At 42.2% G+C, this 249,980-nt stretch overlaps 7 protein-coding genes across 16 annotated transcripts in view; 2 read left to right on the top strand and 5 right to left on the bottom strand.

The window, feature by feature from the left end:
• The first annotated feature begins 622 nt into the window (after positions 1 to 622).
• LOC311005220 (enhancer of rudimentary homolog) lies at positions 623 to 4,764 on the top strand. The gene is made up of 4 exons (XM_083997577.1): positions 623 to 729; positions 2,056 to 2,143; positions 2,289 to 2,409; positions 4,472 to 4,764. Exons 1-4 carry the CDS (start codon positions 727 to 729, stop codon positions 4,572 to 4,574), a joined length of 315 nt encoding a protein of 104 aa, XP_083853703.1. The 5' UTR covers positions 623 to 726; the 3' UTR covers positions 4,575 to 4,764.
• Positions 4,765 to 9,154: 4,390 nt separating this feature from the next.
• On the top strand, positions 9,155 to 51,798 carry LOC311005928 (BRD4-interacting chromatin-remodeling complex-associated protein; the record flags this gene model as incomplete). The annotated part of the gene is made up of 15 exons (XM_083998535.1): positions 9,155 to 9,195; positions 9,290 to 9,332; positions 9,523 to 9,588; positions 10,430 to 10,618; positions 11,913 to 13,232; positions 15,192 to 15,277; positions 15,362 to 15,503; positions 19,481 to 20,075; positions 20,186 to 20,319; positions 21,360 to 21,421; positions 43,324 to 43,472; positions 44,739 to 44,833; positions 47,737 to 47,839; positions 49,968 to 50,314; positions 51,325 to 51,798. The coding sequence occupies 15 exons, from the start codon at positions 9,155 to 9,157 to the stop codon at positions 51,796 to 51,798; spliced, it is 3,846 nt and encodes a 1,281-aa protein (XP_083854661.1).
• A 3,750-nt stretch (positions 51,799 to 55,548) lies between these two features.
• On the bottom strand, positions 55,549 to 66,372 carry exd2 (exonuclease 3'-5' domain containing 2). Of its 3 annotated transcripts, XR_014596334.1 has the most exons (11): positions 66,264 to 66,372; positions 64,428 to 64,496; positions 63,868 to 64,329; positions 62,200 to 62,456; positions 61,331 to 61,457; positions 60,885 to 61,201; positions 60,666 to 60,772; positions 59,109 to 59,244; positions 57,967 to 58,335; positions 56,548 to 57,075; positions 55,549 to 56,035 (listed from the first exon to the last, which is right to left on the bottom strand). XR_014596334.1 is itself a non-coding variant. In XM_083997559.1 (10 exons), exons 3-10 carry the CDS (start codon positions 64,285 to 64,287, stop codon positions 56,859 to 56,861), a joined length of 1,935 nt encoding a protein of 644 aa, XP_083853685.1. In that variant the 5' UTR covers positions 64,288 to 64,329; positions 64,428 to 64,496; positions 66,264 to 66,372; the 3' UTR covers positions 55,549 to 56,858. The 3 variants fall into 3 exon arrangements, 2 of the variants coding, with proteins under 2 accessions (XP_083853685.1, XP_083853684.1); XM_083997559.1 differs by having other exon boundaries at positions 55,549 to 57,075; positions 63,883 to 64,329; XM_083997558.1 differs by having other exon boundaries at positions 55,549 to 57,075.
• Positions 66,373 to 69,925: 3,553 nt separating this feature from the next.
• Positions 69,926 to 135,848, bottom strand: numb (NUMB endocytic adaptor protein). Of its 7 annotated transcripts, none has more exons than XM_083997653.1 (11): positions 135,679 to 135,848; positions 99,936 to 100,072; positions 89,398 to 89,472; positions 81,359 to 81,391; positions 80,440 to 80,514; positions 78,832 to 78,972; positions 77,734 to 77,938; positions 77,114 to 77,416; positions 75,959 to 76,102; positions 74,593 to 74,757; positions 69,926 to 72,269 (listed from the first exon to the last, which is right to left on the bottom strand). In XM_083997653.1, exons 2-11 carry the CDS (start codon positions 100,059 to 100,061, stop codon positions 71,392 to 71,394), a joined length of 2,145 nt encoding a protein of 714 aa, XP_083853779.1. In that variant the 5' UTR covers positions 100,062 to 100,072; positions 135,679 to 135,848; the 3' UTR covers positions 69,926 to 71,391. The 7 variants fall into 7 exon arrangements, with proteins under 7 accessions (XP_083853779.1, XP_083853777.1, XP_083853783.1 ...); XM_083997651.1 differs by having other exon boundaries at positions 77,114 to 77,419; XM_083997657.1 differs by lacking the exon at positions 135,679 to 135,848 and adding an exon at positions 126,467 to 126,490.
• A 5,492-nt stretch (positions 135,849 to 141,340) lies between these two features.
• Positions 141,341 to 192,658, bottom strand: galnt16 (UDP-N-acetyl-alpha-D-galactosamine:polypeptide N-acetylgalactosaminyltransferase 16). The gene is made up of 15 exons (XM_083997928.1): positions 192,114 to 192,658; positions 181,645 to 181,826; positions 178,823 to 178,921; positions 178,631 to 178,698; positions 171,181 to 171,246; positions 166,259 to 166,380; positions 157,776 to 157,863; positions 157,275 to 157,359; positions 155,877 to 155,980; positions 151,974 to 152,100; positions 150,235 to 150,327; positions 149,749 to 149,832; positions 148,038 to 148,164; positions 146,236 to 146,352; positions 141,341 to 142,470 (listed from the first exon to the last, which is right to left on the bottom strand). Exons 1-15 carry the CDS (start codon positions 192,360 to 192,362, stop codon positions 142,327 to 142,329), a joined length of 1,755 nt encoding a protein of 584 aa, XP_083854054.1. The 5' UTR covers positions 192,363 to 192,658; the 3' UTR covers positions 141,341 to 142,326.
• Positions 192,659 to 210,363: 17,705 nt separating this feature from the next.
• On the bottom strand, positions 210,364 to 242,759 carry vps39 (VPS39 subunit of HOPS complex). 2 transcript variants are annotated; one of them, XM_083997997.1, is made up of 24 exons: positions 242,089 to 242,759; positions 241,503 to 241,568; positions 240,936 to 241,000; positions 240,570 to 240,612; positions 240,222 to 240,316; positions 238,798 to 238,896; positions 238,589 to 238,681; positions 237,632 to 237,815; positions 234,208 to 234,328; positions 233,326 to 233,446; positions 232,871 to 232,997; positions 231,234 to 231,376; positions 229,718 to 229,858; positions 228,453 to 228,594; positions 225,006 to 225,092; positions 223,462 to 223,535; positions 223,124 to 223,340; positions 221,060 to 221,188; positions 220,676 to 220,778; positions 219,755 to 219,800; positions 218,650 to 218,799; positions 213,633 to 213,767; positions 213,093 to 213,184; positions 210,364 to 212,360 (listed from the first exon to the last, which is right to left on the bottom strand). In XM_083997997.1, the coding sequence occupies exons 1-24, from the start codon at positions 242,159 to 242,161 to the stop codon at positions 212,282 to 212,284; spliced, it is 2,625 nt and encodes an 874-aa protein (XP_083854123.1). In that variant the 5' UTR covers positions 242,162 to 242,759; the 3' UTR covers positions 210,364 to 212,281. The 2 variants fall into 2 exon arrangements, with proteins under 2 accessions (XP_083854123.1, XP_083854122.1); XM_083997996.1 differs by having other exon boundaries at positions 232,871 to 233,000.
• A 721-nt stretch (positions 242,760 to 243,480) lies between these two features.
• LOC311005519 (transmembrane protein 87A-like) overlaps positions 243,481 to 249,980 on the bottom strand; it is an 18,733-nt gene continuing 12,233 nt past the window's right edge. The window contains exons 14-20 of the mRNA XM_083997949.1: positions 249,267 to 249,325; positions 249,003 to 249,106; positions 247,578 to 247,654; positions 246,950 to 247,014; positions 246,777 to 246,829; positions 245,359 to 245,389; positions 243,481 to 245,264 (exon numbers count right to left, since the gene is read on the bottom strand). Of these exons, the coding sequence (XP_083854075.1) occupies positions 245,223 to 245,264; positions 245,359 to 245,389; positions 246,777 to 246,829; positions 246,950 to 247,014; positions 247,578 to 247,654; positions 249,003 to 249,106; positions 249,267 to 249,325 (431 nt within the window). The 3' untranslated portion in view covers positions 243,481 to 245,222. The remainder of the gene's footprint in view (positions 245,265 to 245,358; positions 245,390 to 246,776; positions 246,830 to 246,949; positions 247,015 to 247,577; positions 247,655 to 249,002; positions 249,107 to 249,266; positions 249,326 to 249,980) is intronic.

Consider the following 249,980-nt stretch of genomic DNA (forward strand, 5'->3'; position numbering starts at 1 on the left):
CAATACAATCGATACTGTCAATTATTATGTTATTTTAATACACTGTTGGTAGCATTCTATTGGCCCAATTGAGCAATGCATAATCCACATACTTTTTACATTACCTTTGATTTTCTCTCTCTCTTTTCTAATTGATTTATGTTGTTCTTCACATGACTGTAAACTGAATTTATGTTGAATGTTTATCTATAAATTTATGTTGAATGCTTATCTTAACAAATGTATGTTGAATGTTTATCTTGAATTTTCACACAATATTGATTTTCTCTCTTTTTAATTGTTTTATGTTTTTTTTTCACTATGTAAATTAAATTTATGTTGAATGTTTGTCTTTTGGAGGACCACTTGACAAACCCTTAGGGGTTTTTTTTGGTTTCTCCGGCACATTTGCTTTATCTACTGTGTACTTTGTATGTTTTTGTTGTTGTTGATGTTCCACTTTTTAATATGCTGTTTTACATATCTTGTATGTGCTAATACAATACAATACAATACAATACAACATACAAACATATAAAATTACAGCAGCACTTTAAAAAAAAAAAGTTTAGCCTACTCCAAGTCAAGATGGCTATAATTGCCATTAATCCGAGGCTCCGTGAACGCAGCACCATCTGTGGCCAGTTGTTCTTCCTGTGACAGAGGTCAGGCCGTGTAGCAGCAGCAGCAGCAGTAGCAAGGATTCAAAGAAAATCGACCGAAACCGACCACAAAGACACCGATAACATGGTCAGTTCACCGCAATCCAATGTTTATATCACAGATATTTAATGTAATCGTGTTAAATCAATCTAATGTGTCAGGTTTTTTACCTCAGCGGAGCAAAAAAAAGAGGAAACACAAGCTCCTAGCTAATAACGTTAGCCTAAATGTGGAGAACGTAAAAAAAAAGAAAAAGGAAAAAAAGGAAACCGTGGTTACAAATAAACCTCAGATTTATTGCGTTAAAAAATAAGAAAATACGTCAGTAAAAGTCTAGCAAGTAAAACTTAACCGAAGCGAAATGCGTAAAATTATCCGCAATGTTTTAATCCGCAGTGTTAAAACTGCAGTGGTTCAATGCAGAGCTGTGGCCGGTGTGGGAGCTACAACACGATTGAATAGTCTACTTTATCATTAGATTAATATTATCTATGCAACAATACTAAAGCAGCATTTAATTTAAAACCTCTGCCTATTTAATTAATGGATTAATCTGGGTTCGTATCAGTCTAATCATTGCAGCTTTTACAAAAATTAGCATCACAGCGTATAAAAGACTGTATGTGATGATTGTACCTGCTAATATTTATTCATAACACTTAAAATATACATATTAATAACCCATCATTGGTTCACTAATCACCAGGCCCAGAGCAGACCATCAAGTATTTGGTTTCTTTTAAAGGGATAGTTCAACATTTTGGCGAATTCTCCTACCACCATAATCCCTATAGTCATAGCAGTAGGTTTGTTACCTTTAATTAATGAGGTGAACGGTACAGGTCCCCTGTCCCTCATCAAACTCATCAAATACACAATCCAACAACTCCAAAATGCTCTGGTGGACAAGTTGTGACCTGCACATTCACCACGCTATGAGATAATCATGTAACATTATGTAGGAAGCAAATACTCTGAACTACTTGCGCTTTTGAAATCACTCCACCCAGCAGCCATGTCTTGAGTGTAGTCCCGGCTGCATTTGCCTCAAAAACAACTTAACTCTGTCTCGTAACATTACATGATTATTTCATAGCGTGGTGAATGTGCAGGTCACAACTTGTCCACCAGAGCGTTTTTCAGTTGTTGGATTGTGTATTTGATGAGTTTGATGAGAGACAGGGGACCTGTACCGGTCACTGAGCAGCTCACGTCTCTGCCCCGCCGATCTCAAAACAACTTGCACCGACAATTAAAGGAAATTAACCTACTGCTGTGACTATAGGGATTATGGTGATAGAAGGATTTGCCAAAATGTTGAACTATCCCTTTAATATAATGTGGAGCAAAACAAGAGCATTTATCCTGACAAATCTGACCAGTCTAACAACAACATGTGTTTTGGTTTTGCAGTCCCACACAATCCTGCTGGTGCAGCCGACCAAGAGACCAGAGGGCCGGACATACGCCGACTATGAGTCAGTCAACGAGTGTATGGAAGGTGAGATGATGATGACGCCTTTGTTTTATGTATCGATGTGTAAATATAAATATGATTTACAGAGTTGTTGAGGGTCTAAATTGTGACCAGGATATTTTGAGGAGCTTTACTTGATTCGTTGTGTTTTCTGTCTCGTGACGTTCAGGTGTGTGTAAGATGTACGAGGAGCATTTAAAGAGGATGAACCCCAACAGCCCGTCGATAACGTATGACATCAGCCAGCTGTTCGACTTCATCGACGACCTGGCCGACCTCAGCTGTTTGGTGTAAGTTTGTTTTTTCCTTTTTTTTTTTCAAAGAAACTGGCTTCAGTACATTGAAACTGCTGCTAATAAACCAGCATGTATTGATTTATTCAGGTTCATATAGGCTATCAAACAACTTCACAATACAATAATGTTATTTAAAATGTTGTCAGTAGAAATCTATTAACTCTTAATCCTCCAAATCTCCTAATCAGAAGCACAAACGTTGAAAAATAGCAGGAAGGTCACACAAATTAAACGTAGGTCCTTGCTAAATCAAGAAATATTTCCCTTATTGTGCACACGTTATGTTATGTTTTGTTAAACTTTATTACAAACTCGGGTCCATATACAAGACAAACAATATAAAAACAGACAACACAATACATATAATAAAAGATGATGAAAGCTAAAAGTTCATATTTAATAAAAATCATCAAACAGAAATATCTAAAAGGACATAAAGAGGCGCCTGTACCAATGACTGGTATCCGAGTCTACACATAAATCTATACATCAGGTTTCTTAACACAGATTTAAGAGTATTAACACGTGCATTTATGTACATAAATACAGTATACATAAATATTCACTCTGTGATATATACTCTATACGCTGCTTTCTTATTTTAGCGTTAGATAAAGTCATGATAATACAACATGATGGTGATATAACGAGCTCTAAAAAAGGAAAATGTTCATAGTCATCCAGTTTTAAAAGAAATACACTACACTCGGTGTGTTGGAAATATTTGTATTTCCAACACTGATAAACAGACTGAGCGTGTGTGTGTGTGTGTTTATCAGTTTCCATGGTAACTCATTATGGTTGGAGGATGTGCGTGACACAGTTTACGAGTTTATTTACACTCGCTCTCTGCTGAGTGTGACCCGATGAGGAGTGAAAGGACGGCGAAAAAACATCCTGAATGACTAAAACAAAAAAAACAAAAACATGAACCTGTGGGAATTTTAATTTCTATTATGAATTCACAGGGACGTTTGAGCAGCAGGATGAATCATGTTTGTGTAAAACTCTTTCCACAGTTTATATCTTTGTTTCTATCATCACATTTCTACATTTTTACCAGAATAATTTCTGCTTTATCTTGTTTAAATTAATGACAAAACAGAAAAACAAACATGTGATGTATCATCTCTTCTGGCCTGTTCTCATTGTTACAGTGAAAGCAGAATATGTTAAGCTTCATAAAGATGTTGAGAAAGCAGATGAAGCTGCCTGTACCTGAAGCCCTCACACTTTAAAGGGATAGTTCAACATTTATTCTTTCGGTGCATGTTGTTTTGAGATCGGCGGGGCAGAGACGTGAGCTGCTCAGTGAACACAATGGAGGTACATGAGGGTCCCCTGTCCCTCATCAAACTCATCAAATACACAATCCAACAACTCCAAAACGCTCTGGTGGACAAGTTGTGACCTGCACATTCACCACACTATGAGATAATAATGTAACATTACGAGACAGAGTTGTTTTCGAGGCAAATGCGTAGCCGGAAGTTCCCAGTATTTGCTCCGTGTGTCGTAATGTTACATAATTATACATGATTATTTCATAGCGTGGTGAATGTGCAGGTCACAACTTGTCCACCAGAGCGTTGTGGAGTTGTTGGATTGTGTATTTGATGAGTATACTGTACGTGTCTGTTCACCTCCATTGTGTTCACTGAGCAGCTCACGTCTCTGCCCCGCTGATCTCAAAACAACATGCACCGATAATTAAAGGTAACGAACCTACTGCTATGACTATAGGGATTATGGTGATAGGAGAATTTGCCAAAAATGTTGAACTATCCCTTTAAGGCATTTGTCTTCAGTCTCACAGTTTAGCTGCTGCTGAGTAAAACACATTTGCCACCTGTCACTGAAGTCGACCTCTGAGCAGAAAGTGTCTCAAACTGACCGGCGCTTCATTCACTGGTTTTACCAATAAATTCCTTCTGTTCAGATTGAAGTTTGCTGCTCATTAGTGAAGAAACTTTCCAACACAGAAATAAAAAAAAGAAAAAAGAAAAGAAAGATCATTCCTCTCTGAGTGTAATTTGTGCTACTGCTGCTGCCTCAGGTACCGCGCCGACACGCAGACGTACCAGCCGTACAACAAGGACTGGATCAAAGAGAAGATCTACGTGCTGCTCCGCCGCCAGGCCCAGCAGGCGGGGAAGTGACGCCTCTGAGGGAGAAGATGGAGGGAAGGAGGGATGGAGAGATGGAGGAGAGGAGGAGGGGGTTGGGAGTCGGGGTTGATTTCATTTTTACTCTACGTAATTTGTGTTTTAAAAAAAAGTTTGACCGACATGTTTTGAGAAGTTTTTAAAAAAGCGTTTTTTTTTCTTTTCTTTTCTTTTTTTTTTCTTTCTTCATGAAGAGGAGGTGTATTTTGTATTTTAATGTTTGACTTATTAATAAAGATTTCCTTTAAATAACAGCAGTGAATTCTGTCGTCTTTTCTTTTCTTCTGTTATCAGCATTTCTTTTTTTCTTCTCCTTTTGGTTTTTCCTCCTCGTATCGTGTCGTCTTTGTTTTCCTCTTGATTTTTATTTCATCTCTCTCTTTCTCTGTCTGTTGACTGTTGGTGTTTCCAGTGGCTCCAGTTTGCTTTGCTGTATCATGTTCATGTTAACTTCGCTCTCTTTCGCTCAATACACTGACAAACAGGCATGTCATGTAATATTGATTTTTTTTTTTTTTTATGTGCCTGGTGAGAATATTTCCTTTTTTCCACATTGTCAGACTTTCAATATTTTCCTTTTTGTACACGTTTCCTTTCTATCTCTCCGGCCTTTTTTTTTCTCATTTTTCATATTTTTTGGGTCATTTTTACCTTTTTAACCATCTTTTTCTGTCTTTTTCTTCCGTCTTTCACACTGATATTTTAGCTTTAGTGACAACAGTGTGTTTTGACAATTTCCCTCTTTTTTTATACAGTAGCTACAATCGGATAAACCTCTTCCTGTGTTGATTTTATTTTATTTTTATATTCTTTTATTGATTATATTTCATTTGATACACCTGCTACATGTATTTTAAAATGTGAAAATCCTCTCCTGTTGCTTTTTCCTTTCCATCCGTTTCTTCTCCTGTCATCTCTCGCTGTGTGTTTTCAGGAAAAGTGCAGCAGAGTGAGGATGTCAATTTGCTTTTTGCTGTGGCGGACGGTGCAGTGTGCACATGGTATAATTTCCTCCTTTCCTCACTCAATACGGCCAAACAAAGCGCCCACAAAGAAATATTATTGAAGAACATTTACAATTTCCTGGGCTTTGAAAGCAGCGTGGACATGTGGGAATAAGATTTTAAAACAACAACAAAACAAAAAAAAACACTGATGTCCTGTCTTTTTGTGTCACTTCTTCTCTGGGATTAAGATAAAAACATAACAATACATTTTCTTTTCGTCTTTGTGGTTTCTCTTCTCTCTGTGATGTCTCCACTTCTTCTGCTCTTCACTTCTTTCTGCTTCTCTTTTACTGTTTCACTCCTCATTTCTTTGTTTTTCCTCTCTGTCTCTATTCAAAAAAGTGCTCTGGCTGCTTTATTATGGTAATTTTATTTTTATTTCCCCCCCCCCCCCCCTTATACCACAGAAACAAATAATCTCGTCTCGGGAATATTGATTTTTCTGTTGTTGTTTTTTATTAAATTGATTTTTTTTTTTTGAATAAGAAAAACAAAATCAATAGACAGGATGAAAAACATCTGTATAATCCTGGATGAAGGAGCTCCGACGGACGGGGACATTTGACGCGTCTGGCCGCCTGACGGAGCGCACGAAGCGGACACAGTCTCCTCCGGCAGTCGCTGCCTGTCGGTCGCTGAAGCTGCTGGATCCTCCTTCTCCTCCTCCTCCTCCTCCTCTTCCCAACACCTCCTCCTCCTCCTCCTCCTCCTCTCACTTGTATTTTTCTCCACCTTTGTGTTGTGATCGTCTCTCCCACTCAGTCTGTTTCTCACACCCACCCCGGTACCCCCTCCTCCTCCTCCTCCTCCTCCTCTTCCTCCCTCCTCCTCCTCTCCTTCCCATCCCACCCTACCCCATCCACCACCAACCCCTCCACCACCTCCTCCCCCTCTCCTCCTTTTAGCATCTGAAAAGACCACTGAGTGAGAATCGATGGCGCAGAGGCCCGCTTGACAGGACAATAAACCACAAAGAAGGGGTGAGTTTTTTTTCTCCTCTCGCTCCCTCTCTCTTTCTCTCCTCTTCTCTTCTTCCTCCTCTTGGTTGTTTTTTTTTTTTTTTTTTTCCTCTTCTCTTCTCTGAATTGCGGAATTACTCAAATGGCACAACGATAAGAGAAGAGGGAGAGAAGAGAAGAGAGGAGAAGAGAACCGCTCGGGGGGTTGGCTGTGTGGTTTGTGTGTGTGGAGGTGATAGCTATTTAACACAAGGCATCTTTTGTTACCGCGATATGATTTATATACAGCAGGCGTCAGCTGCCGAGCTCCCACTCACTGAGGGGAAATAATAATAATAAATGATAATAATAATAATGATTATAATAATAATAATAGCAATAATGATAAAATAATCAGAGAAAAACACCACAAACGTGCAGCCAGCGGCTCCGCATCCTCGCATCGTGTGGGACATTAATTTCACATGAACACATTCACCTTACGTAACCTGTCTAAATGCATCAGAGGAGCCCCGGTGCTGTTATTTGCCGGAGAAGAAGCAGAAGAATATCATCATGTGCATCTCTCTCTGTCTCTCTGTGTCTCTGTATGTCCGCTGCAGATTTAGATGAGGCTCGCTTGTGTGTGTTTTTTCTCTTCTCTGCCTGGATTTCATTGGGCGATGCGGAACCTTGAGGGTGTTAATGCGGTTGTCGTGTTGTAAACAAAAAATATGTCAGCGGGGATCGGAGAGGAGAGGAGGAGAGGGGAGGTTTGTGTTTCTGTGTCTGTGTCTGTGTGGATGTTGTTGTTTTTTCTCTCTCTCTCTCTCTCTGTGTGTGAGTGTGTGTGTTTTTATTTCTAAGAAGGAATAAGGGACCTCCCCGGGAAAATGAGCTGCAAGGAGGCAGCGATGTGATGTTAGAGAGGAGAATCATCATCCTCATCATCATCGGCTTTAACACGAGCCAAGCGTTTCCACATTGCTGCTGCTGCTTCTTCAGTGTGTATGCATGCGTGTGTGTGTGTGTTTCAGCCATGAGGAAGGAGAGAGGAGGAGAGAGGAGGAGGAGGACAAGTCACATCCAAGGCGCAGGGGGAGCCGTCTATTTACAGCTGAGGCGTTTCAGATGTCTAGTGATATGCAGCCACAACAATAGCTCCCATTCCCCCCCATTAGCTCAGATCAGCCTCCTCAGGAATGATCAATAGGCCTACATGCACCGATATGATGATGAGGATGATGATGATGATGATGTTATTGGGGATGATTGACCAGGTTTTGGTCCTGGTCTACTGATCTATACCCTGCATCCCTTGCCTACCACCAGAAGCTTCCTCCTTCAGCCGTTGTTAACATTTTCATTTCATGTTTCTCACATTCTCTGTTGTAAATTGTTTTCTTGGATCCCTCCTCTGTTGCTCACCCTGAGGTTTCTCCCGATTTTTCCCTGTTAAAAGGGTTTTCCATGGAGTTTTTCCTCAGTCGATGTGAGGGTCTAAGGGCAGAGGATGTTGTTATGATGCCATGTGAAGCCCTTGGAGACAAACTGTTTGTAAGAACGGGCTTTACAAATAAAATCGCCTTGCCTTACCCAGACAGACCACAGCATCAGCTTCTTGCCCAAACTGATGAATCATGTATTGATCTTATGTCTAAACCGGTGAGATGATGATGATGAGAGTGTGTGTTTTGGCTTCTGTGACCCCAAGTGACCTGACGACATGTGGTCTGTGTATGTGTGTGTCTGTGCGTCCCTTCCTCCTCCTCCTCCTGCAGCCTCTCCGCACCGTGAGGACGCAGCGATGCCCCAGCAGCAGAGGGAGGAGGACCTGTCTCCGTCTCCGTCCTCGTCCCGCCGCCTCGGCCTGGCTTCCCCCCGCCTCCAGACACCGAAGCCCGGCCACGACTTCCCATGAGGCCACCAGCAGCACTCAGCCTGACCGCTCTGTATGGGGCCTCCCACATATGAAGTAGGTTGGACTCAGGGTCAGTGTTAAACAGTAGAATAACTCACACTTTCACCTCTAAAAAGATTTTAAAAACTGATGTAAATGAGCCTTATTTTGAAGGGCCACCACAAGCCACAAAGATTGGAAACTAGTCATGTGTGTGCAAACCTGTGGGCTGAAGCAATTTGGCTATTGATGAATATTCAATCAACAGAAATAACAATGTATCAGTCATATGAATCTTTTACGAGCCAAAAAGGCCAAAGTTTATATGAGCTTTTATGTATATCTTAGATAAAACAGTGTGGACATGTGTATTGTACTATTTAATGACAATCTTTAGTGCAAACAGTTCATTAATTGACATTATTCATGTTTAAATATGTTTTTTTAAAGCATAATTTAATAGAAAAGCAAATAGGCACATTCACAATATATCACTCATGCAGCAGCTTTCTGGTTGACCAGTTGTGGTTTTACTGCAGGAGTTTATCAGACTCATATTTTTGAGAGTCTGATCTCTAAAAGGATCAGTAACTCCTACAGAGTGTTTGATAATGAAAATGAACTCATATTGCAGCCATCATGACAATTAAAACACATGTAATGATCTGACTTTTCCCTCGATGATCAATCACAACGCCGTCTGTCCTCCTCTGCTTCCCTTTAGTTGACATGGAGGATGAAGATGGGACTTGTCTACTTGATGTTTTGTGGTGAGTTTGTCCAATTCTGCTGGAATGAAAACAACTAAACCTCGTTTTTATTTTTTTACTCGATAATAATCTTTCTCTCTCTTCGTCTTCACAGTGATCCCCAAGCCCTGAACGACTTCCTTCATGGGACCAATGAGGTAACAAAAGTCGACTTAAATAGAGAGAAAATCAATAGTGCTAAATCTGAGATGGGGAGTAGGCTATTTCTTGTGAGACGTGTGGTGGTGGAACGAGGGTGGGAAAGAGTCATAATTTGACAGTGCATGCATGTAGAACGAGTGTAAACGAGCCCAGCCCCCAAAATCGACTGATTTTCTCCCACCACAGCTGCAGACTGAAGACCTGCTCATTAACTCCTCCTCTGGGGAGCCCTCCCTCTTCGCAGATGCCCCGGTGAGTGTCTGGATCCGCCGCCAGCAGCAGCAGCAGCAGCAGCAGCGTCACAACAACCAGCAATTTTTTTTCTTTTCCCTCCCAGGAGGATGAGTTTTCTCTCTCATTCTGTGCTTCCTGTTAAAGTGATAGTTCACCCAAAATTCAAATTTCACTCATTATCTACAGTACTCACCCTCATGTCGACTAAGAGCTGGGAGAAGTTTCAGAGTCCTCCGTCCTTTCTCTGAGTTACAGCGGGGGGGTCCGCGCAGCAGTATTTGTCAATGGATACCAACTTTCTTCGTCTAAAAAGACACACCACAAAACATCCAAATACCTCCATACTGCTCGTCTGTAATGCCCCTCTTGTATTGAAGCCCCGACATGAGAAATTGTTCCGAAAAAAATTAAATAAGTCTATATTTTAAGCTTGTTTGTAGCGTAAGCTCCCAGTGTCTCAGTTCACTGCTCTGCCTGTGTCAGTGCAAATCTCTCGTGATTTGCACTGACCGGCCGAACAATTTCTCATGTCAGAGCTTCAATACAAGAGGGACATTACAGACGAGCAGTATGGAGGTATTTGGATGTTTTTTGGTGTGTCTTTTTGGACAAAGAAAGTTGGTATCCATTCACAACCATTATATGGACAAATACTGCTGCGCCGAGCCCCCCTGTAACTCAGAGAAGCCACGGAGGACTCTGAAACTTCTCACAGCTCTTAGTCGACATGAGGGTGAGTAGATAATGAGTGAAATTTGAATTTTGGGTGAACTATCCCTTTAACTCCTGCTAATCACACACTTCTCCCCTCTCTCTCACTCCTTTCCCTCTCTCCTGTTGCTTCTTCTTCCTCCTCCAGAGCCCCGTCTCTCTGCTGGGAGACGGCCGGGACTCCCCAGACACGCCTCCGCCCGGCTGCGTGGACCTGTCCTTCCTGGAGGAGGCACTGCTGTCATCGCCGGAGGGTGGAGACGACGACGAGCCGCAGGTGGTGCAGGGCGGATGCGAGGCGAAGAAGGGAGAAGTGCGGGAGGCGGAGGAGGCGGAGGTCAATAAATCTATCAATCAATCAATGCAACAGCAGGAGCACACAAAGCAAATATACTGAACACACAGCATAATAAATTACAACAAATTACAAATCGCAATACAGACCCGAGATAAAAAGAAAAAGAAAAACGCTATAGTTAGGAGGGAAGGCTGTTTCACCCTGACTAGGCCTACCTTTTCCTCCTGGCATTTAAAGGTCCCATATTATGAAAAACAGTTTTTTTCTGGTCTCTACATACATAAACTGATCCTCCCTGAGCCTACCAACTCCTAGAATGAGGAAAGCAAATGGGTCCTGCATCGACTCTGCAGCCCACCGACTGGTAAAACGGTGCTCATACAGGATGTTCAGACTCAGCTCCTGTGGTGATGTCACGACAGGAGTGAGGCCGACCCCTCAGCGCGATAAAACGCCTACCACGTCTATTTCTATGGCTGCAGCGCACAGCAAGAAACTCCTGAGCTAAATTGATGAAATACCGACCAATTTTAAGTCATAAAGTGGTAATAATCTTTGCCGTGTAGTAGTACAGTAACCATGTTACTTAAAGGTGCAGGCCCAGAAACAGCTTGTTCTCAGTAGAGCTCATTTGAGCGACTTTTAGACAGCCGACATTCAGGACCACGGATCAGTTTAGGGCAATAGCTACATTTCGAATACAGTTTAGTTGGACGTCTGACAGCTCAGTGAAATTGAGTAAAAAGAGTATAATATGGGACCTTTAAAAGAAGAACAGCGGAAGGTACAAAGGATTGTTTATATCTGTTTGCCTTTGCAAATGGGAGTCTAAGCAGTGAACCTGATTGTAAAAACTGAAACTGTTTATGTAAGGGATCAGAGCAGTCGGACAAGACGAAGGAGGTTGCTTTCTTGATCAGCTGTTTGTTGTAGAGTTCTTGTAAAGTTTGTTGTGCAGACCCTGTGCAGATTTTACTGCTAACACTTGACAACCTTATTGAGTAGGTTTCTGTCTTTAAAGGTACAATATGGAAGAAATCTAAAGCAACTGGCCGTAAAATCCTCCTAATATGTCACAGAGACTCAGGAATAATGTTCATATAACATGATGAACTCACCAACAACAGTAGTAGGCTACAGCCAGAGTATTCGCATTAAAAATCTTTTTTTGCAGACTGCAAATCATCAAATTGTCAGTGGCATTTCAGCCTCAGGTCTGCTTCCACTGAGCTGCCGCTACGACTGGGAGAAAAAATGAGATCGCTGTGTTTTGAATTTGACTGCAGTAACCATTTTTGGCCACATTCTAACATATGGCACCTTTAACTTTCAGGTGGCGTGCGACATCCTGCAGCAGAGCCTGCAGGAGGCCGAGATCACGGAGCAGACCATGGCTCTGGAGGCCGGTCTGGCCCAGCCGGGGGACAACCTGTCCCTGTACTCGCCCGCTCCCCTCCTCTCTCCTCCCGCCATCCCATTCCTGCCCAAGTCTGTGACCTTGCCCGTCGCCGCCACGTTGCCCATGAGAGACACCCAGGCGGCGGTGGAGCCTCCGCAGCCGTCGCTTCTCGCCGTCGGACCCGGCTGCCCGTCGCTGAAACCCGCCGCTCCTCCTCAGCTGATGGGGCTCCTGCCTGGAAACGTGTTCCCCGCTCCGTCTCCAGAGACCTCCTTCTCTCTGAGTCCGGCCCAGGGCTCCAGTATGATCATCCACAAGGCCGTGACCACTCGACCTCTCATCACTCCGACCCTGAGAGCAGGGGCGGCGGCGGCGGCGCAGGGCATCGTCCTGCAGCGGGCCCCTCTCCCCATCCAGCCCAAGCTCCCCATCAGCATCCAGCCCAGACTGGTTCAAATTAGCCCCAAGCCGTCCGGGCAGAAACACACCCCAGGTCTCACATTCACCGCTCCTCCAAACATTTTACTGTCCCAACCTCCAGGACAGAAGCCGACAGCTCCGCCGCCGCCGACGCAGCAGCAGCAGCCGGCGCCGGCCCAGCAGCAGCTCCCCAAGCCGCTCAGCCTGCAGCTGGTCAACCAGGGCGGCTCCTTCGTGCTCCAGCCTCAGGGACTCTTCCAAGGCCAAAACCACCAGTTCCTTCTTCCGGGGCAGTCCCCCGTCACGATCTCTCAGTCCGCCAGCGCAGCCGCTCGGCCGCTGCTGACCGCCGGCCACCACCAGGGCCCCATGGACGGCTCCCAGATCCTCGCCGTGCCCCAGAGGCAGCTGAACTTCAGCCCGGTCTTCACCACCCCCACGGGGCAGCTCGCGCTCCGCCAGGCCACCGTGCTTTCAGGACCTTTGCATCTGCAGTCGGCGCCTCCCACTGTCTTCCAGATGCCGGCACAGCTGGCGGGCGCCTACACGCCGGGAGGAGGGCAGGGGCAGCGCGCCGCCACGCTGGTCCACAGCAACGCTCTCGGGAACCACATCACTCTGATCAACAGTTCGGGAGTTCTCCCGTCGGATCTCACCTCCATCTCGATCGTCAACGGGCTCCCCTTCGCCACCGCCGCCGCCCCGGCCCCGGCGCCACCGGAGGCGCAGCTGAGCCTCCAGCAGGCGTCCGTGGTGCTGCTGCCGCCGGAGAGAGCTGCCGTGCAAGAAGAGAGGACGACGGCTTCAGAGGAAACTTTCCACCAGCTGCCACAGGTGAGCTGTCACATCTGTCAGTCTGTCAGTCTGCAGCGTCAACACGTTCCTCCGAGGACAGAGAGAGAAGGAAATCTGACATGACAGCTAAAGGTTCTGTGTGTTTATGGTGGATTTTTTCTGCAGCTTTCACCAAGAAACCAGATTAAAAAAAACAGCAGAACGTCTGTTTCTGGCTGAACCACGGGGAGCATACGTCAGTCCGACCGCTCTTTTCTCCAACTACCCATTAATCCGAGTTGTTCTACAGTGTTACGGTTTAGGGTTAGGGTTAGGGTTACTTAAGTCGGAGAAATGGGAGGTTGAACTAATGGACACAAAAATAAAGAAATGTATGGTCGGAGAAATGGGTAGTCGGAAAGATGTCATGTGCCCCTGATCCACACACCTCATCACCACTGCCACTGCCTTTTTTTTATTTGTGCACATTAGTTTCTCTTTGTTTTTATACTGTAGAAAACCTCTTGGTCGACTGGGTTCAAGGTAGAGTCTGGAATTTTGTTCGTTGCAGTTTGGAAACAAAACATTGAAACTGGGCCCCTCCTCTCGGGCTAAGCTGTGTAGCCTCCGGCCTCAGACGGCAGCGGTTATCAGGACCACAAAGGAAAGGAAATACAGTCCGAGTGAAGCGCTGGAGCTGTGGGCCGATAGCCGTCCGTCACCAACACTGGGAGCCTCCGGTGTTATGTTGTTATGCCGTTGTGGTGAGCTGGGAAGACGGTGTTAGCGGCGGATGCGAACCGCTACCGCTAGCCGAAGTTAGCATCGAGCTAGCGCCCCACAACAGTCCTCATACTTGTTACCACTCGAAGCTTTAGTTGTCGGCGACGGTCGGGAATCGGTCCGTGGCTCCAACGCTTCACTCAGACTGTATATCTTTTTCTTTGCGGTCCTGACTGCTGCTGCTGAGAGAGAGAGAGACGTGCTAGCACTCGTTAGCATCAGAGACAGCTAGTGCGGCTAGCAGCCCTGACTGAGCCCTCCTACTCTGCTGCACGTAGTAGCTTCACCTGAGCTCTGTCATTGGCTGGAGAGAAAACACAGACGCTCTCCACCCAGAAACGTCCCCGTGCACAACAAAACAAAGCAAAAGACCAAAATACAGGCAGGGGAGGGGACGCTGCAGACACAGTCACCACCACACAGGACTAGAAGCCCATAGGTGATGATTAAGATGGATTTCATTTGTATAAGTCTAGTGTTTATTTTTGGGCACAAAACTCCAGACTCAACCTTTAAGTTGCAAATTGTCCAGTGATATTTTTCAAATCAGTCTGACTTGACGTGATGTGACTGAGCTCTGGCCTGAATCTGGACAATCGACTGTTTCATAGCCACATCTCTGATGTGATTCAGAGTTGAAACACTATAAAATGTAAATGTAAATGAGTCATCGGAGCTTTTATCTATTTATATCTTCAAAATGAAGTTACATTTAGAATATTTGGTAACCCTTTAATTTACAGGCTGCTAATTATGTAATAATGTCAAGAAATAGCCAAGAAAGAAATAACAATTAATTGTGTGATAATGTCTAGAAATAGCCTAGAAATAACAATCAATTTCATAGTAATGTCGAGAAATATAGCCAAGAAATAATGATTGATTGCGTAGAAATAGCCCAGAAATAACAGCAAGGACTTGGTCGAGAAAAATTCTGGCTTTTCCCAAAAAATTCAAAGCATGAAAAGCATGTGTAATCTTTTGCCTTTATGAAAAACATGACATTACTATGAAATTGACTATTCTTTAGGCTATTTCTTAACATTACTGTGCAATTATTTGTTATTTCTTGACATAATCATGTAATTAGCAGCCTATAGGTAAGTTAAAGGGTTAACGAATATATTTGTTTTGCACTTTTGCCTGTCACTTTTTCTTGTCGAATGACCCCACTGGTCTTATTTAAACCCGGTGGTTGTGAGGTTTTAGCTGACTCCGTCTCCTCTCCCTCTGCAGCCCTACGGACACGTCCTCCAACACGTCTCGGTGCAGCCGGCCCCCGCAGCGCTGCAGGCCTCCCCCCCTCCCGTCGTCACGGTCCTGCAGCAGCAGCAGCAGCAGCAGCAGCAGCAACAGCCTCTTCCTCCTCCTCCTCCTCTTCCTCTTCCTCTTCCTCCTCCTCCTCCTCCTCCTGAACCACCTCTGGCCCCGGATCCAGCTGTGGAGATCCCCAAACTTTTGATGCCCTCTGCGGAAATGAACCAAGTGGTGGAGGAGGTGGCTCACTCGATGAGTCAGAACCCGTCCTTCATGCAACATCTGCAACAGGTCAGAGGCTTCGAGAGTCACTCATAGATGGAAAAGTTTATTTATGTCAGGAGTTCCATTCAAAAAGTGAAACTACGTAATACATTATATAGATCCATTACACACAGAATGAAAGAGTTCATGTCTTTATTTATTGAATTTCTTTTAATTGTAATGATTATCGCTTACATTTAACGAAGAACTAACATTCAGTATCTCATACATTTGAATATTTAAGAAGACGAATTAAAAAAGCATTTTAAATGTTGGCCATCTATATGCAGTCAATACTATAGGGGCTATTTGACTTGAACTACTGGAAATGGACTTTTCAATAATATTCTAATTTATTGAGATGCACCTGTATCTATAAAATAAGGTATGCTACTTTATGGCATTATGAGTCTATTCAAATTTGGAATATGGTAACACTTTATAATAAGTACACACTATTAAGAATTAGTTAAGCATGAATAAATACTGAATTCTTAATTAATAACGCATGAACACTCATTAGTATGTAGTTTATAAACACAGTTAGTGATGAGTAAAACATTTTTAACTGTGTTTATATCAGGGATGCAAACAGCGCGCCGAAAAGCGAAACTCGCTTTTTTCATGACCAATTAGGTGACTTGTGTGAATCATTCAGATCCGAAGAGATTTTGTTTTGAGGGGGGGGGTGGGGGGGGGGGGGGGGGGGGGGGGGTCTCAGCGTCTCAGCTGGGGTCAGTAAAATGTTTTTCTAACAGGCTGACAGTGACAATCACGTGAAACTGAGGCGAACTCATTCATGGTTTCTGATCATACTGATAACTGCCGACCTCCAATGTTGACGCGCGACGTGCGCGCTCGTTACCCAAAGCGGCGCGTATCCGCGTGCAGTCGGTACGTACATTACTGTGTCAGGCAGGTGTCTCCCACGGAGCTCTGCCCCGTTTCAGAGGTGAAGGAGAGACGTCGCCTCCGCGATGTAGAATGTGTTCAATTAAAGTGAAACTAACACATTATATAGGCCTATATGTCCATTACACAGTTTTAGGCCTTAAAATGTCTTAAATTTGTTGAATTATTGTGTTCAAGTCTTAAATAATTTTAGACAGGTCTTAAATTTTCTTATGCCCACCATGGGCGAGCATTTCACTCGCATTTGCCCCTAAAAAAAAAAGACATGTGTGAACCGGGAAAATCACAAAAAAGAAAGAGCACAACCTGCGATTGGTCCAAAACTACAAATCCCACAATTCTCTGGCCTCAACAATAACAGTAGTTAGTGTAAGTAAGGGAGAGTGGAGCTGTAGGTGAAAAGAGGAAACAACGCCACGTCTGGTCCTGTTCTATGTTGTTCGTTCACACCGTCACCGTTTATTCGTTACGTCCGCGGTGTAAAAGGCCGTGACGCAAAGACGCGATTAGGCGCGAGACGCGGTATACGCGACTTTTTTTTTTTGCGACGCAATACACGCGATTCTTTTATGGCGACGGGACCCTCGCGTCTTCGTTTATTTCATCGTGTTTGGTGGGAAGACCCACAGGGGCTTCCCACACAAACACGAGGAACGCTTTTTTTTCGCGCGAGCTTTTACGCGCAACCAAACGCGAGATACGCGAGAAATGCGATTTATCGCTCGTTTTCACTCGTTTCAAAAAAAATTCACGAGCCCGCCAACAACTTTTTTTTTTTTTTCAAAGGAGGTTCAACTGGACTTAGTTATTTGTCTAGGAAGACGTTTCACCTTCATCCATGAGGCTTCATCAGTTCATGTAGCATCTGACCAGGCTGGGACTGGACCAACTAACTGGTGTGGAGACTCAGTATAAGTCCAGTTGCTTTCGATTTAACCTCCTTTGAAATACTATGACCTGGACAAATGAGAATATGCACAGGCCTACAACAACATTTCTGCTCTCACCAACCATGGTTGAGGTCACAACGCTGCTGTAGCTGCTCTGGAAGTCCGAGACACTGAGGCCAAACGCCGCCGTCGCTTCTGATCCATGACGGCGAGTTCCGGGCTGATGAGCTACAGAGACTTTAGTCAAAGAGGAGCAGTGCGTCGCTGTGTCGGACTGTTTATTTGGATTTAATGAAGAAGCTGCACAGAGTCAGGTGAGCAGAAGCTGCCCCCCCCCCCCCCCCCCCCCCCCCCCCCTCACCGTGGAGCCGCTGCTGCCGCCACCGACCCCTAGAATAAAACACCACCGACCCCTAGAATAAAACACCACTAAGCCGTGGACGGTCGCTGCGTGGATAAAATGCTGACGACCAAAACAGCCGCCACCAGGTCACTGACTGGAGAGTTTTAAAGTCGGCACATGAACGCAGCTCAGACCGGCCGGTGCCTCAGCGCGGTGATCAGCAGGACGCTATACCCAGTACCGGCCAGCTCAGTACAGAGGGGGGGGGGGACGATAACGTGACGCACAGTATACTGTTATGAGACACATTATGCATCCCAACTGTCTTTTTTTTTAGAGGATTTTTTTTTTTTACCAAGAATGCGCCCAAAAAAATCATGATCCAGGGGCCAAAATTCGAAACAAATATATATATTTTAAATCATAGGCTAATTCTCATTATTCTCCTGATGTCGGTTTAATGTAAACAGATTGCGCTGATACGCGAGAGTAATGTGACAGCGGGGCAGTGCTGCAGCTGCTGTGCTGTGATGGACCTGATCAGACTGGTGGTGGTCCACAGTCAATCAGTCCCAGATCCTCCACCGTCACCAGATCCCCCGAAAGCCCCCGCAAATAATACATCGACAAGAAGTTAAGTGGCAAATTGCACCTTTTCGTCGGTTTATCATTTGCGGATTATTTTTTTTATAGCCTATATAACTTAACTGCAACATGCGGCTCTCAGTGCTTGTCGGTGTTGTGTCTATAAATTGTGAAATAACTTTTCCTCGATAGAAATATGAGACGTGGTCGATAGGTTTCATTCATTCATCCATGTTTTGGCAGACAATACAAATAACCAATGATAATGAGATTTCCACCGCGCCGAACCAATCATGTGGCTGGAATAGAGCCAGTCAACAGTAACATGTGCATTTGTTTGGGTTGCTGCAGATGTGCACATCAGCTGACACCGCCGGTAAAAGAGAGAATGAGTGTTGTCTCGAAAAAAAACAGTGAAGGAGAAGTTGGACAAGTGACTGAAAAGACGCGTGGTGCGTAATGGGGACACCAGGCAGCTGGAGCGGACCGCGGTCACGGTGCGGCCGCTCTGCTGCTGCTCACCTCAGTGTGTGCGACAACTCATTCATGGTTGTCTCTGATTACACTGGTAACATCCTACCTATTCACCTCCAATGTAGACGCGACGTGCGCGCTCGTTACCCAAAGCGGCGCGTATCCGCGTGCATGTCCGTTGCTGTGTCAGGCAGGTGTCTCCCACGGGGCTCCGTTTCTTCGGTGAAGGAGAGACGTCGCCTCCGCGATGTAGAATGTGTTCAATTAAAGTGAAACTAACACATTATATAGGCCTATATGTCCATTACACACTGAATGGGATGTTAAATCCCATGTCTTTATTTCTTCTGTTTATTTTAATAGTATATGACTAACATTCAGTGAAGACCTAAAAATCAGTATCTCCAAAATTGAAATATTGCAATGGTTTTTATTTTTTTAAAGCATTTTTAATCTAGAAATGTTGGCCTTCTGAAAACTGTCCATCTATATGCACTCAATACTTGGTTGGGGTTGAACTACTGGAAATTGACTTTTCTGTGATATTGTTAATGGTGAGGCCCCCCCCCCCCCCGCCGCCCGCCCGCCCGCCAGACAATTCCTCTCTTTTTTGGTCCTGACCCGTTTGCATCCCTGTTATATGCTTAATGCTAATGCTTAATAGTGTGTATATAATATTGTATAAAGTGTTACCTAGAATTTAAACTTTACTGACACGAGACAAAACACAGAAACTGAATCTGGGAGGTTTGCATGATTCATGTCTGATGTGTTGATGTTCTCTGTGTTTCCTGTCACAGCAAGCTCTCAGCTCTCCCATCGCCTCGGAGCTGCTGGTGGGAGCGCTGCCGGTGGTGCCGATGGCGCCTCTGTCCTCCCCCGTGGCCAATGAGAGAGAGCCGCAGCCTCAGCCCCGCCCCGTCCCGGGTCAGGACGCCCACGCCGCGATGTCCGACCAGTACGTGGAGGCGTCTCCGCTCCACTCGGACCTCGAGGACACGTCGCTGCTCTGCTCCTCCCCGGCTCTGCAGGACAGCGGGAGAACAGCAGCGGTGGCGGTGACACCTCAGATTCCTCTGCCCGGACCTGAGAGCTTCCCCCCCGCCCCGACCGCGGCGCCGCAGCCCCCCGTCGAGCCTCAAGTCCAGTACCAGCTCCCTCATCAGCTCCAGGTCTCGCAGGCCTTGTTTGCCCAGAACCAAGTCCAGGTGCAGCCGTCCGTCCCCCAGCCTCCGCCCTCGACCCACTCGTCGTCCGTCCACAGCAGCCCGTCCTCTCTGCTCGCCAGCGTCTCGGTGCCTCAGCAGCAGCAGCCCGATGATCCCACGGCTGCTGCTGCTGCTGTCTCCACGGGAGGAGACGACTCCGCTGTCCAACAGCACACCACACAAAACAGTGAGTGTCTCCGCTGCCATCACAGTCTGACGCCGACTTCTCATCATTACTGATCTCCAGTCCCCATCTTCATCACCATCCTCATCCCTGTCACTGTGTCGTCCTCTCAGAGCCGACAGCTGCCTTGGCCGTGGAGAGTAAAGCGTTTACTCTCGATGTCCGTCCACTCTCTCCTGCAGCCCCGGGTGTCCAGGCTCCCAGAGAGTGTGGCCCCCCCCTGACCAACCAGCAGACTGGCACCAAGGTGGGAGATCCATGCACTTTAATAATCCCTATAGTCATCATAGCAGTATAGGTTCATCACCTTTAATTATCGGTGCATGTTGTTTTGAGATCGGCGGGGCAGAGACGTGAGCTGCTCAGTGAACACAATGGAGGTCAAAGTCATCAAATACACAATCCAACAACTCCAAAACGCTCTGGTGGACAAGTTGTGACCTTCACATTCACCACGCTATGAAATAATCATGTATGATTACCGTATGTAACATTACGGCACGTGAAGCAAATACTACTTGCACTTCTGAAATCACTCCACCCAGCAGCCGTGTCAGGAATGTAGTTCATTTACCTTATTTTATTATATTTTATCATTTGCCTCCAAAACAACTCTGTCTCATAATGTTACATGATTATCTCATAGCGTGGTGAATGTGCAGGTCACAACTTGTCCACCAGAGCGTTGTGGGGTTGTTGGATTGTGTATTTGATGAGTTTGATGAGGGACAGGGGACCTGTACCGTTCGCCTCCATTGTGTTCACTGAGCAGCTCACGTCTCTGCCCCGCTGATCTCAAAACAACATGCACCAATAATTAAAGGTAACGAACCTAGGGGAATTTGCCAAAATGTTGAACTATCCCTTTAATAATGTAGATTTTATAACTGGAAAAGACCCATATGAACTGAACACGGCTGCAGCTCCGGATTATTTTCTTTATGAATGAATCTGTCAGTAATTTCCTCAACCGACTGATAAATTGTTTAACCAATCAAATTTTCATTTCTCTGATATAAAATGACAAATATTCATCTGTTTGTACAAATAGAAAATATAAAAAAAATGCATTTTCTCTCACACTCTGAGAAATAATGAGCAGTAAAGTTTCCTACAATGAATCAGAAGTAGCTTCTTCTCGGCTGATTTGGCTCCGGTCTCCAAACAGAGGTAGTGAGCTTTGAAATGATGATTTGTTAAATGCATCAGATTTATTATTAATGACTTGAAATTGCTCTCCTGTCTCCGTCCTTTGATCTCATCCAAAACGTTGTGTGTGTGTGCCAGCTGGCAGGTCCTCCAGAGCCGCAGCGAGAGGAGAGGCTCACACCAGCAATGCGCCGGCACAGGTAACGAAACCAACAACACACACTCTGATCCGGCTGCTGCTCCCGCACCAACAAGGAGAGTTCAACAACCGCACTCACATCGAGAAGAGAAATATCCAACCACACAGACTCACAACAGACGTTTTTTAAATAGTTTATCTCCCCGAAAACTTAAAGGAATAGTTCACCAAAAAATTAAATTCAGTCATTGTTGACTCACCCTCATGCTGATGAATACTCCGGAGTAGTTTTTTATTCCTCAAAGTGCATCTGAAGACCCGGGAGGCCGGTTCGTAGTCCAACAAAAACCAGAGTTTACTCAAAACAACGTCATTTAGGATATTTTTACAGCCTAAACAGTCCTGTATTGCGCTCTGACGTTCATGCGCCCCAGGCAAATTCAATGCAGGACTGTTATGCTCTAAAAATGTCCTAAATTATGTTGTTTCGAGTAAACTCTGGACTATATCCCTTCAGGACACTTGGATTGCAGTGGACGAGCAGTGTGGAGGAATATTAAATGGTTTTTATGTAGTTTTATGGACCTTTTTGTGTCGAGCCCTATTGACTCTCGTATAAAGTTTACAATGAACCGGCCTCCCGTGTCTCCAGATGCACTTTGAGGAATAAAAAACTACTCCGGAGTATTCATCAGCATGAGGGTGAGTCAATAATGACTTGATTTCATATTTTTGGTGAACTATTCCTTTAAGGAAACTTAAACGCAGATCATGAAGATGCAGATTAATTTCTATGGATGCAGCTGCTTCTTATTGATCAAATGTGATCGGAGACAAACAGAGTAACTTGTTTCCTCTGCTGGATTGTAGCTACTCGTCATGTTCGTGGATGTGATGCAGAGCAGAGGAGCTTTTCTTACCTCTGTTAATTTATTAATTGAATAACAGTTGGCTGGTTTCACCGACATGGATTAAGCCTGATCCCTCACTAATGTGTTTTAATCTCAGTCCTCCAGGACTCATTTTACTACGATCACTACGTTCACAACTGCAGCTAACTGTCTACTACTAATGCTGATGCTGTTGCTGTTGCAGAGGGCAAAGTAGGAAACTGCGCCAAGTGCATCAATCGCTCTTCGCTCATTTGAATGATTTGAATTTTCTTTGTGGGATTTTTTTTTTGCATAACAAAAGTGTAATTTTTTCATCCTGGTCCGGGATTATTGTGGAGGAGCCTCGTGTCAAAATCTAATTCAGTAACAGTGTTCAGTGTTTGTGAAAAATATAATGAAGCAATGAATCCCTGTTCGCCCAGTGGATGAATATGTCCAACTACTACTTGTCAGTAATAATAATAATAATTAAAGCCGCAAGCGGCTATGACGGGCCCTCGTTCCACGCCACTCGGCGTCCCGCTCCCACGACCCCCCGGTCCCCGCTTCCCCCGGGGCGCTCTTCGAAACCCCCGCGCGCCACCGGACGTGGGCGGCTGCGTCGAGGGCGGTCCCCTCATCGAACACGTGAAGTTGCGAGCAAATCGGACAACGTACGATGGAGTTACGGCAAGTTTACGGTTCGTCCACCAGGGGGCGGTAACGGGATGTGGGCCGTTGCGTTCGGGGTCGTTACCTCATCACACATGTGAAGTTTCGAGCAAATCGGACAATGTCGATGCAAAATATGTCATTTCCTGTTACCACCGGGGGGCGCTATGAGTGACGTATGAAAGTAATATGTCGGATCGTTCAGGGTCACGTCATCATCATGTGCACCAAGTTTGAAGCCGCTGCGATCAAATCTGTGGGCGCGATAGCATTTAAACCTTTTTAGCTGAATCGCGGAACTTGGCCGTGCGCTAGCAGCCACGCCCTTTGACCTACAGACCTGCGGAGCACAAGCCGTAATCAGCTTGGTCTGGAGATGTTCTGTACCCAATTTGAAGTGAATCGGGCGAACTCCCTCGGAAGAGTTCGTTTTGCGTCAAAGAAATGCTAACCAAAATGGCCGACTTCCTGTTGGGTTTAGGGCGTGGCTCCAATTCAATTTTTTGTATGTTTGGGTATGATACAGGTGTGTGTCGAGTTTCGTATGTGTACGACAAAGTAAGAGAAATTTGTCTATGGAGAATTTCGGAAAAACTTCAAGGGGGCGCTATTGAGGCATTTAGCCACGCCCATGGGAAACGACTCTATCCGCTGAAAGAGCTCGCCATTCTTTACCTGTGGATGAAATTTCGTGAGGACACGACTTCGTTAAAGCCACGAAAAAGGCAAACGTAATTGTACGATAAAAAATCGTCAGTCGCCGCGGCGGCACACGGACGCCGTTCGTCGTATCTTCACAGCGTTCATAATGTAGCTTCAGCAACTGGTTGTGCATGTATTAGAAGTGGAATGAAGTTGATCGGGTGAAGTATGGATTTTTAAAGAATTTTTGTGTACTTCCTGTTACCACCGGGGGGCGCTATGAGCCAGGCAGGAAGTCGATACATCAAAACGTTCAGGGCGGAGCCAACGTCATGTCCTTTGAATTTCAAGTGGCTACGACGAAGTATGTGCGCGTGAAAGGCAAACGTAATTTAAATTGGGAAGATACACATTCGCCGCGGCGGCACACGGACGCCGTTGCTCGTAGGGTCAAAGCGTTCATGATGTAGCTTCACCATCCGGGTTTGCATGTATTAGAAGTGGAACGAAGTCGATTTGGTCAACTATGGATTTTTAACGAATTTTTGTACGTTTCCTGTTACCACCGGGGGGCGCTATGAGCGATGTAGGCAAATAATATGTCGGATCGTTCAGGGTCTCGCCATAGATTTTTGCACCAAGTTTGAAGCGTCTACGATCAAGTATGAGGGCATGAGAGCCAATCGTATTTACATGGCGAGCACCGAAACAGTCGCCGAACTTCGGGGCACGCCAGAGGCCAAGCGCTTTGAGCTACAGACCTGCGGAGCACAAGTTAAGCTCAGCTAGGTCTAACGATGTTCTCTACCCAATTTGGAGCCGATCGGGCGTAACCCCTCGGAGGAGTTCGTTTTGCGTAAACAAACTTTGAAGCAAAATGGCCGACTTCCTGTTGGGTTTTGGGCTTCGCTATAGGAGGATTTTTTGTTCATATTCCATTGATAAATAAGTGTGGCGATTTTGGTCCGCTTTCATTAACGTCATTTTTTTCCCTATGGGTTTTTGGCAAAATTGTAGGGGGCGCTATTTAGCCATTTGGCCCCGGCCAAATACGACGCTGGCAAATTATCAAATTTTTCGCGAAGCCCCACGAGGCTACAAAGTTTGGTGAGTTTTCGCGCATGTTAAGGGGGTCAAATTGGCGATTATATGTTCGGGAGAATAATAAGAATAATTAAAGCCGCAAGCGGCTATGACGGGCCCTCGTTCCACGCCACTCGGCGTCCCGCTCCCACACCCCCCCGGTCCCCGCCTCCCCCGGGGCGCTCGTCGAAACCCCCGCGCGCCACCGGACGCGGGCGGCTGAGTCGAGGGCGGTCCCCTCATCAAACACGTGAAGTTTCGAGCAAATCGGACAATGTACGATGGAGTTACGGCAAGTTTACGGTTCGTCCACCAGGGGGCAGTAACGGGATGTGGGCCGTTGCGTTCGGGGTCGTTACCTCATCACACATGTTAAGTTTCGAGCAAATCGGACAATGTCGATGCAAAATATGGCATTTCCTGTTACCACCAGGGGGCGCTATGAGTGACGAATTAAATTAATATGTCAAATCGTTCAGGGTCACGCCATTATCATATCCAGTAATTTTGAAGCTGCTGCGATCAAATCTGTGGGCGCGATAGCATTTAAACCTTTTTAGCTTAATTCGGGAACTTGGCCGTGCCCTAGCAGCCACGCCCTTTGACCTACACACCTGCGGAGCACAAGCCGTAATCAGCTTGGTCTGGAGATGTTCTCTACCCAATTTGAAGTCAATCGGACGAACTCCCTCGGAGGAGTTCGTTTTGCGTCAAAGAAATGCTAACCAAAATGGCCGACTTCCTGTTGGGTTTAGGGCGTGGCTCCAATTCAATTTTTGGTATGTTTGGGTATGATACAGGTGTGTGTCGAGTTTCGTATGTGTACGACAAAGTAAGCGGAATTTGTCTATGGAGAATCTAGGAAAAATTTCAAGGGGGCGCTATAGAGGCATTTTGCCACGCCCATGGGAAACGACTCTATCCGCTGAAAGATCTTGCCATTCTTGACCTGTGGATGAAATTTCGTGAGGACACGACTTCGTTAAAGCCACGAAAAAGGCAAACGTAATTGTACGATAAAAAATCGTCAGTCGCCGCGGCGGCACACGGACGCCGTTCGTCGTATCTTCACAGCGTTCATAATGTAGCTTCAGCAACTGGTTCTGCATGTATTAGAAGTGGAATGAAGTTGATCGGGTGAAGTATGGATTTTTAATGAATTTTTGCGTACTTCCTGTTACCACCGGGGGGCGCTATGAGCCAGGCAGGAAGTCGATACATCAAAACGTTCAGGGAGGAGCCAACGTCATGTTCTTTGAATTTCAAGTGGCTACGGCGAAGTATGTGCGCGTAATTGGCAAACGTAATTTAAATTGGGAAGATACACATTCGCCGCGGCGGCACACGGACGCCGTTGCTCGTAGGGTCAAAGCGTTCACGATGTAGCTTCACCATCCGGGTCTGCATGTATTAGAAGTGGAACGAAGTCGATTTGGTCAAGTATGTATTTTTAACGAATTTTTGTACGTTTCCTGTTACCACCGGGGGGCGCTATGAGCGACGTAGACAAATAATATGTCGGATCGTTCAGGGTCTCTCCATAGATTTTTGCACCAAGTTTGAAGCGTCTACGATCAAGTATGTGGGCATGAGAGCCAATCGTATTTACATGGCGAGCACCGAAACAGTCGCCAAACTTCGGGGCACGCCAGAGGCCAAGCCCTTTGAGCTACAGACCTGCGGAGCACAAGTTAAGCTCAGGTAGGTCTGACGATGTTCTCTCCCCAATTTGGAGCCGATCGGGCAAAATGCCTAGGAGGAGTTCGTTTTGCGTAAAATAAATGCTAACCAAAATGGCCGACTTCCTGTTGGTTTTTGGGCTTCGCGCGAAACAAACTTTTTTCATGTCTGGGTATGATACATATGTGTACCACGTTTCGTCGGCCTGCGGGAAAAAAAATTTTGGTTCCTATGGCCGGTGGTAAAAAGTTCCAGGGGGCGCTGTTGTGCCAATTTGCCCCGCCCACAAACGGCGATAGCATCAGATCGAAATTTAAGCGGGACCCGACGTGTGTACCAAATTTGGTGAGTTTTCGAGCGTGGCAAAGGGGTCAAATCGGGGTTTATTGACGAGGAATAATAATAATAATTAAAGCCGCAAGCGGCGATGGCGGGCCCTCGCTCGCCCATGCCACCGCGGGGCCTGAGGCACGCCGGGGCCGTGGCGCGGAGCAGAAAGGGAGAAAAAACCTGGAAGGAGGCCAAAAACGCAATGTTTCGTTCATCCACCAGGGGGCAGTCACCGCATGCGGTCTGGTGCGTTCAGGGGCCTCCCCTCATCACTCGTGTGAAGTTTGGAGTGAATCGGACAAAGCATGAGGGAGTTATGAGCAGTTAAAGGTTCGTCCACTAGGGGGCAGTAATGGGATGCGTGCAGGTGTGTTCAGGGTCAGTCCCTCATCACACATGTGAAGTTTCTTGGGAATCGGACAAAGCATGAGGGAGTTATGAGCAGTTAAAGGTTCGTCCACTAGGGGGCAGTAATGGGATGCGTGCAGGTGTGTTCAGGGTCAGTCCCTCATCACACATGTGAAGTTTGGAGTGAATCGGACAAAGCATGAGGGAGTTATGAGCTGTTAAAGGTTCGTCCACTAGGGGGCAGTAATGGTATGCGTGCAGGTGTGTTCAGGGTCAGTCCCTCATCACACATGTGAAGTTTCGTGGAAATCGGACAAAGCATGAGGGAGTTATGAGCTGTTAAAGGTTCGTCCACTAGGGGGCAGTAATGGGATGCGTGCAGGTGTGTTCAGGGTCAGTCCCTCATCACACATGTGAAGTTTCGTGGAAATCGGACAATGTTGATGTAAAATATGCCACTTCCTGTTTCCACTAGGGGGCAACATGAGTGAGATCGCCTATGAGCATATGGAGACGTTGAGGTCGTGACCCTGGACCTGTGTACCAATTTTCATGTTGATACGAGTTCATTAAAGGCATCATAAAGCCAAACGTATTTTAATGGCGAGGAATGGTCACCGCGTCGCCACACGGTCTCCATTACTCGTAGCTTCACAGCGTTCATGATGTAGCTTCACCACCTTAGTCTGCATGTTTTAGAAGTGGAATGAAGTTGATGGGGTCAACTATGTGGCATCAGTACACGTTAAGGTAAAACCTGGCCACTTCCTGTTACCACCGGGGGGCGCTATGAGTGACGTAGGAAATTAATATATCGGGGCGTTCAGGGCGGAGCCAACATCATGTCCAGCAAGTTTGAAGTTGATCGGATAAAGTATGTGGGTGTGAGAGCTGTTCGAAGGTGAAATGGCGAGCAAACGAAAAGTCGCCAAAATCCTCAAGGCCCCAGAAGCCACGCCCTTTGACGTAGAGACCTGCGGAGCACAACTTTTGATCAGAGTGGCAATTCAATGGTCTCTAGCCAATTTGAAGTCAATCGGACAAAATCTGTAGGAGAAGTTAGATCAAACAGGTCAAAAGTTCAAATCAAAATGGCCGACTTCCTGTTGTGATTTCACCATGACATTAAGAGGCTTTTTTGTGTGTCTTGCCATGTTCTATAAGCCCACCAAATTTCATGCATGTAGGTGAAACGCAAAGGAGGGGCTGATGTTTTGAAATTTTGTAGGGGGCGCTATAGAGGCATTTGGCCACGCCCATTTCCAACGACTTTAAAATATCAAATTTTTCGCGAGTCCTGATGTGCATGCCAAAATATACGCGTTTTGGGGCATGTTGAAGCCCCCAAAAATGCGATTTTAGGGAGAATATAATAATAATAATAATTAAAGCCGCAAGCGGCGATGGCGGGCCCTCGCTCGCCCATGCCACCGCGGGGCCTGAGGCACGCCGGGGCCGTGGCGCGGAGCAGAAAGGGAGAAAAAACCTGGAAGGAGGCCAAAAACGCAATGTTTCGTTCATCCACCAGGGGGCAGTCACCGCATGCGGTCTGGTGCGTTCAGGGGCCTCCCCTCATCACTCGTGTGAAGTTTGGAGTGAATCGGACAGAGCATGAGGGAGTTATGAGCAGTTAAAGGTTCGTCCACTAGGGGGCAGTAATGGGATGCGTGCAGGTGTGTTCAGGGTCAGTCCCTCATCACACATGTGAAGTTTCTTGGAAATCGGACAAAGCATGAGGGAGTTATGAGCAGTTAAAGGTTCGTCCACTAGGGGGCAGTAATGGGATGCGTGCAGGTGTGTTCAGGTTCAGCCCCTCATCACACATGTGAAGTTTCGTGGAAATCGGACAAAGCATGAGGGAGTTATGATCAGTTAAAGGTTCGTCCACCAGGGGGCAGTAATGAGATGCGTGCAGGTGTGTTCAGGGTCAGCCCCTCATCACACATGTGAAGTTTCGTGGAAATCGGACAAAGCATGAGGGAGTTATGAGCAGTTAAAGGTTCGTCCACTAGGGGGCAGTAATGGGATGCGTGCAGGTGTGTTCAGGGTCAGCCCCTCATCACACATGTGAAGTTTTGTGGAAATCGGACAAAGCATGAGGGAGTTATGATCAGTTAAAGGTTCGTCCACTAGGGGGCAGTAATGGGATGCGTGCAGGTGTGTTCAGGGTCAGCCCCTGATCACACATGTGAAGTTTCGTGGAAATCGGACAAAGCATGAGGGAGTTATGAGCAGTTAAAGGTTCGTCCACTAGGGGCAGTAATGAGATGCGTGCAGGTGTGTTCAGGGTCAGCCCCTCATCACACATGTGAAGTTTCGTGGAAATCGGACAATGTTGATGTAAAATATGGCACTTCCTGTTTCCACTAGGGGGCAAAAGGAGTGAGATCGCCTATGAGTACATAGAAACGTTGAGGTCGTGACCCTGGACCTGTGTACCAATTTTCATGTTGATACGAGTTCAATAAAGCCATCCAAAGGGCAAACGTATTGTCATGGCGAGGAATGGTCGCCGCGTCGCCACACGGACGCCATTACTCGTAGCTTCACAGCGTTCATGATGGAGCTTCACCACCTTAGTCTGCATGTTTTAGAAGTGGAATGAAGTTGATGGGGCAAAGTATGTACAATTTCCAAATTTTAGTACACTTCCTGTTACCACCGGGGGGCGCTATGAGTTACGTGGGAAGTTAATATATCGGGACGTTCAGGGCGGAGCCATCATCATGTCCAGCAAGTTTGAAGTTGATTGGATGAAGTATGTGGGCGTGAGAGCCACACGTATGTACATGGCGAGAACGCCATAGTGAATTGAGCGCTGGCAGCCACGCCCTTTGACCTACGGACTCACGGAGCACAAGATAAGCTCAGCTAGGTCTGGAGATGTGGTGTACCTAATTTGAACTTGATCGGGCGAACGCTCTGGGAGGAGTTAAGTTTAGGCGGGAAAAATCAAAACCAAAATGGCCGACTTCCTGTTGGGTTGAGGTCATAAGGTCAAGAGGATTTTTTGTATAGCTGGGTATAATACAGATGTGTACCAAATTTTGTGTGTGTACGACAAAGTAAGACGAATGGCGATGCCATTGACATGTGTTTGTAGGGGGCGCTATTCAGCCATTTGGCCACGCCCATTTCCAACGACTTTAAAATATCAAAATTTTCGCGAGGCCTGATGTGCATGCCAAAATTCACGCGTTTTGGGGCATGTTGAGGCCCCCAAAAATGCGATTTTAGGGAGAATATAATAATAATAAACATAGCAATTACAATAGGGCTTTCGCTGGGCGACTTGCAGTCGCCGCTCGGGCCCTAATAATAATAATAATAAACAAAGCAGAAACAATAGGGCTTTCGCTGGGCGACAGCAGTCGCCGCTCGGGCCCTAATTAAAGCCGCAAGCGGCGATGGCGGGCCCTCGCTCGCCCATGCCGCCGCGGGGCCTGAGGCACGCCGGGGCCGTGGCGCGGAGCAGAAATGGAGAAAAAACCCTGGAAGGAGGCCAAAAACGCAATGTTTCGTTCATCCACCAGGGGGCAGTCACCGCGTGTGGTGTGGTGCGTTCAGGGGCGGCCCCTCATCACTCGTGTGAAGTTTGGAGTGAATTGGACAAAGCATGAGGGAGTTATGAGCAGTTAAAGGTTCGTCCACTAGGGGGCAGTAATGGGATGCGTGCAGGTGTGTTCAGGGTCAGCCCCTGATCACACATGTGAAGTTTCGTGGAAATCGGACAAAGCATGAGGGAGTTATGAGCAGTTAAAGGTTCGTCCACTAGGGGCAGTAATGAGATGCGTGCAGGTGTGTTCAGGGTCAGCCCCTGATCACACATGTGAAGTTTCGTGGAAATCGGACAAAGCATGAGGGAGTTATGAGCAGTTAAAGGTTCGTCCACTAGGGGCAGTAATGAGATGCGTGCAGGTGTGTTCAGGGTCAGCCCCTGATCACACATGTGAAGTTTCGTGGAAATCGGACAAAGCATGAGGGAGTTATGAGCAGTTAAAGGTTCGTCCACTAGGGGCAGTAATGAGATGCGTGCAGGTGTGTTCAGGGTCAGCCCCTGATCACACATGTGAAGTTTCGTGGAAATCGGACAAAGCATGAGGGAGTTATGAGCAGTTAAAGGTTCGTCCACTAGGGGCAGTAATGAGATGCGTGCAGGTGTGTTCAGGGTCAGCCCCTCATCACACATGTGAAGTTTCGTGGAAATCGGACAATGTTGATGTAAAATATGGCACTTCCTGTTTCCACTAGGGGGCAACATGAGTGAGATCGCCTATGAGCATATGGAGACGTTGAGGTCGTGACCCTGGACCTGTGTACCAATTTTCATGTTGATACGAGTTCAATAAAGCCATCATAAAGCCAAACGTATTTACATGGCGAGGAATGGTCGCCACGTCACCACACGGTCGCCATTACTCGTAGCTTCACAGCGTTCATGATGTAGCTTCACCACCTTAGTCTGCATGTTTTAGAAGTGGAATGAAGTTGATGGGGTGAACTATGTGCCATCTGTACACGTTAAGGTAAAACCTGGCCACTTCCTGTTACCACCGGGGGGCGCTATGAGTGACGTAGGAAATTAATATATGGGGACGTTCAGGGCGGAGCCGTCATCATGTCTAGCAAGTTTGAAGCTGATCGGATAAAGTATGTGGGCGTTAGAGCTGTTCGAAGGTGAAATGGCGAGCAAACGAAAAGTCGCCAAAATCCTCAAGGCCCCAGAAGCCACACCCTTTGACCTAGAGACCTGCGGAGCACAACTTTTGATCAGAGTGGCATCTCGGTGGTCTCCAGCCAATTTGAAGTCAATCGGACAAAATCCCTAGGAGAAGATAGATCAAACAGGTCAAAAATTCAAATCAAAATGGCCGACTTCCGGTTGTGATTTCACCATGACATAAGAGGCTTTTTTGTGTGTCTTGCCATGTTCTATAAGCCCACCAAATTTCGTGCGTCTAGGTGACACACAAAGGCGGGGCTGATGTTTTGAAATTTTCTAGGGGGCGCTATTTAGCCATTTGGCCACGCCCATTTCCAATGACTTTAAAATATCAAATTTTTCGCCAGTCCTGATGTGCATGCCAAAATTTACGCGTTTTGGGGCATGTTGAAGCCTCCAAAAATGCGATCCTTTTGAGAGAAAAAGAATGAAAGAAAAAGAATAATAATTAAAGCCGCAAGCGGCGATGGCGGCCCTCGCTGCCCATGCCACCGCGGGGCCTGAGGCACGCTGTGGCGCGGAGCAGAAATGGAGAAAAAACCTGGAAGGAGGCCAAAAATGCAATGTTTCGTTCATCCACCAGGGGGCAGTCACCGCATGTGGTCTGGTGCGTTCAGGGGCCGCCCCTCATCACTCGTGTGAAGTTTGGAGTGAATCGGACAAAGCATGAGGGAGTTATGAGCTGTTAAAGGTTCGTCCACTAGGGGGCAGTAATGGGATGCGTGCAGGTGTGTTCAGGGTCAGCCCCTCATCACACATGTGAAGTTTGGAGTGAATCGGACAAAGCATGAGGGAGTTATGAGCTGTTAAAGGTTCGTCCACTAGGGGGCAGTAATGGGATGCGTGCAGGTGTGTTCAGGGTCAGCCCCTCATCACACATGTGAAGTTTCGTGGAAATCGGACAAAGCATGAGGGAGTTATGAGCAGTTAAAGGTCCGTCCACTAGGGGGCAGTAATGGGATGCGTGCAGGTGTGTTCAGGGTCAGCCCCTCATCACACATGTGAAGTTTCGTGGAAATCGGACAATGTTGATGCAAAAAATGGCACTTCCGGTTTCCACTAGGGGGCCACATGAGCGACACCCCTATCAGATGGAAGAGGTCTCCACCCTGGACCTGTGTATCAATTTTCATGATGATACGAGTTCATTAAAGCCATCAAAAAGCCAAACGTATTTTCATGGCGAGGAATTGATGGTAGCCACGCCCCCACAGGGACGCCATTACTCGTAGCTTCACAGTCTTCATAATGTAGCTTCACCAACTGGTTCTGCATGTTTTAGAAGTGGAATGAAGTTGATGGGGTCAACTATGTATTTTTAATGAATTTTAGTTCACTTCCTGTTACCACCGGGGGGCGCTATGAGTTACGTGGGAAGTTAATATATCGGGACGTTCAGGGCGAAGCCATCATCATGTCCAGCAAGTTTGAAGTTGATTGGATGAAGTATGTGGGCGTGAGAGCCAATCGTATTACATGGCGAGCACGCCAAAGTTAATTGAGCGCTGGAAGCCACGCCCTTTGACCTACGGACTCACGGAGCACAAGATAAGCTCAGCTAGGTCTGACGATGTTGTGTACCTAATTTCAACTTGATCGGGCGGACGCTGTGGGAGGAGTTAGTTTTAGGCGGGAAAAATCAAAACCAAAATGGCCGACTTCCTGTTGACATTTCACCATGACATTAAGAGGCTTTTTTGTATATCTGGGTATGGTACATATGTGTACCGAATTTTGTTGGTCTACGCCAAAGTAAGCAAAATTGTCTATGGGACTTTTTAAAATTTGTAGGGGGCGCTATTTCGCCATGTCGCGTCGGACATGTGCGACCGCCACATATATCGAATTTCGGATCAGGCCGGACGTCCGGGCAAAAGTTCACGCATTTTCGAAGTCGGGAAAGGGGCCAAATTGGGGCATTTAGGTGACGGAATAATAAGAATAATAATAAAAAACAACGCGATTTCAATAGTCCCTCCGGCGAGTGCTACTCGCCGCTCGGGCCTAATAAACAGAGCAATTACAATAGGGCTTTCGCTGGGCGACTTGCAGTCGCCGCTCGGGCCCTAATAAACACTTGCATTTCAAGATAGCGTTTTTTCCGCCAGGTCACTTGAGTACTTGATTACTTGCTTGCTTACTTGTTGTTACTCGTCGGCTGGCACGTTGACTAATGTGCATGTCGAATTACAATAGGGTCCTCCCTGTGACGTTGTCACTGGCTCGGGCCCTAATAATCATAATATAGAGTTTATTTGTAAAGCACTTTTCAACACAAAGTTACAAAGTGTATCTATAATAAAACATCTATGAACTCGTTCAACAAGCATTAGTACATCACAATAAGTAAATGTTCATCTTAATAGTTTTTTAATCATTTACTGACACTTTATCAATGATTTTATGAACGACCGTCATCTCTTAAATAACTGGTTTGTAATTGATATAGCCTAATGCCTAATTCATAAAGGCTGAATTCATCATTTCATTAAGTGTGACAATTACAGGGATGCAAACAGCGCGCCGAAAAGCGAAACTCGCTTTTTTCATGACCAATTAGGTGACTTGTGTGAATCATTCAGATCCGAAGAGATTTTGTTTTGAGGGGGGGGGGGTCTCAGCGTCTCAGCTGGGGTCAGTAAAATGTTTTTCTAACAGGCTGACAGTGACAATCACGTGAAAGGCGAACTCATTCATGGTTTCTGATCATACTGATAACTGCCGACCTCCAATGTTGACGCGCGACGTGCGCGCTCGTTACCCAAAGCGGCGCGTATCCGCGTGCAGTCGGTACGTACATTACTGTGTCAGGCAGGTGTCTCCCACGGAGCTCTGCCCCATTTCAGAGGCGAAGGAGAGACGTCGCCTCCGCGATGTAGAATGTGTTCAATTAAAGTGAAACTAACACATTATATAGGCTATGTCCATTACACAGTTTTAGGCCTTAAAATGTCTTGAATTTGTTGAATTATTGTGTTCAAGTCTTAAATAATTTTAGACAGGTCTTAAATTTTCTTATGCCCACCATGGGCGAGCATTTCACTCGCATTTGCCCCTAAAAAAAAAAGACATGTGTGAACCGGGAAAATCACAAAAAAGAAAGAGCACAACCTGCGATTGGTCCAAAACTACAAATCCCACAATTCTCTGGCCTCAACAATAACAGTAGTTAGTGTAAGTAAGGGAGAGTGGAGCTGTAGGTGAAAAGAGGAAACAACGCACGTCTGGTCCTGTTCTATGTTGTTCGTTCACACCGTCACCGTTTATTCGTTACGTCCGCGGTGTAAAAGGCCGTGACGCAAAGACGCGATTAGGCGCGAGACGCGGTATACGCGACTTTTTTTTTTTGCGACGCAATACACGCGATTCTTTTATGGCGACGGGACCCTCGCGTCTTCGTTTATTTCATCGTGTTTGGTGGGAAGACCCACAGGGGCTTCCCACACAAACACGAGGAACGCTTTTTTTTCGCGCGAGCTTTTACGCGCAACCAAACGCGAGATACGCGAGAAATGCGATTTATCGCTCGTTTTCACTCGTTTCAAAAAAAATTCACGAGCCCGCCAACAACTTTTTTTTTTTTTTCAAAGGAGGTTCAACTGGACTTAGTTATTTGTCTAGGAAGACGTTTCACCTTCATCCATGAGGCTTCATCAGTTCATGTAGCATCTGACCAGGCTGGGACTGGACCAACTATCTGGTGTGGAGACTCAGTATAAGTCCAGTTGCTTTCGATTTAACCTCCTTTGAAATACTATGACCTGGACAAATGAGAATATGCACAGGCCTACAACAACATTTCTGCTCTCACCAACCATGGTTGAGGTCACAACGCTGCTGTAGCTGCTCTGCAAGTCCGAGACACTGAGGCCAAACGCCGCCGTCGCTTCTGATCCATGACGGCGAGTTCCGGGCTGATGAGCTACAGAGACTTTAGAGTCAAACAGGAGCAGTGCGTCGCTGTGTCGGACTGTTTGTTTGGATTTAATGAAGAAGCTGCACAGAGTCAGGTGAGCAGAAGCTGCCCCCCCCCCCCTCTCACCGTGGAGCCGCTGCTGTCTCACAGCCGCCACCGACCCCTAGAATAAAACACCACCGACCCCTAGAATAAAACACCACTAAGCCGTGGACGGTCGCTGTGTGGATAAAATGCTGACGACCAAAACAGCCGCCACCAGGTCACTGACTGGAGAGTTTTAAAGTCGGCACATGAACGCAGCTCAGACCGGCCGGTGCCTCAGCGCGGTGATCAGCAGGACGCTATACCCAGTACCGGCCAGCTCAGTACAGAGGGGGGGGACGATAACGTGACGCACAGTATACTGTTATGAGACACATTATGCATCCCAACTGTCTTTTTTTTTTAGAGGATTTTTTTTTTACCAAGAATGCGCCCAAAAAAAATCATGATCCAGGGGCCAAAATTCGAAACAAATATATATTTTTTAAATCATAGGCTAATTCTCATTATTCTCCTGATGTCGGTTTAATGTAAACAGATTGCGCTGATACGCGAGAGTAATGTGACAGCGGGGCAGTGCTGCAGCTGCTGTGCTGTGATGGACCTGATCAGACTGGTGGTGGTCCACAGTCAATCAGTCCCAGATCCTCCACCGTCACCAGATCCCCCGAAAGCCCCCGCAAATAATACATCGACAAGAAGTTAAGTGGCAAGTTGCACCTTTTCGTCGGTTTATTATTTGCGGATTATTTTTTTTATAGCCTATATAACGTCACTGCAACATGCGGCTCTCAGTGCTTGTCGGTGTTGTGTCTATAAATTGTGAAATAACTTTTCCTCGATAGAAATATGAGACTTGGTCGATAGGTTTCATTCATCCATGTTTTGGCAGACGATACAAATAACCAATGATAATGAGATTTCCACCGCGCCGAACCAATCATGTGGCTGGAATAGAGCCAGTCAACAGTAACATGTGCATTTGTTTGGGTTGCTGCAGATGTGCACATCAGCTGACACCGCCGGTAAAAGAGAGAGAGAGAATGAGTGTTGTCTCGAAAAAAAACAGTGAAGGAGAAGTTGGACAAGTGACTGAAAAGACGCGTGGTGCGCAATGGGGACACCAGGCAGCTGGAGCGGACCGTGGTCACGGTGCGGCCGCTCTGCTGCTGCTCACCTCAGTGTGTGCGATAACTCATTCATGGTTGTCTCTGATTATACTGGTAACAGCCTTCCTATTCACCTCCAATGTAGACGCGACGTGCGCGCTCGTTACCCAAAGCGGCGCGTATCCGCGTGCATTCGGTGCGACGGCGCTGCCGTTTTCCCCCCGTGCATGTCCGTTGCTGTGTCAGGCAGGTGTCTCCCACTGAGCTCTGCCCCGTTTCAGAGGTGAAGGAGAGACGTCGCCTCCGCGATGTAGAATGTGTTCAATTAAAGTGAAACTAACACATTATATAGACCTATATGTCCATTACACACTGAATGGGATGCTAAATCCCATGTCTTTATTTCTTCAGTTTATTTTAATAGTATATGACTAACATTCAGTGAAGACCTAAAAATCAGTATCTCCAAAATTGAAATATTGCAATGGTTTTTATTTTTTTAAAGCATTTTTAATCTAGAAATGTTGGCCTTCTGAAAACTGTCCATCTATATGCACTCAATACTTCCCACTGAGCATTAGACGTCTATTAGACGTCTAGTCTAAGTTTAGACCAACATTCGCCCGTCTATAATCGGTCTATATTTTAGCCCAAATCTAGACGATAGAATTTAATCCATTAATCATTAAATATTAAATAAAAAAACAACTGTAAATTGTATAAATGATGGCCAAATGTTGGATTAATACATTTTTAACAGTCATTTATCAATGTACAGTGTAGTTTAGATTTAGACTCGATTTAGACGTCTAAATCAGGACCTCATATCAACGTCTATTTATAGACCAAATCTAGATGATTGCACTAAATGATGAATACCGTCCAAAAAGTAACTGTAAATTGTATTAATGATGACCAAATGTTGGATTAAAACATTTATAACAGTCATTGATCAAAGTGCAGTGTAGTTTAGACTTAGACTCGATTTAGACGTCTAAATCAAGACCTCATTTAAACGTCTATTTTTAGACCAAATCTAGACGATTGAATTGTATAATGAATACTGACCAAAGAAAACAACTGTAAATTGTATAAATGATGGCCAAATGCTGGATTAAAACATTTTTAACAGTCATTGATCAATGTACAGTGTAGTTTAGATTTAGACTCGATTTAGACGTCTAAATCAAGACCTCATATCAACGTCTATTTTTAGACCAAATCTAGATGATTGCACTAAATGATGAATACCGTCCAAAAAGTAACTGTAACTTGTATAAATGGTGGCCAAATGTTGGATTAAAACATTTACAGCAGTCATTGATCAATGTACAGTGTAGTTTAGATTTAGACTCGATTTAGACATCTAAATCAAGACCTCATATCAACGTCTATTTTTAGACCAAATCTAGACGATTGAATTAAATACATTAAATAATGAATACTGACCAAAGAAATAGCCTAACTGTAAGTTGCACAATGGTGTCCAGATATTGTACTAAAATCATCTGAATGACCATTGATCAATATACAGTGAAGTTTAGATTTAGCCTTGATTTAGACGTTTAATCAGCATCTAGATTTAGACCAGGTTTAAACTATTAAGTGATCTTTATTTTTTTAATGTTGTTTATGTTATGTTTACATCTTATGCTTTCTTTTTTAAGCATAAGATTATGCCAACCATGTTTAGAAATATTTAGATATCACTATTAACCTATAGGCCTAATTAAGGCAGTTTGCAATTAAGTTTATTGAGCATTAATGCAAATAATTCCTTTGAAAAAATAATTATTGGTGAACAGTAAAATAAAATGGCAATTTGCACGGCGATCGGGGACAGTAGCCAATATGGATATGGAGATACTGTCAGCAGATCCCTCTATGATCCCTCCCCTCCCCACTAGGAGGCAGCAACACGCTGGAAGTTGTCTTGTGGACCGGAAATCAGTTTCGGGAAGTTCAAAAACGACTTCTGGCCGTCTATGCTTCTGGCACTACACCACATCCATGCACAACACCGGTCGAGAGCGGAGAAGAGTGTGCGAAAAGAAGAAGAGCTTCCTATAGGTGAGTGGTCAAGGTTACGTTATTGAAATGCTGCTTTTTCCTGCAATGTTTGTTCATTTAATTGTCATCAATCCGTTTGCAAAATGCCGACGATATGCTTGATATGCTAGCTATGGCTTGCCTGCCCTGCTAGCTCGCTAGCTATGGCTTGCCTGCTAGTACAAGCATCATTGCAAAAACGATTTGTTTGTTTGTGAAATATGGCATGCTCAGCCAAAAGTAAGGTTTAAATGAGACTTTACACAGTAGCACATACAATAGCAGATTTTCTTGAGTCATATGATGCATAATACTTACTACCTGAAAATATAAGCCCAAAATTGATTAAAATATAGCTAGCAGCACTATTTCCAGTGTCTATTTGATTTCATAAACTCCCAGTTACAGACTTGTAAGGGTCACATTTTCCTTACCTAAAGGAACAGTCCCTGAATTCAACTTTGAAAAGCGTTTCCTTAAGTAATTCCATGTTTTTCACAATGTTGATAATTTGTAATATCATACAGATTGCAAAACTGTCTCATATTGGAGGAAAGGATTTGAAGACCTGCACGAACAAAATCATGGACAGGTATGATTACACATAGAAGTTTAATATCTGTAGAACAGACAACATAGGCTAATAGTGGGTGGTTACAAGTTACAAGTTATATAAGTTTACTGTTAACAATTGTCTTCATTTTTTATCTGTTGCAGACTCTTCATGAACAGCATCATGACACAATTTAATATGTTGGAGGTGGGAAGCAAAAGAAGAGGGCCTTCACACAGACTGCCTTCTACTCTGTGGTCACAGGTAAATAGAAAACTGTCTGCTAGTTATTTGGAAATTGCTTCATGTTAAACATGTGTGACTGACATGACATTAACAAACAACAATTTGTCTGGACTGTACTAGGTAATCTCTGTAATACTGACAATTATGAAACTTAATTGGTGTTGTTTCATGAAAGGGAACCATAATACAGTTATAGTCAGGCTTTATTTATTAATTTATTAATCTTCACAGACTTACTGCGCAGTGCAAGTTTTGTCCAGCGCAGTGCAGCACGCGCTTGGTTTGCAGTTTGGTAGACAGAGGTGTGCAGAGATGGGTGTGGCGGCGCAGCAGGGGGAGGAGTCACATTCAGCTTGGCGCAGTGACAGTTTCGTGCCAAAGAGCAACGCCGACGGTGCGCTGAATGCTTGCCAACTAAAATCAGGTCTACTCTCAGCGCAAGGTAGTGCAGTGGTAGTTTGGCTGACAGGCGCAGAGTGCACACGTCACCAAGACCTCACAGGCAGGTTTCTACAGATTCAGGCACATTTTAATGCAATTGCAATTGTCACTATTCAATGCAATCATCTTAATCAGCACATACATCTATATCTATATAGATTGTCCCGTCACATCTGATGTCAGATCAAAGGCAGTTGGCATGTGTAATGGAACTCAACCTGCCTGATTTAACACAGATTAAAACGTGATGCAAAATAACAAGTTAACATCTCTCTCAGCCAACCACAAACAGCATCAGAGAGTGAATATATATTCGGCATTGCTCATCTCCGGAAAAAAAGAGAGAGAGACGCTCTGCGATGCGTCCTTTACGCACAGCTACTTCTGGTTTCATCCCCATTACTATTTTTTTTATGTTGATGTGATCTGTGCACAGTGGTTACAGGGGTTTAAAGGAGCATTATCGCAAATACAGCAGTAATAGCATAAAATAAGCTGAAATATGCAAAAGATTGGTCGGGGGAGCCATAAATAAATTTACAAAGAAAATAGCAAACAGTATAGTGTCCGTGGGGCAAATGCAGAATTTGTCTATGTTATGATCCAAGCCGGCCCGGCGCTTGCTGCGTTTAATTGCACTCGGAACGCGGAAAACCAAACTCCGAATCGCAAAAATTCGATAGAAAATTGTAATGTAGCAGTGTTAGGCTGCTTACAGTCACTGAATCGCTCGGTAGAACACTTCTCTCCACGTCCCGTGTCTTTCTTCAGCTGTCCTCTCAGCGTTATTAACGTGTTGACACAAAAATGATTTTAACGGCACATTAACGCGGGCCACTCTGTAGTTTTGGAAAACAGAGAGGCTGCTCCTCTCCAGACATGTGTATGCGTCTGTGTGTGTGAGTTACTACAGTTACGGCAACGCTCCCGTCCCCCGGATATTTCTGCAGTTGGATTTACATGATCTGGTCTGAGACATGAAACTCATGGACTGAGGAGTCGTCCACAGCGGTCTGCACGTACTCCGTCGTGCATTTGTAGGAGGAAGTTGTAGCTGTTGTTGTGGTTGTGCGCGACGTAGAGCTGCCGTGTCGACTAGGGAGTTTTTTTTTTCCTTTCCCCAATCGCACGGTGAGGGGGGGGGGGGGGGGGCATATTTTTTCTCCTCATGTCCTACACTAGAGAACTTGTTCTTCTTATCACCAAACGAGGCTGCTCTCTCTCTGACAACTGATTGCACTTGTTTATATCTGATATGCTCCGCCACTGGCTCCATCTAGTCCCGTCCATGTCGAAATGACAAAATTGCAGTGCGCATCACTCGTGGCGCATTTAAAGGTGAGGAGAGGAGCTCATTTGATTGGTGAAGAACGGACTCGCACCCTCTCCTTTGCCATTTGCGCCGGTAGGAGTAGAGGGACGGGAGGAGTGCCTGTGCCGAGCTGCGCCGTGCACCGAACTTGTAAAGTGCTCCTAGACACACCCCGTTGGCGCGACTGCGCCTGGTTTATGAAACTAGAGCCCCAAGTCTCAAATGGGTGGTGACCAATGCCCATTGAGTCAAGTCCTTTGAAACCATGTACCTTTTGTTATTGGATAGTATCTCTGTGACATCACGTAAAACAATGGGCAACCACACTTGCAATTTCTCTTCATTTATTTTATTGCTTTGTTTGCAGAAGCTGTACGAAAGTCCTTTAAGGATGCCACAGATGACCTCATTGCCTCAGCAACGGGGCTACATTTTAAGCAGGCCCCAGCTCGCAGCGGTGGAGGGAGCTACAAGAGTGTGTAGTTGTTTGTCTTTTTGTTCACAGTTGAAGGGTGTTCTTTTCAAATGTCTAATGTTTTTAACCCTCCTGTTCTGTTCTGACTCAAATTGACCCAATCTGTTCACTTCCTCCATCCTTGGTTCTTTCCTTCCTTCCCTTCATCCTTCCTTCTTCCTTCTTCTTGATCCACTTGTTCCCTCCCTCCATGTTTTGTATTTTCTGTTTTGTAAAGGAATTAAAAATATTTATATTGCACTTTCATATGTTTGTGACGGTTGGAATTTGTTTTAAAAATGTAGGTTGATCGAGATTACAGTAGGATAGTTTGGTTAATGTTCCCATCAAGAGATATATTTATATCCAGTGGTAAAATAAGCATGACATTAGTGTTACTGAAACCTATTTAAAAGACCAAAAAAACACATAATGTGAATAGATTGTCATAACATACTGCAACTACATCAAGGTAAGGATCACAGGTTAAATTTGGTCATGATGCATTTTGACAACTTTAATGTCCTTTTTAATATAGGGTTCTTGTTAATAATTTGATAGATTGTAATTACATGACTTAAATATCTAGATTTATTAGAATATCCATAATAGTATGTTTAATTGATGTCTAGATTTTGTAATGGGCTTTAAATATGGTATAAAAGTAAACGTCTAAAATTAGTCTATAAATAGACGTTCATTAGCAGTTATTTAAACGTCTAAGGTTAGACAAGACGTATACATTTGGTATAAAAATAGACGTCTGGCAAACGTCTAAATTTAGACGTCTATAAATAGACGTCTATTAGCGGTTATTTAAACGTCTATGATTAGACCAGATGTCTAGACGTAGTCGTCTTTTAGACGTCTATTAGACGGCTAGTATAAACTTAGACGTCTAAAAAACTTTCACTTTTATACCAGTGGTAGACCGATTTTAGCCTAGACGTCTAGGGACCATTTAGACGTCTATTAGACGTCTTTTAGACCGGAAAATGCTCGGTGGGTTGGTTGGGGTTGAACTACTGGAAATAGACTTTTCTGTGATATTGTTAATGGTGAGGCCCCCCCCCCCCCGCCAGACAATTCCTCTCTTTTTTGGTCCTGACCCGTTTGCATCCCTGCAATTAAGTAATTAATCACATTATAGACGAGTTTATTAATCCAGAGTTAAACGATTATAACTGCATTTAGTATTAATTCAACTCTAATTAGAAACAATGAAGGAAGAATGCTTTATAAATGATTGATTGAGCATTTTACAATGTTAACAAATGTTGAATAGTGTTATCAAATGGCTTTACATTAATGATACTGTCATTACTGCTTTTGCTGCTGCTTCTCCTGTTTCCTTTCCAATCAGCTGGTAACGACCGATCAATAACTGTTGCATTAGAATCAGTTAATCATAAATCTAGTTAATATATAACATTGTTGTATTTCAGCGCCGTTTATCTCTAATTTCGTCCTCCTCTCCGTGCCCTTCAGGTTCCAGCAGCAGCTCTGTTTGGACCACGGCGCCGTTCAGCGCCCGATCACCGGCCCGGCCTTTTCCACCCTGAGGGACGCCGTGAGACGCCTGCTGCCGTACCACAGCTGCGCCGGACACCCGCCGACGCAGAGCGACTTCAGTCTGGGTCAGTGAGTCAGCGTCAGTGTTACACCGCATTAAGATGCTGAAGGACAAACTTCAGTTAAAAAGGCCATGATGCAATTTACTGACATATGATGGACGGGGTTATGTTTGTAAGGAGAAGTGATGACAAAGTAGGTGAATATTTGGTATTTTTTTGGCTATTTATAATGTTTATATGGACACTGGATGTGCTGTTTTCTATGTAAAGGCCCTGGTGTTAAACAGACTTATAAGTCAAGTCAAGCACATTTAAAAACAACAAATTGTGACCAAAGTGCTTTACAATTATGTACAACACAAGAACAACAACGTCAAAAGAATATAAAAAGAGAGAGACAGAGAGAAAAAACATTTAAAAACAGTAGGTATAATAAAATAAAAATCAGAGGATGATCGAGTATTTGTACTATGCCAAATCAAATGCTATGGAAAAGAGATGGATTTTTAGCTGTGTATTAATGGAGGGTGAAGAACGAACTGTTAATGGCAAATTATTCCACAGTTTAACATAAATACTTGAGATAAACGGCACTTTTGGTGAGAGTAGAGACTTATTTTGTCCAGTTTTGTGACCTGTTTCCACCTTTCCAGCGGTAAAATGCTCAAAACAAACCTAGAGTTTTGCAACTTTCGCCAAAATGTCGCCCCAATACTGCAGAAACTTTTGTCCACTTAAACTCATTACAAATTATGAACTCCATCACTGTAAAATGATCTATTATCTCCTCCTACAATTTTTGCTCAATTGACACCAAACTTGCTGGAGAGCATCTCCAGACTGTCCTCCACAAACGATCCACACAGATTTTTGATTTATCGAAAATTGAGCCTACAGTGCATGAAAACGTTTGACTGTAAACTGTACTGTAAACATATACCATCCAATCCAAAAAAATCGAGAATATTTTGGAGTCGTGGTCGATGAAGTTTGGCAAATATCATAATTTTATCTCAAAAACTGAATTTTCTAGAACATTTTGAATTCTGCTCTCATGGGAACAACTGCAGTCAATGTAAGAGTGGCATTTTTAAACATCAGATTTTCTCTTATGAAGCAAAACACTTATCGTTAAAAACAAATCACCAACATTTCCATGCTGTCAAGATGCAATTTATGTATTATCAGATTTGAGTTTAGATAACACAACTCGATTCAAACTGCTGCCCGGCCAAAACAAACCTGTAAACGATATGCAATGAACGTGGTTACAGACGTTGTTTATGCAAAGGTCACTTCTATAACTATAATCTCTCCCTCTCTCCACAGTGGACCAGGAGTTTGACACAGTGTCTGGTTTCCTGCTGAAACGCACCAAGGACATGGTCAACAAATACAGGCAGCTACTGGTCAGAGAAGCCCAGGTGAGACTCTCTGCAGCCGGATTTATGAGCTTTTTTACCGCGTGTGTCCGGTTACGACTCCCCAGTCAGAGCTAAACCTGGATATTAATTAACCTTTCAGCTTTAGAAATCACCACCACCACCACCACCACCACATAACCGCAGTAAACTTCAGCTGCTAATGAGACCAGGCGGCTCTTTGTTTGTTTAACACGTGTAAAATGAGCAGCGAGGATGTGATACAGATGTGATACAGGAGAGATGCAGCACTGTGGTCTGGTGGTTTTGATGAAAAACAGCAGGATCAAACAGCAGGAGCCTAAATGAGTCAGGTTGAGAAGGTTTAAATTAAAGTGACGCCTAGTAACAAGAAGTAACAGCGGGTTAGACGTTAGGAAGACATCACATCTAAGTCTTTATCTCCAAAGTAATCTCCTCATATTTGGACTTTAAGTGGCCTCTGCATGAGTAAAAAAAATGGTTTCATACTAATTCACAGCTTGTCGACACATTTTAAACTCATACTTCTTGTTGTTTTTCTTTATTTAAAAAAAAAATTTGACTGAAATTTAAAGGGACGCCTAAATGAAATAAAATAGACCTTTATCGGACCTTTAATGCAAAATAAGTTTAGTAGCTTCAGCATTTAAAGGGATACGCCAACATTTTTTTTCATGTCTTGCCTCACTCCCGAGTCCATGACCAGCAGATAGACACCATCCTTTCGACTGTGCGTGCAGTAACAAGGGAGATAGAGCCGTATCACCTGTAATTAGCTTAGCTCAAACGCTGGAAGTGTATTCATTAGATTCACATGACGTCACTGTGTTTCTGCGCCGCCATATTTGTGTCCGAATCAGGGCAATCTGGGCACAGATCACAGCGTCACGTTACCAAAACAAGTGGAGTAGTAGGAGGAAATCAGCAAGAGACCGAAAATTGACGTTATATGAAAGATGCCAGGATTATATTGTGCTGTTGACTGTGATAACAGTCGCCAAAATAACCCCGGACTGCAGTTTTATCCATCCCAAAAGACGTAAAGTTATAGACGGAATAAATGCGGTTGACTGCAGGCAGTCTATCAGTGGCAGCGTGGGCTGTGAGCCTGTGACAAGTCTCACAAAAAGAGGGGGTTCACTTTTTTAATAACATGGATATATTGAATTCTGCACTTTGATTACTTTCTTATTAATTACTCACTGATTCTGCATTTAGGGTCTTTTATTTCTGTCAGACCGTTGCTAAGTAAAACGGGCCGTTGCTAGGCCGCTCTGATCAGCGGAGCAGGGCAGAAGAACTATCAAGGATTTTTACCTTGTGTTTCATTTTTACCAGCTTCAGACTAATTGTGATGTTAGAAAAATGACTTGTAGCTTGTTAGAGGGAGAGTGGAGGCTCTCTGCCTCCCTCACCGCTGCTGGAACCAAACCTGCGATCAGAGCGGACAGAGCGGACGGGCCAGCGCAGTGTCACAGCTGTGACCAGCTGTGTCTGTGCCACCGCGAGTCCGTGACACAAACGTGTCCCGTAACCGTCATCTCTTATGACAGACAGGACGACACAAATGCGCACATCGTAACATTTACATGATAATTCATCAATCTACTGATTGATTATCAAAAGCTCGTTGAAAACAACTACACACGAGTCGACAGGAGGAGGGTGAGGAGCAAACAGCGGAGAAGTGACCGGATAAGGACTTTGATCAACATTACGTCTCAAATTAATTAATTAATTAATTCATAAACTGTGTAATAAGTGGGATAATTTAGAGTTTGTCTGTTGTTATAGAGATATAAACCCAGACAGGATGTATGAAACCCTGTCATTTTGTCAAGAAACTGTCATTTCCATCCTGCGGTTTGCATGCTGTCATATGAGGAGACCTGTCAAATCAGACACAAATATGGCGGCGGTCCCTTCGACGTGACGTCACTGCAACCCATGAATAGGTAGTGTTAGCCTGCCTCCTACCTGAGCCGAAATCAGCAGTCAGAAGCTGATTTCATTTTAGCTCTAAACTCTGTAAATATATCACTTTAACAACATTTCAAACATTTTTAGGCGAGAAAGTAGCCGTTTAGATCAGCAGTGTGTCGTTAATTTGTCTAAATACCAGCTGTTTACAATTTTCTTCGGACAAATTCTGCGCTACTCAAGCTAGCCGTTGTGACCAACGCACTTCCGGTTACTTTCACAAAATAAAACACCCGTTGCCCTTTACATACAGAAAACCATGATGATAGAATTTGTGCCTTTACTTTGAAATAGGAAGCTAACCTACCCTCGATGTAGCTAGCTTGAACCAAAATAAACCATCTTTGTGTAACGGATGTGCACTCACTCCACCCATAAAAGACGTGCTAACCGATTTGCCAAGTGGTTGTCAACCTCTTGGCGAAGAGGTTAGCATCGTCGCCTCCGGTGCGGGAGGTCGTGGGATCAAACCCCACCTAGGGCAGGCCGTGAGAAACACAACGCAGAGGGCCAGATATGACATCGGCTACATTTGCTTGAACCCTCCGTTTTGACCGATCTCGTCCCGTTACCGGCAAGATGCCTTACCGGAGAGTTCTATCAGCTCTGAGACGAAGATCGGCCTGCCAGGTTTCCGTTTAGAGTTGCTGAAGAGTTTCTCTGATGACTTTAGGTGGAGGCAGGCTAACACTACCGATACACTTCCAGTGTTTGAGCTAAGCTAATTACGGGCGATACGGCTCTATCTCCCTCGTTACTGCACGCAGTCGAAAGGCTGGTGTCTTTCTATCTGCTGGTCATGGACTCAGGAGTGAGGCAAGACAAGTAAAAAAAAATGTTGGTGTATCCCTTTAACACAAACACATCACAATAACAGAATAAAGTCAAATAAAGTTCAAATGGTGCAAAGGATTGCCGTCACAATGTTGAACTGGTTTCCACAGCAGGAGAGTCCGTCGGCGGAGATGGTGATGCTGGAGCGTCTCTTCCTTCAGGCCGAGCGATACGCTTTAGCGGAGGACAGGCGGAGAGCCCGCAGAGACCCAGGTCAGTGTCCCGCCAGGAGATAATAACCATCATCACCACCTACTTCATTTCATCTGTGTGTGTAAGTGTGTGAGTGTGTGTGTGTGTTTTGCTGAGAAAGATGTTATTTCAAATCCCAGGACTGAGACAGAGAAAAACCTGGACGGGGGTAAATGAGGAAAGTGAATTAGTGACACAGTTTCTCCTTTTTTTTTCTCTTCTTTTTTCTTTTTTCTCACAAACTAATTTAGCGACGCCTCAGAGCGCGACACTTAACCTCCATATTTGCTTCAGAGCAGCTCCCAGGTGTGAATGTGTAATTAAGCTGTGTAAATGTGGAGCGAGGGCGTGCTGAGAAAGACTCAGCGTGGCGACGGAAAAATTACATGTGAGAGGTTAAGAGCAAATTAAAGCAGGGTTGTTTTGTTAATTAAAAAGTTGGAGAGGAGGTGAAGGGAGGTGGAGGGGGGGAGGAAGCTCTTGAAAACTGTTAAATGTCAGAGCGAGTCCATGTCCGACCCCGGGAGTTATGAATGAGTAATAATCCACAGACACATTACAGAGAGTCTCTCCAGTGATATTCGACGCTCTCTAAAAATAAAACCCTTCATTTTTATTAATGATGTTTTACTCACAGAGACAGAAGCATCGCTGTGTTTGTAACATATTCACACATTAATGTTGTTTATGAAAATAAAAGCATGTGGTTCATTGTTGGAGAAAAACAGCAGGATCAAACAGCAGGAGCCTAAACGAGTCAGTAAATAAAAGTGAAGCCTTGTACGGGACGTAACAGTGGGTTCAACGATAGGAAAACATCACTTTATCTGCAAAGTAATCCCCTAAAATTTGACTTAAAAAATGTTTTCATACTATTTTACAGCTTCACACACATGATCCATCACTGTAGACTCATTATAAACTCATGCAAATGGTTTGCTGGGTAACCCTTTAATTTAAAGGCAGCTAATTATGTGATCATGTCTAGAAATAGCCAAGAAAAAACGGTCGGTTTCATAGTAATGTCATGTTTTTCATAAAGGCAAAAGATTACGCATGCTTTTCATGCTTTGAATTTTTTGGGAAAGGCCCGAATTTTTCTCCACCAAGTCTTCTTGCAATTGACCGTTATTTCTTGGCTGTATTTCTTTACATTACTTGAAATAGACCATAATTTCTAAGCCATTTCTAGACATTATGATGCAATTAAATGCTATTTCTTGACATTATCACCGAATTAGCATCCTGTACATTAAAGGGTCACATAGTTCAATCACAAATCACAAAAATGTGATCATATGGTGATGATACTGTGAATTTATCAATGTATCCGAGCAAAGGTTTCACAATAAAAGCATTTTTAAAGTAACAAATAACACAGGAGCATTTAGGACAGTGTTTTTCAACCTTGGGGTTGGGACCCCACATGGGGTCGCCTGGAATTCGAATGGGGTCGCCAGAAATGTCTAGTAATTGATAATAAATAAATAAAAAATACTGATGAAATTTTTTTTTTTTAACAAATAATTATTCTTTTTAAAATTATGATTAAAAACACCACACACAATCTTAAACAACTGTATTCTATACTTTCACTTTCTCAAATATAAATCGAGTTTAAATAAAATGCAGCATCTGAGCTGGTGCATCTTGATTGACGTGCAGTCGAATTTGTGATTTGTGAATGGGGTCACAAGCCAAAAAAGGTTGGGAACCACTGATTTAGGCTTTAAAACAGAGATATCATCAACAAAAAGGAAAAAACTACGGAAGCCCTGAAAGGACTTTTAACTTATTTTTATTAATTTTTGTCAGGATCATCCATTCATTTTTCTGGAGAAAGAAAAGAAAGGAAAAGAACAAAATAAAACAAAAAGACAAAAAAAAATTGCGGTATTAAATGCCACAATTATTTAATCGTAAAGATTCAGTGCACGGAATGTAAACAAAGTTACGCAATATTATGAACGATATGAATCATCATCATCATAAATTATGTTAATGTCAATTTACCTAAGGAATTTAAATGTTAGTGCCTCATTTGTAAGAAAAAAAATAAAAATAAAATAAATAAATAAAATCAAAAAATAAAATAAAACAAAACAAGTCAAGTCTTTTTCACAGTTGACACCTCCTCTCTCTCCTCCAGAGTCCTTCATGATGGCCTTGGCTACATCAGCGTCTTCCCCTCACGGTGCCCCTCCCCCCTCCTCCTCCTCCTCCTCCTCTGGCCCCTCCCACCTCTGCTCCTCCTCCTCCGACAGCCCCTCCTCTCCGCCGGCGTGGACCCGGCTGTCCGACCGGCCGCCGGGGCTGAAGACGTACCGCTCCAGCTCCCGCGGCGCCCTCAGGCTCACCATCAAGCACGAGTCCGGCTCCCGCAAGGTCGTCCACAACTCGGCCTGCGACCCCGGACTCAAGAGGGACCACACGGGGCAGCTGACCAACGGAGGAGGAGGAGGAGGAGGAGGAGCCTTGAATGAACGCCACTCTCAGGTAGGAATTAAATGCCACAATTATTTAATCGTAAAGATTCCTTAATACAGCTGGCAGTGTATAGGTAGTGTTAGCCTGCCTCCACCTAAAGTCATCAGAGAAACTCTTCAGCAACTCTAAACGGAAACCGGCGGGCCGATCTTCGTCTCAGAGCTGACAAAACTCTCTGGTAAGGCATCTTGAGCGGTCAAATGCCGGTAACGGGACGAGATCGGTCAAAACGGAGGGTTCAAGCAAAGACGGTTTATTTTGGTTCAAGCTAGCTACATCGAGGGTAGGTTAGCTTCCTGTTTCAAAGTAAAAGCACTTCTGTATGTAAAGGGTAACGGGTGTTTTATTTTGTGAAAGTAACCAGAAGCAACCGGAAGTGCGTTGGTCACAACGGCTAGCTTGAGTAGCGCCGAATTCGTCCGAACAAAATTGTAAACAGCTGGTATTTAGACAAATTAACGACACACTGCTGATTTAAACGGCTACTTTCTCACCTAAACATATTTGAGATGTTGATGAAGTGGTATATTTACAGAGTTTAGAGCTAAAATGAAATCAGCTTCTGACAGCTGATTTCAGCTCGGGTAGTAGGCAGGCTAACACTACTTATACACTTCCAGCGTTTGAGCTAAGCTAATTACGGGCGATACGGCTCTATCTCCCTTGTTACTGCACGCACAGTGGAAAGGATGGTGACTATCTGCTGGTCATGGACTCGGGAGTGAGGCAAGACACACAAAAAAAATGTTGCCGTATCCCTTTAAATGTTGTGCCTCATTTGTAAGACAAAAAAAAGATTTAAAAAACTTAAAATATTTTCTCTGAAGGATTAATAATTGGTCCTATATTAATAGATACTTTAAATAATTTGTTTATATAATTGGCAATGCAATTGTATTTTGACTATATGATTTTACACATTCATAGTGTTGTAAAATTATTGAATATAATAATTGTGATTATTTCTCTGACAATAATCGTACCAATAAAATCTATAATCGTGACATCCCTATTCTCAGGCACCCAACGGCGCCTCGCCCCCCCAGCAGCATCCTCAGCAGGACGAGGAGGAGATCTCCAACGGCGCTCCGCCCAGTGGGAACGCCGCCGCAGAGGAAGTCACACAGACGGCGCCCGATTCCAAAATAAAACCCCCAAATCCTCTTTCTATGCCAGAGGCCGCTTGCTTCGAGTTGCCGCCGCCAACCAGAGATGTCAGCGCCCCCAAACTGAAATGCTACCGGGCGGATGTGTCGTCGCCTCAGCTAGAGCAGCAGCGGTTCAGCCCAACGCCACCGCCGCTACCAATGCTGCCGTCGCTCCAAGAGGACAACATGCTCAGCGAACATCTGCAGAGCGCCATCGACAGCATCCTGGAGCTCCAGCGCCTGCAGGGCCCCTCCGCAGTCTCCACGACGACGACCAGGGTCTCCACGACAACGGGCCCCTCGCTGGACCAGGCGGTCACCAGCATCCTGGAGGGACACCTGTGAGGGGACACAGAAACATCTGTTTGAGGTGGGATGACGACGATGAGACAAAGTAAAAAAAAAAAAGGTGTTATTTGACTTCTGATCTGCTTCCTGTTCGGAGCGAGAAGAGATTTTGTGGGTTTCAGATTTTTTACTTTTAAAGGAACTGATTGTTTTGAAGGAGGAAAATGATGAAGAGGCACTATAATATGAGAGATGCATACATACAGTACAACAGTTACCAGACGACAGCACTATCTATAGTCTGATAGATGTTAGATACTTCATTTCGATGTATACGTTTGTGGACAAAAAAAAAAAGAAAAAAAGTCTATTTGAATAGGAGCTATATTGTTTCAGTGGTAGTTAAGTCATTCAGAGGTTTACGACACTGGTGTAACCTTCATCAGCATATAGTATATAAGTAATAGTGAGGATTAACGAAAACGTGGAGTTAGACTGAGATTATTCAATAGTTTTCTATAAGATTTCTTTCAACAACAACGACAAAAAAAACGTGATTTTTTTTTTGGTTTGGTTTTTTTGCATAGTGCCAAGCTTCCAGGGTATTTATTTTGATAATCTGTGCCAATTGTGTTTGCATTGAGAAAGGCAGCGACTGTGTGTGTGTGTGTGTGTGTGAATCCCGCCGGCTCCATCGTCTCGGCTTCAACGAATGAAACTCCAAAGAATTAGTGACTTGCTACATCCTGAATACACCAGCAAACGTCCATGTTGTGTTTTATTCCCACAAACCGGAGTGTGTGTGTGTGTGAGCAGAAAGAACCTGAGGGGGCACAGACAAAAAGTGTGAAATAGTTTTCTGTCTGTTTTCAGAGACACGAATGATCTCCCATACTGTGTGTGTGTGTGTGTGAACATGCAAGCAATAATGAGTCGTAAAGGTCGTTAGGAGCAGAGAAAAAGAAGAGGAGGATGATGATGAGATCTTTGCCTGTTTAGCTTATTGTCGTCATTGGATAAAAAAAAAAAACAGTTTGTTTTCCAGGAGTGAAAGATGCTCTTTTTTTTTTTTTTTGTCACCGAAGCCCGTGTAGTTTAGAAAAAAAAAAAAAAAGAGAGAAAGAAAAGTTTTTTTTCTAACGTGTTTTTACAAAAAGGGCTTGAGGGTCGTTCACCAAACGAGACAAACGTCCGAGTTAATGAGAGAAAAACACCAAAACTGCAAATTTTTTTGTTAGTTTTTCCGCCACAGACACTGTACAGAACCTGAGCCTCTGCATCATCAAAGAGCCTTTGACCAAAAAAAAAACAAAACAATGAAAAAAACAATACAAAAAAACACAACAGCAACAAAACTAGATTGAACCATCTGCTTCACATTTTCACACTTTTCTCTTCGTTAAATTATTATTGGTCTGTAGCCGAAGCCGAAGATTTATTTCTCACGCAATTTCGCAGCAATATACAGTATAGGCCTATGTTTTTTGTTTTTTTTTCCTCGCAGCGTCTTATGTTAACGTGACAATCTTATTGGTCTGAGTGAAAATGTGAATTCTGTTCATATGAGATTCATCAGGCAGAGCTGAGCTTGTTCGACTCTCCCTCGTGAAACATGTGCAAAAATATTCTCTGTACCTTGAAGGTCGAAATGTAAAATCTGCAAAAAAAAGAAAAAGAAAATGAAAAAAGTTTGTAATATAAATTGAAAAATTAGCTTCAAAGTTTTAGTTTTTTGGGGTCAAATTGGAGACGTTACGCCTTCGATTCAGTGAAACCTTTAAGGGAAAAAAAGGAATGTGCAAAGAAAAAGATGATAATTAATGTGAAGTTTAAAATATCTGGTGTCCAATGAAATGTGAAAGTAACCTGTCCCTTCAAAAAGAGAAAAAAAGAAAAGAAAAAACACACTATGAGATTTTTTGGGGGGATGCAAAATCAAAGAGGTCGTGTCATATCTTAAATTGCATTGTCATTCTTTTAAAAAAATATGTGAAATTGTCTTTTGTTGGAACGAACAAAAGGAGTTTATAATATGCAGTAATTTAGTGTAGAAACTCTCTGTTGTAGTTTGGGTAGACACACACTCTGGAGGATTTAATGAGGTAAAAATGTTTGGAAAATGAGAAGACTGATATCACTTTAGGGTTAATATACAGCTACAGTTAGCTTAGCAATTAGCACAGGATTGAAAACAGCTAGCGCACGAATCAAAACATTTTAAATCTGATCATAAAAACAACACATCTGAGTGTTACAAAGACTTTTTCCTGTCCTTTAAAGTGATATTTATACAGATATTTCCTGGTGGAGACCAAAAATGGAGCCAAAACTGGCCTGAAAGTGTTGCTCCATGGGTTTGGGATTTTTCCCGCTTTAATTAACACATAAAACAAACAGAAATGCCAGAGCGTATTTCCATCGTGTTTTCTACATTATTTAACTTCAATTGCATGAGCTAAACGTGTGCGGTTCTTATCAAAATGGCACCACCAGATGTTTCTAAATTGACAGAAATGTGCAATAATTTGTGGTTTTCTTTATTTCGGAAAAAAAGTGCACAAAATTTGGTTGAAAACCAGATTTTTACTTCTGCTGCCCCAAGTGGCAAAAAATGGCTACTGCACATTAAAGTCTGTAAAGTGACTACAAACTTTAGGAAAAAGTCTGGAGCTCTTGCTTTATAGAGAAAATGTATCTAAAAAGGGAAATAATATAAAATGTTCATTAGTGAGCTGTGGATGGAGTGGTGCTAGCCGTTTCCCTCTGTTTTCAGTCTTTATGCTAAGCTAGGCTAACTGGCTGCTGGCTACTGCTTTATGACACAAGAGTGTGGTATCTATCTTCTGATCCAACTCTGTGAAAAAGCAAAATAAGCAAATTTCCAAAATTTGTTTGTTCCTTAAAAAAAAAAGAAGAAATGTGAATTTAAAAAGTGCTGAAATCTTCAGGTGTGTTTCCGCCCTCAGAGGTTTCGCTGTAATGCAGTAAAGATGTCAGAGTGTCTTTCACTACATAGGATTGCACTCCTCGTCACCGCTTAAACTTCTTAAAAAAAAAAAAGAGGGAACTCCACCGAAATTCACTTGTTTTTTATTTTTTGAAGAAGCACTTCCACTCGTTTTGCCAAAATCTCTCGTATCGCTCTTTGAAAATTCAAGGACTTGACTCAAAGTAAAAAAATAAACAAATTCTCAAGTGAACTTCGGTGGATTTCCCTCACGAAGCCGCCTCATGTGCCATTGTTATTCATGTCCTCAGTGTCGAACACTGACCGTTAGAGATTCTTAGTTTTGTCAGCATTTTAGGACAAAAAGGGAGAAACATCTGCATGTTGAGCCACTTTCTTAATTTATTTGTAAAATGTGTTTTCATTTTTCTGACTGAACTGTGAAACCAGGGGAGCTCATAACTCTTACACTAATTCAACTTCAGATACAAAACATTTGACTGACGGATTGTTCTGATGCCAAAATCAAGAGGCCTTAATTCAGCAAAACTAGATTGTAAAAAAAAAAAAAAAAAAAAAGTCATTCCTGACAAGAAAAAAAAAAAAAAAAAAAAAAAAAAATCCAACTAAAGACTCCTTTGACCTGAAAGTCATGAGTGATTCATATATGAAATGTTAAGAAAACCGCTTTTGTACTCATTTTTACAGACTATTTATTAAACTGTGATTTTGTAAGAAATAAAATAAAAATAAACCGTAACTGTGGTTGTTGTCTGTGTTTTTTTAAAATCAGTAAAACATGTCACAGAAGATTTATACAAACAAGACTTTTTATTTATCATTTTTAACATTCACGATTTAGGAAAAAAAAAAAAAACAGCTTCAGAGCATCTTACATCCAGGAAAAATATGAATAAAGACAAATCAGCTGTTTATAGAGTTTATACAGTTTCATATATTGTAAATTTAATTTATTACGCTCAAGAGATAAATCTGCTTTGTAAAAAGGGGAGTTGTGGGTCATTTTTTTTTCAGAGTCGGATCAGCGTTGGCACCTTCTTTTCTTCACTGTTGCGGTTTGGATTCTGTGGGAAAACGACGTCGATGAGGTGAAAACTGATTCGAGTCTCCTGGTCTGGGTTCGGGGATTAAGAGGCACATTAAAACATGAGCCATGGAGTCGCCCCAACCAGCAGCAGGAGAGTCGGCTGCAGGAACATGAACATCACAAGTTCAAATGATCAAATAAACGAGGCCCAACTCGGTCTCTCTGTCGTCCGACTCCTCCCTCTTTCCCTTTCTCCTCCACCTGCTGCAGACTGAAAGGCACCTTGAAGCCAAACTCATCTTTAAAAAGAAAAAAAAAAAAAAGGCGAAAAAGATGAAATTTGATTTCAAAGATGCTTCTGGGTAAATTCATCCTTCATCTGTCGACTTAAAACAGACAACAGACTGAAATAAAAAAGAAAAAAATATAAGCAGCAGAGGGGGGAGCGGTGTCGTGTAAGCAAATCATTTCTTCTCTTAGCGATGGAGGTAATAATAAGCTGCCGACCTGCAGAGGGGGAGGGAGGGGGGGTTGTTAAATTTAAGGGGAGAAATTAAGAGCAGGCAGCAGCTTTTTGTCTAAAAATCTGTTCTTAAATCTTTTTTTTTTTAATCTTAATTCATTTCCATAAATAATTATATATTTATCATAATAAAAAAAGTGTTCATATGCAGATACATAACGTCCACCAAGGCGTCGCAGAGTTAGTGTTTGTTGCTTTGTCTGTGTTTCGGTTCAGTGCTGGCTCTCTCCTCTTCCTATTCCTATTCTTCTTCCTCTGGGAGAGTTTCTGTTTCTAGCAGCGTCTCACTGGGGAACGAGTCCCGTCCGCTCACACGTTAAAGTGTTGAACTCAAACGGCCGCCACATGCTGGTAACATCTTGGTCCTGGCGGGCAGAATAGAGCGTTGTTCACCCACTCAGTGACTAAAAATACAACAAAAAACAGATATTTGGCTTTTAAACTCGACTAAAGTGGCTGCAGGAGTTTCAAACCCGTCGGGCGCTTCGACCAGCAGGAGAGAAAAAAAGAAACGACGATAACAACAATCATCATCGAGTGTCCCGTCCCGTCCTGTCCTGTTGGGAGCGGAGTAGCTGCTCTGTTGTCGAGGCCGGCGCTCAGTTCAGTCTGATGAGCAGGTCCTCTCCGTACTTGCGGAGGAACTTGCCGTGGTTGTGGTCGACGGACCAGAGCGGCGGGAGGTGGCGAGGGCTCATGGCGGTGAGGAAGTGCTGCCTCCAGCGGCGCTCCAGGTCCATCAGGCCCCGCAGGCCGCGCTCGGCGTGAGCCTGCACCACCTTCAGGCCATGAGGAACGTAGGCCTCGTTGAAAATCCTGCAGGAGGAGGAGGAGGAGAGAGCGACAGCGTCAATAGCCACGTTTAAGATTAAAACATGCGTGTACATGTATCAAGCAATAAATCAGAATTAATTCACTGACGCAGTGAAGTTTTGCTGGTCAAATTTGTTGAAAACACTAGAAGAAGCGTTTCCTTCCGTAAACAAACAGGATCCAGTCCATCTTGATCCGAACATCACCCATCTTGATCGGAAATAAGATTTATTTCCGAATGAGCATTAGTTAAGCATAGAAATTGAATTTGCCTGGAGCGTGTGAACGTCAGAGCGCAATACAGGACTGTTTAGGCTGTAAAAATGTCCTAAATGACGTCGTTTCGAGTAAACTCTGGACTAAATCCCTTCAGGACACTTGGATTGCAGTGGAAGAGCAGTGTGGGGGAATATTACAAGGTTTTTGTGTAGTTTTATGGACGTTTTTGTGTCAGGCGCTATTGACTCTCATATAAAATTTTCGTTGGACTACGAACCGGCCTCCCAGGTCTCCAGATGCACTTTGAATTTCATTTTTTGGTGAACTATTTCTTTAACTAGTTTAGTACTAAAGTATATTTCTGAAAAATTATACACGTAAAATGGGCAGTGCAATAACAGAATATTGATTTTCGCAAGCCGGCCGCATTGCATTGGACGGGCCTCATTTGCATAGTAGAGGTCGAATCGTGATTATGCAAAATTAAAATACGGCGACTGGTCCGTCAACTCAACGTGCTGTATCCATCATGCACCGCGCGGCCGGATCTCCTGCTTTCCATAGAAAATTAATGGGATTTGGTGTGTCTGTACCATTATTTGAATGGCAACGAATTGCTCCAGCATCGCAACGGAGTCGGTGGAAATTGCTGAAAACAAACAAAACCCCCCTCACCTGGTCTCCAGCCCGGCCGCCTGCTGCAGCGCGTCGTCCGTCAGCTGCTGCTTCTCGTTCACGTTCAGGAAACTCTTGATCAGCTCCTGCAGCTCCTCTCGCCGCGGCTCCGGCAGCCCGTCGCCGGCGGTGAGCAGAGCCCGAGCCGCCGAGCGGACGCGGCGCCGGTCCGAGTCCTCGAGCAGGCGGACCCCCTCCTCGCAGCCCTGGGGGGCGGCGAACTCGTCGGCCAGCTGCTGCTTCAGGAAGCTGTCGTGCACGTTGGAGGTGGCGTGGCAGACGGTGCAGAGCAGCAGGATGTCGTGGGAGTTGTGGTCCTTCATCTCTGTGGGAAAATGTCGCCGGTACTCATGTGGTACGATGTTTTTCCTGTGTGACCGGAGCAAAACGTGTTAATTAACATCTGCACAGTAATTAAAGCGTCTTTTTCATTCATAATGAGATAATGACTGCTGCTAGGAAACTAAACGGCCGAGAGCAGGAGAGCTGCAGTTCTTCACAGCGCTGCCAGCAACTAAAGTCTGAAAGGATTCGTCAACACAGAAAACTATTTTCATAATTAGTTCAACCTCAGGGTTTTTTTTTTTTCCAATTCATTAGTTCAAGCTTCACAAATTGATTATTTACTGTTCAATCTTTGGTTCTATCACTAAATATTAGGGGTGTGCCAAAAAATCAATTCACATAAGAATCGCAATTCTCATTTAATACAATTCAGAATCGATATAAATATGTCCCATAATCGATTTTAAAAAATAAAACAATGAAGCAAATTCTAAGGAAAATCCATTTCATTAGAGGCAGCATGTTTAACTGCAGTATTTAAAAAAAAAATAAAGGGGCACTTGATATTGCTTAAGTTCCCATCTAAGCATGGATAAAAGTTTAAAACTCAATAAATGTGAAAAAAGACACTTTAGTCATTCTGTTTTGCAGACTGGATAGATAGACTGAAGCAGAAATCATTATGAATCAAATCGTTTTGAATCGAAAATCGATTTTGAATTGAATCGTAGCCCCAGAAATCAGAATCGAATCGAATCGTGAGATAGTAAAAGATTCCCACCCCTACTAAATATGTAAAGATCAGTGGATAAAAACGACAGAACAACATCGACTTCCAACAGAGGAGGCGGTCGGACCTGATGTACGTCTCCGCGGTGCCACAGACCACACACACATTCTCCTTGGCGGTGAGGTAGTAGTCCTGCTGGGAGTCGGGACGTCCCGACGGCTCAAACAGCAACCTCACAACAAACGGGTCTTCGCTCTGAAGCACTGGGTCAAAGAAAAAGAAAGAAAACAAATAGACGGATCTCAGTTTAAACGAGGTCTGAATCTGCTTCCATGAGGCAGAGTGATGCAGCTCGACAAGGGAAATAAGAAATCAACTATTTCAGCTCCTAAGAGACAATATAACCGCAACTTTTTATCAGAGTTATTGATTCTGTCTCTCTCTCTCTTTCTCTCTCTCTGCAACAGATGGGTTTTCATTCCTCCATCAAGTTTGGTCCTTTCACTTTAAATAATCAGGAGAAGAACAGACTGTATTCAGTGTCTGCTTTAGATATGCTTCTTCAGGTGTGAACTTCACCATCTTAAAAATACAAAAAAACTCTCTAAAATTAAACAGACTTAAAAAGTTGCATGTTGTCGGCATTAAAGGAGAAGTGCCGTTTTTTGTTTTTTTTTTACAACCTGGATCTTATTTCTGGCAAAAAATATGGTCGTTTACTCACCCACATAACTTCGGTGTCATTAGGAGTCCTTCTCCTATATGATATTTAGATCCATGTAAGAGCTATGTATATATCCATATAGTGGGAGCGATCAGGGCACCGAAATGCAGCCTCTAAATAACCCATTATCTGCCGTGAAACTCGTTCATTTCACCAATATTTTGTTATGATTCTTGTTTCAAATGTTTTTATTGTGAAGCAGACAGTATATCAAATATACATCCATCTTGGTTTATGCAATGCTTCAATATTTTGTAATATTTTGTTATGATTCACTAGTGCTATTCCCCTCTGAGTCCAGAGCTGCCCGTTATCCTCATCCGGGGTCTGTAGATTGACCTACTAACCTCTGAAGTAGATGATGTCGTCTCTGAGTGCCGCATACACAGCTGCAGCACGGCTCATTTCACTCAGCGACAGTCGGCTTGTTTACCTGGAATCTGCAGCTGCTAGTTTTGTCCAACATGGTTGAATATTTGTCAGATTTTTTCGTCCAACCCGTTGTTTTGTTACGACAATTTGGAAATTAGCAAAAACGAACCATAGTGTATTAGCAGCAGCAGATTCCAGGTAAACAAGCCGACCGTCGCTGAGTGAAATGAGCCGTGCTGCGGCTGCGTATGCGGCGCTCAGAGATGACATCATCCAGGTCAGAGGTTAGGAGGTCAATCTACAGACCCCGGATGACGATAACAGGTAACCCCCGGACTCAGAGGGGAATAGCACTAGTGAATCATAACAAAATATTGGTGAAATTAACAAGTTTCAAGGCAGATAATGCATTATTTATATGGATATACGCGGCTCTCGAATGGATCTAAGTATCGTCTGATGGACTCCTAATGACACCAAAGTTATGAGGGTGAGTGAACGACCGTATTTTATGCCAGATATAAGGTCCAGGTTGTAAAAAAAAAAAAAGGGAAACATCTGTATTGAACTTCATACGTTGTGTTTTACCTCCTATTCCTTTATCCAGGTACCACTTGGCTTTCTTCTTGTCGCAGGTGCACAGAGGCTGGCCGTCCGGAGCGTGGAGGAAGCAGTTATCATAGAGAGGAGACTTCCTGTAACAGACAGAGTGAGAAGTTAGGAACTTAAGTTTTTTAATACAGGATGTTTTTAGACTTACATCTGTTAATATGCATCAATAAAAGTCTGTTTTTAAGCTCCGCCCACCTGGCAGAGTAGCCCACACCCAGTGGTTTCCTCTTGTTGTTCTTCCGAGGGTCTGGGACTTGCTGATCTCCAGACTCTGGGCTTTCAAAAACGGCCGGTATCCGCGTTCTCCGTCTCCTCTCTCTATCGGCGTTCCTCTCCTCTCCGTCGCCTCCTCCTCGGCATCTGAAGGGCACGTCCACCAGGCCCTGGCAGCGGGCGGCTAGCTCCGCGTACGAGCTCCCGCTGGATGAGGCGGGCCCGGCTTCGGAGCGGAGGCCGAGGAGGTGGAGGAAGAGAGCGATGGAAACTTGAGCATCTCTGGCAGCGTAGGTTATCTGGAGGGAGCAGCAACAAACATTTAGAGAGAAAAAACCAAAACAACGTGGGTGGAGGAGAGTTTTTCTCTCTCTCTGATGTAGAAAAAGAAAGAAAGAAAGAAAAGAAGCGATAACATGAATCAGTACCTGCTCCAGTGTGAGTTGATCTGCCTCCCAGTCACTGCAGCGCAGCTCCAGAGATTTATCTAGAGATACATTCAACAGATCTGCTGCCAGCGACTTCAGACTCAGGCCGTTATTCACTGTAGCTTGCCTGAAAAAAAAAAGGGAGAAAAGGATAGAAAACAATCATTTTTTATTTTATATAAATAACATCTTACCTAACTGAATAGTGGCGTAATGTCAGTGCAGGCATCAAACATCAACAACCAGACTGTGCAGAAAAAACAGAAAAAAGGAGTGCTTCTTTTGGAGGATGAGTAAAAAAAAAAACATCAGGGGTGATGAACACCAAGGTCCAAAAGTTAAAAAGTCTTTATTGGAAGTGGCTACATAGTTACAGAAGAAGCTGAATGTTTGTGTTAATATAAGTCTTAAATAGTTATATCTCATAAAGGGGCGGTCCTCTCTGTGTGTGCAGCCAAGGGATGCGCGTGAATGTGGTGACGTAGGGACGAGGGCGGGGACTGCTAACTCCATCGGCTGACAAGAAGTTAGCCAAAACGACCGGATCGCAAAAAAAAAAAAAAAAGAGAACTGCACCTACTCGGAGGCACGATGTTCATAGCATTAAATTCAAAAAAATTTTGGTTTTGTGGGATGTAAACAGCTTAAGATCGGTCCGCTCCCATTATACGCTTCTGTGGCGATGCGGGGACAGACAGAACTACTGCAGAACAGGAGACAATAAAAGGAAAATCTTCAGATTCATTCTGTTAGACCTAAAATATGAGGAAACTAGAGCCCCAGGTTGAATTTGCCTGGAATTGTCCTTTAACTTTAGGACCTCAAGATGCCTTAGCCATCATCATCTTCTTTTATTGCTCTGACTGTACCTCTGTCTTAAGGCAAGGTAGCGCAGGTCGACCGTGCACGTCAGCGCCAGGCCGTAGTCGCGCATCAGTCGTCTGCCGTCTTCGTAGCAGCTGACGCCGACTTTCAGGACGTGGGGGTCTCGCAGGACTTCTATCAAGCTGAGCGGTAACGTCTGCTGACCGCCGCGGAACGGCAGCAGCCGCACCAGGACGCAGAGGCCCGAGTACGAGGCGAGCTGCAGCAGCGAGACCACGGAGGGCTGGCCCTTCACCGACACCTGCAGCAGCAAACAGGAAACAGCAGCCGGTCAGAGAGGAGCAGAGGAGCTGCTTGATATGTAGAGGGAGGACGTTTAAAAGGAAAACTCCACCCTTCTGATTAGTTTTTATTAGTTAGTTTTGTATTAGTACAGATTGTTAGTCATTTTCTGAGCTTATAGATAGGGTGATTAGTACCGAGGCCAGTGATGATACCAGAGTTTAATAGTCTTTTGTCTACAAAATGTTAGAAACTAGTGAGAAGAATAAATAAAATATCATAAATTCCTGAAGCCCAAGGTGACGCTTGGGGAATCCGTGTATCATTTGTTCTTTCTATTTTCAATTGGCATCATCATAAATCAAAAAATGAAAAAGTGACGGTAATTTTGTTATTTGTTTTTTTAATCAAACACAAAAAATGAAAAAATGCCTGTTTTTTCACATTTAATTGGTCGTGTTTACGTGACTTTGCCTGTTGCATTTTTTCGTGTTGGATGAAATGACAAATAACAAAATAACCAGTCATGGATTTTTGGTTGTCAAATGAAAATAGAAAGAACGGACGACACACAGATTCTTGGGGCTGCAATTAAAATCATGTTCATTATTGATTTCTGTGCCGATTAGTTTCGGTAGTTAGTGACGGATTATTAGGGTTACATTGAGAAAAATTGTTTTTTCACAGACTTCAAGAATAAAGTCATAGTTTTACGAAAAAAAAAGTCATAATATTTTAGTGGAGGAAAGTTGTTAAAATGAGGCCGTGGAGCATTTGGTGACGTTGTACTTCAGCGTAGGTTTCACAGACAAGGAGATACTTAATCTTTTCAGTTCATCAGCACCACATTGTCGTCAGTATCAGGACTTTGAAAAGAATACCTACGCAAGAAAATGCATCTACGCCGCAGAAAGAACCAGGCGGACTTGGAGGAAATCGCTGCTTTTTTCTCATAAAATTGCCACTTTATTCTTGTATAATTATGACTTTTTTCTTGTTAAATGACATTTTCTCATAATATGATGACTTTCTAGTGAAATGACAATTTTAACTCATAAAATGACCTTTCCTCAAAAAATTATGACTTTTTATGCATCAAATTGTGACTTTTTTACTCATAATTTTACGAGAAAAAGTATTTTTATGACTTTTTTCCTCGTAATATGACTTTATTCTTGTGATATGATGATTTTATTCTCATAATATTGTGACTTTATTCCCGTACAACTATGACTTTATTCTCGAAGTCTGTGAAATTTTTTTTCCCCCCTCAATGTGGCCCCAATACTCGTCGTAAGTCTCTTGGTTAATCATCATTTATTAAATGTAAACAAACAGAAAACCAAACACAGGTTTACACTACTGAATCACTCGGGGTGGATTTTTCCTCTTCTTCTTATTCTAATAACATGCAAAAGGTTATTTCTTACGCCTTTGGTCTTTACCCATTCACAGTCGAGCCCCAGCACAGGGAAGACTGACAGCTCCTTCTGCATCCGCGGCCACAGCTGCTGCCATTCCTCCGCGGAGCTCACCATCACCGGTTTGACGCCCAGCAGCTGCTCGGAGTGAGGGATCTGGAGGACATGAGGGCGGGACACTTGTGTAGTCTGACACTCCGCCGTCACCACCGCCTTGAATTCCTTCTCTACGAGGGTTTGTGGTTCGTGGATGATGTACTGAAGCGGCTCCTTTTCCACGGGACGCGGAGCCTCCGAAGGATCGGCCGCCTTCTGGACGGAAGGCAGCCTCTTCCTCCTCGTTCGGTAAACTCTCCATATGAGCAGCCCGCCCAAGGTCGCCCCGAGCACTGTCGTTATGACGGCGGTTAAAGGTCCTCGATGAGACATGTCGACTTGTAGTGATTTTAAAACAGGATGAAAAGTGCAAACCTAGAGTCGGGTGGGAGGAAAGAAAACGACATGAGCACTGCAGGTTGTAAACTTTTTGTTATATAATAATAATAAAAAAGAGGAGAGTGGTGTTTTACCTTTCCTGTCAGTGTGATCCCTTGTAAACTTGGCTCTGTTTCTGTGACCTGGACAGGCACTGCATCACTCTGCAACGAAAAAGTTAACACCTACTTGAGGAGCTCAGACTTGTCAAATCAATGTCTACTTTTAAAACTCTGCTAAAAAACGCACTTTTATCAAATGGCCTTCTATGATAACGTAACCATTTTATCCTCTATTTTCTTTTCGTTTTGCCATGTTCTTGGAAATGTTTTTGCTTTGTTCTGTTTCACCTGCTAGCTATGATCTTTGTTGTTTTTATTTTACTCTTATTTTGGATATCTGAGTCAGTGTTCAAAATGAGCTGGTTTTTCAAGAAGATCCATGTCCTAGCCAGAGTTATTGGGGGAAAAGGCATGGACTCTGAGACTGAAAACATTATCTTATCCTAGATAAGACTATCGGTACCTAAGGACTGCCTGTTAATGCAGAAATCTCTGTTGCATAAGTCTTCTAAGCCCATGTGGGCTGGCGACAGTACTGTGCATGTCACTTAAAGGGATAATTCAACATTTTCATCAGCAAATTCTCCCATCACCATAATCCCTATAGTCATAGCAGCAGGTTCATTACCTTTAATGATCAATGCATGTTGTTTGGAGTTAAACTCATCAAATACACAATCCATGAATCCAACAACTCCAAAACGCTCTGGTGGACAAGTTGTGACCCGCACATTCACCACGCTATGAAATAATCATGTATAATTATGTAACATTACAATACATAAGGCAAATACTCTGAACTACTTGCACTTTTGGACTCACTCCGCCCAGCAGCCGTGTCAGGAATGTAGTTCCAGCTGCATTTGCCTCTAAAACAACTCTCTCTCTCGTAACCTTACATGATTATCTCATAGCGTTGTGAATGTGCAGGTCACAACTTGTCCACCAGACAGTTGGGAGTTGTTGGATTGTGTATTTGATGAGTTTGATGAGGGACAGGGGACCTGTACCATTCACCTCCATTGTGTTCACTGAGCAGCTCACGTCTCTGCCCCGCAGATCTCAAAACAACATGCACCGATAATGAATTTACTGCTATGACTATAGGGATTATGGCAATAGGCGACTTTTCAAAAAATGTTATACTATCCCTTTAAAATCAATCAAACCTAGGATTTTTTGTGCCCATACATTACAATTAATAACAATCACATTTTCATAGCTAGTGTTGACATAGATTCTGGCTTTGCAGACCCATAATAACCTACATAACAGCTGCTAAATGCCACTGTACGGCAGAGTGAGGTGATAACACCTGGCTGAGCTCACTAATCAGGTCATAGGTCAGAGTTAGCCACCGGCTAGCTCGTTAGCTCGTGGGTCTCTCCACCGTTAACGTGACAACAACCACAAGCAGCACATCCTGGTTTTTAACTTCGTACTTATTTAATGCACAGGGTCAACACGGGGCTCAGGTGTCATGTACCTACGTTGTCTTGGCAACGAGTTTACGTATAAAGCCGTTAAAGTTGAGCTAACACTTAGCAGCTAGCAGTTAGTTAGTCTAACTTCTGGTGGCTTTGACCGGTTCTAGGGTGAAAAAACAACCAACCCGAGTTAACTTTCTCCCCTGTTTTGGAGAGATAAGACTGCTTACAATTATTTGCCGTCATTTATCCGCTCATCTTTTCCCAATAGAGCAAACTTAAAGCAGCGTTAGCCTGGTTAGCAGCAGCTGAAGCTAACCTGCTAACTCGTTTAACTCTGCAGCAGCGACCTTGGACCGAACCGGACTTTGGACCGCAACACAGCAGAACAGAGCTTTTTATTGTGCTATTATATGCATTTTATTGTGGGGGGTGGTCTTACCTTTTTTTACGTTAGTACCCAACATGACGCCAGTGTCGTACACATGTACACTTGTTTCTTTCTGCTGAACTGGCCCATGTCTTCCCGGCTGCTGCGTTTATAACGACGCTGCTGCTGCTGCTGCTGCACCGGACGCAGCTGCGCCACCAGCGCCGCCTGGTGGACGGACGGACCGACGGCACCACGGATCAATACCTGATCAATACGACTGATTATATAGTTAACAGCTTCGTTATTATCCTCTAATTTCACCTGAAAATAATTGCTTTTTATTGCATTTAACTGCTTATTTGTTTTACTAATTGTTTCAATGATTATAACTAACTTATTCCTTTCATCTCTCATTCAGTACTTAAAAGTTTTAGCATTTTATCTAGTGTTGTAGTCAAGACCACCTAACCCGAGACCAAGTCAAGACCAAGACCAGCATATGAAGACCAAGACCCAGACAAGACCAAGATTTTGGGAACGTTACTTTTAAAAAGTAATTAGTTATAGTTACTAATTACTTCTCCCAAAAAGTAACTGAGTTAGTAACTCCACTACTTACCAGGGAAAGTAACTATTGCGTTACTTTTTCTTTCTTTTTTTAAAGTTTAAATATGTCGAAGAATTTGGATTTTTTTTCTCTCATTTTTAAATTGTATTTTATTGTTTTCATATATTTCACTGATCGCAATTATGGAATGCGAGTGTGTGTTTTATTGAAAGCGAGGCTGGTGTGCCTATGAAAATAGGTTACAGTGGGTTTTTTAAGTGCTGTGGCTACAAGCAAATCTCATATTGTCTCTGTACAAAGACAACAAAGACCTTTTTAAATGTGAAAACAGCGGAGACCTATTCAAGATTTGCGTTTAATAACAGGCGAAACATCGAAATTAATTTATTCATGGCCACATTAAGTGAAATTATTAACTTTACCGATTATCCATCTGATTATCTGTCCTGCTGCGAGCGCACAACAGGGTATCTGCGGATCTTTAAAAAGTCTTAAATTCATGTATCTAAAATTAAGGCCTTAAAAAGTATTAAATTTATTAGAAAATTCTAAGATGGTCTTAAATATATAATACACAGCATCATAAAATATGTATGCACTTAAACTTTTATATGAAATAACAGGGTATGCGCGCGGGGTCTTAAAAAGTCTAAAATGTGAAAATCTAAATTTTAGGTCTTAAAATGTCTTACATTTGTTGAATTATTGTGTTCAAGTCTTAAATAATTTTAGACAGGTCTTACATTTTCTTATGCCCACCATGGGCGAGCATTTCACTCGCATTTGCCCCAAAAAAAAGCAAACATGTGTGAACCGGAAAAATCACAAAAAGAAAGAGCACACGATTGGTCAAAAACTACAAATCCCACAATTATCTGGCCTCAACAATAACAGTAGTTAGTGTAAGTAAGGGAGAGTGGAGCTGTAGGTGAAAAGAGGAAACAACGCCACGTCTGGTCCTGTTCTATGTTGTCCGTTCACACGTCACCGTTTATTCGTTACGTCCGCGGTGTAAAAGGCCGTGACGCAAAGACGCGATTAGGCGCGAGACGCGATTAGGCGCGTGACGCGGTATACGCGACTTTTTTTTTTTTGCGACGCTACACCCGATTCTTTTATGGCGACGGGACCTTCGCGTCTTCGTCCTTTTCATCGTGTTTGGCGGGAAGACCCGCAAGGGGCTTCCCGCCAAACACGAGGAACGCTTTTTTTTCGCTCGAGCTTTGACGCGCGACCAAACGCGAGATACGCGAGATTTGCGATTTATCGCTCGTTTTGACTTTGTGTAAATTCGCGTCTTCACGAGCCCGCCCATTTTCACTACAACAACAACATTTCTGCTCTCACCAACCATGGTTGAGGTCACAACGCTGCTGTAGCTGCTCTGGAAGAGTTCCAGCTGATGAGCTACAGAGACTTTAGAGGCAAGAGGAGCAGTGCGTCGCTGTGTCGGACTGTTTGGATTTAATGAAGAAGCTGCACAGAGTCAGGTGAGCAGAAGCTCAGGACAAACACTTCGCTCCGGGACATAATGTAGCTACACCTCACATGTTCTTGTCTTTTACCTCAGGGAGATTAAAGTAGTGTCTGTTTCCACTTTCCCTCCGATCTCGGCAGCTTCCCTCTGCTAGTCTGTGTGTGTGAGGCTAAACTGCGTGCGTGTGTGGTTTGTGTACAAACTGAACACTGCCTCTGATTGGCTTAGCATGAAACCTTACTCTGCCTCAACCAATCATCATCACTTATGCGGTTGTCTCGTCCCTCCCTCCTCCCCCCTCCCCTCACCAAAGGAGAGGAGGAAAAAACAACAGCAGTTTAGCAGCTTCTGTGTCTGAGATGAGCCAAGTCGGAGGACAACGGCTTCAAAGTAGTTTGTAACGCGCCTCATTTAATTGTCGGTAACGGTAACGGCGTTGTAACGGTGGAAATAGTAATTAGTTAGATTACTCGTTACTGAAAAGGATAACGCCCTTAGTAACGCCGTTTATTTTAACGCCGTTATTCCCATCACTGAGTCAAGACCAAGACTTTGGGGAGGGGCGAAACCAAGCCAAATGTAATTTTCAAGACCATTTCTGTATTCACTGGTACTTATAGCCTAATAATCGTGTGGTTTTTCAGATAGAAAAGAAAATCTAATTTCATATAAAATCTATACCATAATTTTAACTGAAACAAAGTTTGGATTGAACAGAACACAGCAGCACACAACCTGCTGAAGTCTCCTCCCACTGTTGACGCTGGTGCAACCAATTTTTTCAGATGGTTACACACAAGAATATACTTTTATTAAACAATTTTAATTATCTTAAAGTTATTGAATCACTTTACATAAACCAAAGTGAGTGAGTGACAGAGAGAGAGACATCTGCGGTTTAACAAAAAAAGAGGTCAGTGTAGCTGTGGTCTTGAGAAAAAATCCAGAGTCCAGCTCGACCGAGACCGAGATAAGACCAAGACCTTGAAGATGTGGTCTCAAGGTCTCGAGTATTACAGCATTAACTTTATGCATACTTTTGTGTTGGGGCTCAAAATAAATATCCTAAACTTGCCCCCTGTGTTGGACCAGAACCAGAAGGCAAATCGTCATCGTCAAATTACATCACACAAAAAAAAGAAAAAACAAACAGTAAATAATTATCATATTTAAGAAGCTGAAATCAGTGAATATTTTACCACTTTTATTAAACTCTATGTAAAAATGTTGAATATTTTCTTCTTCAGCTCCAGTTTCTCTGCCTAAAAAAAGGCTGCAACTCCTCATCCTCATCCTCATGTCATATAATGCAGGGCCCCAGACTCCAAACTATAACATTTGCATTTTTATCTACTTTTACATGTGCAACCAGCTCATTTGTCTTTTTGTTTTTTGGTGAAATGTGGAATTGGCGACTCAAAGAATCTGGTATCTGTCATTACAGGTGTCAGACCGATTTGTGTGAGTATCATGAAATGAAAAGGAAATGTGAATATTTGCTTTGCAAGTCGTTTCCTGGTAAAAGAGGAAAAAAAAGTGAGTCTGGAGCTCTGCATATAATGTTAAATGTTCAAATCAACAGTATTCATTCACAAACACACACCGCTGTTTCCTCTACCACCATCAATTTATTCAATCTTTTAGCTTCAATATTTCTCCAAAGAAGTGGAATAAAGTAATGAAATAATTACAAAATGGAAAAATAGATCAGAGAATAGATCATATTCACAGGTTGATTTAAAAAAAAAAAAGAAGAAAAAAAAAAAAACACGACAGAGAGAAGTTAGACAGTGAGAGATGAAGCCGTTTTTATCTCCCTGTAGTTTTCTGCTGACCGTCAGAACCGCAGCGGGCTAACGGAGGTCAGAGGCTGCAGCACCACAACTGACTAACCCAAGTTGATCAAGGTCACCTGTGAGGTTAAATCATCTATTTTTTTTTTTTTTAGTGCTTGTGCAAAATAAAAATTTAGAAATCAACTACAAAAAAAATAAAAATAAAATAATAATAATAATAATATAATAATAATACAAGAGGTGGAGAAACGGAAGATGAAACATTCTAATGTGTTAAATAAAAAACAAGATCGTTACCACGCAAAAAAAAAAAAAAAAAAGAATGACAATGAAGACAGAAGGAGTAAAGTGTTAAGTACTGATGTGTACTAAACTATTAAAAACTGAGCACAGGTAAGAGAGGCAACCAGTCGGGCACCACCACCATTGCTAGGTCCACATTGATTGTTGCTGCAATGATACCGTTATTTACAGTGAGATGCTTCACATCCAATCAGAGGATGCGATTAGACGGCAATAAAGAGATTTTTCTTCAAAAAAAAAACAAAAAAATAAAATAAAACAATAAAACACAAAGGTAAAGCAGCTGTCCCTTCACAAAATCTCTTTACATCACATTAAAAATTAGCACTGCTGTGAGCTGTGTGTACAGTATAGATTCTTTATAGATATATATATATATTTTATGTATAATATATAGGGTCATTTCTTGTATACACGAACATAAACTTGTCTCATTGTAGCTAGCCTGTGCCTTTGGCAAGATTACTTACAACTCTTCTGTTAGATTCCAAAGCTATTTAAAATATACTTAATGCATAAAAATAAAGATTTTGGCATTGTCTCACTCTTCTTCGTTTTCTTCGTCTTAATCTTCTTTTCTCCTTCTGACCGCGAAGTTGTCATCATCATCATCGAGAACGTCTCGAAGTTCTCTCAGTGCTGCAGTTTCCTCTGCCAGGTGAAGCGAGCCAGCGAGGCAGCGAGGGAGGAAGGGAGTTGTCCTGGCAACAGGGGGCGAGGGCGATGGCGAGGGAGGGACGGGAGCGACCAAATAATTAAAAAAAGAAAAGAAAAAAAAGAAACAAAACAGACAAAGCTGAATGAATGAGAAGCGTTTTCTCGCGCCGCTCGCTGCTGCTGCTGTTGCTGCTGCTCACCCGTCGCCAGTCTCTTCTCACCCCCTCGCCGCCGCCACCGCCGAGCTCGTCCACCGATGAAGCCGAGATGACGAGGAGAGGTCTCGTCCCTCCTCCTCCTCCTCCTCCTCTGCTCTGTCGTCAATCAACCACTTTCACCTGCTCGTTCAGATTCTCTAATTGTCCCGTTGCGTCTCTTCTATTCTCTTCTTGTTCTTCAGAGCTGGATCTCGAAGGTCTTGTGCAGCTCGGTGGAGAACGGGTTCGTCGGCGAGGGCGTGGTGCGCTGGCGGGAGCGGCCCTCCAACGCCGCCCACTGGGCCTCGAAGGCGTCTTCCTGTGGTGGCGGCGGCGGCGGCGGGGGCAGCACCGACACCGACGGCGGCGGCTGCAGCGGCGGCGGATGCTGTAGCGGATGCAGCATGGCCGGGGAGGAGGGAGCGAGGTGGTGGTGGTGCGACGGAGCGGCGGCCCAGCTGCTGTCCGCTCCGTTGAAGGTCACGCTGCCGTTGGCGGGCTGCAGGTGGACAGCGTTCATGTTCATGTTCATGATGGCGGTCGGCGGCGGCTTGATGAACGGGCTGATGCTGCCGACACCAACGACGACCTGCTGCTGGTGGTGGTGGTGGACGTCGTGCTGCGGCGTCGTGGAGACCGTCGGGACGGGGAACGGTTGCTGCGGTTGCGTGGCCGAGCCGAACACGTTGGCGACCATCTGCGAGGGCGTGATGCCGACCACCGGGACCACGCTGGGCTGCTGCGGGAACGGCAGCCCGTTGGACACCGGGTAGGACGCCACGGCCACGGGGGGCTGGCGGGGGGGCAACATGGGCACGGCGGCGGGGGGCAGAGAGGAGGACATGAAGGGAACCGGGGCGACGACGGGCGCCACGGGGACGGGGAGGGGCGCCGTGAACTGCTGCTGCGTGGGGGGCGACGCGGCGGCGGCCATGATGGGGTTGGGAGCTCGCACGGACTTGGTGACCTCGTCCAACCACCGGTCGGCTTCCGACGGCGTGCGCCTGTGAGAGGACGAAGCCGGAGAGGACGACGGGGGGACGACGAGCACTGGAGTCGGTGACGACCAGTCACTTCCTGTTGGCGGAAAGAAAACAGAAAGGAAAAAAATACGTGAATAAAACAAACATCTGACAAGGGATAGTTCAACATTTTGGCAAATTGGTCCATTGCCATAATCCCTATAGTCATAGCAGTAGGTTTGTTGCCTTTAATTGTCCGTGCAAGCTGTTTTTAGAACGGCGGAGCAGAGCCGTGAGCTGCTCAGAGCTACGCTACGGAGGCTAATGGGATTTCTTGGTTTCCCTCATCAAACTCATCAAATGCACAATCCAACAACTCCAAAACGCTCTGGTGGACAAGTTGTGACCTGCACATTCACCACGCTATGAGATAATAACAGAACGTTACCAGACAGAGTTGTTTTAGAGGTAAATTCATGCAAAACCGCTGATGCACTTTGCCTTAAGGGACAGTTTTTCATCAAGCAGTCTCTGCATTTACCTCTAAAACAACTCTGTCTCATAACATTCTGTTATTATCTCATAGCTTGGTGAATGTGCAGGTCACAACTTGTCCACCAGAGCATTTTGGAGTTGTTGGATTGTGTGTTTGATGAGTTTGATGATGGAAACCAAGAAATCCGTTTCTGTTTTCAATGTACCCATGGACATATGGACTGTCAAACCCTCACAGGATTATTTTGTTACTCTGATATTGAGGAAATCTTAAAAACGTGCAGATTCTCAGTCAAGTTCTGTTGTTATGAAGAGAAAAACTAAAATGTTTTGTTTATGTGATCAGATCAATGGATATTCTAGGAAAGGTTAACAACCACTGTGTCTAAAAAACCGAGTCTGTGTATCATATGAGTGTGTTCAGATTTATGAGATCTGACTGTGGGCAGGTGAACTATTTTTCTTGCAAATTGCAGCAATCTGTTAGTGTTTTTTTTTTAAGTGCTTAAAGTGCCTCAGTGAGTTTTATGTCACTGGCTCTAAATGCAGCTTCCACTGCCGACGCTGTTGATAAGCAGGACAAATCAGAAGGTCAAACGACAATGATTAACAACCTGTTGTTCATGCACCTGCCTCATGCACGACAACAGAGTCTCCCTCACTGATAAAAAACAAACAAACTCAAGTTTAAGTGAGTCGGACTCTGAATCATTCAAAGGTTTAATGCACAGCGACAGCAGCAGCAAACACGTGTCTGCAGGGATCAGCAGCTTATTCAGGGTTCCCACACTAATACAACCCCGTCCCATTCATTCATGCTTTGGAGAAGTTTTCTTTTCGATAGTTGTACCTTATTTTGTACATTATTGTTTCTATGTGTATTCCTCTCTCACCCTCAGAAGTCTGATTTAAAGATGTGCAGTCTGTGGCTCTAACTTATCTATGAAATAATTATGACAAATTCATCATAGAACAAGGTTTTTGTTTTTAAAGGGATAGTTCAACATTTAGGCAAATTCTCTTATCACCATAATCCCTATAGTAATAGCAGTAGGTTCGTTACCTTTAATTATCGGTGCATGTTGTTTTGAGATCGGCGGGGCAGAGACGTGAGCTGTTCAGTGAACATAATGGAGGTGAACGGTACAGGTCCCCTGTCCCTCATCAAACTCATCAAATACACAATCCAACAACTCCAAAACGCTCTGGTGGACAAGTTGTGACCTGAATATTCACCACGCTATGAAATAATCATGTAACATTACGAGACGGAACGACATTACAGACACGGCTGCTGGGCGGATCGATTTCAAAAGCACAAGTAGTTCAGAGTATTTGCTTCATGTGTCGTAATGTTACATAATAATACGTGATTATCTCATAGTGTGGTGAATGTGCAGGTCACAACTTGTCCACCAGAGCCTTTTGGAGTTGTTGGATTGTGTATTTGATGAGTTTGATGAGGGACAGGGGACCTGTACCGTTCACCTCCATTGTGTTCACTGAGCAGCTCTAGTCTCTGCCCCGCCGATCTCAAAACAACTTGCACCGATAATTAAAGGTAACGAACCTACTGCTATGACTATAGGGATTATGGCGATAGGAGAATTTGCCAAAATGTTGAACTATCCCTTTAAACCAAACCCACTACAGCTCTCTGCTGCTCTGCTATCTGTCACTCAGCAGAGGAGAGAAAACCCTCAATACTGGAAACACTAATAAACTCAAAGTCTCTGGTAGCTGATGTCATAAATAATTTTCCAGGACTTTGACTTTTTTCCCCTCATTTCTCATGACTGGAAAATCAGTCAGCCATTTTCCAGGTTTTCCAGGACGCGTGGGAATCCTGTTATTGACATTCAGCTCTCGTCTCCTCGTGTCCGTGATGAAAAGACGAGCTGTGTATCCATCCTTCCCTCCTGGAGAAAGCGGATGCTGCTTACCTGGCTGTGCGGGGCCCGAGGCCGGGGCCCCTGCTGGGGTCTTAGCCCAGGGGTTAGTTTCTCGAGCAGGCAGAGCGGGGGCCAGAGCTGGGGGGTTAGCGGTGGCAACGACAGCAACAGCAGCAGCAGCAACAGCAACAGAGAAGGCGGGAGCTGTGCCGTTCACTACAGCAGATGAGAGACAGATGCTAGTACACAGCAAGCTGGTGTGTGTGTGTGTGTGTGTTGGTGTGTGTGATTCCTTTTGTTAGACATGCACAATGTTACCATGCAGTTAATTAGCAGTCTGTAACAAGTGTTAATCACACATATTAGATAAATGTCATTCAGTTAAGTTAAGTTGTGACTAAAAATGTGTGCAGGCAGAAACTCTCTGACCATTTTAAAAGACAATTCCTGTCAAATTCAACCTGGGGCTCTAGTTTCCTAATAATACTTTAGGTGTAACAGAATGAATCTGAGGATTTTCTGTTCTGCAGTAGCTGTGTCTGTCCCCGCATCGCCACAGCAGCGTATAATGGGAGCAGACGGATCTTAGGCCGGCAGGGACAGACACAACTACTGCAGAACAGGAGACATTAAAAAGAAAATCTTCAGATTCATTCTTTTAGACCTAACATATTAGGAAACTAGAGCCCCAGGTTGAATTTGCCTGGAATTGTCCTTTAACTGTGAGCAGCAGCACGATCAGCAAGTCACTGGAAACCTATTCATCTCCTACTGAGCCAAAACAGCCGGAAATTCAGCCAAACTGGCAGTGAATGAGAACGCTGCCCAGAGAAGAGAGAAAAAAAATTGGCCACAGACAATATTTGGCCGCTGTCTGCAGCAGCTAACAACGAGTCTATTTGTGTGTTGCTTCCTCATTTCCCTAATGAATGTGGTAGTTTCGCCTGTCGAGTGCAAAATGGCCGATAAGTTGATTACACACATTAGACTCTTATTTTAATAACCAACAATGAGCCTGAACGATTGTTGCTGCATAATGAGAGCGCTTTGCAGCCGGCACAGTCAACTAACTCATGTGTTGTACATTTATTTATTGAATGTGTTGATGTCTCTACTTAAATTTTTGCAGCTGAACCACATCGTGACAGCCTCTCGTGCTGCACACAGCCGGCCGGTCAGGTGAGTTGTTACGGTGTAGAGACAGGTGGGTGTGTGTGGAGGAGCTGCTTCCTCCATCGTGTCTCCACTTGTTTAGACTGGCACTTTATTAATTCCTTGCAATTGTAATTGTTTTATTGCTGCTTGTTGTTTTGTGTTTGCCATTGTGTTCTTAAATTTGACTGTTCTTGCACTTTTTTTTAGATTTTGTGCAGCACCTTGTGACTGTTGTCTGGGAAAGGTGCTTCTCTCTTCTTACCTGGTGCTACAGGAGACTGTGGGGACGACGCTGGTTTGGGCATCGGTGCTGAGGAGAACGGGTCCTCCGGCGGTCCGCTGAAGGCCGACGTGATCTGAGTGCACAGCGAACTGATGCTGTCGCCTTCGCCTTCTACCTCAGGTACTGTGACAGAGTGAACAACGTGAACCGGTTAAAACAGAAACTAAAGTATTATCACCAAAATATAGGAATGCTGCGATCAACCCTTTTAAATCCAGGTTAAAAACATTTCTCTTTTCATGTGCTTATGGCTGAGCTCTTTTGAAGAACTTTAAATCTTAATCTTGGATTTGCACTGTAAATCCTCTTAATTGTTTTAATACAAATCAATATTTCCTGCAGCAAACTCACATTTTATGCTCTATTTTATTTTTTTCCCCTCTCTTTTTTCAGTACTTTCTTTTATTCTTTTTTCTTGTTTTTAATTGTATGTTTAATGTTTCCAGTTTTTACTATTTTGGGTTTTATTTTAGTTTTAAAAAATTGTATGTTTTTTTCTGTTTTCAGTTCTTACTGTTAAATGTTTAGTTTTTCTGTAAAGCACAATGAGTTGCCCCTTGTTATGAAATGTGCTATATAAATAAAGCTGCCTTGCCTAAACAGGTTGAACCAGAAAAGCCGATCACATGAAAACACACATAACTTTGCACGTAACTTTTTTAGGAGATCGTGTTTGGTATGCACCCCATATGGATTATTTTATTTGATTTCATCTATTGAAATATTTTACATATGGTTTGATCCATCAAATGGAACTAGTTTTGTGTTGCCGTATAGTATTGGCTTGTTCTTGACAAAGATTGTAATGTTCAATTAAGTTTTGTGTTACACAAATAAAAAGTTGTTTGTGGTACTTAAAGATCTTGATTGTATTTATTTATTTATTTCAGGACAAATAAATGGTTTTACTTCTTTAAGTGGCGCAGAAGGCTGCAGCGTAAACACAGGACATGGAGGATTATTATTCTCCCATCCATTCGGTGATCGGTATCGGCAGATTTATGATTCCTGTGATCACTCCATTAGAAAATAGAGAATATTATATTTCATAATCATTTAAAAATAAACTAAATAATCCTTAACAACCTGGCACTTGGAGGTTAAGAGTGAAGCTGCATGTAGCCGGCGACTGACCTGTGTTTTTGATGGGGAAGTCCGACTTGCGCTGCATGGTGGACGGCAGCTCGTTCATGCGCAGCGACATCTGTCGTTTGAAGGGAGACGTCTTCTGACTGAGCGCCGGGAAGCCTCTGAACGAGCCCTGCCTGGCCAGCACGTCGGCCGGCGCGTGTCTTCGCGGGATCGCCTGAGGTCCCAGAGCGCCGACGGAGAGGGGCGGGGAGGACGAGGGCGACGGCGAGCCTCCTCCCGTCTGGTGAGCCGAGGAGTTCGTCACGCTGGTGGCCGAGTTCCCGGCAACCTTCACATCTGCCTCCGCTGCTGGAGGAGAAGAGGAAAGTTGAGACGACAGCGATGCACTGAAAGGTTTCTCATCATCGCAGCAGTGAGTTTTATATTTCCTTCAAAGACAGTTGAAGTTTACAATGCTGTAAATCTGTTTTTTATTAGTCGGAGTTACTTCACTGCTCCTTAAAAGGCAAAGACTTCTGACATCTCCTCTGTGCCAAACAAACACAACAATAACATCAGCTGGAAGTGGGAGTCTGTATAAAAAAAATAAAAAAGGCTTTGGTTGAACCGGTCGACCCTTTTTTTCTTTTACCACGTTGGCGGAGCAACAAACGAACTCAGACCTTTTTTAGCATCCTGTAGCTGCCTCATGACTTCCTCCCGCTCTGCCGCCTCCGTTGCCGTGGTGACGCGAAACGAGCCCTCGCGGGTGAAAGTGGTTCTGTTGGCGTCAAAGGTCGCCGTGACCCCGCACTCCTTCTCGCGCTTCTGTTTTCGCTCCAGACAGGCGGCGAAGGCACAGCCCACGGCGTGACTGAGACGCTCCCCCTGAGAAAAAAAAAGGAAGAAAACATTGAAAAAGTCTTTAAGCGCCTCGCTGGTGTCTGGTGTTTCCTCCTGACGTGTAGCCGCCGCCATCACCGACCACTCAGGTGTGAAATTAATAAAAGGTCTAATTTACATGAGCTCACAAATGAATGTAAAGTTATAATTGGGTTTCGCATTAGAAACATGACATAAAACTTGTACTTTGCAACATCATCATGAATTATCTTCAGAAACGTCTTAAGCTGTAACTCAATTACAAAAATGGTTGGCTAATCAATTTCTCAGCTGACTCACTGATTAATCAATCAATTAATTGCCTTGACACAAGGTTACTATAATGTACAATAAATGACACTGAGGATGTGTACTAAGAACAGTATAAGATCGTATCTCCTTGTACTACAGGGCAGTAGGACAACTGAGATGATCAGTAAAATCTATATTTTAAGCGCAGACAATTACAACAGCTGTTATAACTATCAAAATCAATAATCAATCAACCTCCCTGCAAATGTACAAGTGTCACAGTCTGGGGAGGGTGAATAAAAAATAAAAAATGGGGGAAAACTATGTACAGTATATGATGTGAATATACATATATTGTAATTTTTCAATAATTTTTTTTATCACAACATGTTTTACTCATCATTGATAAGCACTTACTGTATTTATAAACGACATACTAATGAGTATTAATGTGTCATAAATGATAAATTCAGTATTTATTCATGCTTAACTAATGCTTAATAGTGTGTACTTATTATAAAGTGTTACCCATGTGTATATAATGTTATTTATTGATGTGTTTACTTGATTCGACAATAAACTCTCTAAACAGTGCTGCTTCTCATCTGTTTTCATTCATATTCATGTTTTACAGAGTAACTTCTCACTGAGTCTTTGATGGCCATGAAACAATGGCAGATCCAGCGTCGCGTGGTGCCGTCCCTGCAGATGTAAGAAAACGCCCTCTCGAAGTTCCGGTCCGGAGCGCAGAACGACACCTTCTCTATTGTCTGGTCCAGGATCAGGTCCTGTTATAGAGAGAGAGAGAGACAGAGAGCAGCAGCAGCCGTTACATCGTTATCATAACACGTGAAGCCTTCGGTTCGAGGGTTAAGTGACTCTCACTCAAGTCAGTTCAAAATGTGGGATAAATGATTGTGCAGTGAACGGTGCTTCAGTGAGACGGTCTCACTACGAGGGTGCTCGAACGAGACTGAACTACTATCAGTCTGCTCTGCTCTCCGACCCGCATGAAACAAGCAACTCTGGGAAAAAAAAAAGTGTTTCACTCAGGAGGAATTCCTGGATCCTGGGTTTAGTTTTTCTACTTAACAGCATCTTTTTTTTCTTTTTTTTTTACTGTGTGGACGACTTTTGTGACTTGGCAGAGTTTGGCCTCCACTTAGTGAATTAGTGTTTCTTACTTCATTATTATTCACAATAGGTTTTAAACAATTTACAGTTGTTCTATAACTTTAATAGACAATAAAATTCACAACCCTTCACAGTATACTTCATCCTTGGCAGGAAAGTCAAGACACAAACCTTAGGCACTCAGCTTCTTTTAACTAACTTGCTTTATAGTTGCCTGAGGGAGACAATTTGGGTCGAAACGTTGTGTATTTTTTAAGTCAATTAAAGATAATTGGGAGCTTTAACTTAGTGTGGAGATATTCCCCTTCTTTTCTCCGTTTGGATCATCCGGCACCTGGCCTAAAACAGGATTGGATGTGCGCACAACTACTCTGTTTTCTTTTAACTAACTTTACATTAGACTCTCAGTCATTATTTTGTATGTTTGCCTGCCTGGTCTAAATAATAAGTAATAAATAGCATTCAATTCAATAGTTAAAAGATAGATATATACTCCATCCGATCCACCAAGCAGCTTAAAACAAAAGTGAATACCAACGGGAGAATATTGCAGGGGATTTGGGCATATTTTTTAGGGGTGCTACTCACACATTTAAGGGTGTTGCTCATCTAATGAATGCACAATCCTTACAAGTTGTACCTCATTGTAAAGGTGACTCATCAGGCTTTCCAACGATATGAAAAACAATCCCAGTTGGCATTATTAAAGGGGAGAAATTATTGACTGAAATAACTTTTTTTTAGTAGTATATGTAGGTTGAGAAATTAAAATAACTCCATAATTGTAAGTAGTTTTTTAAAGGCTGTTTAATCCTGGTTTGTTGCAGTACCAGTGTTTTCCAGCAGGTGGCAGTGTAATCTCTAATGCCACACTGTTTGCTCCACTCATATCTTTTCCCTGCAGGTGCACCGAGTACATATTTCTGCACGGGGCCTTGCAGAGGTCACTGGACCAGACGTACGGCAGCTTCACCACCGTTATTAACTGCTGCGGCTCAGCGGCTTCCATCTTTTTTTCTTTTCTTTTTTTTTAAAGCTGCTAAAGCCTCATGTGCTTCCTCCGGTGGCTCTCTTTTCTTTTTGATCACGCCTATGATCGAGGGACTGAAGGGAGCAATTACCTTTGTTTTGTCGTCTACAACGCGAAGACCATCTGCCGACACCCACAACACGGCCCGCACCGCCTTCTTCCCAGCCTGCACACACACACACACACACACACAACAGGAAGAGGAACTGGTTAAGAAACAAACACACTTTTCCAGTCTTTCCATATCCCCTCAGATTACCTCCCTTTGTACTAATTCCTTGGTACCTATTCAACAAACACACACACACCTACAAATAAAGAGGAAGCACCAGGTAAGGACACAAAAAAAAAGGAGACACAACAAGTCAGGAGGAGCTGTTGTTGCTGTGTCATTCACTAGGACCCAAAAATATAATAAAAAAGAAACAGATGATGATTGGTATGAGGTTTTGTGCACAGATGCAGTCGACAGCGGTGGTGGTGGTGGTGGTGGTGGTGGTCCCGCTGGTTAGAATAACAACAACAACAACAACCACCACATATAAAATGTCTGTGCACAAAAAGGAAACGCTCATTCACACAAAGCTGTTCATTGTTTCCATTCTGGGTTCATGGAAGAAGAGCTGAAGAGGGAGAGAAGGCACGCCTGTTAATATATTCACACACAAAAAACAAAAAAAAAAAAGAAAGAAAGAAAAAGGAAAACACACACACACACACACACAAAAAAACACACAAAAAGTGCCCCACCCCAGCCTAAACCACCCCACCTGCTCACAGACACATGCATCATTGTGTTCGTCTCTCTCCAGACAGATTTCTCCCCTGTGTATGAGTTTTTGTGTGTGTGTGTGCTTCCTCCAGCCGTCAGGCACGATCAAAAGGGTGAAGTGTTATGTGAGAGGAAGAAAAGAACAAAACATAACGATAATAATAATAATATGATAATAACAACAGCGCTAATAATAAAGAGAAAAAAACACACTCGGACACACAAAGCAATAACTTACTTTTGCAAAGAATCCTTTGAAGAATTTCCTGTCCTGGAGGGTGGGTGGGTGGGTGGGTGAGAGGGGGTGGAGGGGGAGACGGAGGGAGGAGGAACAAGGAATGAAAATGTTACCTGGGAAAGTCTAGGAACTGTCTGGAGCCTACAGGGAGGGATTTGATTGGGTTTCTGTTTTGGTTTTTGAGGGGGGTTTTTTTGGGGTGAGAGTGAGTGAAACTGGGTTATGAGTGGATGAGTGGGTGAGTGAGTGGGTGAGAGAGGGAGTGAATCCACACTGATAGAGGATTTTTAAAAAAAGGGATAGTTCAACATTTTGGCAAATTGGCCCATTGCCATAATCCCTATAGTCATAGCAGTAGGTTCGTTACCTTTATTTTTAATTGTCGGTGCAAGCTATTTTTAGAGCGGCGGAGCAGAGCCGTGAGCTGCTCAGAGCTACGCTATGAGATAATAGCGTAACGTTATGAGATGAAGTTGTTTTCGAGGCAAATGCAGAGACTGCTTGATGAAAAACGGCCCCCAACGGGAACACACATCAACGGTTTTGCATGAATGAATTTACCTCTAAAACAACTCTGTCTGGTAACGTTCTGTTATTATCTCATAGCGTGGTGAATGTGCAGGTCACAACTTGTCCACCAGAGCGTTTTGGAGTTGTTGGATTGTGTATTTGATGAGTTTGATGAGGGAAACCAAGAAATCCCATTAGCCTCCGTAGCGTAGCTCTGAGCAGCTCACAGCTCTGCTCCGCCGTTCTAAAAACAGCTTGCACTGACAATTAAAGGTAACAAACCTACTGCTATGACTATAGGGATTATGGCGATGGGCCAATCTGCCAAAATGTTGAACTATCCCTTTAAATGGGTGATTCTGTGGGATGTTACTGTGTTTTTATGGTGATCATCACTGTTAGTAACTACGACGCTGGTAAAGCCGGTAAAAAGAAACCACATCGCCGCCACCGCCCGGCAGCAGGAAATGACACCCGTTAAGTTGTTGTGTTGTTGTGGTTGTTGCTGCCACCACAGCTAAGACACCACAGCACCCAAAGCTGCCTGGACAGAGGAGATAAAAGATGGCAGACCTTCAGGTAGGTGTGTGTGTGTGTGCGTGTGTGTGTGAGGGATAATCCCAAATCCTGTTTTTATTCCCTCTCTCCTTCTGATTCCTAGACCGAGACGCGGTCTTTATTTTGTTTCCATGGCGTGTTGTTCAGCAGACAGAAACAAGATTCCCACAGGCGGCCCGGTCTGACCTCTGAGTCGAGCCAGGAGTCAGGGGTCAAGTTTAGGCCGCCACAACCGCATAAAAGACACCGCAGAGCCGGAGCCGACCCGGCCTAGTTTTTAATCCTCCCTTCTTCCCCCGCGCTCCCTCAGAGCTCGTCTCCTCCCCGTAAGCTGTGAAAAGGAGTGCCACTCTGCTCCTGTTACACAGCCACGGTGGAGACAGCTCCCCAAGCTCCATGTTAATGCATGATTTAACGTGTTAACCAGCACCGGAGATTCACTGGGAATGAGCTAAGCATTTGTTAGTGTGTGTGTGTGTGTGTGTCCGTGTGTGTCAGGGCTCCAGATGAACATCTTCTACTAGAAACACAGTGGCCCCTAATTTAGAAATCTTAGGAGCGCAAGCAGAAGATTTAGGAGCGCACACTGTAAATCGACTCACAAAGCAAATATTCACATTTCATTTTCATTCATGAACCTCACACAAGTTAGCCTGATACCTGTAATGACAGATTACAGATTACTTGAGTCGCTCCTTCCACATTTCACCAAAAATTACTGGTTTTGATTTTCTGGTTGCACACGAGCAAGTAGATGAAAAATTTACTTGCACTGCCTCAAATTTTAGGGGCAAAATGCTCCCAAATCAGGGCCCCAGACTGCCTCTAAATGGAGGCATTTTGCCCCTAAAATGTGAGGCAGTGCAAGTAAATTTTTCATCTACTTGCTCGTGTGCAACCAGAAAATCTGCTGTTTGTGAAACATGGAAGGGACGACTCAAAGAATCTGGAAACGTGACGATCATGAATGAAAAGGAAATGTGAATATTTGCTTTGCAAGTCGATTTATGAAATCAACTTTTCTGCTTGCGCTCCTAAAATTTTTTAAAGTTAGACGCCACTGTGCTTCTTGTGAAAAAAGTTGGTCTAGAGCCCTGCAAGTGCATCTCAATAAATTACAATATTATAGAAAAGTCAATTTTAAGTCAAATAGCACCAACCAAGTATTGAGTACAATACCTACTTTTCAGAGGGCCAACAATGCTTTTTAATTGGTCTTCTGTAATGTTCAAATGTTTTGAGATAGTGATTTTTATGTCTTCATTACATGTGAAGTCATAATCATTATAATTAAAAGACATTAAATAAAGAAATAAAGACTTGAAATGTTTCATTCTGTGTGTAATGGATATATATAATGTGTTAGTTTCACTTTTTTAATTGAAAATAAATAAACTTTCCCATGATATTCTAATTTATTGAGATGCGTGTGTGTGTTTGTGTTTCTAATAACCACACGGACATGCAGATGATGGCAGCATAGTTAGTATTAGTGAGCTAGATGGTTAGGAGAAAAACAATATCTATGGGGTTAATATATATATATTATATAGCTAGAATGGGGGTGGCAATGTATGGGGAGGGGGGGATTTGGAGGCATTTCTCTGCATTAAAAACCTGCTTATAAAAAGACACACACAAAAAAATGTATAACACCAACAAAAAAAGGTAAAACAATATTATTATTCAGGTATTCTGTGTGTGAAGTGCGATGAAACTACAGTTTGGGGGGGAAAAAAGAAGCTTTTTTGGTTTAGAAAGGAGGAGAGCTGAGTTATGAAAGATTAAGGCAAAAATGAAACATTTGAAGAAGAAATTCACTCAAGGAACGCAACAAGTTCCTGAGTTGATGAAAACATTTGACCTTTTTTTTTTTTTTAATAGACAACCGACAGGAAAAAGCTAAAACCGGTGCTATCGATTGCCAATAACAACTCTAACCATCGGCAGGATGTGCAACAACGAATCACACGTCTTGTGTAACATCTGAAACTCTGTAGTCACACCTCACAACACTAGTTGCCACAAACATGACAGGGTGTACAGTACGTCATCCTGTTGCTTTATTTGACAGGTTGTCAAAGTGCTGTATGTAAAACCAGAGGGAGGACGATGTGTGATGCTTTATAAGTGTTTTTTTTGTTTTTTTTTATGACACATTTATACGTTAGAGTTGAGTTCAGGCCGTGACCTCAGCATGACATTACCTCAGACCAGATGCAGCAATTGGTTTTGTAGTTTCCCACATATGGTATTTACTCAGGAAATATCTCTAGCGGGGGGTGGAGACAACTTCCGACACAATGTGACGCCTCAGAAAAGCCTTCACTGAAACCACAGGCTTACATACTATACTGCACTGCACAGCGTCTGATTCTGTCTGATGATGATGATGAACAAGGAGACACAGTCGGGCAATGATGTGCCCGCAGGCTACTTGGGTGTCGATACATAAATACAATTGAAATTCTTTCAGCATGTCAGCAGACGGCCGCCCCACCCCGTCTCTACACACACACAGAGCAGAGAGACACTCCTCTGGTCACCATGAGCTCCGGAGTTACAGAGAAAACAGAAAACACTGAATGATGGAGCTACAGAAAACACCTCGTACCGCCGGGCCGCGGGCCAACAGCAGCAGGAAGTGACGTCATGATGACAACACAAAAAGGGGCAGCTTGGAGGGTGACGGTGCCGCAATGCAGCCTCCCCCTCCTCCTCCTCCTCCTCCTGAGTCACAGGTCACAGAGCTGCGAGAAAACTCTCATTACCGCCCCAAAGGCTGCTGGGAAAAATAATGGGAGTCCGTCCTGCTCAGAGCTGGAGCTTGTCGTCACACACAAACGCACACTGACTGACTGACAAGCTGGGCCGGGCCGCCGACACACAGGGAAATCTGAACACACACACACACACTGACTTCCATCTTTTTCCGTCAGCTAAACTATTCTTCATCTCTCTCCTCTCGTCCAAGACCTTAAAGGGATAGTTCAACATTTTGGCAAATTCTCCTCTCACCATAATCCCTATAGTCACAGCAGTAGGTTCGTTACCTTTAATTATCGGTGCATGCCGTTTTGAGATCGGCGGGGCAGAGACGTGAGCTGCTCAGTGAACAATGGAGGTGAACGGTACAGGTCCCCTGTCCCTCATCAAACTCATCAAATACACAATCCAACAACTCCAAAACACTCTGGTGGACAAGTTGTGACCTGCACATTTAACCACACTATGAATTAATCATGTATAATTATGTAACATTACGACACATTAAGTAAATACTCGGAACTACTTGCTCCTCTGAAATCACGCCACATCTGTAATGTAGTTCCGGCTGCATTTGCCTCGAAAACAACTCTGTCTGGTAATGTTACATGATTATCTCATAGCGTGGTGAATGTGCAGGTCACAACTTGTCCACCAGAGCGTTTTGGAGTTGTTGGATTGTGTATTTGATGCGTTTGATGAGCGACAACATGCACCGATAATCAAAGGTAATGAACTTACTGCTATGATATTGGGATTATGGCAATAGGAGAATTTGCCAAAATGTTGAACTATTCCTTTAAGTGCTGATGCTGCCAGATAGAGTTGGCGCTGCTGTCTGGCTCCGGTCAGCTGATGCTCAGGAAACAACATCCTTTCATCAGAGCCACATCAAATATTAAGAGCCGACAGGTGGGAGCCTGGTTCGTAACTAATAAGTTCCTGAAAAAAAAAAAGAGTTTATCCTACTGCTGAGTAATATTAACTCAACTGGTAGGGGCTGTGTTTGTTGCCTGGCAACAGTAAGCTAATTAAAGAGTCAGCGATGATGAACTGGGATCTATCGGGGCCTTGTTAATTGCTCGTCTGTTTAAAGGGGGGTGGCCCCGATGTGGTCTGGGTGATCTAGATCCATCATCAGGGCTTTTTACATTCTGTCTGCTGCGATGATGAAGCAGCTTCACCTCCCCTCGTTTTCCCCATAAACCACCGTTTATAAGACAAGACGTCTGTAAAACTGTTCACACACACCAAACAGAGTGTCAGCGCAGATCCTCATTTTGTCAGTTTATTCTTTTTAAAGCCAGAGCGACACAGAGCGGCGACACGGCGAGCTATAAAATCAACAATCCATCTTGCCTGAAAATCACTTAACTACGAAACTAATTGTTAACAGAATGAGAATTAGAGTGATGGAAATGAAGATCAGAGCGACGCAATGCAGCACAACTGCTCCGTTGCTCCACGAATATTAATATTAATGTTATGAATCTTTAAAGGGATAGTTCAACATTTTGGCCCATTGCCATAATCCCTATAGTCTTAGCAGTAGGTTTGTTACCTGTAATTGTTGGTGCAAGCTATTTTTTACAACAGAAGCAGAGCCGTGAGCTGCTCAGAGCTACGCTACGGAGGCTAATGGGATTTCTTGGTTCATCAAACTCATCAAATACACAATCCAACAACTCCAAAACACTCTGGTGGACAAGTTGTGACCTGCACATTCACCACGCTATGAGATAATAACAGAACATTACGAGACAGAGTTGTTTTAGAGGCAAATGCATCAGCAGTTTGGCATGAATTTACCTAGAAAACAACTTCGTCTCATAACGTTCTGTTATTATCTCATACTGTGGTGAATGTGCAGGTCACAACTTGTCCACCAGAGCGTTTTGGAGTTGTTGGATTGTGTATTTGATGAGTTTGATGAGGGAAACCAAGAAATCCCATGAGCCTCCGTAGCGTAGCTCTGAACAGCTTGCGGCTCTGCTCCGCCGCTCTAAAAATATCTTGCACCGACAATTAAAGGTAAAAAATCTACTCCTAAGACTATAGGGACTAGGCAATGGGCCAATTTGCCAAAATGTTGAACTGTCCCTTTAAATAGTGTCAAAAAAACTTTCCCAAAGTGCTATTTTTTGGCATTTGTTGTGATGTTAATGAGATGAGGCAGCAAAAGGAGACAATGCTCATGTGTAGGGGGAGACACACCTGGACGAGGGACAAAAAACAAACAAAAATCCTGCAGTGTGCTAGTTTCTTTCACCGGGATGAATGGATACCTGTGTGTTACAGTCTTGCAGTTCCCAACCAAACCAACCATGACTGTTTTCTGGCATTTCCAGTAAGACAAGCCCCCGGGGGGAACACGCAGGTTAAAAACTACAGCTTTGTCAATGCCAGAACTCAACTGGATGGATGCTGCTTCACAGGAAAAGATAACAATGTGCCAAAGGGGGAAGGAGGACCATGACACGACGCCAGCCTGACTCACATTTTAATTTTAATTTTAATTTCAATTTCAATTTTAATTTCCCACCACTGCTTATTAAACTCAGATCAATAAAGTCAAGCCTGTGCTCGCTGACAGATGAGGCCTGTGTGGAGCGAGGGAAGCGGTAAAGAGTGAAATGCCAGAGGAGGAGACAAGAGGAGGAAATGTCATCGGGTCGAGGAGGGTCAGAGAGTCGCGGCCCCGCGGGTTAAACGGGGAGGAGGAAGGAAGGAAGGAGGAGCGCCACGTCGCGCCACGCCGCCGACCTCTCCTCTCCTCTCCTTCAGAGTTGGCTCCATCTTGTCCACCTTGTTAAAATGAACTGTAACTCAATAAGATCTCACAGCCTCGGGCTCTGTGTTCACCATGTGACCTCATCAAGCACCAGTGTGTGGACAGTACGTGCTCCTGTGTGTCTTTGTGTATGTGTGTCCAAGTTTTGAATATTCACTGTAAAGGCCATTATGTTTCATGTGTGTGCGTTTTTATGTTTGGACAAATGATTTGCCTGTGGGCCCTTTCTGAGTGTGTGTGTCAAATGTGTGTCATTCCTGTGTGTGCGGTTGCTGCTACAAGTGTCTACAAGTGTGTGCATGCTTGTGACTAAATATAAGCACTATGTGAAAAAAGCATAAGTTGTGGGAGCATGTGTGTGTGTGTGTGTGTCTGTTACAATATTGTTCTCTTTTTAACTGATATGAAAATTGGAGTGTTTTACTGTCCGTTAAATTGCTCTCATAAAATATTAAATTGCTCTCGAGCATGTTCTCCTCAGTATAATCGTACCAACCAACAACACACAGGTTTAGAAAAAAAAGTAGAAAATGTGATACAACTAAAAAAAAAGAAAAAGGTCTTTAGCAGTTTTATGAAGCAGGTAACGATAACAAGAGAGAGAGAGAGACGAGGGTGTGAATCCTCATTTAGCCTGAGTCATCTGAAAATTAAAACTGAAAGCTCAGTCACTCAGACACTCAGAGCAGGAGTTGTTTTTGTAATTTTTCCTGGCAACAGAATTCAAAATGTGCTGATGCTCCTGAACGTGGGCTCGGATCGAAGCCGACCTGTCGACTCAGGTTTGGCCTTGACTTCGGAGAATCTCACTCATTTACCCACAGGACTTTATAACCAGGGCGGGGCCTTGGCAAACAACTGACAACATGGAAAAGCTATTGCCACACACACACACATAGTATATACACACACACACACTTCCCCTCCCCTGCTCTGCTCCCTCCAAACTGGAATTTGTTCTTTTTGCGTAACGCCGCCGGAATCTGCCGCGGCAGGAAGTCCAGGCCGGCCTATCTGCTCCGGCTGGGAGTGTATGTGTGTGTGTGTGCGCTGAGAGGAAGAGATGTACAGAGCAGAGCCCCCGACACCCCTAGAGGTTGTCTGAAGGTCAGGGTGGGTGGAGAGTGAGTGGAGACGTTAACCACACGATTTATGTACAGAGAAAGAAAGAAAGAAACCTAGAGGCAGGAATAAACAGTGATGAAACAAAGAGGAAGAAGAAGAATGTGTTATAGAGAAAAGTGCAGCAGTGAGAAAAAAAGAAGAAAAAAAAAGTCTGGTGTCACAGAGAGAGGAGGAGGAAATTAGTGGAGGAAAAGATAAGACAAAAGAACAGACAACCAGGAAGTAGGATGTCTGTAGGTGGCGACCTTGTTCCTGGAAGCACAAGAGAGGGTTTTCTAGTGAAACCTACCGTCTTCAGCCGCTTCACTGCATCCTCACAGATGTGCATCCCCCTGGATTCCTCCACCTCCACATGTCCCAGGTACTGCAGGGTAGAGAGAGAGGGAGAGAGGGAGAGAAAGAGAGGGTGAGTAATGCTGTGACAAACCGCTCCTGTGAAGGCTACAATAATAAACTCTGGAAATAAATTGGCTATTTAAATGAGCCCCCGATTGTCTAATACCCCTGGTACATTGGCGCTGATGATTTACACACCTAAATTAATTAATTACCATTTGAAGGTCAATTGCAGTTCAACCGCTCCCCGGTTGATGCCTAAATTTGTCCGTGGAGAAAATGCTGAGCTGTTTCCGATAAATAAAAGAAAGTGGGCAAGTTAAGTGGGCAGAAGCAGCAGCGACTGTGTGGTTTCATGATTTTCCTTTTTGTTTTTCTCCTGTAATATCTTCCTCACATAATCACACGCATGGTTGACACGCAGCATGTTCTATAGTGGTGTGTGCATCTTCATCAGTCTGCAATTCTGTTCGATTCGATTATACAATGACACATTTTCAGTTTTCTATGTTGCCACACATGGCTTTTTCATTGTTTAACATAAATAGTCAGATATAGAGCTGCAACAATAATCGATTATTAAATTAATCATCCACTATTTTGATAATCGAATAATCAGTTTGGGTAGTTTTTTAAGAAAATAAGTTCAAATTCTCTGATTTCAGCTTTTTAAAATGTGAATATTTGTGGTTCCTTTGTTCCTTTATGACAACAAACTGAATATCTTTTTGGTTTGTCGACAAAACAAGACATTTGAGGACGTCATCTTGTGGTTTGGGAAACACTGATTGACATTTTTCAGCTAATAGATTAATCGTTTACATAATCGACAGATTAATAGATAATGCCAATAATCGTTAGTTGCAGCCCTAGTCAGATAAATATGATAACTTTACACAATACAGCAGCTTCCTTGGAGTCTGAACACACGAAGAAATAGAAAAAGCCGAGCCTACTTAAAGGTGCACTTGTTAATTTCTCAAAAAACAAAAAAAACAACAACATAAATCTTGGCATTGTGCTTTAAAATACGGACGTGGATGTATCAGGTGTTTTGTTTTGGCTCATCACAACAAACAACAAGATAAAGCCATAGGAAACTGACTTTCAAAAACGTCCCAGCAACTGTTTGATCTGAATCACCCACAAACCAGCTATTTCAGAAGCACCCACAGGATAATTTATAATGACACGGGGCGCCTCGTCTAAAATAAAGAGCGCCTCCCTCCACTGACACTTGTCATGTAAGAACAACTTTATTATTAGACCAGTGCCTTTCTGCAGCTTGTGGCCTTCATCATCAGGGTCGTCCTCATCCTGAAGGCCACACACTGATGTTTCATAATCAACTTGTTCTTCTTTATAACAACAAGTTAAAACTAATAAGCATTTATATTATTATATATAATACATATATATTATATTATCTGAAGTAGGGATGTGAACGTGTGCAAAAATATGTATGTAAACTGTGCAATGCTTTCCGTTTAAACGTGTACACGGTAGCGTCCATCGGCCAGCCGCCAAAAAATATATCTATAAAGAATTGTAATCGTTTAGGGATTTTTATTAAACCTTTACTGTTTCATTCCGTGTAAACACTGCTAATAATAATTATACTGGCTTAAAACATGTCTTAATACATGAAGGTCTTCTATTCATTCTTTTCAAAGTATTGCCACATCAGGCTATGCAATGGTTTACTAACTGTCAGCGCCATCACACCCCTAATCTGAAGAAAACTCTTGTGATTAATAAACTGAAAATAATAATGAAAAATGCATGTTACAGTTCCACAGTCTTCAAATGTCATATCTTATCTCAAAAACAAGAAAAAGAAAGTCCTTACTTCGGGAAGTTTGATCTAACTTGGGAAAAAAACTATTATTTCTGTCTCAAAAGAGGCAATTATTAATTATGTGTCAATCAACTGAAGCATGGAGAAGGAATAATAGTCTGATAAGATCGAAACTCAGTCAGAGTCTAATATTAACCTTCAGGGGAAAAGAGCGGAGGCATTACATCACCGTGTTACATATTTAATGACTGAGGTCATCCTGAAACACCACCTTTAAGCAACTCCCGGTAATTAATCAACATTATTTATCATCAGCTGCTGCTCAGGAATCTGTAGTGAAAGACTGATAACGATATTAGCAGCTTCCTGGGGAAGAGCCTGCGTGCTCCTCCTGCGCACATGACAGACGGCCTCTATCAGGAGGAGTTAATGCTGGAAACCCTTCGTGAGTAAGTTTAACTGCAACACTGAATGAACGGAAAAAGCTGCCTCCTCCGGCTCGTCCCTCCCTCCTCCCCCCTCCTCCCTCGTCGACCTGAAGCAGCATCACACCCTGCTGTGTGTCACTCCCGTCTCAACCCTGACCGCCCCAGAAGCCATTGTGCGTGCAGGGCCGGAGAGGAAGTCCTTACCCTTTCCTTATAGATACACACAGAGCAAGTGACGCTGGTCTTCCACCGCCGCTGCTGCTGCTGCTGCCCCGCCTGTCACCCCTCCACCCCTCCACTCCCACATCCCCCCCACCCCTCACCCTCACCCTCCTCTGGACCTGCTATTTTAAGAGCGTGACGCCACGACTGTGAGTCACACTGTCGGCGTATTAGAATACACATGTGTATTTAGTTACATGTGTAAACACACAGAAGGAGATGTGCACAGAAATGTAAGAGTGTTTTTGATGTGAAGAGGCAGCTGTGTGTGTGTCTGTGTGTGTGTAGCGAGGACAGTGAAGGCAGCGGCGCTAACAAGAGAGGGGGGAGAGATCTGCCAGGAGGAGATGTGGCCGTGGCGAGATGAGTAAACGCAGAGGGAGGCTTGAAATGTCACAACAGATGGTTTATTGTAGCATCTTACTCCGGCCTGTTGGTAACTCGCTGGCAACAACAATCTGGAGTCACGTTTAGTAAGACGCACTCACAAAAAGCAAAAAAACAAAACAAAAACGATGATCTTCAGCGAGTGTGGGGCGATGCGGTTCTGTCTGAATCCCCCTGGTTTATTTGTGGGCCGACCCCCAGGATTAGTTCCACTTGGCACTAATCCTACAGTGGGCTAGGATTAGATGCAGTTTATATATCATGATATTTTTATTAAAGATGCTGTTACTGCAAGACAAGTTCAGCTTTGGTGTCAACAAACATAGGATGAAGCTATTTATTTACATATTTAATTTACGTCCACACAGGGCTGATTTCCCAGGTGCAAAAGGGTTCGGCAAAGGAGTTAACACAACAAGAACAGAAAGAGCCACATTTTGTAAAACATCCAGAAGCAGCTGATGATAAGGAGTGCAGCTCTGTCTGTAGAGTTAAATATTCAGGTTATAAGAGGAGTTTATAAGAGGAACTACCTTATGTTGGATTTTTACCTTAACTATGCTACATTTTTACCTTAATTAAACAGCTTCGGAGTAATTGTGATGGTTAAATAAATGACTAAATGAGAATGGAGGCTCTCTGTCTTCCACCTAGCGTCTCTTGGCTGAAAACCAACCTTGTAAGATCCAGGGATGCAAACGGGTCAGGACCAAAAAAGAGAGGAATTGTCGTGGGGGGGGGGGGGGGGGCTCACCATTAACAATATCACAGAAAAGTCTATTTCCAGTAGTTCAACCCCAACCAAGTATTGAGTGCATATAGATGGACAGTTTTCAGAAGGCCAACATTTCTATATTAAAAATGCTTTAAAAAAATAAAAACCATTGCAATATTTCAATTTTGGAGATACTGATTTTTAGGTCTTCACTGAATGTTAGTCATAATTATTACTATTAAAATAAACTGAAGAAATAAAGACATGGGATTTAACATCCCATTCAGTGTGTAATGGACATATAGGCCTATATAATGTGTTAGTTTCACTTTAATTGAACACATCCTACATCGCGGAGGCAACGTCTCTCCTTCACCTCTGAAACGGGGCAGAGCTCCGTGGGAGACACCTGCCTGACACAGCAACGGACATGCACGGGGGGGGAAACGGCAGCGCCGTCGCACCGAATGCACGCGGATACGCGCCGCTTTGGGTAACGAGCGCGCACGTCGCGTCTACATTGGAGGTGAATAGGAAGGCTCTGGGACTGATTGACTGTGGACCACCACCAGTCTGATCAGGTCCATCACAGCACAGCAGCTGCAGCTCTGCCCCGCTGTCACATGACGCATATCAGCGCAATCTGTTTACATTAAACCGACATCAGGAGAATAATGAGAATTGTGATTAAAAAATATATATATTTGTTTCGAATTTTGGCCCCTGGATCATGATTTTTTTGGGCGCATTCTTGGTAAAAAAAAATCCTCTAAAAAAAAGACAGTTGGGATGCATAATGTGTCTCATAACAGTATACTGTGCGTCACCCCCCCCCCCCCCCCCTCCTCCTCTGTACTGAGCTGGCCGGTACTGGGTAGGCTATAGCGTCCTGCTGATCACCGCGCTGAGGCACCGGCCGGTCTGAGCTGCGTTCATGTGCCGACTTTAAAACTCTCCAGTCAGTGACCTGGTGGCGGCTGTTTTGGTCGTCAGCATTTTATCCACGCAGCGACCGTCCACGGCTTAGTGGTGTTTTATTCTAGGGGTCGGTGGTGTTTTATTCTAGGGGTCGGTGGCGGCTGTGAGACAGCAGCGGCTCCACGGTGAGGGGGGGGGGGGGGGGGGGGCAGCTTCTGCTCACCTGACTCTGTGCAGCTTCTTCATTAAATCCAAACAGTCCGACACAGCGACGCACTGCTCCTATTTGACTCTAAAGTCTCTGTAGCTCATCAGCCCGGAACTCGCCTCATGGACCAGAAGCGACGGCGTTTGGCCTCAGACGTCTCGGACTTCCAGAGCAGCTACAGCAGCGTTGTGACCTCAACCATGGTTGGTGAGAGCAGAAATGTTGTTGTAGGCCTGTGCATATTCTCATTTGTCCAGGTCATAGTATTTCAAAGGAGGTTAAATCGAAAGCAACTGGACTTATACTGAGTCTCCACACCAGATAGTTGGACCAGTCCCAGCCTGGTCAGATGCTACATGAACTGATGAAGCCTCTTGGATGAGAGGTGAAACGTCTTCCTAGACTTTTTTTTTCAAAGGAGGTTAAATCGAAAGCAACTGGACTTAGTTATAATAAGTAAATAACTAAGTCCAGTTGCTTTCGATTTAACCTCCTTTGAAAAAGAAGAAAAAAAAATTGTTGTAGTGAAATTTTTTTTTTTGAAACGAGTGAAAACGAGCGCTAATTCGCGTATCTCGCGTATCTCGCGTTTGGTTGCGCGTAAAAGCTCGCGCGAAAAAAAAGCGTTCCTCGTGTTTGAGTGGGAAGCCCCTTTGGGTCTTCCCACCAAACACGATGAAATAGACGAAGACGCGAGGGTCCCGTCGCCATAAAAGAATCGCGTGTATTGCGTCGCAAAAAAAAAAGTCGCGTCTACCGCGTCTCGCGCCTAATCGCGTCTTTGCGTCACGGCCTTTTACACCGCGGACGTAACGAATAAACGGTGACGGTGTGAACGAACAACATAGAACAGGACCAGACGTGGCGTTGTTTCCTCTTTTCACCGACAGCTCCACTCTCCCTTACTTACACTAACTACTGTTATTGTTGAGGCCAGAGGATTGTGGGATTTGTAGTTTTTGACCAATCGCAGGTTGTGCTCTTTCTTTTTTGTGATTTTCCTGGTTCACACATGTTTTTTTTTTTTAGGGGCAAATGCGAGCGAAATGCTCGCCCATGGTGGGCATACGAAAATTTAAGAGCTGTCTTATTTAAGTCTTGAACACAATAATTCAACAAATTTAAGACATTTTAAGGCCTAAAAGTGTGTAATGGACATATAGGCCTATATAATGTGCTATAACCAGAGACAACCATGAATGAGTTCGCCTCAGTTTCACGTGATTGTCACTGTCAGCCTGTTAGAAAAACATTTTACTGACCCCAGCTGAGACCCCCCCCCCCAGCTGAGACGCTGAGACCCCCCCCCCCCCCCCCCCCCCCAAAAACAAAAACTCTTCGGATCTGAACGATTCACACAAGTCACCTAATTGGTCATGAAAAAAGCGAGTTTCGCTTTTCGGCGCGCTGTTTGCATCCCTGAAGATCAGAGCCTCCGACCCGGTGTCCCAGCTCTCGTCTCTGCAGCACCGAGACACAAACGCGCCCCGGCCGTAACCCATAATCTCTTGTTTATGACAGGTAAGACTACACAAATATACACAGCGTAACATCGTATGTGTGATATATAACGTTTTCTACCACTCTATTGATTGATTTCTTGCCGGCTTTGTTGTAAACGACTGCACATGACCAGGAGGAGGGTTAGCAACACACAGGAAAACCGACCGGACTTACATAGTTCCTCTTTAAGCCCAGGATAAAAACCGAGCCATCAGTTCCCATGACAAACACAACAACAACTGAAAACAACTGTGTAGCATGTTAATAAAAAAAAAAAGGTGTTCAACTGTGGGAAATGTACTGGTTCATGTGCAATCAATTGATTTTGACTTAATTTTGACAAGACATGGCTCAAAATGTTGTGTCCAATCGACCAATGAAATTTTGTTCGACTAATGACTTTTTGGTCGACCAGTGCTTGGTCGACTATTTGGGGGCAGCCCTACATAGTTCCCCTTTAAAGACATTTTTGGATGCAGCTGATTAAGGCCTAGCAGAGCAATAAAGACTGGAGACAGTGAGCCTGCCTCTGTCCAAAGGTAAGAAAAACCCTCCAACCAGGTACAAGGTGGCACTTTACACACACACACTAGGGTGAAACTATATATCCACATCAATAAGGTGAAGTTGACTTTGTTGGGAGTAAATCCTCTGGAGGTAAACCAGATGGATTCCAGGAATTGATTGGCCATAAATCGGGTTCAGTGATAAATTCTGTCAGATTCAATAGAGAAGTCAAAGCTGTGAGCAGTTTCCCCCCAGACTGTGAATAACAGCACAAAACAAGCTCTCACATACACACACAAAAAAGGCACACATTCATCTCTAAACAAATAAGTCTATGTGATTTAATTTCACCAAGGACGTGTAAGCACATTTCCTTCTCATCTGTTTTGGGTGGTTACCAACAAACACACACACACACACACACACACACAAGCAATTTAATCTAATCTCACATCCACCTCCAGCCTTCAGCAGTCTCATAAGGCCGACATTTCCTTACAAAAAAAAGAAGCAAGTCTACATTTTTGTGCCTTTGACAATCACCTTGAATCATGAATAATTGTCTGTCTAGGCGATTTCTGCTTTAAAAAAAACAGCAAACATAACCGCTGCTTATTCTGACATGCCGATAACAGGCTGCGGCACAGTCAGAGGTAAAAATGTGCTAATCAGTGGAGAACTGAGCTGACATCATGTTTGTTCAAGATGATGTTATAAAAAATAAAAAAAAAGGAGGGCAGTTCAAACCACAACATGTAACATCAGCACCAGATCCCTACTTCTCCTTCCAACACCTCTTTGAAACACACTCCTCTCTCCCTCCCTCTCTCCTGCATCCCCTCCACTCGTTCCTCTGTAGTGCAGCAGTCAGTGATAATTTCACTGCACCTATTCCAGCCCACACATAACTGGGCTCCTCTGAGGCACCTAGAGCAGGGAGGCAGGGAGGAGGGAGGGAGGGAGGAGGCAGGGAGGAGGAGGAGGGGGAGGGAGTAACAGAGGAGTAGCATGGTAGGTTGCACTGGCACAAGTGAGAGCCAGTGCAGAGAGAGAGGGAGGGGGGGAAAAAAGCTGCTGGTGAAGTGTTATGTGGCTGCAGAAGTAATTGGAACAATATAAACAATCAAAGACAAGTAATTTTCTTATTTGCCTGCAGCAAACAAACTTTAACAGCTCAGAATAGCAACACGCTGCAACTTTTTGGTGAGTTAAAGGAGAATTACGGTCATTTTCTAAATAACGCTCTACAGCTCTAGGTCCCCGAGTGCGACCATAGGAAAAGATCTGGGCAGAATATGTGCAGCCAGGACCTAGCTCTCCTCCTGCTAGCTGCGCTACATTACAGTTAAACAGCGAAGTAATGGGGGCAGAACTTTAAAACCGTGACTTTGGCCTCTGTATGATGCTCAAAATATCACTACACATGCTTTGCAACATCCACCAGTGCCTTACCACACAACACTGACTGTGTATAAACTCTGTTAATATGAGAGAGCAGTGTTAACAGTGTGTTTTTATCACATAGCTCTGTTCATGCTGGCTTCCTGGGTAGGTGTCTGCACCGATGCAGACAGGGCATGCGCTCGACAGTCGACTAGTAATGTCTACCAAGGAAGCCAGCATGAACAGAGCTACGTGACAAAAACACACATGTAGCACTGCTCTCTCATATTAACGGAGTTTATGCACAGTCAGGGTTATGTGGTAAGGAGCTGGTGGATGTTGCAAAGCATGTGTAGTGATATTTCGGACATAATAGAGGCCAAAGCCCCATTACTTTGCTGTTTAACTGCAATGTAGCGCAGCTAGCAGGAGGAGAGCTCTGTCCGGGCTGCACTTATTTTTCTCGGGTCTTTTCCCATGGTCACACTCGGGGACCTAGAGCTCTAGAGCGTTATTTAGAAAATGACCGGATTCTGCTTTATGAATTTAGATATAACCACCACTACTGATTAGTTAAAGCTACGGAGCATGGTTTCTGATTTGTTAACTTGTTTTGTTGTGTTTTGTAGGAGAAGAACATTCATAAGGGAAGAAGAAACATCTACAGCTCTTAAATATATTGTATGAAAAATAAAATCCCTTTAAAAGACAAAAAGATCAAAGACAATGTGCAGACTTGAAGAAAAGTGGTTAATTAAAACTAAATGTGAGAACACAGAGTGACTTTACGCCTTTAAAGAAGTGTGAAGACAAAAAGGGTAGCTGCTAATGGACAAATCCAGCTTCGAGAGACTATTTATGGGGTGTGTATGAACTTGCGTGTTGACATTTTGGAGGCAGCTCAGAGGAAACCTTGAATCCAGGACATTGCTAAAAAAAATAAAGCCCCTCCTCCTCTACCTTCCTTTACTTTCACACCGCCATCACTTCCAGCTCGTTCCACCCTCCAAAAGGTGATTTCATTTCCCATTTCTTGCTCAAAGAAAAAAAAAAAACAGGCAAACATACGAGCATGCATCATCATAACCTGCACACTTGCTCAAACCACATCCTTTGACCAGCCACCGAGTCTGTTCTTATTTCTCAGCTTGGGAGTTTTGTTTTGTTTCTAATTCCCCTTTAACCTGGTTGAGGTGAACGCTCGGGCCCATGTGATGAGAGGAAGTGTACCATTGCGCTTCTGTTTGCAAAAGTGGAAGGTTTTGTTGCCACAATACGAGCGAACTCTCCACTTCATCAACTGCAGCACTGCAGGTCCAGTTGGTCTGTTTCTGACTCACTGCAGACTGCACCTTGAAGGACACAGTATGACCAACTAGGGCTGCAGCTATTGATCATTCTATCTATTTAATCGAGTAATTGAGTAAACGAGTACGGTGTTTTACCTTATTAAATTGCTATATTAAAAGGACGTGTTTGCAAATGAACAATCAATAATTGTGATGTACTGATAAGCTTACTAAACATAATAACTGTGCATCTTGAACTCCAGTCTCTATTCTGATGCCATCAATGGTGTGTGAGTGAGTGAATGAGAAGCATTGTTCAATAAGAAACTCTCACTTTAGGGAAATAGTTCAGAAAATAAGAAAGTTTGACATGTTAACCCCAGAGGAGAAAGTGTCAGTTCTGCAAGGTGAAGGGACAGTAGCTCCTCTTGCAGCTAAATGTGTATCTGCCTACCACAGCCTGAGGGACTCACTATAACATCTGAAAATGCATGGATTTATATCAAATTGTATTGTACCATACTGAATATGAATTGTACGGTAATATTGTAATATGTATGTAAATATTTTGTAAAATGCTTTGGCAACAACACATTTCTGTCTATTCATGCCAATAAAGCTGTTTGAATTGAATTGAATTGATATATTGCGAGTGTAATTAATTAAACGAAGCTTCGATTCAGGTAAAATTGCCTTGAGTTATCGTTTCACCCTATATCCAACTGCGCCGTGACTTCACTTCTTATTTGTCGTCAGGTGCAATGGACATATTTTTAAATTCGACTCGATAATTCAAGTCCAGAAATCAATAGAGCGTGCACACACACATACACACACACACACACACACATCCCACAGGTTTGGAAAGCTAAAGCAGATAATCTTGCAACCTAGATAAAAAGCTGTGCTCACACTCCTCTGAATGCTTGTGATTAATCACACGTAGCGCCTTCAGGGAGCCGGGCAACATGTACGTTTCTCTGAAGTATCAGCGCTCCACTCTGTGAGTTTGTGTAATGTATATCTAAGACACTGTGCATGCAGGTGGGTTTATTTATGTAGGAAAGTGCAGGGGGGGGTGGGTGTTAATGGTGGTTAGGGTGGTGGAAGAAGAGGAGGGGTGTGGGGTTCACCTTGACTGCAAAGCTGCATTTGCCGCTGCGGACCGCCTCCTCGTCCGTCTGCCACTGGTGCGGCCGACTCGACTCCGGTACGTAGACGTCTTTCTTCCGGCGGAAGCTCTGCCGTAGCTTATTCATTGCTGAGCTCCCTGTGAGCGGAGAGAAGAGACACTGTGTTAAAGAGGAACTATGCAGGATTTGTAGCTTTTACAGTTTTACCTTAATTAAACAGCTTCAGAGAAATTGTGATGGTTTAAAGACTTGTAACTTGTTACAGGGAGAACAGAGGCCTGTCAATCTTCCCCCCAAATCAGATTCAAATTTCTAAAGCTTATTATGTTAAATATTCAAATTATATTCAAATGTTTAATTTCTTTTTTTAGCTCATTATATACACCCATACCAGCTTATTATTACGTCCTGTGTCCACTAAAGGGCATTCCAACCAAATCTGTTATGTAACATTTGCAACACACTTAAGCTTTATCAACTCAATATAAAACTTCAAAGAGGGAAATTGAAATATCATAGTGGGTTCACAGTTGATCCGATCGGATTTTCTCACTTTGAAAATAATTTGAATTCTGTCTGAATAGCAAAGTTTGATCTGACAGCCCAACTTTGCAAGATCAGAGCCTCCGACCCGGTGTCCCAGCTCTCGTCTCTGCGGCACAATTAGACCCAAACACACCACGTAACCCGTAATCTCTTGTTCATGACAGATTAAACGACACAAATATACACATCGTAACACCATGTGTGGTATAATAACGTTTTCTAATGCTCTCTTGATTGATTTCTGGCAGGCTTCGTTGTAAACAAATGCACATGGCCAGAAGGAGGGTTGGCAACACACAGGAAAAGCGACCGCATTTAGACAGTTCCTCTTTAAACCCAGAGAAAAATCAGTCCCCATCAGTTCACATGACAAATACAACAACAAGAACAACTGGAAGCAACTGTGAAGCATGTTAATAAAATAAAAAAAAAAGGTGTTCAACTGTGGGAAATGTACTGGTTCATGCGCAATCAATAGAGTATGTCAGCACAGACATTAGCCAACTTCCTGTGTTTGATGAAGGGATAAGAAACTGGTGTGATTGTGCTGAACTACAATGTTAGACAACTTCTTTCATCCGTCCTGTTAAAGAGAAGACGCTTTAAAACACAGACATCAGTGCTCAACGACACAGTGAGCCGTTGTCTCTCACAAGCAGGGAGGAACAAAAAGACTTGAAGCCTGAGTCACTGTCGCGTTGTGTTCAAGTCGAGCCCGAATAAAAGGGAACGGAGGAAACCGAGGGAAGTCTGCTGATGCTTTTTTTTTTTTTTTTAACCGTTTATTGCAGCAGCAGCAGCGTTGTAATTTCACAGCAAATTGCAATCCACTTCATTGAACTTTCCACATTCTTGATCCTCCAACATATTCAGTTAATATCTCCGGACAGTTAACTCAATCGACGGTGGGGAAATAAAACGTACAGCACAGTTGACCAGGCGTATGATCTGGACATTAATGATGATCCGTGCGTAAAAAAAACATTCTCCAGCAATATGGTTCATGATTTATTTATTTATTTATTTGGACATTTTTTTTTATTTTTTATATACCACTTAAAAAACTGGAGCAGACAGTGAGGCAGATTGAAAACTCCCAGGTGAGATGAGTTGCCAAATTCTTTGTGACGGCTAAATAAGTGAGGAATAACTACAGCTCCATCTCTGTTTGCTGTCGATCTCACCTGTTGCTTCTGCCCTGGCTGGCTCTCCCACAGCAGCAGCAGCAGCATGTTGGCTGCTCTCCTCCTCCTCCTCCTCCTCCTCCTGCCTCTCTCCTGCATCTCTTCATTAGCTGGAGCTTTCCCTTCCTGACCCTCTCAGTAACGGCTAAAGCAGGGAAATATAATATTCAAAACAAATTAATTGGACAGCTAATCACAGTGATTGGACTGTTTGGCTTCAGCCCTTAAGTTTCTGGATTCCTCTGATCCCTCTGCTTCAGAGCCCGTCCACATGAATATGGATTTAATGAATCCGCGTTACTAGGGATGTCACAATTACTTGTTTTCACAATTAACCGCCATTAATTAATTGTAGAGGTTCCTAAATACCGTCACTTTCCAAAAAAGATTTTGTCAGAACCGTATCGGCAGATCAGCGCAACTTGCACGAACAAAAACAAAGCTACACAACAACCACGTGTGTAACTTTGTACGCCAACGTTAAGATAAATGCAGGGGGAACTGGGTTAAATTACATTAATGTCAATTTACATAACGTAACAATTAATTGGTACGAATTTAAATGTTTGCGGGTAATTTATAATTTAAAAAAATGATTAAAATCAACATAAACATTTGGTAGATGACAATGACCTTAATAGTTCAAACATTTCCCCTTGGTCCTATATTAAAAGATAGGCTACTTGAAATATATTGAGTATATAATGAGTAATTAATAGTGTTGTGAAATTAATTAATGCATAATAATTGTGATAATCATAATACCGTGATGTTTACGGAGATTTTTTTTTCAAAACGAACAAGAAGGGGATCGTTTAGGGTGAAGCTCCGTTTTCGTGTGGACAAGGCTTCAGACTGTCTTTGTGCTTCCTCTGGATGAATCCTATATTCATACCAACTAATGTGGTTAACTCATTAACATTAATGTTATCTCCTCTTGCACAACCATGTGGATGTTGACCAGCAGCGATGGAACTGTAGGCGTCCTCTCCGAGGGGAAAAGCCAACAACAATCCCTCCTCCTCTTCCTCCTCCTCCTACTCATGATCATGTTTTGATTTGAGTGTGTACAGAGAGGAGGGGCTATTCAGATGGGTGTGTTGTCAGTGTGTTTGTTTTCATGTGTGTGTGTGTGTGTGTGAGATAGAGAGAGTGCGGCAAAGGAGGGGCTGCGCAAATCAATGCACTGCACAATGAAGTAAGATTTCTCCTGTTTGAAATAGTAAGGAACGATAGAAAATCAATGTGTGGTGGTCAATGTTGATATTATGACGGGTCACCACAAAAAAATCAATGTAGACGGGGAAATGCTGCAGTGGTTTCTATTAGGGCTGCAACTAACCATTATTTTCATTATCAATTAGTTGTTTGGTCAATAAAATGTTAAAAAATGTTGAAAAATGTCAATCAGTGTTTCCCAAACCACACAATGACGTCCTCAAATGTCTTGTTTTGTCCACAAACCAATGAGATACTCAGTTTACTGTCATGAAGGAACAAAGAAACCAGAAGTATTCACATTTAAGAAGCTGAAATCAGAGAATTTTGACTTTTTTTCTTTAAAAACTACCCAAACCGATTGTTCAATTATCAAAATAGTTGACGATTAATTTAATAATCTATTATTGTTGCAGCTCTAGTTTCTATTTCTTGGTGTTGAGGCTACGTAGGCACAACAAATGTAGCTAAATGCTCCTCTTTAAACAAAGCAGTACGTGCATGTCTTCATGTCTTCGTGGCCTTGGGAGGCACCGAGAAGCACAGACCCAATTAAAAGTTGCTGATCCAAACGAGGCCTGAGAGGTGCATCCATCATAAAAAAAAAGAGCCTGGCTTATGTCTCCCACAGCAACCGATAACTGGGGAGCGGGAGTTGTTCAGCCATGCAGCTCAGTCTGACTGATGATGATGATGATGATGAACACGTGAGCAGAGAAGAGAAAACTCCTCCACTAACTAGTTGCACCCACTAACTTCTGAGCTGATGAGGATCTGCCAGGATTAAAGGTCTTTAATCCAGGAGAACTGACTGTCCACATAAGAACTAGCAGCAACGTAGCAGCGTAGACACACACACACACACACACACAGACACACATATGCACCTACTTAACTACACACACACACTCACAGGACCGAGCTGTCTGTTTGCATAATGAAACCTGTCCTGTGAGCCGGTAATGGCTGGGGGTAGAAAGTGTGTTTGAGGTGAGGCTGTCTTATCTGTCCATGCCAGGCTGCGGCTCTGTGGGAAACACACAATGAAGCTTTGACTCCTGACCAGGCCACTGAAACACTGAAACACACACACACACAGTCACACACACAACATACTAAAAAAGAACTGGACCATGAGTGGACCGTCTGAATTCAGCAGCATACTTCTGCTCCTCAAACGCTCCAAGTGTGCAGCCAACAAACGACACAAAGAAACCTGCTGTTTGGACTCTTTTTTTTTTTTTTTTACAAGCACAACTGCATTTTTATAAACTAATTATGACTTTAAATGATGGCCAGTCACTCGGCCAAATGAGCGCTGCACTGCTGTGGCCAAGCTGGAAAGTCACAAGCCAAAATAATTCAAGTGGAGACTTTGGCTAAAGGTTGGTGGATATTTGTCACCATTTTTCCCACAAATCCTGTAATGGAAACTGAACGACTGCGTGGCCCCGGCCAACTGCTCCCGTGGCGACGACTGACTGCATCTTTCTCAGAGCCCGTCCACACCAATACAGATTTAATGAATCAAAGAAACCTAGAAGAGTTTGCTATTGGTTATAAAAGAGTCTCATATTATTGTGGATGAATCTACGTTACCCACACTTGTTAATGGATCCATTTTCTATAAATATATCGTTTTGTCTTTATAGTTCTTGATATTATTATTTAGTGGTCGACTCGCACAGCATTTACTAGTTTCGGTTTCCCGGACGCTGCCCAGCAGGTCATGGGAATAACGCCGCCGGATCGCGAGTTGGCATCGTTTATGGTCAGAACTATGACGGTATCTGATCGTCTCCAAACCTCCGACTTTTATTCTTGATGAATGAAAACATTCTTGGCAAATGTTTTCGCTTTCGTTCGTCTTGCGCCGGTCCAAGAATTTCACCATGCACACAGAGGCTCATGGGAAATGTAGTGTGAAAACACTTCCGCTTTCCGAAAGTCCTTGTAGTCTCTTTAAGTATTTTATATTTCTGTCGTTCCGCCCAGACGGATACATCGTTTTCAGAGTGAGAAAATCTGAAAACGCCGCCCCAGCGTTTTCATGTAGACACCGAAGACTAGATGTCTATGGACGTAACATGACAACAACAGCAGACTACTGTCAGGTCCCCCGGACACTGCAGCTGAATCGTGTCCGTGAAGTCATAATCGATCGTCATATTCGCACTGACACGACTCCCAGTCAACATTTAATCCACTTATAATGTTTAGAGTTTTCAGTGGATCCATGTGTACGCAGATATTTCTTGAAACAATGCCGTGTTTAGGGAGATTGTTTTCAAAAGAATAAGAAAAACATAGGCTTTAGGCTTCAGAAAGACAACTGTGACCCCCCACCCTCTCCCTCCTCTGAGCTGTAGCTACTGTGGGTAAAGATGTAAAAATTTACAATGACAGAGAAAACGTCTAACAAGTGCTTGGAAACCTCTGGTGTAATAACAGCTGAACAGCCTTTCCGAATCATGCACACACGCTGAAACACACCCAGTCTGACTCTGGTGTGTGTGTGAGTGTGTATAGAAAAAATGAACTTGTACACTAATACGCATTCGACTGGACACACAACCATGTGAAAGTTGTATCCTGCAGTCGGCTGAAGTGTTTGAAAACAAGACGGCTGAGTGAGAGGGAAAAAAATATTGCTTCATCCCTCGCTCCCTCTCTTTCTCTCTCCCTCTCTCTTTCCCCTAACACACTCGTTTATTTAGGTCATATCATGTTTGGGCTCACTGCAGTGCCAGTGACAGGCTGCATGAATCCAGCCTGCAGAGTGAAGAGGAGGAGCACGACGAAAACAGATTTGCCTGCTCTCCAGCGCCTCGTCTTTGGTGCAACAAACAACAGCGTTTGTTTCCAATGTGTCGTGCGTGAGGAGTCAGCATTTGTCACCTTGAACCGCCCAGTGTTTGTGTTTTTAGACACATTTTTGAGATAAATCAACAGCGACGGCTGGTGTTTTTTTTTTTTTTTTTTTTTAAACTCAAGTGGTGTGTTGTGTTTGCGGTGTCGAGGAACGAAACTGTGATGTTGTATTCTTAAGTAGGCAGTGTTGTTGAAAACAAGGCATCTTTTATTCAAATTTGAAACAGCTGTGTTGCCAATTTGACGACCACACATTTTCTGCAGATAACAACCAGATGGAGTAGTTAATCTGGAGCTGCAAAGATTTGTTGTTAGTTGATTTATCTTAAGTCTGTAAAATGGAAGGAGGCCAATCACAACTTCGGAGCCCAAGGTGACGTCCTCGTCTGACACCGAAAACATGACTGAAACCTGTTCTTCATGACTAATTTTGAAAAAGGACATTTCCTGGCAAGAGATTTCAATTTGCAGAATCTATTCCAAGGACAGACAGAGGTACGAGACCATTAGACACATGAAAAATTGTATTTTTTTTTCCATCTCATTGACCGATGGAGGCCCATTACTGCCTCGTAGGTATTTTTTTTGCCAGATCTCACAGCACCTTACTAAAAACTCACCTTCTAAACCACTTAACTCATTGAGTGCCAACCACGTAATTTCTCGTTTTTCGTTCCCATGCGTTGAGTGCCGAAAACGTAATTTTACGTTTTTTGCTTTTTTTTTAAATTATGAAAATAGACACTTTAATACACATTATATGTAAATTTGGGGACTCTACGACGAGGAGAACTGAAATAGATGACGATCAAAGTCACATGACAGCTCATGATCTGGAAGTTTTTATCATAACTCGGCTTCTGCAAACGAGTTCTGCATGCAGATGCAGCAGCTGCTGCAGCGCAGCTGCTCTGCTCTCACCCGCGCTGCTGCTCCAGCTGCTCAAGCTGCTCGGAGCTGAACCAGGAAGCTCTCAGCCGACAGTCCGCCCGGTCTTCATCTGGAGCAACACCGTGTCCTCCCCAAAGTCCTCCCGCGGTAAAATCTGATGGTCTCTGGGCCAAAGCAGACCGGCATCACCGACCCGAACCACAGAAGGACCGCGACCACCGGCGGGACCGGTCTTCCCGAGCCGCGGTGGCCGACAGACCCTCACGCTCCGCGGGGAGAAGCTGTGACACGGCACGGTGCGTCTGTGTTATTGTTGTTTAGTGGCGCCCCCCCCGCCCCCGATGGTGGTTTTGTGAATAGAACAACAACTGTTGTATATATTTATCTTATACGAGCCCTTTGATCCAGAAATGCGAGTGTCAGAAGAGCGACAGACACAAACAGCGCACCTTTCATAAAAGACGCTCTATCTCCTTTTCTAGAAAAAAAGGAGGGATTTTGGTGAAACCCAGCCATGTTTAGCTTGACTTTTCTCAGGAACAGAGGCACGTAGAAACAAACGGTTTGTGGCCACTTGAAGCATTAAGGTAAACCTTTCAATTGAGCCACAGTATGTGTTGGTGGCAATAATATAGAATACACTGTGGCTCTACATAAAAAGTCAAAAATGGTCTAAATTGCCGGTACACTTGACTAAAACTTTGGAAAGGAGCGCGGCACTCAATGAGTTAACATGCTACTGCCAGCTTACATCCCACACACAAACACACACACCTTCTCCTCCTCTCTCCTGACTGTTGCAGTGTCTAAGAGATACAAAACAAGGAGGCAGCAGGAATGCAAATGAAACGCTCAGATATTCCAGTGCGTGGGAAAACAAACAAAAAAAAGAAGCACACATTTCGCTGTGTTTGTGTATGTAATGGCGAAATGTTAGCGCTCAGCCAAGCATATGCACCTGAGGAGCGATTGTACAACATGTGTGTAACCATTAGCAGTGATGTGATGTGGGCAGCGTTGCCAAATTTGTGAACAAGCACTATTAGAAAACCAGAAATCCCAAAGAACATGTTCCTATTTTCATCTCCGAGGGGTCGACATCCAACATCAGAGCCTCTACTGAAGGTTTTCATCCTTTTTTAATCACTTTTGCCCCGACTGGACTTGACACAGGAAGGACAAATCCCCACTGCTCAGTAATTAAACCTTTCACTTCTTCTAACTTTGAGAGCTCGGACACAAAGGAGAACACCACGCATTAATCACCACACTTCTCTCTGGCTACCTTGTGTTCACCAGGTCGATCAATGTGAATTACTATTGGACAGATCATCTGACTTCAAATTTGGGATTAATTAACCCTGGTTGACACTTTGTGTTGTTATGAGAGGGTTTTTTATTAATGACTGTAGACTTTTTAGTATCAACTCTAATGCTGAGGGGCGATATTATTTTGTCAAACTCTTACAATGATCCAAAAGAGTAAAAACTTGTTTTGTTCAGCAGATAACAGTATAATGCTACGGTGGGTCTATGGCAAAGTAAAATGTATGACAGCGAGGTGCACTGAGCTCTAGCAGCAGAGTGTGTCAGCATCGACAAGCAGGGATTAACCTGTGAAAGCAAACTAGTAGGTCAAAACTCAGGCTGAACACATGTTCATTATCCTGCACGTTAAAGAGGAACTATGCTACATTTTTACCTTAATCGACGGCTTTGGAGTAATTGTGATGGTTATTGTGATAAATTACTTGTAACTTGTTCCAGGGAGAATGGAGGCTCTCTGTCTTCCACCTAGCATCTCTTGGCTGAAAACCAACCTTGTAAAATCACTAGCGTCTGACCAGGTGTCGCAGCTCTCGTCTCTGCGGCACCGTAACTAAAACACACCCTGTAACCTGTAATCTCTTGTTTAAAGGGATACTTCACCCAAAATCGATCACCAATTTTCTACTCACCGTCATGCCAAGGAAGGGTTTGGAGAACTTTCGGAGTTATCAAAGTTCTCCAAACCCTTCCTTGGCATGACGGTGAGTAGAAAATTGGTTAATTAGGGATTTTGGGTGAAGTATCCCTTTAATGGCAGATAAGACTAAACAAATATACACATCGTATATGATATATAACATTATGTACCGCTCTACTGACTGATTTCTCGCCGGCTTCGTTGTAAACAAATGCACATGGCCAAAAGGAGGGTTAGCAAAACAGCAGAAAAGTGACCGGACTTGCATAGTTCCTCTTTAAACATTGGGGATTGTATATGAAATCTGCATTACCACCAGTGTGTGTGTGTGTGTGTGTGTGTGGTTTTGGCAGGAAGGTGCGCAGTGACAGGGATGGAGCCCGGAGGGAGCAGAGCGCAGAATGAGCAGTGAGGGGGAAAGTCTGGCAGTGTGTGCCTGGTGCAGAGTGCTGCTGGTGTGGGTGTGTGGGAGTTGGGTCATGTGAGGTGGGTTTAGCCTCAGGTTTTTTTTTTTTCTTTTTTTTGGCTGTGATCCAGAGGGAGGAAAAAAAGCAAAGGAGGGAGGCAAGGCGGGAGACCGAGACGGAGGCAAGGCGACAGGTGAAGGGGAGAGGGGAAAGTCGAGGTAAGTGGGAGGCGGGACGGAGGGAGGTGAAATAATTAGGGTGGAAAAGAGTCAGAGGTTACGACGACGGAGCGAGGAGGAACAGGAGAGCTGAAGACGCTGAAAGGGCTGCGGTAAAAATGGATTACCACAGTTTCCCTTTGGTTTTTGTTTCTATTCCAGCACGTCTTCAAAAAGGTTGTTGTTTTTTTATTCAAACCAGATTAACAAACTAAAACTCAACGCAACTTTATGTCCTTAAGGATGCGACTCCAACCCGCAGTAAAAGCAGACAGTAATAACTTCCGACTGGCAAATACATCAGAGTTTATGATCTTCTGAGGCATTTACAGCAACTGTGTTACCTACTTGCTTTCATGTGAAGCAGACACAAAAACAGCTCAATATAAATGGTGTCACTTCGAAATTTCGCTCTATGAAGCAACAACAACACAAACCATTGAATTCCCACTGAGGGGAGTAGAGAAAAAAAAATAGAGTTTCAGTCTTTAGGCAGCATGTAATGTTTTGTTTTTGCCCTGCATTCGGTCTATTGAAGTCACTGCCATAGATTTATTTATCTGCCTCTTCAACAACAGACTCTTCTCCTTTTTTATTTTAAACCACAACAGAAACAGCAAGCTCCACTTAAGCCTGATCCTTACTGACGTTTTCCAAAAGGTAAGACTTTTCTGTTAACAATAAATATCCCAGTGTGAGATAAGTACACCTGTGTTTATCCACTTACACCAAACTAAACAAGAGCCGACAGAAATTATGGGTTTTTTAAAGCACAAAAGCTATAATAGTCATGGATCAGAAATAGATTCTGTGTTCCACTCAGCACTAAAACATGTTTTTTATACATCATGTCAAAAAGGCATAAGGGTCTGCTTTTACACCATCCAAAATAAAACAAAAGAGTTGAGTCAGGGCCGGCATCAAAACCGAGAAGTTTAGCATCGCGCTGGCTCCCGGAAAAGAAAGTGAATGGGATTTTTGCATTGCTCTGTGGCTAACACAAGTTTATGATACTTACAAGTTTTGTTCAGCGAGATAATCTTCATATTTTATACCGTATTTGAAGCTTAGATGCGATCGCCAGAAGTAAAAAGCTAACGTTAGGCTTTAACGGACTACTACACAAGTTTTGACGTCACCACCACTAAGCTTTCCACTGATTTCGGCCGCTTTATTTTAAAAACATTGTATAATGTGGAAATCGGAGTGTTTTTACTTTTTACTAAATAACATAAAATAACATACATAAGAACAGTCAGGCCTGACGTTTCATGTCCACAACAGGGTTTGTAGTCGTATTGAGCAACTTGTTAGCAACCGCCCTTTTCACAACACGGAAAGGCTTCAAAATTCACCAGTAGGGTATTCACTGACGTCGTGTTTTATGTCGTAGAACAAAACCTGAAACTCACTTAAGCTTCTGTTAACCACAGCCCTAATTTGAGGTGTTTTACCAAAATCCCATTCAAAAAACGTATTGACTTTTAGACGAGGGAACCGGAAACTAAAACTAAAAAAAGGGTGGGTGAATGGAGGACAGAGAGGCATCGACGGGGAGTGGGGAGAGAGAGGCTGGTGAGAGAAGGGGAGAGGGAGGGAGAGTGAAGGCTTTGGTGTAGGGAAGCAGGATCTGAACCCTGTTGGAGCTGTCACAGCTCCTATAGTCTGGTGCCGTGAGGATCTCTGGCTGCTCTCTTACTAGCACTAATGAGGACAATTACACAAGGCCCGTTTATACTCGCTGTGAGTTCGCACACACAGCGAAGGACAAAAAAGAAACTGGAGCGCTCCAAAGACCCCTAACATGCAATATCACCATCATCATCATTCTCGCTTGACAGTTACAGACAAAAGACACAAAAACACACACACAGTCGACCACGGTGGTAAAGTGTAAAGGCAGAAATGCAGCTGAGACAAACACAGTCAGGACTGGTGTTGTTACAATACTACACCGATACGTCGCTACCAAGTCGATGCCAACACACAAAAAATACGTCGATACCTGCTTTTTGCTTTTTTATATCCGGTACTCATGGTACTATATACCCTTGGCGGGCCATGTCAATTGGAAACATGATGCTCTACCAGTGGTGTGGCGTTTGAGTGAGTGAAAACAAACATGTGAAAATGAAAAATGAAACATGAAACAATGCATCTGTTAAAAACAGCCCAAAGGTTCATTAATGACAACAACAGTTCTCTTGTTTAACTACTTTTGTGTAAAGTAATGTACTGCCGACACGACTTTCCGTTTTTGTTGAGCCATATTTACCATTTTAACTGTTAATTCTGTGCCGGTTGAGAAGTTATGCCGGGTTAGGGTTAGGCAGGCTTTTGAACCCGTAAGTCACAACTTCAAGTCACAACTTACAACTTTGTAGCGTTCCAGCAACCCATAACTCGTGTTTTTCCGACCTGTTACCCGTGAAAATGCACTAGAACGGCAGTCAAACCCCGTAACTTCCTACCCGTGAACTCGTACCAGATCGAACTGGTACTGGAAGCCTTTTATTTTTTCCGCTGTCACTCGTATAAAACAAAACTGCAGAAACAGAGAGAACGAACAAGACTTTTCCCTCCGCTCTTGTTACTGCTGCCGCCTGGGAAGGAGGGAAGGAAGGAGAGAAGGACGAAGGGAGGGAGGGAAGGAAGGAGGGAGCACTGCTCCTGCTGCTGGCTGTAGATGTAACAGTATTTGAATAATCTCTCCAGGAATGGAAAACTGATTAATCCTTGCAGAAGGATCCTAGGGATGAGTACAGCGGTTGGGTTTCACAGAAGAGATGGAGAGAGGGAGGGAGGGAGGGATGGAAAGGAGGGAGGGCGAAGCAAGGAGAGCTGGTGAGCGTGAGAGAAAGAGAGAGAATGGGCAGCGATTGAAGAGAGAAAGGCCCCACTGTCTCCTCCTTTCATGAGTTGTCCCACCACTGTGCCAGCCGATACCCTTCATCCTATTTTATACTGCTACTGTTTGGGGAATTCCTCCATGTCTTCTTTGTTGAGTCTGAGTTTATAGTTTGAGAGCAACAATGTGAAAGGACGGCCTCAATCAATAAGGCCAGCCATCCGTAATGTAAAGCACGCCTAGTGGCCGGCCCATCACCTCCGTCCCCGATAGGACTTCTGTTCTGACCGAGTATTAGGGCCATATTGAGAAAAAAACATTTTCATGGACTTTAAGAATAAAGTCATAATATTACAAGGATAAAGTCATCATATTAAGAGAAAAAAAGGGAAAAAGGTGGCGCTTTTATGAGAATAAAGTCGTAAATTTACGAGAAAAAAGTCGTAATTGTACCGTTAAGTGGATACGGTTGGCTGTTCTGGTTCTTTCTGCAGAATAGATTAATTTTCTTGCATATTTGTCCTGATACTGATGGCTATGTGATGCTGATGTGCCAAACTATTAGGTAACTCCTTGTTTGTGAAACCTATACTGAAGTAGTCCTACAACTTAACGAAATGCCTTCAGCCTTCGTTTTAACAACTTTTCTCCTCTAAAACAACAGGTTAAAATACAATTACTTTTTTATCATACAATTATGACTTTATTGTCATAATATTATGACTTTTTTCCTCGTAATATAACTTTTTTTCTCATAAAACTATGACTTTATTCTCAAAGTCTGTGAAAAATGTTTTCTCAATGTGGCCCTAATACTCGGCCGTAGCTTCCTAAACGGCCATATGAAGGAAGAACTTTTAAAATGCTGTAACGGTGGTATAATCCAATTTTCCAGGCCCTGGTTTGTGGCTTGGCATGCTTATGTAAAGAGAAGGGCAAAAAAAAGAAAGAAAGAGAGACAAAAAGGAGAACATCTGGATGAAAGTGTTGTGGACATCGCACCACGCTGTGAAAAACTAAAACAGGCAGGACAAACTGTGGCTGTGAGATTAGAGGTCAAAGGTCGGGACCATCCGCCTGCTGGAATTCAGGTTTATGAGTTTATGGCGGAAACTCAGTTTGAAACTATCCTCTCTCTGCGTTAACTACCAATATCTACACGACAAATTCAATAAAACCGTCAACAGCTGGAATTGGAAACACGTAAAGCTATTGCTCAGGGCTGCGATTGATTTAATTACAGTCAGATATCGACATTCATGTTCAAGTACAAGAGAACAATGTGAGATTGGGCGTCCTGCAGCTCCTTTTATTAATGCCAACCCCTCAATGTGATATTCTGGGTCACATGAATCAGTACAGATTTAATTACTGTGTCGCAGTTTGGCCCAAATTGAGTTAATGTCAATACTTATAGTATATTTCCAGTAAAAGCATGCTGTCTACTCTGTACCAAAGGAAGCTGCACAGACTTCACCCCCACTCTCTATAAAAGTGTATTTCTGTGGCACTAATATCTGCTCTGAGTCTTTTCCTGTTCATAAATCTGTCTTTCCCATGAGAATCAAACCTCAGAAATAACCACAGAAATAACCACAGACTTCCTCTGCAGAGCCACGATCTCAGGTGCTGTCAACGTGAATGGCATTTTAAGGGCGTCATGCAGTGCAAGTCTTATTTTGAGGATTTTTTTTGTGATACAGATGAAATGACCTCCCAACTAGCATCACACCTGCCGTCATCACAGCCAATTACTGTAATTGAACTCAAAAGGCTGAACAGAAAATAAGCAGCACAGAGAGAAGCGGCAGCTGCAAGTCAGTACGTTTACATGACAGTTGAAAAAAACAAATTATTTCCTTAATCCGACTGAAGTGCATGTAAACGTGTTCGTCTGACTAATACCGGACTTCTCCAAATCTGACCAAAACACCCAGATAATGCGATTGGAAAGCGACTTTCTTCCGCTTAATCGGACTGAAACTGGACAATGCATGGGCACATATTCACAACAGTAAAGATGACACAAAGTGGAGCACAGAAGCCGGCCTCAACCTGGCAAAGGTAATAAAACATAAGCAGTGTCAGCGCCGACTGAGTGAATTTCACACAGTGCAACCAGTGAGAAGAGGAAGGAAGCCCGTGGTCCGACCTGACCCCAGTCATATAGGCTATAGCTCAATTGTTGAGTGGCACGCCCAGTCCAAGACAAACACCCAAATGTATGTTGAAGAGCTCCAAAAGGTGATACTTCCATAATATGTCCCCTTTAACTCGCTGAAACGACACATATCGGCATCTACGTTGTGGAGGTGGACACTGTCGATTATTCGATTTTACCTGTTGCATGTAAACTGGGACAAGGACAGAAGTCCGATGAGATGCTCAAATCCAGCTATGAGCAGAACTCGACTTAGCTGTACATGTAAACGTACAGTAACACATAGAAAGAGACACAGTCAGTAAACAAGGGCCCTGGATCAGCACACCACGCTCTGCTTCCATGATCTGTACACTAAGCACCACCAACGTCCCCAAAATAGTCAGAATCACTTTATTTGATAGGTACAGCATGTATCTACTCAGACACACACACACACACACACACACACACACATCACCTGACTGACGCCCATGGTGAAACAATAGATGCAAATCTAAGAGATGAACCAACTGATCAGCCTTGACCTGCTGCAACCCACTCTGCACAATCCAACTGCAAAATAGTGCAGCAGGACAATGAGTCAGTATTTTTAATTATTCGTGAATATAGGGATGTCAAGATTACGTTTTCACAATTAATTAATCGTAAAGATTCCTAAATACCGTCACTTTCCAAAAAAGATTATGTTGGAACCAAATCGACAGATGTGCGCCAAAATAAAGGTACATGCACAGATACTGGACCATTTACATAACGTAACATTGAATTGGTAGAAATTTTGTTAGCATGTCGTTTGTAATTAAAACTTAAACATTTGGTATAGATGACAATTAATGACTTATATTTCACACACTTCCCCTGGGGGATTAATAATTGCTAAGAATACTTAAAATATTTTGTGTAAAAACGTATTAATGTAATTATATTTTGACTGATTTGATTTATTTTACACATTCATAGTGTTGTGAAGTAATTTAATGCAAAAATATTCGTGATAATAGTTAATACCGTGATTATTTCTCTGACAATAATCGTACCAAGACCAAGAATCGTGACATCCCTACGTGAATAGCATCTATTTCAGGAAGGTCCGAATGTTTAAGTGGCAGAACAAGGGCCACAGAGAAGAGAAACGACCAGGAGGACTCGGTACAACTGGGTGGTTACTCCACAAAAAGGAAGGAAATGATGGGAACAGGAGTGCTGGCTGGCTACTGTTTGTGCTGCTCGCTCGCTCACTCGAGCCCTGTCTGTCTGCCACTGAATCATTTCAGAGTCCTTCAATCTGTTCCCTGCCCCCAGCAAGTCATGACGACCCCCGTTTCCTGAGCACACATGACTGACCAGGGTTAGGGTGAGACAGAAAAGAAAGAAGAAAAAAAAAAACAGGCCCCAGACTGCTGCACAGACCAGACCGGGGTCGCTATAGTCTCCTCTCCGGCCACTTCAGACTGTGTGCGTACATCCTTCTATCTGTCTTTGTGTTTGTGTGTGTGTGTGTGTGTGTGTGTGTGTTGTCATGCCAGTGTTTGTGTGTCTAGGAGCAGCCAGGCGTGGTATTAAAGGGGGGGGGGGGGGCAAGTCGACCAGCCAGCAGGCCATTCAACACCGAGGGCCACACATCACTTTGGGCAACAGCTGAGGCCACATTTAAACGGCCGGGGCAGTGCTCTGGCACCAGGGAGTGGCAAATCACTGTCAGTGTATCGTCTCCCCTCAGGCGTGGCCCCGTGGCACCGGTTCACAGCCTGAACCGACGGGCCAGAATCTGGACTGGGTGCCCACTCTTTTCCTGAAATCCTTTTCCAGGACATTTCCAGCTGCTACAGTCTGACAGACATCACATGTCATTAGGCCATGCACTAGTAAATACATCATCCCCCGTCCCATTCATGCTTTGGAGAAGTCTTATTTGTGACAGCTGTAGCTTATTTTGTACATTTAACCAGTTTGTTTCTATGTTTATTCCTCTGAAGTATGATTTAAAGATGTGCAGTCTATGGCTCTAACTTATCTATGACATAATCTCTTAGATGCTTAGAATTTTTGACAAATCTATCAAACACAAACATGTTGTTTTTGTTTTCAAACCACACCCACAATAACTCTCTGCTGCTCCTCTATCTGTCACTCAGCAGAGGAGACTGCGGCCGTGGGATAGAAGCTTTTCCTGGACATTTTCCTTTTTTTCTTTAAAATTTTCAATGTGTTTTCCAAGATAGGAAAATTGGTCAACCATTTTCCAGGTTTTCCAAGTTTTCCAGGACTAGGGATGGGAAGCGAGAACCAGTTCCAGTTGGTTCAATCCATTGACATCATTTGCTTTTGTGCTTAACGATTCCCTTATCGATGCCGTGCTCATCGCATGCCCATCAAAACAATGATGTCACGTTCGTGCGAGAGCCGATCAGCACGAGCGACGATGTCACTGTTTCCCATTAATTAACGAGTCTGTGGCGGCCCACCAGCCCCGCCTCCTGCACTGGCGCTGGCGCACACACACCAATTTAATACTGTAAGAGATCTAGGATCCAGAGACCAGTTTTACATTTGTTTTAACATATACACTTTCATTTATTTTAGCACATTAGTCTCTTCTCAAGCAGGTATCTATCTTGCTCAGTGCTCAGAGACTCATAATAACTCAATAAAATGTGTGTTGTTGACACTGAAAACCTGTAAGGCCTACTTTTTCCACACAGAAAATCCACGGGAATCGATAAAGAATCGGATCGATAAGCAGAATCAATAATGGTTTCTACCACCGGGCCTACAAGGAAACACCGAGAAAGCCTTCCTTAAAATTTCCAGTCTTTGCTTTTGCCCCAAAACTGTATTTTTTTGTGATTGTTTTCAGAAATTCTTGCCAGAGGAGATGGTACACGCCTGATGGAGTGGACTTTCAAGTAAATGAATAGAGCTGTAAACACTGTGGCCGTGCCGTGGAGAGGGTTCGCTAGGAGGGGGTACGATAGAGTAGTCGGCGGCGGCTGAGTGCCTCGACCGACCCGACTCCATCAGTCCTGGTCCTTCTTCACGGCACAGTGCGGCTGAGAACACAAAAAGTATGCACTCATGTTGCAGCAGCCGTGAGAAGATGTCTTTATTAAGTGGCTGTGACTCTGCTGCTGACCTAAAACAGCCGTGTGATCCTTTCTCTTCAATTGAGGAGAATCACTATCTCCTTTGTTGGGAAGAAGAGACATCAGTGTCGTGCAAACTGTTGGGACAGAGGCCTCACAGGCGATCACTCAGACTGAGCTACAATACACTGTCCCCACTCTGAAGTCAACTCTGCAAACTGGAAACTTTGAGTAAACCTCGGAGCAAAAGAGCTACTCATGGAAACCATGTTTACTTTTTCCCCTTGACATCACTCACATTTAAAAACACACGCCGAGTGCAGGAAGGACAGCGGCCGCAACGGCGGCACGGAGAACACACAAGTAGAGGTGGACACATGCACACACACTTGCATAAACACACACCTGTCAAGTGTAAACACACACTCTCAAAACCACAATGTTGTGATATAATAACAGTAGGTGCAATTCCTGAAGGTATGGAAAGAAGAGGTGTAAAATACATACTGCTGCTCACAGCCGCATTAAAATGCATAACTATCAGGTGGTTAAAGCCAGATCCCCCTACATATACAGTAATGTATGGATTCAGATTCTTTATGCAAAGATGGAAACCTGTCATGGCTTTTTTAATACAATGAATCTATCTCCTAGGACTCTTGGTCTGGTACCGGACGCATTTACACCATCATACCATTTCTTTAGAGAATATATATCCAGAGGGGATTTATTAATTTATTCTTAATTATATATTATTATTTTTATTTTATTTTATGTTACTGTTTTTACTATTTATTATTATTTGATCTTATCATTTATATATATATTAGTCATGTATTTATATTGTTTTGTTACATGATTCTGTATTATAAGTGAAAAGATTCTATACAGCTGTAAAAAGGGGAAAAAATGTTAATGAAAGGTATGCTCAGGAGGAATACACACCCTGTGCACATGTGAGCCAGACGACTATAGAGTCTATAGATGCCGACTCTTTTCTTATCTTATTGTGTCTTATTCTTTTTTTCTTTTCTTTTTTATCATGTACTATATCCCCATTTTATTCATTTTAACTGCATCCTGCACTCTAATTCGAGTCCTCCTGGTTTCAATTTGTTGTTGGGTTCAGCGGTCCACCTCTTATGGTTTTATGGCATTTGTGACTTGTCTCTTCTATATTGTTTTGTGAAGCACTTTGTAAACTTTTGATTTAAAAGGTGCAATATAAACAAAGTTATTATTATTATTATTATAGAGTCAAAAAGGCTTCGTAATATTAAGGTTGCTGCTCTCACGAGTGAAGCAAGGTGGAGAAATCAGGCCAGAATACTACACACTGTGTTTTTTTTTAGCACTGACCTGAGGAAACACAGTCAGTGTTACATATTCACCAGGCCTCAGCAAAGCGCCGTTAATACATGATCTATAAATCCTACTTATGGTTGACTCGCAACTAAAAAAAGGCGAGCATTAGCACATTTACGGAGACTCTGTCGAGGAAGAATGCTGATCTAAGATTGCAGTTTATAAACTCGAGGCAGTGAAGAAAGTCGTATACAACAGCAAACTAATCCTGCAGAGCCCCAGTGCTGACTGAAAACAGATATCTGACCATTCCTAAGATAAGTGCTCCTATTGTGAATCTGTGGCCTTGTGAACTTTGCGAACCTGAGCCCAGAAGGTCTGCGTGGATTAGCGAGTAGGTAGAGGACCGATATGAACTTTGGTTTGAGTCCCATGTGTCAACATTCACTTTACGATCAACCACAAAAAAAAAAAAAAAAAGTAGTTGAGCCAGTCATGCTGCTTTTTTTATACTCAAGTCAATCTGAGGAGTTAGTGAACCACAGACTCACAGGCTGTTTCACCCCCCCAAAAAAAGAAGAAGAAGAGTGACTCAGGCTGTGGTACATCATGTCCAACACAGACAGACACACTGTTTCTGTCAAGCTAAACAGGTCTGGTTGTAGCAGTGTGAGCCGAGGCGGTCGTAACGCAGGGCAGAGACATGAAAACAGACAGGCAGGCAGCAGAGCGCACTTCCTGCAGAGCTGCCTGCCGATTCAGGAGATAAAAATAAAATACCACAGATAATGTTATCATCATCGGGCGGGTGATGTGCTGAAGGGCTGTCGTCGGCAAATTTAATGTGCGGTCGTTTGGTTTTGGTCTGGGGCCTCAGCGATCACAAGTCAAGAGATCTCATAGTTAACACTCAGCTCTTCCTCTGCACCAGCAGCACTGTCATCTCTGATTTAACCACAGCGGGGCGAGTGACAGCCCATAGCTGGGTTTCTGAAAAACCCAGTCATTACTGCTGACACACGCCGGCTGCTACCGCCCCAATGCAAAGATGTAAAATAAAATAAAATGCTTTTTCAGTTTAAAGAGGAACTGTGCAGGATTTTTAGCTTAACTATGCTACATTTTTACCTTAATTAAACAGCTTTGGAGTAATTGTGATGAATGGAGGCTCTCTGCCTTGGCTGAAAACAAACCTTGCAAGATCAGAACCTCCAACCCGGTCCAGCTCTTGTCTCGGCGGTACCGCAACACAAACACGCCCTTTAACCCGTAATGTCTTGTTTATGACACATTAAACTACACAAATATACACATTGTAACATCATGATATATAACGTTATCCGCTCTATTGATTGATTTCTCGCTTTGTTGTAAACAAATGCACATGACCGAGAGGAGGGTTAGCAAAACAGCAGAAATGCGACCGGACTGGCATAGTTCCCCTTTAAAAACCACTGTTTTATTTCTCAATGAAGTGATCAGGAGCACAAAATAGCACAGAGGAAGGCAGGGATTTAATAAAGTATCCGAACAGGGCTGAAGGAAACGTTTAAACCAGATTACTTTAACTTTAATTAAATAGAAGTGAAAACAACTAACAGTGACATTAAAATCTGTTTGTGTTTCACTTGTGACCATATGAGGCTCCAGTGAGCATTAACATGCTGATAAAGGGTTACTTCTACATTGAAGTCGAGTGTTTATTTAATGTTGAGAAGTTATAGGTCTCTCCTCCCTCTCTCTTCCTCGAGTTTAGGTGACCCAGAGGCAGGGTTTCCCGCAGCGCTTTCCTGTTAAGGCGGCCGCCTTAACAACAAAGAGCTGCCGCCTAAACTAACGTCTTAAAAAAATAAAAATGTAGCGATATTCACAGCACACACACACGACGGTGACATTAACGTGCGCCGCCACGTCTGCTCATAGCGCAGCAACAATGCAGCAGCGTCAGGCCGTCACTGAAACGCTCCGTGGAACCGAGACATGACACGGCGCGCCCGGTGTAAAAGTTCTCAGAATCAGCCACGGTGACCGCGGCGCTGACGATTGGGGGTGAGTCGCGAGCGTCATATGTCTTGGTAGAGCACGGCCGCTGCAGCGACCCTCCGACAGTCCCATCGCTGCGTGTCAATCCCCCCTCTCACTTTCTCTCCGCGTCCCCGTCTCTCTCCAGCTGCCCTTTCAAAATAAATGCATAAAAAGCCAGAGAAAAAAACAAAGTAGGGGAAACACTGCTTTGTTTTCTCTGTCATTTTATGGTTTAGTAATTCTTTCATTGGTGTAGTAGCAGCGTTCAGTTACCACGAGCGTAGTTGTGACCTGTTGTGACACATGGCACCAGGGCCGTTGCTAGGAATCCTGGGCCCCCTGAAAGTATACTAAAGTGGGCCCCTGCCCCCTGACTTTTCCACTTTTACGTATCTATTATCATTTCTTATTTAGCCTACTTTGTTTTGATGCTAATGCAGCATTACTATGAGTATCAGTCAGGGTCTTATGCAGAATAATTCAGTCATACAAAGATTAGACTACTGGGGTTTTTGTGGGCCCTACTGGGCGCTGGGCCCCTAGAATTATCATCACCTTTCTCCCCTATACAACGGCCCTGTATGGCACTACAGGACCAGTTAAATATAAAACACAATTTTATACAATATACTGTATATAAGTAGGGGGTCCCCGCTCCATCTCTCCATCAGTTTGGGGGTCCTTGGCCTGGAAAACGTTGAAGACCCCTGCTCTACACACCACAGAGAAGCGCACATGCATAACAGCAGCGCGCATGGTGAAAGCGAAACTTAATACGGCGCACCGACCCCCCCCCCCCCCCCCCGCCAATCAATCAATCCGCTCGCGCCCCCCCCCCCCACAGGACAGACACCACCTTAACTAACACATTTTCTGGGGGAAACACTGCCAGAGGAGATGTCTGCCCAGCGGTAACTGCAAAACCACTTTGCCTCTTAAAAGACCCTCGACTGACTGACCTGACGACGGCTGCAAAGAAGGAAATAGTCGGCTAATATCACCACCGCTTACTGATTAAACATGGCTGATGACTGTAAAATGATCCCTTGTTCAAAAAGAAAACGCAAAGTCAATTTAGGCATCAAAAGAAAAACTAGAAAGGAAGGAAAAAATGATCACAGCCAATCAACGTACTCGCCAAAATGAGCAGCTTATGAGCCAATTTCCAGGAGAAATTAAACTGCATGGGGATAATGTTTCTGTCATAAGTGTGGAGGTGCTATTGCAGAGGGGGAAAGTTAAGTCGTTGCTGCTGCTGCCGATGTTGTTGTTGTTGCGTGGGGAGCAGGATCCTTTAGAATATGTGGTAGCTCCTGGAAACTGTGTGGAATGACTTAATGCCGACTGTTTTTGTCATCACCACCATAATGACCCCGACTTTTGGTAAACAGAGATTATAAAACCAAGAGAAACATTTTTCAGTAGCATTAGGTTAGCCACAATGCAACCACATAGGATGCAACCGAGCCCGTGCCCATGGGGCCGGTACAAAGACATAAAAGGTATAACTATGGAGAAAATAATGTATAATTTGTAGTCCCATGTTGCCGAATAATCAGCAAATAGTCTCACAAATCATAGATAATGTTAAAACCTGAAAAGTCGGTTTGAGTTTTATTAATGTGGCCAAAAAGATCATCACACAGGCAGCCTATCTGAGTGAGGAAGAGGTGAGGAAAGCCCTGCAGTGAGGAACTGTGTCAGTATGTGTGTTCACTGTGTCGGCTGAGTGATGAAGGCCTGTCACTCCTCACTGCTCCCCACCCAACCCCCTCTCCAAATCATGAAGTAGAGATGGCTGCAGGGGAGAACGCCTTCTTTCTGCTGAGGCTTTTAAACACTGCACTCACACACTCACACACTCTCTCTCTTGACACTTTGTGATGCGTCGCAGCATACACACTTAACCGAACACGCCGGCACGTGTCGTTCAGATATGCCCAGACAACAAAAACACACCAGGAGTCGCGACAAGCACACAGATGTGACGGAGACATACAAGAGAGGTGACAGTGTGAAATGGATTTTAAAAAGTAGATGAATGAAATCCTGCATGTTATCATTGGATCATACTCCAGGTGAATCTGTACATGCTCACCCACTCATACTCAATCATTTTACACTTATACACACTCACTTGTTATAATAAGGCACTTGTATTTGCTATTTTGGCCAATATAGGGTTTCTAAAGAGGAAATGCAAGTCTGGTCACTTTTCTGCTGTTTTGCTAACCCTCCTCTCGGCCATGTGCATTTGTTTACAACGAAGCCTGTGAGAAATCAATCAATAGAGCGGTAGTAGATAACGTTATATATCATATACGATGTTACGATGTGTATATTTGTGTAGTTTATTCTGTCATAAACAAGAGATTATGGGTTACGGGGCGAAACAAGAGCCGGGACACCGGGTCTTTGGCTATGATCTTGCAAGGTTGGTTTTCAGCTAAGAGACGCAGTAAGTGACACACACACATGTTTTGTCTAATTTATACTTCCAGTCATTTTATTTTGTAAATTTTGCCACTTTCATTTGTGCATCTTCCCAGCGCTGTGCAAATGACAGAAAGGTCAAAAACACACATCGCTGGGAAAAACTCAATGAGACGACAGAAGACCCGACGACTGCCAACTTCAAATCTCCCTACGTTCTGGGTTAAGGCAGAATATCCTGAGATCGGCACAAAAGCACTGAAAACCTGCTTCCATTACAAACATAGCTATTATGTTTATTGAAGCGGAGATTTCTGCAGAGACAGCAGCAAAACGAGATGACAGAGTAGACTGGATCATCACCCCCAGATGACTGATATATTGTTACTATTATATTATTATATTATGGTGAGTTGTAACAAAGAACGTAACGGAAAACCATGTGACCGTCTACAATCGTTTTTATACTATATGCATTTAAAGCTGTTTAACTATGGTAAAAATTTGGGCATAGTGGAGGTACAAACCCTGCATAGTTCCTCTTTAACCTCACCTGCACTTACTATTCTTGTTTAATTTCTGTTTTTTGTAGCTGTCCTTGATTTTTTAAATGGTGCAAATAAATAAAACTAAAACTGGAGTAATAGATGGAAATGAGACAGAAGGACGGAGAGAGAAACAGAAAACAGATCACATGGAAAAACACTCGCAGAAGAATCAATATAGCAGAGAGGAGCCCACTCCACTGCGGCTGCTGAGTCAATAATACAGCTTTTCATTCCAACGACACTATGGGTAAATGGCAACACAGTGCTACTGGTCAGTTGGCATGTACAGCGTGTGTGTGTGTGTGTCAGTAGCAGTATTTGTCTAGCAGCAGGAGTGATGAGAGGATGGAGTGGAACAGGAACTTCCTGCTGAGTGAACAGACATGCAATCGCTACACTGCCCCTCTGACCAGGCCAAGACACACAGCAGAGTGCGTATAAACACCTTAACATGCACAAACACAGTCACACACGCACAAACCCCTTTCTCTTCACCTCAGCTGGCCTCTCTATCAGGTGAACTGAGTAAAACATACCGAATTATGGAGAAAAAACGTGCATTAAAACTGATTACCACTGCAACGCTTGTTATTTGATTCTATATAAGCTTCTTCTTTATTCGGCTTCAAAGACGATAAAAGGAAACTGAGTCAAGCCGTAATAGGAATCCACATGATGCAAGGTGGGTTTGTGTTGTTGACGTCAGGAGTCAGCCAACCAAACTGGTCTTGTGAGCAAGCACGAGAGCCTTGAATGTATAAGGAGCTGTAGTATTCGAGTGCAGCTGCTGAGCCACTTTCAGGAATTCTTTCCACGTACCTGCAGCTTCCGTCTTTGTGTTTCTGTTCGTGTTGTTTGTCGAGCCGAGGATGACTGTAGCATACCAAGTTACACAGCCAATAGATTAGGGCCAAACTGCTGCTGCTGCTGCTGCTGCTGCTGCTACCTGGCTGTTTACCCAGCAGATTTACTTTACGGTGCAGCTCAGGCAGGGGTGGAGCAGAACTTCTTTTTTCTTTTTTTAGAAAATGACACAGCTTCTTTAAACCTTTGAGTGTGTATATATGTATATATATGTGTGTATGGGTCAATGACGTCATGCAACCCAATGTCAAGTGGTGTAACCAGTATATTATTCATAAAAATCTGATTACATACAGGAAAATAACTCTTGACTCATGTGGAATAGATGTAATACACTTTTTTTCTCCAATGCAACACTATAATATTTGACAAATCTTACATAATTTGTCACATTATTCAGAAAAAAAGTGGTGTTCTTAGGATAAGTCTTGCCTGGTGTTGCTAAAATGCGTTAAAATCCAAATATAGAAACACAGTATTTCAATTTAATGTTTTTTAGAAGAAAGTTATACTTAAATCTACTGTGGGTGGATAAGATATTTAATATTCATTATTCTTTTGTGATTACACCATTTGACATTTCCAGGGGCTTCAGTCTTACTCTTGTTTAAAAAAGGTTCAAATGTCATTTGAAATGACACAAAACCAATGTGAATACAAAAAGTATTTATTTATTTATTTTCATTTATCTAACACAATTTTTTATTTGTCACTGACCCATATATATGTACACAGTGTGTGTGCATTTCAACCGTCTGAGACCATGCTATGTTCCTTAGAAATATTGGCTCGGGTCCTTAATGGGTGAAATTGTGTTAGCTGTGTAGTTAAGATTAGATTAGTGAACAGAGCTCTGTCTCTACTAGAAGGACAGGGAAGTTTCCAGGCCTCAGTTTTTATAGTTTCAGGGGAAATAATTCAAGACATGGCTGCATGTTGGAGGAGTTTCTCTAAAAAGGCTCGGCATGGAAAGCACCTGTGACGATACGAGGCCGGACTCTGAACTCCAGGAAAGTCGGTGAGAATCAAATTGTGTCATTACGAGTGTAACTACATAGAGAAAGACATTATCCGCGTTAGTTAGCGGTCTCTGTGGCAAACATCCTATTCCATGGTGAGCTTTTTTCACTTCAGAGCCAGAAATGATTCAGCAGCAGTCATGGTAGACGCCTTCTTTTTTCCAAAAATGTTGGACAACTCCTTCCTCTGTAAAACAGTCCAAAAGTAGAAGGCTGCAATATGAACATAAGAAGTGATTTCACCATCACACGGAGAAGACGAAGCGGCCAGAAAAATCAAGCTCGTTCTCTGCTGCCAGAGATGAAACTCAGGCAACGAAGCCATTTTATATTTCAGGACTGGGACAAAAAACCTTTAACAGTATAATCCTAGTTCGAATGAGGGTTTGCTGTCCAGATAAGGACTAAAACCAGGTAATGTGACTGGCCCTGCACACCTTGGAGCAGAGAACAAACTAATCTGTACAATCAGCCGGGGATCAGCTGAAGTAAAAAGCCTGCATGGCACATGACTCAGGTGTCTCGCTCTAGGAGTCTCTGCCAAGTGGCACGGCTGAGTCGGACACGCTGGCTCCAGGCCTGAACTTATGACCTCACCCATCATCTATTGATTTTAAAGATCAATTGCACACGTTCTTCCACATTCATGAACTTGAGTCAACAAAGAAGATGTTATGTATGTGTGTGTGTGTGTGTTTTTTCTTTTTTTCTTTTTTTTGAAAGGCCAAGGAAAGGACAGACAAGCCCTGTCATCTCTTATGAGACAAAGAGGAATAATAATAAAGCCGACAGACATCGAGCCTTTTCCTCCTCCGTGGCCAAAGACGGGCTCTGGGCAGGAAGACAGATAGACAGACAGACAGACGAACAGGCGGGTAAGGCGAGGACTGCAGAGCATCAGAGAATGGAAAATTACCAGAGCTCCACAATCAGCTGGGTACCTTTGATCAGCCAGAGCCCAGGCACCAATTACTGTGGGATAATCGGTAGCCCTCAGAGACCTGACGAGCTGCAGGCACTGTGGGCACAACGGGTCAGTGACCAGCAGGCAGAGGCCTGGTCAACAAGGCTCGCGGAGCCAAAAGCCGACGGTGCCCCTTTGCTGAAATGCTGCATGAAGGCGGCCAAACAGACAAGCAGCACAGCGGAGCCATTGTTCCCCTCCTGTCGACTCAGCACAGTGGCACTCTCAACAAGCCAGACATCCTCTCTCCACACAGACCGCTCGCTGGTGGAGGAATGGTGCAATGGTGCGGGGAGTGTGTGAAACCTGCTGCTGCACATGTTTCAGATTTTTTATTTATTTATTTTTACACACTTTCTCTCGTCCCCGCGATCCTCCGAACATACGTGGAGCCAATGCACTCGCACATGCTGCTCACACGCGCGCATGCTGCTCGCACACCTGTCTCTGTAATTCTGTGGTAAACAAAATAGCTGCAGTGCTCACGGCAGCACTTGCTGCACACGGTGATGCAACACACAGGAAACACTGATAACCCGTTCATACTCAGGGACAAGGCTGCAAATACCTGTTCCTGACTTACTTACACTATCTCAGAGGAATGTGGACTGACAAAGTAAAGTAAATCACATTGTGTCCAACATAAGCTTTGCTCTTTTTTTTCTGTCTGGGGTCCGTCCGACACACAAATGCAGCCGATAGCAGCAAAGATTTATAAACAAAAAACTTAGCTGCTCCACCTGAGGCAGAACATGATATTGGGCTCATTAATAATTGACATCTTTCTTGTGCTGGGGAACGTTCACCATCGATTAGGTCAGGCTACAACACTGGCTGCTGCTGCTGCTGCTGCGCTGTTCCTCCCTCCATTGTCAACAACTCACTGACCCAAAACAGCTCAAAGAAAGAAAAGACTGCCACAACAATGACTCCTCAGTCATTGCTGCAATAAGAAAATAACTCAATTACACCATCGAGCTTGAATCTTAAACTTCAGGCTGTGTTTTTTTTTGTATTTTTTTCTGCCTACTCATAGCATACAGCTATCAAACAGAAACACAGTAGCCAGTGGACTTTGGATCAGGCACACTGCAGTTACACAACAGCCAGTGCCGTCCAAGGAAACCCGTACGGGCCAAGGGAGCTTCCTTCGAGTCAGCAGAAGAGTCTGATCTCAGAGCAGCGACGGCACCGGAGAGATGAGACATGCTGCTCTTCCTTTTTGATTACAGACAAATACCAATGACGTCTTTTCTACGACTCGGGCCAATTTGAAATGAAAAACTTGGTCTTGTTGTTACCAAAGCTGTTCTTCGTTTGATACGCTATTTATCAAAATGGATGATCTATGTCAGACATGGCTTATCAAAGAATATGTAAACACAGCCAAATAAAAACTGACCAGTCATTCAGTGCAGACTTGAGCTGCTGCAGAAACAAGCAGACGTATTAAGATTCAGCACAAAACATGAGTAAAATTACAAGACGTTTGATGCTGTAGCACAAAATCTGCACAAGTGGGAAGAAGAACTAAATAAATGGGACCACGGCACTTTGTTTAGCTACTATATCCAACATCACTGGTGGGATGGCGGGTTTACGACTTGATATCAGATGCATTGAGACAAGACAGGGTTTCCAAAAAGAAAAAAAAAACAGCAGAGACGAAAAAGCTGAAGTAATTATCTCATGTCCCTATGTTAATAAAAGCACATACTGCCTGAGGCTGATCTTGAAATGCTTTTCCTAATTAATATCTGCATGTTCTGGTACACACACTGTGGTGTTTGTCTTTTGTTCTTCGTGTGCTTTTTATTAATATATGCGCGTTGAAATCCTTACTGAACATTTTCACACTTTGCAACCAAAGCAGTTTTTTTTTTTTTTTAAATGGGGGAGCTACCTCTGAACATTTTTTCGCTGGGTCATATCGCTCCATCATCCCCCAGCAACCTCTGTAGTGGTTACCAGGAAACTGGTGTCACGGCAACGTTGATATGCATCCAGGATGACGATGATATACTAATAGGCGGGGCCAAAGGAGGACCAGGTTACGACACTGCAGATCAGACTGAACTACGTGGACATGCAGACGGTCTGTCACTGTAATCATGCAAATGGAAAAATGTGCACAACACGTGAGGGGAATGGTGTCACTGTCACTATGCGATGGACAGGGAGTCATTAGATAAACACACACACATGCGTCACTTAGGTTTGAGACAGGGAGTTATTACAGCAACCAAACAGTGAGATGTTTACAACCAGTGGAAATGAGAAGTGGAATGTGCAAAAGGTGGTTTAACAAAGCTAAATACCAACCCTGCAGCTCAGGCCGTCTACACACTGGTTATAAATGTTTAACAAAAGGTTATTAAAGTGAAATTCCGGCGTAAGTGTAAACCATGGTCAAACACACCGTAACACCGAGTTAGACCCCCCCTCGAGAGATCAATTTGCCCGACCGCTACATTCACGAGATCCACCAACTTCAGCAAATACCGCAATATCGCCACACACGGCGCTCTCCGGATCCACTGTCTGACCGCAACCAAAACGCCACCATTTGCCCAAAATAATGCTCAGAACTGCACCAAATGCCATCAATAGTACACACAGGGTCCCAGCACGTAGTACGAGTTGTCAAACATCTGCTAGCTTTGCCTGTTTTCTTTAGCAAGGAGACCAGATACAACTCACCTACTTCTCCTCCTGGAGCCGAGGGAGCCCTGACGAGTCGATCACCGAGTGCACCAGCAAAAAACGTAAATTTAAAAATGCTCATTTGCGCCTATATCGTGGCCAGCACTCGATAATAATAGTTATAAAGTGATATGCAAGATAAAAAATAAAAAAAACTCTGATTGTATTTCCATGAGGTAATTGTTGATTGAGCTGCGGAACTCCGGTGCACTCGGTGATCGACTCGTCAGGGCTTCCTCACCAACCAGCGGCTCCGGAGGAGAAGTAGGTGAAGTTGTATCTGGTCTCCTTGCTAAAGAAAACAGGCAAAGCTAGCAGATGTTTGACAACTCGTACTACGTGCTGGGACCCTGTGTGTACTATTGATGGCATTTGGTGCAGTTCTGAGCATTATTTTGGGCAAATGGTGGCGTTTTGGTTGCGGTCAGACAGTGGATCCGGAGAGCGCCGTGTGTGGCGATATTGCGGTATTTGCTGAAGTTGGTGGATCTCGTGAATGTAGCAGTCGGGCAAATTGATCTCTCGAGGGGGGGTCTAACTCGGTGTTATGGTGTGTTTGACCATGGTTTACACTTACGCCGGAATTTCACTTTAAGATGTTGTCATACAGGGTCAAACCTGTGGTGAAGACGACACACCTATAGCAACTCCACGGTCAAATACCAGTGGGAAATATATCACCAGATGATATGTGGTGTTGGTTTTTTACAGAGGAGATCTGACGGTATATGTCCTGGATAGATTCATTGAAGCCTGGACACTGAGACAGAAAATATCATATCTCATATGTTTATTGTTTTGTTCATCTTGGAAGCTGTTTTGTTTTTTCTTCCTTCCTTTCTTTTTAAGATGACACGCTAGCCATTCTTGAACGTATGTACTACTTAAACTAAAAATTAAAAATAAATTGACCAGTGCAACTGAGAAAAGAGGAACAAGGAGGTGTGGGAAACTTCTAAGTCTCTTACATCCAAAAGATGCAATCGCAATATCTTTTATTTCTATTTTTATTATCGTCCTTTTTCTTTTCTTTTCCATTATAAGGCAGCTAATATAAGTTGTATGGCATGTTGCAGGAATGTCAAAGACTGTATTTCTTTTTCCTGCTTAAAACTCAAATAAAGATATTGCGGGGGAAAAAAAGATTAGTAGAACATTTTTTTTTAGATTAGTGTGTTTTGTTTTGTAAATAACTGCGTTTCCGTGAGGTAAAACAAAAACACACCTCCGCCAAAAAAAGGGTTTACACATCTAGCGCTCTGACTGGTACCAGTAGCTGGTACAAAGTTCCCACCCCGGTGAGATACACCACCACCACCGCCGCCGCCACCGGCCCCTCCATCCTGGGTCAGTCGTAATTAAAGCAGAGATCAGAGGGCTGAATAAACCATGAGCTTTTCCAGCCCGGGAGGCTCAAGTATCACTCTATATAGGAGGCAGAGTGAGACAAAAGGAGTCCCTGAGCCCCACACTACACCCAGGGAGGAGTGATACAGACACAAACCTGAAAGGCAACTCCTTGCATACAGTGACGCACCCCCTCCTCCTCCTCCTCCTCCTCCAGCCCTCCCAGGTCTAATCCACAGTTTACACAGCCAGGGCAAAATGAGGAGCTCAATGCCCCTTGGACCTAATTAAGAGCTAAAGATATTGTCCCAAACGGGGACACTCAAAGAAGAAGTGCGTTCAAAGCAGCAGCAGTGTAGCAGCGATGCAACACCCACCGCTCTCACTGTTGTTTCCCATCTTTTTTAATAAAGTGCTGATGCAGCCAAATACAGCAGATTGTATAAAAGAGGGGGAGTAACAAAACCATTCCTCACTCAGTACCTTCACATGACAGTTGAAAAAAACGACTATAACTGGACAACTGAAGTACATGTGAACACGTTGGTCAGACTAATAATGGACTTCTCCAAATCTGATTGAGACGCCGAGATAATGCGATGGGAAATCAACTTTCTTCTGCATGTATTCTCCTTAATCGATCTGAAACTGGACAATGCATGATGTGCACGTATTCACAACAGTAAAGATGACAACAAAGTCAGAAGCCGACCCAAAACCTGGGAAAGAAACATTTTTTAAAAGCGGCATCAGCACCGATTGAGTGCATCTCACACAGTGCAACCAGCGAGAAGATGGCCCGTGGACCGACCCGACCTCAGTCGTTTGTATGCTATAGCCTGGATCCTGGCCCGGACCGGCGCATCCAACTGGGAACCGAAGTTGAGAAGTTTAAGTTATTTATTTCCATTTTTTTTACTCTGACAGAAAAGTCAACCGGAAAGTGGTCCCTATTAACCGGCTGAAACGAAGCATATTGCCACCCATGTTTAGAAGGACTGAAAATGGACAATGCATGTGCGCATATTCACAACAGTAAAGATGACACAAAGTGTTGCATAGAGGTTGACCCGGCAAAGATAATTTTTTAAAAAGCGGCGTCTGCACCGACAGTCGGGAACTGAAGTTGAGAACTCAACGTTATTTATTTTAGCAGTACATCACGACAGGCCGTGGTATACGCTCATTATACCACAGCTGAGCAAAAACCCCCTTCGCGTTGTTTTACTCTTTGACAGAAGTCGATCGAAACGACACACATCGCCACCTATGTTGAGGCGGCGGCGTCAGGGACAAAACTACAAGACTGGATGAGACGCTCAAATCAAGCTGCTGTGCATGTAAACGTAGTGACTAAGAGGCATGACTCATGTCAAAGTAAAACTCTGTTTCCTTTATATGATTAATAGACTGATAACAACCTGGTATTAGATAATGCTGGAGAAACATGTATCTTGTCTTGTCAGTGCAATAAAAATACGTCAGACGAAGATTGTGAAGTCATGTAATGACTGTCTGACTCTGTAATGTGTCATGTGTGAGGAGGAAAAAAGATAAAATAGATGTTGAACAGCTGCTGGTTTTTTACTGCCAGGAGTTGTTTGACTAGTTGATTACAAAAATGAGCAGACAAATGACTGAGATCTGTTTCTGTGTTGATTGTGGGGGAATTTGTTGTGCAAACCAAACACTGTGCAAAAACCAAAAGCAGTCAGAACAATGAAATTTACATTTTGTCTGGTCCTCTAACTTAATCTCAGTGGTGCGTTCATGCATGCAGGCTTCCACAGCCAAAGATGCTGTGTTTAGTCTTGAACTTTTGTAAACTCTGGGTTGTTTACAATCATTCGGAGGAGCATATCTTCCAAATGTACCATTTTCTGGAGCAAAGTCATGGCCAACAACAATTTTCTGTGACAGTGGATATCGCTCTTACACAGCTTACCAACAAACACATCAAAGGGACAAGCTCAAACCAACTCTGCAGTTCCACTGAACCTATTTTAGGCTACTTATATTGAAACGGGGTCAGCTTGCACATTTGAGATCCTGATTGTAAAATCTCCCCTCGTCGTTGAATCTTCTCAGAGTGTCTCTGCTGGATCCCGTCCCAATCAGCTCAGAGTGTGGATCTCCCACATGGACCCGGATGTTCATGATGCTCACGACTTTTTTCTCCTCAAATCATTTCACAAGTCATTTTCTCTGCATTTTACTGAAGCAAGAAAAGATGCATTTTTGCACAAAATTCTCTTTGTTTCGTTCTTACCGATTATAAACGATTGTTAGTAAAACATCTCTTTTAGTGAAGCGTTTCGCTAACCCATCATCCCACAAGCTTCGTTCTCTGGGAAAGGAGGGTGTCAGAATAAATCCCACTCTAGTTTTCTGTAACTTTGTCAATTAAATTCATGCCATCAAAAACAAATTCTGATTATATTCTCTCTTGCATTTACCGATATACAGGTGCATCTCAATAAATTAGAAGTCAAATAGCGCCCTAACCAAGTATTGAGTGCATATATGGACATACTTTTAAGAAGGCCAACATTTCCATATTAAAAATGCTTTTTTTAAATAGTTTTTTGTAATATTCACATTTTTTGAGATACTGAATTTTAGTTCATCATTAAATGTAAGCCATAAATTGTAAACAAGTAAGACATGAGATGTTTCATGCTGTGTGTAATGGACCTATATAATGTATTAGTTTCACCTTTTGAACCTGTATAGCAAACATGAATTTCCAGGTATCTCACTGCATACGTAAACAGATCCAAACCAGTTTGATGTGCCTGCCTGCACTTTCTAGGAAAGTGTGTGATGCTGACAAAAAGCACAGGTTGTAGATGACACGGTGCACCGGTGCATTCAATTCAATGGCCCGCATCTAATCTGCAGCCAAAAGTGAGGATTAGCATGACAAATAAACAGGACAGGTGAGCAATTCAAGAGATGGTCAGACACAGGCTGCCCCGATACTACAGGCTGATGCTGAAAAAAAAAAAAGATAAAGAAGAAGGAGAAGAACAGAAACACAGAGGCATATCTCCCATTCCTGTCATCTCCTATCGATTCAGTTACCACTGCACTGAAAGCTGAGCAGACACCGACACTCAACTCTGCTTTCACCATCAGCAGCAGAGGCGCTCGCCTATCTCTCGCCGTCGCTATCAGGGGGGAACAAAAGTGAAGCCCTTTGATTGCATCGTCATCGCACAGCAGGTTTATCTTCCCGGTGTTGCATCACTACTCAGCATTCACATGTACAGCTCGGTGCCAAGAAACAGGGCCTCTCCTTTGAGAACAGGGCGAGCGAACTGCTGAGAGTCGACGCTAGTTTCTCCCACAGAGTGAATCACAAAGCTTTGGACAGAGACTTGCTCTCTCTCTTGCTCTCCCCCTCTCTCTCTTTCTCTCTCTGTCTCTGTCAAACAGCTGACAGACTTGCCCAGTGGGTTTGGTGGCAGATAGCCAATCCTTCCTCCCTCATGCTGCGAGATGAGCTAAACCATTAGTTACTTTCAAAATCTTTTGGAAAAAGAAAAAGAAAATAGCTACTCCCAAATCACTCCTCTCTCCTCTTGTACCGGGGAAAAACCATCAAATTCATTTCTTAACGACATATACCTTTTCCAGATGGTTACAAATCCCTAATACACTGAAAAGAGTGCGATGTTATAGCTAAATATGCCTACTCATCTAATCAATGAGATGAATTACTACTACAGCGGTTTCAAATGTGTGGATTTGATGTATTTCTTTATCATATGTGGTGGTAAATTGAATAATCATGGATTACAGGCTGTTGGTTGGATATAATAAGCAGCAAGAACACATAATATTGGCCTGTGAGACAGTATAATTGGAATTTTATACAATTTTCGGGCTATTTATTAGTTAATATCATAAATAACACACAAGTAGCATCGGTTTTAGAAGGCCTAAATTGCCAGTTTTCACTTTGACAATGAATTTGATGATATCTCCACCACAAACACGACGCATGCTTGTATCTTTGAATCAATTCAAGCCATAAATCTCGTCAACAAAACAGTAATTGTGACTAATGACTGAGGGCACCAGAGTGTGACTGGCTGTGCTGTCCAATGAACAGGATGCTACTTTGGCAGTCATACATCACACAAACACACACACACACACACATCTATCATGGAGCTATCTTTGTAAAAGTCTGCAATGCATGTGGAGGGTATAATCTAACCACTGATGTTTATCTGGGCAGGGGATGGCAGGGCAGGATGGAAATCTTATGATGCTGCTCTGTGGTTGTAAACTAAGTGGGTTAAAACTGGCACAAAAGCTTTAAAAAATAAAAAAAGGTCTAACAATGATATCACTGCCATGTTCGGAAATCTAGGGCACATTATGACACCTCACAAAAATTCACAGGGTTAAGACTATTACGAGTGAGTCAGAGTATATCTTCAGGGCAGTGAACCTGTCTGATGGCTGAATGCTGAACATATGAGCTGTCGATGTTTAAAAAAAACAAAACAATCTCAATCTTTGCATGACACATTTTCTTTCTCTCTTTTTTTTTTACAAACTTGCCATGTCACTAAACTGCAAATGAATATTGACTGTTAGCATCAACCTGCATTTATAACGTCATTAAACGTCTGACAGTCACGAAATAAGACGGTAAATGAAGATATCAAATGACTCTAATGTAAAGTTGGGTTCATTGTTATTATATTTTTGCTGAGTAATGTTCATCCCCTTTAAAGTTAACCTACCTAACCAGGTAAGTTGAGAGTCGTTGTGTTAGCTTCTTAACTGACGTCAGCGAGCTAACTATAAAAAAAATCACCGTAGCTCGTCGTGTGCTAATTCAGAACCCAAAACCGTGTGGTGTAACCTATAATACCCGAGCTCCACAACTTCCATATGGCCTCGTTTTTGGGTATATATGGCCGGGTTAGCAAGCCAGCTAGGCGGCTAACATAGCTGCGTGTGCCGCATCCGAAAAAAAAACACACTCAGGCACTCACACACATACACACACACAAGCTAGTGCTGCTGCTGCTGCTTCTGCTGCTGCTCTAACGTTAGCCTCGACCGGCTAATTTCAAGAGGGAAAAGCAGCCGTTAGTCGTTTTTTTCCTCCCAACGTACCTGTGATCACTTCTGCGACCCAGAAGACGCCCCGCTGCTGCTGCCGTCGTCACCCGTTCAGTGTCACGATCCACGAAAAAGGAACCGTGCCGTGCCGTGCCGTGCCGAAATAATTCAAATTCCACAGAAAGTGCAGGGAGAGACCGCTCGCAGTCCAATCGCTTCAGCCACCGCCGCTGAATGGCTGCTACGCGGAGACTCAACCAAACTTCCTCCTTAGCAACGGACCGCCTCCGCCGCCGCTGATTGGTCGAGAGCAGATCCCCGTGGTGATGGATGGATGGATAGATAGATAGATAGATAGATAGATAGATAGATAGATAGATAGATAGATAGATAGATAGATAGATAGATAGATAGATAGATAGATAGATAGATAGATAGATAGATAGATAGATAGATAGATAGATAGATAGATAGATAGATAGATTAAAATTAAAATGCCTGATATGTCATAATAGTGTATCCTTTGCACCTTATCTGTTACTGCTGTATTGAATTGAATTGAATTGAATTGAATATACTTATTAGGCTATGTATTATGTATGCATTCATTCCAAACAACACGGCAATAAATAGACAGAATAACAATAATACGACTAAACAGACAGACAGTAGCCTACTATACCTTTAGAAAAAATAGGCCTACCTAAAAATGCTTGCTAATACTGATAGGCTACTGATGGTGCATAAAATATATAGCCTGCAACTACCTTACACTAATGAGTTGTAACCTGATTGTCCTGTGGATAAATGATCTGTTGAGTCTTTCAGTTCAACAGTTTTTGTGTTGTTTTGTTTTCCTTCATTTTTGCATTTTTATAGCTACTGCACTTCATTTTTCACCTGTATTCAGTCTAATTTGGTGTAGTGGGTCGGCCTATGCCGCTTTTTAGGTGGGTACACTGTTCATACATGCATTTTCAGTGGGTATACTGAATATACCTGAGTATCACATATCACATAGAATACACCACTGCACTGCCTGTATTATCATCCTCATTGAGAGTATGTATTTTTCTGTTGCTAATTAAACAATAGACGATAAAGCAAGCAACCTGAGATCAAAACTGGACTTTCTCTTGCCTTTTTTTTTTTAATATATGTATAAATCTTCCTGTGCAGCAAAGGGTTAAAAGTTCTCTATGGGATTTATTTATTTATTATTTGTGACTGACCATGCTGCTACCTACCACACTGTGCTGTGTCTGCATGTGACTATGGGCTGCCATGCTGCGACTAAGAGATAGATTTCATTATTGATTAGGTCAAATCAGGTGCTCCATTTTCTGGATTAATCGTTTTGACTAGACAGAAATTGGGAAGATTCTCAGTCAGTCATCACCTTGTGAATAAAGGCAGGTGTCTGTTTAAGGGTTTACACTCCAAAATATTCAATTTACTGTTTGAAATAATGAAGAAAACCATCATAATCTAACATGTAACCATATAAATCTGGGTATTTTCAAGAAGAAAAGTAGTGTAAAATGGACCCCAGCTGTAATTTCTGTCCTTGCTCCTCCTTACACACTGGATTAATGTAATACCCACATGCAATGAGTGCATAGTGAGTCTCCAGCAGGGGACGGATGGAGGAAGCACTCAGATCTATTAGATCTTAATACACACGTATTAGATCACATAACCGGTGGTGAAAATGTAGCGCAATTACTCAAGCTCAGTACATAAGTACAGTTTTGAGGTATTTGTACTTTACTTTCCCATTAACAACAATCTCATGACCCACCACCAGATTTATCTTGTGACCCTTGGATGGGACTGACCCTCTATTACAACAGCACCGTGCTGCTGGTCACACCTGGATTCACATGTGTTACTTATCAAATAATGTTAACTGGATATGGGTTTGCTGAAGTATACGTTCTGGATATTGCACAATATAAAAACTCAGTTACATTAAAGCCTTCTGAGCGATCAGTAAAGGTACTTGTTGGATAAAATAATGGGTATATATTGTACGATGATACACTGTTCACATTATTATCATATATAGTCATCTACATTTCTGCATAGACCAAAGAGACAGTTGATTAAGTGACATTAAGGGAGCTTTAGGATGTAAAATTTAGCTTTTTTAAAAACTTAAACTGACATAATGTAAAATATTGCAGTGCAGTCTGGCTACATTATCCAGCTGATATGCAAATAAGACACTGGGAGTGAAGGAACTAGTGAAACCACATGGTTTAAAAGTGAATTTGGATAAAACCACAGTCTTCTCGTCCTTCCTGTTTCACACCGACCGCAGATCTTAAAAGTGATTTTTCTTCTCCTTTCTTCTTTCTTGCATGTCCATTAATACCACTTGACTTGCCGCCATGGTAAATAATCTTTAAATAACTTGCATCCAGTTCTGCTTTTTTTTTTATTTTTTAACTCATCTGCCACATTTACACACACACCTCAACTCCATCTTCCCCTGGCGGAGAAGCCCCGGCCCCTTTAAAAGGCCAGAAGTTTATCAGCATTAAGTTGCATTCCTCACATAGCTCTGAAGCTTATTAATCTGCAGTGTAGCGTGTTCAGTGGCCCTGAAGGTTACAAAACCAACAAGGAGAAAAAAAAAACTAAGAAAAAAAAAAGAAAAGGCTTTGGTTACCAAAGTTGTCGAGCCTGTTACACTGATAATTGTTGTGTGTGTGTGTGTGTGTGTTTCTCTGCACCAGCTGTGAACCTCTGTGTGCCTCACACCACAAACACAATCATCGTATCCTTCTCTTTTTGTTTTACTACTTCAACCTTTTCACTCTTAATGATCTTAAACCCCACTTTATGACTCCTTCTTCACATCAAGCACCACCATCCATCAGCCTGTCAAGGTCAGAGTCATAAAATGTTGTTTTTGTTGTTGTTGTTGGGTCTCTCTCTCTCTCACACTCACACTCACACATATGTGTTATGAGATCCTGCCCCCACGTGGTCACTGTGAGTATGACAGTCATGGTGCAGCCACGCAGGTGCTTTCACTTCATGAGATTAGTTAGATTTAGTTGGTCTTTTCTTTATTATTATTATTATTTTTAATTATCTCCAGTTTTCAAAAGTCACCACTGAAGTATTATGATTTTTATAAGATCTCACTCTGACAGCAGCTGTGAGCGACGTCATCATGTTAATCAATCAATCTTGTTTACCACAGGTGTTTTAAATTATAGAATTATTATCAATCAATTTGTTTATTTCGGGCATGTCAATTTAAATCATCATCATCACACTTCATCTTAGTTCAAATAACACAATACACATGGCTGAAAGGGAAAGCGGGAGAAGCAAAAGCTTATCTAGTCCCGCCCCCATTACCCACAGAATAAAAATCTTTATCATAATCTTTTCTTTTCTTTTTGCTTTTTTCTCTTTTTTTTTTTTTTTTTTTACATTTTGATATAACATTCTTTTACTTATGACATTTTGACATAACATGTTACAGCAGTAGGTAGTATACAGATCATATCATAATCTTTTCTTTTCTTTTTGCTTTTTTACATTTTGATATAACATTCTTTTATTTATGACATTTTGACATAACATGTTACAGCAGTAGGTGGTATACAGAGCTGAAGTTTAGCTCTAGACAGTACATACAGATTACGTGTGTGTTTGCACATGTGTCCATATTTGTCCGTCATGAGTGAACAACAGTCTCATCTTGTAGCCTGGTATGTCACAAAGTCACAGAGTGGTCCAATCGACAGAGAGCAAAGTCCAGTGTACTTATTATTTGTTGGGATGGTGTGAGAGCCCTTTTTTTTTGCCTTTTTCTTTTATTCATCCATCTCCTCTGCAGCCTTCGCCGCGTTTAACTTCGCCATATCCTATATAATATATATTGTTATTATAGAAACAACTAGGATATTTGTAGTGTTTATCAACTCCTGTACTGTCAAAGACTGTAACTGCAGTCTGTTTATTTATTCATTAAAACTTAGACGAATATATCAAGATTTGAGATGACCTTTAACTGGTAATGGTTGTCCCACAAAAACTAATATATCAGATTCATGGTTGTTGTGGAGGCGGTAGTTTATGGGGCTGTTGAATTACATAAAATTATGCCTAGTGGCGTTTCTAATACTTTGTCTCTACTGTGTTTTTATAAATGTGGTTAGACTGAATATTATGAGGATGTTTGTGGTTTAACAGTAAAATTGAACAGTACCACAAACTAAATCACAGCAACACTGAATAGTGAGGGGTTTATTTTAGACTTTATGTTGCATTAGACTGTTTTAGATTTAGATGGCTGTACCTAATAAACTGGTCACAGAGTTCACATTATTATCATCTATAGTCGTCTATATTTTTATACAGTTTTGAGGTATTTGTACTTTACTTTCCCATCAACAATCCCATGACCCACCACCAGATTTATCTTGTGACCCTTGGACGGGGCTGACCCTCTATTACAACAGCACCGTGCTGCTGGTCACACCTGGATTCACATGTGTTACTTGGATATGGGTTTGCTGAAGTATGGGTTCTGGATATTGCACAATATATAAAAACTCAGTTACATTAAAGCCTTCTGAGAGATCAGTAAAGGTACTTGTTGGATAAAATAATGGGTATATATTGTACAATGATACACTGTTCACATTATTATCATCTATAGTCATCTACATTTCTGCAATTTATAGACCGAAGAGCCAGTTGATTAAGTGACATTAAGTCAACATTAGTATGTAAAACTTAAAATGACAGCTTTCTTTTTTTTAAACTTACGTAAACTGACATAATGTGAAATATTACAGTGCAGTCTGGCTACATATCCAGCTGATATGCAAATAAGACACTGGGAGTGAAGGAACTAGTGAAACCACATGGTTTAAAAGTGAATTTGGATAAAACCACAGTCTTCTCGTCCTTCCTGTTTCACACCGACTGCAGATCTTAAAAGTGATTTTTCTTCTCCTTGTGCTGCTGGTCACACCTGGATTCACATGTGTTACTTATCAAATAATGTTCACTGGATGCTGAAGTATAGGTTCTGGATATTGCACAATATATATATATATATAAAAACTTACATTAAAACCTTCTGATAGAAGAGTAAAGGTACTTGTTGAATAGAATAATGGGTATATACGATGATACTGTTCACAATTGTTATCATCTATAGTCGTCTATATTTCTACATTTTATAGACCAAATAGCCAATTGAACAAGTGACATTAAGTCAACTTTGGGATGTAAAATTTATTACTTAAACTAACATAATGTCTAAAAGTGCAGTGTGATGGACTGGTGACCTCACCTGATCCATCCAGTCAATAGACCCAGTATGGAAATGTGTGTGCAGTGTACCCTTATCACAGTGTAAAACATGGTAAAACATTATTAGTATTAATCTTAGAGCAGCAGAGCTGAGGCCGACACGCTCAGTAATTGGCTTTGGAGTTATTCTACCATGACGGGGAAGTTTTGGATAAGTGAGAATTTGACCTTTAGGTGGCCCTAAATAAAAAAAAGTCAGGGATTAACCAGGGTCGTTAATATTCATCCCCTGCAGACTGAAGCTGTTTGTGGCAATTTATTCAGTAGATGTTGAAATATGAATGGACGTCTCACACTATGGTTTATCAGTGAGACTAGTTGCATGTTGTGTTAGAGGTAATTTTAGACAAAAAAAAAACACTCATTTTGTTACCACATTTTATTTTTCAAACAACATATAGAGTACTTTACACAAAAACCAAGCCATCATCCGCTTCAAATATTTACATAAAACTTTGTAGAGAGACAGAAAAAAACATTCTTTGGGTCAGACCATGCAAAACAATAAATAATGTTCCTGACAGCGCTTTGCATGGTGCTTTCAAGACTGCTATTCAGCAATAATAACAATAAAAATAAAAATAAAAATAAAAAAAGCTTCAGATTTTTTTAGTTGGCTATACATAAAGCTGCCCTGGTCCTCACAGCCATCAGACATGCCTCAACCTATACGACTAGGCCACAAGACAAGCAGTGACGTTGACTCAGAGTAGGTCAGGTGCACCTCCACACATTTGCTACAGTACAGTATGCACTCGTTTGTTCAGAGGCAATCCACACTATTCTCAATGTAAAAAGCAAAACTGTTGACCAGGATAGATACAGAAAAATGAAAAAAAGAAGAAAAAAAAAAGAAAGTGAGATGTGCAACAGTTTTCGGTGGTGAAAAGCTTTAAGATTAGATTACTGTACGTTAGAAGAAGATAAAGAAACTGCAGCATCCACGAGAGGATGAAGCACTGTACAACGAAGAAGAAGAAGAACCTCAGATGTTTTTGTTTTTGCTCAGCAAGGCCTTTAAAACGACGATGAGAGAGCGTCACCGAGACACGACGACAACGAGCAGGAGCTTGAAGTTGAAAAAAAAGTACAGTTCGCACTCCTTTCATCCCTCAGCAAGGCGACAGACAGTGTGCAGATGTGATCCCCCTCCTCCCCCCTTCCTCTCCTCTCCTCTCCTCTCCTCTCCTCTCCTCTCCTCTCCTCTCCTCTCCTCTCCTCTCCTCTCCTCTCCCCTCCCCCCCAGTCCTCCTCCAGCAGGTCGGGTCCAGAATCTGCTCCTCTCCTCTTTCTCTCTCTCTCTCTTCTCCATCTTCTCCATCTTCCCTCTTCCCTCTGTCAGCGGTTGGCGGTGGCTCAGGTGATGATCTGTGGCTCCCAGGTCTGGCTGGCCACCTGGGGGCGACACTGCGTGATGACTGGGGGGCCGGTGGGGGTGTTGCTGTCCAGACAGAGGCCGCTCACCATGTGCTGCAGGGCCGTGCCTTTCGGCTTCCACTTCTGCACAGAGAGAGAGAGAGGAAAGAGAAAGAGAGAGAGAGGGATGGATGGAAAAATGAAATCAATCAATCTCTGTCGTTTAGTTTTGCAGCCGCCGTGCTCGTACCTTCTGCACACACGGACATGAATGAATGATGTGAATCAGCACAGCAGGTTCATGTTTAGAAGTGAGTAATAGTCTGAGTCAGACCTGGATTACAGTAATCAGACCAGTGATTGACCTCCTCTACTCACAGTGGAAAAATCAAAGCTTAAAAAAAAAACCCAACAACGAGCTGGCTGCAGTGTGTGGCGGTCGGCCACCGCAGAACAGAACAAACTATTTGTTTTAGCTGATAAAACGTCCTGTATGTGCTCCAACTCAGGTCACTTTTCCCTTTTGTACGACTTTATTACTTCTAGTCCACTACTTTTCAGAAGTAGTTTTTTTGTGCTTTTTTACTCAACAACCTTAGTTAATATAAAATGTAATATATCAAATAGGTCAATCGGCTCCACTTTAACAAGCTACAACAATAAAATGCAACTTAAACATTAGTAAAAGAGTAATAATAACGCAATATAAAGCAATATTTATAATTGTAAATCACTCACATGGGCAATTCTCTCTGTCTCTGTCTCTTTCTCTGTACTTTTAATTATTCACATATTAGTGTGTGTACAGTATATAAGGCCTTATCAGTTTTATAGAAGATAATGAAAAACAACATATTACGTAATACAAACTTGCTATAGTACTCACTGCTGAGGTTGACATTGTTTCTGAGTGACCTCAAACCTACCTGTTCCTTTTCTCTACTTTGTATCAAATATCAATCTGCCTGATCGGTTGGCCTGGCTGTACTCTGTGTGTGCATATTTGTGTTAATATATCACATTATATCTAATATTTGCATTTTTATTTTGCATAAATAAAGAAATGAATGAGTCATAATGGTGGAATATGAAACTTGTTGACTTATTTTGCAGTGCACAGAGAGGTGATTGTGTTGTTTCGCCTTCCCTCACTGATATAAATCAGACAGATGGACAAAGTATTGGAAACTTGTCTCAGTGTGAAGCAACAAGAATTTAACAGCACTAAAAACTACATGCAACAAATACGACTGCTTCAACCTTCATGAAGGATTTACTGCAGGGCTGTTGAGTGGGTCTTATCTATAAACTGGCACCTGAGTGACAACATAATCCAGTGACCATGGACACGTGTCTATTAAAGTACAGGACAAAGCTTATTACTAACTTATTTAATACTATGTCCTCCTGTAAAAAAGCTGCTGCACATTTTCCTAATGTCTACGTTTTATCATTAAATCAGTCACTCCTTCACCTTTTCCCCAAAATGAATCACAGCGCACTCTGTTGAGGCCGATTCCCACGCGTCGTTTAATTTAACGCACCGTATTATATTTTGTCTCGTGATGTTTTTTCCACTGGGTAACAAGTTGGATAGATTTTGTTTTCTATTCTCCATAAATCTAATTTTCCAGCGCGAGCTCGACAAAGAAAACTTTACTTTTCGAACCCAGAGTACAGAGAGTGAGAGAGCGTGTCCCTCGTAAACAGGAGGTCCATAAATCACCAGATATCAGGGGGTTTGTTCATTAGCCGGCTGATTAGAAAGTCAAAGCTGAACTCAGAGCAGAGCAGAGCGCCACGTGCTGCTGATATCTGAGGCAATATGGAGGCTTATCAAAGTGTGTGGGTGAAATCCTGGAGGAGGGGGTGGGTGGGGTGTGTGTCTGTGTATATGTGTGTGTCACATTCTGTAAACATACGTGTGTGTGTGTGTGTTTGCGAAACAAAAGCGAAGGGAGGGAATGAAATCTCAGAGTGAACTTTTAACAGTTGGATAACTTAAGGTTTTAAAGCTTGATGTATTATACGCAACAATATACAGTATATGTGTAATAAAGCTGCTCATTATAGTGAACGCTCATGACTTTCCAAGAATTTCACGCTGTTTATTGTAGCTGGAGAAGCTTTTAGACCTGGATTGGACAAAAAAAAACACCACTAAAAACCAAACTAATGAAATTCTTTCAGGATTATACTAAGAAACAATGCAGAGAAAAAAAAAAACCTCAATAAAAAAATGATGCTTATAAAAGAAAATGTTGCACAACTGCTACAGGGAAAACCCTCTTATTATACTGGTAATGGTTGTCATGAGTGAAAAGTATTCGATGAGTAAAAGTGCAGAATGAGTAACATCTGTCAGTAAACCAGGGTTACACTTATTTACATCTTTAAAAAAAACAAAAGACTAACCACAAATCTCTTGTTGGTCAAAGAGTTAAACGCTTCAGTGCTCTTTCATTTAGAAAGAAGAAAGAGTGCATGTAACTTTTTCCTTTCAAAGGGATGAAACACTCAGGACAAAGAAGCCAAATGTCTCCCACAGCAAAAAAAAAAAAGAAGAAAAAAAAAGCGATTGCTTGTTAATCTCCCAGTGAACTCTCAGAGGACTGCAGTGCGCCTGCAGAGAGATGACAGGATGGTCTGGCTGCAGTCCCACACACTCACACACATGGTTCAAGTTATTAACTCCCTCTTCGATGTCATAAATCAACCATGCGGCCAACACGGGTCCACATGGGCCGCGAGTGTTCGACATGCACGAAAAAAAAGAAGGGAGGAAGAGCGCGGGAGAGAGAGGAGGAACAGGGTGGGGTCCGAGGTTATGGGAGCGCTTGTTCGGCTGCGGCATCGGAGAGATATGAACTATCTTTTGGCAGGAGCTGCTGCACCAATCAGGTGGCTCCGATGGTCTCAGCCTCCTCCTGGCAGCAGCAGCATCATCATTATCATCATCATCGTGAGCAGCAGCAGCTGTCGGGCTGCTTAACATCTGTCCTGGAACCTCCTCTTATCTCCAGATCATTCATGTCTCAGCTCAGCGCTGTGTGAGTGGCACATCAAGGACGAATGGAGCGTTTCGCTCCAAAATAATAACTTAAAACTTAAAAACTAAGACGCACAGTTAATATGACTGATCGTAGAAGATTAAAGCCTGACGTCTTTTTTCTTAACCTTTAGTTTACCTCATGACTTCGCAGAATTAAAGACACTTGCTTGTGTGTGTTTTTTTTCCCATCCTTGTTGGTCCTTAAAGGGATAGTTCAACATTTTGGCAAATTCTCCTATCACCATAATCCGTATGGTCATAGCAGTAGGTTCATTACCTTTAATTATCGGTGCATGTTGTTTTGAGATCGGCGGGGCAGAGACGTGAGCTGCTCAGTGAACACAATGGAGGTGAACGGTACTTTCGCCTTTCCCTCATCAAACTCATCAAATACACAATCCAACAACTCCAAAACGCTCTGGTGGACAAGTTGTGACCTGCACATTCACCACGCTATGAAATAATCATGTATAATTATGTAACATTACAATACATGAAGCAAATACTCTGAACCGGCTGCATTTGCCTCTAAAACAACTCAGTCTCGTAATGTTACATGATTATTTCATAGCGTGGTGAATGTGCAGGTCACAACTTGTCCACCAGAGCGTTTTGGAGTTGTTGGATTGTGTATTTGATGAGTTTGATGAGGGGCAGGGGACCTGTACCGTTCACCTCCATTGTGTTCACTGAGCAGCTCACGTCTCTGCCCCGCGGATCTCAAAACAACATGCACCGATAATAAAAGGTAATGGACCTACTGCTGTGACTATAGGGATTATGGTGATAGGATAATTTACCAAAATGTGGAACTATCCCTTTAATGAAACATATAGTCGTCGTTCTTGTCTCCTCACCTGTCTGGGCTCTTTTGTGTTGCAGGGCTCCATCTTGACCTTTGACCCCGCTGTGAAGGCAGAAATGGCCAAGCAGAGGTCCTGCTGTCGGATCAGCGGCTCTATCAGCTCCCATCTCTGCAAAACACCAGAGGACACTGATCAGAGCTCATGTGATTTTCCATTTGGTTTCTTTCATAATGCGCAAGTATTAGATTTGCGCATTAGGGCCGCCTCAGCTCACTATTAATCAAAATAAAATATTTCCTCAGTAACCTTCAATCCAACAGGTTTGTGTCAGCACTGAAACTAAAACCTTTAACTTTACTGGGTTGCATATTTGCAGCGCTATCAATCACAAACCAAAACTTCTGTCGGGGCTGATTTTTTTTTTTTTGAGATGAAGGCTGGATTTGCTTCCTGGAAACAGAGGAACTGGTCCAAGTTTTCTCCTCAGCCACATTTGCTTGTCAGCGATGAACTTTTGAATTTCTCATATCACTTTCAGGCCTTAATCTGAACCACAGGTTGGAAGTGACAGATGATAACTGTGACATACAGCTGAGTTTATATTGTACTATGCATCACGAGGAATATAGTGAGGTTTTGGCACATTGTTCCTCCTGTGAAGATTATTTAACATATTATGTGTATCAGTTCAGAAGGTATTTTTTTCATCTTGGTAACAGACTGTTTTTTAATTTTTTTTTTAAGGAGACCCTGAGGAGTTTGCTTCTGGTTATAAAAGAGTCTCATATTAATGTGGATGAATCTACATTACCAACATTTGCCATTTTCGATAAATATGTCGTTTTGTCTTTATAGTTATTTTGATATTATTATTCAGTGGTGAAAGTGACTACAAGGAGTTTCGGAAAGCAGAGTGTTTTCACGCTACATTTCCCACGGTGAAATTCTTGGATCGGCGCAAGACAGACGGAAGCATTTGCCAAGAATGTTTTCATTAATCAAGAACGAAGGTCGGAGGTTCAAAGACCATAAACGATGCCAACCAGCGTCCAGGAAACTGAAAAGCTGCTGCTAAATAATATCAAAATAACTATAATGACAAAACGATATATTTATCGAAAACAAACCCATTAACAAGTGAGTAACGTAGATTCATCCACATTAATATGACTCTTTTATAACCAAAAGCAAACTCCTAGGGGTCTCTTTAAGGGGAAGAGAGAAGGAAAGGGAAGATAAAGAAAGGGAAGGGAAGAAGGAAGGAAAAAAAATTCAAATAAAAAACTTGCACCACTGTTACTAGTTTGCACTTGTATTGCTGCTATTGTGCCTTCTACTTTTTTGATGTATATTTTCTTTTTCTTTCTAGTTTAGTTTTATATGCTCCTATTTATGTATATATTCTAGATTTGTATATTAGATTTGTAGATTGTTTTAAATGTTTATTGTTTGCACTGAGGGTCTGAGAGAAACGCAGTTTAGATCGTCTGTTTGCCCTGTATATATTGTAGAATTGACAATAAAGTTGACTTAGACTTTGATTAACAAGTTGATAAAAAAGTAATATTCTTCCAAAGAAAAGCAAAACAAAACAAATGCATCACTTATCTGAGTCATTTATAAGAAACACATTACATAAGCAACATAGTGATTTCAGTTTCTACACATCCAAGGATCAATGTAATTGCTTGACGTTGTCTCTGGGGCTTTTTATATCCTCATATCAGTGCATTAAATGTTAATAACCCTCCACATCTGTGCGATCGGGTCATATCCCTGCACATTTACTTGTATTTCACAGCAATAATCCATCCTGTAAGTGAATGAACCCTCGGTCTCCAGAGGAAACTGACCTGTGATTGTGGCCTGTTGGCTCCGATGACCCTGCACTCTGCCAGGCCGAGGATGTCGGTCCCACGGGTCTCCAGACACAAACCTCCTTGTTTGAGCACACTGGACACCGCCTCCTGCTCAGGGACCCTGAGGGAAACATTTACAGAGAGGAGCCAGGTCAGAGAAAGGTCTTATTACAACAGATTGGGCTGAACCGACTTGACTCTTCTTTGCCCCTTCGTTGAGTAGCTGAATCACACCGACGACGACTAATCCGCCTCATTACAACATCTGCTTATAAAGATAGATGGTTACAGTTTGAGAAACCACAGTTATTTGGAGAAGGGCCACAGATACAACCAGATGGAGAAGAGGTGGAGGCTTTTCTTGAGAAACAGGCTGGTGGGACACACTCTGATAACCCCCTCATCCCCCCCCCCGATGATTCCCATCCAAATCAGATACAGTCGCTGCTGTATATTTAGATTATTGGCTCTGAACTTGAAGGTCAAGGCAGCCTGAGGGGATTCAAGATTATTTTTTGCGCAAAAAAAGAAAAAAAAAACAGAAAAGAAAAATCCCTAGTGCATTTGTCAATGTGGGTTTCTTCCTTTTGAAATGAAATGATGGTTAAAAAGTCGTTCTGCCTCATTTCTGGCCCTTGGCCTCCTCCAATAATCAATCAAAACAAACTTATTTCTGTTTTGTTGGTTTTTAAGTGGTGTTGAAGTGGTAGGATAACCTTGCTTCTCTTTGGTGCTCCATAATAAACACAAACACAACATGAATATTCAGATTTTCATCAGGGCCACAGGTCAGAAAAGAAGTCATGCACAAAGGTCAACCTGCAACTTGCAAACATGTTTCAATCCCCCCTTTGTTTAAAAAGCGTTTTAGCCTCGTGCTCTCTTTCTCTCTCTCATGCATGTTTGACCTGGTCTGTTTTCAGAAGGACGTTTTCACATTGATCTGCTGAAGTTGCCCTGTGTTCACCTTTAATCTCAGTTTAACACCTGAATATACAAACAGGATTTTTAAACCAGTCACGGTTCAGTATAAGACTTGTAAAAAACTAAACAAAAAAAAAGTTAAATGTCAGATATTCAGTCGCTTTTATGCAGGTGTTAAATGCATAGAAGTACCACATACATTTGTTTATAGCATCAAGGCTTTTTGACTTTGACAGGAACCTCTATTTGAACAAAATAAAACTTTTTTTTTTCACAAAATTCTAAAATGCTCCTGTTGACATTTGTGGTGTTAGGGTCAATTTTGACCTGGTTATAACGATAAGAACACCGTTAAAACTGAAATCTTAAGTGCAAAACCAACCTTTTCATGGATAACAATGTAACCAAGAGATCAGAAACAAATGGGGTGATAAATAATTGTTTTAGTGTGTTTTACAGCTGATTTAGGACTCATAGACCATAGATGGTAGCAGAAAGCTGACAATAGGAAGGTTCAGTTGAAGCCAAGGGGTATACTGACAAAAAAAGGCCCAGGGACCCACACCAAAAAATATATCGAAACCAATATTTTCATGGACAAGGAAGCCCAACAATGTAACCAAGAGATGAAAAACAAATTGGATGAAAAAAAATGTTTTTAGTGTATTTTACAGCTCAAAACGGACCCAAACACCATATATGTTGGTAGCAGAAAGCTAACACAAGACGAAGGTTAAATGTCATTAAAGTGATTCAATAGTGAGTGTTTTTTGTGTTGTACCTCAGCTCAGGATAGACGTTCTCCATGTACCAGCGGAAAGGTTTGCAGTTCAGCTTCCGCCGCAGGGTCAACCGGTCGGCAATGCTGCACAAACATAACATCAATATGATGTTGGGATAAACGGGGGATAAAATAGAGATATATGGGGGGGAAAAAGGAACAAAACAGGATGGAGGGGAGGACAGAGAAGACAGAGCATGAGTCACAGTGAGGGAGTTTAGAGCTAGATCTACCAAACAGAAAACTAAAACCTAAGCAGCTTGGTGAAGAAACCTCAGCTAACGGGGATTTTTTTTACCAACAACAGTGTTAAACCAGAAACAACTCATTTCTGCTAATCAGGGCTTTTGGTTGTAATCCACAAACACAGCAATGGCTTTATGCAAATGTCCCGAACAATTAGTGAGCTGCTGCTTCTGAAACACACTGAGAGAGGAGGAGGAGAGGAAGGAGAAGAAGATGATGATGACAAAACAAAACACAAACCTCCCGAAGGCCTTGCCCTGGGCCGACGGCCTGGCGGAGTAGTAATACTGTTTATACTCGTCCATCCACACCTCCGCTGCCCGCCGGGTGTTCCTGCAGCGACACAGACACAACACAACACCTGCTGCTCAGACACAGTAATGACAGTGCTGCGGGCATTCCTGCAGCCACATCTAATGGTTGGTTGTCTGACTGTCGCACACAGCAGCACAACCTCAGACGCCACAGAAACCAATAAACAAACAAACAGAAAAAACTAAACACTTCCATGAGGAATTTGAAGTGTGTTTCCAAGTGAAAAGATTTGGATGGTTTGGATTTAGGACTGTGAGAAATAGAAGGTTTTTAAACGAAACTAGATCCATATGTGTGTTTATACAGCTGGCAAATGTGTGTTCAGGACAGAATAAAGTGGTTCCCAGCTCAGTTTTGATTCATCTAGTTCACTGCTTAGGAGTCTGGATGACGTGGAGAAGCTGAAGCGTCTTTTTCAGTTTGATATATTTGCATTTTCTTCATATCTCGAAAAGGCCTGGGCAATGAGAAGAAGAGCTACTGTATATACAAATGAATGATGTTAGTAGTCTCTTAAGTATTTTATGTATGTGTCGTATGTACATTTGTGAGGCGGGGTTAATGCCAACAGGGAGGATTGTCTAGTTTCTGATGTTCTTAGTAAATGTGTCTTGTAATCCCATATGGGATGGACCACAATGGTGGCATGACACAAAAATAAAATATTCATTCAATCATTCATTCATAATACATCGTTAAGAGGATGAGATGCAATGATCTCATGGAAGAAACAGAAAAATAACGTATAATATCTCTATCTGAGCTGATTTAACTGCATATAATATATGTTTCCTTGTCGACTTCTGCTCTGCAGATCAGATCTTCGTCAACATCTTCAAAACCTCTAATCATGAGCGAGAGGATTTTTAGGTGTGAGCAGTTCACCGTTTTTACATTACATGAGTTCTAGGTGATGACTTTTCAAACTGTCGCTCCCTGGCACTTCGGTCCAAATGTGTCAAAAGCGTGAAATGTTCCTGTTCAAGCACTTAATGTCACTCTGAGCTGAGCTGTGTGGCTCATATTTAAAGGGATAGCTCAACATTTTGGCAAATTGGCCCATTGCCATAATCCCTATAGTTTTAGGAGTAGGTTCGTTACCTTTACAGTAATTGTCAGTGCAAGCTATTTTTAGAACGGCGGAGCAGAGCCGCGAGCTGCTCAGAGCTACGCTACGGAGGCTCATGGGATTTCTTGGTTTCCCTCATCAAACTCATCAAATACACAATCCAACAACTCCAAACGCTCTGGTGGACAAGTTGTGACCTGCACATTCACCACGCTATGAGATAATAACAGAACGTTACCAGACAGAGTTGTTGTAGAGGTAAATTCATGCAAAACCGCTGATGCGCGTTGCCTTCAGGGAGAGTTTTTCAGCAAGCAGACTCTGTATTTACCTCGAAAAAAACTTTGAGAGCCTCCGTAGCGTAGCTCTGAGCAGCTCGCGGCTCTTCTCCGGCATTCTAAAAATAGCTTGCACCGACAATTAAAGGTAACGAACCTACTGCTATGACTATAGGGATTATGGCAATGGGCCAATTTGCCAAAATGTTAAACTATCCTTTTAAGGCTCAAGACTAAAAAGATCATCAACCATCTCTGCAACTGGGATTTTTTTTATTTTGTTTTATTGTGCAGTGTGTCTGTGTCGACCCACTCACTTGATGTAGGTGAGAGCGTTGCCTTCTGGGAAGTCGTACGGGTGTCGTTTCCTGAACACGTGCCCCACGCGGCTGCAGGGAAGAATCTCCAGGCTTCCTCCGCACATCCACACCCGGAAAGAAAGCTCTGCAGGAAGGAAGGAGGGAGGGAGGGATGAACACAAGACATGTAGTTATCTGAAGGTGCTGTCTGCCTGTCGGTCTCTAAATTGCACTCTTTACCCTGCACTGTCGCAGTTTCAGCCTGGTCATGTTCACCTGCTACATTTTTTTTCATGCAGCACATCACTGTAATCTGTAAATCGATATGAAATCTGCTGTGGCTGAGGAGTTAATGCTCTGCTGCTGCTGCTGCTGCTGCTGCTGCCTTCTTGCAAATTCCAAGGACACGTTTGGCATTTTGTAGCTCAGACCCATGATACTGCAGGACGGACCTGTGCAGCATCTAAAAGCTTCTGCAGTCAGACAAGACGCAACACGACTAAATACAGGGAGTTAAGACACAGTAAAGTGAAGCACCATCATTATGACAAACAGTTAAAGTAAAAGTTGAAGTGCAAATATACACTGTTACTACAGAGACACCTGAAAGACAGATGTATATAAATGCAAAATGGATGATTTAATCTGAGGTATGAAGTTAAAATTCCCTCTCCTGATCAGTGTTGGGAACGTTACTTTTAAAAAGTAATTAGTTATAGTTACTAATTACTTCTCCCAAAAAGTAACTGTTAGTAACTCCACTACTTCACTATAATAGTAACTAGTTACCAGGGAAAGTAACTATTGCGTTACTTTTTCTTTCTTTTTTTTAAGTTTAAATATGTCGAAGAATTTGGATTTTTTTTCTCTCATTTTTAAATTGTATTTTATTGTTTTCATATATTTCACTGATCGCAATTATGGAATGCGAGTGTGTGTTTTATTGAAAGCGAGGCTGGTGTGCCTATGAAAATAGGTTACAGTGGGTTTTTTAAGTGCTGTGGCTACAAGCAAATCTCATATTGTCTCTGTACAAAGACAACAAAGACCTTTTTAAATGTGAAAACAGCGGAGACCTATTCAAGATTTGCGTTTAATAACAGGCGAAACATCGAAATTAATTTATTCATGGCCACATTAAGTGAAATTATTAACTTTACCGATTATCCATCTGATCATCTGTCCTGCTGCGAGCGCACAACAGGGTATCTGCGGATCCTTAAAAAGTCTTAAATTCATGTATCTAAAATTAAGGCCTTAAAAAGTATTACATTTATTAGAAAATTCTAAGATGGTCTTAAATATATAATACACAGCATCATAAAATATGTATGCACTTAAACTTTTATATGAAATAACAGGGTATGCGCGCGGGGTCTTAAAAAGTCTAAAATGTGAAAATCTAAATTTTAGGTCTTAAAATGTCTTAAATTTGTTGAATTATTGTGTTCAAGTCTTAAATCATTTTAGACAGGTCTTACATTTTCTTATGCCCACCATGGGCGAGCATTTCACTCGCATTTGCCCCTAAAAAAAACCAACATGTGTGAACCGGAAAAATCACAAAAAGAAAGAGCACACGATTGGTCAAAAACTACAAATCCCACAATTATCTGGCCTCAACAATAACAGTAGTTAGTGCAAGTAAGGGAGAGTGGAGCTGTAGGTGAAAAGAGGAAACAACGCCACGTCTGGTCCTGTTCTATGTTGTTCGTTCACACCGTCACCGTTTATTCGTTACGTCCGCGGTGTAAAAGGCCGTGACGCAAAGACGCGATTAGGCGCGAGACGCGGTAGACGCGACTTTTTTTTTTTTGCGACGCTACACCCGATTCTTTTATGGCGACGGGACCTTCGCGTCTTCGTCCTTTTCATCGTGTTTGGTGGGAAGACCCACGAGGGGCTTCCCACCAAACACGAGGAACGCTTTTTTTTCGCTCGAGTTTATACGCGCGACCAAACGCGAGATACGCGAGAAATGCGATTTATCGCTCGTTTTGACTTTGTGTAAATTCGCGTCTTCACGAGCCCGCCCATTTTCACTACAACAACAACATTTCTGCTCTCACCAACCATGGTTGAGGTCACAACGCTGCTGTAGCTGCTCTGGAAGAGTTCCAGCTGATGAGCTACCTAGACTTTGGGGTCAAAGAGGAGCAGTGCGTCGCTGTGTCGGACTGTTTGGATTTAATGAAGAAGCTGCACAGAGTCAGGTGAGCAGAAGCTCAGGACAAACACTTCGCTCCGGGACATAATGTAGCTACACCTCACATGTTCTTGTCTTTTACCTCAGGGAGATTAAAGTAGTGTCTGTTTCCACTTTCCCTCCGATCTCGGCAGCTTCCCTCTGCTAGTCTGTGTGTGTGAGGCTAAACTGCGTGCGTGTGTGGTTTGTGTACAAACTGAACACTGCCTCTGATTGGCTTAGCATGAAACCTTACTCTGCCTCAACCAATCATCATCACTTATGCGGTTGTCTCGTCCCTCCCTCCTCCCCCCTCCCCTCACCAAAGGAGAGGAGGAAAAAACAACAACAGTTTAGCAGCTTCTGTGTCTGAGATGAGCCAAGTCGGAGGACAACGGCTTCAAAGTAGTTTGTAACGCGCCTCATTTAATTGTCGGTAACGGTAACGGCGTTGTAACGGTGGAAATAGTAGTTAGATTACTCGTTACTGAAAAAGATAACGCCGTTAGTAACGCCGTTTATTTTAACGCCGTTATTCCCATCACTGCTCCTGATACTACAGTAAACTCTGAACATTTCATTATCACTCATGTGTTTAACTTCATGACCTTTTCAGTCAACAGAAACAGTTGTGTGTTTCTCAAACAAACAAAGTGGTCACTGTGACAAATAAACACACACTTCTTCACCCCTGAATAAACATAATTTTCGGGAAATAAATGATTCAATGTTCTTGTAAACACAAGAGACTCTTTACTAGTTTACACTAAATGGGACAGAACATTATTCTCCTCATTGTGCACAGTAATGGAGGTGAATCCAGGTCAAATCCATTCTCCCTTTTGGATGTTGTTTCAGTTTAGAGATAACTTGTGTGATCTTCTGGTCACTTATTTAAAGGGTTAGTTCAACATTTTGGCAAATTGGCCTATTGCCATAATCCCTATAGTCATAGCAGTAGGTTCGTTACCTTTATTTGTCGGTGCAAGCTATTTTTAGAACGGCGGAGTAGAGCCACGAGCTGCTCAGAGCTACGCTACGGAGGCTAATGGGATTTCTTGGTTTCCCTCATCAAACTCATCAAATACGCAATCCAACAACTCCAAAACGCTCTGGTGGACAAGTTGTGACCTGCACATTCACCACGCTATGAGATAATAACACAACGTTACAAGACGGAGTTGTTTTTTTCGAGGTAAATACAGAGTCTGCTTGCTGAAAAACTGTCCCTGAAGGCAACGCGCATCAGCGGTTTTGCATGAATTTACCTCTAAAACAACTCTGTCTGGTAATGTTCTGTTATTATGTCATAGCGTGGTGAATGTGCAGGTCACAACTTGTCCACCAGAGCGTTTTTGAGTTGTTGGATTGTGTATTTGATGAGTTTGATGAGGGAAAGCAAGAAATCCAATTAGCCTCCGTAGCGTAGCTCTGAGCAGCTCACGGCTCTGCTCCGCTGTTCTAAAAACAGCTTGCACCGACAATTAAAGGTAACGAACCGACTGCTATGACTATAGGGATTATGGCAATGGGCCAATTTGTCAAAATGTTGAACTATCCCTTTAATCTAAAACTTTTTTAGAAAATGCCCAAGGATAAATTCTGAAATCAATTGTACTTATTTAAAGACTCTGAGTGTACTGTAGGACGTCTGTGGAGGAAGATGAATTACTAAAAAGTCACATTATTCTGATTCAAGTGATAGTTCATCATCATGAGTGAGTGAGCGAACTCACCGAAGTTCTCCCCTCCCCAGATGTCCATGTGGGTGTCGTACTGGCCCAGGTGGTTGAACCAGCTCTTGTCCATGACGAAGATCCCGCCGGCGATGACGGGAGTCCTGCAGAGAGGAGGGGAGGGTGAGTTTTTTTTACAAGCCTGAAGACGACGATAAGCTTTCTAACTCTGCAGATGAACTCGACACACTTCAATCTGTGATTTATTTCCATCGGAAAACGACAAGTCAAAATAAGTCACGGAGTTTGGATTCCTCGACTGCTGCCATTTATTTATTTGTTCCACAGGAAACAGACGCAGCGGACAGAGAGATGGGCGATGAGGGGTTGTAATAACACAGGCCCAGCTGCTGATCATGTGACCTTTTTGTCTTCTAGGATCAGTCATTTTTCCAGTACATTAGTAAATACATAATATTTCCTAATAAAATTATATGAACAAAAAATGAATAAAACGGTTCACATGCTGAAGAGCTCCAATGCTCAATAGAATTTATTAATAAAGTGACGTTTCCAGCGTCATGCTCTTCATCAGACTTACGAGACACCTTAAATACCCACATGATGTGGTCACATGATGTCATGATACATTACGAGACAAGAAAAAAATGTATATAAAAGAAAACATCATACTTCTGTCAGAAATGATCCAACGTATTACAAATTAAATCCTAAACTAAACCACATTGCAAGAAATAAAGATGAATACATTTTTTTTAAGTATGGTGTTTTCTTACATATAGCCTACTGTATATATTTTTTTATCTTGTCCATAATGTATCATGACATCACGTGACCACAAAATGAAATTCAGTCATTATTGAATAGCGCCCGACACAAAAAGGTCCATAAAACTACACAAAAACCTTATAATACTCCTCCATACTGCTCGTCTGCTGCAATCCAAGTGTCCTGAAGGGATATAGTCCAGAGTTTACCCGAAATACACAACTGTTTAGGCTATAAAAATGTCCTAAATGACCTCCCTTCAGGACACTTGGATTGCAGCGGACGAGCAGTGTGGAGGAATATTACAGGGTTTTTGTGTAGTTTTATGGACTTTTTTGTGTCGGGCACTATTGAATCTCTTATAAGGATTTCGTTGGACTATGAACCGGCCTCCCGGTGAATTTCATTTTTTGGTGAACTATTCCTTTAAGAGCATGATGCTCGAAACGTCAGAGCCCTGCAGTGTGTGAACCGTTTCATGCATTTTTTTTATTTCTTTGTGTTTTTCGGCCCGTGTTGGATTTGGATGTGTGTGTGTGGACTTCTTTGTGTACGTTTCTCCTAATAAAATATATGTTAATAATGATTCTTCCAATTTGGTAAATCAACACTACGGCTCCGTGAAAGAGGAGGAAGAGGAATGACAATGAGTGTCGTGGACGTAGCTACCTGATTGCCTGCGTGGGGTCACTTCGCGCCATTTTCTGCTCGATGGGAATCTGCTCCCATTTGAAGTGAAGGCTCCAGTCGAATCCTGGAAGACCAAGGAATAAAAAAGACAGCACAAGTGAGACGGCATGTCAAATCAGGCAGTTAAATTTACAACCACTTCTGTCCAGACATCAGTTCATCTGACGCCGCCAAGAAGACAACGAGGAGTATCCTGCTCGTTCTGGCTTCGGCTCCATCGCTCATACCGATCATAACTACCAGTCCTCACAGTAAAATCTGCTTTACACTTGAAGGAAAACTTTCTACTTCCACTTAAACTTTACACCCTGACTGACTTGAATCCATTTTCCAAAAGTTTCAGAGCTCGATCTGGCAAAGCGCTGTGATGTCACACAACGAGGGCTTGTGAATGTGAAACAGGGGCTTTCCCCCCGAACACAGCTGTGTGTTATTATAAGTGTTTCTCTGCATGATGATTTGTGTGTTGTGCGTCCTGACCTCCTCTCAAGTCGGCGGAGGCAGCCAAGTAGGCGAAGTTGTCCAGGCTGATGACGTCAATGATGGGGCTGACCACACGCGTATGGTCCTGCATGGGAGGAGAAGACACATTATTACCATGCAGACACTTCGCAAGACGTGATTAAACACCTCATACTCGAACTCCTACAAGTATTTACTGTACGTGCTCCTTCTGCACGGATGGAAGCAATAAAAGTTGTGAAAGTCAGCGTGTTTTATAATAGTTTTAGTATTAGGACATGAGAAAGTGGGTAAGGTAATCATGAAATGCACAACACTGGCATAGCTCCAGGGACAGTGATGCCGGTCGGTCAGTTCACTGCTTTAAAGGGATAGTTCACCCAAAATTCAAATTTCACTCATTATCTACTCACCCTCATGTCGACTAAGGGCTGGGAGAAGTTTCAGAGTCCTCCGTGCCTTCTCTGAGTTACAGCGGGGCTCCGTGCAGCACTGCATGTCCATATGACGGTTGCGAACGGAGCTCACTTTTCTTCGTCCAAAAAGACACACCAAAAAACATCCAAATACCTCCATACTGCTCGTCTGTAATGTCCCTCTTGTATTGAAGCCCCGACATGAGAAATTGCTCCGAAAAAAATTAAATAAGTCTATATTTTAAGCTTGTTTGTAGCGGAAGCTCCCAGCACTGCTCTTCCTGGTCCGTCCAAATCTTGCGCGATTTGCACTGACACCCAGTTCACTGCTCCACAAATCGTGCGAGAGCAACACTGGGAGCTTCCGCTACAAACAAGCTTCAAACATATTCTTATTTTATATTTTTCGGAACAATTTCTCATGTCGGGGCTTCAATACAAGAGGGACATTACAGACGAGCAGTATGGAGGTATTTGGATGTTTTTTGGTGTGTCTTTTTGGACGAAGAAAAGTGAGCTCCGTTCGCAACCGTCATATGGACATGCAGTGCTGCACGGAGCCCCGCTGTAACTCAGAGAAGGCGCGGAGGACTCTGAAACTTCTCCCAGCCCTTAGTCGACATGAGGGTGAGTAGATAATGAGTGAAATTTGAATTTTGGGTGAACTACCCCTTTAAACATCTCATACTTGAACTCCTACAAGTATTTACAGTACGTGCTCCCTCTGCACGGATGGAAGCAATAAAAGTTGTGAAAGTCAGTGTGTTTTATAATAGTTTTAGTATTAGGACATGAGAAAGTGGGTCGGTTCACCGCTTTGATCTGATCTGAAAAATAATTTCAGCAGGTATTGGATGGACTGACATGACATTTATTTTCATTCACAGTGTTTGGAGGATGAATATCAACAGATTTCACAGTCCTCTGACTTTTCATCCAGCGCCAACAGCGTTATTATCTTTGTCAGTGTTTTGACAGATGTCGATGTAGATAATTATATTGCATTTTGCTGTGAAGATGTCAGTATGAAAACTGTCACCGTACCAACCACAACCATCTTTCTGTTTACCTCTATTTACCACGTTGGATCAAAAGCTTCGTCACCCTCGGCTTTTATCCCTCCTGCAATTTGATGTTGCATTAAAACTTCACAGAGAAGCTAAAGTGGTTTGAGAGCTCAGCATTACTTTTGTTTTTTAAGACTCAGCATGAACAAGTATCGCTACTTTACTTCAAATCTTTCTGCAGCAGCAGTCATGGTAACTATCTCCTAAAATCTAAATCAATGAAAATATCACATTTATTTTCTACTGCTATAACTGCTGCTAGTACTCTGTCCTCTCTTATATTTATGCAGGTTGCTATCTGTTTTCTTATTGTTGTAACTGCTGCTAATACTATGTTTTTTCTTATACTTAACGCAGGTAGCTTTTTATTGTTATCTGTTTTTTATGGTATGTCTGTCCATCTTTAAATGTGAGGACTACGGATGAAAATTAGCTTTGAGCTAAATCCGGCATATTTACATGACGTGATGTGTGCGTCACGAATTGTTCATTAATGTGCATTGTCCTTGTCAAATAAACAATAAAATAATAATATCTTCTATGGTGCAGTCCAGATTTTTCATGAATAAAAACACGACATGTCAAAGCAGTCATGCAATTAACTGTTTGTGCACAGTTAATCTTTGTTCATGTGCAGAAAATCATATTCATAATAATTTTTGTATTTTCAGCGTAATTCTGCGTCTTTTCTTGACTTAACTTTACATCCAACTTTGCATTTTTACACAAGAAATTTGAAAAAGATTTCTTTTTAACCATGTTAAAAGATGAAAAAAGATACAACGCGCTGATGTCAGAACATTTTATCAAACAGTGTTGTAATCAGACTTGAGTCTTTCTCAACATGGTTAAGTTCAGCGAATTAATCAAAATCTATTTTTCGTGAGTCCGGAAAATGAACAAGTGCAAATTGATGAATATTAAATATTGCACCACCACTTTGTGTGGTCGCTCAGTCTCCCAGTGGACGATGTGACGCAACACAGGCTCGATGATTAACTGCCTGTTTGGATCATATGGTTTTGATAAGATGACGATCGATTGTTAACAGGAAAATAATAGTTATTTTCCAGCTGAACATTGTTGTTTCTGTGAATGTTTGTAAGTTTCACGTGTTAGTCTGAGGAAAATCAGAACAACATAAACGAAATACAGTATTATAATGTGACTGTGCACTTTCTGGCTCTCCCCACAGTTCATAGTGGAGATAAACTCACGAGAAACGAACTCTGAACCTCCTGCTGCACAAGTAACACAAACCTGAGAGTAAACACAGCAGGGGAGAGAGCTGCTGATGGTTGATAGACGCTGTGTGTGTGTGTGTGTGTGTGTGTGTGTGTGTGTGTGTGTGTGTGTGTGTGTGTGTGTGTGTGTGTGTGTGTGTGTGTGTGTGTGTGTGTGTGTGTGTGTATTGCCTACATCTGTCTGTCTGTGAAAGCCCGTCTGTGCCAACACCGCTGTTTGCCCATGAGCCATCGTCTGTGTGCGTGTTTGTGTAGTAGTGGGACAGCTTAACATTGGGGACACGGTTTCCAATTAGTGCCGTCCCTCTCTTCTGCTCAGAAACTGAACCCACCCTGAACTTTGTGCTCATTGCACCAAAAAGTGCGGGGGAAGAGTGTGAGATGCCACTCTGCCAGAGAGAGAGGGAGAGAGAGCAATTTGGAAAGTGATGCTCTCAACAGCTTTAAGCAATAGACATTTATTGGGCTTTTAATGAGCCTCTGTGATTTTCCGTAATGCATGAGGAGGCTGCACTTCCCAAATGGATGTCATTGATGATCTCTCCATCTCTCTTTTGTTCTTTATTGACTGTGAATTTATTACAGAGTGAGAGTGCTGTGATTTAGTCTCTTAAATGCTTCCACTTTTCTTTTTATAAAAGAGTTTAGGATTCATTTCCTGCTGCAAAATTCAACATATAGGCTCAGGAACAGACACTGATTTACATGAAATGGAACAAAATCGAGTCATTAACTGTAGAAGAGAATAAAAAAAGGCTTCTTCTGTAATTCAACATGAGTTTCACTGACCCCTGATTTCATAATTTCCACACATGACATGTGACATGTTGTGGAGGGAAGGGGGGAGGGTTCCTTTGCTTCATCACACAGTAATGTCACATCTGTGTCTGAGTAACGGACCAACAGAGGACACACTGTCCAGCTGGGGGTCAAAGATCAAGAGCCAGACCTCTGCTGCCTACACTCTGTGGTGATGCGGGATTTTTTTTCTGTGTGTAAGAAAAGAAACGAGTCGGCCGATGCCTTTTCTGTGGATAAAGTTCAATCCTAACATTTATTATTTGAAGTGACTAAGGGAGAAATCGAATCAATCGAGTCAAAATGCGACAAATCTACGAGATCGGGCTAAATTTAAATTCCTACTAAGCTTCTGTATTTTGATTTTCTGCAGCTTAATGCAGAGTATCCAGACACTTTTTGGATGCTGTCACTTTGCCTTTGTCAGATTTTGTTATGTTATGTATCCTCGGGCTAAAATCATTTGAATCCACGGCCGCCTGCTGCTCCAGCTCTAGCCTCACAGGTCGTCCCTCGCGGTGCATTAAATAATGTACTTTCACAGCGGGAATCATGATGTTTTTATCTCATTTTCCTTTTTTCTTGTCCCTGCCCCACCAGCGCTTCTGTATATTACCAAGAGCAGACTGAGCAGACTGTGTGGAAGTCACCACTCCCAGAAAAACTGCACAAACAAAAAACTAATCTAAACCTCTTTCTGCCCACAGACCCCTAGTTTAAATTCTTTTATACCTAATTCAATACTTTTACTTTTGATACAGTCTACTAATTGTATTATTACAATAAAACTTTATAACTTCACTTCTAAAATATTATTTCTCACATCCAATGTGTTTCCTCCGCCCCTGGCGACAGGCCTGTCTCACTGTAATTAAAATAAACAACCAACAAGATAAGTTCACGGATACTAGCGATATTTAAATTCCTCTCTCTCTCTCTTTTGTTTTTGTGTTTGATCTCATGCTAACATCAGCCCACAGTACAAAACATTTTGGCACTCACTCGTTTTTTCACATAATCAGTGAGACTTTCTGCTCCAAGAGCCGTGGCAGCTTCTGAGAAATGTTCTGATCTGAAATGCTAATTGTTTTTTGGTCTATTAGACAAATGGTTCCCACCCTGGAGCCACGTCCCAGGATAAACACGAGAGGGTGATTGGGTTTCAAGATGATTAAGAGGAGCAGAAAGGAGAAAAAAGCACATGTTTTTCTAAAAATCTACACTCTTCTTTTCGTGTGAATTAGGTTGATGTTGCTCATTTCTAGCTCCTCTTCACATTAGGAGTGTGTAAGTAAGTGTTGCTGCAGATTACCTCCAGCACTTTGCAGTTTCTCCCTAAGGTGCTAAAAGTATTAAAGGGATAGTTCACCCAAAATTCAAATTTCACTCATTATCTACTCACCCTCATGTCGACTTAGGGCTGGGAGAAGTTTCAGAGTCCTCCGTGCCTTCTCTGAGTTACAGCGGGGCTCCGTGCAGCACTGCATGTCCATATGACGGTTGTGAATGGTGCTCACTTTTCTTCATCCAAAAAGACACACCAAAAAACATCCAAATACCTCCATGCTGCTCGTCTGTAATGTCCCTCTTGTACTGAAGCCCCGACATGAGAAATTGTTCCGCCGGTCAGGAAGAGCAGTGAACTGAGACACTGGGAGCTTCCACTACAAACAAGCTTAAAATATAGACTTATTTAATTTTCTTTGGAACAATTTCTCATGTCGGGGCTTCAATACAAGAGGGACATTACAGACGAGCAGTATGGAGGTATTTGGATGTTTTTTGGTGTGTCTTTTTGGACGAAGAAAAGTGAGCCCCATTCACAATCATTATATGGACAAATACTGCTGCGCGGACCCCCCCGTAACTCCGAGAAGGCACGGAGGACTCTGAAACTTCTCCCAGCCCTTAGTCGACATGAGGGTGAGTAGATAATGAGTGAGAAATTTGAATTTTGGGTGAACTATCCCTTTAAGAGGAGCAGAAAGGAGAAAAAGCATGGTGTTGCTCATTTCTAGCTCCTCTTCACATTATGAGTGTGTACGTGCTGCTGCAGATTACCTCCAGTACTTTGCAGTTTCTCCCTAAGGTGCTAAAAGTATTAAATATCACCTCAACCTAGTCAGACAATGGCCATGCAGGAGAAATGGGTATTATGGGATGCACCTTCCCCATAATAACCGATTCAGCTCTCTAATCCCCCAACATGTGTGAGCAGACCGATGTCTCATTATTCCTGCTTAATTACTCATTAACTTCACCTCTTTTTAGGCTGCTCTTCTAATAGAAAGCCTCATTATGTTGATTTAAGAACATACTGGACGGCGACCCCTCATCAGCGTCGGATTAATGGATGTGAAGCCAGGTGCAGCAGCGTTAACACCGAGGCTGTAATGCAAGCCGGATGATTCAGAGAGAGCAGCCCAGAGCCGAGGAGGACGAGTGCACGGAAAAAAGACAATGTGCACGACGCACTCACACTCACTTGCAGGCAGCGTGTAGAGTCGACTTCTTCTGAATAAAACATTCAGATTTCTGAATATGAGTTTTGTTGCATGCAGTGTTTCTGAATGAGTTGTCTGGATTCTTGTTTGCGAACAAACTGCAGAGTCCTCCCCTTGCTTGTCCTTCAGCAAGGTGACTGAGCACTTTCTACACTGTAAGTTTGTTCTTCTACTTTTAAAGGAACAGTTCAACATCTTGAGTCGCTTGTTTTTTTGTTCTTGTCAGAGTTAGATTGAAAGATTAAGCAAGACAATGACGTGAAGCTATGATCATTAGACCAGCGGTCCACTACTATTTGTAGTGGCAAATGTTGGCCCCGTTCTTGCCTCATACACTATTCACTTTGCTGAAAACCTAAAACATGTTAGTGGCCCACACCCTAGAATAAAACAGAGATCAAGATTTTTGTGTTATTTGTTGTATTAGTACCTTTTTTTTAACTAAAATTGTGATGTTTTATAGCTGGCTTGTCGGCTCTCTTGCGATATGATTGAAATTTGTTTATTTGGATAAAACCCCTTGAGATGTATCATCTCGTTTTCGAGGGGGTCCAAACATTTAAACAGACATAGATTCAACAGACAAACATGTACTCAACAATATAGAAAAACAGACAAATAAACAAGCAAACCAAAAGACAAAAACAACAGTACAAACAAGGACAAACCACAGTTATTATAACTACATCGGGACAAAACAAAACAACAATATCCTCACACCCCACCAGGGGGCTGAGACCCACAGGTTGGTAACTACTGTATTAGACTGTTAATGTTGCTTAATATAAAGGCTGGAAGAAGTGGGAGCTGTAGATCTGAAGGAAGCAGAAATCCACCATAGCAGCAGCCACTCTACATTTAATCCAACCACAAACCAAGTTTTGACCAAAAATAATCAGCCACTTTAACCTCGACTGACATGATGGTTATTATTAAGGCACTAAAAGGCTAAATTAACCAGTTTCCCTCTGTTTTTAGTCTTAACACTATGCTAAGCTAACCTGCTTCTGGCTACAGCAACGTATCAGTCTTCTCATCTAATGCTCTGCAAAAAAACTTTAAAAAATGTATCATCCACAACGATGAGCAACTTCTCTAATTAAAAGGCAGAGTTGTATGAAGTATGTTTTTGCTGGATTGAGAGAACTGAAGACGAAGAAGCAGAGAAAACTCCCCAAAAAGTGATAAATGAGTTAGTTGTTTATGAACAAAGTTGTTTTTCATCTCTTTTGAGGTCTTTGTAAACTGAACTGAGGCGGTTGATTCAGTGGCAGCGCCGCCTTACAGTAGAAGCAGAAGCGGACTGTGGAGAAACGAGTCTGAGTGTCAGACTGTAGTGGGAGCATGAACACAAGAGAGGAGAGACGCCATCACTGAGAGAAATACGAGATGAAACAGTTTCCTGACGCAGAGTCAGTGGGAGTGAGTGTTGGCCGGTGGTGATGGGGGGATGGCAGTAGATTTTGGGGGGGAGCAGCTGTGCTGTGCAGGTTTGTAACGTCAGGGGAGGGAGGAGAGAGCCAGCAACACTCGATCAGTCATTAGTGAGTGATTCAGGCCTCTCTCCACGGCTACATCTCTCTTTATCAAAACACCAGAGCCTCATAGAGTCTCAGTTAGTGCAAAGCAGCAGTCGCCTCTGCAGCCTCTTATATATATATATCTGTGGATGCATTCATTTGCATTCTGTGTGCACTTCACTTGTACGACTATGTTAAAGTGAAACAGAAAAGCAGACTTTTAGAGGGAGGCAATGAGGACTGACAGCCAGAATACCCTTGAAAATACCAAAGAAATTAGAAATGACAGAGGCGAAATCCCCATGATGATTGCAAGTAGCTGTTTTTTTTGTTTTTTTTAGCATTTCATCCTGTGCACATTTTCATTCTGAGTTGCGAAACATTCATGTGTGTTCCCCGGTGGGGCTGCATAATTTAATTTGTAGGATGCGGTGGTGAATGAGGAGAGCCTTCCCACCGCATTGAAAAAAAAAAAAAAAAAAAAATCATGAGAAAGAGCCCAGCATGCAGCCTGGAGCCAGAGCTAATGCTGTCACTGTACACACAACACTACACAGACCACCTAATCTGGTAAAACGCTCCAGAATCAAGTGGAAAACGGCACCGCACTGTTTCCAGCGGTGGCAAAGCAAGAGTGTGACATCTGGTCTACAGTGACTAAAAAAAAATCTTCAGCTGAACAAATTGAGTGTTTACTTAACAATATACGATGCCAACGTATTACATCACGGCCAATAAAACGGGCCCTGAAAAAGGAGCAAATTCCCCCTGTAGCGTTAAATCGCAGGGGCAAAAAAAGCAAATGTTCCACCTCTAAAATATGTGAGCGAGACGCGGCGCGAGAGAGAAAGTGAGCTGCTGCATGTAACAGCGGTCTAATTGGAGAGTGTGAATGACGACAGGCTGCTGCTGCTGCTGCTGCGAGCCCCGTGGGCCTGTTCTGTTCTGTTACCTCCTTCACTCGCTGGATCATCGGCTGCAGCCAGTCGGCGTTGACCTCGCAGTGGCTGTCCAAGAAGGTCAAGATGGAGGCCGAGGCCGTGTTGGCGCCACGCACACGTGATCGGATCAGACCTGAGGGGGAGAAAACACACACACACACACAAACAGGGCGGGAAGGAAAGTTTAGAGTGTGAAACTACCACTGGACTTCATTCAACATTGGACGGTGAAGGTGTTGCAAAAAGAAAAACGCTGCCATGAAACCGAAGCACACGGTCAGGGTCACTGTTCGTGCTGATTTAACATGTCAAGAGACAAATTTACTTGTCACGGTGACTTTTCCTCAGCTCTCTGCAGGAGAACTGGAAAAGTTACTGACAGGGAAAACTCATGCACACTGTCTGCAACTGAGATAAAAAATGATTTGTCTCTTTAACGTCTCTTTTTAATGGCTAATACAACCCTGGTCCAGTTGCACAGTCAGGTACCTGTCGCTACATAAAGAGCTGCTGCAGCAGTTTTCTGGTTGTTTCTCACTCCAGGCTTCAAACTGAAGGAGACTGTGTCCAAGACCTTCGTGATCAGAACAACTGAACTCTGGAAATCACTCTCTTTACACCTTCTCCTTTCTGTTCTAGTTCTTTTTATGTCTTTTATATGACCTGAATTGCATTATTTCTGCCTAATTCTTCTTTTCTGTGATGCACTTTGTCACTTTGAAAGATGCGCTATAAATTAAACCACACTGCCCGTCCAAAAAAGAAAAGTCACCACTTGGATTTAACTAAGCTAATAGGTAAGAGCCTCCCATTGGATAATTACTGCATGGATGATTTTGTTTCAGCTGGCAACAACTTATTTAACCCTCACTGATGCAGTCTCATTTACAACCATTGTCAGAAGACACATCCTGTGGTCGTGGAAAAGATGTTAATCTGTTTCAGAAGGGTCAAATTATTGGCATTAAGCAAATAAAACATCTAAGGAGATTGAAACTACTAAAATTGGGTTAAGAACTGTCCAACGCATTATTAAAAACTGGAAGAATAGTGGGGAATCATCATCTTTAAGGAAGAAATGTGGTACAATGTGACCACAGAATCCAGACCTGAACCCCACTGAGAATCTTTTTAAAATGAATGCAACTCTGGACGGAAATAAATGTTGTGACATTGCAGAAGCTTATCGAAGTGATGCCACAGCGAATGCATGTGGTAATCAAAGCTAAAGGCAGAGCAATGAAAGATTAGTGTGCGTCTTTGTTTTTGGACGGGCAGTGTATAAATAAACTAGAATCAGCTCATTTTAGACACGAAGTCTCAGCATATAAGACCTTTTCTTTGGTTTTTTACACTACGTTGTTGATTTTATGTGCACAGGTATTTTATCTAGGGTGGACAATTATGTTTTATCGTGTCTTTTATGTTTAGTATTTTGTCTTTTTATTATGTTTTATGGTTTTTATTTTACTGTACAGCACTTTGGAAACCTGTGTGTTCATTTAAAATTGTGCTTTATAAATAAAATAGATTGGATTGGATTGGATTTTTAAAAAAACAGCAGTGAGTTTGACAGGTATGGACATGTGTTGGTCTAATAAAAGACACAATCGCACATCAAGCCCTTGCACCTCTACAACACTGTCAGACGTGTGAAGACAAACCAGAGACGCTGTCTGTTCTCTGCCCTGGTGCTGACATCTCTTCTCTGCTCTTCTTAATACCCAACCCAAAGGAAGACAAACTCTTTTACTATTTCAACCTTCAGCCCAAACCGACTGTCAGATTTTCCTCACACGGTTTTCATCCTACACAGTTTATCAGATTGTGCATAACTCCCTCTGGAGCCACAAGAGGCTTTTTACAACTTTATACAACTTTTTTTTTTTATTATACATATGCAGTACGTGACCCGAGACCTGTTTGAAGCATAAAACTAGTGGAGTGCACTTTTCTATTCAGGGTTAAGCTTATATATTTTAGTAATTTTACAAATGTTAGAACTAAAATTCAGCCTCTGCTCTCCTTATAAACCAACTTTATGCAAGTCAAATGCTAAACAGCTGAAGTTTCTGCTTTAAAAGATAAAAAACACAGTCACATAACTGGTGTTGCCCACTCATTGCCCGTGCTTTTACTTGTCTATTACTAATTTGATTGTTATTTCTTGCCTCCAACACGTGAGCAGGTGTGAGCTTGTTGCTTCAGGTATGTGTATCCCATCCCGTGTATAGGTGGAGGGAACGCCGAGGAAAGTTTTCCAGACGGCCGCTTTGCATTCCAGTGCACTGAGGTAACGTGTTGACAGAAACATTGGCTGTTTCAATAGGTTCCTCCTTATTTTATCGTTTATTTAGCGTCTCTGAAAAACCTCGGAGAGAAACTGTTGATATTTGATTTTTGATGTTTACGAAATGACGGGTCGGACCGGCTCAGTTTTGTCTGCAGGAATTAGAAACACACATTGCAGAGCAAACCAAAAGTATGAAGTGCATCTCCACTGCAGTGTGGAGCAATTTGAAAACCTCATCTCATTAAAAGTTATTCATCTGTTGAGAGGGAAACCGTCTGTTTTTGAGATATTTATATCTGACTTCAGCTGGAGAAGCTACAGAACAATCGGCCTTTGGAAATGAAACCGGTTAATTGGATTAGTCTGAAGTGCTGTAGATACCAATCTGCATCTTGCTTTTTTGCCCTGGCAACCACTCTCCACTCTCCTCTCTCCACTGCTTGTTAAAAAACAACAGGGAAAAAAAGGTGCTAATTTGGAGCTGGGGGTAGAATCTATTTTAAAGGACATCAAGTTAAAAAAAATAAGGCAGCGAGGGTGTGTATATCTTCATCAAAAGTTTGTCTACAATCACAGTAATTTGCATTCAATAGACCACAGCGATCTGTGGAGGAGGTTAATTGTCTCTTCAGTATTTTCTTTTTTTTTTGCTGCGGCATCAACAGTTAATTAAAGAGACGCATCTCATTATCTGAAGAGTTTTTGTTCCAACTTTAAGGATCACTGAATACAACAGGAACATGTGGAAATGTTTAAATTAGCTACTTAAAGGGATAGTTCAACATTTTGGCAAATTGCCCCATTGCCATAATCCCTATAGTTTTAGCAGTAGGTTCGTTACCTTTAATTGTCGGTGCAAGCTATTTTTAGAACGGTGGAGCAGAGCCGTGAGCTGCTCAGAGCTACGCTACGGAGGCTAGTGGGATTTCTTGGTTTCCCTCATCAAACTCATCAAATACACAATCCAACAACTCCAAAAAGCTCTGGTGGACAAGTTGTGACCTGCACATTCACCACGCTATGATATAATAACAGAACGATACGAGTTGTTTTAGAGGTAAATTCATGCAAAACCGCTGATGCACGTTCTTGTCGAGGGCAGTTTTTCAGCAAGCAGTCTCTGCATTTCCTGGAAAACAACTCTGTCTGGTAACATTCTGTTATTATCTCATAGCGTGGTGAATGTGCAGGTCACAACTTGTCCACCAGAGCGTTTTGGAGTTGTTGGATTGTGTATTTGATGAGTTTGATGAGGGAAACCAATTTGCCAAAATGTTGAACTATCCCTTGAAATTTGTACCTGCTCTATAGAAATAATTAAGTTGTAACGAAGGAGTGATGATAAATAATGAACACTACAGTAGCTCCAGTTAAGAGATTTACATGTGACCTGCCTGTTTACTCCACAGTGAACACAACCTGAGCTCATGTGACTCAGCTGCCGGTCGGGAACCACTGGCCTGAATCCAACATGCTCGTGTTTTGTCAGCATGAGGTTCGTAAAACCCAAACACAGTCTTTAGTCTGCAGCAGCGAGAGCAGCAACACAAACATACGCAGGCTGCAACCTGAGTGAGAGGAGTTTATTGTTCGGCATCCAAACAAACAACCCAACCAACACTAACACCGGTGTTTTTTAGTTACTTTTAGTTTGGCTGAACTTTTGTTTCGTGGGTCGGATTTAATCCAATTCTGAGATTGAATTAATGCAAATTCAGAAACCTGTGTCTGATGACTGTAACAAGGGCTGCATGTGGCTCTGCATGTGGCGACGGAAACTTTATAGAGTTACCTTGTCTCCCAAAATTAATGTCCACCTGGATGTGACTGTGCATTCATTACATTCACTGTGTATGTCTTTGTTTCTTTGTGCAATATTTATATGGTTATTTATCCACTTCTGGACCCTGTACTGAATATAAATATTAACACAAACACAATCTTTATTAAAACACACCTCTTTTCCTTGGCTTTTTAGTTAGGTTTGATATTCACTTCTATTTTATTGCATGTTTTTATTATACATTACCTGTATCCCATCTAGTTTTTTTGTTATTATATGTTTTAACTTGTGTGTTTATATTGTACAGCACTTTGGTCAACTTGGTTTGTATTTTTAAATGTGCTACTGTATATAAATAAATATGTATTGTATTGTATTAACCATGAGACTGGATGTGTGTTTGGTGTTTCCACTTTAAAGTTTCTCTTTTCCGGATGCTGTCCTGACGTATTAGGAGATTGTAGTTTTGGGTAATCTTGTGTTGAGTGAAGCTGAGACTTTTACTTGTGTTGAATATTTCTCACAGTTTTATCACTGACTATAAAAAAACAACTGACCCTAACCCTCTCTATTGTAATGGCATGAAACAAAATATATGTCCTGTCAATTTCAATTTATGTTTCATTTTTATTTTCCTTGTTTTACCAACAGTTCCTGATGCATTTCTTAAATTCACTCAGTTTAAAATGCAAATGAATGTTTTTTTCCTTAATTCTTCTTCATCTAGGACACTATTTATCTCAATGGCTTTAAAAACAGACACACAGGCTGTTTCCCATCAAGCCAATCTGTGTCCTCCCTCTCCATCCATCCTGCCTCCCCGGTCCCTCCCTCCCTCCCTCCCTCCCTCCACTCACCCTCTCTCCTGCCGTTCCTCAGGCAGCGCACTTTGGGGATCTGGGAGAGCAGCTGGCAGTCCTCAGCTGGAAGAGCAGAGCAGAGGAGATGGGATGTTATTATGGTGGAAGCAGAACACACACTGAGAAAAACATCTCTCCTCTTCTCTTCGCCTCGCACTCACACTGACACTCACACTCCGTCACCACGCACACACACACACTCCCACACTTCAGATCAATTCAGAGCACTTAAACGCACATAAACATGGGCACTCAACCACATACACACTCACTCAGCGGAGGCCAGCGACACTGCAGTACAATATGACCTAAGCGCATCACATTGGAAATACAACATCCAACACACTGCAAAAACTCACATATAACCAAGAATATTGGTCTTATTTCTAGTCAAAATGTAATTTCTAGTCAAAACAAATCTCATTATACAGTAAAATCAGAGTCATCACATAAAAAGTAGCTTGTTTTTAGACACTTTTACTTCTTTCAAGCATATTTCACTTGAAATAAGTAGAAAAATCTGATAGTGGAGTGAGTTTTTCTTCCTTATTACTGTAGTACAAGCACAAAAAACTTGCTTTTCTACTTACTTCAGGTGAAAATTTGTTTGAAACAAGTGAAAATGATCTAAAAGCAAGTTAATTTTTAGGTGATGAGTCTTATTCTAAGTGGAAAGAGATGAGTTTTGGCTAGAAATGAGACATTTTGACAAGAAATAAGACAAATATTCTGGGAAAGTTTTTGAAGTTTTGCAGTGCAGTGCTCCATCACACTGCTGCATATAATCAGAGACGCATAAACACACACACACATATACACACACACAAAAAGTGAATCTATCAGAGTGACTGAACGCTCAAACAAGAGCGCTTCATCTCACTGGATAATCAAATTCAGAATCCACTTTCCATAAACAAACCCACCCAGCGAGAAGCCAATTCCTCCTCATCCGCCGCCTTTCTCTACATTAGCGATATCTGGCACAGGCCGCACACAAACACAGGTAAACACACACACTCACCCTTGAGAGGATTAACATTAGCAGCTGAGAGTGAGTCTGATCTTGCTAAGGGATTGTGGGTAGATCAAGGAGACCCCCCCCCCCCCCCCCCCCCCGTATATAACCGTATGTTGACAGAAGCGAGCATGACAAGTTGTAATCCTGTTTCATTAAATTCGTTGTGTGTACAAACCTGTTTGTTTGGATTTAAGCTGCAGTACATGCGAGAGCAGGAGCGTCCTACAGAGGGGACAGCTGGTGTGTGTGTGTGTGTGTGTGTTGTATATATGTGTGTGTGTGCTTTATATGTGTGTGTGTGCATAGTGAAATGAAGAGCAGCACAAAGTCATGGGTCACACCCACAGAGCAGATGTTGTATACTTTCAGCCAGATTGTGAGTCCATCTCTGCATGTGTGTGTATGTATATGTGTGTATACGTGTGTGTGCATATGCATAAGTAAGTGTTTGCATACTTAATATGTACACACATGTGACTGCATGATCTGAATAAAAAGTAGGTTAACCCAGGGGGGGGGGGGGGGGGGGGACTAAATGTGGTATAATCAAAAATACAAGACTACAGTACATTCAAAATTTCAATATTTAAGATTTTGTTGATAGATTTTTGTCCCATGATAAGTGCATCTAAATAAATTTGAATAACAAGGAAAAGTTTCTTTATATCAGTAATTCAATTCAAAAAGTTAAAGTAATAAATTATATAGATCCAATACATGACTTCATTTATTTAATTTATTTTAATCGTAATGATTATGGCTTCGCATTTAATGACGACCTAAAATTCAGTGTCTCAAACAATTTGAACAATTAGAAAAGACCAATTAAAAAAGCATTTGTAATATGGAAATGTTGGCCTTCTGGAAAGTATGTGGATAAATAAACATTATGATAAAAACAGTTTCACACAAACTTATGCTCAACAGGATGAAAAATAGAAACAAGATCAAGGCACCATGCAGTCTGAGACTGGTTCTGGACTTACATCCCACGGCCTGATGAGCCTGCAGCATGAACACCTTCCTCTGAGTGAATCCAACATTATAATCTGTTGTACGGATATACTTTCCAGTTACGTAACTATCAACATATCCTCTAGAGTCTATACGAATGGTATTACTTATACTGCATTTTCATTTTATTTTTGTTTTGCTATGCCACTGATGTTACATGTAATGTGCATAGCAAGAAATATGGATAACACTTTACTTGAATACGTGTTCATAAAACTGACATAACACCGTCATATAACCATGACATGACACCTGTCATAAACATCAATTAATACTTATATTATGACAGTTGTCGTTAAGTGTCATTCGGTAAGTTAAGTCACTTTTGATGCAAAGTTGACACTGTTTGAGATGTCCTTGTTTTGACAACTTGACATAAAGACAACATTATCTGTCATAGGGGCAGGTATTATAAGCTTTCTTCGTCCTGCTCCTTTTCATTCATGGTGAAAATGTGTACATTATGTAAATATGTGCAACTATGTGAGAATACCATGAATGAAATAAATCGAAATGAAATGAAATGAAATAGCAACGTGTCAACTTTGCAACAAAAGTGACTTAACTTACCGAATGACACTTAACGACAGCTGTCATAAGTATTCATTGATGGTTATATGACAGTGTTATGTCAGTTTTATGAACACGTATTCAAGTAAATTGATACCGAAATATCTCACAATGTAAAATGTTGTACTGTCAAACACCAAAGATAAAAGAAATAAAAACCTGAATTACTAAAAACAAAAGTATGTCCATCTGTACGTATGTCCACTCAATACTTGGTTGGGGCTATTTGACTTGAACTACTGGGAATGGACTCTCTAATTTACCGAGATGCGCCTGTGTTTGTATATATAAGGTACTCTCAGCTGATATAAAACTATTAAATGGTTATGTTTTCTGTCTATAATAGAAATGAGACAGCAGAATCAGCAGTTTAGTGGATGTAGCTCAGACAACGGAGGACTGTTTAGGACAGTTTAGCGCATTAGTTCATCATCCCACAGCGTCGACTGCAGTGTATTCTTGTCTCAACTCTATTGGAGTCACATGCAGTCGTCTGGACTCGGTGTAAAAGATCACGCTCCTTGATTAAGGATGGTGTCCTTACGATTAAGGCGAGCCTTAACAGGATTACACTCAGACAGGTCGGTCTGTTGCTCCCTCCCCTCCCCTCCCTCACTGTTGACCCACATCCGCCTCCTCTAACCGATGTCACATCCACTGACCAATCAGCTTGCACTCTCACCCCGTGGCTGCACTTCGCCTGCACTTTGGACACGGCAGCTCCGTCTTAAATGTGACACAGAGGCGTTAAAATCTCTGTGTGGTGTTGTTGAGTGTTTTGTTGTTTGTTTGTTTGTTTAGGATGCTTATTTAAAGGGATACTTCACCCAAAATCAATAATTCACCAATTTTCTGAGAACTTTCTGAGTCATCAAAACGCTTTAGGAGTTCCAGGGGGGGTCTGGCTGGCAATGGATTTTCATATAATGGCGGCGGATAGAGTTCACTTTTGAAACATCCAGATACCTCCATACTGCTCGTCTGTACTGACCCAAGTGTCCTGAAGCCGCCACATGAAAAAGTTGTTCAGGAAAAATTAAGCGCGAGATTTGCTGCAAGATGTTCGTTCGTCGTTGTTAAACCATTGGATTATGATGTAAACACGGAAGAACATCTTGCAGCAAATCTCGCACAGTCACTGGGAGCTACTGCTACAACAAGGCTAAAAACAGAGATCACATTCATTTTCTTCGAACAACTTTTTCATGTGGCGGCTTCAGGACACTTGGGTCAGTACAGACGAGCAGTATGGAGGTATCTGGATGTTTCATAGTGTGTGTTTTGGACCATTCAAAAGTGTTCATTATATGGAAATCCGTTGCCAGTCGGACCCCCCCTGGAACTCCAAAAGCGTTTTGATGACTCCAACTTTTGGGTGAAGTATCCCTTTAAAAACAAGCCAGAGTGAATGTGATCTTTGTTCATTTCTGGCAGACATGAAAACCCCTAATACTTCTAAAACCATCTCCCACTTAACCATGCCACACTGTCAGTTTAGCCTTCATTATGGTTGTTTACGGCCTCTTTATGTGCTTAAAATCAATTAGTCACTTGACCTCAAAATATTTGGGATTTCATTTTCACATCGTGTTGACGTAATTTTGAAGAAAAATGTGTGAACCGGCTCCAAGAAGAAATCCGTATTCATCTAACAAACATCCTGTAGTGATTTGGATTTTCAGGACATGCTCGACATCCTGTCTTTAAACGACAACTCAAACAGCAGTTTTATTTTATTTTATCTCTCTTACTGGGGGAGCAGTGAGTTTTTTTTTGTTTTTTTGTTACAGTAATTTGTATCTTTTATTAAATAAAACACTATAAAAGCTTTAGAAACTGGCATCACATTGTGAGACAACAGAGAAAAGCGGTAGGAAACAGAACAGTTGTTAACAGGAGGCTTATTGGTTCACAGTCAAAGCCACAAACTAGAACTAAAGTGCATTTAATTAACACTGAAAATCTGTAAAAAATAAAATAAATAAAAAAAAGTCTTGCTCAAGGGCGCTCTGGCAGCGGAGGGGTAATTCTGCTGCTGCCAGTTTGTCGCTGTGGGTGCAGAGGGAGAATAAACGAGGCATTAGTGAGCGAACAGAGCTCCTGCTGCTGTTCAGATGTCTGCCCAGCTACGACACCTCCAAGTGTGCCTGCATGTATATGTGTGTGTGTGGGCGTTTGTGTGAGTGTGTGTGTGTGTGTATTTGTGTGTGTGTGTGTGTGTGTGTGTGTGTGTGTGTGTGTGTGTGTGTGTGTGTGTGTGTGTCACAGTGAATGTAGGTCGCTGTGCTGTTCCCACAGATAGAAATAAGAAGGAGATGATGCATGTGGTGGCAATTACACAGCATGGACAGTGAGAAGCATGAGCTCATGTAATTCTCCTGCTGATTGCTTACAGTACAAAAGGAGGGAATAATTATATTACTAAACTAAACTGTGATGTTTATCCTGTAATTTCACAGTCCTGGCCAGTTATGTAAAAAAAAAACAAAAAAAAACATAACCTGCTCTTTATGGTGCAATAAAACTGATTCATTGCCACGTTTTATCCATGTCAAGGTTAATTCGACTACTGCTGATTAATAAATAGAGACCAGCTCTTTTTTCTACTGCCATCGTGTTGTTTTTATCCCTCTGCGGCGGCGGCAGTGACATAAAAAAAAAGAAAGAAGAGTCTCCTGATGCTCTCACCTCTGAATCAGTGGCTGATTGTCAGCGATATTAGCCGCTCCTGTCTCTTGACATTATCCTCCGCCTACATTTTCCTATTACCGGGCCTCTTCTTTCTTTCTTTTTTTACCGCTGCAATATTCCTTTGACATTTGCATCACACGTATTTGCAGCAGATGGCAGTGTGATAAGAAGTAAACACCTGGCAACCAGACTTTAAGGTAGGATTTTAGAAGATTAAAAGTTGTGAGCTCCCTTTCGGCGCTGCAGTCGGTGCATCTCTGAGGAAACTTTTAATAAGCCCATTTCATTATATTGTCTGTAAACTCGTCCGTCTATACCTGACGCAGCTGCTTCAAAGCTCTACTCTGCTCCGCCCGCCACAGAGATAAATCATTTTTCCTTTAGGGAATTTCATCCCTTTGTTAGATAAAGACATTTGGGAGATGAGGGAGGATGTGGTGGTTCAACCCCTGAGCTACATGAAATCCTCTGGTCACTAATATAATTATGTTGGACAAATCAAAAATCCCTTTATCTTAATTAAATGTAAAAAAAGAAAAGAAAAAGAAATTCTTCTTTTGGTCACCACCAATGTATTGTTGGTCATTTTCTATTTTAAGTTAATATAGTAACATTTTAAAGCTATTTACACATCCAGCAGTCACAGTGAGTCCAAATAGTCACTTTTCTTTTTGTTTTTCATCTCCTCTATCACCATAAAAAAAAGAAACATCTGGCTCTTTATCACCTTACACATACAAGTAGCCATATGATCCATTATATACACTGCCTGTCCCACAAAAAAAAAGTTAAGACTTGGATTTAACAAAGCTAATAGGTCAGAGCTTCCCATTGGATAATTACTGCATGGATGATTATGTTTCATCTGGCAACAACTTATTCTACTGATGCAGTCTCATTTCTTAATCAACCATGTTTGAAGACACATCCTGTGGTCGTGGAAAAGATGTTTATCTGTTTCAGAAGGGTTGAATTATTGGCATCAAGCAAATAAAACATCTAAGGAGATTGATGAGACTAGAACTGGGTTAAGAACTGTCCAACGCATTATTAAAAACTGGAAGGAGAGTGAGGAACTATCATCTTCAAGGAAGAAATGTGGTCCAATGTGACCACAGAGTCCAGACCAAAAACTCTGGACGGAAATAAATGTTGTGACATTGCAGAATCGAAACGATGCCACATCGAATGTGTGCAACGAAAAATTGGAGTGTACAATATGACTTTTTTTTTTGAAGGGCAGTGTATTTGAAAATATTGTGTTTAAACCATGTCTGAATCACATCGTATCTATTTTACCAATTCCAACTTTCCAAAATGTATTCCAATATCACAGATACATGCAATAGGTGTCACATGATGTCACCAGCAAACATGACCCACATGTTTTGGTCTTTTCCCCCCGTCTGCAAGTTTACTGGACGGCTGTTTTTAAACATCTTGCAGAAGCACTAAATATGAAATTGATGCCCCTGTGCAGAATTGGCTATTTTTGGAGTCTTATCAGACCGTCAAACAATTAAGGATAGTATCGCCTTTGCTTCTTTAATAGCACGTACTGCAGAAGAATTTTGTTGGAGTGGAAGTCGCCAGTTGCCCCCAAATCTTCCCTGTGGCTTAAGGTCCTCGTGCTGCACTTAGACCTGGAGAAAATTAAATACAATCTGTGGGGGACACCTGGAAAATTTGATTTGGTTTGGGGCTGCATGATTAGTTACATAGCTGAATTAAGGACACTACAGGTCAGGACAAATGAAATGTTCACCTATATTCCTTTTTTCCTCCTTGTCTCATCTCAATCCATTGAAAATACAACTTCTCTGTTTTGATTTGTTTGGTTGTGTGTTTTTTTTCTTTCTCTTTCTCTTTTAATTTTCTGTGTACTTATATATTTGTTTGTCTGTTTACGGTAAGAAGGAAGGATGTGTGTTATTACTGATCTGTAACAAAATTATGTAGAACTGGGTGGGAGGGAATAAGTGGTTGTTTTTGAAAAGGAAAAAGTCCTTATTTCTCATTGTATGTACTTTTGCCTGTCAAATGAATAAAAACATTAATAAAAAAACAAAAAAACATGTCTGAATCAGTCCCATGAATTCCTAAAAAAGCAACAACAACAGAGGACAAATCATAAGTAATAAACCAGAAACTCACGGTCGGAGCTGAAGTCATCTATCAGGATAATTTCTTGGATGAGAGACGGAGGACTTCTCATCAGGACACTAAAGAGAGGGGACGGAGACGGAGACGAGAGGGGAAAGACATGAGTCAGTGTCATCGCTGCTGCTGCTGCTGCTGCTGCTGCTGCCGCCGTCTAATCAGAGCGTTTATGTTCGACCTCATTACCTTTTGATGGTGCGAAGGAGAGTTGAACGAGCCTCATTGTGGAAAGTGATAATAATACTGGTGGAGGGAAGGTCGGCGTCGTAATTCAGAGAGGCACATCTGCAGAGAGACGGAGGGAAGAGGGTTTAACTCCTGTCTGAAGAAATAACTGTAACACTTTAGATTAGGGAACACATATTCACCATTAACTAGGTGCTTATTAATATGTATATATAGGTATCTTACAAGCTCCTTATTAGTAATTATTAAGCACACAGAAGCTTATGAATTAAGGAAATTTTCTATATACATGTTAGGCATAGATATTTTCCATAAAGTGCTGAAAAACAATAATTTTCATGAGAATTTGTCAGGCGAACAGTACTTTTTTTTTGTCTTTTTTGGGATGTTGAGGGTGATATCTTAAAATTGAGTTGCAACAAAACCCAGAATCTTTTTTTCATGCCTCCCCCTATGTGTCAAGATACTCTCTGCCAAATTCTATAGTTGTATGACTATTTATGCCATTGTAGTACCTAAATATTTGCATTTACATAATTTTGCCAGCAAAATTACCCAAGAAAGGGGTTTTGGCCCCTTGTAGCTTTCCAGCAGCTAGTTGACCGGGTTGTCCACCCAGGTTTTAATCCTTGAAGTTCCTAGGTATCATTTCTGGTGTCAAACCTTTTACAACGCTCCGTGTCTGTTTTTTTGCTTTGCCCCCTGGGTAATAGCCTTATTCTACCTCTATTACACCATGAATTAAAATTTTTCCTCCTAATTATCGCTTATTCATTCTAAATTAATGCATTAATGCTATACTAATTCAGAGTGATAAAGGAAGAATTACTGTTATTGTGCTACTGCCCCTGTACAAGGTTATTCACATCATTATTCAGAAACAACAATGCATTAATTTACAATGAATAAGCGATAATTAGGAGTTAATATCAGGAAAAATCTTAATTCATGGTGTAATAGAGGTAGAATAAGGCTATGTAGAATAAGGTGTTAATACAGTATGTGCTTAATAATTACTAATAAGGAGCTAGTAATCTACTTATATGCATATTAATAAGCACCTAGTTAATGGTGAATATGTGTTCCTTAATCTAAAGTGTTACCGAAATAACATTTGTGTGTTTTGTGTTTTTCAAACTTCACACACACACACACACACACACACACACACACACACACACACACTGGGCAGTGGGCAGCTGTGATTAGCGAGCGGTACCCTCCGCAGTCGCCTCAGCATTGTTGCTGTAGTGACACACATGGAAATAGCTGGTTGCCCGGCAACAGTTGAGCACAGATTCCTCCTGACCCTCCGCTTTTTAATCTGGTACCTGTTGCTGCAGCTTTACGTCCAGGTCAGAAAGCACCGGGATGAAACGTCGCACTCGACTGATTCTGTTGCTGTTGTTGTGCTGCAGCAACTAATTAATTAACTGTGTGTGTTTACAGCAACAAATCGACACGAACAGAAATAATAACAGTCACAGAGTTTAATCAAAGTGTCATTATTGTGAGTATGCGTGCATGTATATAAGTACTATATCTTCTATTTGAGTTAATTACTTCTTCTTATCTCATATATGATCTCATATGAATTGGTCTCAATAGTAAACACAGCTTCTAGCCTATATAATTGTTAGCTATGTAGTTCTATTTATGACTCATTCATATCTGTTATTTTATTTCTTGGTGTAAATGTTTCCAGGATTTGAATCTAATGGTCATTTTCTTTATCAATTAATCTGCAGGTAATTCTTTTTAACATAAAGAAAAGTATGGGTAACACTTTATTTGACACCTACTGTATCTCTATAACGCATTATAACCATACTTTCAATGAGTTATAAAGCAGTTATAGCACTGTATAACACACTATAAAGCATTTTATCATGACTTATAAGGTCAGGTATTATACAGTAATACGTTATAATTGTAATAATTCTTATAAATGTGTATAACTATCATTATAAACACTCATAAATTATCATAAGGCTTTATAACAATAAGTATAACACGTCATAGAGCATCATAACTCTATTATAATACCTGACCTTATAAGCCATTATAAAATGCTCTATGATGTGTTATGCTTATTGTTATAAAGTCTTATGATAATTTATGAGTGTTTATCATGATAGTTATACACGTTTATAAGCCAATTATAACACATTATGACCATATTAATAATGCATTATTGATGTGGGCATTGTCAGCGAGTTACTAACACTTATAACGTATTATAATACCTGACCTTATAAGTAATGATAAAATGATAAAAGTGTGTTATGATTATTGTTAAAGCATTATGATTATTTATGAGTGTTTCTAACTATTGTTATACAGTGCTATAACTGTATTATAACTCATTATAAGTATAGTTATAAAGCGTTATAGAAATAGGCGTCAAATAAAGTGTTACCAAATTATGGTTTTGTTCACTAAATGCTAGAAAATTGTGAAAAATTCACAAAGACCAAGACGGTTTCACAGTCATGCAGATGCAAAGCAGAAATTTCTGGCATGCTTTTTTTTTTGAAGATGTGGTAATGAAGTGTTTCAAAACAAGTTGTGACTGGAAATAGATTTCCAATTCCACAAAATAAGCCTCTTGGTATCAAACTAAGTACTTTGGTCGTCTCTGTGTCCGAGGGATATAACCTCGGCTCAAAGGTCAGATTAGGGACTTTGCAATAATATTCTCCTGTTTGACCCTTTAACTACCTGTGAGTGTTTTCTACAACACCTCAAATCCATGTGCAGCAGCCAGAGCTTACGATTAGCCCCTGATCCACTTGTGCAGCCGAGGTCCTGACCCCGCTCACCTGTAGTGTCGGGTGTCTCTGATGGCTCGCTCGCTGCCCAGCCGGTCGCTCTCCTGCAGGTTGAAGGCGTGCTCCCTGTACGGGTCGTCGCCGGGCTTCAGCTGCTTCGACGCCAGGTAGGACTTCTCGTCGAAGCCGCCCAGCAGCTGGCCCTGCAGCTCCGGCCGCGGGGGCTGGGTCACCTGCAGAGAAAGGACACACACAGAGAGAGAGAAAGGTGAGTTTAAAGTCTCACATCAAACAGGAACGATATCAACTGCTGAGACTCAAAAGCAACGACGAAGTAGAAATTAATTAACGGGATAGTTCACCCAAAATTGAAATTGCACTCATTATCTACTCACCCTCATGTGGACTAAGGGCTGGGAGAAGTTTCAGAGTTATCCGTGCCTTCTCTGAGTTACAGGGGGTCTCAGCGTAGCAGTGCATGTCCATATAACGGTTGCAAATGGATACCAACTGACTGTCTTCGTAACAAAAAGACACACCAAAAAACATCCAAATACCTCCATGCTGCTCGTATGTAATGTCCGTCTTGTATTGAAGCCCCGAAATGCGAAATTGTCCCGAAAAAAATTAAATAAATCCATATTTCAAGCTTGTTTGTAGCGGAAGCTCCTCTTCCCAGTTCGTCAAATTTGGACGAACGAGGGTCTGTTCTCTTCCCAGTTCGGGAAGAGGAGCTTCGAGAAGCATGGAGGTATTTGGATGTTTTTTGGTGTGTCTTTTTGTTACGAAGACAGTTGGTATCCATTTGCAACCGTTATATGGACATGCACTGCTACGCTGAGACCCCCTGTAACTCAGAGAAGCCACGGAGGACTCTGAAACTTCTCCCAGCCATTAGTCCACACGAGGGTGAGTAGATAATGAGTGAAATTTCAATTTTGGGTGAACTATCCCTTTAAAAGAGTGAAAGACGAATGCAAATGTTGTGACAAAACATCATTAAAAAAAACAGATTTTTAGTGCCAGCTCTCTGCGCTTTGACTGTCATCGCTTCTACCCACAAAGTTATTATTACCGTGGATGTGCTCAGTGCAGCATGCTGCTATTTGAACTGTCTGAGTTAATAAGCAGTTCAGTTCAGGAACACAAGGCAGCGTTTCCTTTTTTTAAATTTTTTTTCACTGTTGGTTTTGATGCTTATTTTCACAAGCCTGAGGGTCACAGGTCTTTATAAAAGACAAATTGAGCCTTTGACTGAAGTGGAAACAGAAATAAAACACAAACAATACTTCTTCTTTATTTTACAATCTCCCATTAAAACTGATTCACTACATGCCTGCTACAAAGACTGGATTACTACTGAGAAGACAGAGATCAGTCTACGGTGTTCTTCAAATGTTGAGATCGAGGGTTTTACACTTTATCAAATGGGATGTTTTCCTGCTTTTATTTGTTTTATATCAGTGGGATATAAACACACAGGAAACACAATGTGAAGATGTCATCTCTGTCATCTCTGATAGTCAGTATTTTGAGCCTACATAATTCATCACCTGGCCAAAAAATTATAACTAAGAGAAACAGCAGTAATGAAAATAAATGACAGTTACAACCCTAGATGCTCCTGTGTTCAAGGTCAACCATGACCTTTCAAAGATATTTCACTTTTATGCTTGATAGATGCGTTAAACAATAGTGGGATAGTTCAACATTTTGGCAAATTCCCTATAGTCATAGCAGTAGGTTCGTTACCTTTAATTGTCGGTGCAAGCTATTTTTAGAACGGCGGAGCAGAGCCGTGAGCTGCTCAGAGCTACGCTACGGAGGCTCATGGGATTTCTTGGTTTCCCTCATCAAACTCATCAAATACGCAATCCAACAACTCCAAAACGCTCTGGTGGACAAGTTGTGACCTGCACATTCACCACGCTATGAGATAATAACAGAGCGTTACCAGACAGAGTTGTTTTAGAGGTAAATTCATGCAAAACTGCTGATGCGCGTTCCCGTTGGGGGCAGTTTTTCGGCAAGCAGACTCTTCATTTACCTCTAAAACAACTCTGTCTGGTAACGTTCTGTTATTATCTCATAGCGTGGTGAATGTGCATCACAACTTGTCCACTAGAGCGTTGTGGAGTTGTTGGATTGTGTATTTGATGAGTTTGATGAGGGAAACTAAGAAATCCCATGAGCCTCCGTAGCGTAGCTCTGAGCAGCTCGCGGCTCTGCTCCGCCGTTCTAAAAACAGCTTGCACCGACAATTAAAGGTAACAACGAACCTACTGCTATGACTATAGGGATTATAGCAATGGGCCAATTTGCCAAAATGTTAAACTATCCCTTTAAAATCCTGCATAGTTCCTCTTTAAAAACTTACATTGCACTCATCCACCTACGCAGACAGGTTGATTCATGGTTTGCCTCTAACACAATCATTTAGTCATGGTCGTGTGCTCGTGGCCTTGCCACTGGGAGCACTTTGGGGTTCAGTGTCTTGTTCAAGGACACATCGGCGTGTGTGGATCGAAACTAAAAAATCAACCCAGCAAAGTCAGACACTAATGGACGACCCACTCTACCTCCTGAGCCCCGGCAGCCCAAATTAACCAGTCAACTGTTTCACCCGTGTCCAACAACCTCCTCCTCTGCTGCATCGTAATTCTAGTGCAACACTGCTCATTTAGCTCCTCTATCTATCTATTGCACCAACCTTTAAAAAAAATAAATTTAAAAAACAGTCTGAAGAAGCACATCTGCCAAAATGATTAAAATTTAAATGCTGTTTTATTATTCAGGTCACTGTGTCAGTGCTAACTGAGCAAAATGGGATGGGAACTCATCAAATCAGAATACACAGTCGATAAATCCTCAGTAATTAATGAATGTTTCCCCGCAAGGAGGTTTAATACTCGCTGGCATCCGGGGATGGGGTGCAGCGAGAGGTTGAAACAGCTGATGAATACATAGAGGTGCGATGAGAATAGCCCTCATCAAAGAGGAACAACAGCAGGATGGACGGATGGAAGAAAAGAGATGAAGAAAGAAAGACAGAAAGAAAGGCAGAGAGGCTTTGTTCTGTTCTGTGCTGCATTATTTAAAGTCGGTGTAGATGGAGGATTAAGAAGAGCAGGTTCAGGTGAGTGAGATCTCATTTTCAGTCTCTCCAGGGGGGCGGCATGACCCCGAAAGTTTCAAATGAGTCCACAGCGCTCAGCTAACACACAGAGAGAAAGAGAGAGAGAAAGAGGATGCATTTTGATATCATTATATTGACTGAAGCTGCAAAAGCCCTGTGTGTGTGTGTACACTGCCAGCACCAAACAGCATGACAAACACACTTAGAGGCCAACTGGTAAACACAGTGGAGAATTTAAAGAGACACACACACACACACAACAACGCACACACAGACACACACACACACGTATCTCCTCCAGGACATGGTGAAAAGAAAACAGAGCTTTCGTCCCCGGGTGGTCGCAACAACACGACTCCAGATGAACGATAAACTCGATCTGCTTCTTTTCTATTAGAGATGTAAACACCCCAGAGTTTACCAACATGTTAATGCTGACATCTTTGAATGTTTTAACATATCAATACTTTGTTGTTGGTTGTTTTTTGGATGCGTGGGAACAGCAGAAATGTGCAGTTACCACCCACCTACATACTCAAAATGTAGTTATCTTAGTGTTTCACATGACCAAATCATCAGTCAGTGATGAATTTTGCCGATTCGTATCTGAACGAATACGTCAGGTAACATAGGCTACTTATTCTTTTCTGTAAAGGTGCAGTTTTATTTATTCGAACTTGTGTGATTATTGTTGTTTTTTCTCTCTTTAGTTTAATTTATTAATTGTACATGAATTAAACGCTCAATATAATTAAAAAGTTTGGTTGTTTTTTTTAAGAAAAAGAAGACACATTCACTAAACTGTTGGACTTTTTATATTTCACTGACCTAACCCTACAGAAACAGTCTGAAATGTCCTTGTGTGCAACTCACTGTACTGTAAACTCAATAAAACTGTTGACGGCAGCAGATTCACAGTTTTCACATTGTCACTTGATACATTGTTATTTTAAAAATAGTGTCTGCAGCCGCTTTAAGAGGGCAGAACATGAGCCAATGCAGTTTTTTTTAAGTGACAATAAGCATTTACTGTCTAAAATCTTTGGGAGTTTGTTTTTAGCTTAGCAAACACAAGCTAACGGCTAAATTAGCTGCCGCACTTTAAAACTCGTTCACACACAAACATTTAACGCTGATTAAAACGAAATAACACACTTCATTTCAGAGCATCATCCTACAGTAGAGAAAGAAAACCGGATACTTTCTCACAGATGTAGCCTACACAAACTACTCATGGAGGCTTGCAAAAGTGAAACTAAAGTATAGGCAGCCTACCTAGTTTTTTAGTTTCATTCAGTATTTTGTAATTATTTCCATTTATTTCAATTAAAAAAATAAAACCTAATCAATTTAATATATAATATTTACTTTATTTTGACTGATGAAGTATCTATAAGGACATTTACTCAAGTGTTCAGTACTGTGGTTCTACATGAAGAGGCTAATAGTGTAATTTTCTGTGCATTTAAGAACTAATAATGACTAATATTACAAAGTATGATCGTGTAATGCATGCTGTAGCCTATTGTTATGGATTACTTCATTGATCCCTGGGAGGAAATCAATATGAGAAGCTATCCAGCAGTATATGAGGTAATTGGAATTCACTCAGGGATGTAAACATCATTGAAATCCAATAACATGTAGCTCATACTGAAATGGTGTTGAGTGAATGAGCTACTTTTACTTTTATTCTAATACGTCTGAGTATTTCTACACTGCGCTACTGCTGCATTTATTGCTGGTTTTATTTCTTTACCCTATCTCCTAAACGATACTGTTTTCTACCTGTCAACCATCTTATAACTCTCACTCTGTGCCACCCATCCTGCACTATAACTACCTACACTATTACACTAAGTTATATTATCATTATCTCTTTTACTGTATTGACTTATCCTTATTTGGTTATTTTATTTGTTTCATGGAAATGTAATCAGCAGAATATAGCTGCTGTTCCTCTGCAGGCTTGATCCAATGCATTAAACATACAGTTTTGTACCTCATTCAATATGTACATGCATCCCAGCATAAGGTTAATTAGCACAGTCTGACATGTGGTGTGTACATTTATGCTGATGAACATAATGGGCACAAATGATAACGTCTTCTTGGCATCGTTATATGTGGCAGAAAGTCTCTGTAGACTGTATAGGTTATAGCCTGACATCAGCTGAGTGCATCATTTTCATCATTACCCATCAAATTGTTTATAAAATGATGTTTCATTTCTCTGCCTCTGCTACTTCAAGAGCATCTCCTCCGTCTCAGGACAGAAAATAAGGAATACAATTTTCTGTAATCTCTACTCAACTACTCACAAGCACTTCGACATACATCCAACATACAGCTTCACATCTGTATGAATGCTGTTTTTCCCCTATAAGATGTAAATTTTGTGCAATGCACACTTTTACCTTCACCTGTGAAGATTTTTTTTAAATTCCAGCCTCGTCCAAAACCACCTTGGAAAGGACAGCAGCAGGACTGTGTGTCTATATATATAGCAGCTATTCATTTGAGCAGGTTTATCTTTTCTGACAGGAAGTGGGTGGACTACAACGATGACAGAGTCAGGCCAGGACAACAAATGGGCGAAAAGTGGAACAAGTGGTTGAAGAGCAAATTTAAACTTTTTTGGTAACACTTTACACTAAGGTACACAAAATTAGAGTAGGAACTGAGGAACTAATGAAGAACTAATAAGAAACTAATGACGAACAAATGAGTAGCTAGTGAGGAACTAAGGTACACAGAATTAGAGTTGTTACTAATTTTTATGTCTCACTTTACTTTAGGGTACACAAAAAGGGTAACTAATGATTAATTAATAAGTGAGTGAGTTAGTTAGTTAGCTCAATAGTTTCTCAGTAATTTCTTTAGGAGTTACTGAAGAACTGACCATTAACTAATAGTTGGTTCATCATTAATTCCTCAGTAACTCATTAGTTTGTCATTAGTTCTTCATTAGTTCCTCAGTAACTACTCATTAGTTCTTCATTAGTTCCTCAGTAACTACTCATTAGTTCCTCAGTAACTACTCATTAGTTCTTCATTAGTTCCTCCGTAACTACTCATTACTTTGTCATTGGTTCCTCATTCGGTCCTCATAGTAACTACTCTAATGTGTACCTTAGTTCTTCAGTAACTACTCATTAGTTCCTCATTAGTTCTTCATTAGTTCCTCAGTAACTACTCTAATTTTGTGTACCTTATTGTAAAGAGTTACCAACATTTTCTTTAATTTTCTAAAACGCTTATACTCAACTCTATCCTAAATTCCACCTGATCCATTTCCACCAGTATGAGCATTTACTCCTCGTCGTCCAGACCGCACGTCCAGATCATCACGACTAAATGCAAAAAAAAAAAAAAAGTAGTGGTGCTAGGAGGATAATAACAGAAGGCACTTTGTGGCTCGGTCCACTGAATTAAATATGAATCTCGTCTGGGAGATAAACGCGTGTCCGCTGCTTCTTTTCAAGCCCAGTTAAAAAGCCTTTAACAAATCACTTAAAAAGCCCAAATCGGCCTGATTGGCTGGAGATGAAGCAGCGATGACAGACGACGAAGTCCCACTGAGGACACACATCACATCCGACCATGTAGTGGTGATGCGGCCTGTCTGTTTACATGTCGTCCCGCCGAGAAAAGACATAGAGAGACAGTTTTCTGACAGTTTCACGTTCTGTATTTTCTTCTTCAGTCTCATTTAGTTTGAAAAATGTGGTGTGAAGTATTTCACTTTAGGCCAAGCAGCAGCGTTCAAACAGGATTTTAAATCGGGGCTGTTTGCCTGTGTGATCGCTCTACTACTGTCGATCAAACAACACACCCACACAGAGCTGTAGAAACATATTAGCTGAGTTCAACTCTTGATAAATGATTCATTAATTGTTGCACGGTCTCTAATGATTATAAATGTTAAGATTTCATGTTTTCAGAGGGTTTAAATGACAAAAAGGGCGATGAATGATGATGTGTGTACTGTACTGTACTGTAGGTCCTGAAGCTGTTTGCCATTGGTGGAGCTGGTTCGTCCACGTTTTGTGTGTGCATTACTCTAGTGGAAAATGTGGCTAATCCTCACTCAAACAAGACCGTTGAGAGCAGCACATTTAACCCAATTCTCCTGTGAACTGTTTATATGGTTGCATGCTTAATCAAAGAAAGCAAGAATAAAAAAAATTGTTGCCAGGTTTAGCAATAAAAAAAGGTTTTAGAGATTCTGGGAGCCGAGGACTGACAGCTATACTCAGTATCATAATAATAATAATAGATTAACATCTGACATGCTTCTCATAATCTTTTTTTCTCTTTTTTCATCTGTGTTTAGAAAAACTTTGGCCACATGTAGGGAAAACACATGGGAGCCGTGACATTGGGATTGGGAAAGCCGATGGGGATAAAGACCCAATGGACTAGAACAGAGCGACTGGGCTGGACGGACGACGGGGATCTGCCGTCCACATGTCCACCATGGCCGGACGGCAGATGTGCAAGGGGTCAGAGAGACAGTTGATTACTGCTGATGTGAAGGTTCAAATGTGATTAGACAGAGAGCAGCGGTTCACACACTGTCGCTGTGGGAAGAGACTGTGAAAAAAGAAAGTGGTGCTGGGAAATGAGACCACTCAGTACAGCAGCAGCAGAGGAAATGAAGGGAGAGAGAGAGAGAAAAAAAAGAAAAAAAAGAAGAAGAGGGGAGTCAGTGCAAACACATTTCACAGATGATGTCATTAGTGAATCAAATGCTGCTAATGAAGGGACTTATGGGGGAAAGGAAAGGAAGAAAAAGGGAGGGAGGGGGAATGTAAGGACAGTGAGGAATGAAGGAGCAGAAGGATATAGGAAAAGAGAGAAGATGGGATAAAAAAAGGGAGGGAATTAAATGAAAAAAAAGGAAAGGAAAGGCCTTTTCTCTCTGTGTGTGGTTGAACTGTTGGACTCTGTCGTGTGGAGCTGGCAGCCGCTCTGAGCTTCAGGTCAGATTACCTGAGCAAACTAGAGCGAGGAAATCTCAGTTTGGTGACAAAGGTGAACGACCCCGCTGAGCAAATCCAAGAGAAAAGAGGAAAAAGAAAAAAGTAAAGCTCATACCCAAAGTGTACAGTTCAAAGACTGATCTGATTAGAGGTGCTGTCTGTCAGTGGTTCATGCCGCCGACTGCCCTGCAGAAACCAAACACAATCACACGACCACTCAGATTATTCAGAGTGGTTCCATATTTGCTCTCACGCATTTTCCCACCATCACTGTACCACCACTGCTGCCACTATCTCCTCGCTCTCAGCCCTCGATCACACACCGACACACACCACGGCTTCAGTTTAAGTAGCAGAGATGCCACAACAGCTCCACCGTTTGGCATTTGCCCTTGAATTATTTAATCCTGCAAACAGCGGTTTTAATGATTGTGCTGCTGCTGCTGCTGCTGCTGCTGCTGCCGGGGTGAAACATCCTGACATGTTGGCACACATCCTCGGCCACAGCTGACTCCGTTTTATTGCTCTAGTAAATAGTGGGAAAGGGGGCTCCAGTGAGCTGCGTTTTCCTCAACAAGCCGTGTGTGTGTGTGTGCGTGTGTGTGGATCCTCGAAATACAATTGGATATACATGTTTAATTGATTTGTCTGGCAGTGTGGCTGCAGAGCGATCGTATGGCAGCAAGCAGCAGCCGCAGAGGGGAAAACAAAAGAACCAGATTGTTTTTTGCCCCGTGAAATCTTATATTCTCATAGAAATTCAACAAGATTTGCTGCTCTCACTCAAAAGATCAGCAGACTGCGTTCCAACAATCAAATAATGATGATTTCTGGATTGACAGAACATGAATAAGCAACTATTCAAACACCAAATAGTCGATTTTACATCATTTCTTAAGCTCACGGCTTCGTAAATGTCAAGTTTTGATGGTCAAACACGACACAAGCAAGTAATGTGGAGCTGTGTGACATCATAATAAGCATTTTCTTTATTTATCTTCTCAAAATTGCTTAATCGGCTCATCAGGAAATAATCAGTAAATGAATCTACAATGAAGTTTCTCATTAGTTGCAGCCCTGGTTTATTCTAAGGCTCATATTTCTCTCATTGTGAGTTATTCTGTGGATTATTTAGTTGGTCGTCGTTACATCACAAAGGAAAAATGTTTGCTTTGTCCAACCAACAGCCCATAATCAAGATGTGTTCAATTTACAGTCAGCAGGAAAGAGCACACAGGCGATGTTATCTTGTGATGTGTGTGTGTGTGTGCTTTTCCCCCCCTCTTCATGATGTCTTATTTCTCCGTTTAAAGAGGAATAAAATCCAGTTTTTCTATGATTTCCTTATAGATTTCTGTCAAGTCAGAAGGCAGCAAAACGTAGCTACAGCCATTGATCTGTTTTTATGTCAATGGACTAATCAATAAGCCCCTCAGCAGCCCAGTCGCTCTGTTTCCAGACTGAAAGGAGCAGGAGCTACAGGTCTCCTCTGTGTATCTCTTTACACTTCATGCAACAGAAACCCCTGAAGGCAACGAGACCAGATCTGATCATCTGAGCTGGACCCAGATAACACTCATTGCTCACAGTTTAGACCCAAACCGAACCGAGATGAACCGAGCCTGACGACCACCACCCACCACACCTACACCCACGGCTTCACCGGAGGTTACAGTATAATCTTCACTCCTCTCCTCCTCCTTCCTTCCTCCTGGCGCAGGCGACGCCAGGCGAATACAGACCTGACCTGACTGAACCAGGCCTTTTTTCTTTTCTCTTAATTCTTTATAAATGACACACCGGGGAGCAGAGGCGTGAAAAAAAGAAAAAAGAGTAAAGTGATGCCTCTTCTTGCCCTGAGAGCCCGTGTGTTTTTCCTGTGCTGCAATCCAAGAAAAGGTCTCAGCGTAATATGGTTTACAAGGCGTTTGCGCACGACGCACATGCATGCAGGACTTATGGAAAGCCTCTTATACTGCCGGTGCCTGCATAAGAGAGAGATAGAAGAGAGAGAGAGACGGAGAGGCAGCAGGGAAACACCGACAGGCAGAGGTGTAAAGTCTGATTCTCCTCCAGCCTGTAGATTAAAGAAGCTGCAGGAGGAGGTGCAGCAGCTATACAGTAGGCGATAGTAGGATCGATAGCACCGTCGCCCGTTCCCGCTGTGACACCCAGCTGTGCACCAACACCATCCCCATCATCCCGTCCCAGCTTCACACACACATACACACACACATACACATGCACATCAACATGCAGCACACACTCTCCTGCAGCTCGGTGCCTTCAGCGACAGCAGCAGCACCGTGCGCAGCGCCACTCTCCCTCTATCTCCCTCTCTCTCCCTCTCCTCCTCCTCCTCCTCCTCCTCTCTCTTTATCCGCGCCGCGCTCACTCACTATCAGCGGGATGGTCCTGTCGTCCCGGTGGATCTCCAGCTGCTGCCCTCCTCCTCCTCCTCCTCCTGCTCCTCCTGCATGGTGGTGGTTGTTGTTGTTCCTGCCGCGGCTCTGCGACCCCGCCGACAATAACGAAGGCGACGACGACGACGACGACGTGGGCTTGTTGTCCTGCCACAGGTAATAAAACGTCCCCAGGATCCACGCGACGGTCAGAATCGCGATGGCGTTGGCCCGTATCCTGCGCATGGTGCTGAGCCCATATGGAGGTGGGGGCTCCGGAGGCGAGCCCGTGTGCGCTGCAGCTGGTTCTGGTTCAGGTCCGGCAGAAGGTGCAGCAGCAGCAGCCAAACCAAACCAAGCAACCCCGCCGGTGATGGGTTGAAGCGCAGCGCAGACAAACACACACACACACACACACACAACCTCTACTCTATCTCTCCCCGCGAACAGAACAGGCTCCTCTGCTGCCGGAGCGCTGCTGCTGCTGCTGCTGCCTCCTCTCCTCTCTCTCTCTCTGCTGGGATTTGCGCACTGATAGAGCCAAGGTCCTAGCGCCGAGTCATATCATCCACCCCGACACTAAACACACACACACACAGAGACACACACACAGACGCACGCCCATCATCCATCTACTGGCTGCAAAGAGGAGAGAGGAGGATGTCCAATCTGCATCCAGCAGCTGAGACCAGAGCGGAGACACAGAGAGAGAGGAGCAGTTTCATTTCTCCACTTCCTCTCCCTCTGTTCACACACGATCCTTTGTTTTGTTTCCCCTTGTTTTGTTTTACTTCCTCTCTGTGTGCCAGTTAAACCAGCTTTAACATTGTGTAGCCTATACTATATGTCATATTATATATAGGCTATTGTCTTCCCCTTTTAAAACGCAGGGCCCTTCCCCTTGTTTAAATCGCCTTGTGTGCATTAAAAGCAGTGGTGGAAAGTAACTGAGTACATTTACTCAAGTATAAGAGGATACTTCAGCATAATCCTGAGGAATTTGCACTTTTTACTCCACAATGCCGGCTTGATATATCACAAAATCTATGTTTAAAAGTGATCTTACCCTCTAAACGTCTCATACAGTTTCATTTCAACAGATGTTAAACATATCTTAAAGAAATATTCCATTGATCAACCGAATAAATCTTAGGTTTTTCCCTCTTGTAATATATATATAAAACTTTATATAATGTTGTAAAATATTGACTTAACGATAAATTACCATGAACTAGATCCTGTGTTTTACAATAAACCAGTCACTCCTCACCAAGTCAATATTTTACAAATGTAGTTCAAACCAGCTCCATCTGTAGCAGCCGGTAACATGCTACTGACACACTCATGCTTCAGTGTTTACCATCCAATTGTGTCTCATCTAGTATCACTTCAGGCAGAGGAACCAACAGGGGCGTGTCTAGACACTCTGGGGGCCCCGGGCAAGAGGCACCTTGGAGGCCCCTCCCCCCCAAACCGCAGCCACAAACATTAACCGTTAATTAACCCAAAAAATCCCCCCAAACCACTGATGATTCAATTTTGCATACTAAGCCATTGGCAACATCATCACAACCTAACAAACATAACGGAGGTAGAATGATGAGACATAGGAAATAAATAAATAAAACTCATATATACAAAGAAGGCAATTGCCAATAAAGTGCAATAAAAAAAATGCAGAGAGCAGAATAAATAACAATGATAAAGAATAAGTCAGCTCTGCATTTAACAGCATGACCGCTGAGGGAACAATGACCTGTCATTAATATGGACCAATGTCAGTCGTCTCCGGGGGCCCGCTCCAGCTCGGGGCCCCAGGTAATTGTGTTGGTTGCCAGCCCTGTTGCAACACCTCTGTGACTGTTACTCAATAGATACAGATTTTATGTTGCAGACTAAACATATGGTGCAACACAAAAGCAGCTATCAGCTAACTACAATATTTAATAACTTGCATGTTCTTACCATAACAATGGCCACTAATAGAAGAAAACACTTTTTGTTATTGATTGATCTAATTATTTACTTTATTATGAGGATGAATGATAAGAAAATAGTGAAGAACGTCTCTCTGAGCTTCTCAGAGTCCATTGTCTTGTTTTCAGTAATCTAGAATCCACTCAGTCTAATGTGATATAAAATGGAAAAACAGCGATACAAGTAATAACAATGGATGTGAAAGGAATTTGATTTGCGTTGGCAAGTGACAATCAAAAAATTCAACAGCAGCTTCTTCTCCCAGAAACAATATCACACACTGGAATAAGCCACAGGCTTCGCTGCCAACAGCTTTCACAGAGTTTATCTTCTGTGTAATGTAGTTTCACAGAAAACTGAATTAAAACTTGGACAAATGAACCTAAAACAAATCATTATTATGCTGCAATAACAGAGAAAATATGTTAATTTGACTGAACTGACCCTTTAATTTCTTCCATATACTGCTTCCAGTCCCGTCGGACTGAATCCAAATGAAATCTGCACATATATACTGCGACGTATTTATGCAATGTGTATATGAAGACTCATTATTCTGCCTATGCATTTTGAATTATGCATTTAAATTAAGAGCTCCCAGCTCACGCAGAGGAAATTAAGCGATGCAGCTGAATTGATCATGAGGAAGAAAGATGCTTTTGCAGTCTTTGAACTCCGACTCCATGAATATTCAACTCCTCCTGAGTTAATTCTGGATTTGCTGAGATGACCTCTGCAACTATGACTTATTCAGTGTAGGAATAAATTTGAAAAAAAGTATGTTAGACCGAGAGGACCCCTCTCCAGAAATCCATAACAACCTTTAAACGGCTGCACAGACCTGCAAAGAAATCAGAGCGGAGCAATAACACCCGCGAGGCATAACAGAGCTGAGGAGGCTGAACATTTTCATCTTATTCCTTCTCTCCTAGAAGAAACATAAAAAACACACAGTCCACAGTATGAGCTCATCCAGCCCCACCTAGCAGCAATATACTGTGTAGCGTGTGTGTGTGTGTGTGTGTGTGTGTGTGTGTGTGTGTGTGTGTGTGTGTGTGTGTGTGTGTGTGTGTGTGTGTGTGAAGCGTCCACACAGCTGGGCTCACACCGCTGCAGCATCAGGGATCAGGAATGCCAAGTTTTCCCTCATCAGAAACATAAGCATAAAGAAACCTGATCCAGAGACAGCAGGAGGGAGAGAAAGGCAGCGCGCACTACAATGAAATCAATAGCTGAAGGAAAAATCCATCTGCAGCTGCTCGTCGTTGTTGTATCATCAATCTGCGATGCATTCGTGCAATTACTTTGTGGTGAAACATGGTGACTTTAATTGGTTGCTATACCAACGGTCTGTTCAGTTAAGAGCAGCACTTACAACGACCACAGGCCTGCTTTTATAAAGAGTTTACACCGAAGGCACAAAGTAGTGGCTTTGTTAACAGAGCACAGGTCATTTACGATATTAATAAACTCCAAGTTTAAGTTTGCCAGGTTGTAAAAACAATTATTGGACCATGTGATGATAATTCATTCTCTGGAAAAGTGCTGCAGAGAATCTGGACCAACCTCTGGTTATAAAACAAGTTATTAATGGTTTTCCAACACATATAACTACATTGTTATTAAACAGTAAATTTAAACACCGGTCCAAAAGACATTTTCCACAAAACCAGTGCTTACTAATGTTTGATTTATAGAGTGTTATGATATGATCTCTTGAAAAGCACCAGGTATTCACAGCTTCATGTGGCGGTTTAAGATTAAATGGTTTCAAAAACAAGATAATAGTGTTTTATAATGTTGGATATAATGCATCCTGGTCTATTAAGTCTGCTGGGTGTGGTTGAACAAGCAGGATGGAGTTATTAAAATGATCATCCAGTCAGGACAGTTGCATAAAAAGAAAAACACTTAACACACTTAACACTTAACGTAAATAACTGAAGAGCTGCAGCTGATTGTAATTTGATGTGAGTTGATGTTATTTTGTTTGACATACATTTATGTTAACATGTACATACAGTACATGCATGCATAATACATATCGTTTTGAATAAATTGCATGTGTCATGTTTGTTGTACTGTATGTTACATTCACTGTCTATTTCGTTGCATGCAGATGCCAGGAAAAGTAGCTGCAACACTGTGAGTTGGAGTAAATGTGATGAAATTGTTGCTACAAGATATAAAGAGAAATCTGGGACATGGGAATGCAGAATAAAATTATCAAATATTAAGTCCGTTAAAGGATAAAAATGGGATAAATATATATCCTAAAAGTTACATGGATGTTATACTGTATGTGCACACACACACCTCTGTAGAAAAACAGACATATATTGCTGATGTTTTACGATAGATCACTGAAAATTACTTTCATATCAAACTCCCCAGTTGCAGATCTGACAGCCTGTTGGCTCGTATTTCATCAGTTATCTTCAGGAGTAAGAAAAATGTCATGGCCAGCAATAAAAACACAGCCAGGACTGAAAGGGGGTGCATGAGCAATTACAATGTTAAAGTCTCCCAGGTTGGATTTTTAAAAAAACATATCAAACAAATCAGTAATTTGCATGTAAAGGACGGCTTTTCCCCCTTCATTTAATTTAATTACCACAATGGAAGTGTGTGTGTGTAAAAGAATCAAAAAGTCTAACACGCTGCAGGGCAGAGATCTATCCACTGTGTCTGCTGTCTCTCTGAAGCTCTGCACTTGGAGGTTAATCTCATTATACATGTAAGCCGTCTATTCCCTCTCCTCCATCCCGTCACAGAGAGTCGGCCCGCCGTCAGCCAACGTGATCCGCCCCGCCGCATCCAGCGAGTTGTTGTGTTATATACAGAGAAAGAAGGGAAGGTCACAGGGGTCACAGCCACATCTGGCTCAAGGCTCGGGAGATATTTGTCTTCATTCGTACGGACAGGGCTGCGCCTCTCGCGGTGCTGCTGTCACTGCTATCTTTGGGGAAAGACAGTGATGCCCCCAAAGCAGCGAGAGGGGGGAGAGAAAAGTCTCTACATATTCAGACAAGGAAGGGATGAAAGCTCACAGAAGTCCTGGTGGTGAGGTGTTGGTACTTGGCAGCTTTTGTTGGGAACACTCCCCTCCTCCTGGATTTTTTTTACTTTGTTGTTTTTGTCTTCTCTCAGTCTCAGGACCCTTAACTGGATTGGTAATGTCAAGATTACTGGGTGTCCGGGAGGAAACGATGGCTGCATGTGGAGTTTCCAACAGGGTCAATCTGTCGCTCGTGTTAACAGACCCTCCCCTGAGAGACGTGGAAAGACAAAGCTCCATGCACATTCCCATGTCGACTGTGTGGAAAAAAAAAACTGGGGGAAAAGTGGGAGACTTTCCAAAGTTAAATATACTGGGTGGGAACTGGGGCTGAAGAGTTGACAAGCTGACAGTCAGAAATGTATAATTCATCACACAACAGCGTAAAAATCACAACAAGACAGAAAAAAAACATAAAAATAAGACTGCTTTATTATTCTAATGATATGAATATTGAATGTAGGAGGAATTGAAACAAGGCTACATCGGTTATCCTGTATGAGAAAGGTGCAACTGATGGCTTTGTTGATACTTTACGGATAATTTATAATCTGATAGATAGTTGTTTGCCAAATTGCAAAAATATTTCTCTGAATGTAACTGACTCTTTACATTAAAGTTATTAATGAACTGGTTATTCTCACAAATATTAGTAGAAAACCTCTGAGGACATATAGGCTAAGTGCCAAAAACTGCAGTTCCTCAAGTGACCACTCTAAAGGAAGGGTTTATCCCCATAGCTTTGCACGTTAAAATACCAACTTTACAGCAGAAATAATGCAATAATGCAATACAAGAAAACTCAAAAGTCTAATTTCCCAAGTTCCCAGTCGGCTACGTCATCAGAAATGCCGCCTGAAATTGTAATTCCAACTCCAAAACTTGGAGGAACTTGAGGCAAGATGGCTGCTTCATGCATAAACAATGATTAGAAACTACATTAAATTGTTAATCAGCCACTTAGTCTCGTGTTTGTGTCATTAAATGAGTCGTAATGACCATATTGTGCAACCTCTACCTGCAACAATGCTAACAACAACAAATGGTTTGCTTTTCTGACTTGTAATTTGAATTTGGTCAGTTCAGATGTGAAAATATCTATTAACTTAGCCGATCTAATAAGATACATGTAGTATATAGTATTATTTTAATTCAAATATTAGCAGGTATTGTGTCTGCATTCACTAACATGGCTTGTTCCCCAGTAGCTAATTAGCCACCAAATGAATTAGCCTCTGTTTAGCTTTCAAGCGGACTGGTCTGGTTCTGTGAACTTAGTAAACAAAAACGCAAAGATTAACACCAAAGCTGTAACCAAACACTGCCTTGACGTTTCATTAAAAGAAAACTTGAATCTGAACTTCATAAATGAAAGGAAAAGCATAGAAGATAAAAAAAAAAAAACTCATTAAGATTCATCTTTTGGGTGTGTGTGTGTTTCATTCAGACTCGTCCAGCAGTTGTTTGTGTATTTCAGCTCAGACCAAAGTGGTGGAGGAGCAATCAATACTGCTATTGATAGAGCCGCATAGCTAGTGTGGCTAAAACCCACATAACAAGCATGAAATTATTCTGCAAGCAGAATTTGTTTGCACATACATTGTCAAACACTTTTTTCAAAGAGGCATCAAGGGGTGTGTGGAGGCGAGTGTGGCTGCGTCCTTGAAATCGCTCCCAGCTTCAGAGTCTCTCCTCTGATCGTGACCTCTTAACCTTTTTGTTTATGACAATTAAATAAGATAATTTCCCAATAGGGATTTTTATGATCCTTAAAAGCACAAAATTTGTAGCAGAAAGTATAAAAAATTGATGGAGCTTTGTATCCTCGTGTGTGTGTGTGTGTGTGTGTGTGTGTGTGTGTGTGTGTGTGTGTGTGTGTGTGTGTATGTGTGTGTGTGTGTGTATGTGCGCGCTGCAGACGCTCAAAGACCGTCACCAGCCTTTTAGTTCCGCCGAGGATCACTGCTGGTATTTCAGACAACTGTGCCAAAATGGTGGATCCAGAAAAGCAAACAAAGACGTTCACAGACATCCCAACACACCCACACATACACACACTCATGCACACACACACTCATTGACACAGCTGTAAAATCACATAAGTGTGAATCATGCTTTTTAGCTATTTTTGAGAAACACCAAAAAAAAAAGAAAAGCTAGACAGATTTTCTATTTAAGGTTCCTCCGTAGCTAATACATCTGCTTTTATCATTTTCTTTTAATATCTGTGTCTGTGAGGACTAATGTGTCTCTGCCTGTAGTTTACGTGTCACACAAGGTCCCTGCATATGTGTGGTCCACAGAGACCTCACCCACCCACCCACCCACCACAGATGTTTGGTGTGAACATTAAAGGTTGGAGATCCTATTCTGGAGCTTTTTTTTTTTAAACTAGATTTCTTGAAATCCTCTTCACTCGAGAAAACCGAATTATTGCCTTAATCCGACTATAACTGGACGACTGAGTGCATGTGAACGCGTTAGTCCAGTGGTTCCCAACCCTTTTTGGTTCATGACCCCATTTTGACATCACAAATTTCTGGCGACCCCGCGATCAGATATTTTTTTATGCTGCATTCTATTTGAACTCGATTTATATTCGAGAAAGTGAAAACATAGAATACAGTTCTTTAAGATTGGGTGTAGTGTTTTTAATCATAGCCTAATTTTAAAAAGAATCCCGACCACAAGGTTGAAAATCACTGCGTTAATCCGACTAATATCGGAGTTCTCCGATTCCGATTAAGACACCCAGATAATGAGACTGAAATTCAACTTTCTCCGGCAAGTGTACGCCTTAATCAGAATTTAACTTAACAACGCATGTTCGCATGCTCCGAGTCCACAACCCCCACGCTGGCGTAAGACCCTGGAACAAAAACATCCAAGAAAGCCGGTCGCAGAAGCTGTTGTTGTAGCTCAAAATCACCATGACCACGAGGGACAGCTTGCACCTTATCTGCACAATAAGTAACGCGCACATTATGTACGAGATGAACAAAGCTGTACGATTGATTAACCATCTCGCTGTTGTTCGCAAATGCCGGTCTGCCGCCTAGCTAATAGGTCAACCAGAAAAGGGGCTGTATTAACCCGCTAAAACGACGCATAATCGCCACCTGGTGTTGAGGAGGAGGAAACATTCCCGTCAGTTATTCGATTTTCTCAGTTGCATGTAAACTGGGACAAGGACAGAAGTCCGATTAGACGCCAAAATCGAATATTGAGCATAGCTCGATTAAACTGTGCATGTAAATGTACTGATAGATACAGGAAGCTGACTCGTCATGGCATTGGGGGGTCTTGGTTTCTAAACTATCTGAGGAAAGGGGCTTGGACTTATGACGTGTGCATAAAATGTGCCCTGATCTAAATGTTTTTCCAGGATCTCCAACCTTTTACCGAAGCTCCTGACTTGTATCTGCATGAATTTACACCTCTGATGCCGCACGACTAACTGACTGACTGACTGACTGACTGACTGACTGACTGACTGAGCGGATAATTACATGAGGTGTAGCCTACAGGTGTTCCTAATAAAGTGAGCTGTGGGTGTTATGTGTCAGAGCCTCTGAGTGGATGACGTGGACGTACAAAGTTCAACGAGCCAATAAAAACCTCAGATCTTCCAAGTGGTTCCTCTAACATGCTGAGATATTTAGTGAAGGGCCGTTGCACTCTCTTTCTTTCTTTCTCTCTTGGAGCTTTCCTCTGGGTGCAGTCCAGAGGAGAAGAAGTCTGGACCGACTGGGAGGTCACGGCCGCCAAGTGGATCAACACCAACACGGAGCGCTGAGGAGCTGCAGGAGGTCGAGGGTTTGATCCTCACACAAACTCTGTCGTACTTTAAAAAAAATCTCACACCCAGAAGGAGACACTCCAAGTTTACAAGACATAGAACGAGCTCTGCTGCAGCTCGGCTCAGGCTGCTGCTGCTGATGGATTGGTGCACAACACACACACACAGACACACACACACACACACACACACACACACACACACACACACACACACACACACACACACAGACACACACACACACACACACAGACACACACACACACACACACACACACACACACACACACACACACACACACACACACACACACACACACACACACACACACACACACACACACACACACACACACACACACACACACACACACACACACACACACACACAGGCGTACACTCTCAGTACGCCCTTGCCTACAAAGACTCTGCAACAAAGACACACAGAAGACTCATTATGCATGTTTGCACACTCGTCTTCCAGAAACTTAGGAATAAAAACACAAATGAGCTGGCATATAAATGCACACACACACGCAAACGCATACACATACACATACACATACACATATACACATATACACACACACACACATACGCACACACATGCTCGCACGCTCCAATTTGTGAAGATGGGCCAAAATACCTCACTCACTTTACCAAAATGTTTGTGCTCTGCAAAGTTTATCTCAGGTTGGTTCTCACAGACACTGAAGTACAAGTGCACAACACACACACACATGCACACACACACACACACACACACACACACACACACACACACACACACACACACACACACACACACACACACACACACACACACACACACACACACACACACACACACACACACACACACACACACACACACACACACACACACACATATGCACACACTCACACAGACACACACACACAATCCCGTAAGCCTCTATGGAATTCCACGAGGATAATAGTGGAATCTCAGCCAGTCGCCTCTCGGCTGTAACCAGTGATCACTGAGCTCTGTGATGTACAAGTTCAGTCTTGTGTGTGTGTGAGTGCATATGTGTGTGTGTGTGTGTGTGTGTGTGTGTGTGTGTGTGTGTGTGTGTGTGTGTGTGCGTTATGCAAAACACGGAGAGTTAGGGAGCAGAGATTCGCAACAAGAACAAATTTATCTGAGCTTCTGTCCTGATGTGGAGGGAGCAGCAGCAGCAGCAGAGCGCCGGCGGTTCTCTTACAACAGGTTTCCCATGATGCTTCACTGCGGACCAGAGGGAGGCCCCGTTCACTGTGAGCTCAACGCTGGGAAAAACCGAAGCCCCCCCCCCCTTTTTTTTCTAACATTATAGGCCATGTTCCAGATTTACAGTCCCACTCCACCCAGCATCTATCTCCTGGTTTTAAAGCGCTCTCTGTGGCTGTAAAACCTCCAGCTGACGGAGACGTCGACTTCATTTTAATGATGATGAGTTTTCACAGTGGGAAAAATTATATTACTTTAGAAAAGCTTTAATATCCCTGGATGCTGAACCATTAAAATAACAGAATACGGTATGCTAGTTTTTTTTTTTTTTTTAAAGGGCTGACCTCAAATGTTTTCAATGCAAACAATCATCACTCATGGTTCGGTGCTGTAGCTGTGTGAGGATTCATGTTGTCTCTCTTCTCTGACGGCTAAAGCTGCAACAAACTAGACATTTATCAAATCTTAAAGGGGAACTATGCAAGTCCGGTCCTTTTTTTGCTGTTTTGGACGCTTTTTTTTCTCCCTCTACAGTTTCAGCGCATATTTTCACTGTTGTAAAAAACTCCCTGCTAACCCTCCTCCCTCCTCCCTCCTCCACGGCCATGTGCGTTTGTTTTCAATAAAGCCGGTGAGAAGGCAAACTGTGAAGCGATGTCTACAGAGGTGGGTAACGTTAACAAGAGATTATAGATTACCAGATGTGTTTGTGTCGTAGTGCCGTAAAGCAGTCCATGTTTCTCACCAGACGAGAGCTTGGGCACCGGGTCGGAGGCGCTGATCTTTAAAGGGATGGTTTTCAGGCCAAGAGACGCTGGGTGGAAGGCAGAGAGCCTCCATTCTCCCTGTAACAAGTCATTTAACCATCACAATTACTCCAAAGCTTGCATAGTTCCTTCTTAAATAAAGTGGACGACATAAGGACAGTTTCGATTGATTTTTAACATCATAATTCACTGAATAGGTATACACTGTTTGTGGTAACAATTTCACAATGTTTGTTTCCCTAGAGACGAGATCTCACAATGATCAAAGTTGTATTCAAAAGAAAAACTGGTGAAATCTGACCTGAGAAGACGCTATAGACTCACCGGCTGGCGGCCATGTTTGTCATCAGCTGTAATTAAAAGCAGCAACATCCGGTTGGTGACATTTTCCTGTCGGCTTCCCTTTAATGAAGATTGAGGCTTCTTCCATCAGACGCAGCAGTCTGATCTGATCGGGAATCGTCAATACCAAACATGTTTGATCCAGATCAGGCTCTGACTCTGAATCCTATTGATAAAAACACACTTGAAGATTATTTGCACAAATAAGTGTTTGTGTGGCAAGCCTTGTATTGAACCGTTGGGCGTGGGGTAAATCTGTGTATCTAAAAGGAATAGTTCAACATTTTGGCAAATTGGCCCATTGCAATAATCCCTATAGTCATAGCAGTAGGTTCATTACCTTTAATTGTTGGTGCAAGCTATTTCTAGAACTGTGGAGCAGAGCCGTGAGCTGCTCAGAGCTACGCTACAGAGGCTAATGGGATTTCTTGGTTTCCCTCATCAAACTCATCAAATACACAATCCAACAACTCCAAAACGCTCTGGTGGACAAGTTGTGACCTGCACATTCACCACGCTATGAGGTAATAACAGAACGATATGAGACAGCGTTGTTTTAGAGGGAAATTCAGAGACCGCTTGCCGAAAAATTGCCCCCGACGGGAATGTGAATCAGCGGTTTTGCATGAATTTACCTCGAAAACAACTCTGACTATAGGGATTATGGCAATGGGCCAATTTGCCAAAATGTTGAACTAATACTATCCCTATAAAAGCAGGGGAAACAGTCAAAAAAACATATTTAGTCAAATCCATTTTCTCATTTAACTCTTGATAATGTTATGTTGAATTTCTCATTTAAAGGTGCAGATTTAAGAAATTGCAGAGTTAATTCTTGACTCTCTGAACAACCTCACACTAAGGGAAGGAGATCATGTGATGCAGTTGAAAGCTTCAGGCTCCAATAAACCTGCAGCAGCTCGGTGACGGTGCTGCATGATGATATGATAATAAAGTTTGACACAATAATCCTAACTCCATGTCGGCTCACCAGCTTTTTTTCCAGACGTTTTTTTTCTCAGCCAGCCACATCTCAAATTCTTCATCAGTGCATGGGATGGAACTTGCTCAGTTGTCATGGAGATTTTAAGGAGTTTATGGGATGTTCCTTTTGTTGAAAAGAGGATGCACTCCGACCTTGTTAAACTGTTTCATGTGACTTCAACGACAGATCTGCTGACACTGTTTTACTGACACCGTGTCTAACAGGAAACCTTCAGTCTTCTAATGATTAGACACCAGAAAACTATAAACAAAGCAAAAGTAACTCAAACTCAGGAAGACATTACACCTATCGTCTATCATCCTTTTTACTTTTGGCTAGTTACCAGCAGAGAAAAAGTGAAATATCGCACCAAACACTTAAATGGACCGTGCTGGTTGTTTCTACCGATGATGGATCGTCCCATTAAAATACTGCTCAGACTATAAGAGCAACTGTTTTCTTAATCAGTCATTCGGGAAGAGTAGATACAGCTTTTTTCCTAACAGTGACGTCTAATGGAACAAAACATCATTTGTGGTTTGTTTCGAGCGCAACTCACAGCAGACGGGTGGAGCTGCAGGATGCAGGAACTTCAGAGCAGGAAAGTATACACTAGACCTGACTCGGCCGTCTTTGTGCATTTCAAAACCCCGCCCTCTCTGAGCCACCTGAGCTGAAATATCAACGTGAGAGCAACAAGCAAATATTTGCATGCGAGTTAAACTGTTTGACGGAGAGATGAACACACGCTTTGATGCACCAGGTCAGTAATTTATGTCGCAGCAGCACATCCGCCTCATCGTCAGACTGCAGGAGGCAAAAGCAAAGAGGAATTAGATTTAAGAGCTGCGGTGTTAACTCACACACCTCTTTAACACACATCTCAAGCTTTAAAAAAAAACACAATGAAGATAATCCTGTGTAGGTAAGAGAGATAAAAGATAGTTTTCATTTTATAGAAAAGAAAATAGATTCAAGGTCGTGTGTTTCAGGATTCCTGCTCTTACTTTCTAAGAAGCCGTTATTAATACTCGTTTTCAACCACAGCTGTGACTGAGCTCGCTGCCAGCTGTCACAGAGTGTGTTTTACTGTAAGTCTCTGACTGCACACACCACTTTCAGCACAGGATAAGTCCAGGAAAAAAGATCTTCCACAATCCTCAAACTATAAAAAAATAAAAAAATAAAAATCGATGTTGATGCTGCAGCCTGTCAGAGTCAGGGATCACCAGGAAGAGGAAAACGAGACAGGCCAAGAAAAGGAGCTGTGTGAGGCTGCAGAAGAGCTTTGGGCTGAAATGCTAACAGAGCAGACATGCTAAGCGGGTTTTTAAAAGGGGGCATATTAAGGGAATATCACTTTTTGAAGGCTCTTTAGCATATATTTGGGTGTTTTTCTTGCATTTCGGCCCCCAAAATGTGAGAATTGACAAAAAAAATAGTAATTTTCAGCCTCCTGAGGTGGAAATCCATGTGGTTTTTCGAGCTGTTCCCTCAATTGTCATCTAGTGATGTCATTAGTTTTCTAATTTGCATAATACCACCCCTACCTGTGAGTACAGGTACCGGTAGAGGGGGCAAGGCAAGCAGTGGCTCATTTGCATTTAAAGGGACAGGCACTGAAACCAGCCGTTCTGAACAGGGCTGTTTTGAACGGATGGAAAAAGAGCTGTGATGTTTGCAGACATGTCTTAAAGACACCTGGGAACTATTTTAGTTTGAGGAAAAGGGGCATATTGTGTCTCCTTTAATGTTTACCATGTTCTTAGTTTAGCCTGTTGAACTGTTGAGATATTTTAACTCAAAGGCACAAATGGTGGCACTAGAGGAAAAAATGTGAGATCGCCAAAGTCAGGATTTAACCGATGGGAACATTAATTAGTCGACACTTTTGCTTCACGATGCAAAAGGGGAAAGGAAGGCAATTCAAAAACTTAGAAAGATTACGGTTAAAGCAGAAGTAAGCGATCCGGTCGTTTTGGCTAATGCTGCGTTCCAGGCAGGCTTTTGAAACCGTAAATTACAGCTTCAAGTCACAACTTACGACTTTGTAGTCGACCCACTTGTGTTTTTCCGACCCGTTTTACCTGTGAAAGTCACTATAACGGCCACTCGTAACTTCCGACCCGTGAACTCGTACCAGATCGAACTGGTACGACTTCACGGGTCGGAAAAACATGAGTTACGAGTGTACGCACCATAACAGTCCTCGTCCCTACGTCACCACATTCACGGCGTTCCTTGGCTGCACACACAGCCCTGCATGCCGTTCTCTCTCCTCATTGGATAAAAACTGTAGGATACGATAAATGTTTTCTCCTCGACTCAGAGCAGAGTGACTGACAGACCCGTGTTTCGGTCCAAACACTCTATGTAAGTGATTGCTGTCGGAAGATATAACTATTTAAGACTTATATTAACACAAATATATCACTTACTTCTGCTTTAAATAAAGAAAAAAAACTGCATTGATAAAGAATTGACAGATTGCACAGCGACTCGAAAGAAGAGACAGAGTTTGTGGCCTTGATCTTGTGATTCATCTTGAACAAGTCGAGGACGGCTGAAGACTTCCAGAGACGGACGACGACAGAGTTACGCTCCGTGAACATCCATCAGGATTAGATAAATAAATGAAAACACTGATGTGCAACTTTGTGTTGGAGGAAAACTCAGAGCATCACCACCACCAAAGTCACGACTCACGAGGGTTCACGTTCATGTTCTTCCTCATGTCTGAACCAAAACTTCAGTCACACTCATACAATAGTTGTCGAGGTGTTTCACGCTCACAGACCAAACGCCTTCATTCATAAAGCCGGGCTGAAACAAAACAGAGGGAAGCGTCCGAGTTTTAAAAGGTGTAATTTGCTCAGTCAGTATTTACACAAAGAGGTTCTCCATTAAAAAAAAACCAAACCAAGGAGGTATTTTTTTTTTCTTTCTTCTTTTTTTCTCCCCCTGCCAGCTCTGCAGAACATAAAGCCGAGGTGGGCCGCCCGGGGTAAAACTGGGCAAACTCACGCTGGAACATCTTTTCCATTTGCACACTGGTGGTGCACCAATCCAAGACATGACAGCATCCCAGTAAAAACACACACACACACACACACTCTCTCTCTCTCTCTCACACACACACACACACACACTCACACACTCACTCAAAAAAGGAGAGCTACAATGATTCGGAGCAGGATGAATTATTCAGTGTTTCTCTCAGCCTCGTGGACTCTTGCTTTTTCAGAGTCTCCGGGGACGAATAGTCACATCGGAGCTCCTCTCCTCTCCTCTCCTCTCCTCTCCATATGCTCCAGTGATGCTCCTATCAGCCCCGAACATATTCTTCCCGGTTTCGGGCCGAGTTCTCAGGCTCGGTTCCTGTCTCCCTGCCCAGACAAAGGAGTCATCGGGATCCATCAGAGGCCTTCGATGTAGAGAGCAGTTGGCAGACTTCGCTATGAGTGTGTGTCTATGTGTGTGTGTGTGTGACTAACTGCGTTGCTGAGCAGTCGAGCTGTTGTGATTCTGTTACTCCAGCTGGCTCGGCTCCGTGTAGGAAGTCCATTAGCAGGACAAGTAACAGTGTGGGTATTCTCCGAGGATAATGGGCCTAATCTGGGAAAAAAAGGGTTAGAAAAAAGAGAGACTTCCAGATGAGATGTGGACGCTAGACCGCACATGAATAGATAGATAAGGTGGCGAGGGCGCTGTGTGTGTGTGAAACGTCCAAACATCATCAGTTGATAGTGAGTTTACCGGTAAATCAGCGCTATATGACACAGAATATATGATTTAATTAGAAAATTAACAGCGATTATACTGTAATTCACAGTGGCCCATTTCAGAGTAATAGATTTGAGCTATAATGTTATGGCTTTTATGTGGTGCATTCAAGTGCAGCCATCACTTTCTTTACTTTATGTGCAACTAAAAAGGATGAATCTGCAAAGTCACAAGAAACTAAAAGCTTTAAATCAAAGAGGCAGAGTTAGAAAAATTACATTTGGCTCCAAACTGTGGTGGAGTAAAAGTCAAACAGACACATTAAAGACAGAAACTCCAGTAAAAGCAACTTGAAATTGTATTTTCTTGTTTAACTATAGTTCATAACTTTTATTAAACTCATAAACTGGTCACATTTTTTAATGTTAATCTTTTTTATTATTATTATTAATTGGCTCATGTCTCAATAAGAATAGAAGAATAACGTTAGAGTGAAAGTAAGTTAAATTTTACTCACCTGTAAAAAATTGTTTTGTGTTATTTGTACACAATTTTGACATTATGAATAAAACTTTGAGAAATTTCAATAAAAACCGTCTTAATAATCTGCCATTTCACAGTTTTGTAATAAAATCTTGACTTAAATCATAACAATTTGCAGATAGAAAACTACTGACCATCTCATATATTTGAAAAATTAGTTAAATCATAACTGAAACAACTAAATCAAAATGTTTGCATAGCATTTATTATTTACTTATGTTAATATGTCATTATTAGACTAATTTAATGATGTTAATTTTGTAATCACACAATTTTTTTACAACTTTCAACATGGATTTTTTGTAATTTACCTTTTTTTTGTTTCAGCATTACTGGGCATCAGTGTTGGGAACGTTACTTTTAAAAAGTAATTAGTTATAGTTACTAATTACTTCTCCCAAAAAGTAACTGAGTTAGTAACTCCACTACTTCACTATAATAGTAACTAGTTACCAGGGAAAGTAACTATTGCGTTACTTTTTCTTTCTTTTTTTTAAGTTTAAACCTCCTTTGAAATACTATGACCTGGACAAATGAGAATATGCACCGGCTTATAACAATAACAGTAGTTAGTGTAAGTAAGGGAGAGTGGAGCTGTAGGTGAAGAGGAAACAACGCCACGTCTGGTCCTGTTCTATGTTGTTCGTTCACACCGTCACCGTTTATTCGTTACGTCCGCGGTGTAAAAGGCCGTGACGCAAAGACGCGATTAGGCGCGAGACGCGATTAGGCGCGAGACGCGGTATACGCGACTTTTTTTTTTTGCGACGCTACACCCGATTCTTTTATGGCGACGGGACCTTCGCGTCTTCGTCCTTTTCATCGTGTTTGGTGGGAAGACCCACGAGGGGCTTCCCACCAAACACGAGGAACGCTTTTTTTTCGCTCGAGTTTATACGCGCGACCAAACGCGAGATACGCGAGAAATGCGATTTATCGCTCGTTTTGACTTTGTGTAAATTCGCGTCTTCACGAGCCCGCCCATTTTCACTACAACAACAACATTTCTGCTCTCACCAACCATGGTTGAGGTCACAACGCTGCTGTAGCTGCTCTGGAAGAGTTCCAGCTGATGAGCTACAGAGACTTTAGTCAAAGAGGAGCAGAGCGTCGCTGTGTCGGACTGTTTGGATTTAATGAAGAAGCTGCACAGAGTCAGGTGAGCAGAAGCTCAGGACAAACACTTCGCTCCGGGACATAATGTAGCTACACCTCACATGTTCTTGTCTTTTACCTCAGGGAGATTAAAGTAGTGTCTGTTTCCACTTTCCCTCCGATCTCGGCAGCTTCCCTCTGCTAGTCTGTGTGTGTGAGGCTAAACTGCGTGCGTGTGTGGTTTGTGTACAAACTGAACACTGCCTCTGATTGGCTTAGCATGAAACCTTACTCTGCCTCAACCAATCATCATCACTTATGCGGTTGTCTCGTCCCTCCCTCCTCCCCCCTCCCCTCACCAAAGGAGAGGAGGAAAAAACAACAACAGTTTAGCAGCTTCTGTGTCTGAAATGAGCCAAGTCGGAGGACAACGGCTTCAAAGTAGTAACGCGCCTCATTTAATTGTCGGTAACGGTAACGGCGTTGTAACGGTGGAAATAGTAATTAGTTAGATTACTCGTTACTGAAAAAGATAACGCCGTTAGTAACGCCGTTTATTTTAACGCCGTTATTCCCATCACTGCTGGGCATCAATTTTTCTTTTTAATATATAAATATATTTTTCACATTGACACTTTTTTGGGGCTTTTTTAGTTTGATTGCGCCGACTAAAGCTGTGTCAGATGCTCAGACAGTGTGATTATCAGAGAGACAAACACACCAAATGGAAATGCTTATTATTTATTTCACTGATTAAAGCCAGACACAGATGGGACCTGCTGGGTCGTCCATCAGAATCAAATAAGTTGAGAATGAGAAATTTGTCAGCGTCACCATCAGTCATCAGACGAGGAAGAAAAAAAACAAAAAACAGTGATAGAAATATTCCCATTCAAAGACAGAAAAATCTGAAACAGTCTTAGCAGAGAATGTGTGCAAACCTTTAAGAGCTCAAGGGGGGAGAGGATGAGGGGAATGGGGGAGGATCGGGGTATTTAAAGGAGCAGAAGACACAAAAATGCTACAAGTTGTGTGAAATTTAACTTAAAACTGTTGCAAAAAATCCTCCCAAATGATGCAGAGACGTGTGTTTAGTGGTTAAAACGAACAGCGTGAGTCGTGGATGTGGACGGTCCAGACCCCGACTCGCTCTAAAAACATTACATTCATCACTTGAATTTAACCTTTTAATTAATAAACTGGGGGTATATATATAGTCCTGCTTCTTAGAGTTACCTCCCGTGCGGACGGTAAACACACACACACACACACGCATACACACACACATACAATCCAGAACAATATTGCCGTTAAAATGCAGAGATCAATCGCACCTCAGTCTCAGCTCATTCACGTCACTTCCAGTTCGCATCGCGCAGATATGTGATTCGATTCGATAATAAATAAACACGTCGAACATCCTCTTCCTCCTTTAAAGTGCTGCTGAACTTTTTGTGATCTGGGAGGAGATGTAGCGTAACACAAACCTCCTTCTTAGTCTTTTACAAGAATCAAAGCTCGCTCCTTCTACTAAAGTACACAACGGCGAGTTACATAGTCCCATCCCACTTCAAAAAATCAAAATCTGCTCTAGTATTTCATAAATGTTTGATGTGACTGAGAAAGAAAAACACAAAAATAACACAAAAGGGAGACAAGGGGGAGGGGGGAGGGGGGAGGGAAGAAAAAAAAAGCATTAAAAGAGTGGATGTTGTCTGGTAGTAACCATTCACAAACTGTGTGCGGAGGAGAACAACACGACTGTGAATGAAGTTAGTTGCAGATGTCGCTTCGAAAATGTTTTAAATAATAAAACAAGAAATAAATTGTTAAACACGCTGTCAGAAGACGAATGCTGTTTCAGATTTGTCATTACCGGCACATGCTAATAATAATAATAATAACACAATAATAATAATAATAATAATAAAAAGACAGTTCATGAGCACAATCTTGAGTCACAGAAGGCATCGAGCAGAACTCCTGCAGAGTCGATATGGCGGATGAAGCGGTGTCCGAGGCCAACACAGTGCAACAGGAGGGGAGAGAGGAGAGACTGTAGAAAAAAACTAACCAAAAAAAAGAAAAAAATCATAACCAGCCGAGCGAGGCCTCGAATCGTGTCCTGGTGTGATGACGAAGGCCAGGTCCTTCCTTGTCGGCGATGCAAAGGGGCATTTATTTATTTATATATATATATATATAATTTTTTTTTTTTAAATGTCAGGATCTACCGTCTCTTAAAGTCTGGCCCCCCCTCCTGCTGAGAGACCCCGGGACATTCCTCCTGTTTCTTCATGCACAGAGAGAGACGGAGAGAGTCGCAGCTTCCCCGTTTGTCTTGTTTTTTTTTGCTCAGAGAGTCGCCATGACGACAAAATAACAGTGCCAAACCCCCCCCTACCCCTTCCCACCCCTCCCCTTTGCAGGTTAACTCAGGTAAAAAATAAATGTCTGAACTCATAGTTCTGCAAGGTGCTTTGTTTGGATCACGACGAGCGTCCAGATTGAGCACTCCCAAGCATCTGATGGATTTCCAAGCACTGAAGTCCACATGGAGGAGGAAGAGGAGGAGGAGGGAGAGTGGGGGGCAGTGGGGGTGAGGGGGGGGAGGAGGGGTATTTATTAGTAAACAGGAGGAGCTGTTACTCGGTGGGACACACGGTGCGGTCTTTGCAGCAGAAGTAATGCACCACGACGCCGTTGGGATACCTGGCGAACGCACTGGAAGAGACAGAGAGAGAGAGAAGGATTATTAGTCAAATACAACCAGCGGTTAATTGAAAGTTACAGGAGTAAAACGTTTAAAAAATGAGCAGCAGCAGCACCGTGTTCGAGTTCATAAAACTGAAACTGCAGAGATAGGAAAAAAAAAAAAATCAGATGAAGAAAGATGAGAGAAATAAAACGGGACGGTTACGTCGCATGGACGGAGTCGTAATCTCCACATTAATGAGGATTTTCATGATGACCTCGAATAACTCGATAAGAGATTAGATCAACCCACTTTTTCTTTTCCCAGCTTTTCTCAATATGTGCAGTGAAAAGATGACATTAAAAACATTAATACATTATTTATCTTCTCTTTATTTTGGCTTCATTTGTTCATTTTAAGATATCTGCTTCTTTCTGTTACACTGAACCCATGAAGAGCTCGAATGGTTTAACTGAAATGATGAATTAAAGGGTCGGCGCTCATAATCTGGATAGCTTCAGCCTACATCTTTTCGATTTATGTGATATTTATGAACTAAGGAATGTATTATTGAAGGTCGATTGATGCTTGACTGTAAATAATTTGTGCAAAAGATCGAATAAACTAAACTAAACTAAACTAAACTAAACTAAACAGAAAGGAGCAAAAAACAGATGATGGAAAAATACAAATTTATAAAGTATTTACAGAAATAAAAGCACAGTTTCATATAAATTGACAAACACTTCAGATGTTTTTACCTGTTTCCTATTTTCTTCTTGCAGACTCTGCAGGTCTTTTCCTCTGTGATGACACATTTCACCTGCTGGTGGAAGATTCGCTCTTCCTGCACCTGAACAAAACAATGACAACAAAAAAACAATGAGCCGTGAATCGATAAACAACCATTTTCATCACTGATTCTTTCAATGTTTTCTGTTTTGTCCGATGGTCACATGGTTCAGACGGTTTGTCCTTCACCCTGAAGATCTCGTTTCCACATCCACTTGCTGAAATGTGCTTAAATAATTACTGAATCTCTTTCAGATGAAGAGAGGCTCCATGTTCTCTGCCTTTAAATGTACTATAAATATATATAAATGTACTATTTCAAAGGATCACATTATCTTTTTAAGGACAGAGGCACAGATTCTGTTTGAATAAAAAAAGAAAGAAAAAACCACCACATGAAGATTTTCTTTCACTTCACCAAACCATCTGACACCGTGTTAGTGTTAACAACTTAATTCTTTGATCTTATTTGCATGAAGCGCGGTGTAAACGGACCCAGCTGGACTCACCCGGAGGAACTCGGCCTGCAGCAGACTCTTCAGCACCTGGTTGCAGCGTTTCCTCTGAGCCTTCTCCTCCAGGACGCTCTCCAGGAAAACCCGGATCTCCCGGATCTGAGTGTTTGCCGGGAGCAGATTGATGGCCTGGAAACCAAACAGGCGGCTTGTTAAAACGCTGCGGGGCCGCCGGACATCATTTAGTTTCTAATTCACGTCTCTGACAGATGACCAACAGTTGCGGCCACTCCTCCTGTGTAAAGGTTAGGGTTGGAGATCCTGGGAAAATATGGTTCTATCAGGTCACTTTGTGAATATACACAAGTCAGAAGTCCAAGCTCCTTTCCTCAGACTTCTCTCTGAAGCTGTGACGGTGTCGCCCTCGCGGCTTCACCCAACGTAATCCTAATGTGAGCAACGTGGCTTTCTGTCGCGTGTCACTGCGCAGCATCGCTAACTGTCCGCCAGCTTATTCTCATGGCTCATTCACATGAAAGAAAACATCTAACATCATACTGTAATAGAGAGCCTAAGCGGAAGCGGAAGAGAAACTCGCCATGGTACCTCAATTTGGAAAAAACCTCAATTTTAGTGAATAGATCCGATTTAATTGTGTCATGAGAGACTTAAAACATCAAGTTTCATGCCAAAAACTCAGCAGTTTGTCGTAAAACGGCAACAGAAGAATTTATTTTGTGTGAAGACCGCCCTATAGACTATAGATCTGGTGTCCCACAAAAAATACGTCATCAACTGACACGGGAAAGGGCAGCATTTGGTGTGTCTGTGTCAATGTCAATGTCAATGTCAACTTTATTTATATAGCACATTTAAAGGCCAAAGGCCAGCCAAAGTGCTTTACAGGATAAAATAGTCAGCAACGGTAGCAAAACAAGCAAAGCAGTATGACATACGAACAAATAAGCAATACACATGAGAACAGTAAGACAGTATAAATACAAAATACAGTGACTTAACTCAGCCAAAGGCCAGAGTAAACAAGTGGGTCTTAAGGTGCGTTTTGAAAGTAGAGAGGCTCGTTGCAGACCGCACAGAAAGTGGCAGAGAGTTCCACAGTGTGGGAGCCGCAACTGCAAAGGCTCGATCTCCTTCAGAACCAACTGGTCGGATGACCTCGGGGCTCTGGGGGGTCGATGTACATTAATAAGGTTGGACAAGTATTCTGGGGCCAGTCCATTCAGAGACTTAAAAACAAATAAAGGAATATTAAAATCAATCCTGAACTTAACCGGGAGCCAGTGAAGGGAGGAGACTAGTCTTTCTGGTTACGGATATTTCAGAATTTTATTTTATAATAGTTTTACAACAAACTGCTGATTTCTTGGCATGAAACACGATGTTTTAAATAGGTAGAGGAAATGCTTAAATGTGACGTTCAAGATGATTGGATGCTGTTTTTACAGGATTGTCCGTCCCACAGATTACTGACTTTTTACATTTTTGTGAAAAAGCATTTACTGTAATTAACTGGTTGCAATCGGAGTGTGAAGAAGATTTCAAACTATTTTGTAAAAAAAAAAGCTCCAGAATAGTTTCTCCATCCCTACAGCACCTTTAAGGCGAACACTGAAGAGATTTTCAGATTCAGTGAGAGTCGTCAGAGACTTTAGGAGAAGCAGGAGCAGGTCTGAGCTCTGGCCTTGAGTCCTAAGAAGCAGGTTTGTAAATGTAAAGCTGCAGAGTGGAGACTGCTCCGTCTGAAGAATGTGAATGAAAATGTTTTGTGTTCACCGGCTGCAGCGTCTGAAAAATCCTTCAGCAGCAGTCTGGCTATTGTTGGTCATATACACACAGACACTAAGCAGCAGCAGCGGCAGGAGGAGGAGGAGGAAGAGCAGACAGAGCTGAGACTTCATCCTCATTCTTGACCTTGGAAACTGTAGCTGACAAAACAGTCGCTCTGGAATAAATTTACACATTGTCAGACTTGTCGGCCAAGAAGGAGCTTTCAGCTTTCACCTGAACAAGTCCTTAAAGCAGAAGTAAGTGGTCCGGTCGTTTTCGCTAATGCTGCGTTCCAGGCAGGCTTTTGAAATCGTAAATTACAGCTTCAAGTCACAACTTACGACTTTGTAGCGTTCCAGGCAACCCACTCGTGTTTTTCCGACCTGTTTTACCGGTGAAAGTCACTATAACGGCCACTCGTAACTTCCGACCGGTGAACTCGTACCAGATCGAACTGGTACCACTTCACGGTCGGAAAAATACGAGTTTCCTTGAACGCACCATAACAGTCCTCGTCCCTACGTTGCCACATTCACGGCGTTCCTTGGCTGCACACACAGCCCTGCATGCCGTTCTCTCTCCTCATTGGATAAAAACTGTAGGATACGATAAATGTTTTCTCCTCGGCTCAGAGCAGAGCAGAGTGACTGACAGACCCGTGATTCAGACCAAACACTCTATGTAAGTGATTGCTGTCGGAAGATATAACTATTTAAGACCTATATTAACACAAATATATCACTCACTTCTGCTTTAAGACAGACGTTCACAAAACAAATGAGTTTGTATGATACGTTGTCTCGGTCGAACTCGATGGCGAGGTGAAAATAATACTGAGGTGAAGTGTGATAGTGGTTTAAATAGGTAGATAACAACACTGCACGATGTCATGAAAGGCGTTCATTCATTCATAGAGTTGTGGAAGGAATTCGAGAATGTGAATGAATTTTGTGAATCTGTACCACAACACAAAACACAACCTGAGTCTCTGACAGAGAGATCGCATTGTGAAATGATGTTCGAGTTGGGTCATGTCGGGCTTTTGATGGTTATTTGGAAGATGGGGTTACCATGGTAACAACAACACGGGTTGGGCTCGACGTCTGCGGTCTTTTGGGTTTGGTTTAGGCTCAGTTAGTCTCTCTGACACGTGTCAGGTTTGGACAGAAACTCAAGCTAATGTCTAATGTCTATACATGTTAGGGGAGGAAGTTTCTGATGCTGTTTCATCATCATCTTAAAGGGATAGTTCAACATTTTGGCAAATTCTCCTATCACCATAATCCCTATAGTCATAGCAGTAGGTTCGTTACCTTTAATTATCGGTGCATGTTGTTTTGAGATCAGCGGGGCAGAGACGTGAGCTGCTCAGTGAACACAATGGAGGTGAACGGTACAGGTCATCAAACTCATCAAATACACAATCCAACAACTGAAAAACGCTCTGGTGGACAAGTTGTGACCTGCACATTCACCACGCTATGAGATAATCATGTAACATTATGAGGCAGAGTTGTTTTAGAGGCAAATGCAGCCGAAACTACATTTCAGACACGGCTGCTGGGCGGAGTGATTTCAGAAGAGCAAGTAGTTCAGAGTATTTGCATCGTGTGTCGTAATGTTACATAATTATACATGATTAAAGGTAATGAACCTACTGCTATGACTATAGGGATCATGGTGATAGGAGAATTTGCCAACATGTCGATCTATCCCTTTAAATGAACGAAGTTGAACCACCTACAGTTCATGTGCAAGAGAAGATGAACTGTTAAAAAACCAACAACAACAACAAAAAAAACGGCCTCATGTTGAAGTTTTGCTCAGTCTTGTCTTGTCTTCCTTCTTCTCTCTTGGCGAGGCAGAGTCTGGGAGCGAGGCCAGGGGAAATGAAAAGTACGTTGCCATTAAAGTCAATGAGGGAAGTGCAGCGAAGCAAAGTGAGTGAGCGAGTGGCGCAGGAAGTCCGTCCATACTGGTCCGGTCCGGTCGACTCTGGGATCTGAAGCCAAACGACGCTCATAAAACCTGCAGCGTTCCCCCTGAGAGACTCTTAATTTGACATTTTGCGGGATCGGACACAGATCGGCGGTGCCTTTCACGCACAATCACATCCAGGTTAAATCACAGATACAGGTTGTGACGGTGCGTTTTACAACCTGAAAACAACTCGCAACAACAGCTTCAAGACCTCAGAGTGACACAGTAGAGGTAGAGGCTTCTCTGTTTTCTTTTGTGATAAGATATGGAAACAAGAGAATCACGATCTGCTGACGTGTAGAGAGATTTTTACGCAGTTTGCAGCTGAATCATGTTGAAAAAGGAAGAACACCTTTATAAAGCGCTCTAAAAATGTCTTTACTAGTGGATTGTGACGTAAAGGTTTGACAGGAAAAATAGGTCATGAGCTAGTTTTCAACAAAACCGCTTTCATTCAATTAACTCTTTTCTATTTTGGGTGTAGGTGCAGAGATGGGAAACGAGACATGTGAGAGGAATTTCATCAGAGAGAAATTCACATTACAACACAGATGCTTCTCGTGGGAGAACGGCTCCCTGCTAGGAAATCTTTCTCTTTTTTTTCTTTCCTGGTTCTATGGATCTTTTTCTATCACAAAGGCAGCAGCTTGATTACCCCCAACAGTGCTAAACCCCACTGATCTCGCTCTAAAAACAAACTGAATCAAATCTGTAAAAAGGAGTTCTGCTCTGCTCTGTTCAGTTCAGTCGCCACTTTAATTTCACACCAAATGCCCAGTGACAACATTTGTGTGATTGCATATCATCCTCAATCGTGTTATTTATTTATTTATTTTATGTGGTTTTAATCCATCTTAAACAAACCAGCTCTCTCATCAGTGTCACTTTTCTTTCGCTGCCACATCTTGTCTGATTTAGGACTGAATCTGATTAGGGAATCTGAGCAAAATGCAAAGTGCCAGTTAATAACAATAAAGCTCTGGCTTGAATTAGAAGCTAATTTCTTGTGCTCTGGGTTTTTTTTTTTAATGAGCTGTTTGAAGTTTGCTGCAGAAGGAAGTTGCAAGAAAATGAGTCTGAGAAGACTTTAGAGAAAGCATTTAGCGCCGTGGAGTAAAATCTCTGTGATTGACAGCCCTCTAGATACTGACACAGCCTGATCTGTGTTGAAACTGTAAACATGTTTCACCCCGAGGAGACGTAAATAAAACAGGATTATTAGTGAGTTTTACCAGACTGCCGTTGCTACTTAAGTGGCCCTGGTGAGCGATGGCGTGCTGCTCTGCTCTGTGCTGTTGTTTACCTTGGTGGTGTTGAGCTTGCTGTGGTGGAGCTCCAGGACCTGCAGGGCGGCCTGGAGGTTGGCCTGAGGCCCCGACAGCTCCATCTTGATCGGCCCCAGGCAGTGGACGTCCGGGGGTGACAGGTACATTCGCAGCAGAGACAGATAAACCTGCAGAGCACAAATACAACAGATAAGATACTAATCCCAAGTCGAGGATTTTATCTGGATAAGAATCTCTCTCTTTCTCTATTAAATGACTGGGTGGTTTAGAAATGAGAGAGTTTGTTGCACAGTAAATGCCAGAAGAATGTAAAGAATAGCACACACAGGCCAAGGCCAAACAACAAAAAACCATCTAATCGCTATAATTAAGTCCTTTATAGAATGAAAAATATCACTAATGAACTGAAACAGGGAATAAAGAGAGGTGTATTATATTTGCAAAGGTAGGTAATGAGAGGATAAATGATTAGAGTAATGAGATGACACAGGAAATTAAGTCAAAATGTCATTAATAAATAAAAGGTAAAAAGAATAGAAATCCATCATTAATGCATGCTGCTGAGTTTATAAGATCTGACCTTTAATCATAATGAGTTTAATATTAACAGAAGACTTGTTCAAGCAGAGATTTTGTTTCTCTCTGACCTTGTGATTTAATGAGTTTAACCAAATAATCCATTGCTTATTCACTGATTTTCAGGATTTTAGTATTAGTTTATTCAAGCAATATTTAATTAAAAAATATGAAAAAAACATGACAAGCAATAGAGGCTGTAATTTTTTTAGTTTGGTTGAGAAGAAAACTGGAGATATTAGTAGTTGTTTTTTATTTTGTAGCACTGGCATTGTGCATGTACCATAAATAATCCATTATATTTGTGTAGCACTTCCTGCAAACACTGAGGCACTTAACAGAAGGCAGCAGAGCGTAGCAAATGAAAAAATATGGTCATAAAACCAGAAAAGGGGAAAAAAGAAACACCACCAACAACAGCAACAAATACATCAGAGGTATAATAAAAATCTAAGAGGACACAACAAACGACAAAATCCAAGCAGAATGTAAAATGAACAAAACGACGGCACAAATCAAAATGAAATTACACTAAAAGCCACTTACGTCTTTATTTCCCTCAACTGAGCTGTTGTAGTGCCGGTGGCAGTATCTGCAGAGCGCACGGAGAGAAAAACAGACAAACAAATACAAAACATGATAGTTCCAGTTATTTTCATGATGTTGATCAATGCTCACAGCGCTGTAATGATGTAATTAGGTAATCGGGATGGCTCAATTAGGTCACATGGGCCTTAAATATCATTTAGCTTGCCTGGCAGAACAGCTCCATACTGTAATTAAATATGGTTTCAGGGCATAAAACTACGACGGAGTATTAGGGCCAGATTGAGATTTTTTTCAAGAATAAAAGTTATAGTTTTACGAGAAAAAAGTCAGAATATTAGCAAAGTTGTTAAAATGAGGCCGTGGAGCATTGTGCAATATGCAAGAAAATGCATCTATTCTGCAGAAAGAACCAGGCGGACTTGGAGGATATCGCTGCTTTTTTCCTCATGCCACTTTATTCTCGTAAAATTATGACTTTTTTCTCATAATATTATGACTTTATTCTTGTAATATTATAACTTTATTATCATAAAACTATGACTTTATCTCATAAAACTATAACTTTATCTCGTAAAATTATGACTTTATTCTTATAAAACTATGACTTTTTTCTCAAAAAATTGCCACTTTATTCTTGTAATATAACTTTTTTCTCGTAAAATTATGACTTTTTCTCATAATATGACTTTATTCTTGTAATATTATAACTTAGTTCTCGTAAAACTATGACTTATTTTCCAAGTCTCCAAGTTTCCAATGTGGCCCTAATATTCCGTCGTATAAAACAACTTTCTACAACTTTTTTCTTTTTATCGTTATCTTACTGTTTAATTCTTTTTTACAGACATAAACTAGCTGCTGCTACTCAATAACATTAGCTGAAATCTGGCTATTGTCCTGTACTACTGTAGTACTCACTCTTCAGCCATGTGTGTGTCTTTGAGGACGTGGACGTAGATGAAGAGCGCCTGCTCGTGTTTACCCATCCGGCCCAGCAGCTTAGCCCGCTCCTCCAGCAGGCCTGAAGATATGGAAAACAAGGTCAAAGGTTAAGCCTGTAAAAACCCCGGTAAAACTTTCCCCTATAGCTGAGAACATATGTACATGAGGTCATGGGAAATAAAGGAAATACACTGTTTTTCTTTGGGGAGGGTGGACCTGTTCCATACATCCTGACCCTAAAGCCTATCGTGGTTTTAAAACATGCTTCCTCTCCATATCGACTTCTATAGATCGTATATGTCGACACCATCACATTTCCATACGTCCTCACATGTGTCGTAGTGAAGCTTCGGTTCTTACCATCGAAGGGAAAGTCACTGATGAGTCTGGCCGGTTCGTAGCTGGTGGAAATATCCAGGAACGTCAGCAGCTTGTTCCTGAACTCTCCCAGTTTGCCTTGCTCCGTTCCTGCAGCAACAGCTGGAACGCCTACAACAGCGGACAACAGGTTTTTTTATTTTACCATCTCCAGCTGGAAGGATTCCTCCGTTAATTGATAAGTCCAGGAAGATAAATGTAAGCAAATACAAATCAGGAATTTATTGATGCCACCTTTGACTCTTTGCTGCTTTTTAACAAAAAAAAATCCTGTTTGAGTTATTGAGTCGTTATTCGACACGTTTAAATCATAGAAGCCGAATTAAATTCAGAATGAAAAAGTTGCATAATTAGGTTATTTTGCTTTTTGTAGAAGTTATCTGCAGTCAGAAATCAGAGTTTTCAATGTTTTATGAGGGAAACACACGGCACTCATGTGTTTTGGTAAGAAAAAAATGCGTTTCACATCTTTTTTTTCTTTTTTTTAGGTACAGCAGTTATAATTAATGTATAGAGGGATTATTTGTTACCAACACTGCGGATGCGTGACTGGTTGTCATACCTTGAAGTTTACTCCATGGATCTGGTTTATTCAAAGCGATGTTAGCTAGTGATGTTGTCACCGTACTACAACAGTTTAACACCTAACTGATAAAAGAGTGTTTTATAACGGAAAAACAAAGAAAAAATCGTCAATCATTCTCCTAGGATGGAGGATCGAGTTGCCGAGCGTTGGTTATCTACAACTATGAAACAGACAATCATGTTAAGGAAAATACTCTTACACAATTACAAAACTTCGTGGCTCCTTAGTCAAAGACGAGGGAAGGGGACAGACATGTATAAAGTCTGGGTCAATGTGAACAAGGAGAACAACTGCATCCTGACCGTGAACTGCTCCTGCATGGCTGAGTAAGTAATTTAAAATAACATAACGTTAATTAATCTTAGCTTGCTTTCCATTACTCTGTGACTTCGTCTTCAGTCACTGTCGTTACTGTAGTAAACATTTCACAACTCATTTGCTGCAGTTATACAGCTGTGCCTACGGGCCTATCCAGCTTTATCACCGTTCAAACTAACATGTCTAACACATTATATTGCTCCAAATTAATCTTCAATGTACTATTTTCTCTCTCGTCTGCCTTGAAAGGGGTGTGAGTTGATGGCATGCTGTAAAACTTAAGCATTTTTTGTTATTTTTATCAAAACGATTAGTGCAACCAACAGCTCAACAAGACGTCGTCAGGGCTACAGTGACATAGACTGAAAATCCCTCTATAGGAAACTACACTGTGCATTTACTGCTGCAGCAGGCTGGACTATTTACAATATTTGGTCACACAAGGTCCTATTGCAGAAGAACAACAGCCTCAGAAAAACAATATTTAAATATCACGGGCTATACAGTGCACTGCGAGATGCCTCGTGAAACAACGTGAGGCAATAACATGCCACAAGGACAGATTTATTAATTCCTTTAGCTGCGTTTATTAGTTTATTTCGAAGACGGAGTGCACATTAATGAGCCTCTCTGCCTTTACTGCCGAGGTCCGTTTCAATGCACGGTCCCCGGGTCCCTGGATGAGCATTAAAAAGGCACAAACACACGGAGATAAATGGAGTTCATAATAAGCCCTGACACAGGCTTTATTTGCAGAGCGATCGGAGACAACCCTCTGGATGAGGAGAAGCAACGGCAAACTGAACCCATGCGCGGTGATGTAATCTCATGAAAATGCTACGATTAATTAGAGAAATAAACTTTTCTTCTGGCACGATGTTGGTTTTCAAAAACAGTGCTGGTGGAAAAAGATATTCACGCTCCAGGCTCAGGTTGCCTTTACAGCTCTGACGCTACAATAACACACTCGCATTTCCTTTATTTTCTAGGGTTGCTTCAGGTAGGCATCAGTGGGGGAAAAAATGACAACTAAGCCCAATTTCTTGCTGAAATGTCGTTAATTTGAATAATTTCTGTACTTTTAAAACTTTTAAAAACTTGCTGTAACCTTAAATTAACTGCACGTCTTCTCTTGGTCGTACCTTCTGGCAGCGAGCTGAGGTACTCCTTCATGAGGCCCTGAACCCTCTCCAGGTAGAGCTGGATCAGCACATTGTGAAACTCCGGCCCTTTCTCGTCCCACACGTAGAGGATGTGCTCCAAATACGGGATGGCGAGCTCCGTGAAACCGTCCCTCAGGAAATTCAGCACCTTGTCTCGGGGCAAAGTCTCCACCTCGTTCAGGTCCTCGGTGAAAATCTGGATAAAAATAAACCGAAACCACAGTTTATAAATAAACAGAGGTCTAATGGGATATCTGGAGGTTACGTGAGTTTGTGTTTGAAGTTAAACACAGTAAAAAAAAAAGACATTTTCCCACCTTGAGCCCGTCCTCAGGACAGATCTTCAGCACCCAGGGAGAAAACTCAAAGATGATGCCCAGGTTCTCCACTCCTGTGTCAGAGGATCACAGGAAACAAGTTAGTTTAACGTCATCAAGGGAGCTCAGAGGAAAACAGGAAATAAGAAGCTATAAGAACATGATTGAGGCCATTTTCAAGCATCATAGTTTTAGAAATAACTTTCTTTCAAGCCGTAGGCAGCATCAATGAATGACTGTGAGTCATTTGCACAGGAAGCACAGAACAAACAGGCTGATCGTGATAATAAAACAGCCCATCATCGTCCTACAGTGTTTTATATATATATATATATATATATATATATATATATATATATATATATATATATATATATATATATATATATATATATATATATATATATATATATATATATATATATATATATATATATATCAATACGAGGCTGTGGTCCCTCTGCTAAAGGCAGATGTTCTTGAAATATAAAAAAAATAATTTCTAACTTAACGGAAAATTAAACGGCAACTTTTCTTATGATAAAGTATTTATCAGTTAAGTCATTATTATTCTCCAAAAATGATAAACATTCATCAGTTCCATGCCAATAGGAGATTTGCTGCTTTTCTCTGTTTTATATCTTTCTACGATGTTGGACAAAACATTTACAGATGTTGCCTTGGACTGAAAAACAGTAAAAAAAAAAAACTGTCAATCAAGATCTCTCATCCAGTTTTAAAAGAAAACTGATTAATTAAGTTAATAATTGTTGCACAAAAATGTGGTACAGTGTGTGCATGATTGTAGATAATTGTATTGAAGATAGTTGTTATCATTATATTAATGATAGCTTCAAACCACAGCTGAGGAGGTTTGTTGTTTTTTCGCCACTACAACAAATTTGACAGGAAATTTACTGGATCGCTCTTCATGTTAATCAGAAGCAGGAGACGGTGTGGTGAAAACAAACAGCAGCCAAGAGAAAACCTTCAACCAGGATAGATAGATAGATAGATAGATAGATAGATAGATAGATAGATAGATAGATAGATAGATAGATAGATAGATAGATAGATAGATAGATAGATAGATAGATAGATAGATAGATAGATAGATAGATAGATAGATAGATAGATAGATAGATAGATAGATAGATAGATAGATAGATAGATTTTTAATTAATGGTTTTAGGAAAAATGGTAAACGAACAATAAAACCGTTGCCGTGGTTGTGATGTCACAGCGTCTCGATAACAAATTAACTGTAAAGAGTCCTCACGTTGCTCCCCAATGAGTGGAGGAGTTGTGTTAACATCCCTGTTGTGCTGGTAACAACTATTGAGAAAACACTGGCACACAAAAACCCCCTCACATTCAGCCGGTGCCAGACGAATATGAAAGGCTGCAACAGATGCGGACTATACATTTGATCCAACAGTCACCATCAATCAGAGTCAAAGATTTCCCAACTAGCTTCACATAGTATCTCGTGGTGGGGGGACAACTTTGATGCTCCAAGTAGAAACAGCTTCGATGATCCTTACCCAGTCTCTGGAGGTACTCCACCGTTCGCTCGTGGCCCTTCAGCGGAGAGTTGGCCTTGGTGGACTGATCCAGCAGCACCTGCAGAGCTGCGAGAGGGCAAACCGGGTGAAGAGAGGAGCGAGGGGAGGCGAGTGAAAAGAAGGGGTGAGTAAGAACAGAATGTGAGATTAGTCCGAATGATGGAAAGTAGCAAGACGTCATCATAATCTCCTACTGCTTGTGTGCGCTGCGCTGCGTTACATAACTCCTCTGTCAAACTGAAATTGGACGGCGCACATACACAGTGTTAATTGGTGGCCGGGAACAGCTGCTTTGAGTTGGCAGAGTGAGAGAGCGGCAGACTTCAGCAGCATGACATCATGAACACAAACTGCAGCAGGCCGATTAAACCCAGCAGCGCTCGCTCGCTCGCTCGCTCTCACAATGTGAAATCTACAGTATCTACCGCAACCCAGAATCCACCACAAACTTAAATAACACTAAGACAGCTCGGATCTACCGGGACGACCACGGGTTGACCACAGGCAGGAAACCTCCTCTGAGATAAACTGTGTGTGTGCATCCTGACAGGGCTGATCCCAACTAACGCCGAGAATACGAGCACAACCAACTGGTACTTATTGAATTTGAAACAAACACAAAGGAACAATCCAGCTCACAATGACTATTGTATCTGGACGAGGATGTAATGAGGAGAGCCGCTGGCAGAGGCCGATGTAGGTCTGGCGTCGGAGCGATCCCTCATTTAAATACTAAACCCCAAACTCAACAACCCATTTGAAAGAGAAATCGGGAACAGATGTTTCATTGTGTTTTAATGCGATGTGTTCAGTTGTCATGCTGAGGTCTGCAACAGATAAACTACACTCCTCCACAAACCGCACAAAATAAAACTGAACTCTGATATGAGTCATTATCCTTTGATTGACTTCTCCGTCGTACGCTAAGTGTTGATCTGAGAGGAAACATCACTTGGAGAGAGAGTGACTCTCAGAAATGTGATTTAATACGCTCTCGGAGACATTAGTTTTCTCTTATAACCTCATTATAATATTCTGAAATCACATAGAAATGACTTTTTAACCACAAGAGAAAACAAACGACCCTGTATGTACTCGGCTTCTTTCATGAAAGGGATCTGACTCTCTCCTCACAGATGGACTTCAGCGAGCTCACAGTGTTTCCTGTAGAATAAAGCTTTGTTTCTTGACTCAATGTGCCAAGAAAACCAAGTATACGTCTGTTTTTACTTCCAGTATTTTAAATAACACAACATCTGACAACCGATGAGGCAATACTTGAAACTTTTCCTTGCAGACAAATTGTCTACCATCTTTTATTTCTTCTCATCTAAATCAAAGCACCGGTTGCAGGCAGAGATTACTGCAATAAAACCCCCCAAAAAACCCACGGCTGATACTTTTCTCCCATTTCAGATGAGATTAGATAAGAGAAGCACCAAGTGTGATTAATAACATTGATAATGAGAGCGCGGTGCGGGTATATGTGCTCACTGTCGTGGCTTTACTGAAGGAACTTAATGGATCTGAGCCGTTGTCAAGGAAATTAGTCTCGGAGGCCAAAATGCCCAGTGTGAGAGAACGGGCTGAAAACAGTTTGACTCTGTGGTGAATTAAGGTCAGCGCAGATTTCTTTAGAATAAAAACAGATTTGAAGGCACAGAGGGAAAATAAACTGAGGGAAAAAAATGCATTTATACCCCTGTAAACCCAGCTAACAGCTCACACAGTATGTTGAGACGGCATTAATTTGTGTGTGCATTTTCCATTTGGCCGCTTTCTCGTACTAGTTTCTAGGTTACATACTCGTTTTGTGTGTTTATCCACTCCTTTTTTTATTGTCATGTTTTTTTTTGTTAATGCATATTGTCCGCTGTACTTTGCTTATGTAACATTGGCTATTACTCATTCACGCAACAAAAGCATAGTTGACCTTGTACTTGAACTCGGCACTCGAGAGTTTTGCAACAACAGCTGAAAGAGGTGTATGAATCCCGACCGTGTCCGTTCATTTTCACACCCCAAATCGCACATAATCAACTGGAATTCAAATTGCTTTTTCTTTTTTTTTATTTTCAAAAGGAGCACACTTACAGTACAAATACACAATTAGGGGCGAGGCATTAATGGCATGTTTTTGAGACAGCGGCGGGTGAAAACCGAGTCACTCTGCAAATAAATTGTCCTCTTGAAATAAGGCTGAGTTCTGTTTTTTTTATTTTGATTTGGATTGAAAAACAACGTCCTGATCTCAAACTGTTATAGAAAAAAAGGAAAAATGCACCAATATAATGCGTTTAGGCTTCAGATTGTTGATGATTGTTAAAGCCAAAAAACCCCAAAGTGTTTAATATTGTTACAACTGCTGCAAGGCACATGTTGTGTATTCAAGACAGATTTAATGGGAGTCTTAGGACCGTGAAATGAATGTGGACGTCCCCAAAAGGTCTCTCTTACAACAAGAGGAGAACAGACCAGTGGTTCCCAATCTTTTCTAACTCATGGTTCACTTCAGAATCCAAAAAATGTTGGTGGGCTGCATCAGACCCCGTAACAATACAGAGGCCAACAAAACTCATCTCTAACAGTCAGGAGACTGAACTCAAAGCAGGAGAGAGAGAGAGAGAGATCCCATTTCTGTTCACCATCTGTCTCTCAACTCTTTTTCCTTTTAATTCTTCCTGTTGATAATAACAGAGATACCCAATTTGATACTCCAGCTGTTGTCATGGATACAGTCTTTTAGTGCTACAAATGGAGATAAAAAAAACCAAGTGTGTGGTCCAGCATCCAACATTAAAGTTCCTATTATTAGTTTGATACAGTGAGTTTTTTCATAATAACATCTGCTCACCAATATTTTGTGTTTTGCAAATTAATCGTCGACCCATTTCCAATACCTTCGCTGGCCACTAGTGGCCCCCCCGCCCACAGATTGGAAATCAATGGAATAAACAACCTCCTTTTCTTATCATTAGTGTCTTTGTGCAGATGACACCAACTTGATGACGAGTTGTCAGATTAAAGGGGAACTATGTCTGCTCGCTTTTGCGTTTTGCTAACCCTCCTCCCGGACATGTGCATTTGTTTTCAATGAAGCCGCCAATCAATGGAGCGGTGGATTATGTTATATATCATATACGATGTTACCATATATATACTGTATTTGTGCAGTCTTATCTGTCATAAACAAGAGATTACAGGTTACAGGGCGCATTCGTGTCGCAGTGCCACCGAGACGAGAGCTGGGACATCGGGTCGGAGATGCTAGGTGGACGGCAGAGAGCCTCGATTCTCATTCTAACAAGTCACAAGTCATTTATTTTACCTTCACAATCACTCCGAAGCTGTTTAATTAAGGTAAAAATGTTGCGGTAAAAATCCTGCATAGCTCCTCTGTTAGCTCACCACCGTTCAGACTCTTACCTTTCTGGTGCAGGCCTTTCTTCTCGTACAGAATAATGAGCTCGCTGTACTTGTGCGCTTTCTTCAGGACGTACTCGCTCTCCTCGATGTGGCAGTGGTTGTTCTCCAGACGAAGGAGCGGGGACACCAGGGCCACGTTTGTCTGAGGGAGAGAGGATCATACGAGGCGATTACACAACATGAGCAGCACCACCGAACATTTTCAAACATGAGGTCGGGGCTGCACGGTTCACCCAGAGACTACAGGCAGGTGACTTCACTGATTAAGCTGATCCTCTCCCTCTGCTGCACAGTGTGTTTATCATTCAAATAATCTGCTGCAGATGCTTGGCACTCCGAAGCACGCTCTATCTTAGCGGATCTCCAGGCACTCATAGGTTATCCATCCTGTGTAATCTAATCTAGCTCAGCCCTGGGAGTTCCACTGCTTAAATAGGGTTATTATACCTCGAAAAAAGGACGGACTTGGCGGCATTTTCCCTGAATTAAAGTGTCCCATTTCAACATAGAGGCACATCCACTGTATTTTCTCTCTTTTACCCATGATGCCTGCACGATTTATCCACCCCCTCCCCCCTCTCGTAAATCAAACATTTCGCTTTCCTGCGCTGGTATCTGTTCCCCAGAAACCATTTACTGCAGCTACAGCCACTGCACCTGAGCGACGGTCACACTCAACACTGCCTGTAACAGTGACTCAGGTTTCATTGCCTCAGAAGTAAATCCTGCCAATGAGCTGTTCAACACGGGACCCATCTGGCGACATGTGAGGTACAGCGATCCGCCAAGCGACTCTGCCAGTTTCTAGGAGTGTTAAGAATTACCGACTTATTTCGTTTTGCTGTGAGCGAACAGGGTGAACGACTGCCAAGTTTATGAGAGCTGATATAACTTTTAGTATGAAATATAAACATTTGGACTGGATTCGCTAACAATTACAGGTTGGTTGTAAATCAAAGAGTATTATATTAGACATGAGTGGCTTGTGTTTTCTCTGTCCTGGGTTGATCCAGCCCTTCCTGAGTGTATCCATTCACCTTAAGCTTGAGCAGATGCAGGCAAAGAACAACAAAGAGCCTCAGAGAAAGTTATGAACTCTTACAGGGTTATAATAAAGATGTCTTTCATTACAAAATAAAAACAATAGCAAAATGATGGTATAATGTAAAAACGATGGTACTAAGTGTTGTGATTACAAAGCAGCGACTCAGTGACATGAGTTGTTGTTGGTGAAAGCACGACAAACACGGAGACCACGGCCTTACATGCAGGTAACATTTCAGCAGGGTGGTATCGATGATCTGCAGGAGTTTCTTGCGGCTCTTTATCGTCGGTGTTCCCTCCATGAGCGGAGACGTTGTGGAGGGGTCAGAGTCGTTCAGCTGTTTCACCAGGTGGCTGCGTTTCTGCGAGGACATTAAAAAAACATGTTGAAAATTAACATTGTACTTCCTGTGGCTTAAACCAGGACAGGTTCCTTGATCATGTCAATGTGTTTCAGTTCAATATTACAGCATTCAAACTTTTGTTACTTTAAGTTAGGGTTGTCACGAGAACCGATACTGGTACCAAGTATCACGTAAAAAATACGTTGGTACCTGCTTTTTTCGGGAACCGTGAGTACTGGATATAAAACTTTGCCCTCGGCGGACTGCGTCGATTCCTGTCAGACAGTTTACGAGTGAGTCTGAGCAGCGCGTGGTCTCGGTGCGGCTACGTTTATGTGAATGCGGCCGGGACCTCGAGCTGCTCCAACTGTTCGGTGTGCGCCACAAGTTTGAGCTCATGTAAACATGACTGATTACGCATCTTTCTCCGGTCAGCTGTCATGGAAACATAGCGCGCTATGGTGCGGTGAGAAAAAACAAACGTGTGTGAACGCGAGATGTACGAGCTGAGAAATGAAACAGTGTATAATGTTTTGCACCAGTGTGAACACAGCCTAAAAGTGATTGAATGAGAACAACAGTTTTCTTGTTGAACTACTTAAAAGGTCAAATACACTTTCTGTTTGTGTTGAGCCATATTTACCATTTTAACTCTGTTCTTACTTCCTGTTTCTGCTGCACTTTAAATTCTGTGCAGTGCGAGAAGTTGTTGAAGCACAACGGAGCTTAAACACAAGAAAGTTTGATGTGAAACTTTTTTTTTGTTTTTTTTGTTTTTTTTAAAGGGACAACGAGGAGTTTTGGAAAAGCGAAGTGTTTTCACACTACATTTATGAGCCTCTGCGCGCACCGTAGAATTCTTCGACCGGCGCAAGACGGACTCATGTTTTCATTCATCAAGAATTAAAGTCAGAGGTTCAAAGAGGTTCAGTTACCGTCGTAGTTCCGACCATAAACGGCAATACGGCGGCGTTATTCTCATGAGCGTCCGCGAAACCGAAAGTAAGTAAACGCTGGTCGCCCAGCATTTCCACCATTAATTAAAATAACAAAATAACGATAGAGACAAAACGATATATTTATCGAAAATGGAGCCACTAACAAGTGTGAGTAGCGTAGATTCATCCATATTAACGTGAGACTTTTTTATAACCAAATAGAAACTCCTCGTTGTCCCTTTAAATAAAGCAGCCTAATGAATTTAGAAGCACATTGGTTCTGTTTTGTTTGTTTTTTTAATTACGGTATCAAAAAAGTATTGAGAATCGTGGAAATTTACTGGTATTGGTTTCGACTAGTATCGTGACAAGCCTAATTCAAGTAGCAGCTCGTTTGCAGCTGAAAACCCTTAAAAAAACATGATACTGTCATGAAGGACATGGCACACACAGACCTGGGTGAGGTAATCGATCAGAGCGAGATGAGCCTTCTCCAGCTCTGCCCCGGACAGCGTGGGCAGAGGGTTGGGGTAGTGCAGCTGTTTGCGGTAATCTGATGGGAGCAGGTCAGGGTACAGGCCGATCACATGGGTTGGATCTGCAGAGACACAGGACGGACGCAGGGATTTGTTTTAACTTAATTCCAAGTACGATAGCTGCGTTTGTTTATCTGTCACTGATTAAAAAGGAAATGTGTTCAGAGTTTATGGTATAAACACAAACACAACAACAACAACCAGACTTGAAGAGAGAGCTTACAAGAGTGAGAGCACTATTTCATCACTGAGGAATGAATTCTCACTCAGAGAGAAGATGTGTCACAGAGACTCATCACTGAGTCATGTGTAAATAAAAAGATCCACATCAATATACTTCCCAATTAGCAACAGATGTCTGATGAGACAGAAGTGTGGGTACAGTGAATGTGATCAGATTATGACCAGATTCACCTGCTGTATGTTGCCACCATGTGGGTGAAATGGGTGATATTCTAATGTTGTGGCTGATTGGTTTATATCTGAGGCATATTTCACGAGTTTACTCTGATTGGAGACCTAATCTGTCATTCTGGGTTATTTTCAAGACTCGGATAAATCGATAAATCGTATTAAATATGTCCAGTATGACCAATTTCTGTTGATAATTCTTTTGTTTCTGGCTAAAAAATGTATCTTGCTGCTGTGGTCAACTCCCCAGGTTCCTACAGTCGACATGTGGATATCACAGTTTTCTGCTCTTATTCCTCTTGAGAAGTTGACTCATGACCTTAATCCCAAATCGGACAAGTTTTGGAGGATCTGGGAACCGTTGCATTCCTTCTCACAGAAGCTATAACTCATCATCTGTCCCTGGAAGATGAGGATTGTTTGCCCTTTCATTTATTTCATGACTCCTGTCGTCAGTATAGCACAGTACTCACTGTTAGTTTGGGGTGGGGATTTTGGTTTTTTATATTTTGTTGTCTGTTTTGTTTTGTTCTAATGTTTGTACTCATACAATTGAAAAACCAATAAAAGAGTATTAAAAAAAAAAGTCCAGTATGACACTGTTGCCATGAATGTGCGACTTCACTTTCCTTAAACCAGATAAAAACATAAACTGATCAGGTTGATTTGTGCACTACTTTTCAATGTGTAGTCCAACAGAATGATGCAAATTCATTAAATCACTCAAATTTGAGACAGTGCAAGTACATTTTTCATCTACTTGCGCATGAGCAACCAGTAAATTTGCTTCTTCTGTTTTTTTTTAAAACACTGGTGAAACATGGATGGGGTGACTCAAAGAATCTGGAATCTGTTATTACAGGTGTCAGGCCAATGTGTGTGAGGATTATAAATGAAGAGGAAATGTGAATATTTGCTTTGCAAGTCCATTTACAGTGTGTGCCCCTAAATTTTCTACTTGCGCTCCTAAAACTTAAAGTTAAGGGCCACTGCCGTTTACTTCTAGTAAAAAAGTTAGTTTGGAGCCCTGGAATTGAAGCAGACAGATATGACATTATGTTCACACACAAGTTTGAACCAGGCCAAGCAACTCTTGTTTCATAAAATTCTGGCCTGAGCAGAGTGATTGCAGTGGAGAGCTGTACCTGTGCCGAGTTTGGCAAACACCTGCATGGAGTCATCAAATCTCTTCTGGCAAAACAGGTTGAAGGCGTAGAGATTCTGGATGTGATGTATCTGTTGCTTCTTGTCTCCATCTGAATCATCCTTCATCTTCTGGCAGAAAAAAAAGAGAAGAAAAACACACACAAAAAAAAAAAAACTCGGTTTACTTCTGAGAATGCTAGAGCTTCCAAGAATGTAAAAACCGCATGAATGACCTTTTTTCCTTGTACTTTTGAGATTCCCCCCAGGAAAAGTTTGATTGCACGATAAGCCGGTCATAAAGAGTAAAAACCATGAGCATCCTACTGTTCGAACACACTGCTCCTAATCAAGATAAGTGATTCAGTTGCTCCGTCCTCTGAGCTAAAGCACAAATTGAATCCTCAGGAATTTAATAACAAGGTTTAATAGTGAAGTGAGTGGCTCCGTTGCTCACCGCCAGCTGGAGAGCAAGCTCAAACTGCTTGTCCTGAAGAAGCTGCCGGATCTGGCTGGCTATTGAAACGGGCACCAGGCGCCACACAAAGTGGTTGCTGGCAACATATACAATATTCTGCCTGTGGAAGATAAGAGGAGAAAACAAGATTAGAGAGAACAGGTTGGAACAAAAGTGTTTTTCTTTGCACCGAGGAACTGACATTATCGGCATCATTATCCCGGGATTGATGAAAGCAGCAAGTGATACATGAGACTCTTTTAGGGATCTTATGCATCGTAAACAGAGTGCGAGCATCACAGGAAAAAAAAAAAAAAAAAAGACCACTATTCATCTTCAAGCCTCCAACTATACAAAACATTGCTGCAATAGCCACTGTTGATTTTTTTTGTGCTAACACATCAGTTTCTCATTATAATTCACAAAGAGATTCTTTTCACAACAGTATACTTTTCGTGTTTTTATGACAAATTGTCTCGTTATTATTGGGTAACAAAATATTCCATAATATAAGAACCATTTAAAGTTATATCACCAGATATATTTTATCTTGTCAGATCCCAAACTTTCCCATTTTAACACAATCTGTGTCTCCCTCAACCGAGAGCAAGACACGTTTCTCATCATAACATGATAGGTTTGTAAAAGTCAATATAAAGTGTTATTGTTTTTTTTTGCAGTGGTAACAAAGTCTTTATTCTACTAATCTAATCTTTTTCTGGATGCGACAGTGCAACAAAGCAAAACACGATGTTAATGGTTGGACTTCTGTTTGTGCTGCAGCATTGGCTCCTAACCAAGAATTATTCAACAGAAAACCTTAAAAAAAACTCTAATTTACTAATAAAACTGCAGATCCTGACAGCAGTCTGCCTGGCTCACCCTGCTGAGGTGATGAAGCGAGGTCTCTGCAGCTCCACGCTCTGCACCAGCAGCCTCGGCTCAAAGGTTCGGATCTCCACGTAGCGTGGGAGAACAGCGATGATGTACGGAGGCTGGTGCTCTGAGGACACAGAAACAGAGAGAGTGTCCTTACATTTTTGTTTAACTCGATAAAATATATGATATAAAGCTACAAAAAACACAAAATAACTTGTTAAATTCATTGGTGGACACACACTGGCTGCTTCACGTGGTAGTGTACACTACTGTACAGTAGCTATTTGCTGGGGAACATGAGAGAGGCGAAACTGGTGCCAAGAGTGACACAGCTGGTATAGGCGATTACAGAGAAATCAATGGGTGACAGTGTTCGTGCACGTATCAAACAGTGTGTGCTGGCCTCGAGGATTTAAAGAGGAACTATGCAGGATTTGTAGCTTAACAATGATACATTTTTACCTTAATTGAACAGCTTTGAGTAATTGTGATGGTGGTTTAATAAATGACATTTTACTTGTTACAAGGGAGAATGGAGGCTCTCTGCCTTCCACCTAGTGTCACTTATTGCGTCTCTTGGCTGAAAAACAACTTTGCAAGATCAGAGCCTCCGACCCGGTGACCCAGCTCTCGACTCTGCAACACCCCAACACAAACGCACCCTGTAACCCGTAATCTCTTGTTTATGACAGATTAAACTACACATATATACACGTCAAAAAATCGTATGTGATATATAACATTATGTACTGCTCTATTGATTGATTTCTCGCCGGCTTCGTTGTAAACAAATGCACATGGCCAGGAGGAGGGTTAGCAAAACAGAGGACAAGGGACCGGACTTGCATAGTTCCCCTTTAATTCAATGTAATATATGATATAAAGCCACAAAACGCATAATAACTTGTTAAACTTCTTTTTAAAAGAGACTTTTATGAACTGGGGGACACACACTGGCTGCTCTTCGTGGATCCAAACCTGTTGTATCTACAAAAAGAAGTAGTGGTGAGTAGCACAGTAGCTATACTGTGCAGATTTGGGATTTGAGTGTGATACAGTGGCTTTTCTGGAGATTTTGATGCTGGGAAACATGAGAGAGCAAAACTGGTGCCAAGAGTGACGCAGGTGGTTACAGAGAAATCAATGGGTGACAGTGTTTTAACATGTATCAAACAGTGTGTGCTGCCCTTGAGGATTTAAAAGGGATAGAAAATCATTATTTTTACTTTTCAAAACAAGGGGGCTGAGCACTGGCTCTGTCACTCCCTGCAACATAAACTGTGTCTTGAAAGCAGGTGCTTCATTTCTGATTAAGGCGTGAGGACCTTCGGGGCTAATGGGGGCAGGAAATCCACCCGGAGACAGCTCTGTAGACAGGCGTCTTCTGTAACCACGACCAGTCAGGACGGGCAGCTAAAAAAGTATTTCAAACTGACCGGCTCTCATCCTCTTGCTGATGCGCGCCCCAAAGCCACGATGTCGACTATATCAAAACAAGGAAATTGCAAACTGTATGAATCCTCTGCTTGGAGGCTTCATTTCCCCTTCGTGCTGTTCCTCTCTGCATTTCAATGAGCGTGGGCCGAGGGGTCTCTAAAACAATGAGAGAGCCTCATCTGCATCGCTTCTGTCACAAAGTTCATCAGTAACCCAGACCTGTGGTGTCTTAGTCACGGGATATAAACGCTGATCTAAAACTGTCTTTTCTCCTCTGACATATGGAAAGCAGCAGCACGGCTCAGACAGACTGGAAAGAAAGACTTTACACAAGGGGAAGGAAAGATTACAGAGGAAAAAAGAAAAAGGCAGATGGCAGCAAAATGACAACGACTGACAGAACAATGCCTGTATTTAGGCCAAACGCTTCACTGGGTGTTTGTTTTAATAATTAATTATCATGTGAACAGACCTGCTCAATTAAGTGTGCGAATGTTTTATTGCCGAGTGATTAGTGACGAATGAATAACTGAACAATACGCACAGCTCCAGAGTTTCACTTTCTGTCAAATAACAAGTAACAACGACCTGAGTTACCCTCAATGACTCAGGCTGAAGGTTGATGGTATATTGTGATTGGCCAGTGAGTCCAGTTCTGACACAGAGGCAGACGGGGGTGGTAAAAAAAAAAAAAAATAAAACTTTATGGATTTTTTTTGATGGCCCTCCAGCCCCATGATGCAGTGGGATTCATGCCGGCGCTCCTGATGGTCAGCCCACATATAACACAGGGTCAGACAGCTATCAAAGTGTTTGTGAGAGAAAAGAGAGGAAGAGGAAATGAGAGTGGAGGGGCCGAGCCAATCAAAGCTCTGCGCACGGCTCGGCAGTAAAGTAAGATTTTACACATTTTAGATCGTAAAAAATATATATCCGGCAGTTAATGTTGAAAAGGTGGCGCGAATGAATAAATGTATAGGACAGACTGAAACTGCCCTGTTACAGGATCAGATACAACGCGGATATATACGTATCATTTCTTTAACTTTCAGTGAAATCAAATGGCATCATACGGAAAACTTTCAGCTGCAGTTCAGCAGCTCAATACTATCAGACAGGAACTGAAACGTTTTATATATCTCACCAAAGAGGAAGGAGATAAATCTAGGAGGATGCTCACAGTCACGCTGATGGACTTCTCTCACATTTCTGTGCCAGATAAAATCTAGCATGTGACCTTGAAGAAGGAATTTTACGCCATTCACTAAAACTTAATGTCATAATTATTGCGTCCACAGCAGCTCGTCTTCTGCCCTCCGGTGCCAAAATGCTTCTTTTTTTTTTGCCTCTCTGGACTGGTCCACTGCATTTATACTTGTCTTGCCAGTGCAGATGGGTATTTACCATGAATGAGCTTGTTAATGTTAAGTGGTCGAATTTATAGCCGACAATGTCCTCAGGGAAATAAATAGACGCCTGTCCTTGAGACGCAATAAACTACAACAAAATAGTGTCAGTTATTGAAATGCGACAGAGATGTTTATATTCTCTGTCGTCTTTTCTAACAATGAAACCTTCAAACCTTTAAAAAAAAAAACACAAAGTAATGTGATGGATTTTGTTTTCTCTGGGAGAAATCGACTGCCTGGAGTGACACGTTTTCACATTTTCTGTGTTATCTGGAAGATGAACTATAAACCACAGAGAGCTGGGGGGAGGATGTTGTTTGGCTCTTGTTTCTCTATATTTGTCTCCTTTTGACTTTGCCGTCAGTGTCGACTGATATTGAACACAAGTTAACTCTAGCGCAGACATCTGTAATGGGGTCATTACAAGGATAGAAGCAGCAACTAGGACTAGGTAATGAAGTAACTTGTTGTTCATTTGCACAGAAAAGCATTAAAAAGTGACATTTCAGATAATAAATATACATCTAAACCCCTAAGACCACATCGACCTCAGGGTGTTTGTTCTTGTGTGTTTTTCTTACCCATTGCTATAGGGATGTCTGTCCAGTTCAGGGCGCACTTCTGGGTGCAAACACCCTCTTCGTTCAGGACCACAGTCAGGTCATCCTGCCCAACAGCCACTTTCCCATCAGCCAGCGGGGCAACCAGAGGCTCCAACTGTTTCCCAGTGGGGAAGAGCTCCTTGATGGAGCCGCGGCCATCCATCTGGTTGACAGGAGAAGATAGCGTGGGTGAGTACAGGAGGAACAGATAACGATACTTCAGTGACATTAACTTTATCTATAAGGTCAGTTTACTTCAGTCAAAACAACATTAAGGAAAAGCCAAGAAGGAATAACTTCTAAGCATGAGCTGATAATAATATGAATAAATATAAAAGCCAAAAATAAACACAAATCAAGGACATCAAAACAGACAAGAACAGGTTATGTAACGACCTGCTTCTGAAGTGTGTTTTCAGAGGACGTAGAAAAAGTGACACTTCTCAAAATCTATGTATGAAACACTTTGCAGACTTGAAAGGCACCTGCAAAATATCTACAGCTTGCAGCCTCTTCACAGAATCATGAATAAAGGATTCAAGCCAGTTCACGCAGGAGTCACGACAGAAACACATTTGACAACATCGCCTGCGAACCACTTAACACTCGAGAGACTTTTTAGATTTTTGAGAAAAATCCAACACTTGAGAACGAACTCAAGATGAAGGTGAACAGTCAAGAGGTGAACTGTGCTGCAGGCTTGAGTGGTCCCTATGAATGTTTTTATATTTCACTGAAAACATGTCACTACTGGAATCAAATGACTGCCATGAATCCAAACTGAAGACACTACAAACGTTTTGTAGTGTGCAAGCCGGGATGAGTGTTTGAAATGCAAGAGACAGATTATGGTTTGAGGCTCATTTTAAATTATAGGTCCCAACGGATAAATAAAACTGAATGTGTAAAGCTTATTGTTAGTCCTGTAGCACATACCCGAATAAGGTAATAGTCTCGTTTGAAACCGACACATATGGAGTTTTCACACCAAGCCATGGACTTTGGAATATCTGGTGCACCGAAGTCGCCCTGACAGACACAAAAGAAAATATTAAGATTTATAAATGTGTCAAAAGATTTGGGGGGGGAAAAACATCTGGATCACACTGCAGTGAATAAGCCTTAAATATATTTTATTATTATACCTGCAGCTCATGGAACTCCCGATCCTTCCAGTAATACAGCTGGAGTTTCTTTTTTACTGCGACACACATTCTCAACCTTTCCTCTCCTGAGCTGGTTTGCTGAGGGAGGTGGGGAAAAGGAAAAAAAAAAAGAAGAGACAAAATAATATACAATACATGACTCAAAATCAGGGAAAATGTGAGCACAACATGGAAATATGGACACAAAAAGGAAAAGAATATCATTGTTATGACTGTCTTTGGGATGCAACAACTGTGCCGTGTGATTCTTTGGTATCAAACCTGCCTTTTGCCTGTTTTAGTCCATTTACTGCAAATTACAGCAGAGGTTAAAACATCCTGTGTTATAATAATAATAATATACATCTAAATGATCCTTCCTGTCTTCAAGGAAGCAATTGTGGACACAGCAAATAGACTGATGCTTGCTTGAGCCTCTTATTAATGGGCATCATGTTGCTGTTCATTTAAAGAAGCCGTCACAAGGGAATGATCTCAGAACAACTGTTGGTATAGTGTGTGCGCTGTATGTGCTGGTGGGAAGCAGCAGCATGTTAGATCTGAGTATCCCTGCCAGCGTGGACAGGATGAAGGAGGATCTGTGTATGGGATTTTAAACACACTTATGTCTGAGCCTCCCATTTAAATCTATGAATGTACACCCTACTGAGGAAGCACTGAGACATAAACAGTTTATTAAACCCACACATGGGAAATTTGGTTGTTACTGTAGCATTTGTAACATACAAGGTAAACAAGTAGAAGAATATGCAAATATAGATATAAAAACAATGTAAGGCAGATATATAGTTATGTACCAAAAATGTTTCAGGAATATATACAGTTATTTACAGGTATAGACTAATATTATATACACAGTGTTGGTAGTTGTAAGGCATAAGTTTTTAGTATTTTAATTATCAACCTTACACCTTTAGGTCTTTATTTGTTTCTAACAGTAGTGAAATTTGGAGGTGGCCTGCAACACAAGAATCACTTTTTCAAAAGACTGACAGACTGCTGTATGGTGAGAACCGGGGAATTGTTAGTAATAGGCATAGTCTAAGAATTAAAATCACTGGTTTAAACCTAATATTAGCCTAAAAATAATCAAACTGAACAAACCAGTTAAGCTAGTCTTATAGTTGCTTACTATAAAGGTACTGATCTGTTTTCTCCTTTTTACTCATCCACTAACTGTGTGGATACTCTGTTGTGTGGAGTTTGTTCTCACTTGAAAGACTTTGCATGGGAAACAAATGCAGTATGATAGTGGTAGTGGTGATAGTGGAAGTGGTAGTGATAGTGATACTTTGTTGTCTTGGAGAGGCCGAAGACAAATTTCCACTACGATGGACAATAAAGTCTTTCTATTCTATTCTATTCTACTTTACAGTATCCTCTGCAAATCTTCTGTAACTGACCTGCAGGTCACAGGCGAAGAGTGAGGCTCCTTTGGCTTTGGACACGATAGTGATCTGCTGGAAGGTCAGAAGGTCGTGGACGTGGATGTTGTTCTCTGCAGGAAACGATCAAAGAGATTTTTTTTGTGATGATAATGTAATGTTAAACTGTGTGTGAACAGATGAATTGATTTTAGCTTCAAGGCAGCAAAGATTTAACAACAAACAGACACAGACTATTGACAGAGTGTGATCTTTGAACTCAAGATCCCAAACAGGTCTTGACCTACTTTTTCAAAAGTCAAGAATAACATTTTACAGTGGAATCACAGTTTAATACATGACAGTGTGGTTGTGAGATAAACGTACCCAGAAGGCTGACAAGGATTTTGTACTGAGAGACAACATAAAGCTGTGGGAAGAATAAAAAACACAGTTAAAGGAGATTCAAAGGAAGTATTTTTGTCATAGATTTACAAAACCAGACTATTCATACTGACCACACCAACAATCTTTTGTAATCTTGAGGTGTGTGAGAATCCCAGAATAATTGCAAGAGTGGGAGTTGGCCTTTGATAATTAAAGAGACAAACTGAGGTGAATGGAGAGAGGTGTTGTGTTGAGGCTTGTGTTTACAATCAGACAGTTTGTACTAAAACTTGTGGGTTTCCCTCAGTCAACCTCAAATGTTTCTCCGTCACATGGGTTTCTGTCTATGGCTGTCATCTCATCTACCTGCTGAATCTTCTTTGAGAAGTTCTTGTTGGATTTTTCCAGTGTCACCTCGAACCGGTTGCTCCCTGTGAAGAAAAGAGACATAAGTCATCATCACCATTGTTATATATAGATGTAAGCACACCATATATATATAGTTTATGAACATGTTTACATGTATTTACTGTATATAACCACGCACCTCATGTATACAAAGTGACCCATTACATTCATACATCACTACTTATTACAATATACTTCACACAAACAGCTTGACTTGTATATAGACACTCCATTTTGTTCTTCATATTAACCTATATATATAAACATGCATAATTTTACAGCCATATGCAACAGTTATATGTTTACATTGTCTATTTATCTTCCTTCAGTCTTGTTTTTTAGTTGTATTTCCCTTTATGTCCAAATTTGAATAAAGTTGAATAAAGCAGAATCAAATTCCTTGTGTATGTAAACCTACATGTGAAATAAAACAGATTTTTGTTTATGAGAATAACCCAGAAAGTTGAGACGGTCTGCAAATACACAGCAGCACACATCCCATTGATTTTCTGATCTTCTTTATACCTGCATCTTTCTTTATCCGGTAGAGAAGGAGATGTCCTGGTTTCGTCCCAACAAGCAGCCAGTCCTCTGTGGAGATACGCAGAAACTCACAAGTGAATGACAGTTTAAAAGCAGACTACCAGTCACTTCAGACCTATCACAATCATCAAACACAAACTTGTGCAGTCGGAGCTGGAAGGAAAACCATTCATGTCAGTGGTGAGACAGACAATCACAGACAAAGTGGGACACCTGACACTGCAGTTCAATAAACGCCCAGAGAGATGAGTTCAATGTCAAGGGTAATAAAAGATTCAATACTGTCGATTGGAATTTGTTTCAATGGCAATAAACGTTCACTCACATCACATATAAAACATTACAGGATAAACATGAAGCACCTGTGTTGGTGTTAACAGCAGTCCACATATAAAGTGCATAGTGCATGTTCAAAAAGTGTAACATAACAAATAGTAAAAAAAAATAGACACAATAATAAGTACTGTACTTAAAATAGTGTTTGGCAGCCCTTTGATTAGCTGGGTTGGGTTAGGGGGGTTAGGGGAGGGGAGGGGAGGGTGGCCCTGTAACGATGTCAACAACTCACCCCAGGCCGCAAGGCAGTCGATCTGGAGTGGAAGCTTTTCCAAGATAGGCACTGGTTCATAGGCGTCATGCATCTTGAAGGCGATATATTGCTGATTTTCAATTACAGCTACCTGCTCTGATCTGACGGATCATCAATCCTACACACACATACACACACACAGACGGAGTTGACGCCTGTCGGTCGGTCGGACAGCAGCTGACTGGCTGATGACTCTTCTGGTTAGGGTGGTACGTCGCCCGTTTGTGTCGCCATTAACCGACGGAACTGTTGGAAATGTGATCGATAAAATAAAAAAAAACCTTGACAATGCGGTAATTAAATGTAGTTGTCTCTTTCTCTCTGTCTCCGACCAAAACAACAGCTGATCTGGTCGTTAGCCTGCTAGCTCTGAAGTTAGCACGTTAGCAACAGCTGCCGCTAACCCAAAACATTGTTCCCCTCTCACTCCATGTCGACTGGAAAAAAAAGAAAAGCAAAGCTGAACAAAGACAGTCAGTTAGTTAAGCTAACGTAACGCTGAGTAACTAAACTCGGTTGGTAATTATAAAAACGTAACGGCCGTAGTAGCACTTTAGTTCGTTGACGTTAACCAAGCCAGGTTAGTTAGCTTGTTGCTACTTCCCCTGTTGTTATAACGACGGCTGCGCGAGGGAAGAAGGGAACGGGGTTTGACAGGCACGTGACTGAAGTCAGCGCACTCACGAGGAACGCGTTAAAGGTGTAGTGATGTGTTTGTGGTCGTAATCTCGTAGCTGTCGGCGATGTGGGGTTCTCGCGAGATTTATATACTGTATATATTTACCATAGACTGTATAAAGAAGATATTTACATTATGTTCATACAGCTTTCATGGAAAATACTTAGGATAAAAACAAAAATGAAATAAATAACTGAACACAAAGACTAAAACTAAAAACTGTAGACATAAAAAGAAAACTGTAGACATAAAAAGAAAGGGGGGAGTCTTCTTCTTTTAACAAAGTTGAAATAAAATAAAGGCAAAAAGAAAACAGCAAAACAACTAACCAAAACATAAAATCGCAGGACCCATGGTAAAATAATAAGTTCATAATATGAATAAGCCAACAGAAAACAATATAAAGTTTAAGGTAGGTGCCCCACTAGTTGTTCCAGTCTGTGGGCATTGATGTCAAAGGCCCTGTCTCCCTTTGTCACTGGCATAGACCACAACCAAACCAGGACCTCAGGTAAGACCAGCACATTTATTTTAAAAATACTTACTTTAATTCTCAGTTAGTTTCTTTTCTTTTTTTTTCTTTTTTTTTTTTTACATCATCCCTAAAAGTTCTACAAAAAAACCTTTAAAACTAATACATACAACATACAGACAAAAACAGATATCTTAACCATGTTTCAGTATAAATTTTATTTGCAAGACAAACGCAAAAAGCCATATAGTATCATCAGCTTCACATTACATTGCAGACTCACATCCAGAAATTGGGCTTTATAGTGTCTCTCTGAAATAAAATATCCCCAACAAGACTTGGACAATATATATATAGTATATAAAAGAAATCCCATAAATTAAGGAATTTAGGATATCTACACATATTGCAGTAGATTGCACAGGGACGGGATAAACTTCTGCCATTTACGGCAGAATATGATGTTGTAGTGGGAACGTGAGAGGCTCAAAGGAATCTCTACTTGTAGTGATATGAAAAATATGAATTTTAAGGGACATGTAATGAAAAATATGAATTTTTCATGTACAGTAGTCTTTAAAAACTACCCTGATCTACTGAATCTTGGCGAAGACCTTAATAATAGTGGCCTACAAGGGAGAAAATATTACATATACTCAGTCACATGTATATTTTAGAGAGTTTAGGCCAACAAGCTATAAAATTTTACCTTTTATAGAGATTAAAATAAATAAAATAAACCTTAATTTCAGACTCGTGGCTACAGGTTTGGAAAACATTTATAAGAGTCTCACACATTTCCCCCAGCTGATACTGTGCGGCCTTTCACGTGTCGGTAAAAGCTTGAAAATATCATATTATTACTTGTTTTGACTGTTCTGTGTAAAGACAACATCTCAGAGAAGTGACCGGGTCTAACACAGGGTCGTTACATTCTCCCAGTCCAGACGACAGTGATCCAGTCAAAACACAAAAGCAGCACGTCGTCCCCCTGACAACTGGGACACACGCTTCAAGTGTCAATAATAACCACTGACGCAGCTGTGTACATGTACGATAACAGTGACGAATAAACTCAATTTCTGTGTTCAAGATTACTCAGTTAGCCAGGAAACAAAGTGTTAGCTGAAGAAGAAATGAGCTCAGGAAACGTTCAATAGTTTGGTAAAAGCATAAAAAAGTTATCTAATCACACCATTCAGTTTCCTGCTCACTTCAATATTAAATATACGTCGTGATTTGACCTATTAACTATGTAACATACTGTAGTGAAACACAAGCTGAAAACAGCACGTCTCTCACATCTCAAGTGTCAGACGCTGTGTTGGCAAAAAAAAAAAACTCTCACTTTGCACAATAAGTTTGTGTTTTCAGTCAGTATCTGATATAATGACTGTGACAATCACTAGAAATCTAATTTATACCTGAACAGATCAAAAATCTAATCAGTGCTCACATTCCTACAAGTTTCACACTTTGGTTTTTTGTAATTTCCTAAATGTTTTCAGTGCTTAAAAAAACACATGATTAATTAAATACTATTAATCTAAAACCACAAGGCAGGATTTTGATATTAAACTTTTTATAAAGGGCCTTTAGTGAAATGTTCAGTTTTCTGCATTTTAAGTTTGTGACTGTGGAGAAACATTTTTTTTAAACTAAATAAAATATTTATCTTAATGCTAAATGCTCTGCCAGCCTGGACGCCAATAATAAAAACAACATCAACAACCACAACAGCCAACCGATCCGGCTGCACAATACCACCTTAAGTGGTCATGCCTCCTTGAGCTCATTAAGGTATTACAGAATTATTTATGAAATTAAATTAAATAGTTAAAGTGTCAGGAGAGAGAACAGTTGGCTTTGCCCACATTTTTTTTGGTAATCACATCACTCAGAACGCATTCATTGCTGCCTCAGTGATATTGCTTTCTTTTCTCATATTCTCATATTTAATTTCTACTCCATTTTGGATCGCTCCATCTTGGTTTTCAGGATTTCCTGTATAAAAAAAGAAGGAAAAAAAAGAATACGGATTAATGCACATACATTGATACAGGATGACAGTAACAGAGAAAGTAAAATGAGCCTTTACCTCTTCTTCATCTAGCATTACTGGGAGTGCTCTGTAAATAGAGAAGAGGAATGAATTAGTCAATCAAAGTTTATTTCTATAGCACTTTTTCATACGGTTAAAATGCAACATAAAGTGCTTTCCATAAAAATAAAAAAAACAACGCCCCACCCCCAACACCCACAATCAGCATGAAAGTAAACATGGAATAATTAAAAGCAGGGACTGAACTGAACTGAGGAAACAACAACGCTGAGAAGTTATGGGGAAACACTGGAGGTTTTTCAATGAGGTGTAAACGAGAATCAATAGAGCTTGGAAAAATGAAGGTAAAACCATAAATATAAGAAAGGGTAGGACGAAATAAATAAAAGGAGCAAAAGGAGTGGGAGAAATACATATATACATAACTAAATCAAATAAAAACATGCTAAAATATAGAATGACAATGACAAGATCAGTAAACTAATAAGACAATAAATAAGTAATAATAAAACACTAAGTAAGAAAAATAATAAAACAGTGTAACTAATCTTAAAGCAGAAGTAAGCGATCCGGTCGTTTTGGCTAATGCTGCGTTCCAGGCAGGCTTTTGAAACCGTAAATTACAGCTTCAAGTCACAACTTACGACTTTGTAGCGTTTCAGGCAACCCACTCGTGTTTTTCCGACCTGTTTTACCTGTGAAAGTCACTATAACGGCCACTCGTAACTTCTGACCAGTGAACTCGTACCAGATCGAACTGGTACGACTTCACAGGTCGGAAAAACACGAGTTACGAGTTGCCTTGAACGCACCATAACGTCTTGTCAGCCGATGGAGTTAGCAGCCCCCGCCCTCGTCATGGATCTATTGGTCCTCGTCCCTACGTCACCACATTCACGCGCATCCCTTGGCTGCACCGGGCTGCACACACACAGCCCTTCATGCCGTTCTCTCTCCTCATTGGATAAAACTTGTAGGATACGATAAATGTTTTCTCTTCGGCTCAGAGCAGAGCAGAGGGACTGAGAGACCCGTGTTTCGGTCCAAACACTCTATGTAAGTGATTGCTGTGGGAAGATATAACTATTTAAGACTTATATTTACACAAAAATATTGCTTACTTCTGCTTTAATAATAATTAAAAAATATATTTTTAAAGGGAAATTCAGTTAAAAGCTAGATTTCTTTGAGTACGAAATGCATCTTTTTAGTCTTAAATGAGGTGCCGTGAGCGACACTGATACCTTTACATAAGCTGCGACGATGTGACATATTAAAAAGGATTACACCTTTAATCCAGCAATTTATTCTCACAAATTCCAGGCGAGGTAATACTGTATGTTTTAAGTGCAACACTGAGGCACTCTGAGGACATTATGGGATGTTTCAATCTGAGCCGCGGCTTTGACCTCACAGAGAGATTCGGTGTCTCAAATTCAAATTTTACTACTTACACATCGGCAACAGTTGTAGGAATGTTCTCCTCGACCCACTTTAGGTCTTCATCCTGGAAAAAAGAAGAAAAAAAAAAGAAAACAGAGGAAAAAAAGAAGAAGAAATGATTAAATTCGATATGGAAACACGATAAAGAAGATAAAAGAGAGAGGGACGACAGCAGTTGACGCACTTCTTTACTCAAGAGTTTCTGGGAGCCATTAGCGTCGGGCTTTGAACCTCTCATCTTCATTCCCTCTGAAAAAGCCCAAAAAACAAAAAGAGTCAGTTGAGATCACACAAAAGCCTCTTGTTCCATGACACGATTATAACATAACCAGGTTACTGTACTACATTTACTTTTTTTTATACTATTATATGATCATAAGATGAACGTCATCTCTCCAAACGAGTGTGTTCTCCACATGTCGGATGTCATGATGAACAGATTTAGCCTCGGTAGCGAGCGACGTCCTCGGAGGATCTGAGGGAAGCTGCGAGCCGGCCCAGATTATTTACAGATGAGTGCGTTTGGTTAAATACGGAGCAATTAGGACGACATCGGAAAAGAGCGGGCGTGTGAAGTGTTTCCAGATTTAGTGCTGACGTGACAAACACGTGGAAAAACCGTCTCTGCAGCTCTTATGGCTCTGCAGTCTTAGATACTTAGATACCGACATGATGCATCTAAAACTTTATTTATACATTAGCTCTCTGGTTGTCAGGGCGTCTGAGTCTATTTATATCTGCTGCAGGTGTCCTAAATAATAAGAAACTAATATTATATGAGGATATATATTAACAGGACTGATATGTTTTACCAAAAGCTTCATTCAACATGGGTTCCTTGGCCTCCTCCTCGTCGTCATCCTCATCAATCAGAGGGGAATGGGAGAACCTAAAAAAAAAGGAAAGAGAGAACAGAAGAGGAGATTAATAAAGTATCTTTAACTTTAACGTTAACCTTGTATCTGAGCAATCTGACATCTTGTTTTTACCATCTCAGAAATATCGCAATCCATTTTAAATTCTAGAGATGCTGAAACCATTATACTGTTTATACTTTTACATCCTCACGCCTTGATTATTGTAAAAAAAAAAAAAAAAAAACCTACTGTGGGAGATTATCTTTGTATTACTTTGTTATACACTATATTACCAAAAGTATTCGCTCACCCATTCAAATGATCAGAATCAGGTGTCCTAATCACTTGGCCTGGCCCCAGGTGTATAAATTCCCTTAGTTCCAGTGAAAGGAACTTTGAATGCTTCAGGTTACCAAAACATTTTGGACGATTCCATGCTCCCAACCTTGTGGGAACAGTTTGGAGCGGGCCCCTTCCTCTTCCAACATGACTGTGCACCAGTGCACAAAGCAAGGTCCATAAAGACGTGGATGACAGAGTCTGGTGTGGATGAACTTGACTGGCCTGCACAGAGTCCTGACCTGAACCCGATAGAACACCTTTGGGATGAATTAGAGCGGAGACTGAGAGCCAGGCCTTCTCGACCAACATCAGTGTGTGACCTCACCAATGCGCTTTTGGAAGAATGGTCAAAAATTCCTATAAACACTCTCCTCAACCTTGTGGACAGTCTTCCCAGAAGAGTTGAAGCTGTAATAGCTGCAAAAGGTGGACCGACATCATATTGAATTCTATGAGTTAGGAATGGGATGGCACTTCAGTTCATAGAATGAGTAAAGGCAGGTGAGCAAATACTTTTGGTAATATAGTGTATGTATTTAAATGATATTATGTATGGATTATTGAGGTTTTTAACGGTTATATTTGTTCTTTTGTATGTTGTCATTATCTTGAGTCTGATGTAGAGGTTTTATATCCTGTATCTGATGTATTTTCATTAAGAAAAAAAAGCCTTGAATCGATTACAACTAGTACAGAATTCAGCAGCTCGCTTGGCTTTTAACTGGTACCAAGAAATACAAACACATTTCACCTGTTTTAGCGTCTACTTAAAGTCTCTACTTAAAACACATTACTTTCGTTAAGCATTTCCTGATTTAATGTTGTTTCCCACTGTTTTTACCTGTTTGTTTTAATACAGCCCTGCTAGTTTTATTGTCATTTTAATGTTTAATTTCATCCCCTCTGATTTTCTTTTCTTGTTTTAACTGTTATCCAATTTTTTTTTCTGTTAAGCACATTTGTTTGATAAGTGCTCTATAAATAAAGTTTATTACGGTATTATTATCATTATTATTTAGGCCAGGTTTGACCTCTGACCTCTGGTTGTTGGCGGAGGGCCGCAGCAGCACCATGATGACCAGCAGGATGGTGGAGAAGAGGAGACGCCAGAAGGCATCGTCTACCCACAAGTCCCTCCAACCCTGAGCAAAAAAGACAAAAATAGAATAAGAGAGAGAGAGAAGACAGACAAACAGACAGAGAGATGGGTTTTTATCAAATTCGCCTTTCATCTGTGTGTAAACAGGACACAGACGCAGCAACGCAACACGACAATCAGTCAGGAACAGAAACAGAACTGACCGTCTGGCAGTCGACCAGCTTGAAGGCTTTGGTGGTCCAGATGATGAAGATGATGGAGGCTGTGGAAACAGAGTCGGCTCATAAACAATATGCAAATAAATGCTCGGAAACAGCAGCACACGACACCTCCCACCCACCAGCGAAACCAGAAATAGAAACGGAACAAAAGGTTACCTCAGTGAGACTGTTGACAAAAACATGAATACATTTACACATATTTTTAATTCAACACAGACCTATTTAAAAACAGCACACACAGGGCCGATGCGTTCAAGGATTTTTTTTGGAAAACACAGGCCTGTATTCAGTCTTTTAAAGCAGAAGTAAGCGGAATATTTGTGTTAATATAAGTCTCTTAAATAGTTATATCTTCCGACAGCAATCACTTACATAGAGTGTTTGGACCGAAACACGGGTCTCTCAGTCCCTCTGCTCTGCTCTGAGCCGAGGAGAAAACTTTTCTCGTATCCTACAATTTTTATCCAATGAGGAGAGAGAACGGCATGCAGGGCTGTGTGTGCAGCCAAGGGATGCGCGTGAATGTGGTGACGTAGGGACGAGGACTGTTATGGTGCGTTCAAGGCAGCCCGTAACTCGTGTTTTTCCGACCTGTGAAGTGGTACCAGTTCGATCTGGTACGAGTTCACCGGTCGGAAGTTACGAGTGGCCGTTATAGTGACTTTCACAGGTAAAACAAGTCGGAAAAACACGAGT

The sequence above is a fragment of the Trachurus trachurus genome (assembly GCF_905171665.1).
Source record: "Trachurus trachurus genome assembly, chromosome: 22".
Lineage (NCBI taxonomy): Eukaryota > Metazoa > Chordata > Actinopteri > Carangiformes > Carangidae > Trachurus > Trachurus trachurus.

Coding starts and splice junctions, on each gene's coding strand:
- numb (XM_083997651.1), bottom strand. CDS start 100,061: ATGAATAAGCTACGGCAGAGCTTCCGCCGGAAGAAAGACGTCTACGTA. Junction 77,420..77,733: donor GCTACAGGATGCTAAAAAAG/GTCTGAGTTCGT, acceptor CTTCTCCTCCAG/CAGCGGAGGCAGATGTGAAG. Junction 76,103..77,113: donor CTTCCCCATCAAAAACACAG/GTCAGTCGCCGG, acceptor ACTCTGTCACAG/TACCTGAGGTAGAAGGCGAA.
- galnt16 (XM_083997928.1), bottom strand. CDS start 192,362: ATGCGCAGGATACGGGCCAACGCCATCGCGATTCTGACCGTCGCGTGG. Junction 157,360..157,775: donor CTCCGCCGACTTGAGAGGAG/GTCAGGACGCAC, acceptor TTGGTCTTCCAG/GATTCGACTGGAGCCTTCAC. Junction 149,833..150,234: donor CAGGGCAAGGCCTTCGGGAG/GTTTGTGTTTTG, acceptor ATGTTTGTGCAG/CATTGCCGACCGGTTGACCC.
- LOC311005220 (XM_083997577.1), top strand. Junction 2,144..2,288: donor AGTCAACGAGTGTATGGAAG/GTGAGATGATGA, acceptor CGTGACGTTCAG/GTGTGTGTAAGATGTACGAG. Junction 2,410..4,471: donor GCCGACCTCAGCTGTTTGGT/GTAAGTTTGTTT, acceptor CTGCTGCCTCAG/GTACCGCGCCGACACGCAGA.
- exd2 (XM_083997558.1), bottom strand. CDS start 64,287: ATGTCTCATCGAGGACCTTTAACCGCCGTCATAACGACAGTGCTCGGG. Junction 61,458..62,199: donor TACCTTGCCTTAAGACAGAG/GTACAGTCAGAG, acceptor TTTTTTTTTCAG/GCAAGCTACAGTGAATAACG. Junction 57,076..57,966: donor GCGGCCGGGCTGGAGACCAG/GTGAGGGGGGTT, acceptor CTCCTCCTGCAG/GATTTTCAACGAGGCCTACG.
- vps39 (XM_083997996.1), bottom strand. CDS start 242,161: ATGCATGACGCCTATGAACCAGTGCCTATCTTGGAAAAGCTTCCACTC. Junction 233,447..234,207: donor CGCTTCATCACCTCAGCAGG/GTGAGCCAGGCA, acceptor TATCTTCCACAG/GCAGAATATTGTATATGTTG. Junction 219,801..220,675: donor GACACACACATGGCTGAAGA/GTGAGTACTACA, acceptor TGCGCTCTGCAG/ATACTGCCACCGGCACTACA.